This window comes from Bufo gargarizans, chromosome 7 (genome assembly GCF_014858855.1).
Source record: "Bufo gargarizans isolate SCDJY-AF-19 chromosome 7, ASM1485885v1, whole genome shotgun sequence".
NCBI classification, from domain to species: Eukaryota; Metazoa; Chordata; class Amphibia; order Anura; family Bufonidae; genus Bufo; species Bufo gargarizans.
Window position 1 is genome coordinate 46,940,545 of NC_058086.1, and position 255,018 is coordinate 47,195,562.

The window sequence follows — 255,018 nt, forward strand, 5'->3', positions numbered from 1 at the left end:
TAGGGTCACTGTGGTCAGTACTGTTCTGGGGTACTATGCCTGGCATTACTATAGGGGCACTGTGCCTGGTATCACTATAGGGGCACTATGGTCAGTACTGTTCTGAGGCAGTATGACTAGCATCACTATAGGGGCATTATGGTTAGTACTATTCTGGGGTACATTGCCTGATATCTTTCTAGGAACCCTGGGGTTGGTACTGTTCTGTGGCACTATGTCTGCCATCACTATAGGGGCACTATGGTCAGTACTGTTCTGTGGCACTATGTCTGCCATCACTATAGGGGCATTATGGTTAGTACTATTCTGGGTTACAATGCCTGACATCACTATAGGGGCACTATGGTCAGTACTGTTCTGTGGCACTATGTCTGCCATCACTATAGGGGCACTATGGTCAGTACTGTTCTGGGTTACAATGCCTGACATCACTATAGGGGCACTATGGTCAGTACTGTTCTGGGGTACAATGCCTGACATCACTATAGGGGCACTGTGCATGGTGTGACTATAAGGGCACTGTGGTCAGTACTGTTCTGGAGCACTGTGCCTGGCATCACTTTAGGTTCACTATGCCTGGTATGACTATAAGAGCACTGTGGTCATTCGTGTTCTTGGGCAGTGTGCTTGGATTGGAATCACTATAGGGGCACTATGACTGGCATCACCATAGGGGCACTGTGGTCAGTACTGTTCTGGGGTACAATGCCTGACATTACTATAGGGGCACTGTGCCTGGTATGACTATAGGGGCACTGTGGACAGTACTGTTCTGGGACACTGTGCTTGGAATCACTATAGGGGCTGTCTGCCTGGTACCACTATAGGGGCACTGTGGTTCATACTGTTCTGGGGCACTATGACTGGCATCAGTATAGGGGCACTGTGGCCAGTACTGTTCTGGGGTACAATGCCTGACATTACTATAGGGACACTGTGCCTGGTATGACTATAGGGGCACTGTGGTCAGTACTGTTCTGGGGTACTATGACTGGCATCACTATAGGGGCACTGTGGTCAGTATTGTTCTGGGGCACTATGCCTGGCATGAATATAGGGGCACCATGCCTGCTATCATTATAGGGGCACCATGGTCAGTAATTTTCTAGGGCACTATGGCTGTCATGACTTAAGGCTCACTATGAACCACTGAAAAATAAACTTGGCATCATCAATGTTTTTACTATTCAACAAATTTATTTTTAATTATTCATTCATAAAATGTACAAAAACCTGAGTCAGAAATATTGTATCTCCTCCATCAGTGTTACTATCATAATAATAATTATTATTATTATTTTACATTGCACTTTCATCTATGCAAAAAAAATAAGAAAAAAAATCCCCAAACGTTTAATAAAAATTTTCCTGGCGCAAGTTCAGTATCTGGCTGCAGAACATTTGTTTTTTGATATTTGAGATATGTACAACATGTTCACGGAGAATTCTCCAACAGAAAACACTAAAGTTCAGAGCAAGTCAATTAATTCACAGAGAATGGATACAAGCCCAGAATGTGGAGCCTCGTGGAGGCCTCGGTGAGCCCGCTGCCAAGAGGTACGTGTTCAGAAACCTAGTAGACGTAACGATTGGGCACTGATGACTCCGGTAACCTTACGTGATCCGTGCAGTGCTGTGGTTCATCGCACATAATTAATATGTTTTTATTTATTTTTTTGCTCATTCACACTTGCAGAAGGAAAATGTGCATTATTATACAGCAAAAGGAAAAATTTCATAAAATTGCATCATTTATCTGACTTTCCTGGGGTTTAACAAAATTAACAGCAAATGTGAACAATTGGTAATTAGTCTCCGTTCTTTTATTATCACCTTATGACACCTTCATACAACACTTTGTGGGATATTTTGGTAATGTTTCAATAAGGCACCATGGTCACAGGATCACTATGGAGGCTGGGTCATCCGCCGGTAAGGTTCTTTAGATCATTCTAACCTACTTTATGGAGAAACAGGCACCAAATTTTAAGACACGTGCCCCACCCTTAATACACAGGACACACCTATAACAACAATCAAATAATAAGTAGTGGACACAAACTAAACTAAATGACATATACAGCAAGGAACAAACCTCAAGAAGGCGAAACACTGACCCCAGTGACTGACCACAACTTTGCAGCAAAAATTCTCAGTCTGAGTGTCTCCTCCTCTAGTCCAGAATACAGACATACAAAGAGTCTAAAGGAGAGCAATCAAATGTAATGTATGTACACAGTGACTGCACCAGCAGAACAGTGAGTGCAGCTCTGGAGTATAATACAGGATGGAACTCAGGATCAGTACAGGATAAATAATGTATGTACACAGTGACTGCACCAGCAGAATAGTGAGTGCAGCTCTGGAGTGTAATACAGGATGTAACTCAGGATCAGTACAGGATAAGTAATGTATGTATACAGTGACTGCACCAGCAGAACAGTGAGTGCAGCTCTGGAGTGTAATACAGGATGTAACTCAGGATCAGTACAGGATAAGTAATGTATGTATACAGTGACTGCACCAGCAGAACAGTGAGTGCAGCTCTGGAGTATAATACAGGATGGAACTCGGGATCAGTACAGGATAAGTAATGTATGGACACAGTGACTGCACCAGCAAAATAGTGAGTGCAGCTCTGGAGTATAATACAGGATGTAACTCAGTATCAGTACAGGATAAGTAATGTATGTATACAGTGACTGCACCAGCAGAATAGTGAGTGCAGCTCTGGAGTATAATACAGGATGTAACTTAGGATCAGTACAGGATAAGTAATGTATGTATACAGTGACTGCACCAGCAGAATAGTGAGTGCAGCTCTGGAGTATAATACAGGATGTAACTCAGGATCTAAACAGGATAAGTAATATATGTACACAGTGACTGCACCAGCAGAATAGTGAGTGCAGCTCTGGAGTATAATACAGGATGTAACTCAGGATCAGTACAGGATAAGTAATGTATGTACACAGTGACTCCACCAGCAGAATAATGAGTGCAGCTCTGGAGTATAATACAGGATGTAACTCAGGATCTGTACAGGATAAGTAATGCATGTACACAGTGACTGCACCAGCAGAATAGTGAGTGCAGCTCTGGAGTATAATACAGGATGTAACCCAGGATCAGTACAGAATAAGTCATGTAATGTATGTACACAGTGACTGCACCAGCAGAATAGTGAGTGCAGCTCTGGAGTATAATACAGGATGTAACTCAGGATCAGTACAGGATAAGTAATGTAATGTATGTGCACAGTGACTGCACCAGCAGAATAGTGAGTGCAGCTCTGGAGAATAACACAGGAGGTAACTCAGGATCAGTACAGGATAAGCAATGTAATGTATGTACACAGTGACTGCATCAGCAGAATAGTGAGTGCAGCTCTGGAGTATAATATGTGTGATAAGGGAATCCTTCTTGTCATTTCTAGTACTGCACATTTACTCATCAATAGAAAGAGTTAATTATCCAGTGACCTGATTGTGTTTATCACATCTTAGCATTTTTCCCTTGTATTCCCCCGGACCACCGAGTCCTATAAACAGTAATGAGAAATGTTTTCTCTGCTTTGGACAGAAACTGGAGTGAATCTCCCCGGAGAGGGGCATGGGGGCTGCTTTGTGTACTGCGGTCCCCCTGCTACTCATCCAAGCTCCTTTTATCTCCCCGGAATCTGCTGTTGTCTAAACTGGCCAGGGCTGAACTCGAGCTTGTGCTGCCAGGAGGTAGAGAAGGTAGACGCAACATGTAGTTTTAATTTTAACATTAAAGTTACTGCTGAAGTCATGTTTTACCGGAGGCGTTTGTGTTATTTAGATTAACTCAGCCAGCACAAACCAGTCCTTTGACATTCCAAATCCTCCAGTCCTCAGCAGCTGCTCCTGGCAGAGGGCCGAAAACCTTCTTGACTTGGCCAGCACCGAACCATATCCAGTCTATATCCTTCTATTGGCTGGGGCTATGTCTTTGCACACAGAGCATGAAAAATACACCGCAAGAACCTTCCTAGCAGTAAGTAGGATTTATGCTATGGTTGCCCGGTGTAACACATCTCTGTGTAATGTCTTGTGGTGCAACCAAAGCAAAGTTCCTGCAAGATGATCTGCGGATCTGCACTGAAGCTGATTTCCCCGATACAAACAAATATGTATGTTAGTGCTGGGAACAGACCCAAAGCTCGGAGAAGCATCACAGTGTTAGTGAAGGGCAGGTCGGACTGTCAGTAATGTGCTCAGAGGAGATGCAAGGTCAGCACGGGCAGCAGAGCAATGAGAATGGACCCAAGCAGGGCCGTCTTTAATATTGATTGGACCCTGAGCAAGAACTTACTTGGGCCCCTGGATCCCGTCCTCCCACACCCCAGCATGCAATCACGCCTCCACCACAACACACCTCGTGGAGTAGTAAACTTTAATAATGATGAGCGGCCACTAGACGTGCTCCTTTTTTTCTGAAAAGGCTGTGTTTACATTAGAAAGCTTGCAGAGACGCGCTACAGACACCGGAACTACCACGTGCAGCTGTTGTGGTTCTGGTGACTATAGTGGCCCTTAATATAGAGAAAAAAAGAATCAGCACAAAAGTATCAAATAAAATGGCTGCTATATTATTACTATTATTATTATACTAAAAATTAAAAAAGCACAAATATATAGTATATTGCAGATAACTTTTTTTTTTACAATGTGCAGATAGTACTGCACTACTAACCCCTCCATCCACCCCTACATACAGGGTAATACAGCGCCTCGTACCTCTTGCATCCAGTGACGTCTCTTTGATGTAGATGTTCTCTTTCCTCATCTTCTCCTTTCAGACCAGACCGCCATTTTTCATCCATTTCTCGTCTGCAGTTTGACAAAAAAAAGTCTTAGTTTACTACTTTTCCATCATCCTCCCATCTTCTGGACAAATCATCCTACCACCCCCAATACTATACTGCAGAAACAGATAAACCCCCTGATAACAGTAGTACCATGCAGATAGTGCCCTTCAATAATTATTGGCACACAGTGCCCTAAGATAACTGCGCCCAGCAAATCGTGCCCTCGACACTAATAGTGTAAACATAACGTCCCCCAAAAATAACTGTGGTAAGCTGATACTGTGCCAAGGTGCCCCCACAGTAATAGTGCTCCCAAAAGTCCCACCAATAGGAAAAATTCTCTGCTAGAGCAGACATGGTAGTAATAGTGCTCCTACAGGGCCCCCAACATGTCCCCACTGTGCCCCAGAAGTAATAATGCTCCCATAGTGCCCATACTAGTAATCATGTTCCCCATAGACCCCCAGTAGTAATAAAGCCCATCATAATGCCCCCAAGTAGTAATAATTCTCCTTATAATGTGCCAGTGCAAAAAATACCCTCTTTTAATGCACCCAGTTGAGATAATGTCCCCATGGTGCCCCCCATAATGTGCCAGTATAAAATTCCCCCTATTTAGTGCCCCAGTAGATGCCCTCAGTGTCCCCCATAATTTGCAAGTATAAAATACCCATTCTTAGTGCCCCCCATAGATGAGCCCATAGTACTCTCTCTCCTTCCCCAGAGTACCCACCATAATGTGCCCCAGTATAAAATACCCCTATACAGAGCCCCCCATATAAAATCCCCCTTCTTTGTGGCCTCAGTAGATGCCCCCATAGTGCCCCCAATAATATGCCAGTAAGAAGTGCCCCCATAGATGCCCCCCAATAATGTGCCAGTTAAAAGTGCCACCAATAATGTGCCAGTAAGAAATGCCCATACAGTGCCCCCAATAATGTGCCAGTAAGATGTGCCCCCATAGGAGCCTCCTAATCATGTGCCAGTAACAGGTGCCCTCATAGATGCCCCCAATCATGTGCCATATAAAAAAAATAAACTTATACTTACCTCCATCAGGCTGGCAGCGATGCAGGCCTCTTCCGGCCTGTGTCCCGTGCTGTACGGCTCAGACGGCGCGATGATGTCATCGCGCCGCCAGCACCAGCCTCTGATAGGCTGCCGGCCTAGTGCAGAGGAACGAGGAAGGGAGACGCCTCTCCCTCCCCTGCCCCGCCGCAGCACTTCCATCTGTATCGCTGTCCTGTGCCCTGCCACCCCCGACATCACCAGTGGCCAGCGGGGCTCAAGAGGCAGCTGCCTTGGGCCCCCCAGGAGTAACTGGGCTCGGGGCAGCTGCCCCTTTTGCCCCACATTAAAGACGGCCATGGAACCAAGGTCAAGACAGGCAGCAGTGCAATAAGAACAAAATCAAGGTCATGACAGGTAGCAGTGTTGGGAAAAGAATCATTGTCAGGAGAAGCATCACAGTGATAAGAATGAACCAAAATGAGACCGTCAATAATGTACATAGAATAGGCCCAAGGTCAAGGCAGGCACCAGAATGTTAAGAATGGATCCAAGGTGAGCAGAACCATCAAAATGCCGGGAATAGACCCAAAGTCCGGTCAGAAACCACAGGGTCGAGAAAATGTCAATACTGGTAGCACCTTGTTCAGACTGGATCAGAGATGAGAAGCGAGGAAGCTTAGGACAATGCTGAAAACTGACCAGAGGTCGGAACGGGCAGCGAAATGTAGATGGTGAACCCGAGGCCAGGACCAGCAGCACAGAGGATACAAGAGAATAGACTTCTCACCAGGCGGTAAAGCCTCCAAGTTACATAGATTAAAATGGGCACCTTTTTACAGTGCCAGATATTGGCATCCAACAGAGAAGCAGCCTGGTGTGTGTTTCCCACAGTGCCCAGTCCAATTACTAATGTATTGTTATTACCCACGTTGCTTCCTTTGCTGGCTTAATTCGTTTTTCCATCACATTATATGCTGGTTATGACCACCCTTCAAAGCATCAGCGGTGGTCGTGCTTGCACACTATGGAAAAAAAGCACCAGCCTATGTGAGCTCCGATGATCCCGGCCACCAGAGAGATCAGCATGTATTGTGCAAGCACGACCACTGCTGCTGGATTGCAGGGTGGTCGTAACTATGGAAATAATGTGATGGAAAAATGAATCAAACCAGCAAAGGAGGCAATATGGAGAATCACAATACATTAGTAAATATCTTGCTGAAGTGAGACAACCCCTGCACAGGTTCTCGCCACCCAGTATTAAAGAAAATAGGGGCCAACCAGCGCCAGGGCCCCTCATTCCCAGGGCCCCTCTATGATATGTAGGCAAAAACCAAGCTAGGGCTGGCATCCTGTCTAGAACTTGTCTCCAGCAGTCATAAATCCCAGTCCTTCACCCTGGACTTGTTTCCCATCATCGCCGTCAAGTATAAATCTTTCTTCCTGTTTGATTAATGTCACCGGTCGTAACATATTTTGCCAGATTGAGAACACGACGGCTTCATTATTATTATTGTGTTTTTGGCGCCTTGTAGGTTTAAGAGCAGCTGAATTCTCACTGGGACAAATCTATTAGTGGCAAAATTTCAGACATGACACAAAATAGCCCCGTGTGTGGTCCCCTTCCCTTCTGCTGGAGAATAAATCTTCACGTCGTCTAAGACTCCGAGACGAACATCCAAACGCAGCGCGCTCTATCTTTTATTCATTGGCAGCGGCGGAGCTCGAGGAGGTATTGAAATCACACTTTTATTTAAACAAACACAGCTGGATCCGCGCCTCTTAATCTAACTGTTCTCTAATGAGACATAGCAACGCCGGATTCAGACATTTTATTATGTAACTCGCCGAAAATGAGACGATTGCCTCTTCTCTTTTACATGCCTGCGTTGCCGAGCCCTCGCCTCGCCGCGGCTAATAGGAGATTATCATCAATGTGAAAGATAATGGAGCTCCGTGACAAAGCAGAAATCCTTTCTCATTTTGCTGGTTAAGCTTAAGCAATCACTTAAAGGGAGGTTCCACCTAAAATTTAAAGGGGTTGTGCGGATTAAAAAAACTATTTAAAATTATCTGTATATTTGTAAATTAGAACATCCTGTAGAGTGATAGCCAAAGTTTGGTCATTATATTCAACTTACCTACAGAGATATTGGGATTTTTCACTTCAGCATTGGCCGACATTTTGAAAAATTAACAACAGGAAGTGAAGCCATATTGTCATCTTTGATGGTCTTTTTCTCAGCCTGTCCACACAGAAACTATATAACAGACTTATCAATTCCTTACAAGAGAATGTAAAAGTGACAACCAATATGGCCGCCCTTCCTGTCTGCCAATCAGAATGTAGGATGCAATGTATAATAGTCTGTATTCTGATGATGGGTTTGGCGGGCAATGGAAGGGATTTTAGCATTCTCAGAAAATTCCAATGTTAAACCCTAATATGACACTAAAATTGTGCCTCTTTCTAATATGTTTGTGCATTAATGCTTAGCATTTTCAAGATCTCTGCATGCTGCCAGTGAATGTGAAACTCTCTAACTTGACTTCCAGAGGATGACATCTGACCTGGTCATGTGGTAATCACATTGTCTCATCTGCTTTAAGAGCAAGTCAGGATCAGGCAGGCTGGACTTTTCTCTCACCCAATTCTTTTACTTCACCAGGGACATGCAATGCCCATATATTTCTAAGGTCTATCATGTAGCGGTCCTTTTTAGCTGAATTACATCAATATATTGCTTTGGAAGGAGAGAGGTCTATACTGTAGCAGTCCTTTCCAGTTGAATGACAGCATTTCTGTAGCAGAAGAATTGTCTATAAAGTTGCAGTCCATTGTATTCAAATTACATTAATGTACTTTTATGGCAAGAGAGAGATCTATAATGCAGCAATGACATCAATGTATTGCTATGGAAGAAGGAAGGTCTACATTGTAGCAGTCCTTAATATTTTTGTGGTAGGAAAATGGTGTACAATGTATCAGTCCTTTTAGCAAAATGGCAACAATGTATTTTTAATTACAGAGGAATTGTCTGTAAAATTCCACTCCACTCTATTTAAATGACATCAATGTATTTCTATGGCAGAGGGGAGGTCTACAATGTAGTAGTTCATTCTAGCTGAATGACATTAATGTATTGCTATGGCAGGAGGAATGCCCACAATATTGCAGTCCTTTGTAGCTGAAAGCCATGAATGTATCTATGTGGCACAAGGAAGGTCCACACTGTTGCAGTCCTTTCTAGCTGAATGCCATCAGTGTATTTCTATGGCAGAAGGAAGGTCCAAAATGTTGCAGTCCTTTCAAGTTGAATGCTATCAATGTATTTCTATTTCTAAGTCTACAATGTAGCATTTATTTCTAGCACGATAACACCTTCTTCTGTATTATTGCTAAGCAATCCCTAATATCAAGCATGCAGGTATTGCTTTTTAGGTACATAATATAAGAACCAAAGGAGATACAACGCAAGGAACATCACCAAGTCCCGATGACCTAAGTTCCCCTCCAGACATTTATGCTACTTGAAGGTGTAAAAGCAGTTTATGAGACTGCAGCCATGTGAGGATGATTACAAGTATGTTGGCCAGATACAGCAATGTCTGGAAATCCTATTATAGGCCATATGTGCAGAGGGTTGGAGGTTGGAGGTTGGAGGTTTCCAGCAAACTTCAAACATCTTCATGGAGTCCTTACGTTATCAACAAAATATCTCATTAATAGTTTGTTGTACATGTTACTGTCTTCCTGCCCACCTACTGAGTGCACACACCCTGACCATAAGTGTACATGAGTCATCCTTCTGCTGGAGCAGATCATGCCATGCTCCAGCCTGTTAAATGCAAAAAGGGTTGTGATTGGCAAGCCCTGCTCTCTTGGTAATGGCTGGAGGGGATTCTGGCAGGTAGATCAGAGCTGGGCTCTGAGTACTGAATTGGAGTTTTTATATTTTGCACGTCCTTTTAAAAACGGTGGGCCACACCTTGGGTCAAAGCCTATCTTAAGCATATCAGATTTCCCTGCCACCCCCACAGATCAGCTGTTGCAGGATCCACGGTGAGCTGCAACTAGCACAGCTTCATCCAGTGTTTGCCAATGCTAGCACCACTCCGTATGTAGTGCCCTGGACAAAGGTACTTTGAATTATGGACATTTGCCCTTATTGCTACTATGCTAACCCATCAACTCACCACTTTATTGCACTTTGAAGGGTTAACTTGCACTATGATTTATGCTTTTGTGCACATTTATATTGCTTTATATTGTTGAAATGCATTTCTATTATTACTCTATAGCTGTACACAGTGGAAAGGGTTAATGCACAGCCAGCTAATACTGAGAGACTTTATGACTTTCTACCCATACAAAGGGGGGGGGGGGGGGGGGCGGTGATACACTGATACACTGACCTTCTGACTGTACGGTTCAACAATGTTGTTTATGTCTGAAGACTTGTTTATATCTGGAAAAAAAATGCTTATTCATTCCCATAGACTTGCAGTGAAGCTTTATACGAGTCTATGATAGACAGGAATTGTAACAATGTTTCTATTTAGGCTGTGATTCTCCACTCCACCCCTCCTACTAGAAGGTTCTGGTTCAGCTAGAAACTGTATACATGGAGAGCACTCAGAAACCCTAGTTGTCTGAAATAGGGACGAGTGCTTAGTAGAAGAGACTCTGCCAGACTGCATGAGTGACTAGAAGAAGATGCTGAGATAAAGACGCTGAGCCACACTAACTCCAGGTTACCGTCCATTGACCAGGTGTCATGGTCTTACCTTCTCACTGTTCTCCTTCGTTTGACATGTGCTGGCGGCCATCTTGGTTTCTGGGTTTCTTGTAGCCTCCCACCCTGCGGCTCCTCCTTCCCACTGGGAGGAGCTGGATGCCTAGCTCATATATATAGAAGGTCTGTGGCTTCAGTTCCTTGCTTGGTCCTCCTGTGTTCACATGCTTCTAAGACTGCTGCTGCTTCTGGTTCTTGATCCTGGCCTCGTCTGACTACCCCGTTGGTTCCTGATCCTGGCTTCGTCTGACTACCCCGTTGGTTCCTGATCCTGGCTTCGTCTGACTACCCCGTTGGTTCCTGATCCTGGCTTCGTCTGACCACCCTCCTGGTTCCTGACCTCTGTCTACGCAAGACCCTGCTTCGGTTTAGCCATCCGTTTGGACTTTTGCTACGGCTTGATTTCCAATAAAGCCTTCTTATTTCCACTCATCTCTGTTGTACGTCTGGTTCATGGTTCCATGACATTAGGACCAAGCCATGAATTCTGACGGTACAGGGCCATCCTCGCTACCTACGCTGGTTGCCAGACTTGATCAGCAGGATCACCTGTTGGGTCGGTTCGCTGTGGCGTTGCAAACCCTGCTTGAACGCACGGCTCATTTCGCTTCCGTTGCCGATGGGTCGGTTGTCGCTCCTGGGCCCGCTCCTACTGCCGCTCCGGTTGTTGCGCCAGAGTCTACCCCGACACCCGTTGCTGCGCCTGCGGTGTCTCGGGGTATGACCGGTTCTGCCCCCCTTCCACAGCGCTTTGGGGGAGAGCCAACTCAGTGCCGAGGTTTCCTTAACCAGGTGGGCATTTATTTCGAGTTGCTGCCACATGCCTTTCCTACTGAGAGATCAAAGGTGGGCTTCTTGATCTCGCTGCTCTCGGACAAGGCCTTGGCCTGGGCCAGCCTTTTATGGGAGAACAACAATCCGGTGGTTGCCGAGTTTTCCGGTTTTGTTGCTTCTCTTCGGAAGGTATTCGATGTGCCGGCTCGTGCTGCCTCTGCTGCGAAGCTCCTTATGTCCATCAGACAGGGTTCACGATCCGTAGCTGAATACGCCATTGAGTTTCGTACCCTGGCAGCAGAGGTGGGCTGGAATAATGAGGCTCTGGTCGCTGCTTTCTCTCATGGTCTCTCGGATGCCTTGAAGGATGAGGTTGCAGCTAAGGACCTACCAGTGGAGCTCGAGTCTCTTATTTCTTTCCTGATTTTGATTGACACCAGACTCAGGGAGAGACCTTCCTTTAAGGAGAGCCTGCGGAGGTCTCCTAACAGATTGGCGCCTATGTTTGCTGTCCCACCCGTGCCTCCCTCTCCTCCCACGCCTCCTGGGGATGACTTGTCTGGGGGTGAACCCATGCAGCTGGGGTTTGCTCGCCTGTCTGAGGGGGAGAGGGTACTCCGGAGACGCGAGGGCCGATGCATGTACTGTGGTCTCGGTGGGCATTTTCGGTTGGCATGTCCGAACCGTCCGGGAGAACGCTCGCACCTGAGGTCCTGTCGGGGGCAGATCTTGGGTGGAGTCTCCTCGTCCCCGGTTTCCCGTGTTGACAAACCACTGATCACGGTTGTCCTCTCCTGGGTCGGGGGCTCGGTGACGACCCAGGCGTTGGTGGACTCTGGTGCTGGTGGTTTGTTCATTGATAGAGTGTTCGTTGCCGCCAATTCCATTCCTCTGCAGCCTCGAGGTTCCCCACTGGCTCTTGAGGCGATAGACGGCAGACCCCTTCTGCCGCCACACGTGACTCATGAGACCCTTCCAGTGGGGATAGCCATTGGTGCCGTTCACAGAGAGTCGGTCTGTCTCCAGGTTATTTCGTCTCCACACTACTCGGTGGTCTTGGGGTACCCCTGGCTCCAGAAGCATAATCCGACTTTCGATTGGAGATCGGTCGAGATCCTCTCGTGGTCACCGCAGTGTGGGGCTAGTTGCATCCATGGGCCTGTCAAGTTGCTGTGTACTTCCTCGGACTCTCTGTGGCCTCCTGAATACGAAGAGTACCGGGATGTATTCGATAAGGTGCGCGCGGTTGCCCTACCTCCGCACCGCCCATACGATTGTGCCATAGAGTTACAATCCGGTGCCGTTCCTCCTCGTGGCAAAGTCTATCCACTGTCGGTAGCGGAGAATGAGGCCATGGAGGAGTACGTGAGGGAGGCGCTTTCACGCGGACACATTCGCAAATCCTCGTCCCCGGCAGGGGCTGGATTTTTCTTTGTGAAAAAGAAGGGCGGCGAGTTGAGGCCTTGCATCGATTACAGGGGTCTCAATCGCATCACGATCAAGAACGCTTACCCGATACCCTTGATTTCCGAGCTGTTCGATCGCCTCAAAGGGGCCACGGTCTTTACCAAACTCGACCTGAGGGCGGCATATAACCTGGTAAGGATCAAGGCGGGCGATGAGTGGAAGACCGCGTTTAACACCAGGACCGGCCATTATGAATCCTTGGTTATGCCCTTTGGGTTGTGCAATGCGCCCGCAGTCTTCCAGGAATTCATCAACGATGTTTTCCGTGACCTGTTGCAGCAGTGTGTGGTGGTCTATTTGGATGACATCTTGGTATATTCTGCATCCATGGAGGCCCACATTCTGGATGTCAGACGAGTGTTGCAACGCTTACGAGAGAACAAGCTGTTCGGTAAGCTTGAGAAATGCGAATTTCACCGATCCCAGGTAACCTTCTTAGGTTACATCATTTCCGCTGAGGGGTTCTCCATGGATCCTGAGAAGGTTTCGGCTGTCTTACAGTGGCCCCAGCCCAGTGGGCTTCGTGCCCTGCAGCGCTTTTTGGGCTTCGCCAATTATTATCGGAAGTTCATCAGGGACTTTTCCATGCTAGCCAAGCCTCTCACGGATCTGACCAGGAAGGGCAGTAATCCTCAGGTCTGGCCGCTCGAGGCCATCCGAGCTTTTGAGGCTCTAAAGTCCGCCTTTGTGTCGGCTCCGATTCTGTCGCATCCCAACCCTGGGTTGCCTTTTGTCCTCGAGGTGGACGCGTCTGAGACGGGAGTAGGCGCCCTCCTGTCTCAGCGTAGAACACCAGAGGGTCCTCTGCTTCCTTGTGGGTTTTACTCCCGGAAACTGTCTTCCGCGGAGTGCAACTATCAGATTGGTGACAGGGAGTTATTGGCCATCGTGCAGGCCCTTAAAGAATGGAGGCACTTGCTCGAGGGCTCGGTGGTTCCGGTTCTCATCCTGACGGACCACAAGAATCTGACCTACCTCTCTGAGGCCAAGAGATTGACACCACGTCAGGCCAGATGGGCTCTGTTCTTGTCACGTTTTAATTACGTGGTCTCCTACCTACCCGGCTCCAAGAACATCAGAGCGGATGCCTTATCACGGCAGTACTCCGAGCTGTCCGGGGAGGAGTCGATTCCGACTACGGTCATACCCCCGAATCAGATCCTGGCCGCTATTCGCACCAGCCTGACCTCTCCTCTGGGTGAGCAGATTTTGGCGGCTCAATCTGGTGCTCCCTCTGGGAGACCCAACGGCAGATGTTTTGTGCCTGAGGAGTTGCGCACTCGGTTGTTGCGAACCTACCATAACTCCAAGGCCGCGGGGCACCCTGGAAAGAATCAGCTGTCCTGGGCGGTTTCACGTCTGTTCTGGTGGCCTTCTCTACGTTCCGACATCTCCGCATATGTAGCGGCATGCTCCGTTTGTGCCCAGAGTAAGTCCCCTCGGCACCTTCCGTTGGGCCTTTTGCAACCCATAGCCACCGGGGAGCGTCCATGGTCACACCTGGGGATGGATTTCATTGTGGACCTCCCTGCATCCCGAGGCCATACGGTCATTCTCATGATTGTGGATCGGTTTTCCAAAATGTGCCACTGTGTTCCTCTCAAGAAGTTACCCTCTGCACAAGAGTTGGCCTCGATTTTTGCCAGGGAGGTCTTCCGGTTGCACGGTTTGCCCAAGGAGATTGTGTCGGATCGGGGGAGTCAGTTTGTGTCCAGGTTCTGGCGCGCCTTTTGCTCCCAGTTGGGGATTCATCTCTCTTTCTCCTCGGCCTACCACCCTCAGTCCAATGGGGCCGCAGAACGATCCAATCAGGCCTTGGAGCAATTCCTTCGTTGCTATGTCTCCGATCACCAAGACAATTGGGTTGACCTCCTGCCTTGGGCTGAGTTTGCCAGGAACACGGCGGTGAACTCTTCCTCTGGGACGTCTCCCTTCATGGCCAATTATGGGTTCCAACCTGCCGTGTTACCGGAGGTATTCTCTCCCCAGGATACTCCGGCTGTGGAGGATCACCTTTCCGTCCTACGTACTTCTTGGGTACAGATCCAGAGGTCCCTTGAGGTCTCTGCGCAACGCCAGAGACTCCAGGCTAATCGCAGACGAGCGCCCGCTCCTTCCTACCAGGTCGGAGACCGTGTATGGTTGTCCACCCGCAACCTCAACCTTCGAGTGCCCACTCCCAAGCTGGCGCCTCGCTTTGTTGGTCCCTTCCGAGTGTTTCGCAGGGTAAACCCGGTAGCCTATGCCCTTGCGCTTCCTCCTGGCATGCGGATCTCCAACGTGTTTCATGTCTCCCTGTTGAAGCCATTGGTGTGTAATCGTTTCACTTCCTCGGTTCCTCGGCCCCGTCCGGTCCAAGTGGGCAATCGTGAGGAATATGAGGTGAGCAATATCCTGGACTCACGCCTGGTCCGCGGTCGGTTGCAGTTTTTGGTCCATTGGCGTGGTTATGGTCCAGAGGAGCGTTCCTGGGTTCCCTCCGCAGATGTCCATGCTCCTGCGTTGCTCCGAGCCTTCCACGCACGCTTCCCTCTGAAACCGTTCCTTACTCCGCGGAGGAGGGGCCCTTGAGGGTGAGGTACTGTCATGGTCTTACCTTCTCACTGTTCTCCTTCGTTTGACATGTGCTGGCGGCCATCTTGGTTTCTGGGTTTCTTGTAGCCTCCCACCCTGCGGCTCCTCCTTCCCACTGGGAGGAGCTGGATGCCTAGCTCATATATATAGAAGGTCTGTGGCTTCAGTTCCTTGCTTGGTCCTCCTGTGTTCACATGCTTCTAAGACTGCTGCTGCTTCTGGTTCTTGATCCTGGCCTCGTCTGACTACCCCGTTGGTTCCTGATCCTGGCTTCGTCTGACTACCCCGTTGGTTCCTGATCCTGGCTTCGTCTGACTACCCCGTTGGTTCCTGATCCTGGCTTCGTCTGACCACCCTCCTGGTTCCTGACCTCTGTCTACGCAAGACCCTGCTTCGGTTTAGCCATCCGTTTGGACTTTTGCTACGGCTTGATTTCCAATAAAGCCTTCTTATTTCCACTCATCTCTGTTGTACGTCTGGTTCATGGTTCCATGACACCAGGGAGCCGTATGACTGAGCCACAGACCCTGGGCCACCAACCTTTGCCTAAGAGAAAGAGGGAAGCACACTCTTTAACTGCTGACCCCGACGCTCTGGACTTATTTTTACCAAACTTCACTATGCCTTTCGGAGAGCAGCAAGTCTTGATGAAACCTCAATGGTGTCCGGCGACCCAGCATAGCTTTGGGGCCACCCCAAATCCAGCCACTGCCAGTACACTTTGTAATGGCCAGGGAAATGTACAGAAAGCTCAATACCATTCAAGGACCTAATCAGCTCCTGCTAACAGTTTATCAGCTGGGTTTCCAGGAGTTGGACCATCCCTGGTCTGATATTGATGACCTATCCTGAGAACGCCATCAATATTAATGTTCCGCAATACCCCTTTATTGTATAGTGATATTGGGTAGACAGAGATGTTCATTGAGAGTCATTGAGATCTTTTCACTTTTCCAAAGCCAGTTCTCACTCAAGAGACACCTCCAATACTCTCAACGTTTAGTCTACTGCAATCAGTCTTCTGCCTCAGATCCATCACCTGGTACTCCAAGCTTGGCCATATAAGCAATCTTTCACCAGATGAACATGTGTAGGCTTATCTGGACTGATTCCTTTAAAGGCTCATTCACACGACCGTGGTTTGGTTCCGCATCCAAGGTGCATTTTTTGCGGCTCGGGTGCGGACCCTTTCACTTCAATGGGTCCGCACGTTGCTCTGTTAAGTGGACCTGCGAAAATTATAGATCATGTCCTATTCTTGTCCGTTTTCCGGACAAGAATAGGCATTTCTATAATGGGCCTTACTTTCCGTTCTGCAATTTGCAGACCGCAAAACACGGCACGGACAGGTGAATGAGCCCTAATTTTGGTTTATGTTAACCCCACTTCTGCCAGCTGAGAGGTCTGTGTGAGATTACAAGCCCTGAAGAATGAGCCTGGCTGCTTTAATCAGTGCAGCTGGTAAGCATATTATTAGCGCACAGATTACGAGGGTCTGGTTGAGTGGTGACGCATTGAGGGAAGCAGCAGACGTGTTGAGTAGGAGAGATACTGGGTGAAATCAATGGGTGGAACTGAGAAGGCTTAGGGAGTGCAGAGAATGTAATGATTGTATTGGGAGAGCTCTGATAAAGGGCTTATAGAAAACCTTCTGAGAGAAGCCAGTGAACTGATAGAAGCCATAAATGATTTGGAGAGGATGGACGAAGGTTCAGAAGAGCTCCATGCAAGAGTAGCTCAGACACCACCAGGCCGACACATGTGCTCACTCATGCTAAGGATCCTCTGTGAATCTGCCTAAATCTGCAAAATGCTATACAAAGTTTAACAAACACAAAAGCCCCAGTATCTGGCGGAAATTTTGGATACAATAAATATTAAAATATGACTGTGCTGGGAATGGCATCTGCTTTGGATCTGTGTCTACAAAGTCTTCGCTGCCGGAGGGTGTTCTTTCCTTTATCAAGACAAAAGCCATGAGCTATAGATTCATCTGCCTGGGAAATGGTTAAGCATGAATATATGAAATGTATGCACATATTTTTTTTATTCAGATTGTGATATTATAAGACAGGGAGCAAAACTGATATTTACAGCTACACAGCAAGGATTATTGTAAAGTCAAAATATTGACAGCAATTATCTTTTCATATAATGATTTCACACGACATTATGCCACAGAATGGAGCAGAGATAAGAAGGAAGAAATTATCTCCTGCTAAGAAATGTATTTAGAATGAGCTGTCAAAGCGAGGGAAGAGAAGTGACAAATACTTTAACTGTAATTTATAAACCACCTCTATGAATATAACTACTAATGCTGCCTCCTATGTACAAGAATATAACTACTATAATACTGCTCCTATGTACAAGAATATAACTACTATAATACTGCTCCTATGTACAAGAATATAACTACTATAATACTGCCTCTATGTACAAGAATATAACTACTATAATACTGCCTCCTATGTACAAGAATATAACTACTATAATACTGCTCCTATGTACAAGAATATAACTACTATAATACTGCTCCTATGTACAAGAATATAACTGCTATAATACTGCTCCTATGTACAAGAATATAACTACTATAATACTGCCTCCTATGTACAAGAATATAACTACTATAATACTGCTCCTATATACAAGAATATAACTACTATAATACTGCCCCCTATGTACAAGAATATAACTACTATAATACTACTCCTATGTACAAGAATATAACTACTATAATACTGCTCCTACGTACAAGAATAAAACTATTATAATACTGCCTCCTATGTAAAAGTATATAGCTACTATAATACTGCTCCTATGTACAAGAATATAACTACTATAATACTGCCTCCAAGTACAAGGATATAACTACTATAATACTGCTCTTATGTACAAGTATATAACTACTATATCACTGCTTCCATGTACAAGAATATAACTACTATAATATGCCTCCTATGTACAGGAATATAACCACTATAATACTGCTCCTATGTACAAGAATATAACTACTATAATACTGCTCCTATGTACAAGAATATAACTACTATAATATTGCTCCTATGTACAAGAATATAACTACTATAATACTGCCTCCTATGTACAAGAATATAACTACTATAATACTGCCTCCTATGTACAAGAATGTAACTACTATAATACTGCTTCTATGTACAACAATATAACTACTATAATACTGCTCCTATGTACAACAATGTAACTACTATAATACTGCCTCCTATGAACAAGAATAAAACTACTATAATACTGCCCCTATGTACAAGAATATAACTACTATAATACTGCCTCCAAGTACAAGGATATAACTACTATAATACTGCTCTTATGTACAAGTATATAACTACTATATCACTGCTTCCATGTACAAGAATATAACTACTATAATATGCCTCCTATGTACAGGAATATAACCACTATAATACTGCTCCTATGTACAAGAATATAACTACTATAATATTGCTCCTATATACAAGAATATAACTACTATAATACTGCCTCCTATGTACAAGAATATAACTACTATAATACTGCCTCCTATGTACAAGAATGTAACTACTATAATACTGCTTCTATGTACAACAATATAACTACTATAATACTGCTCCTATGTACAACAATGTAACTACTATAATACTGCCTCCTATGAACAAGAATAAAACTACTATAATACTGCCCCTATGTACAAGAATATAACTACTATAATACAGCCTCCTATGTACAAGAATATAGCTACTATAATGGTGCTCCAATATACAAGAATATAACTACTATAATACTGCCCCCTATGTACAAGAATATAACTACTATAATACTGCTCCTATCTACAAGAATATACGGTAACTACTATAATACTGCCTCCTATGCACAAGAATATAACTACTATAATACTGCTCTTATGTACAAGAATATATCTACTATAATACTGCTCCTATGTACAAGAATATAACTACTATAATACTGCTCTTATTTGTACAAGAATATAACTACTATAACACTGCCCTCTACATACAATAATAAAATGAACACGAGCAATTAGTAATTTTAAAATGTTATAATATTTTAAAAAGTATTTACTGGCAGTTTTTGTACTTTTTGGAATTTTTATGCTGAAAAATTAAACTCTTGATTTCTGCATAATCATAGAATCCAGAAAAACTTTACAACTCTGCTCTTTCGTATCACAGTCCACAAAAAAAGTTGAAATCAAAGTAAAAACTTTGATTTAAACTTTTTTTGGGCTTGGATACGAAGGAGCAGATTTGTAAAGTTTTTCTGGATTCTATGATTATGCTGTGTGGGGACTATGGGAGACTCTTGCTATGAAGAGCACATTCCATCCAAACTTGTTACATTTTTTATCAAAGGCCTGAGTGAGACTTGTGTAGAAAAAATTAGCAGTAAAACTCATTCTGCATTATCTTAAGAAGACGGCTGGCACATCGCGAGCAGCCGCTGACTGCTGTGTCTATTCCCAATGGGAGGCCCCTCGACTTTTCCCAGGTACATATCACCTGCTTCTGTATTCATATTCTGTACCAGGGATGGATCCGACATATGCTTTGAATGTGAAATGGAAGGCCGGGGCTCGGGGTTAGCAGCCAGACCTGTCAGGTGCTGTAGATGGAAGCAAATCACTTTAACATTATTCTTTTTGATGTAGAAACAAAAGCCTCATGTTCTGCTTCTTCTAGAATGAAACCAGGGAGAGCATAAAAGTCAACAAACACACAAAGAAAAACTTAACACTTTCCCAATATTACAGTTTATTGTTGATTTAGTGGCAGTTTCAGTGACAGGTGAAAAATATTGTGGGAGAGGAAAATTTGAGAAAGGATCTTCAGGGGCGGGACAAGCTCTTCTGGTTCGACTTTTAGAATGCAGTTCAGAGTAAAAATATTTCCACTCTGGAGAACGGAAAACCCATAATGAAATCTATGGATACCAATGCCTTGTTTTTCTTCAGCAGTGCTCGAGAGAGACAACCCCTTTAAAGAGCATCTGTCAGCATGAACAACCCTAGTAAACTAAGAATACTGCCTGGTGGAGTTGTCCATGCTTAGTCCAAGGACTTCTCTCTTGCAGCAATCCAATGGGTGTTGTGACACAGTGAAAGGTTCGGTCTGGGAAAACAGGTATTTTTCTCCCAGCATCTGCTGCTGGGCTGATTTACAGCCAGATGAGGTCAAATACTGGACCGGATTTTAAGTGCCGGTCCGGGTTTTGGCAGCACCTGGCTGTCCTTAAATAGGCAGCTGGGCTCAGAAGCGAGGTCTCTGTGTTGGGATCTGGGAGCCTTGTGTCTGGATGAAGGCTTGCCACCTGTTTGGCATGAAAACAGGTTGGTGCTGCTATCAGCAAGGACTCTTTGAGGCAGAATTGCCGCATGGTGTGAATTACCACCAACACAGCAAGGTGACTTTTTGTTTGATTATGACTGCTTGTTTTGTCACTTGCCTAAAGTGTGAATAAAACACTGAACTTTTTGATCCAAAGAACTTGTTGTTGCCTCTATATTGCGTCCGCCTAATTCTGTCTACCAGAGCGAGTCCCCACAAATGGTGGAGGATGCGGGCAATAGCAGTGAGGCTGGCGTGAACGCAAATATTTTTTGTTTCTGCATTTTTCAGGCACGGTTGTATGTCGTACATTAAACCAGCTGTATTACAACCAGTGCCCCACGACAAAATGGAGGCTGTTGTGAAGGCCCTCATGGAGGCTAATCTGCAGCAGTGAGAGACAAACCTGCAGCAACGCAAGGCTAATAAGCAGCAGCAGGAGACTAACTAGTTGCTGCTACAACATGTGATGGCTTTGCAGGCAGCAGGAGCAACCCTGAGCGTCCATGATGCCTGGAAAGCAGTCCGTGCCGCGATTCCTAAGATGACCCCCGCAGATGACGTCGAATCCTACCTAGCGATGTACGAGAAAGTGGCCATCAGGGAAAAACTACCAGGTGACCAGTGGGCTGAGGTCGTCGCTCCATTCCTAGCATCCGATTGCCAGCGGGTGTATTTCAGCTTGCCAGACGATCAAGCGGCCGACTACCAAAAAGTAAAGGGTGAGATTTAGGTGAATGTATTGGTCCGGGCCCAGCGGGTACATCATTGGGGGTTTAAGCTTGCTGAACCTCCGAGGACTCAGTATTATGACTCACTCCACCTCTTGCAAAAATGGCTACAGCCTGATGTGCTGAGCCACCTTTCTATGCAGGATAGACTATTATCCGATATGTTCTGGAGGGCTTTGCCATACCCTCTCCAGCACTGGATCGGTCAGGCGTCTCCTGGCAATGCCCTTGAGATGGTGGACCTGGTGGAACGCTATGAAGCTACCGGGAATCTAAAGGAGGGCTCTGTTGGGAGGGGGCTCGGCAAACCCAAGAAATCACCCCAGGCCCGGAGATTTGAGCTGATAAAACCAACCTGGGATGTACCCACGGCAGACCTGGCCCTGATAGTCTGCTGGCGGTGTCAGGAGCCTTGCCATCTAAGGGCTGACTGTCCCCATCGGGTTGAGCCTATGGACACTAACTATGGCTACTGTCGCTATATGCCAGGAGGCTGTGTGCAACAGGTACCTCAGAGTGACCGCAACTTCGGTGGAATAGAGGGAGACAACCCTGTTAAGTGTGATGTTGGGAGATGTGGAGGACTAGCGGCAGGGTCCTGAATTGGCAGACCTCAATGTCTCCGGGAATAATTTTGGTACCGCCCAATGTCGGGACCCAACCGTATCCCGCGCCTGGGAAAATAGTTAATAGTAGAAGGTGAACCACAACAACCTGAGGCAAAGTCAGTGTTTCCCCGTTTTGTGGTTCATCAAGATATGTTGCATCGGGTAAACCAACTACGGGGTGAGCCTATTGAACAATTGGTGGTCCCCAAAGCTTATCGCAAGATTGTGTTAGATCTAGCCCACCAACACGTGCTCGGGTGTCACCTGGGGCTGCAGAAAACTCAGGATCGTATTCTACAGCGGTTTTATTGGCCCAGGATATTCAAAGAAGTGGAAGAGTTTTGTAAGTCTTGGCCAACCTGACAGATAACGAGCCCCAGACACATTCCCGTAGTCCTCTAGTACCTCTTCCGATTATCGAAGTACCTTTTGACTGAATAGATATGGACCTCATAGGCCCAGTACCGAAGTCTGCCAGAGGGCATCAACATATCTTAATCATTCTAGACTACTCAACTCGGTACCCAGAGGCGGTGCCCTATGATATACCTCAGCCAAACTCACAGCTAAAGAGTTAATGGAGATGTTTTCCCGAGTAGGACTACCTAAAGAGGTTCTGACCGACCAAGGAACCCCGTTTAAGTTCAAGGTGATGAGGGAACTCTGTAAGTTGCTGCACATAAAACAACTACGGGCGTCTGTTTACCATCCGCAAACGGACGATCTGGTAGAACGGTTTAACCAAACATTCCTAACACACCTATCTCATGTTTGCAGTGTGAGAGGTCCCCCAGGCCATTACTGGGTTCTCGCCCTTCGAACTGCTATATGGCAGACACTCTTACGGTCTCTTGGACAGGGCCAAAGAGGCGTGGGAACAACAACCCACCCCACATAAAAGTGTCATTGAGTACGTAACCCAGATGCAAGATCGGATGGAGACAGTGTTGCCTCTTGTTAGGGAGCATATGGAGGCCGCTCAGCGAGCCCAGTCGAGTCTATAATGGACAGGCTCGGGTCCGGATGTTTAACCTGGGTGATCAGGTTTTGGTTCTGGTGCCGACCGTGGACAGTAAGTTCCTGGCTAGGTAGCAGGGGCCTAACGAGGGACTCGAGAAAATTGGAGATGTAAACTACAAGGTACACTAGCCAGGTTGGCGAAAGCCGAGCAGGTTTACCATGTGAATTTACTCAAACCGTGGAAAGATAGGGAAACCTGTACTCAAGACAGCCCGCGGCCGGGTTTTCTAGCAGAAGAGGTTCCGGCCCCTCTGTCTGATGCAAGAGAGGCGGCTGCCACAGTAAAAATTGCTGACAGCCTCTCCTCTAAACAGACTCAGGAGGCCAGGGAGTTTGTTAGTCGGATGTGTTCTCGGACCGCCCTGGATGCACTTCCATAATCCAGCATGACATTGTCACTGAGCCTCAGGCAAAAGTCCGATTAAAATCATACCGGGTGCCCGAGGCTCGGTGACAAGCCATATCGGAGGAGGTGCTGCTAATGTTGCAGCTAGGCGTCATTGAGGAGTCAAAGTAAGTAGGCTAGTCCATAGTATTGATTTCCAAGTCGGACGGGACGTTGCGGTTTTGTAACAACTTTCGAAAACTTAACGAGGTTTCCAAATTCGATGTGTATCCCATGCCCCAGTTGGATGAGCTCATCAAGAGGTTAGGACAAGCCCGGTATTTTTCTGTTTTGGACCTCATGAAAGGGTACTGGCAGGTGCCCTAACGGAGGCTGCCAAAGAGAAAACTGCCTTCATCACACCTGAGGGGCTGTATCAATATAAGGTCTTACCCATTGGTCTGCATGGCGCCCCCGCCACTTTTCAGCGACTAATGCACATTGTGCTTCGTCGTCGTTGGGACGCTTCAGCTTACCTTGACGATATTGTCATCCACAGCACGGACTCGGAAAGTCACCTACCCAAAGTGCAGGCTGTTGTGGACTCACTTCGGAGAGCTGGCCTAACCGCTAACCCAAATAAATGTGCGATAGGGTTAGAGGAGACTAAGTACCTGGGGTATGTCATTGGGTGCGGAGTCATCAAACCTCAAGTGAACAAAATAGAGGCAATACAAAATTGGCCTGACCTGTCACCACTAGGCAAATAAAGTCATTCCTTCGAATGGTGGGCTATTACATGAGGTTTTTTCCCCACTTTTCTACTCTAGACGGGCCCTTGACAGGACTCTTGAAGGGACACAAGTCAGTAATGGTTCGCTGGGATGATCAGGCGAAAGAGGCTGTCTCCGCTTTGAAGTCAGCCCTGTGCGGGTCCCCAGTTTTGGTGACGCCCGACTTCAAAAGGGAGTTTATAGTACAGACCGATGCCTCCGAAGTAGGCCTCAGTGCTGTACTGTCTCAGGGAGTCAACGGGGAGGAGCATCCCGTTGTCTTCCTCAGCCGTAAGATCACCCCAGCCGAGACCCAGTATAGTACAGTGGAGACAGAGTGCCTGGCTATCAGGTGGGCACTCGAGTCTCTCCACTATTATTTATTGGGGAGAAAATTCCGCCTGGTGACTGACCACTTCCCTCTCTAGTGTATGAGCCAGGCCAAAGACAGAAATGCCTGGGTCACCCGATGGTTTCTCTCCCTACAAAACTTTAAGTTTTCGGTGGAACACAGGGAAGGCCAGGTACACTGTCTGGCGTATGTTCACCCACTCAGGGTTGAACAAAGGGGGAGGGGGGGGGTATGTGACACAGTGAGAGTTTTGGTCTGGGAAAACAGGTATTTTCCTCCCAGCATTTGCTGCTGGGCTGATTTTACAGCCAGGTGAGGTCAAATACCGGATTTTAAATGCCAGTCCGGGTTTTGGCAGCACCTGGCTGTCCTTAAAAAGGCAGCTGGGCTCAGAAGACAAGTCTCTGTGTTGGGATCTGGGAGCCTTGTGTCTGGATGAAGGCTTGCTACCTGTTTGGCGTGAAAACAGGTTGGTGCTGCTATCAGCAAGGACTCTTTGAGGCAGAATTGCCACATGGTGCGAATTACCGCCAACACAGCAATAATACTTTTTTTAAACCATAATTATCATCTTTGTCCCTCCCTGCAGGCAGCTGGATTTTTCAGACTGCTTATGAGATGCATGAGGCTGTACAGGGAGTAGTCTGTCGCCTCTCATGTGCATTTTCCTGCATTTGCAACTCTCCATCAACTTGATACCAATTTGGAATGTACTATATATAACTTAAGTTCCTGATGTGAGCAGACCTCTCATCTGTACATGGGGCATGTAGTGACCAGAGCTACTGCTTATACTCAGTCATTTCTCACCTTGGAGAACTGCTTTTATGCCTTAGTCACTCTCTCCCAGTGATTGCCGAGGCTAGGCATCATCACAGTTTCAGTACGCATTCACTGGCAAGAGTTCAATCTATGCATGCACATTAAATCTCATTAGTCTTCCCGCACTTCTTAGATCCGAACTGCACTGATCAAACTCTCACTGGTGCATGTGTGAGATTTCAAATGCAGGCATTGGAACAGTCCCAGTCAGTCACTGGGAGAGGGGGAGGTGTAGGTGAAGCTCCAAGGGGCTAGAAATCACTGGGTGCAAGCAGTAACTCTGGTCAAGTCATCCCATGATGCCACCACGCACATACAGAGGAGATGCCTAATCACATCTAGCAGGACCTTTAGTTATGTATTGGGCCTTCCAAATTAGTAGCAAAATGCTGGAGAGCTGCAGATGCAGTAATAGGCACATGAGAGGCGACAGACGGCACACCGTGCAGCAGCATGCATGCCACAAGCAGTCTGCAAAATCCAGCTGCCTGGGATGATCAGTTAAATAAATGGTCTTATCTACAGAAAATAAGAGGCATCCTTGAGGAGATTTATAGCAGAACATAGGGCTGAGAAGATTCTGCTATAAATAATATGGAACAATGAAGGAGAATTTGTAAAGATTAAAGTAAAATGTATCCCTATTTGTACCTCTTGCATAAATAAGGTCATATAATAAGGTCTTATAAGAAGTTCCACTCCTCCAAGTTTCCATATACAGTGCATTACTTATATCTGACCATGGTGTGTATCCTACTGACAGGTAGAGGGCAAATTAGCATAATGAACTATTTAAATATTCATATTTATAATGGCTCGGAGGCATTCATTGTCCTCACCAGCTTCCGCCACTACTGACCCTATAGAAAGAAGCCCCGATTGTCACATCCAATTAGGCCGGTGGTTAATTTCCAGACATTGATGTTCATCTTTTTGATTCTTTCAACAACTCTGAGGTAACTTGCTGTGACAACATGCTGCTGAGACATGAGAAGTGAGTCACTTCCCCCCCGCCGCCGCCATTGTCAAGAGTCCGTGAAACAGAGCTGCAAGGTAAAAATTGTTGGGTCACTTGAAATGTATGCAAATTTGACATTTCACTACTGTTTAGCATATCTGCACATCAAACTTTTCTTTGCATCTCTTCCGATCCTATTGGTACAAAAGGCTTAAGGTCAGTGGCAAATCCTTGAGCTATGAGGAGACGAGATCCGTGAAAACCTATTGCTAAATATCAGCCCCTCTTGGGTCTTGGCAGATGCTCAGGTGAAGCTGAGGAACATCATGAGGAGGACAGGTTACCTACAGGTTTGATGGAAATGCCCTCACACATGACAAAGGGGACAACCAGAGATGGAAAAGGTTCATCTCCTCTAAGGCAGAAAAATTAAGAAAGTAGCAGAGTTGATGTTCAGGTTAGAAGGACCAAGAGATCGGTGAACTTCTTCTACACCAAAAAGTTAGTCTGGAATCGTTAAAGGGATTGTCCAGTGGGATTTTTTCTTCCTTTGGTCAAGTGTTCAGAGTGGGTTATAAGAGCATATGTCAGGATCAAGTCTATTAATATGCAGGTAGGGTCGACCCTGCAGATTAAAATTATACCTGTCTTGTGAAACCTCAACCTGTGGATCTCCATCTGTCCCAGACCCCTATACAGGCCTTGATCAATACCATGTCCATTTGAAAGGTATAAAAGCTATAAAGACATGCTGGGAGTTGTAGTTTCCCAACAGGTGGAGAGCCTCAGGTCAAGACTTCTGATATTAAGCCTTGATCTACACCATGACCCATATGGATATAATGTGGATCCGACTGAATGGGGAAAATCTTCACAACAAGAGGGAAAGGAACCTCTACATCCCCTCATCATATTCCTTGTGCCAGTTTAGACATATCCCAAGGGGCCCCGATTGTGAACAGTCTTTTAGAGGGGGAAATATATTTGTGCATATACTCTTATTCAGGTTTAGGATCCATTTTTTCATCAGGGGTGTAGGGCATTGCAGAAAATTATAACTAACTTAACAAGCAAATATACAGTAATAATTACAGAATTCTGATTATACAATGCCATATATATGAAATCTAAACAAACAGTTACAAATAAATATACAGTCACAGAAAGAATAAGCTATCAGTGACTCACAAGTAATTTCTTTCTTGGAGTGATTTTCTTCTCTTTTCTCCTCCACCCTGTCCAGATCATCATGACAACTATTCCTGTGTATCACTCAACTCTACAGAGTTTTTAACCCCAATTGTCCTTGTCCACTTCCAAAATTAACCCAAACTTACATTTCCCATATATAAGTATACCTCACACTGGGCCCCTGGAAGAAATGATACCACACTGGGCCCTCTTAACATAACATCACATAGTGCCCCCTGTATATAATAGTACCACCTGAATATAAAGATATCACATTATGCCACTATAATAATAATATTATAATGCTACACAATCTGCCTGCAAGGCCTGTAGGTAAGGACAGACAAGGACAGACAGCCCTACCTACTTGCAGTATAAACCCTACTTGGCAGAACCGAAACTGGACGACGGTCCCTACTCTAAATAAGTGCAGAGACAAACACCAACAGACAACAACCACAAAAGCAAAGACATATGAAAATGGGTCAGAACCAGATGGGCTACCCATTACAAGACAAAAGACAGAGAATGGTCAGAAGACAAGCTTGGGTCAGAAACACAGAGGAATCAGTACACAAACAGGGAACAAGGAACCTAGCTAGTGATCCAAACAAGACTATCACTGGTTATGGTGTATGGCCAGGAAGGGATTTAAATAGAGCGCTGAGTCCCAGGATCAGAACCTGATAGATCTATGACTCGGCGCTCCATTAGTCAGAAACACTAGCACAAAGTAATAGAGCAGCTGAGCAATCAGCCCACTGCTAGTCTACTCCAACACACGCCCTCTGCACGGAGAAGCAGAGCATTTGGGCAGGAACTAAATCAAAATCATGCTCAATTGTAGATACAGTTGAATGCAAGGAATGCAAATCAGATCAACCTCACACTTATACCCAGTTCTGTAAATCGGCAGCTCTAAACGGGTGGTACTATATTATAATGGTATGCTTGTACATAGGGTGCAGTATTATAGCAGTTACATTCTTGTACATAGGAGGCAGTGTTATAGTAGTTATATTCTTGTATATAGGGTGCAATATTATAGTAGTTATATTCCTGTACATATGAGGCAGTATTATAGTAGTTATATTCTTGTACATAGGAGCTGTATTATAGTAGTTATATTCCTGCACATATGAGCAGTATTATAGTAGTTATATTCTTGTACATAGGAGGCAGTATTATAGTAGTTATATTCTTGTACATAGGAGGCAGTATTATAGTAGTTATATTCTTGTACATAGGAGGCAGTATTATAGAAGTTATAGTCTTGTACATAGGAGCAGTATTATAGTAGTTATATTCCTGCACATATGAGCAGTATTATAGTAGTTATATTCCTGCACATATGAGCAGTATTATAGTAGTTATATTCTTGTACATAGGAGGCAGTAGTATAGTAGTTATATTTTTGTGCATAGGAGGCAGTATTATAGTAGTTATATTCTTGTGCATAGGAGGCAGTATTATAGTAGTTATATCCTTGTACATAGGAGCAGTATTATAGCAGTTATATTCTTGTACATAGGAGCAGTATTATAGTAGTTATAGTCTTGTACATAGGAGCAGTATTATAGTAGTTATATTCTTGTACATAGGAGCAGTATTATAGTAGTTATATTCCTGCACATATGAGCAGTATTATAGTAGTTATATTCTTGTACATAGGAGCAGTATTATAGTAGTTGTATTCTTATACATAGGAGGCAGTAGTATAGTAGTTATATTCTTGTACATAGAAGCAGTATTATAGTAGTTTTATTATTGTACGTTTAAAATGAATACAAGTGGTATTAAGTCTCGTGTCTTCTATGTTGTGTAGCATTCTGCACTATACTTGTTATTTCTATTTATAATTGCTGCTATTAGTACTTAATACAAATGAACTGAGCAGATTTATTTCTATATTATTAAATGTAAGATAAATATTTCCGATGCTCGGTACACAAGCTGCTCAGGTCTTCTTCATGTTTCAGCACAAATGTAGAAAGTCACCAATATTTTGACACTTTTCCTGCCCGGCTCTGATACCAGCTGGCTGTGACTTCCCATCTGCATTTTTCTTCTGTATTTTAAAGACTGGTTTGATGCCAATGCACTGGACCTCATCCATTTACTGCTTTTTAAAACTGAAGTTTTAGCCAACTCTAACGGCCATTTTTCATGGGAATGGAGAAGCTGCCGCGGCTCTATCAACGTTACTGCTGAAAATGAATTCATGCATTAGCTGAAGAAACAGCAATTTACATTGAAATGAACTGCCTGCGTCACACCGGGATCACAGTCTAATAAACGTGTCCATTCAAGCTACAGACCATTTATAAATATCATGCTCCTGTAGTAATGATGATGATAATAATAATAATAGCAAGTTATTTTTATTAAACATCAGAAGAATGCTGTCACAGGTGAATCAATGACCATTGAGATGCCTTGCCAAATAGATTTTTGTTCCCCCCCCCCCCTCAAAAATAGATGTTTTTTTCATTAATATTATAAATAAGAATAACTTAATAACTATATAATAACACAAAATCATTGGTGTTTAACAGACAGCAGGAATTCTTTGTCAAATTTGTACCAATTTTTTTAACTGTATTTATTTATTGTTACAAATGTTACAGATTTCACCTTTGCACTTCCTGAATTGCTGCATGATAATATGTTCCCTAAAATCGGTTCATGGATTTGGTTTTAAGATCCCCATTTTATTATACTGTACTATAAGTTTTTGCTGATTTTTAGTCCGGAATCTGCACTGAAAAATCTGCAACAATTCTGCAATGTTTGAATGTAGGCCAAATATATTAATACTAAATATAATAATACATTTTTGTAATGAGAATGTCTATGTTTTTGCAGTGTATTGGCCATAGAATGCATTAAGAGAAATTAATTGCCTATTATTTCACAAGGATTACAATGAAACGTTGCAGATCGATTTGTCCAGCGAATCCAAATGTCCTTTTTATAGCCTTGATATATTTACAAGGTTGTCTGGTTTAGAGCAGCTACAAAGAACATCTCTCACCCTGGAGGAGCCAACATGTCCATCTGTACACCAACAGCCTAAATACCGCAGGAGTTTGCGTTCGGCTGCTTCTCGGCATATTTGCTGGGTAGCGGTCGAATCTCCGTCGGTCCCTATTATACTGGGACCAGACAGTATCTTGGCAGCGCACGGTATTGGTCGGTATTCACGGATCTGGCAGGCTGTTCCTGGCCGGATCTGCTTACCGGAAAGGAGAAACAGGCCTTATATATGGCTCACGATAAGAAAAAATGTAGCCATACTAACCTCCACTGATCCCCTGCTGCTACTGTTCCAGCGCTGTGCCGGGCCCTGCTGCTCTCCACCTCCTGGGTTTGGGCTTCCAGTGGAGGAAGGTCACCACTACTGAGTAGGCATCTGCAGGCATTTCCTTCGTGTTGAGCCAGGAGCTAGCACTTGGCTGTTTTTGGAAGCTCCATAGCCAGGGACCGACTGGTAACCTAAAATGGCCCTGGAAAAAAAACTAAAAGTGGCCCTATGTTGTAGGTGGGTCTAAATTGACAGAAGCTGGGGCAACACAAGTAGAAAGGGCCGACATATGTAGGCAAGGACACCAGAAGCAGTCGGAGCCTGCAATACCATAGTGCAGAACAATATACCGCCCCAGCTCATTTATAGGGTACCCTTTCTAGAAAAGGGATTGTGCAAAGCAGAGGACCCCATCAATGCAGCAACAAGTTGCAGTCTAAACATTAAATCATAATCGGCTGCTGAGGCCGACATGACACAGACAGAAACGAAGCAGTTCTTGCAGTGATGGAAAGCGATGCTATTATTTATTCTGCCCTGTATACCGCTCCTGGATCGCTGTTGACTCGGATATTAATCAAACATGCCTGGAAAGTGCCCCCCAGCATGCCAAGGATTGGACCACCATTGCAATTCAACCCTCTGGCTGCAAGCTCGCTGATTAAAAAGCAAACAGCCAGCAGTGGTGCGCCATCGCCGTCCGAGCGCCTGCATCGGGTTTAATTTTCTTGATTGTTCCATACACTATTCATGAGTTCTATAATATTCCAAACTGTAATTTCCACAGATTAATTCTTGATAATTATGCGGCATGTGAACCCACGCACGAGATCCCTTCTTCCATGGGCTCCGTCCCGAGGCGGAGAAGGCAACGTTTTCTGATTTCAACTGGAAAACAAACTAATTATGTGGAAATATGTTAATCCATTGTGCTGCGGGGAGCGGCCTTTGTCTGTGCAGCAATGTTCCGGGTGCAGGGCGCGCGCTGTTATTTCTTCCAGGAGGAGCTGCCCTTTCTTAATACATGAACATTATTGACTGGCCGCGGATTCTTTACTTCAAATAAAGACCATTTGCATAATTCGCTATTACTTCCGTCTGGTGAGAATGTGCAGGATATTCCGGGAACAGACGGCGGCAGCGGCCTCCCCATGATCGGGGCAGACAAGGCTCGTGTCAGGGCGCAGCGGCCTGTTCACTCCTATCTATGTCCCTGTCACCTGAGGTTTATACGCAGTGATCGTCCCCCTGATATTAGACTATTAGCAGCTATCTGCCTCTCATTAGTATGTGCACCGAGGCCGGGAGGGACTCTAAACCAACCTACAACAGCTATTATCTATCTATCTATCTATCTATCTATCTCATATCTATCTATCTATCTATCCATCCGTCTATCTATCTATCTCATATCTATCTCATCTATCTATCTATCTATCTATCTATCTATCTATCTATCTATCTCATATCTATCTCATCTATCTATCTATCTATCTATCTATCTATCTCATATCTATCTATCTATCTATCTATCTCATATCTATCTATCTATCCGTCTATCTATCTATCTCATATCTATCTATCTATCTATCTATCTATCCATCCGTCTATCTATCTCATATCTATCTCCGAGGCCGAGGAGTGACTCTAAACCAAGTTACAACAGCTATTATCTATCTATATCCTATCTATCTATCTATCTATCTATCTATCTATCTATCTCCTATCTATCTATCTATCTATCTATTATCTATCTATCTATCTCATACCTATCTATCTATCTATCTATCTATCTATCTATCTACTAACGCAGATAGAGCAGCAGCACAGTCAGTGTGAACAGGGTGCAATTCCTCAAGGCAGGTTTCTCCTCCACTGTAGATACATCCAAAGAACGAGGCAGCGCTCCAAATATGCGTGAAAGGGTGATGACCCCAAATTTTATTCCCCAGGCAACGTTTCGGCCTACTCAATGAGGTCTTTGTCTATCTCTCTATAAATCTCATATCTATCTATCTACAGGTATCTTCTATCTTCTATCTATATCTATATATCTATTATCTATCTATCTATCTATCTATCTTTCTCCTATCTATCTATCTATCTATCTATCATATCAAATCAAATATCTATCTATCTACAGGTATCTACCTGTCTATCTATCTATCTATCTATCTATCTATCTATCTATATCTATCTATATCTATCTATCTATCTATCTATCTATCTCATATCTATCTATCTATCTATCTATCTATCTATCTATCTCATATCTATCTATTATCTATCTATCTATCTATCTCATATCTATCTCATATCTATCTATCTATCTATCTATCTCATATCTATCTATTATCTATCTATCTATCTATCTAATATCTATCTATCTATCACATGGGTGAATAAAAGTACTATACATTCTTTCACCTTATGGAACTGCCGTAATCTTTTTTTCTTTTAATTTCATTGCGTATTTTTGGATACATCTGAACTGCTGGCACTCCTCTTTTTTGTTATTGACAGTGCCGCCCTGATTTTCGATCTCTCTATCACCTATTTAATCTATCCATCTAAAGCAGTGCAGTTTATGAGGTTTTTCTTGCAGATTGTGCTATGTTTCCAGTTCAAATCTGCAGCAAAACCCACATGTATTTGGGGATTTTGTTGTGGATTTTAAAGCAGATTTTCCCCAGATCTCATTTTTCTAATTGCAAAGGGTGAAATCTACTGAAGAAACAATTGATCTGCTGCTTATTTCAAGATCCGCACCACAATTTCTGTCAATTTCCGCTTGAAAGCTTTTCACACTGTGCAGATGGGATTTTGAAAGTCTCATCTACGTAGTTGGTTCTGTATTATTTTGCAGATTTTCCATGTAACACGCACTGCATATAACCTAATAGTCTTGTGCATGCTGACCGGCAGACAAGTGCTAACATGGTTATTCCCATATTTTTCTGATTTCGATGGCAAGTAAGCGTGATGTGACCATGTGTACCATCAGGGAGGCATCTGATTGGTTACAAATGTATTCTGCTGCAGGACAACAACCCCAAACATCCAGGAAATGTCATTAAGAACTATCTCCAGTATAAACAAGAGCACAGAGCCCTGGAAGTGATGATATGGCCCCACAGAGCCCTGATCTTAACATCATCCAGTCTGTCTGGAGTTACATGAAGAGACAGAAGGATTGAACAAGCCTACATCCAGAGAAGATCTGTGCTTAGTTTGGAGAAAACTCTCCGTCTTGAAAGCATTCTTACTTTTCAGCATTTTTCCTTCCCCTAAAGGTTTTGCACAGTACTGTATATATTAGTGAATGTCCACTGCATAAAGCAAATGTTTTTCCTTTTAATTTTATTATGATTTCTTTATATTTGTAAATATTTGCACAAAATGATACATAGTGTCTCTTTGTATCACCAGCCGCAGTGGCAGAGCACTCTACTCTTGACTGGAGGGGTCGCTTTGGTTTGTCACACAGGGGCTGACAAATATTTTGGTCACTGTTCAGCTTATATTAAGACTTGAAGTGTTTTGTCTTTGATCTTGCTGCTGAGTTGAAGGAAAGTATGCTGCAGATATTAGGAAACAAATGCCGGCTATTATATCTCCAACACACCATATTGCACCAAGGACGCATCTGCGATATATAACACCTCCTTTAGGAAAAATGCTGCAATCCCATATGTCAGCCCAAACTAAAAACAGCAAACAGACCCTTATCCCGTAGGTTGCATGTCTATAAATGTTACGATATTGAAGCGCGCATAAAGGCAAGCATCTTCGTATTAATCCTATATGTTCAGGGGGGAGGGGGTGCGATATATTTACTCTGTGCTGCATTGTAGCTTATGTCACCTCCATCATTGTCAGAAATATTTTTGCAGTTAAAATGAGAAATTTGGAGGAATAAAAATAAATTTTCCAATATTTTAGTACTCATGGTCTATCCTCTGGAGAGGTTTGAGAAGGCAGTGGTGCTCGCAGTAGTGCCGCGGCCTTCTCGTAGCTTTCCCTAGGCCAGTGATGACATCGTTCATCGGTCACATGGCCTAGGCACACCTCAGCCTCATAGAAGTGAATGGGGCTGAGCGTGATACCAAGCATGGCCGCTATACAATGTACGTTGCTGTGCTTGGTGAGCTGCGAGAAGGCCGCGGTGCTCACAGGAGCGCCAGTGCCTTCTCAAACAGATGATCGGCGGCTAATCAGTAGAGTTGGCTTTCAATACCATATCTACACTGTCGACACCCAAACTCTTGTTGCTGCCTTGATTCATTCTCGTCTTGACTACTGCAACACATTACTAAACTCTTCCCCATTCAGTCTGTCCTAAATGCTGCAGCCAGGCTCATCTGTCCATCCAACCGCTACACTGATGCTACTAGCCTGTGCCAGTCACTTCACTGATTGCCCATCCCCCACAGAATACAGTTCACACTTCTCACCCTCACCCACAAAGCTCTCCACAGTGCTGCACCTCCATACATCTCCTCCTCATATCCATCTACCACCCTACTCGTGCTCCCCACAGTGCTGCACCTCCATACATCCCCTCCCTCATCTCCATCTACCACCCTACTCGTGCTCTCCACAGTGCCGCACCTCCATACATCTCCTCCCTTATCTCCATCTCCCACCCTACTCCTGCTCTCCACAGTGCCGCACCTCCATACATCTCATCTCCATCGACCACCCTACTCGTGCTCTCCACAGTGCTGCACCTCCATACATCTCCTCCCTCATCTCCATCGACCACCCTACTCGTGCTCTCCACAGTGCTGCACCTCCATACATCTCCTCCCTAATCTCCATCTACCACCCTACTCCTGCTCTCCACAGTGCTGCACCTCCATACATCTCCTCCCTCATCTCCATCTACCACCCTACTCGTGCTCCCCACAGTGCTGCACCTCCATACATCTCCTCCCTCATCCCCATCTACCACCCTACTCCTGCTCTCCACAGTGCTGCACCTCCATACATCTCCTCCTTCATCTCCATCTACCACCCTACTCGTGCTCTCCACAGTGCTGCACCTCCATACATCTCCTCCTCATCTCCATCTACCACCCTACCCATGCTCTCCCCAGTGCCGCACCTCCATACATCTCCTCCTCATCTCCATCTACCACCCTACTCCTGCTCTCCACAGTGCTGCACCTCCATATATCTCCTCACTCATCTCCATCTACCACCCTACTCATGCTCTCCCCAGTGCTGCACCTCCATACATCTCCTCCCTCATCTCCATCTACCACCCTACTCGTGCTCTCCACAGTGCCGCACCTCCATACATCTCCTCCCTCATCTCCATCTAGCACCCTACTCCTGCTCTCCACAGTGCTGCACCTCCATACATCTCCTCCCTCATCTCCATCGACCACCCTACTCCTGCTCTCCACAGTGCTGCACCTCCATACATCTCCTCCCTCATCTCCATCTACCACCCTACTCGTGCTCTTCACAGTGCCGCACCTCCATACATCTCCTCCTCATCTCCATCTACCACCCTACTCCTGCTCTCCACAGTGCTGCACCTCCATATATCTCCTCCCTCATCTCCATCTACCACCCTACTCGTGCTCTCCACAGTGTTGCACCTCCATACATCTCCTCCCTCATCTCCATCTACCACCCTACTCGTGCTCTCCACAGTGCTGCACCTCCATACATCTTCTACCTCATCTCCATCTACCACCCTACTCCTGCTCTCCACAGTGCCGCACCTCCATTCATCTCCTCCTCATCTCCATCTACCACCCTACTCCATACATCTCCTCCCTCATCTCCATCTACCATCCTACTCGTGGTCTTCACAGTGCTGCACCTCCATATATCTCCTCCCTCATCTCCATCTACCACCCTACTCGTGCTCTCCATAGTGCTGCACCTCCATACATCTTCTACCTCATCTCCATCTACCACCCTACTCCTGCTCTCCACAGTGCTGCACCTCCATACATCTCCTCCCTCATCTCCATCTACCACCCTACTCCTGCTCTCCACAGTGCTGCACCTCCATACATCTCCTCCTCATCTCCATCTACCACCCTACTCCTGCTCTCCACAGTGCTGCACCTCCATACATCTCCTCCTCATCTCCATCTACCACCCTACTCGTGCTCTCCACAGTACTGCACCTCCATACATCTCCTCATCTCCATCTACCACCCTACTCCTGCTCTCCACAGTGCTGCACCTCCATACATCTCCTCCCTCATCTCCATCTACCACCCTACTCCTGCTCTCCACAGTGCTGCACCTCCATACATCTCCTCCCTCATCTCCATCTACCACCCTACTCTTGCTCTCCACAGTGCTGCACCTCCATTATCCATCTCCTCCCTCATCTCCATCTACCACCCTACTCCTGCTCTTCATTCTGTTAGCGACCTAAGATTAATAACCTCCATAATTCGTACCTCTCACTCTCCTCTTCAAGACTTTTCTTGAGCTGCACCTACTCTCTGGAATACTCTGCCCCGGAATACTAGGTCAATCCACAACTTCCCCACCTTCAAACGTGCCTTAAAAACACATCTTTTCAGGCAGGCTTATCAAGCTACTTAAACTGACTATTCCCCAACTAAACCTCCCCCCACCAACTCCTCTGGCCTGAACTCGATCCTCTAGTAGTCCCAAACCCGAAGCAGATCGGCCGACACCGCTCTTGTCAGTTCAATAATGTCTCAAATCCTACTTATCACAATCAACTACCTTTTGTGTCACCCCCAATTCCTCATAGATTGTAAGCTCTTGTGAACAGCGCCCTGACTCCTAGTGTTTCAGGTACATATTATCCAGTTATATTTGTTTTGTACATGAACCCTATGAATTTGTAAAGAACCGCGGAATATGGTGGCGCTATAGAAATAAATTTTATTATTATTTTTTTAAATGACAGACCACTGAAATCAACTCACCTGTGTCTACTTTATACTGCCGTTAGTATTGACAGCATAAAGTTGATGACAGGTTCCCTTTAAGAGAATTGTGAGAATATTTGTATAATATGGGCAGTATGGTAGCTCAGTGGTTACACAGTTGCCTTCTAGCATGTAGGACCTGGGTTCAAACCTGATCAAGAGCAACGATCTGCATGGTGATACATGCTCTTCCGTGTTTATGTGGGTTTCCTCCCATACTTCAAAAGCACAATGATGGGGAATTTAGATAATGAGCCCCACTGGGGCCAGCCAGTGGTTATATTATCTGTAAAAGTGCAGCTACATAAGCAAGAGAGGAATAATTCCTGTGAACAAAGGGCCCCATAGAAAACTTAGACCTTGGTCTATCTCTGTCTGTATGGGTGTCCTCAAGTGCCCCTGTGCAGATGCTTGCTCGTGGCAGACCGCACTTGACCCTGATTGTCTAATGTAAGGACACAATGAACCCATTTTAAACTGTTCATATTTCAGAAGTAAATCCCAAACTCGTCAGGATCCCCCTGGACCCAGCAAATGTTTGCATTAACATTGGCTCAGTAGAACTGTTCAAGGTCCAGGCGTTATCTGCAGGATCCAGACTGTTAAAGAAAGATATAGTATAGTTGGCTCAGATTTACTAATGTGCTTCTACACTTTTATCCCGATATGCTAAAAAATGGGCATGGCTTATTAGAAAGTGAGCAGGGCTTTACCGGAAAAGGGGCAGGGCTTAGCATGCACCATTATGCGCAAAAATCTGTCTCAAGGTAATCCAACCAATAGTTGGTATAAACTTGAGGAAAACAAAAGCGTCTATGTCTGCAACAGATTTAACAACCAGCCTGAACCCCGGAGATAAATCTGGGCCAATATGTCCAGACAAGACTCTGAGCCGATACATTTTACCTGCACTAATACCAAGTGACAATCTATCAGGACAGGAGGGGATTGTAACAAACCACCAGCTGTGATAATGTTAAGTCATTGTAAGTTGTAGCATCTGGGTGTAAAGAAGTGTGTTTTCATATACTGACTGCTAGCAGAGATTTTGAGAATGGAGAGAAATTGAAAAACAAATGATATAAGAAGGAAGCAGAAAGTTGCAGAACTTTTTTAACTCTTTGAAAAATGACAAACTTTACAAATAAAGACACAGACATTTATGGAATAAATCTAGAACAGGCATCCTCAAACTGCGGCCCTCCAGCTGTTGTAAAACTACAACTCCCACAATGCCCTGCTGTAGGCTGATACCTATCGGCTGTTCGGGCATGCAGGGAGCTGTAGTTTTGCAACAGCTGGAGGGCCGCAGTTTGAGGATGCCTGATCTAGAATATGATTTTGACAATAGCGAACTGCACTCATTATACAACTAGTGCAGTCACTGTGTACATACATTACATTACTTATCCTGTACTGATCCTGAATTACATCCTGTATTATACTCCAGAGCTGCACTCACTATTCTGCTGGTGCAGTCACTGTGTACATACATTACTTATCCTGTACTGATCCTGAATTACATCCTGTATTATACTCCAGAGCTGCACTCACTATTCTGCTGGTGGAGTCACTGTGTACATACATTACTTATCCTGTACTGATCCTGAATTACATCCTGTATTATACTCCAGAGCTGCACTCACTATTCTGCTGGTGGAGTCACTATGTACATACATTACTTATATCCTGTACTGATCCTGAATTACATCCTGTATTATACTCCAGAGCTGCACTCACTATTCTGCTGGTGGAGTCACTATGTACATACATTACTTATCCTGTACTGATCCTGAGTTACATCCTGTATTATACTCCAGAGCTGCACTCACTATTCTGCTGGTGCAGTCACTGTGTACATACATTACATTACTTATATCCTGTACTGATCCTGAATTACATCCTGTATTATACTCCAGAGCTGCACTCACTATTCTGCTGGTGCAGTCACTATGTACATACATTACTTATCCTGTACTTATCGTGAGTTGCATCCTGTATTATACTCCAGAGCTGCACTCACTATTCTGCTGGTGGAGTCACTGTGTACATACATTACTTATCCTGTACTGATCCTGAGTTACATCCTGTATTATACTCCAGAGCTGCACTCACTATTCTGCTGGTGCAGTCACTGTGTACATACATTACTTATCCTGTACCGATCCTGAGTTACATCCTACATTATACTCCAGAGCTGCACTCACTATTCTGCTGTTGTACATAAGGTGACCTTTTAACAACACTGACTAGCTCCTCTTCCAGATCAGTGACACTTTACATTTTTTGCAGGTTTCACTATGTTTTTAAACAGGAAATAATAAATAGATTTATTGCGGCGGATTCCGCGCAGACATTATTAGTGCTGCGTTCCTCAGACCTCATGGAATATTTCTTGTGTCGTTATTTTGCTGTACGTCTTGTGACATTTGGGGGGGGGGGGGGATGTTGGATACAACAGAGAGAGCCTCTCACAGGACGCCGTCTGCCTGGACTTTTGCGCTGGTATAATGTTGACTTTGGTAAAGTCATATTTTCTTTCCCCTCCTGACAACGTGCGGTATAAATCCTGACTACTTTTCTCCCAGCAGTGCAATTTCGAGCTCATAAAATTGAGTGGAACATTACAGGCGCCACTGCGGAGACGTTAAAACTCTGCCGCCCCATAGCAGGGCTGATTGTGTCTCATGCAGCCGTGCTGAGTTTGCCATTTTGTGAAGGTGATGATGCGCCCCCCCCCCAGTGCTTGTACTGATTGCTCCCTCCATCCAGTTTCCATGACCAGTGGGGCACCCCCCCCCCCCCCCCATTATTCTAGTAACGCTATTCCAGTGGAGAGTCCTGTAGAGCTTCTCACCCCTCAGTAGCAAAGGGCATGGGATCCAACCTGGGCTGGGCCCCTTCTCTCCACGGGCCCTGTACTAACCCATGGTCTGGCTCACAAGTTTGTACATCTTTGTGTGCGGCTTACATAGGGCTGCTGGATTATTTTAACTCCACATCGCCCATGCATTTTTTTATGATGCAGAAAAGAAAAAAAAAAACATGAATGTCAATAGGAGACCCAGAACACGCTGCAATTTTAAAGAAATGACCCAAAATGAACCCACCTGAAGGACGAAAAAAAGCCCACTACAAAAAATGCATTCAATATTTCCCATAGACTGACGTGCGTCATCTGCAGCTGCCATTTATCGCCTAAAAATTCTGCACGAAAATGGAAGCAAAAGAACGCAAAAAGTAAAAAAAAAAAGCTCTTTGAGAGATTTCATGTACACGACCATATGTATTTAACGGTGCGCAAAACACGGATCTGCGAGAAAAAAAAATTATGACTTTTGTGTGATGTCCGTGTTACATCAGTTTTTTTTTTGCGGATCCATTGTAACAATGTCTGTCTGTAAAACAGACAAGAATAGGACATGTTCTATTTTTTTCCGGAACGGACTTGCAGAGATATGGATATGGAATTCACACAGAGTCATTTCCGTTATTTTTTTCTATGGGACACCCGTTCAAATTAATGGTATCCTATATGGGCCACAAAAAAAACGGACACGGACAAAAAATACGTTTGTGTGCATGAGCCCTAAAAGTGATTATAATCTTAGAGGTAGCAGAGCTGAGTGTCCTACAACACCTCATAGCCGTGCCGAGCTCCTTTAATGAGATCTCAAAAAGTTTTTTTAGTCAAATTCGGCTCTGCTACATCAGTATACAAAAAAACTCCTGCTTGATACAAAATATCAGCCTGTCTTAGGCCAGATGGTTGTAGCCTTTAATACGGAGAGCTGCTGGAAGCTTTTCATTTCCTCCCATAAGCAGTCAGGCAGCTCCCTCTAGCACCGAGTCTTGGCTTGCACCGCCATGGCCGACATAAATCTCCAGTAATATCAACCTCCGTCGGAGTCCTGGGCCTTGTCTCCTGCGCTGACGACATTACTGTGTCTTTTTCTCTCCTTTTTATTAAATTTTTTTTTCTTTCTAATTTAATCACAGACCCAACTGGCAGTCCTGCCTCGCAAAATGAGAATCCAGAGGGAGGAGGCTCCGAAATGTTAAGTCCAACAGAAGCTCATTAGCATTTCCTTGCAGCCAACCATCTCTAAGAGGCAGCACAGCTGCGCCACCAAACAGGACATGCTGACTTGCATATTTGCTGTGCCACCTGAGGTGCCCAGGGGCTGGCACCTGCTATTTGGCTCCATCCATGCCAACCCCCCCCCCCCCCCTTGACTTCATAGGAAAGAACTGATTTTGGAACCTTGCACCGTGAGATAATAACAGGCAGGAGAAAAGATTCAATAATGTCCCAGAGTTCAGGAGAGAGGGAAATTAGGAGCAGAGTAATTACGAAAATCACATCCTGCCACCTAACGTCTGGCTATTTACATACATATTATTGGAGAAGAAAGTCCCAGAACCATAGACACAGGGCAGCCATAACATTAAGACCCATGGATAACATTGTAGCAAGTCAATCATATGGTGGATCTGGAGACAATGGCACCAGAGGTGCACCTAGCCCTTCTGCTGACCGCCTCTTGCCCCTACCTGGTGCTGCCTTAGGCGATCGCCTCACCTGGCCTCATTGGTGGTGCACCCCTGAATGGCGCCTGTCCTGGGTTGGATATATTAGGAGACAAGTCAACAGTCAGAGTTTGAAGTCGATGTGTTGGAAGCAGGAAACATGAGCAATCGTAAGGATGTGAGCAACACGAATAAGGGCCAAATGGTGATGTCTAGAGGCTTCGGTCAGAGCATCTCCAAAACGGCCGGTCTTCTGCGGAGTTCCCAAAATCCAGTGGTTAGTGTCTACCACAAGTGGTCTAAGGGAAAACAACCAGTAAACTAGTGGCTGAGTCATGGGGACCAAGGCAAAAACTCATTGATATGTTTGGAGGGTAACGGCTAGCCCGTCTGGTCCGATCCCTCCGAGGAGCTACTGTAAAGCAATCCACTAAAAAAGTCGCTGATGGCGATAGAAATGTATCAGGACACATTGGGTGTCGCAGCTTTCTGTGTATAGAGCGGTGTATCCAGAGACCGTGGACCTATGTCCACTGCCGAAGGTGTCTACACTGGGCATCAGAACGGAACCACGGAGCAATGGAAGAAGGCGGCCTGGTCTGATGAGTACGGATTTCGGCTGTTAACATTTGCTGGTTGGTGGCACAAAAGGGACTTAGAAAACATTAAGCATCTGGATTTCATGTTACAGGTGAATGCAGTATATAATAACATAGAATGCTGTGCATGATTATCCTATACAATAACCTATGAACACAATCTAATAGAGAAATGTTGCAATATCAACTTGTTGTACTCGCCATGTAATATTCTGATTATAACTCTTACTGCACTTTGGCTGCACAAATACCATATTTAAATATTTTCTCCTGGACTCATTTTTGCTCCCTGCAGATTAATGAGGGGTAAGAAAATCTAAAACATCAATAACATAGTGTTATAATATGTACAAGAATATAACTAAATGACTCAGATGATACTGTTCGTATTCACAATCTGTCCATCCCTGCATATAAGAGGCAGTATTATATAGTAGTTATATTCCTGTACATAGGAGCAGTATTATAGTAGGTGTATTCTTGTACATAGGAGCAGTATTATAGCAGTTATATTCTTGTATATAGGAGCAGTATTATAGTAGTTATATTCTTGTACATAGGAGGCAGTATTATAGTAGGTATATTCTTGTACATAGGAGGCAGTATTATAGTATAAAAAAGGTCAAAGATTTGAGCAGCTCTCACCTGCCGAGGATTCCACTGTGTAGCATGGAACAACTCCTTCACCCGAATCAGGAGAAATACTGCGTATGAAGAAAAAAGAGGGATTTTGTCCAGCTTGTAGTTGTGTTAATCCAAAGGCTTTTATTCAATAATCACGTGAGTATAAAATCCAGGTACAAGAAAGCAGGTCTACATGTTTCGGGCACAATTCAATTTTAGCCCTTACTCACGTGATTATTGAATAAAAGCCTTTGGATTAACACAACTACAAGCTAGACAAAATCCCTCTTTTTTCTTCATACGCAGTATTATAGTAGTTATATTCTTCTACATAGGGAGCAGTATTATAGTAGGTGTATTCTTGTACATAGAGGGCAGCACTATAGTAGTTATATTCTTGTACATAGGAGCAGTATTATAGTAGTTATATTCCTGTACATAGGAGCAGTATTATAGTAGTTATATTCTTGTACATAGGAGGCAGTATTATAGTAGTTATATTCTTGTACATAGGAGCAGTATTATAGTAGTTATAGTCTTGTACATAGGAGCAGTATTATAGTAGTTATATTCCTGTACATAGGAGGCAGTATTATAGTAGTTATATTCTTGTACATAGGAGGCAGTATTATAGTAGTTATATTCTTGTACATAGGAGCAGTATTATAGTAGTTATAGTCTTGTACATAGGAGCAGTATTATAGTAGTTATATTCTTGTACATAGGAGGCAGTATTATAGTAGTTATATTCTTGTACATAGGAGCAGTATTATAGTAGTTATATTCTTGTACATAGGAGCAGTATTATAGTAGTTATATTCTTGTACATAGGAGCAGTATTATAGTAGTTATATTCTTGTACATAGGAGGCAGTATTATAGTAGTTATATTCCTGTACATAGGGGGCAGTATTATAGTAGTTATATTCTTGTACATAGGAGGCAGTATTATAGTAGTTATATTCTTGTACACAGGAGGAGTATTATAGTAGTTATATTCTTGTACATAGGAGGCAGTATTATAGTAGTTATATTCTTGTACATAGGAGGCAGTATTATAGTAGTTATATTCTTGTACATAGGAGGCAGTATTATAGTAGTTATATTCTTGTACATAGGAGGCAGTATTATAGTAGTTATATTCTTGTACATAGGAGCAGTATTATAGTAGTTATATTCCTGTACATAGGAGGCAGTATTATAGTAGTTTAACTGATTATAGTAGTATAACTGACCCACGCCTGTATTGCGCGCGTAATACGTGCATATTACATTGCTGATTTCCGCAATCAGGAAAATAATGGCGAATTCGCGAATTCACAAATTTATGATGAATATTCGCCCAAATATTAGCGAAATATCGCAAATTCTAATATTGCCCCTGCCACTCATCACTGGCATCCAATGTCTTTTACTGTCTACGTACATTTGTAAGTATTTGTTATGTTATTAGTTTTTTTTTTTACTGTTGCAGTTTAGTTTCCTGCAAGTTTTATCTCGGTGAGGAAATCCTTCTCATTTTGTTTCGCTCTCACACACCTATAATTTTGTACTTGCCTTTTCCCCCCAGAACCATTCCCATATTTCCTGTGGCCCCAGGTGTTGTGTGCGGTGTAATCTGCCGTCTAACATGTTCCCTGTTTCAGTGTGACAGCCAAGATTCGTGCTGGCTCCAGTTTCAAACAGAAGTGTTTTAAAGAGACTGTGCCCTAAAAAAAGAGACATTGCTTTAATTGTGTCTAACACAGAGGAATGTGTTTGTGCGACGTGCTTACTGGCAGCCATCTGTATAGGCGACGAAGAAAGTGGTGACTGACACCCTGATCCGTCTCCTTGCATTATTTCAAATATATCCTGTAGACCTGACCACAATCTGATGACATCATACATCTCCGATAAAAGAAATGCTTGTGTCAAATGGGTTCAAGAATGGACCCAAAAGAGCAATATCAAATTATTCCCAGATAAAAGCGCCAAATCACCAAGGTGGAGTGAAGAGATGTGTCCGATCCCTTCAACAAAGAGGTAGAATATTGGAAAACATATACAGGTAAAACCCGAAAAATTTGAATATTGTGCAAAAGTCCATTTATTTCAGTAATGCAAATTAAAAGGAATTGCATCAATGCTGCTTAAAATGAGAATTTTGAGAAAAGGTTCAATATTCTGGGCTCAAAGTGTCACCCTCTAGTCAGCTAATTAGTCCATACCCCCTGAGCAAAGGGGACCTGAGATTGTGACTTTGGGGTTTCATAAGCTGTGAGCCATAATCATCCAAATTATAACAATTAAAGGCTTGAAATATCTCGCTCTGCCTGTAACGAGTCTCATATGTTAGTTTCACCTTTTAAGTTGCATTACTGAAATAAATGAACTTTGCACGATATTCTAATTTTTCGAGTTTCACCTGTATATATATATATAGGCCCCAGCTGTATATCAGAGTTAGTATTCGCCTCTTTCTGTGTATAAAGTGGAGCTTACAATAGAAATAAAACACAGCAAGAATAAAACAGTCCAGTATTTAAATACAAAAGATACTGGGACTCTTAATAAATATCAGATAGATAAAATAAACACTGTGAAGATGAGTACAGGTATTGCAGAATTATTAGGCAAGTTGTATTTTTGAGGATTAATTTTATTATTGAACAACAACCATGTTCTCAATGAACCCAAAAAACTCATTAATATCAAAGCTGAATATTTTTGGAAGTAGTTTTTAGTTTGTTTTTAGTTTTAGCTATTTTAGGGGGATATCTGTGTGTGCAGGTGACTATTACTGTGCATAATTATTAGGCAACTTAACAAAAAACAAATATATACCCATTTCAATTATTTATTTTTACCAGTGAAACCAATATAACATCTCAACTTTCACAAATATACACTTCTGACATTCAAAAACAAAACAAAAACAAATCAGTGACCAATATAGCCACCTTTCTTTGCAAGGACACTCAGAAGCCTGCCATCCATGGATTCTGTCAGTGTTTTGATCTGTTCACCATCAACATTGCGTGCAGCAGCAACCACAGCCTCCCAGACACTGTTCAGAGAGGTGGACTGTTTTCCCTCCTTGTAAATCTCACATTTGATGATGGACCACAGGTTCTCAATGGGGTTCAGATCAGGTGAACAAGGAGGCCATGTCATTAGATTTTCTTCTTTTATACCCTTTCTTGCCAGCCACGCTGTGGAGTACTTGGACGCGTGTGATGGAGCATTGTCCTGCATGAAAATCATGTTTTTCTTACCTTGCAGACTTCTTCCTGTACCACTGCTTGAAGAAGGTGTCTTCCAGAAACTGGCAGTAGGACTGGGAGTTGAGCTTGACTCCATCCTCAACCCGAAAAGGCCCCACAAGCTCATCTTTGATGATACCAGCCCAAACCAGTACTCCACCTCCACCTTGCTGGCGTCTGAGTCGGACTGGAGCTCTCTGCCCTTTACCAATCCAGCCACGGGCCCATCCATCTGGCCCATCAAGACTCACTCTCATTTCATCAGTCCATAAAACCTTAGAAAAATCAGTCTTGAGATATTTCTTGGCCCAGTCTTGACGTTTCAGCTTGTGTGTCTTGTTCAGTGGTGGTCGTCTTTCAGCCTTTCTTACCTTGGCCATGTCTCTGAGTATTGCACACCTTGTGCTTTTGGGCACTCCAGTGATGTTGCAGCTCTGAAATATGGCCAAACTGGTGGCAAGTGGCATCTTGGCAGCTGCACGCTTGACTTTTCTCAGTTCATGGGCAGTTATTTTGCGCCTTGGTTTTTCCACACGCTTCTTGCGACCCTGTTGACTATTTTGAATGAAACGCTTGATTGTTCGATGATCACGCTTCAGAAGCTTTGCAATTTTAAGAGTGCTGCATCCCTCTGCAAGATATCTCACTATTTTTGACTTTTCAGAGCCTGTCAAGTCCTTCTTTTGACCCATTTTGCCAAAGGAAAGGAAGTTGCCTAATAATTATGCACACCTGATATAGGGTGTTGATGTCATTAGACCACACCCCTTCTCATTACAGAGATGCACATCACCTAATATGCTTAATTGGTAGTAGGCTTTCGAGCCTATACAGCTTGGAGTAAGACAACATGCATAAAGAGGATGATGTGGTCAAAATACTCATTTGCCTAATAATTCTGCACGTAGTGTGTATATATATATATATATATATATGAGCTTTACTCACTTCACAGTGGGGGGTTCCTGGATAACCTCAAGACACCAAGGAACCCCAAAACCCCCCTTGCCTGGATCGCTTGTACAAACCGGATTCCAAAAAAGTTGGGACACTATACAAATCGTGAATAAAAGCTGGATGCAATGATGTGGAGGTGCCAACTTCTAATATTTTATTCAGAATAGAACATAAATCACAGAACAAAAGTTTAAACTGAGAAAATGTACCATTTTAAGGGAAAAATATGTTGAATCGGAATTTCATGGTGTCAACAAATCCCCAAAAAGTTGGGACAAGGCCATTTTCACCACTGTGTGGCATCTCCCCTTCTTCTTACAACACTCAACAGACGTCTGGGGACCGAGGAGACCAGTTTCTCAAGTTTAGAAATAGGAATGCTCTCCCATTCTTGTCTAATACAGGCCTCTAACTGTTCAGTCGTCTTGGGCCTTCTTTGTTGCACCTTCCTCTTTATGATGCGCCAAATGTTCTCTATAGGTGAAAGATCTGGACTCCAGACTGGCCATTTCAGTACCCGGATCCTTCTCCTACGCAGCCATGATGTTGTGATGACGTCTGGATGGGAGCAGATGTTGTTCTAGAACCTGAATATATTTTTCTGCATTGATGGTGCCTTTCTAGACATGCAAGCTGCCCATGCCACACACACTCATGCAACCCCATACCATCAGAGATGCCGGCTTCTGAACTGAGCATTGATAACAACTTGGGTTGTCCTTGTCCTCTTTGGTTCGGATGACATGGCGTCCCAGATTTCCAAAAATAACTTTGAATCGTGACTCGTCTGACCACAGAACAGTCTTCCATTTTGCCACACTCCATTTTAAATGATCCCTGGCCCAGTGAAAACGCCTGAGCTTGTGGATCTTGCTTAGAAATGGCTTCTTCTTTGCACTGTAGAGTTTCAGCTGGCAACGGCGGATGGCACGGTGGATTGTGTTCACTGACAATGGATTCTGGAAGTATTCCTGAGCCCATTCGGTGATTTCCTTTACAGTAGCATTCCTGTTTGTGGTGCAGTGTCGTTTAAGGGCCCGGAGATCACGGCATCCGGTATGGTTTTACCGCCTTGACCCTTACGCACAGAGATTGTTCCAGATTCTCTGAATCTTTGGATGATGTTATGCACAGTTGATGATGATAGATGCAAAGTCTTTGCAATTTTTCGCTGGGTAACACCTTTCTGATATTGCTCCACTATCTTTCTGCGCAACATTGTGGGAATTGGTGATCCTCTACCCATCTTGGCTTCTGAGAGACTCTGCCACTCTGAGAAGCTCTTTTTATACCCAATCATGTTGCCAATTGACCTAATCAGTGTTAATTGGTCTTCCAGCTCTTCGTTATGCTCAAATTTACTTTTTCCAGCCTCTTATTGCTACTTGTCCCAACTTTTTGGGGATTTGTTGACACCGTGAAAATTTTAATCAACATATTTTTCCTTTAAAATGATACATTTACTCAGATTAAACATTTGATCTGTCATCTACGTTCTATTACAAATAAAATATTGACATTTGCCATCTCCACATCATTGCATTAAGTTTTTATTCACAATTTGTTTAGTGTCCCAACTTTTTTGGAATCCGGTTTGTAGATTGGTAGACATTTAAGGCAGCCACGTCCACAGAGGCTTCTAATCAAGTTCTTTATTGGTAAATCCGGCTCAACGCGTTTCAGGAGCATCATACATGGAGGTAAGATACACAGGCCTTGTCTATATACAGGTTTCTGGTCAAAAAGTCTGCCAAATACATACAGGGCAATGCTCAGGGCCAGGGCAGAGATGCGCAGCATGCTGTTTCCGGGCGTCGATTTCCGATCTGATGTGTTTCCACAGTGGAATGCATCGGGCACTTCCGGTTTGTGTGTTCCAGCGTGGAGTGCTCCCCGTGCCTCCGGTCTCCTGCCTATTAGACATCAATCTCTAGTCACATACATGCCTGTGTGAAAGATATTTACACCGATCTTAAGGGCATATAAAAGTACTGTCATGCCCTGCTCTGACTATGTGCGGAGATCTGCCAGATTAGCAGCACGTGTTTAGTTTTTTGTTTTGTTTTGAAGTCGTGCTAGATCCGCCTCCCTTCAGGTACACTGCTTGGGGTCATTGGTTTAAATTACTCTCACTCCCAGTGTTCCGTGCGGGTTATAGCTTCTGTCTGGCTTTGGAAACAAGAAGGAAAGATTGGCTGTTCCTGCTCAGATAAGATAAGTTGGTTTTTGTTTCTTGTTGTTTGCTGTCTTGGCTGTTTGAGTTACGTCTGTCCCCTCCAGGTTCTGAGGGAAGAGGCTGCCACTTTTCCCCTTTCACCATCTCAGGGATTCTAGGGTATTTTCAGCCCAGGCACGAGGACACATTATTCCTACCTTAAGGGTCTGAATGTGGGCATAGCAGTATAGGGAGAGCTGTTAGGGATTTGCTAAGAGGTGACCTAATCCCCAGCTTCTCGCCTAGATAGTTGTTGGTTTATTTATCTGCGTATCTGATATCCTGTCCGCCGTGACAAGTATATTATTAATAAAGGGTCTAAGAAACTACGTGTATACAGACGTGGACAAAATTGTTGGTACCCTTTGGTCAATGAAAGAAAAAGTCACAATGGTCACAGAAATAACTTTAATCTGACAAAAGTAATAATAAATTAAAATTCTATAAATGTTAACCAATGAAAGTCAGACATTGTTTTTCAACCATGCTTCAACAGAATTATGTAAAAAAATAAACTCATGAAACAGGCATGGACAAAAATGATGGTACCCCTAACTTAATATTTTGTTGCGCAACCTTTTGAGGCAATCACTGCAATCAAACGCTTCCTGTAACTGTCAATGAGACATCTGCACCTCTCAGCAGGTATTTTGGCCCACTCCTCATGAGCAAACTGCTCCAGTTGTGTCCGGTTTGAAGGGTGCCTTTTCCAGACTGCATGTTTCAGCTCCTTCCAAAGATGCTCAATAGGATTGAGGTCAGGGCTCATAGAAGGCCACTTTAGAATAGTCCAATTTTTTCCTCTTAGCCATTCTTGGGTGTTTTTAGCGGTGTGTTTTGGGTCATTGTCCTGTTGCAAGACCCATGACCTGCGACTGAGACCAAGCTTTCTGACACTGGCTAGTACATTTCTCTCTAGAATTCCTTGATAGTCTTGAGATTTCATTGTACCCTGCACAGATTCAAGACACCCTGTGCCAGACGCAGCAAAGCAGCCCCAGAACATAACAGAGCCTCCTCCATGTTTCACAGTAGGGACAGTGTTCTTTTCTTGATATGCTTCATTTTTTCGTCTGTGAACATACAGCTGATGTGCCTTGGCAAAAACTTCGATTTTTGTCTCATCTGTCCACAGGACATTCTCCCAGAAGCTTTGTGGCTTGTCAACATGTAGTTTGGCATATTCCAGTCTTGCTTTTTTATGATTCGTTTTCAACAATGGTGTCCTCCTTGGTCGTCTCCCATGTAGTCCACTTTGGCTCAAACAACGACGGATGGTGCGATCTGACACTGATGTTCCTTGAGCATGAAGTTCACCTTGAATCTCTTTAGAAGTCTTTCTAGGCTCTTTTGTTACCATTCGGATTATCCGTCTCTTAGATTTGTCATCAATTTTCCTCCTGCGGCCACGTCCAGGGAGGTTGGCTACAGTCCCATGGATCTTAAACTTATGAATAATATGTGCAACTGTACTCACAGGAACATCTAGTTGCTTGGAGATGGTCTTATAGCCTTTACCTTTAACATGCTTGTCTATAATTTTCTTTCTGATCTCTTGAGACAGCTCTTTCCTTTGCTTCCTCTGGTCCATGTCGAGTGTGGTACACACCATATCACCAAACAACACAGTGATTACCTGGAGCCATATATATAGGCCCAATGGCTGATTACAAGGTTGTAGACACCTGTGATGCTAATTAGTGGACACACCTTGAATTAACATGTCCCTTTGGTCACATTATGTTCTGTGTTTTCTAGGGGTACCATCATTTTTGTCCATGCCTGTTTCATGAGTTTATTTTTTTACATAATTCTGTTGAAGCATGGTTGAAAAACAATGTCTGACTTTCATTGGTTAACATTTATAGAATTTTAATTTATTATTACTTTTGTCAGATTAAAGTTATTTCTGTGACCATTGTGACTTTTTCTTTCATTGACCAAAGGGTACCAACAATTTTGTCCACGTCTGTATGTCTAAAGAATGATGATATGGCTCTAAACAAAAGAAATGGATAAATAAATAACTAGATAATAGAAATACATTTTCTGATGTTCAATGATATGGAGATACTGTGGATATGACCCTGATAAAAAGATATGATTATATTAATAATATTAGGAATTTAAAAAATGTATTAAAAGGTCATTATAAAAGGAGGGGAAGAGAGGCCACAATCAATAAACAAGGCTCTGTCCGTGATATGGAATCCTATAGTAATAAAAATAGATCATATGATAAATACAATAAACATATAGAATGATTAAAAGATAATAAATTAAAAATATTTTAAAAAATAAAAATGTTTACAAAAATTAAAAAAAATCATGAATAAAATACACATAGAAAGAAAAATTAATAGTAAATAATGGCGGCATGAATCCAATAGGTAGGGTGGCTCAATAACTGACATCAAATTAAAGTGATACATTTAAGCCATACGGTGTAAGGGTGTTTAATTGGTAGAGCCAAAACATCTCCTTTCTGCAAAGCTGTTGAAAGGAGATGGAGACATGTTCAAGAGGAGTCACTTTTAGACCGGTCGGGTCCCCGTCGTTGCAAAATGGCGTGACACACTATGTGTGGTGATCTTTCTACTTCTATTGGACCGCTGCTCGTTCATTCGCTATCGGAGCGTTTGTGTTGTGCGACCGAAATAATAAAGGATACAGGGACATTGTAGTAAACATATTGTGTTCATGCTGCCACACGTCATATGATGTTGAAAGTGGATTTTATTTTTGAGATATGGTATTTGAACCTCCCCAGTGACACAGGTAATCATCTTGCAACACTTACATTTACGTTTGAAAGAAAATGTTTAAAGGAATAGCTCACTTTGATGTAAAACAGGACCAGGTGCTCTAGGCCAGGAAAACTGTATCACCCTTACAGATAGGATTAAAATGGATATATTAAATTGGACTGGCACTCTGTATGTGTGGTGATATGGAATAAATACAGTGAATGGTATAATAAAATATAAGTGATCACAATTTAATTCATAAACATAATATAATACAATAAAATACACAATACAATAAAAGCATATATACGCTAAAAATTAATGGATAGCAGCACTGGCATGTAATGATACCTTTGTTAGTTCGTATAATGTGATTGGTATCTTATAGATAGATAAAAGTAGTTGTCCTTTCAATCACATTAAAAAGTCCAAAACGATCCCATGCAAATGTAAAGTCCAATAGGTGTGTGGCTGCCACTGAGGAAGGGGAAGAGGTCCCCGAAACGCGTTTGGCGTAACCAGCTGATATACTCCCATCAGAATCAAGGCCTTCTTTATATACTCAGATGGAACTTTAATCTGAGAATATTTCTTTGTAACTACTGGAGCGCTCCAGTGAACAACTTTATCCAGATCTCGCCGGACATAGTCTTTGATACTCTGACTGCCGCATACCAGGTCACGCGATACTCTGTTGGAGTCCCGGACTGGAGGTACGTCACGAACCACGTGGGACGCAGCACACACTGTGATACAGACGGCCAAACCAGCAACACGCTATAGACCGCACCATCCCAGCGTCTACCACAGCACGCCATAGACCACATTGCTCTGGCGCCGAATACAATAAACCTTTAAACGTGGGATTATCTGCAGCATACACGTGAGTGACTGCTTGTTTTCACTCCAGCCGGCTCAAGGTAAGATTTGATACAATTCTCTTACCTGGAGTATCATATCTCAGTAACTACCATATACCGCCACTTAGGAGCCAACATATTTGTGCTGAATCCTTTGCACAAGCCACACACCTATTGGACTTTACATTTGCATGGGATCGTTTTGGACTTTTTAATGTGATTGAAAGGACAACTACTTTTATCTATCTATAAGATACCAATCACATTATACGAACTAACAAAGGTATCATTACATGCCAGTGCTGCTATCCATTAATTTTTAGCGTATATATGCTTTTATTGTATTGTGTATTTTATTGTATTATATTATGTTTATGAATTAAATTGTGATCACTTATATTTTATTATACCATTCACTGTATTTATTCCATATCACCACACATACAGAGTGCCAGTCCAATTTAATATATCCACTTACATTTACGTGCCCCACATTTGAAGGAACCCTTCTCTGTGGTCTCCTTGTGGGGGGTGTATTCGGGTAGCGGTATTTTTGGGGCATGAAGGGGCCAGCATATTTTTTTAGAGTTTTGGCTCTATGAAATGTTAAATTGGGTTGTCTAGGGATATCCTTACCCAGTATTGGATCTTTAAGTAAGACAGGCCAATGTCTAGTTAAGATTTGACGGATCATTTTATGTTTGTTTTTGGGTTAGTTTTTTGTTTTAAACTTTCTTTCTGGCTCCCTTTGAGGATCCTATTTTTGAATCTTTGATGAGCTGGGGGGGATAGCCTTTCCCAATAAACCTACTGCTCAAAAGTTCTATTTGTTCCCCCATAACTTTGTCTGATTCTTTTCATTTGACTGAATGGTATATTAGTTTTCCATTTGTGGTGGTGGCAGCTTTTAAAATCTAAATAGCTGTTGGCGTTGACACTTTTAAAGTGTGTTTTGGTAGAGATTTGATGGTTATTGCTACTGAGGTGGAGGTCTAAGGTGAGACTCTACAGTGAAACTCAGATTCCAATCATTGGCATTGACTGACTTTATGAAAGATTCCAGTTTGTTTATGTTTCCGTTCCATATGAGTATAATGTCGTCAATATACCTTTTATAAAAGACAATATTCGGATGGCTGAGAAGGCCTATATGTTTCTCGAACGAGCCCATTAGTAAGTTTGCATATGACGGGGGTGCAAATTTTGTGCCCATCGCCAATCCTCTCTCCTGTAAATAAATTGTATCATTATATGTAAAATAATTGTGTTGCAAGATGAAATAAATGGATTTCAGAATAAAATCCCTTTGTGCTTGTGGCAAAGAGGTATCAGCATCTATATATTTCTTAACTGCTTTAATGCCTAGTGAATGTATTATATTGCCATAAAGCGATGTTACGATGTTAGGGTTGCCCACATGAAGTTCTCTTGCCAGTCTATATTTTCCAGGGTGTTAATGGCGTGTGACGTGTCTCTAAGTTAGGATGGTAATAATGTGATGACATATCAATGTATTCAGACAAGTTTGAGGTGAGGGAGTCTATCCCGGATATTATGGGTCTTCCGGGGGGGTTGGCAAGGGACTTGTGTATTTCTGGCAGGAAGTAAAATCGGGCTGCGGTGGGGTGAAGAACTTTCAATACATTTTTCTCTTTCTTGTCAAGGACGCCAGTTTGGAATCCATGGTCTATCAGCTCATGGAGTAGTTTTTTATATTTTCTAGTAGGATCATTTTTGAGTGGTCTGTAGTACTCAGTATCTGAGAGTATTCTCAAAGATTCGGCCCCGTAATAGCTTGCGTCCATAATAACTATTTATATCTGAAGGGGTGAAGTCTTGGGTTTGAGTTTTTTGTATGTTGGCCATTCGTTTTCGTCCTCCTCTAGATCCTCTGTAGCGGGATTTGGTCTTTTTATTGCCTTTGGGGTCGGACTGTAAAAGTGAGTGATTTTCAGTGGTTGGGCTAGTTTCCGAGTGATTATGTAGGAGGGGCCTGATGTGTAAATCACTATGTTTAAGATCTGTGTACTGGATAAATGTATCTGTGGAGGTGGCATGGGCGAGGCATTCGGGTGTTGTATTATGGTCAGTGGTGAGATATGTTCTAAAAAAGGGCTCTTTGCTAGACTGGAGGGCAATGCTAATAAAGGATCCGGACTGGAAGTTGAAAACGGAATGAGTTGTAATATTAGATATGGTATCGGGTATAGAGAGGGTCTCTAGTATTTCCTCGGTAGAAGTGGGCTTGAGGTGCCTAGTTGGATTATAATCAGTGGCTTGCAGATGTTGGGACAATATGGTGTTTGTTGGTGTCTTCTTTCGTTTTTCATTGGTAGATTGATGTAAAGAGTAGGTCAGTTTGTTTGGAGAGCTATGTGTAGGGCTCCTTTGTCTGTTGAATAGTAGAGGCGTAGCATAAATGGAATTATTTGAATCCTCGACTGCATCTGAATTAACAATAGGATTGGAGTGAAAGAGAGGTGGGGAAGGGTAACTGCTGAGGGGTGTTTGAGTTGACGGTATGGTTTCTCTGGTTGTGTTTGCATCTTGTGATCGTTTCTAATGTGGGCACACCGGTTTATGGAAGGGTTCGGCTTGCATTTACTATTGTATACTACTCTACTTTTTGCAGGTCTATTAACTGCTTTAGCGTTAGTGTATGGTCTATCTGCCCCTATCCCATGTTGTCCACCAGCAGGGGGGCAGGGGTTGTGTGTCCTTGTATGCATAAAAGTAATCATGTTGTTATAAGTATTGTGGTCATTGTAGGGATTGTCATCAGATCTATTAAAATGTAATTGACTATATCTATTGAGACTTTTTCTTTCCCATTCTCCTATTAGGTTGTTATTACAGTCTTTTAGGTTCCTTAGAATTTTTTCACATTTCGACCTGACCTCATTGTACTTCTCAGATGTTCTCTTTGATCGGCAAGGGGTGGGCTCTTTTTGGGTGTCTGGATGTCTTGGTTCAAATAGTTTTTGAGTTTAAAACCAAATTTTGACAGATATTTTTTCGTTTGGCAACCAGTGCTCCCATAAACCGCCTAGAGCATTCATCGCTGTTCTCTAGCCATTTATTGGAAAAGGTGGGATCATTGTAAAAAGTGGGTTTGGGTGCTAATCTTAGACCCCTTGGAAATAGGTCTAAAGACAAATATATGGAGAGAAAAAAAGACACTTAATTTCATTGTGGATGTAGTCTTTAGTAGAGCCCACAATATTGGTTTTAAAATTGTTGGAGTCTATAAAGTCTCTTACTTCTTTAGAGTCATTTTTGATATACGAGCAAGTGTCGCTTTGAATGTTATGGAGCTTCTTGGATTCTTCAATGGTCAGGAATGAAGATACTTCTCTTTTGGCACTCAACGTCAATTCCTGAATGTCTTTCTTTAAATAGCTTCCTCCAGGGTCAGCCTCTTTGCCTCTGATCGGTGGGGATGGTTTCTTCGACCGATCCATAGTGTATATGTAAAGAGAGAGTAAAACTGAGGGTTAATAAGATCTTGAGGAAAGAATGTATCTAAAAGATATGATAAACTCAAGGCGCCAGTGGATAAGGAGTGTCCTCAAAGGGAGTCAGAAAGAAAGTTTAAAACAAAAGACTAACCCAAAAACTTCCTTACACCCATTTAGACCAGGTTTAATAACAAGATATAATCGCAAACATAAATTGATCCGACATATAACTAGACATTGGCCTGTCTTACTTAAAGATCCAATACTGGGTAAGGATATCCCTAGACCAGTGTTTCCCAACCAGTGTGCCTCCAGCTGTTGCAAAACTACAACTCCCAGCATGCCTGCACAGCCAAAGGCTGTCCAGGCATGCTGGGAGTTGTAGTTTTGCAACAGCTGGAGGCACACTGGTTGGGAAACACTGCCCTAGACAACCCAATTTAACATTTCGTATACAGCCAAAACTCTAAAACATATGCTGGCCCCTTCATGCCTCAAAAATACAGCTACCCGAATACAACCCCACAAGGAGACCACAGAGCAGAGTTCCTTCTAATGTGGGGCATGTAAATGTAAGTGTTGCAAGATGATTACCTGTGTCACTGGGGAGGTTCAAATACCATATTTAAAAAATAAAATCCACTTTCAACATCATATGACGCGTGGCAGCATGAACACAATATGTTTACTACAATGTCCCTGTAACCTTTATTATGTCGGCCGCACAACACAAACGCTCCGAGAGCGAATGAACGAGCAGAGGTCCAATATAAGTAGAACGATCAGCACACACAGTGTGTCACGCCATTTTGCAACGACACGCAATGGGGACCCGGCCGGTCTAAAAGTGACTCCTCTTGAAGATGTCTCCATCTCCTTTCAACAGCTGTCATGGTGGGGAGTGGGGAAAACCCCCCACCGTACAATGTCAGGAATAATGGGGAAGCAGCTAGGCCAGGACGCCGGAATCAGGGAGCAGGTCACCTCCTAAAGCGTCCCTAATCCTCACCCTAACTCTTCACCGTATGAGCGGACCTGGATGGTAGGACGGCTCATACCAGGATACCTTTGGCCCTGAGTCGCCCTGATAATCCCTCACATAGGAGCAGGGGAGAGACGACCTGTTCTTCCCAGACACAGGATGAACAGGAGTCTCAAATGGCCTAGCAGCAGGGAAAAGACCATATGCAGCACAGAGTCAGAAGGTAAGAACACCAGAAACACACTTACTTGCCGCAGCCACCACGACTGGAACCCGTGCATAAGTACAGGTGCCCACACACCAAATAGGACACCGTACAGACAACACACACACAGGTATCCAGCACTTCTGATACTGACTAATGGTTCACCCCTCCGGGAAACCAGCCCCCTCACGGAGGTACAACACACACAGGGAAAACGTCTTGCACACATGAAGGGACAAACACCAACAACATCCCAGACATGTAACAACAAACAAGACGTACAACAAACCCTAAACATAAACCCACACCAAACATACAAGTGAGGTTGGGTACATAGAGGATACAAGGGAGACAAAGGAATGACATCGCAGATGACATCGATGTCCTACAACGTGGCCCTCAAGGACTGGGCAAATAGAACACCCTGGACTGGAGCAGAGCTCCAGCAGCAACAACAGCTGAAGTACAACTGACTCCAGCCAGGAAGCCGCAGGAGATAAAACCCAAGTGACCATTCAGCCAACATACCTATTTGATTCATGCCGCCATTATTTATTATTAATATTTTTTTTAATGTTTATTTTATTCATGTTTTTTTTGCATTTTTAAAAAAAAATCTATTTTTTATATTTTTTATTTATTATCTTTTAATCATTCTATTTGTTTATTGTATTTATCATATGAGCTATTTTTATTACTATAGGATTCCATGTCATGGCTAGAGCCTTGTTTATATGATTATTGATTGTGGCCTCTCTTCCTCTACTTTTATAATGACTTATCCTGTACTGATCCTGAGTTACATCCTATATTATACTCCAGAGCTGAACTCACTATTCTGCTGGTGCAGTCACTCTGTACATACATTACTTATCCTGTACTGATCCTGAGTTACATCCTGTATTATACTCCAGAGCTGCACTCACTATTCTGCTGGTGCAGTCACTGTGTACATACATTACTTATCCTGTATTGATCCTGAGTTACATCCTGTATTATACTCCAGAGCTGCACTCACTATTCTGCTGATGCAGTCACTGTGTACATACATTACTTATCCTGTACTTATCCTGAGTTACATCCTTTATTATACTCCAGAGCTGAACTCACTATTCTGCTGGTGCAGTCACTGTGTGCATACATTACTTATCCTGTACTGATCCTGAGTAACATCCTGTATTATACTCCAGAGCTGCACTCACTATTCTGCTGGTGCAGTCACTGTGTACATACATTACTTATCCTGTACTGAGCCTGAGTTACATCCTGTATTATACTCCAGAGCTGCACTCACTATTATGCTGGTGAAGTCACTGAGTACATATATTACATTACTTATCCTGTACTGATCCCGAGTTATATCCTGTATTATACTCCAGAGCTGCACTCACTATTCTGCTGGTGGAGTCACTGTGTACATACATTACTTATCCTATACTGATCCTGAGTTACATCCTGTATTAGACTCCAGAGCTGCACTCACTATTCTGCTGGTGCAGTCACTGTGTACATACATTACTTATCCTGTACTGATCCTGAGTTACATCCTGTATGATACTCCAGAGCTGTACTCACTATTCTGCTGGTGAAGTCACTGTGTACATACATTACTTATCCTGTACTGATCCTGAGTTACATCCTGCATTATACTCCAGAGCTGCACTCGCTATTCTGCTGGTGCAGTCACTGTGTACATACATTACTTATCCTGTACTGATCCTGAGTTACATCCTGTATTATTCTCCAGAGCTGCACTCACTATTCTGCTGGTTCAGTCACTGTGTACATACAATAGGTTTGTGTTGAAAGATTCTGAGCAGCCAAATAATTTTGGGAACTGAATAGAAACCATAGGGGTTTTACTGAAAACCTAATTTAGGAGCTGATTTTCCTCTCCCCTTAGAGATTTTGTGCGTTGAGTCGTTTTTTACTTGTGGTTCGTATTATCGTCATTGTCTGCGCTGACAGCTCTACTGCGGATCAGTCACCATTTTTCCCATTTAATAGCAGCAGATGTGACCAGAAATTTGACAAGAATTTCACAACAATCTGTTAGAACCGCTGGAGATCCTGTGATGTCACTGTGCTCTGCGCACCTGCAGCAGTGGTTTTGGCACAGTGTGTGCTGCTCGTCATAAAACCTTTCATCTGTGCCTCGTCTTTTTTACTTACATGACCTCTAAGCGGATCGTGTTTGAAAGGAAGTCGTCAGATGGGTGAAGTCACGCCATATTGTGCCGCGGAGGTCACCACCTGGTCCATCATAGGAAGTGGAGCAGGGGACCTTATGGAGAACATCTGTGCCTTAGCTGCACAAGAATCCCGATGTCATATGAGGATAATGGATTCCAACATGGAAACCACTGCCGACCATTCACACTGCGCCTTGGATTAATCTGTATCAATTAATGGATTATGATAATCAGATGCAAATTATTACTTTCCGGTTACCTTGGATAGGAAACAGTCATCGGGTAGGTTCCCTTTAAAGTGGGGTATCTTTGCTATATCAATAACCAATGGAGTACTATTGGAAGTGTCAAGTCTTGCTGCCCAGCCCTACTCTCTTCAGTGGCGCTGGAATGCTATATGTGGCACAAAGTGGTGCTGTGTTTGGAAATAGTAGTCTTTTTTTTTCCTGGACATTCCCTTTAAGAGTGTGTCATGTGACCTCCTCATACTGCTGTTTAGTGAGAACAATTATATTGGGGCATCTGTAAGATATACACTAGTCTGATGCCCAGATGTCAAGTTCCCCTTAAAGTGAATTACAAAATTTTATTAGAATGTAATTTTTAGGTCTAAAATCCAACGTTGATGAACTTGTTAATTTGGCTAGAACCTTGTTCTACTGATAAATAGCTCCAGATCTCCTGCATAGTGTAACGGGCAGTGAGTGTCACCCTACTGGGCCAACTAACTGGTTTGATTTTGGGCTTAACCTAAGGGCATTATCCTAGTAGTGCCCTGGTTTTCACCCTTTAACCTTACACAGGGATCTGGTCTTTGATACAAGGGAACCACCAGGCCACTACCTCCTGGAGTAGTCTCTGTGTGACTGGCAGGAGACCCACCAGGGACAGAGACACTGGTGCAAAGCACCGAAGAATCAGGTAATATTCGTATTCAGGAGACAGGCCTAGGTCAGAGCAGAAAGAGTTCAAATGTATCCAAGAAACAAGTCCAAGTTCAGGGCAGGCAACAATGGAGAAGAAACAGGCTAAGGTCAGGGCGGGTAGTGCAGAATTAGAGTTAGTTTCAGGCAGAAACACGGTACATGGGCAGACAGATATAGTAATGCACCTTTACTGGTTAGCTAGTAAACTATGAACCTAAAGCTCAGGCACCCTGCCACTGGGGAATGTGGCCTTGTATACCTAGAGAAGGCCAGCCATAGGCTGAGGAAGAATTTAGAAATGCATGTTGGCCCTTTAAGAGGCCAAGTGCGAACATATATGCACCCTGTAGAACAGGCCTCCATTTATTCTTTAACCAGCACACTCAGGCCGCAGCCTACAGAAGAAACGTAAAGCACTGGTGGACTGGGCCATCGCTGGCTGGAGGAAAAAGGAGAGAGAGACCTGACTGCTGGCAGAACTGAGTGGCCGCCTGGGTAAGTAGTGAGGCACACCTGCTCGAAAGCTGGAGTGGGCAGCGGTAGGCACAGGCACCAGCGAGAACATGCTGGCTGCCTGCAAATGCCACTAGTGGGAGCTCAGGAGCTGCTTGCATACTGTGCTTGCATACTGTGTTATTACAGAGTGCAATTTATATACAGTATGCAGTCAGTATGCAGTCAGCTCTTGAGCTCCCCCTAGTGGGGTTGATAAATTATAAGTTTTATAATTTCATTCTATCTCTATTAAGGGGATTCGGATATCAAATATAAACTCTATTTAGGGTTCAAAGGTGGACATTCACTTTAGGACATTTCTGATTTCATCATTTGTTAATCTCTTATTAAGAAATGAAAGCTAAAAATTGTTTCTCATTAGAAGCAACAATGCCTGGCGTCCTTCAGATGAGTGCAGTCCTTGTATACAGTAGAAGAGTCTGTACAGTGCAGGGTGCTGTAACCTACGGATCTCCAGCTGTTGTAAAGTGGCAGCTTCCAGCATTCAGGCACAGACTGTCAGGGCATGCTGGGAGTAGTAGTAACAGCCACACTACACTGATGATAGGATATACAATTCTAGCAACATTCTACCTGTCAGAGGTGGACACGAGTGGGTGAAAACAGATCATGTGAACAGTGGCAGAAAATACCTGTATAAACCCAGAGAAAATTTAAAGGGGTTGTCCCATGAGGATGTATTATAACATATGGATACAATAGAGGGGGATTCCTGCTCAGGACCGCCTTCTATAGGTCAGAATGCAGATCCACTCTCTAGGACTGGAGCCGTCTATATATTCCAAGGATACTGCCTGGCTGCCATTCTCAAAATCTGTCCACCGTGGGAGGAGCTTAAATGTCACATGATTGTTTGTAGCTAAAAAGAAATAACATATTAGGTCTGATTGAGTCTACCTTGGAAAGTGTATATCAACTGGAACAATGTAGCAAGCATACTGCAACAACAAATACAAGGAGCATAGCGACCTTACCTTCTGCAGGTAAGAAGTACATGTAACATTGTAACACATGTAACAGTGACTGCCCACAGCCACCGCTGTTTCACTCACTGGACCAGGTTTCGGCTTCCTGCATCCTGCATCCTGTTCAGACCTGCATCCTGTTCTTCCCTTTCTGCTGGGTCCACCTGCCGACCTGCTCTGTCCTACGACGCAGGCTGCAGCTTGTTTGCCAGTTCGTCCTCTCTTTTCGCGCCCATTTCTTGAAGGACCAGCACAATAATCTGCTACAGCTTATGGCTGTCTGTCTGGAGGTACTTAAGGCATCTTCCCTGTGGGAGTGTGCCTGAGCATAGCTCATAGCGTGCTAGTATCCTGCATAGGTGGCTGTTCTGTTGTTTGCCCGTGTACTGACTTTCTGCCCTTTTACTGACCCTCTGCTTCCTGACCTGACCTGTGCCTGAACTCCATATTGACCCTTCACTACCTGACCTCAGACCGTTTACAATATTGCACATACTGTTCCTGCCCTGACTTCAGCCTGTCCCTGACTACGTTTCTGCCTGACCCCTCGGTGCCCTGGACGGATGATTCTGACCCCACTCGTCAGCTGTTGATCACACAGAGAGACTGCTCCAAAAGGTTCCCCTGCAGCGAAGATCAGATCCCTGTATATTGGTTAAAAGGTGAATACCAGGGGACAGCCAGGATAACGCTGATTCCAGTTCCACACCCAATTCCGTAACAAGGTTTCATGCTTGGCCAGAGTTTTCCTTTAATCTTCGTCTTATTTGCCTTTTCACTTCCCAAATGCTCTGACCTGGACTGAACTTGGTAACTGCTGTAAAGTTGTTTTCTTCTCCTTCATCAAATATTCAATTCAGTTCAAATCACTGCAGCGTAGAGCAGCAAACATCACCCCAGAGTGGGCGGCAATGACCATAAAAAAGTAACAGTGTAGTCCTTTCTTCGGGGTTACCAGGTTCATCACCCTCCGCAGTTCTCATGGCACCGTATCTGCTGCTGCCATAGTGGAAAAACCTGTCCATTCTGGCTGCGCTGAATGGCGACCATTCGTATAGGTGGCGGATATAATCTTATAATGACTCTACGCCTTTTATTATCATTTCATTTTCAGTAACTTTTTAATATATCTTTATCTAGGTTAGAGTTCTGTTCTTCTAACACGCAGCTGTAAACATTTTCAGTTAAAAATGGGCAAAAGAATGGTTAATAATGGGCATCTGGTGTCACATGTAATAGTTTTAGTTTGTAGGCTTCCTCAGGGTGACATTCATTAGCCTTCTCCATTCTTGGTGGGTTTGACTAATCATCGTCCCCTCGTTGTGTCAATGTTATTTGCATAGAGGATGGAATTTTCTTACTGTGATGATTTATGATGAAATATATCGTCAGAGCCTCACACATGAAGGGGTCACATCTGCTTTACTACAGGTGTCTACAGTGAGGAGCGGAAACATATGGGAGGGATAAGCCTCATTACATGCTAAAAGTAAAGGCGTCAACTCCAAACACTACAGAAAGGAAACAAAGTATCTATCTATCTATTATCTCCTATCTATCTATCTCATATCTATCTATCTATCTATCTATCTATCTATCTATCGATCCATCTATTATCTATCTATTTATCCCCAAGTGTCAGTGTACTGTATTATACTGTAACCCAAGGGGGTCATTTATTATACACAAATACACCTATATTATTTCTGGTGCACATTGCGGCGCAACGGTTAGTTGCGCCGCAATGTGCAACTTTTCCCCGCTCACGACAGGTCTAAACAAGTGGGCAGGGAAGGGGAGAGGCCAGTAGGCCCATCTCATTCATCATTTTCTACGCCTGTTTTAGGTGTAGAAAATGGTCTAAATGTAAGACAGCAAGGAAGCTGGCCTACATTTAGACTGGTGCTGGATGCGCTGAAGATATGTAGAGGCCTGCGCCTCACCACATATAGGGGTTATTAAGACCATACTGTAAACCTCCCCTTCTTAATAAATGACTCCCCAAGTTTTAAAGGTGACTTGGATGTCAAGAATCCCTGCCAAGGGAAACAATAAAACAAACCAACAAATCTTTATTAAATATATCAATATTTTAATATTTATATATTTTTATATATTTAAAAGTGTTGGTCGAGCACCAAAGTGCTCGTGTGCTCGAGTAGAATACTTCCCGATGCTTGGGTGCTCTACAGAGCACAATAGAAGTCAATGGGAGAACCCGAGCATTAAACCAGGCACCCCTGCTCTGAAGAGGGGAGGGTGTCGGACTCTAGTTCGGCTTAGGAGTCCCTGCTCTGACTCCAAATATAGCCATGTCCATATATGGAGTCAGTGCTTGTGGACACCCAGTGTATTTAAATCTAATTTAGCCTCTTTTTCTGAAAAGTTTTTGGTGGGATTCGAACTCACAACCTTCTAAATTACAGCCAAAAATCTTAACCACTACAAACTATACAGCTGCATGGCCAGTTACTGAAAAAAATAAAAATAAATGACACTTCTGCTGTTACTAGTAGTAAGTATTCCTTTTTTTTTACTGGTCATGCAGCTCTATAATGTAGTGGTTAATATTCTAGGCTGCAATGTAGAAGGTTGTGAGTTTGAATCCTGTCAGAAATAGAGGCTAAATTTAATTTAAATGTATATATATATATAAGTTTTTAGCCATAATATATTTGCATATATTATTATATATTTTGAATATGTAATATATTATAATATGTGTAAATATATTATGGCTAAAACATCAGTAGTATAAACAAATTGACAGCACTCTAAAGTTGCAGGTGAAGTATTATGTGATTTATTTAGCCGGACATAATTTTAGGCAACATTTCGGGCTTTATATAGCCCTTCATCAGGCCCAATGGATATGAGCAAGGCTCCTCAATCACCTGCTCATATCCATTGGACCTGATGAAGGGCTACATATAGCCCGAAACGTTGCCTAAAATGATGTCCGGCTGAATAAATCACATAACACTTCACCTGCAACTTTGCAGTGCTGTCAATTTGTTTGTACAACAAGAATAGGGTCCTATAGGTGGATTTGGGGACCTGTACAGACAAGTACCCTGTGAAAAGCCAGCAATTAGATGAGTGCTGTGATCAACCGTATTTGAAATAAAACATTAGCAGTAGTTTCCCACATATTATGCATTCATTTATGTCAGAAAGTATGATTTTATATATATATATATATATATATTGTAAAATATATAAATTTAATTTAGCCTCTATTTCTGAAATATTCTGACGAGATTCGAACTCACAACCTTCTACATTACAGCCGATTATGTTAACCACTACACTATAGAGCTGAATGGCCAGTTTCAAAAAAATAAAATAAAAAAAATATGAGACTACTGCTGTATTGGAATACTTACTACTAGTAACAGCAGAAATCTCGGATTTCTTTATTTTTTTATTTTTTTTGTTTGAGTAACTGGCCATGCAGCTGTATAGTGTAGTGTTAAACATTCTTGGCTGTAATGTAGAAGGTTGTGAGTTTGAATCCTGACAGAAAATTTTCAGAAATAGCGGCTAAATTAGATTTAAATACACTGACTCGAGCATCGCGCTCGCGCACACGTGATATTTGGCAAAACACCACGATGTGCCGAGCATAGCAATGCTCAAGCTGAACTGGTGTTCAGCCGAGCATGCTCGCCCAACACTAATATTTAATAAAGATTTGTTGGTTTGTTTTAGTGTTTCCTTTGGCAGTGATTCCTGATTATTGGAAACACCCAATACCTTGGACGTCAACTGTTTTTACAGATTTTCGGAGTGTTTCCACGTTGTAATGTCCTCTTCTTTTGAACTATTTATGCATCACTGATCTTTAAAAAAAGTAAACACTTAAAAAGTAAAAAACTAAATTCTAAAGTTTGTAGATTGTTAGCGGTAGGTCTCCTGTTTCATCCTTAGGAGTTTCATGTTTTGCTTCTGATCTCTGCAGCACAAGTTACGTCTCAGGATCTCCGGAAGATAAAAGAGAAAAACAAAGACAAAATCAGCGGTCATCTAGAGAAAGGACGAAGATCTATCGGAGGGCGACTAAGCTGTGGGTGGCTTTATTTTTGAATGGATTGTACAATTAGTGACATCTCAGATGTAGAAGAATCAATAAGAATTTCAGATAATAATCGCCCTGTACTATAATAAGCTGGAGCTCCTGAGTGGGAACTGAGCCTCCAGCGTTACATTCTCCTACTGGCTCCAAACCACAGATGACCACGAATCCTTCCAGCTTCACCCACAGCTGGCTGAATATGAGATACAAAGCAGAGAAATGGCTTAGAGCAATGATCACAGCCACAGCTGCAACAAACCCAAACTGAGCCTGCCTGATAGCAGGTAACATGGCAAACGCTGGGGGTTGAATTTTTCGTCTTGACCCATGTTAATGATCACTGCTTTTATACAAAACAATATCTGTCAAAAAACATGATCAGCATCAATTTGTGAATAATAACTTATTTTAAAAAGTTTCTAAAAAATTACATTTCAATTCTGTTTATCTTATTTATAGGGGTTATTTGGTTTAAAAATCCCATGTCACTTTCCCTATTAGAGAGAGGGGTCCTCATTAACAATCTTTATTTATTGACCAGTGGCTACATAGTCTATCACTTTGGAGAAACCTTTATGAACACGCATACTATGGACTGTTTATTGTTTTCATTAAGAACAGTATAATACTTTTTTCTCCTGTGAGTGCGCCGCTGGGAAACTAAACACAGATGATAACCAGGGGCCCCGGGAGCAGGACAACTGGTTATGAGATTTTCCTTGGAACTTAATTACTAAGCATATACATGCCCCTGTTGTTCTACAGTTATCAGAACTGATATCAGGACAGACCACATCCTTAAGGGATGAGGAAACTGTACATGTATACTGTATATATATACCGGTATACTATTTTATCATACTTTAGTAAAAATTGTATTCCCCTATGCCTTGTGAAGCCTATCTTATTCCTGGACCTCAGAATTCACTGTAAAACCATAATAAAAGTCCCATAGGGAAAGAAAATTAAAGTTTAATAAAAAAAATTAAATAAAAACACATACAATATTATACACAATAATTAACCCTTAATCAAAATTGGTTCTTTTACTTAAAAATGTAGATATTAGGTATAACCCTAAGGCTCCTTTCACACAGTTGTTTTTATTCTTCCATTCAACTGTGTAAAGTGCAGGAAACACATTTGGTGGGTCAGCCGTATCCCCCGGAATGACGGCGGCGGCTACTCTGGCAGACTGGCACAAACTCATCATCATGTGAGTACAGTACAATAGACAAACTTGTTGCATGAGCCCTAATCATGAGGTTTTTTTTTGTCTGGTGTTTTTCAAGCCTTGTGGCAAAATGATAGAAAAAGCAATATCTAATGCAATCAAAAATGCTTTGCATGTACTGTATTTCATAAGAAAAAAATGAAAAAATGCAGTTAAAAACATAGTTAAAAAGTGCTAAAAAAAACTATCACTCTGAAAAAATCCAGTAAATTTAAAATGTAATTTAGGCTTTTTTCACACTCGCGTTTGGTGCGGATCCGTCTTGTATCTGCACAGACGGATCCGCACCAATAATGCAAACGCTTGTATCCGTTCATAACGGATCCATTTGCATTATTCATTTTAAAAAAAAGTCTAAGTCAAAAACGGATCCATCTTGACTTACATTGAAAGTCAATGGGGGACGGATCCAATTTCAATTGCACCATATTGTGTCAGTGAAAAACGGATCCATCCCCATTATGATGGATCCGTTTGGCTCCGCATTGTCAGACGGTCACCAAAACGATGCAAGCTGCGTTTTAGTGACCACCTAAAAACCGCAGCCAGTTGATGCATTCTGAATCCTTATCCATTCAGAATGCATTGGGGCTGAACTGATCCGTTTTGGGATGCTTGTGAGAGCCCTGAAACGGATCTCACAAGCGGACCCAGAAACGCCAGTGTGAAAGTAGCCTTAAAAAGTTGAGATTTTTGGACATATTACATGCTGAAAAATTATGTAAAAAACCCAAAATGAATTCTTAGGCAAAACAATATCAATGACAAAATAAAAAAGTAATGGCAGCAAAATAAAAAAAATACAATAAATAAATGCTGCGCCCAAAAGGCTTTAAGAGGTTAGAATATTCTACCCTGAAAAGAAAAATAACGACTGCCCAATAATCTAGAATATATGATAATTTGGGACTGATCAGGTCCCATACATGTCAAATTAAGGGAAAACCACAGCCCACCGGGCATTTCTGCATTTCCCCCATTTGCAGGATCTCCCTCTGATTAGCCGCATGGATAGCTTCACCAACAACTTGGATTAAGTTTGTAAACTAATAGCAAGACGTGAAATTCCATCTTTTCTCACTTGGGGTCGGTTTGAGGAGAGAGAGGTCTGTCTGATGGATCAGTAACATCTGTGACTCCAGGGCAGGGGACGGATACTTGGAGGGTGACTCTCATTTCCTCCTCTGTTTTGTGGTTGAGCAGACAATTACTGGGAATCTACTGTGTGAAGTGAGTGCAGGAGACATTGGCAGAGTCTTGGAAGCAGTCCTGGCTCAGACATGTGACTGGGAATCTCGCACTTCAGGTACGTCCTTGCTGTTGTGTTCCTGCTTTGGCTGAACTTCTGCTTCTTGCTAGCAAATGGAGAAAAAAATGTAGCTCTTGGCGAGAGGCCGGATATCGGGATTTGAGGATTTTTTTTTTTTAAATCTTGGCAGCAGAAGTAGAAATTTTTTCAAAGCAGAGTTGTAGTATCTGCATTTTACAGAGCTGCACTTGTGTACTGCCAGGATCAATACAAATAACCATATATAACCACCAGCATCACAGATGCCATAAAACTGTGATAAAATACATGGTGGTATTACCATACTAAAGTTGCTGCACTGATAAAAGTCTATAGGCTTTACTGTACCTACTGAGACTGATAAGCTGGGTTGTACGTGTGCACAAGCTCTTATACTTCTGATTAGCTTAGAAGATTGGTACCTATGCCAGTTGTGCCCCAATGCCACACATCAGAAGAGCTGGGGCACCACATCTAGGCCCTGTTCATACATCACATCTTATTGGAGAGCATTCAGTTCAGGATGCATCAGTTCAGTCCCTCTTACGTTTTTTACACGGAGCATGCTGCAGTTTTCTCTCCGGCCAGAAATTACTGATCACTTGCCGGATCCGGCATTAATTTCCATTGAAGTGTATTAGTGCCAGATCCGGCATTAAGGGTTTCAGCAAAACGGATCCGGCTTTCCGGTCTGTGCCTGTGCAGACCTTTAAAAATGATCCGTTTTTCCGGATGACACTGGAGAGACGGATCCGGTATTTCAATGCATTTGTCAGACGGATCCGCATCCGGATCCGTCTGACAAGTGCCATCAGTTTGCGTCCGGAACTGCCTGCCGGAATCCTCTGCTGCAAGTGTGAAAGTACCCTTACAAGATAATCACCTGCCCAAACTACAGGGCCAAATGTTTCATAAGTATGGTGGGCATGAGCGTATAGTGGGCATGAGCGTACGATTTTCAGCATCGGTTTTACGCCACATGCCCCTGTTTAGTTAAAACTGTGACATTTTAGGGCTCATTGAGGTTTTTCAAAATGTATCACGTCTTATCCATCCCATTATAAAAAATTAAAAAATAAACATGAAGAAAGTTAAAAATATTAACAAAAAATGGATGCATAGTGTGAGAAGGAGAAACTTTGTGTCAATATTATTGTAACATGTAAATCTTTTCCAGAATTCTCTGGAACTGATTTAGAGAAGTGCAGCCTCCGTCGCGGGGTGAGCGCCGCTTCCTGTAGCACCCACTGATAACGGTGATGGATAAAGACATCATTCGTTGCCAATGTTATAGACTAAGATAGAGAATCGTCTCCAAGCGCCGTCTGAGCAAATCACTGGCACGCAGGCAGACGGATCTGAAATCTGTTGCTTTAATATTGAAATTTGCTTTTTGGCAGGTGGAGCGCGGCTGTTTTATATAACAAATGGCTGGCAGTTACTTTGATGCCAGTATTGATAACCTGAATAATGCATTCACTTAAAGCTGTGATTGAAGAGGCAGCGCTCGCTATCAGGTTCCCGCGCAGACACACCTGCATGCTCCAGGCTGTCAGGTGCTGAGGAATTTCAGGCATTGTGCAGTCATGCAGCCTTATCTCTGGAATCCTGCGCCATCTTATACCTGGAAAAGAAAGAAAAAGAGAGGCAGAGATTCCTCTATTCAGTCTGCCAACTACAACAACCATCATTGCACATTTCTCCAACATTCCGCAGGGGAGACCTGAAACTGCTAATAATACAATAATACAGAGAAACTGGGTCTCAAAAGTCTCTTAGTAGATTCTTAAAAGGATTGTATATTCACAGATTTGTGTGTGGGGGGGGGGGGGGGGGGGCTATAGCTACAAATCCATATACTGCACAGAAACAGGAGAACTGACATGTATGGTACAGTGACTTACAGTCACAGAAATTGCCGTAGAATACTGCAACACATTAACATACATTACACTAAGGGGTTCTGTTGAGTTTTAAACATATCCACCATCCAAGCTGTACTCGGCTATCTCCAGCTGTCCCATAGACGATAATAGAAAAGCATATCAGACCTGCAACTCCACCAGGAAGGCCCCCCCCCCAATATTTTACTTATCCCCTATGCTGTAAATATTGAAAACCTTTAAAACTTGTCAACCCATTATACTTGTACATAGGAGCAGTGTTATAGTAGTTATATTCTTGTACATAGAAGGCAGTATTATAGTAGTTATATTCTTGTACATAGGAGCAGTATTATAGTAGTTATATCCTGTACATAGGAGAAGTATTATAGTAGTTATATTCTTGTACATAGGAGCAGTATTATAGCAGTTATATTCTTGTACATAGGAGCAGTATTATAGTAGTTATATTCTTGTACATAGGAGCAGTATTATAGTAGTTATATTCTTGTACATAGGAGTCGTATTATAGTAGTTATATTCTTGTACATAGGAGCAGTATTATAGTAGTTATATTCTTGTACATAGGAGGCAGTATTATAGTAGTTATATTCTTGTACATAGAAGGCAGTATTATAGTAGATATATTCTTGTACATAGGAGGCGTATTATAGTAGTTATATTCTTATACATAGGAGCAGTATTATAGTAGTTATATTCCTGTACATAGGAGCAGTATTATAGGAGTATTATTCTTGTTCATAGGAGGCAGCATTATAGTAGTTATATTCTTGTACATAGGAGCAGTATCATAGTAGTTATATTCTTGTACATGGGAGCAGTATTGTAGTAGTTATATTCATGTACATAGGAGGCAGCATTATAGTAGTTATATTCTTGTACATAGGAGCAGTATTATAGTAGTTATATTCTTGTAAATAGGGGCAGTATTATAGTAGTTATATTCTTGTACATAGGAGGCAGTATTATAGTAGTTATATTCTTGTACATAGTAGCAGTATTATAGTAGTTATATTCTTGTACATAGGAGGCAGTATTATAGTAGTTATATTCTTGTACATAGGGGCAGTATTATAGTAGTTATATTCTTGTACACAGGAGCAGTAGTATAGTAGTTATATTCTTGTACACAGGAGAAGTATTATAGTAGTTATATTCTTGTACACAGGAGCAGTATTATAGTAGTTATATTCTTGTACACAAGAGAAGTATTATAGTAGTTATATTCTTGTACATAGGAGCAGTATTATAGTAATTATATTCTATACATAGGAGCAGTATTATAGTAGTTATATTCTTGTACACAGGAGCAGTATTATAGTAGTTATATTCTTGTACACATGAGGAGTATTATAGTAGTTATATTCTTGTACATAGGAGCAGTATTATAGTAGTTATATTCTTGAACACAGGAGAAGTATTATAGTAGCTATATTCTTGTACACAGGAGCAGTATTATAGTAGTTATATTCTTGTACATAGGAGGCAGTATTATAGTAGTTATATTCTTGTACATAGGAGACAGTATTATAGTAGTTATATTCTTGTACATAGAAGCAGTAATGGCCAGTTCGCATTGTTCACCCGCGAACACATGCGAGCTGCCATCTTTTCTCACAAGTCCGGCGAGGCACAGGGAAGCCCTTCCCTGTGCCTGTGCTGGGAGCCGGTCTGAAATCAAATGCGGTCGCCGGGAGCAGGCAGTTCCGAGAACAGCCTGATAAAAGCCCCCGGCGGCTGTTCTCGGAACTGCCTGCTTCCGGTGACCGCATTTGATTTCAGACCGGCTCGCGTACAGGCACAGGTAAGGACTTACCTGCGCCTCGTTGGACTTGTGAGAAAAGATGGCAGCCTGCATGTGTTCACGGGCGAACAATGCGAACTGGCCATCACTACATAGGAGCAGTATTATAGTATTTATATTCTTGTACATAGAAGCAGTATTATAGCAGTTATATTCTTGTACATAGCAGGAAGTATTATAGTAGTTATATTCTTGTACATAGAGCAGTAATATAGTAGTTATGTTATTGTACATAGGAGCAGTATTATATTAGTTATATTCTTGTACATAGGAGCAGTATTATAGTAGTTATATTCTTGTACATAGAGCAGTATTATAGTAGTTATATTCTTGTATATAGGAGCAGTATTATAGTAGTTATATTCTTGTACATAGGGGCAGTATTATAGTAGTTATATTCTTGTACATAGAGCAGTATTATAGTAGTTATATTCTTGTACATAGGAGCAGTATTATAGTAGTTATATTCTTGTACATAGGAGGCAGTATTATAGTAGTTATATTCTTGTACATAGGAGCAGTATTATAGTAGTTATATTCTTGTACATAGGAGCAGTATTATAGTAGTTATATTCTTATACATAGGAGGCAGTATTATAGTAGTTATATTCTTGTACATAAGAGCAGTATTATAGTAGTTATATTCTTGTACATAGGAGCAGTATTATAGTAGTTATATTCTTGTACATAGGAGCAGTATTATAGTAGTTATATTCTTGTACATAGGAGCAGTATTATAGTAGTTATATTCTTGTACATAGAGCAGTATTATAGTAGTTATATTCTTGTACATAGGAGCAGTATTATAGTAGTTATATTCTTGTACATAGGAGGCAGTATTATAGTAGTTATATTCTTGTACATAGGAGCAGTATTATAGTAGTTATATTCTTGTACATAGGAGGCAGTATTATAGTAGTTATATTCTTGTACATAGGAGCAGTATTATAGTAGTTATATTCTTGTACATAGGAGCAGTATTATAGTAGTTATATTCTTGTACATAGGAGCAGTATTATAGTAGTTATATTCTTGTACATAGGAGCAGTATTATAGTAGTTATATTCTTGTACATAGGAGCAGTATTATAGTAGTTATATTCTTGTACATAGGAGCAGTATTATAGTAGTTATATTCTTGTACATAGGAGCAGTATTATAGTAGTTATATTCTTGTACATAGAGCAGTATTATAGTAGTTATATTCTTGTACATAGGAGCAGTATTATAGTAGTTATATTCTTGTACATAGGAGCAGTATTATAGTAGTTATATTCTTGTACATAGGGGCAGTATTATTGTAGTTATATTCTTGTATATAGGAGCAGTATTATAGTAGTTATATTCTTGTACATAGAGCAGTATTATAGTAGTTATATTCTTGTATATAGGAGCAGTATTATAGTAGTTATATTCTTGTACATAGGAGGCAGTATTATAGTAGTTATATCTTGTATATAGGAGCAGTATTATAGTAGTTATATTCTTGTACATAGAGCAGTATTATAGTAGTTATATTCTTGTACATAGGAGCAGTATTATAGTAGTTATATTATTGTACATAGGAGCAGTATTATAGTAGTTATATTCTTATACATAGGAGCAGTATTATAGTAGTTATATTCTTGGTACATAGGAGCAGTATTATAGTAGTTATATTATTGTACATAGGAGCAGTATTATAGTAGTTATATTCTTATACAGAGGAGGCAGTATTATAGTAGTTATATTCTTATACAGAGGAGGCAGTATTATAGTAGTTATATTCTTGTACATAGGAGCAGTATTATAGTAGTTATATTCTTGTACATCGGAGCAGTATTATAGTAGTTATATTCTTGTACATAGGAGCAGTATTATTGTAGTTATATTCTTGTACATAGGAGCAGTATTATAGTAGTTATATTCTTGTAGATAGGAGCAGTATTATAGGAGTATTATTCTTGTTCATAGGAGGCAGCATTATAGTAGTTATATTCTTGTAGATAGGAGCAGTATTATAGGAGTATTATTCTTGTTCATAGGAGGCAGCATTATAGTAGTTATATTCTTGTACATAGGAGCAGTATCATAGTAGTTATATTCTTGTACATGGGAGCAGTATTGTAGTAGTTATATTCATGTACATAGGAGGCAGTATTATAGTAGTTATATTCTTGTACATAGAAGCAGTATTATAGTAGTTATATTCTTGTACATAGGAGCAGTATTATAGTAGTTATATTCTTGTACATAGGAGGCAGTATTATAGTAGTTATATTCTTGTACATAGTAGCAGTATTATAGTAGTTATATTCTTGTACATAGGAGGCAATTTTTATTAGTATAAAACAAGCAAAAATACAATAGTACATTCCGAAATGAGAATGAACAAGCAATTATTAAACTGAAATCATACATATCATCAAAATAATAAGTTTATAATAACTTTAACTTAAGAGTCCATTGCAAATAAATGGGAGAAAAGATGAATAAATAAACATAATTCCAGGATACATGAACCAGAAATTACTCCAAATATACATTCTTCCATAATTTTTCATTCTCGCCCTTTCTCCTAACTTCTATAGATCTGACCCACCTTAGCTCCGACAGGATGAGGTTTACGGCTTTCTCATGGTTGAAGGGCTCACTGTGGATGGACACTCTTGTTCTTGTCTGCCAGTGATAGTATTTAACGATGGTTATAATCAAATGCAAGGTCCCCCGGTCAATGTCAGCTACCTGTGATGTCACACCATATACAATGTCTGGGTAGGTCAGAGACTGCAGCCTTGGGATTTTTAGCTTGCTGGCTATCTCCTGCCATATCTGTCGCCCTCCCCAGCACTCGGTTATAAAATGTTCCATAGTCTCCTCCTGCTGACAGCCCAAGGGACACATGCGATCTAGAACACTCAGGAACTTTAAATTGCCTCTGACAAAAAGCTTCCCATGGAATGACAGCCAGGCAATGTCAAACAACTTTGCAGGAAGCCTTGGTCCGTTGAGGAACCTAAGACTTTCCTGCAAGGTGGCCGTTGTACAGTCTCTCAGTGCTGGCTGCAAGTTATAGAAGGCCCTACAGATCTTTATATAGAGATCCTTCCTGGTCTTAGTCTCCAGATACACCTTGTCTATTCCCCATTTCTTCACACACTTTAGACCATATTCCAGGTACTGGGGGAGGAAGCCACGAGTAAACCGACCCCTCTTGAGACTGCCGCCTCGCACCCAAGACTCTGCAAAAGGCAATATCCAGTCCCTGACACTGTTCGCCCACAGGGAGCTGCTGTTTGAGTCCAGGCAACCAAAATTAACTTTCAGAAACATGGAGTCAAAGAACACCCTTGGATTTAACATATCCAGCCCACCCTCTCTCCTCTGTAGGTAGGTGATCCCTCTTTTTATTGGGTTCAACCTGTTCCCCCACAAAAGTTGGAAGAACAGGCTAAAGAGCCTAGCCGAGAAAGGTTCTGGCAAAGGAAAGACAACAGAGACGTACAAAAAGACGGGGACCAGGTAAGTCTTCAACATAGTAACCCTTTCTCTATAGGTCAGCCTCCAGTTCTTCCATCGCTGAACCTTTGCATTTCCGGAATCCAACTTTTCTTCCCAATTTAGTTTGGCATTATCTTCCCTCCCAAATTTGACCCCAAGGATTTTAATATAGGTGGAGGCCTTTGCAAATTGTGGCAGATCAAAGTCTGGATCAGTACTTAAAGTCCAGAGAGCTTGACTCTTCTCAAGGTTGACTAGAGACCCCGAGGCCTCCGAGTAGCTTCTGATGGCTGCAGACAACATCTGCACCTCACGAGGCTCAGATATCACCACAGTCACATCATCCGCATAGGCAACTACTTTCAAAGGCAAGCAGTGGGGGACCGGCACCCCCTGAAAATCGCACTCCTGCAGTGACCTCAGGAACGGGTCCAAGGCAAACACATACAGCAGTGGACTCAAAGGGCAACCCTGTCTCACCCCTGCCTCTACTTCAAAAGTGTCCCCTTGCCAACCATTGATTAGAGGAAAGCTCTTCGCCTCACAATATAAAGTTTTCAGCCAATCTACAAATTGTCCTGGAATACCGTACTTTGACAAAGTGGCCCATAGATACTCGTGATCCACTCTGTCAAAAGCTTTAGCCTGGTCCAGACCTACAACATATCTCCCACACCTCAGAGCTTTACATCTCTCAAACATCTCCCTTATCGAGATGACTGCTCCAGAGATGTTCCGCCCTTTTACTGTGCCAAACTGACAGCCTGCCAACAGTGCCCGGGACAAACAGACTAACCTAGAGAACATGATTTTTGCCAGAATCTTCCTGTCAACATTCAAGAGGGCAATCGGCCTCCAGTTCTTGATGTCACTAGGCTCCTTACCTTTAGACAGCAGAATTAGCGAGGACACCCTCATGGACGGAGGCATCAGGTGATTTTCTAGACAATTTTTGTACACGTCCACGAGGATTGGGGCCAAGTGGTCTACGAACTTCTTATAGAATTCTGCTGTTATACCATCTGGACCTGGTGCCTTCTTCAGATGTAACTGATCAATGGCCACTTTAACTTCCTCCACCGTTAATTCTGCTGTCAAAGGAGAAAAGTCCACATCATTAGTATCAGGACCTGGAGTTGCCTCCAAGAATTGAGTCATCTTCTCTTTATCCAAAACCTTCTTCTGAAATAAGCCAGCATAGTAAGATCTCACCACCCCCAGGATACCCTCCCGAGATTCCTGCAAAACACCCTGGGAGTCAGTGAGACCTGCCACCGATCTATTAGCCACACGTTCCCTGCAATTCTCAAAGGGATCAGCCAGGTGGTCAGAGTAGGGGACAACCTTCTCACTTATCCCGCTAACAGTCTCTGTGGGGTTCACAAACGCCATGTCAATTCTACTGCTTCTGTCAGCACAAGAATATGTGAAGTTTGGCTTCCTGCCACCCCATGTGAAGACATCACTTAGGCCAGCCTGCGATATTATATTACTTAAGACTCTGGAGTCTCTGACCTCGCCCTGCCCGAGGACCGGTCACCTGATGACAAAGTGACATTAAAGTCCCCCGCCATTACTACAGGTATAGAGGTGAAAAGATACTGCTTCACATCATTAAACAGCTGGATTCTCTCAGCCACTGTCTGTGGGCCGTAGATGTTAATAAAGCGGAGCCGTCTACCATGGATGGTCACTTCCAGCACCAGGCACCTTCCCATAGCTACCTCCGTTAACCTGTGCACAGTCACGTCATTTGTGTTAAACAATATGGCCACCCCGGCATAAGGCTCCACAGCCAGCGACCAGCAAGAAGGACCAGACCGCCATTCACTCTCAGCCTCACGTAGATGCCCCAAGGTGTTCAAACGTGTCTCCTGCAGAAAGATGACATCTGCATCCAGGTATCTGAGGTGATCGTATACCGCGTGTCTGGTCCTTCTTACTTTGATGCTGTTCACATTGCTCGAAGCAACTTTTAGAAAAAACCCAGCCATCACAAGACAACATAGAAAGAGCAGATAAGTGACTCCCATCAACATAGGTCAGGATCAGAGGCTTCCTGCCTACCACCGGTCTCCATATCTGACTCTACAAGGGCTTCTACAGGAGGGGGCTTCTTCTTTGTTGGGGGGTCCCCTGTGTCTGCCTCACACTCATTATCTATTCTCTGTTGCTCTTCCTCATAATCCCCATCAGACTCTGATAACGCCTCATATCTGTTTGATAGGACCATGACGCCTGCACCGGTACTGACTTTTTTCCTGGTGTTTTGGCCCAGGTTATGTTCCTCCTCAGACTTACGGGAAGACTTATCTTTTTTCCTCCTTTTGTTCCTCTTGGCCTCTTCATATACAGACGGTGATACAGAGGCGGCTGCCTGAGACTGGTCCTGAGTGACCACCTCCATGGTGCCCTGTGTGCTCTCTGAAGGCTGAGGTTCGGGTGTTGTCTCACCTGACCCCTGTTGTACCTCGTGCCTCGTCAGTATGGTCCCTGACATCAAAGCCTCCTCCTCTATAGCGTCTGCGGCCTCCGCTAACTCCTCATCTGGAAGCTCCCTGCATACGTTATGCCAGGCATCTGGGCAATCCTTATGTGAGTGGCCAATCTGTCCGCAGAGATTGCACCTAACGTTCTTACACGTGGCACTCAGATGGCCGAGCTCACCACACAGGTTGCACTTGACCACTGTGCACACATTTGCCACATGACCGACTTTGCCACACTTGAAGCACTTTCTAGGTTGCCCAGGATAAAAACAGACGCCCTTCTCTCTACCGATAAAGAAGGAGTTAGGGAGATGTAAGGTGATGTTATTGTGCTGGCGCAGCTTCACCAGCACCTTCCACCCTCCAGTCCAGACACCATCATCGTCCCTGTTCTTAGTGAGATCAGACACGAGGTCACAGTGCCTCCGGAGCCACACCACAATGTCCTGGGGAGGAACAGATTCATTCCAGAAGATGACATTCACAATAACAGTGTCTGGCTTGGAAATGGGAATGAAAATGAACTTATTCCAGCCCTCGGTGTCTCTAACCCTGGCAAAGTTTGCCCAGAACCTATCCAGACTAGACATAAGCTTAAAGCTGACATCATAGCCCTGCCTGTCTGGTAGATTTATCACCGCCAGGATGTCCTCTGGAGCAAACCCCATCTGGTGGCACAGGAGTTCCCTCACCACAAACCTCCTATCGGGGAGGTCTTCTTTGGTGCCTCGGTGCTTAAACCTTACCACGTTCCTCCTCTTAAACGCCTGGCCTGTATAGCCTGCACTGGAGGTGAAGGATGGAGCGCCGCGGCTCCAGGCATTTCTGGGAGGATCCTGACGGGGCTCACTACCTTGATTATTGGGCCGCGCGTCTGCACTAGAGGGGACAGTCTCATCCGACGTGGGTTGTGTTAAGGGGGGGAAATTACAGACATCATTCCATACACCCTCCTGACCACCATCCACCTCTATATCCCACACAGACTGTACAGTATCCCCAGCCCCCAACCCCTCAGGTACAATATCAATGTCCCCGGTCTGTGCCCCAGTAACAGAGCTCTCCTGCGTCTCCGCATCACCCTGACCCATGGATACATGTCCACTGTCCTGCTGTTGGGCTGGCTCTGCTGGGACTTGTGGTGCCACATATCCAGGATGTTGCTCAGGGACAGCTGAAGGTTCTTGCTGCTGCACTTGCCCACCTCCCTTCTGGAAAGAGAAACTTGCAGGCTTCAGTATTGGTTGTGTCACTCGCCGAGCCTCATCTGGGGACACGGACCCTGATTGTGCTCTAGAGGAGCGGGATCCAGAGTCACTGTTCTGTCTCTGCTGTGAGAAGCGTTCCTGGTTCCCGTAGGACTCGGCCAGGGGCCCCATCCTCTCCAGGACACAGTCCATCTCCTTCACCACCTGTGCCAGCTCTATGCTCAGTGAGTGCAGCTTGGTATCATACAAGGTGTTACTATCAGGGTGTGCAGTTTTCAGGTTATATACACAGTCTATCTGCATCTGTAGCAGTTGTTTGTGATGCTTTAACTCCCCCATTCTCCTTACCAGAGCCGGGATCTCCTCCGCCATCTGCAGCTCAGGGGCTCGCGTGGTCTCCTTCACCTGCTGTCCTGGTCGGGGCAGGGGTCCAGGCTGTTTGGAGTCACCGGTCTCCTGCAGCTTTGCCTTCCCAGCTTTACTGCTAGTACTTGCGGTTGCATCTGCTAAGGCCTGTTCACACTTTGCAGTGTTTGTAGACATGGCATTCCTGGTTACCTGTAGAGGCATTGCTGCAGATCTGGTGCGGCCCTGACAGGCCATGCTGGAAGCCACAACTTGCTGTTTCAGGTTTTCTTGCAATGTTTGTTTCTCCAGTGATGTCCGTCTCTGTCTGTGTGCAGGAGAGGGGAGCTGCTCACCTGCTGCACGGCCTGTGCTCATCACCCCTGCACCTTGCTGGCTGGACTTGGGATCCGCTTGCATCTTCATTGCACTCACTTTCCTCTCTTCTTCTTTCTTCAGAACAACAATATCTCCTTCATTCTGCTGCTGACTGGAAACTTTGGGATTAGTATCCACTTCAGAAATGGTTTGGGAGTTTTCTCCCAGTGTAGGCCTGGAAGCCTGGGCCTTGCTGAGGGAAGTTCCCCGCCCAGGCTGGCCACACCCTGGGCTCTGGACAGACATCCACAGGCTCAGGAGAGCTACTCACACACGTCCTCACAGCTAGGAGGCAGTATTATAGTAGTTATATTCTTGTACATAGGAGGCAGTATTATAGTAGTTATATTCTTGTACATAGGAGCAGTATTATAGTAGTTATATTCTAGTACATAGGAGCAGTATTATAGTAGTTATATTCCTGTACATAGGAGCAGTATTATAGTAGTTATATTCTTGCATATAGGAGCAGTATTATAGTAGTTATATTCTTGTACATAGGAGCAGTATTATAGTAGTTATATTCTTGTACATTGGAGCAGTATTATAGTAGTTATATTCTTGTACATAGGAGCAGTATTATAGTAGTTATATTCTTGTACATAGGAGCAGTATTATAGTAGTTATATTCTTGTACATAGGAGGCAGTATTATAGTAGTTATATTCTTGTACATAGGAGCAGTATTATAGTAGTTATATTCTTGTACATAGGAGCAGTATTATAGTAGTTATATTCTTGTACATAGGAGGCAGTATTATAGTAGTTATATTCTTGTACATAGGCGGCAGTATTATAGTAGTTATATTCTTGTACATAGTAGCAGTATTATAGTAGTTATATTCTTGTACATAGTAGCAGTATTATAGTAGTTATATTCTTGTACATAGGAGCAGTATTATAGTAGTTATATTCTTGTACATAGTAGCAGTATTATAGTAGTTATATTCTTGTACATAGGAGCAGTATTATAGTAGTTATATTCTTGTACATAGGAGGCAGTATTATAGTAGTTATATTCTTGTACATAGGAGGCAGTATTAATACAGTGGATGGCTCCTTCTATGGAACAGTATATAAACTGACTGTTTATAGAGTGCAGTATTGCAGTAGTTCTATACATCATTATAGAAGATGAATAGGTGTCAGTAGAAGTGTACACACACAGCTGGCCAATAAGCAAGACAACAGAAGGAATATATAGGGGCATGTGGCTGTACTGTTAAAGGGATACGCGGCTTGTATATTTTAAGAGCTCTGTGGCTGTGCTGTGTGGGGATTCGCTTTGGTAGTTATTATAAGCAGGCGCAGTACAGAGGCAAAATACAAGTTCATAATTTAAACTCACAAACTTCACACATGATGTCAAAAACAGAACGTCACTTTTGCAGTGTTGGTGTTACTTCACACCCAATGGCAAGTTAATATAACAAAAAGTCACCTTGGTGGCAGTTCTGCCTCAGAAAGTCCAAATACAGGCTTTAGGCGGCCTGTTCCCCAGACACACGGGTCTCAGCTCTCCAGCCCAGCACAGGCCTCAGTCAGATCCCAGCACACAGACATGGCTTCTGAGGCCAGCTGCCTATTTAAGGACAGGTGCTGCCAAAACCCAGAACGGCAGTTAAAATCCGATCCGGTATTTGACCTGACCTCACATGCTGGGAGGAAAATACCTGTTTTCCCAGACCAAACAGCTGTTATGGGGCACTGTCTCTGTCCTCTCAACCTTTCATTCATCCTTTTCATTTTCTCTTCGGAGGTTGACAGCAGTGTAAACCCATATTTCAGAATTGAGTTGCCACCGTATAGCAGTTGGACCCCCAGCACCTTTATTGTCTTCCTCTGTCTTTTTGGCTTCTCTGCCCGTTAGGGTGCTACCTCTGCCTACGCTTTGTCCCCTACTCTGTCCTTGTTGTTGATCAGGGCTAATATTCGGCAGCGCCCCTCTGCTCTCTTAACGGAACTTCACCTTTAAGAACACTCATTTCGCATCTGTGTAATAGAAGTCTCCGTTTGGTTTGAACTACTATAAGGACTTGGCAGAGAATTCGGAGATGGCAAGTCATTTCATTAGCCCCAATCATTTTTATTGTGCCTTGGACACACAGCCAAAGAACTTGCTGCCATCTTGGCTCTGTAATGCGCCATGAATTGCAAGTCGAGTGTTTTGGTGGGAGTCAAAGAGACTTCGAAGCGATTAAGTAATATTAAAATGACAAGCAATTAACTGGATCACGAGGAGAGAGAATGAGGCAGTAAAATAAGTAAAGAAAGGCATATTTATTTATCCATTATTCTGACCCTCCGCCGCACAGCCGGACGCCAACTCATAAAACAAGGGTCCAATCAGCCCGCCGGTCAAGAAGCCTATTTACTGGTCCTGACAGATGAACAGCTTATTTTAATTTTATTACTGATTACTGTTTGGCTTGGAAAATCCAGAGACAAGAATTAAGACTTAGGTGGAAAATTTTAATTTTTTAAAATAAATGGAGAATTAATGCAAAAACATAAAGCGACAAAAGGGAGGCAGAGCTGCAAAGGAGATTAGCGGAAGGGGACCAACACGTGAGGGGCCCCACAGCGCTCCTCTACCCCAGACTGATATCTGAGTCCATTACTGCAGTTTATTAGTGGTCCCAGATCATCCGAAACCTCCACAGATTCTGTGACTGCGATCTAGAACTTCCATGGGAAACTTGTAGCAACATTGAGTCCATGGACGGACCCAAATAAAATAAGTTATTAATAAGTCTAATATCAATGGTCTATCCTCAGGATAGGTCATCAGTATCTGATTGTGGAGATCGGACTACTGGCTCAGCCAATAATCAGCTGTTTGAAGAGGCCACGGAGCTCCGGTAGGCAATGTGTCTTCTTCCTAGGCCACGGATGTCACGTTCAAGGGTCACATGGCCAAGATGCAGGTCCGTCCAATTTGATTCAAAGCACAGCCACTGAACAATGCACAGTGCCGTGCTGGGTAAGCTGTGAGGAGGCCGAGGTGCTCAGACCCCACCGATCAGATACTGATGACCTATCCTGATATTGAACTCCTGGAAAACCCATTATTAGCAGTTTCTCAGTGATGGAATCCAATGTGGAGGTGCCATATAGCCGCCATAATACTGTAAGAAATACTGCATTGTATATAATAATATTGATGCAAAAAGTAACTTTTGAATCATTGGTACATTACATAACTTATCCTGTACTGATCCTGAGTTACATCCTGTATTATACTCCAGAGCTGCACTCACTATTCTGCTGGTGGAGTCACTGTGTACATACATTACTTATCCTGTACTGATCCTGAGTTACATCCTGTATTATACTCCAGAGCTGCACTCACTATTCTGCTGGTGCAGTCACTGTGTACATACATTACTTATACTGTACTGATCCTGAGTTACATCCTGTATTATACTCCAGAGCTGCACTCACTATTCTGCTGGTCTTAGCCTGTACTGATCCTGAGTTACATCCTGTATTATACTCCAGAGCTGCACTCACTATTCTGCTGGTGGAGTCACTGTATACATACATTACTTATCCTGTACTGATCCTGAGTTGCATCCTGTATTATACTCCAGAGCTGCACTCACTATTCTGCTGGTGCAGTCACTGTGTACATACATTACTTATTCTGTACTGATCCTCAGTTACATCCTGTATTATACTCCAGAGCTGCACTCACTATTCTGCTGGTGGAGTCACTGTATACATACATTACTTATCCTGTACTGATCCTGAGTTACATCCTGTATTATACTCCAGAGCTGCGCTCACTATTCTGCTGGAGCAGTCACTGTGTACATACATTACTTATCCTGTACTGATCCTGAGTTACATCCTGTATTATACTCCAGAGCTGCACTCACTATTCTGCTGGTGCAGTCGCTGTGTACATACATTACTTATCCTGTACTGATCCTGAGTTACATCCTGTATTATACTCCAGAGCTGCACTCACTATTCTGCTGGTGGAGTCACCGTGTACATACATTACATTACTTATCCTGTACTGATCCTGAGTTACATCCTGTATTATACTCCAGAGCTGCACTCACTATTCTGCTGGTGGAGTCACTGTATACATACATTACTTATCCTGTACTGATTCTGAGTTGCATCCTGTATTATACTCCAGAGCTGCACTCACTATTCTGCTGGTGCAGTCACTGTGTACATACATTACTTATCCTGTACTGATCCTCAGTTACATCCTGTATTATACTCCAGAGCTGCACTCACTATTCTGCTGGTGCAGTCACTGTGTACATACTTTACTTATCCTGTACTGATCCTGAGTTACATCCTGTATTATACTCCAGAGCTGCACTAACTATTCTGCTGGTGCAGTCACTGTGTACATACATTACTTATCCTGTACTGATCCTGAGTTACACCCTGTATTATACTCCAGAGCTGCACTCACTATTCTGCTGGTGCAGTCACTGTGTACATACATTACTTATTCTGTACTGATCCTCAGTTACATCCTGTATTATACTCCAGAGCTGCACTCACTATTCTGCTGGTGCAGTCACTGTGTACATACATTACTTATCCTGTACTGATCCTGAGTTACATCCTGTATTATACTCCAGAGCTGCACTCACTATTCTGCTGGTGGAGTCACTGTGTACATACATTACTTATCATGTATTGATCCTGAGTTACATCCTGTATTATACTCCAGAGCTGCACTCACTATTCTGCTGGTGGAGTCACCGTGTACATACATTACATTACTTATCCTGTACTGATCCTGAGTTACATCCTGTATTATACTCCAGAGCTGCACTCACTATTCTGCTGGTGCAGTCACTGTGTACATACATTACTTATCCTGTACTGATCCTCAGTTACATCCTGTATTATACTCCAGAGCTGCACTCACTATTCTGCTGGTGCAGTCACTGTGTACATACATTACTTATCTTGTACTGATCCTGAGTTACATCCTGTATTATACTCCAGAGCTGCGCTCACTATTCTGCTGGAGCAGTCACTGTGTACATACATTACTTATCCTGTACTGATCCTGAGTTACATCCTGTATTATACTCCAGAGCTGCACTCACTATTCTGCTGGTGGAGTCACTGTGTACATACATTACTTATCCTGTACTGATCCTGAGTTACATCCTGTATTATACTCCAGAGCTGCACTCACTATACTGCTGATCCTGCATAACAGCCTGTATTATACATTTGTTGCCAGACACATCTAACACCTTCGGCTACTTTAACAGTAGCGTTCGGGGTTCCGCTTGTGAGTTCCGTTTGAAGGCTCTCACAAGCTGCCCTGAACGCATCCGTACGGCCCCAATGCATTCTGAGTGGATGCGGATCCGTTCAGAATGCATCAGTCTGGCTTCGTTTGGCCTCCGCTCCACTCAGCAGGTGGACACCCGAATGCTGCTTGCAGCGTTTTGGTGTCCGCCTGGCCGTGCAGAGCCAAACGGATCCGTCCAGACTTACAATGTAAGTCAATGGGGACGGATCCGTTTGAAGATGACACAATATGGCTCAATTTCAAACGGATCCGTCCCCCATTGACTTTCAATGTAAAGTCTGGACGGATCCGTCTGACTAACTTTCACACTTAGAATTTTTTCTGAAATATAATGCAGACGGATCCGTTCTGAACGGATCCCATCGTCTGCATTATAGGAGCTGATCCGTCTGTGCAGGATACTAACATTACACACCATATCCACAGTTAAGGGTCTGCATCCTGTTCTCCTTCACCCCAGGTCTTTAGGGAGGAAGGGCATAACTCTTTGACTACCCCTAACTTGTCATAATTTATGACTTTTCTAACTGACTCCCAAAAATCTATTATATGAGACTTTCCCATTATGTACTTTGCCCCTGCTCATCCTCAGCTGACCCTTTGTGCCTGGCTGCATGCTGCACCGCCATTCTCCATCTTGTTAATGGAGTGTTAGTCATCCAGATCACATTTGCGGTTACTTGTTTCTACACAGAAGCCACAGATCTACAGGTGAGGGGCAACTGGTTTCACCTCGCACAACGAACCCTAAAAGCCTCTTTATGAATACCAGGGACGCCGCTCATCCAAGCAAATAGGATGTGTTCAATAATTCATTGCTCTGAGTTCAGACTTGTGGGTTTAGGAGATTACACACTGACACTACACCAAACTCCGGCGCAAAATCAAGGAGCCGTGGTGGATGCTGCTAATAAATAAATGATCAGGGCACATTTCCCGTGAAATTCAGCGCTGGGACGGGGACGGGCAGCGCGTGCCAATAAAGGATGTACTGGTTTCCATTCCAGCTGATAATGTAACTCTGTCTGAATTATTCCATAATTGCTTGCATCTTGGGATCTGAAGAGTCTGCTGAGCTGGCTGCAGAGCGTCGCGTCTTATGCTTTAACCCAACACACCTCAAACACAACTTAACCCAATGTATTTCAAACATAACTCACCCTCCCCTGCCCAAAATATAAAACCTCAGGTTATCCTCAAACATCTACACTGAACAAAAATATAAACGCAACACTTTCGGTTTTGCTCCCATTTTGCATGAGCTGAACTCAAAGATCTGAAACATTTTCTACATACACAGAAGACCCATTACTCTCAAATATTGTTCACAAATCTGTCTAAATCTGTGTTAGTGAGCACTTCTCCTTTGCCGAGATAATCCATCCCACCTCACAACCTGATCAACTCTAAGCGACGGAGATGTGTAGGCAAAACTGTGCACATTTCAGAGTGGCCTTTTATTGTGGGCAGTCTAAGGCACACCTGTGCAATATTCATGCTGTCTAATCAGCACCTTGATATGCCACACCTGTGAGGTGGGATGGATTATCTCGGCAAAGGAGAAGTGCTCACTAACACAGATTTAGACAGATTTGTGAACAATATTTGAGAGTAATGGGTCTTCTGTGTATGTAGAAAATGTTTCAGATCTTTGAGTTCAGCTCATGCAAAATGGGAGCAAAACCGAAAGTGTTGCGTTTATATTTTTATTCAGTGTATATATCAGCTTCTTCATGTTACAGGCTCTATGTGGATTGTCACCCAACTTTTTGGGAAGTTCTGAATGGAAAATTGTCTTTAGAACGAGTTTGTCTTTCAGGGTCTTAGAAAAGCTGGTCAATGACCTGTCCTGGTTATTTTAGTTGCTACTCAGCTTTCCTAGTAACGATCTAAACTGACAGCAGCATTGTCCTCCTTCCTATACATCCTTTGCTGGCAGCAGTCTTGTCCCTTCCTATGCCTCCCTCCCGGGCAGCAGCATTGTCTCCTTTCTTATGCCTCTCTCCCTGCCAGCAGTGTTGTCCTCTTCTTATGCCTTCCTCCCTGGCAGCAGCCTTGTCCCCTTCCTATGTCTCCCTCCCTGGCAGCAGCATTACCCCTCTTCCTATTCCTCTCTCCCTGGCGCCAGCAATGTCTCTCTTCCCACCTTTCCATCACTGGCAACAACAGTGTCACCCTTCATGCCCTCCCACACTACCAGCAACCTTTTCCCCCTAAATATGTCTCCCCCCACTGACAGCAGAATTGTCCTCCTTCAAACCCCTCCCCAGTGACAGCAGTATTGCCCCCCTGAGCACTCTACTAATGGCAGCTATATCCCCTTTGCCTCCTCTCCTTCATTGGCATTATCAATGCAGTTTCTGATTTAGAATCCCTTCTTTGTGCTGATCCAAAATCATCTCCACTGCCATATCAGGCACAACCTATGGACAGGTGTGATGCTATTCATGGAAGAAGACAGCCATGTTTTTAAAATCCTAGAGAGCCTTTTTAAGTCAGAGATAAATTAGAAGGATGCTTTAGGTGACTGTTTCTAGTTCTTTGATATAAACTATATCATGTAATGTAGTTAATACCATAGGTCCATCATAGCAGACAGAATTCTTTCATATTCAATGTTTTTGCACCAGACACAGAAGCTTCATCTCTGTTATTCCAATAGAGCCGGCACCAAGTACAACCTAGATCCTTTGGTGCCATGTATGGTCTATTTCATTGTGTCTCTTTTTCTTACAAGATTATATAATTTTGTATTTATTTTAGGAAAACAAAGCATCTTACAAATCACTGAAGATGATGTCTGCTGAACACTTATGGACAGTACTTGTTCTCTTCCACCTATGGACCCAAGAACTGGCGGAAGCATCCAGCCTGGTCCTGACCAACAATGGTCTCCGTGTCGGAAGAGGTCAAACCGTGTACATCACTGAAAACAACTTGAGCTTCAATATCCCACGTGATAGAGACTCCTGCAGAGTAGAATTGGTTCTGAATGAGCCAACAACCCAAAGAGTGGGAACTCTGTCTCCTCAGGTATTATCATACATACCAAACTGAGATCCCTGACACGGTCCATGTGGAGTGGTAAACCCAATTCAACTGGCTCCAACTCTCTACCAAATTGTGTCAACCTCATCTCCACAGCCACAACAGAAGAGGGACCTGCTCAAGGGTCAGGCTGCCCTTATGTCCACCAATTAATTGACCTGGGAGGGGATGTGGAGGTGTGATCCACTATTAGGAGTGGGTCCCTTTTTGGATGTTTAAAAAGGTCCAACCTTTCTTTATAAACTGAGCAACATCATGAAATCTGGACCAACAGTAGCTCCAACTGGTCAATGTCTTACCCTTCATTTGTTGCAGGGATTTGATTGCCATTTCCTACCAGATGAAGTGAAATATTCTCACAATGGTTCCCCAGTGCTGGATGAGGATCACGTCATGCTAAGGGTGTACAGGTAAGTCTATCTATCTATCATATATATATATATATATATATATATATATATATATATATATACATAATGTATCTAAATTTATCTATCTTTGAACATAGTGTCATATAGTTTTGTCAGTAAATATTCAACAGAACTGTAAATCTCAGCTTATTCTGAGTGGAGGAGTCCAGTGGGAGGCCCTTTCATTGACTATATTGTACAATGAAGGCTGCCAATCACTAATAAGACCACCCACTGGACTCCTCAGTTCAGAATGAGCAGGAATTAAGAATATCTATCGTTAAATCTTTTCCCACAAAACTATCTATCAATCTGCTCAGCTCCTCCTGCTCTATAACCTGCTGCCGTGTTCATTCAATGTGACATGTTCCCTTTAAATCGCCATGGGGGGGGGGGGGGGGGGTGGAGTTGTCTGGTTCTTGTAGTTGTTGTAGTTGTCTTGTATCCATCTAGAATTACTGTCCTCGGGGGTTGGGGGTTGTCATCTGGATGCTGTTTTCCAATAATACCTGGAGAACCTCGTGTCACAAATTACTTTTTTCCTCGTTGTCTTTATATTTAATGTTGAATAGTAAAAACGTCACCGGAGCCGTTAAAAACAGCAAATTGTTTGTGCAACGAGCGACGTGGTCTCACTTTAAAGCTGCTTCAATGAAAGCGTTCCCGCCCTATCAAAGCTGTTTAATTGCCTCCAGGCAGTCGCCCAGATTGGCGCTGAACTGCCTCGCTTGCGGGCACTCTATGCTAAGCGTCTTAGATCTCTCGCTTTTATGAGCCACTAATGGAGAAGGTTTAGAAGAGAAAGGTGCTAACTAAAGATAGGAGGACGCGTCTCCTAAGTCAGACTTACCTGGTGACGTCTCGCAGGGAAGAAAATCGAAAGCCGTCCAAGACTAGCTTTTTATAGGATTTCGTCACTTATTGCATGCCTGTAGATCGTGGCAGGACTGTAGCTATAGGGGTGCTGAGGCAGCAGTCACACATGGGTCCAAGCACCTCGGAGGCCACATAAGAAGACCCCAGTATTGTGTAATGGATGGGGGACCCTAGTACAGATTTTGCATTGGGGCCCAGGAGCTTCAAGTTACCCCTCTGTATCGAAGGTAATGTCCAAGTAAACATTGAACATTTGAATAATTTTGCTAATTAATGAGAGTTATATTATGTGTTATATCCATTCATGACCAAAACTGCATTTAAAGGGGTTGTCCCATGAAGGACATTGAATGGAGCAATAGGGCACATGAGTGACCACCTGCCTCACTGTGGTCATGCAGGAAGGAAGAATGAGGGGCTTCTGTCCCCCTTTCTAGTGATCAATGGGGTTCCACCAATCAGACATTCGTCAACTATTCTGTCGATAGGTGATAAATGTCCTCTGTGGCACAACCCCTTTAATATTTTGCTGTTTTACAGTTAGGTCTCCGGCCATGCTTTTAACTACTGCCCCCTGCTGGTTGAATTTTGTACAGAGCATGCTCTGCGGTATTGAATTGTGAGAGATGCAGTCCTTACACCATGCACTGAAGATTCGTCTGGCCTCTGTATAATGTAATTCACTTATACGTGTACATATTGTCCACATGCTCCCGGCGCTGCTTATCTCTTGGAGAATTATCCATCATTTCAGATCCTTGACAGCGCTGATTTGCTAAGGTCTACCATCTCCATTGGTAATAGATTATCAATGGATCCTGTCAAAATTGGGGGTTTCTGACCTAAAATCTAATCAAGGTTCACTAGGTGGATTTTTCATACATCTTTTGTGGTTCGACTGCGTGAGGTTTTGAAAACCTAAGGTTATTTGCCATAGAAACCTGGCATAAAGGTGAGCTATGCAAAATCTGGAGGACCAGTGGAGGACCAGTGGTAGGTATCAATTTTCTGTTTCAGAAATGTCTATGGAGGATAAGCAGCAACCAGGTACCACTGGCACCACTTATCTCAGATCACATAGATACAAATCTGGGAGACATGGAGAACATCAGACAGTCTCGATAGATTTCAAAGTTAAAGGGATCCCATCAAGATCTGTGCAATACACAATATAGATAAGAAATGGCCCCATGACTTTGACCAGTTTTAGAGTTGATACAATTTTTCAGTTTTTGGTGAAGTGATACTTGTTTTTTCCTCTATTTTAGGTTTTCTGAGCAAGAAACCATTGTGGAAAGTTTTATATTTGATGTAAAAGTTATTGAACCCATGGATGGTATTGCTCTGGTACAAAACTCCCTGGAAGTTCCAGGATTTTATGGGATTTCATCCAAACCACTAGATAAGAACATTCTGTCATTCAAGCCAAGACCTGGGACAAGTTGTGTGGTCAGGACTCTTGAGTCTGACTTAAGTCTTCCAGCCTATGGACAAGTTGTGATAGAAGAACCAAAGCGGGACGGTAGACCTGTGTCAGGGGCTTCAGGGAACCTACGAGTGAGGAGCTGTGAGTATAACATTCCCATGACCATTCCCTTTTGTAGGAGATCCATACTAGACTGGTGAACCAAGAAGGTCAAAGCTTGTGGCTCAACTGAAACCAACATGTCCATCCAATGAAAGAATGGTGTCAAGATTAACCAAAACGTGTTAAATCCTCAAGTCATGGACTAGCTTACAAATCCTTTTGTAGTCTTGACTTTAACCCCCTGAGTATAGATAGCAATAGTCAATTATCATCTAAAATCGGCACCAATCTCCTCTGCAGCAAGGGGAGGAGTGATCGCTATACCATACTCGTCCCCATACTGTTTAGTGGTTAGCTGTCTGCAGATCCTTATTAGACACCATGATTTGCCGCCTGGATTGCCAGATGACCAAGCTGCTGAAAACTCTTCCTGTTGTGACTACTAGTGTTGAGCAAAAAACCTACATACAAAAATGGAGCCCACAATGTACGCAGTAAAAAAGCATGATTCTTTATTGTACACAAAAATATTAAAATCACATGATATAAGGAGAGGTGACAGAAAATGACGCCATCCCAGACTTGCGCAAAAAACATGGGACTATGTAAAACTGTAGTCAGTCTCAGAGAAGACACTGGTACTAAATCCATAAATAAACATGTCACAGCAAACAGATATGGGCACATACTCAACCTATGTGCATCAATAATCCATAACGTCAGAGGTCCACTTCATCCATTTGCTCGCAACGGGCCGGCGGCCGCCATCTTGCTTGAAGATCTCAAACGGAATCCCATGTGCGGTGGCGTATGACGTCACCACGCCGGCTGGCATGACGTCATCTTCACAGGCCATGCGAAATTTCCCTTAGACGTCTCTTCTCAAGACTAAATTCATTTAATTATTTTAATCTTTCTTCATACCTAAGACCCTCCATGCCCCTTTATCAGTTTAGTCGCTCTCCTTTGTACTCTCTCCAGCTCCAGGGAATCCTTTCTATGGACTGGTGCCGAGAACTGAACTTTATATTCCAGATGAGGCTGGACCAAAGCTTTATAAAGTGGTATTATTACATCCCTGTCCCGCCAGTCCATGCCTCGCTTAATACATGACAATATCCTGGTGGCCTTAGAAACAGCTGATTGACAGTGTATGGGGTTGTCTGATATAGAAATCCCATTTGCAAACACCGCATGGGACCTCCATAAATTACCAAGATTGAAATCAGCTACCAAGATAGTCTGTCTCATTCTGGAGGACCTAGCACATCAATGCAGTGGACAGCCCATTGATTTTTTTCTGTGTAATACTCTATTTCGCCCTGTGGTGGCGCTGTAGAAGAACTGAACACTTGTGACCTAGTTCCCTGCAGATTCCAGCTGATTGCAGCCTTTGGGCACTGGAGCTGATTCATGGGGTCTCTTTGACAGTATAGTTGGAAGCCACCAATGGGGTAGACTGGTTGCACCATTCCTAATCATGTTCCTAATGTGCCTTTCTCTATCTCTACTGTATCAATTCTACTCAGACAGACAAGAACGAGTGCCGTGTTCTGGGAATAAGGCATGCCATCCCGGATTAAAGGAAATGAAGCGACTGAAAACCAACTGCGCTGATTTTTTGGAGATGGGACTCAAGTATGAACATCTGAGTCCTCCCTCTCCTGATGTGGATTATATCCCTCTCCAGATAGAATACCGCAGTCAGGACAACAGGAAACAACTGCAGGTCAGATGTGTGGTGTGTGGATGCCGCTAAGTTACATCGCGGTCATGTGGAATGTGATATATATGCGGGTGGCATGGTGCCGAGCAGGAGCAGCTGAACAATATATGCTAACCTGACATTTATTGATTTAAGTTTCTGCTCACTGTGTAGAGAGTCCAGTGGAGAGAGTCCCTCACTGTGTACAGAGTCTACTGGAGTGAGTCTCTCCCTGTGTAAAGAGTCCAGTGTAGAGAGTCCCTCCCTGTGTAGACAGTCCAGTGGAGAGAGTCCATCCTTGTGTAGAGAGTCCAGTGGAGAGAGCCCCTCCCTGTGTAGAGAGTTCATCCTTGTGTAGAGAGTCTAGTGGAGTGAGTCCCTCCCTGTGTAGAGAGTCCAGTGGAGAGAGTCCCTCCCTGTGTAGAGAGTCCAGTGGAGAGAGTCCCTCCCTGTGTAGAGAGTCCAGTGGAGAGAGACCCTCCCTCTGTAGAGAGTCCAGTGGAGAGAGCCCCTCCCTGTGTAGAGAGTTCATCCTTGTGTAGAGAGTCTAGTGGAGTGAGTCCCTCCTTGTGTAGAGAGTCCAGTGGAGAGAGTCCCTCCCTGTGTAGAGAGTCCAGTGGAGAGAGACCCTCCCTGTGTAGAGAGTCCAGTAGAGAGAGTCCCTCCCTGTGTAGAGAGTTTAGTGGAGAGAGACCCTCCCTATGTAGAGAGTCCAGTGGAGAGAGTCCCTCACTGTAAAGAGTCTAGTAGAGAGTGTAGAGAGTGCAAGGGGCGGTCCTACAGAAAGATTGACAGTTTTTATGTGAACGCTCTTATACAGGATAAGTTGATAACTACTGTGCAGGGCCTCCCATCGGACTCTATAGCCCAAAGTGAGGGAGAAATTAGGAATTTCAATCAATATATTACAGGTGAAAATGAATCTTTACAAAAAGAATAGATGTATCAGTCTGCTCCTGTTCTGTGCTGCCTGGAGCTGGGACGGTAGTTTGATGTGACAGGTTCCCTTTAAGGAACGTGGTGTAATAATGCTTCCTCTTCTCCATATTTACTATTTCTTGTCTTTATATTCCACTTTTGCAGTTGCTACTTCCTCATATTTTCTGCATCTTATTTTCCTTGAACATCTTTTTCCTCCCTTTTTCATCTTATTACTTTCCTTTTCCTATTTTCTTTCTTTCCTTCCTCTTCTTCATCTTACAGGTATTAGTATGCTCCATTTTTCACTTCCACTCCTTTATCACTCTCGTCTTCCTCTTTTTCGTCTTCCATATATTAGTTTCTTTCTTTTTCCTCGTCCTCTTCTTCTTATTCATCTTCCCTGTATCATTTCTCTTTTTTACCTCTTCCCCATCATCCTTCTTCTCATCTTACCCTTCCTCTCTTTGTTATTTTCCTTTTTCATCTTCTTCTTTTGTTTTCCTTTTTTTTTATAGTGTTCTTCTTTTCTTTTCCTTACTCTGGTCCATTTCCTTCTTTGTCATATTCCTCTTGATCATCGTCCGTGCTTTATTTAGCTTACTTTCCCCTTTTCTCATATTTTCCATGTTTTTCTTCAGTATCTTTCTTTTCTTTCTCTTTTTTTTACTCTTTACTCTGCCTTCCCTTTTCCTTCTTTTCAATCGCCTTTAAATTTCTCATCTTATTATTAATTGTCTTTTTTTATATATCCATGCTTCTCTCATCTTTGTAATTTTCTTTGTCATTTTCCTTTTTTTCTCCTTCAACTGTTTTCACTCCACAAGTGTCAAGAGGAAGAAAAGGGAAGAAGATGGAATACTTCATCCTGCTCTTCCTTTGTCTTTGGTTTATCTTCCAAATTTTCTTTTTTTTTTTCCTTTTCCTCATCTTTTTCCTTCATCATCATCATCATCATAATCATCTTCTTTTTCCCTTCTTCTTTATTTTCAGCTTCATCTTTCTCATTCTCGCCTTCTTAATTTTCCATGCCATTTTAATTTTTTCCCCCCTGTTCTTTAACTCTCTCTTTGTTGCTTTTTTTCTTCTTCCTTTTCTTCATCCTTTTTTTTTCCATTTCCATCTCCTCTACCTTCTATTTCAGGGATGGCCAACCTGAGGCTCTCCAGCTGTTGCAAAATTACAACTCCCAGCATGCCGAGACTACCTACAGCTATCAGCCTACAGCAGGGCATGGTGAGAGTTGTAGTTTTACAGCAGCTGGAGAGTCGCAGGTTGGCTATGCCTGTACTATTTCATCATCTTCTTTTCCTCTTTCTCTTCTTCCTCATCTTCCTCTTCCATGTTTTCATGTCCCTTCCATGTCCCTCATCTCTTTCTTCTTGAACCCCTTCTAAGTATTCCATCTTCTTCCCTTTTCTTCCTCTTGACACTTGTGGAGTGATATAATAAGTATCTTATAAGTAGCCGCTTCCAACATGGATCAATTAACCTCAATCTTTCTTCTAGTTGCAAAATATATGGATCCCTGTAAAAATCTCTGGAGCCGTCCCCAACACTCCACCCCGTGCTGCCTTCATGCCTTCTTTTATTTTGGAAATTGACCAGTTTATCCTAAGTCCACTAACCACGGCCACGCTAGACGCCGAAGATGATGAGACTCCTAAGAAGAAGCTTGTGTTCACAATTAGTAAGGCTCCGCCACAGGGTTATATCACGCACCTGGACGACCAAACCAAGCAGATTACATCTTTCACATGGCAGGATCTTCATGAAATGAAAATAGCCTATCAGCCCCCAAACGTCACCCATCTGGAGAGGCGCAACTATGAGGTAAGACTCAAAATGTACATGTGAACTGGAACACAAGGAAATCAATGGCACCTATGAAGGAATAAAGTGGCCCAAAGGTCTTACCACCCATATGTAACACTTATTGGCCTTTTTATAGGTTGAATTTCAAGCGATTGATGGTCACTTTCTCACCAGCCCCCCAATAATGGTCCATTTCTCCATAAGGACTGCAGAGACGAATGCTCCTAGAGTGTCCTGGAATATGGGTAAGTGGCCATCCTTAAAAAAACTCTGAAAATGGGGATAAGTAAGGGCTGCAATCTGGTGGTGGAAATGATCACTGCAGCAGGAGAAGGTTGTGTTGATCTTGTCAGGAGCAGTGACCTGTCTTGTGAAAATGTTAGTGTCACGGACGTACCGAGACATACGGACGTCCCGGCGACGGTGTGTAGTGGTCAGAGGAGGGAGAGACCGCAAGGCAGGATTCAAGTACAGTACAGCGGACAAGGAGACTGAAGATAAACCAGCTTTATTAAAGAACCAGATGTAACTGCCGGAAAATCGGATTAACAGTATAAACAGGTTTACACAGATTACATGAACGCGAGTTAGAATAAATGCGTTCCACAGTATACACATCAGAGTCCAGGCTACACTCAGCTAATATACTCCTATCTAGCCCTGCTACCCAGGGGACGCTTCTGCAGCGCACTGACTAAGTCCCTGACTCTATAACCTATCACAGATAAGCACCGGTGCCACTCATAGTCTGGCTTCAGGTCCGGTCGCTAGCTTGTCTGTCTTTCTCTCTCTGGTTACAGCAGATGCAGATCTTCTTCAGCTCTGGCAGGAAGGATCCGGCTTGTACTGGTCTCTGACACACGGTCCACTCCTCTGTAACACACTGTGCAGTCTCTTTCTCTGGGTCACAGCTGCAGCACTTCAGTTCAGAGTCTATCTTGGCCTGTCTCCAGCACAGCCAGCTTCTCAGGACTCCATCAGTCAGGCTCCATGTCCCATTACTTGGCTCCTAACATGGCAGCCATCCTCTCTCAGCTCTCAGTCTCTCCCTCACTCCCACCTCTAGCCAGAACTCAAACCCCGGGAACTTCTGGCTCCTCCTACCTCTTGTGTAGCTCAGAAACAGTTCAGCTTCCTCTTTCTCAGAGACACAGTGGCCTCTAGTGGCTGAAATAAGTCATTACAGTCTGTGTAGCACCATATTGTAGATATCTGTGCAAAGAACAGTTATTCTAGGGGCTGACCCTTACAAGTGAGTGGTATGAGATCTGTGAGACTGGCAATACGTGGTATGATCTGACAGGTTTTCCTGGTGGATCAATAGTTGTCTGTGTTGTTTCAGGTAATGGTCACACCACCCTTGCCTCCAGGTGTTGTTTATGTGGTCATTTAACCTTCCTTATTTATAGTTGCTTCTCCCACAATGCTGTGCGGTTTATAGCTTCTGTGCCTGTGGATTGTTGGATCTCGGCTGAGTTCCTGGTGCTTCCATAGCCTCTTTGAAGTTAAGTCTTTCCTTTCCCTTTTGTATTTTGTTTGCCTTCTGTGTGTTGCATTTCCCTATTGTTTGTATTTGGTCTGCACGAGACTCCTGTTCGTACTTCCTTTTGGAGGAACAGGTAGTCTCGTCCCTGCCATTAGTACCAGGTACTATAGGGCTAGATAGGACTCTAGGTATTCCTGCGTATGAACTCACCTACCTTTGGGGTCTGTTCATACTGGTAGTGGTTAGGGTTTTCACTAGGAGGTGTCCATCTTTCTTCCCTGGTTCTCAGGCCTGATTCCCTGTTCTCCCCTTCCCTCCTATGCTCGGTGTGGTGGTTCACTCTTACACCGAAGCGAGACAGTTAGCCAGGACACCATTATTATACTGGGAAGTCATATACAGGCTGACCAGCAGCACAGAGTATTTAAGGAAATGAATGAGTGGATTTTATAGGAGACGGTGACCTGTCCTCTCATATGGTCATTTTAGTGAGAACAGAGCTGCATGGGACAGGGGCAATTACATTATGTGAAGAGGGAGATGGAGGCAAGTGAAATATCACAGACTGACTGTTACATAGTGGGAGGATAAGCAAGGTTCCAGCAGCACAGAGTATTTCAGAAAAATAATAATATTAGTAAGGACAGGGTTTGCCAGTGACTGGGGTAATATCATGAAGTGAGGGGAATGGAGGCAAGTGAAAGATCACAGACTGAGTTTCACATAGTTGGGGGGAGGTGTCCCAGCAGCACAGAGTATTTCTGGAGAGGAATATGCCGATCTTGTGGATGGCTGCAGTTGGATGTCTTACCCACTGATCCTGATGAATAGCTATCACAATTCCCATCCTCCGCAGGTCTGAACTTACTGGAGGGGCAGTCGCGGCCTATAACCTGGGACATTTTTCAGATTGTGGATAACGACAACATTCATGCTGTTCGGCTTGTCACGGTAGATGGATTACATCATGGACGCCTAACGGTTAAGGGTAAGTGAGTTGTCCTTTTTTAATCTGGTGCCACTCTAACTCTGTGAGTGTGTGTAAAGCAGCACAGAGCATTTCAGGAGCAGAATCTTTTAGATGTCAGTGCCTGCTCATGAGATGAAGTGAGTGAGGACAGGGCCGTATGTGACCGGAGGATGGAGATCACAAACTGACTCAGAAAGTGGTAGGAAGAAGGTCCCCCAGCAGCACAGAGTATTTCAGTAGAGGAGATTGCTGATCTTAGGGGGGAGGCACACACTTGCTCCAGAAGCACAGAGTATTTCAAGACATGTGTAATAGACAGGACACTATAGAACACAGCATACATCAATCAGAAAGTGTCTTCACGGCTTCTTCTTTCCTCAGGATCGAAGGCTTTTATCTTCACCGTGCAGGACATCCGGGACGGCGCCGTCCGCTACCATCATGATGACAGCGACACAACCAAGGACTACATTGTGTTCCGTATTTTCGACGGCAGACACAGCATTCGCCACAAGCTTCCCATTAACATCCTTCCTAAAGACGACAGCCCACCTTTCCTAGTCAATAACGTTGGGTTCGAAGCTGCGGAAGGCGGCGCCATCGCTATAGAGAGGGACATGTTAATGGCGTCAGATTTGGACTCCAGTGATGACCACATTCTATATAATATCACAAGGCCGCCGAAAGCCGGAGAGCTGGTGAAGAGATATTCCGAGGAGAGTCCAGGTAATTAACGGAGGCTGAGATATTCAGCCACAGATTCCAGGGATTTGGGGACATGGGGTCTGACTGCTGAGACCCCCACAAGTCAGAGGTGGGCTTAAAGCAATAGTCAAGCGTGACTCCTCTCCCTCCACTTTCACTCCAATTTTCTCTAGACACATAGGTCTTCATGGGAGCTGTATACACAAAACTGTAGGAGATTTTCAATGGAGGCTATTTGCTTCCACCTTTTACTTTAGATGCATCCGGACACTATACGGATGCATACCCTTTAGTGTAAGAAGGACTAGAAGATATCAGAAGCACCCTGGTTTTGAAGAGTCTTTTCTTCCATTTCCTCTGATTTCTCCAGGGATTCCAGTAGAGACGTTCCAGCAGAGGGATCTGTTTCGGGGCCTGATTTATTACAGACACTTTGGAGGAGAAATATTTCAGGACACCTTTGAATTTGTGTTATCAGACAGCCACGACCTGCCAAACTATTCAGAGAGACAAGTGAGTATAATCAGCAGCCTCTGCCGCCATGGTCACACCACATAAGAGGTCAGAACTAGAGATGAGCAAAATTTAATTCGGCAACTTCACCAAACTTAGCCAAGAAATTCAATTTGTTACGAATTAATTTGTCACAATTCATTATAAATCAGGTGCACCCGGGTCACTCTGCCTTAGGGTACGGCCACAACGAGCGGCCATGCTGCAGTTAAGAACTGCGCAGCCAATTAGCCCACAGCTGCCTTTCATGTAATAATGAAGACCGCACCGTATAGTCCTTCTTCATTGTTAATGGTCGTGCAGCACCAGAGGTTGTTGCTGGTACAGGGTTTGACTGGTTAGGTGGGGGCACGAGATGCAGATTATTGCTGTTCTTGCCTGCAATCTCCTGCAGGTTATTTGCCAGTAAACACGGAATATTAATCAGCTCTGGTATACCCACTTCTCCAACCCCAGCGCCCTCCTGCCCTACAAGTGTGAGCCCTTCTTCTGCCATCTGCTTTTCCTCCTTTTCCACATCATCTAATATCGATGAGAATGTGTCATCAGGAACATCCAGCTCCTCCTCTCTCTGCATCTTGCTGACTTTTCTATGACATTAAGACCTGGCCCCGCTAAGGGGTGCAGAATGGATGGTATTGGTTGGGACACTAGGCATGGGAATAATAAAGAAAATAAAGTAATGCAGGGCAGGCACTCAATTTATGGGTTCATGAGAAAGTGAGATTTTATTTAGAGAACAATTTAAAATACTAAACATTCATAAAATTAATAAAATTAATAAAACAGTGATAATAACAGTCTTATACAAATGGCAATATTATTTTGTGGCAGCACCTAGGTATTGGTAGCAGCAGTTATCCCAATAGCAGCACCTAGGTAATTTTGTAGCAGCAATTGATTACAGTATCAAAGATAGTTATATAGCAGCAACTAAAGACAGCTTGTTACAATATTAGTTGTTGTGGCAATTAATAGAGAGTCTCTATGGTTATTTGATAAATGGTTTTAGCGATAGTTCATCCTTAAAGCGTGCATTGTGTGCAATAGGACTATCTCAGCATGTCATGGCACCGATATTACCTCTAATAGAGACTCTCTATTAATTGCCACAACAACTAATATTGTAACAAGCTGTCTTTAGTTGCTGCTATATAACTATCTTTGATACTGTAATCAATTGCTGCTACAAAATTACCTAGGTGCTGCTATTGGGATAACTGCTGCTACCAATACCTAGGTGCTGCCACAAATTAATATTGCCATTTGTATAAGACTGTTATTATCACTGTTTTATGAATTTTATTAATTTTATGAATGTTTAGTATTTTAAATTGTTCTCTAAATAAAATCTCACTTTCTCACGAACCCATAAATTGAGTGCCTGCCCTACATTACATTATTTTCTAAATTTCACATAATTGACAAGGTGAGTCATATTGGGCAAGAGCACCTATTTCCAGAAAACCTGTGGAGAGCCGCCTTTTTGTTATCTAACTCCATGGGAATAATAAAGGCTTTCATCTTATTGGTAGAGAAATACATATCTTAGTTTATGGCTGATGTAGGAAAAGGTAAATGTAGGAATAAATAAATAAAACTGAAGCAGAATAAATCTCCCTACACTGTTTCTGAACTCTCCCTTCATTCTCCCTGCAGTCTCCCTACAGTCACCCTACACTCTCCCTGCAGGCTCCCTGTTACATAAGAGTAATGAGCATTTAATGAAAAATAGTATTGAGAATTACCTGCAATTTATGAGGATGGACTAATATTAATGAGGAGGACTAATATTCATGAGGAGGGATTAATATTAATGAGGAGGACTAATATTAATGAGGAGGAGTAATATTCATGAGTATTACTAATATTAATAAGGAGGACTAACACTCATGAGGCCTGACTTATTTTCTCGAGCACCTGACGCTGCTTTTTCTAGACCGTGGTCATTCACATTGCTCCGGTGAAGGATCAGCTCCCTGAAGAAGTTGCTGGAACAAGAAGACATATTTCAGTGAAGGAGAACGAGATCAGCCGGATCACCAGGCTGCACCTTCATTTTACTGATACAGAATCCCCGGACAGTCAGCTCGTATACACCATCACCAAACCGTGCTACTCCGTAACATCTCCAGGGTGCGGTGAACGTTACTGTATTTACTCTCAGTTATATTATGACTGTAATGTTCCTTGGTCCATGGCTTCTATTTTGAATTCCCTAATGCATAGCAATAATGCACACAGTGATGCCACAACACAGGAATAATGAACCTAGTGATGTCACAGTACAGGGATAATACACACAGTGATGTCACAGTACAGGGATAATAAACACAGTGATGTCACAGTACAGGGATAATACACACAGTGATGTCACAGTACAGGGATAATACACACAGTGATGTCACAGTACAGGGATACTAAACACAGGGATGTCACAGGACAGAGATAATAAACACAGGATGTCACATACAGGAAATAAACACAGTGATGTCACAACACAGGAATAATGACGAGTGATGTCACAGGACAGGATAATAAAACACATGATGTCACAGTACAGGGTAATACACAAAGTGTGTCCCAGTACAGGGATAATAAACACAGTGATTTAACAACCACAGAATAGAACCTAGTTATGTCACAGTAAAGGGAAATAAACCAGTGATGTCCCCGTAACAGGGAAATACACACAGTGATGGCACAGTACAGGGATAATAACACAGTGATGTCACAGTACAGGATAATACCACAGTTTATGTCACAGTACAGGGATAATAACACAATGAGGTCACACACAGGATAATGAACCTAGTGATGTCACAGTACAGGGATAATAAACACAGTGGAATGGTCACAACACAGGATATGAACTTAGTGATGGTCACGTACAGGGATAATAAACACAGTGATGTCACAGTACAGGATAATAACACAGTGATGTCACAGTACAGGGATAATAAACACAGTGATGTCACAGTACAGGATAATAACACAGTGATGTCACAGTACAGGGATAATAACACAGTGATGTCACAGTACAGGATAATAAACACAGTGATGTCACAGTACAGGATAATAAACACAGTGATGTCACAGTACAGGATAATAAACACAGTGATGTCACAGTACAGGGATAATAAACACAGTGATGTCACAGTACAGGGATATAAACACAGTGATGTCACAGTACAGGATAATAACACAGTGATGTCACAGTACAGGGATAATAAACACAGTGATGTCACAGTACAGATAATAAACACAGTGATGTCACAGTACAGGGATAATAAACACAGTGATGTCACAGTACAGGATAATAACACAGTGATGTCACAGTACAGGATAATAAACACAGTGATGTCACAGTACAGGATAATAACACAGTGATGTCACAGTACAGGATAATACACAGTGATGTCACAGTACAGGGATAATAAACACAGTGATGTCACAGTACAGGATAATAAACACAGTGATGTCACAGTACAGGGATAATAAACACAGTGATGTCACAGTACAGGGATAATAAACACAGTGATGTCACAGTACAGGATAATAAACAGTGATGTCACAGTACAGGGATAATAAACACAGTGATGTCACAGTACAGGGATAATAACACAGTGATGTCACAGTACAGGGATAATACACACAGCGATGTCACAGTACAGGGATAATAAACACAGTGATGTCACAGTACAGGGATAATAAACACAGTGATGTCACAGTACAGGGATAATAAACACAGTGATGTCACAGTACAGGTATAATAAACACAGTGATGTCACAGTACAGGGATAATAACACAGTGATGTCACAGTACAGGGATAATACACACAGTGATGTCACAGTACAAGGATAATAAACACAGTGATGTCACAGTACAGGGATAATAACACAGTGATGTCACAGTACAGGGATAATAAACACAGTGATGTCACAGTACAGGGATAATAACACAGTGATGTCACAGTACAGGATAATAAACACAGTGATGTCACAGTACAGGGATAATAACACAGTGATGTCACAGTACAGGGATAAAACACAGTGATGTCACAGTACAGGATAATAACACAGTGATGTCACAGTACAGGGATAATAACACAGTGATGTCACAGTACAGGATAATAAACACAGTGATGTCACAGTACAGGGATAATAAACACAGTGATGTCACAGTACGGATAATAAACACAGTGATGTCACAGTACAGGGATAATACACAGTGATGTCACAGTACAGGATAATAAACACAGTGATGTCACAGTACAGGATAATAAACACAGTGATGTCACAGTACAGGATAATAAACACAGTGATGTCACAGTACAGGATAATAAACACAGTGATGTCACAGTACAGATAATAAACACAGTGATGTCACAGTACAGGATAATAAACACAGTGATGTCACAGTACAGGGATAATACACAGTGATGTCACAGTACAGGGATAATAAACACAGTGATGTCCACAGTACAGGATAATAACACAGTGATGTCACAGTACAGGGATAATACACACAGTGATGTCACAGTACAGGGATAATAACACAGTGATGTCACAGTACAGGGATAATAAACAGTGATGTCACAGTACAGAGATAATACACACAGTGATGTCACAGTACAGGGATAATAAACCCAGTGATGTCACAGTACAGGGATAATAAACACAGTGATGTCACAGTACAGGATAATAAACACAGTGATGTCACAGTACAGAGATAATACACACGTGATGTCACAGTACAGGGATAATAAACACAGTGATGTCACAGTACAGGGATAATAAACACAGTGATGTCACAGTACAGAGATAATAACACAGTGATGTCACAGTACAGGGATAATACACACAGTGATGTCACAGTACAGGGATAATAAACACCGTGATGTCCAGTACAGGGATCATAAACGCAGTGATGTCACAGTACAGAGATAATAACACAGTGATGTCACAGTACAGGGATAATAAACACCAGTGATGTCACAGTACAGGGATAATAACACAGTGATGTCACAGTACAGGGATAATAAACCCGTGATGTCACAGTACAGGAGATAATACACACAGTGATGTCACAGTACAGGGATAATAACACAGTGATGTCACAGTACAGGATAATAAACACAGTGATGTCACAGTACAGGATAATACACACAGTGATGTCACAGTACAGGGATAATAAACACAGTGATGTCACAGTACAGGGATAATAAACACAGTGATGTCACAGTACAGGGATAATAAACACAGTGATGTCACAGTACAGGGATAATACACACAGTGATGTCACAGTACAGAGATAATAAACAGTGATGTCACAGTACAGGGATAATAAACACAGTGATGTCACAGTACAGAGATAATACACACAGTGATGTCACAGTACAGGGATAATACACACAGTGATGTCACATTACAGAGATAATAAACAGTGATGTCATAGTACAGGGATAATACACACAGTGATGTCACAGTACAGAGGATAATAAACAGTGATGTCACAGTACAGGTATAATACACACAGTGATGTCACAGTACAGAGATAATAAACACAGTGATGTCACAGTACAGGGATAATACACACAGTGATGTCACAGTACAGAGATAATAAACACAGTGATGTCACAGTACAGGGATAATAAACACAGTGATGTCACAGTACAGGGATATAAAACACAGTGATGTCACAGTACAGGGATAATAAACCACAGTGATGTCACAGTACAGTGGATAATACACACAGTGATGTCACAGTACAGAGATAATAACACAGTGATGTCACAGGTACAGGGATAATAAACACAGTGATGTCACAGTACAGAGATAATAACACAGTGATGTCACAGTAAGGATAATACACACAGTGATGTCACAGTACAGAGGATAATAAACACAGTGATGTCATAGTACAGAGATACTACACACAGTGATGTCACAGTACAGAGGATAATAAACAGTGATGTCACAGTACAGGGATAATACACACAGTGATGTCACAGTACAGAGATAATAAACACAGTGATGTCACAGTACAAGGATAATACAACACAGTGATGTCACAGTACAGGTATAATACACACAGTGATGTCACAGTACAGAGATAATAAACACAGTGATGTCACAGTACAGGGATAATACACACAGTGATGTCACAGTAACAGGGCTAATAAACACAGTGATGTCCAATAACAGGATAATAACACAGTGATGTCACAGTACAGGGATATCAACACAGTGATGTCACAGTACAGGGATAAAACACTGTGATGTCACAGTACAGAGATAATAAAACAGTGATGTCACAGTACAGGGATAATAAACACAGTGATGTCACAGTACAGGGATAATAAACAGAGTGATGTCACAGTACAGGGATAATAAACACAGTGAATGTCACAGTACTAGAGATAATAAACACAGTGATGTCACAGTACAGGGATAATAAACACAGTGATGTCACAGTACAGAGATAATAAACACAGTGATGTCACAGTACAGAGATAATAAACACAGTGATGTCACAGTACAGGGATAATACACACAGTGATGTCACAGTACAGAGATAATAACACAGTGATGTCACAGTACAGGGATAATAAACACAGTGATGTCACAGTACAGGGATAATAAACACAGTGATGTCACAGTACAGGGATAATAAACACAGTGATGTCACAGTACAGAGATAATAAACACAGTGATGTCACAGTACAGGGATAATAAACACAGTGATGTCACAGTACAGAGATAATAAACACAGTGATGTCACAGTACAGGGATAATACACACAGTGATGTCACATTACAGAGATAATAAACAGTGATGTCATAGTACAGGGATAATACACACAGTGATGTCACAGTACAGAGATAATAAACAGTGATGTCACAGTACAGGGATAATACACACAGTGATGTCACAGTACAGAGATAATAAACACAGTGATGTCACAGTACAAGGATAATAAACACAGTGATGTCACAGTACATTAATAATACACACAGTGATGTCACAGTACAGAGATAATAAACACAGTGATGTCACAGTACAGGGATAATACACACAGTGATGTCACAGTACAGGGATAATAAACACAGTGATGTCACAGTACAGGGATAATAAACACAGTGATGTCACAGTACAGAGATATCAAACACAGGGATGTCACAGTACAGGGATAAAAACTGTGATGTCACAGTACAGGGATAATACACACAGTGATGTCACAGTACAGAGATAATACACACAGTGATGTCACAGTACAGAGATAATAAACACAGTGATGTCACACTACAGAGATAATAAACACAGTGATGTCACACTACAGAGATAATAAACACAGTGATGTCACAGTACAGGGATAATAAACACAGTGATGTCACACTACAGAGATAATAAACACAGTGATGTCACAGTACAGGGATAATAAACACAGTGATGTCACAGTACAGGGATAATACACACAGTGATGTCACAGTACAGGGATAATAAACGCAGTGATGTCACAGCACAGGGATAATAAACACAGTGATGTCACAGTACAGTTATAATACACACAGTGACGCCACAGTACAGGGATAATAAACACAGTGATGTCACAGTATAGGGAAAATACACACAGTGATGTCACAGTACAGAGATAATACACACAGTGATGTCACAGTACAGAGATAATAAACACAGTGATGTCACACTACAGAGATAATAAACACAGTGATGTCACAGTACAGGGATAATACACACAGTGATGTCACAGTACAGGGATAATAAACACAGTGATGTCACAGTACAGGGATAATAAACACAGTGATGTCACAGTACAGGGATAATAAACACAGTGATGTCACAGTACAGAGATAATAAACACAGTGATGTCACAGTACACAGATAATGCACACAGTGATGTCACAGTACGGGGATAATAAACACAAAGATAATAAGAAGTCTGTGCAGTTTTTGTGTCTTTGAATGTGAGGAATTTAATAAACTGGCAGCAAACAGATTTTTAAAACTGTAAGGATTGGAATTGAAATACAGAATATATCAGAAAGTTCAGAACATTCAGTTACACAGTGATTACCCCACAAGTAATGTCTCCTTCTTTACCAACACAAGCAGTGACATTGAACACAACAAGTAATGTGTCTTTCTTCTTCTTCTTCCTCTCATAGTGTAAAAGATGCTGGAAAGCTGATTTCTGTGGACACCTCAAGTATTTTAGAAAAGGATCCATCAATTTCCCGGCTCAGCTCCTTCACCCAAGTATGTGGCTCGTCTATGACATACTCTCTGCATTCACCTGTTATAGAAACCTTTACATCATGCCATATTCCTCCATATACAAATTCTGCCATACACCCCAAAATATGTCTTAAAGGGGTTATCTCATTCATACAACCCATTTTCAGACTTAAGTCATCACAGACATTGGCTGACTGACCGATCCGCCTTGAGAAACCCCATGATTGAGCCTTATGGCTAGTTGTAGCAGACTCTACAGGATGTAAATTGTGTATAAATAAGTCTAAATAATACGTAAAATATAATAAATACATATATTCTGTACATAGTCCGGGTATGTAGCAATGTAGCGAGCAGAGATAGCTACAGTATGAATGGTTGTTTACTTGTTACATTGTATCTCTGATTGTTCCTATCAATGTCTCCCCTCCCCCAGCACGCAGTGGACCATATGAAGGTGGCGTACATGCCTCCCATACAGGACATCGGTCCTGATCGCCTCCATGTCCAGTTTGAGTTTTCTGTAAGTGACCAACATGGCGGGCGGCTGACCGGACTGATATTCAACATAACCGTCATTCCGGTGGATGATCAAGCTCCAAAGGTGATGGCGTTAGGCTTTTCACACACGATACCACCACACACAAAAGAGTAATTCTGGAAACTTTTTGGTGACCACTTGACTTTGGGTTAAACAGATTTTCCACTTTTATGTAAATAATGAATAATGAGTGTATTCTTATTTCATCATTTCTGATTGCTTTCAGTGAATGAGGACCCTTTTTTTTTTTTATATAAAAGATCTAATACTTCTCACAGCAGAGAGTTTGTTACAATTGTATCCAATCCTCTGTAAACTGAACACATCAGCAGCACAAATCTCTCTCTTTTCCTGGGAGTTTGCTACAATGTAATAGCAACCGATAAAACGTATCTGTCCCAGGCTCAATTGTAACACAGTAATGAGTCTGTACAGGCTTCCAGCCTCTGATTGTAAATGACAGTGCTCCCATTCACTGACACTTAGCAGAGATCTTGAAAATGGTGATTAAAGTGGCTTTAAGGGCGTATTTTTCTTCCGTTTCCGTTCCTTTTTTTACAGGTCTGTATGTGGAACCATTCATTTTAATAGGGTGTGAAAAAAAAATAAGGAAAAGACTCTGTGTGCATTCCGTGTCCGTATGTCCGCATGTCCGTTCAGCAAAAAATAAATAAATAGAACATGTCCTATTCTTGTCCATTTTGCGGACAAAGACAGGCATTGTTACAATGGATCCGCAAAAAAAAAAAGTATGCAACACAGAAGTCACATTGATGTCATCTGTTGTTTTTGCGGATCCGTGTTTTGCAGACCGCAAAATACATACGGCCGCGTGCATGAGCCCTAAATCTAAGCAAATTACGGCATTCCTAGAATATTGGGATGAGAAGAACTTTACAGAATTAGGCCCCATGCACACGGCCGTTGTTCACGGCCGTGTGCGGGCCGTGGAACCGCGGCCTGGATCCCTCCTGAGAGCAGGAGCGCACGGCGTCACTGGTTGCTATGACGCCGTGCGCTCCCTGCTGCCGGCACAGAACAGTAATACACTGGTACGATCTATACCAGTGTATTACTGTACTGTGCCGGCAGCAGGGGGCGCACGGCGTCCTAGCAACCAGTGACGCCGTGCGCTCCAGCTCACAGGAAGGGATCCAGGCCGCGGTTCCACGGCCCGCACACGGCCGTGAACAACGGCCGTGTGCATGGGGCCTTAGGCTACATGCACACCACCGTATGTATTTTTCTGTCCACAAAAATGTGCCATCCGTGTTGCATCCGTTTTTTTTGCGGATCCATTGTAACAATGCCTATCCTTGTCTGCAAAACGGACAAGAATAGAACATGGTCTATATTTTTTACAGGGCTACTGAACGGACATATGGATGCGGATAGCACACGATGTGCTGTCCGCATTTGTTGCGGACCGCTTGAAATGAATGGATCCACATCCTATCCGCAAAAAAAAAAAACGGAACAGATATGGAAATAAAATACGTTCGTGTGCATGAGGCCTTACTGATTTATATGACAACAAGAAGCCCCTGTAGGTTAAGAGGTAGGTTTGGAGAGGGGCCATTTATGTGCAGCCAGTTACATCTATGGCCAAGAAATGGGGATTAGACTCCCATCATTCATCAGCTAAATAGGAGTCATAGTAATCCGACCCCTACTGGTCACACTTGTATGGCTGGTCTAATTCATGTCCTGCAGAGAACAACCCTGAGACCCCTAACATGGCAGATATGAAGCCGTGAGACATCTTGGACGGGGGTAAATACTTTTTCACGTCGCTGCTGCGGACATTACACCGCACTATATAATACACGGAGCTCCATAGGTGCAGTGCAGCTGTATATAATATACGGGGGTGCGCGTAGAACAATGTGCCTTCTGGCGGACTCAGGGGTGAAATGTTACAGGTCCTGTGAATGCCATTACCTGTGTGAGAAGCCGTCCCTCAATGTCCTGATGATTTCTTTCTTCAGATTTCCACCCACCCGGTGAGGACGGAGGAGGGCGGCAGTTGTCTCATTACCGGAGAAAGTCTTGTCATTTCTGATGAGGACACAAAAAGTGAGAACCTGAGAATCTTACTGAAATCTGAACCCCGGCACGGAAATGTGGAGCTTCGTGGGGTCCCAATAGCTGAGCAGAGTTCCTTCAGCCTGGAGGAGCTGCTGACCTTCAAAGTCCGGTACAAAATCAATGGGAAATATGTCAGGTTATATAAACCGCTACATGGGGCTTTGCTGGCACTATATAAGACATCTCTATGTCTCTATATGGGGCGGCTTTGGCACCATATGGGGCATCTCTGACACTATATGAGGTTTCTTTGACACTATATGGAGTATCTCTAGCACTGTATGGGGCATCTCTGGCACTATATGGGGTATCTCTAGCACTGTACAGGGCATATTTGGCACCATATCGGCCATCTCTAGCACTATATGGGGTATCTCTGGCACTATATGGGGCATCTCTGGCACTATATGGTGCATCTCTGGCACTATATGGGGCATCTCTGGCACTATATGGACCATCTCTCACAATATATGTGACATCTTTGACACTATATGAGGTATCTCTGGCAGAATATGAGGCATGTCTGGCACTACAAGGGCATCTTTGGCACTATATGAACCATCTTGGCACGATATGGACCATCTCTCACAATATATGGGACATCTCTGACACTATATCAGTTATCTCTGACACTAGATGGGACATCTCTGGCAGAATATAAGGGTTTCTATGGCATTACCTGGGGCATTTCTCGCAATATATGGGGCATCTCTGACACTATACAGGGTATCACTGGCACTATACAGGGTATCACTGGTACTATATGGGGCATCACTGGCACTATACTGGGCATCACTGGCACTATACTGGGCATCACTGGCACTATATGGGCGTCACTAGCACTATACGGGGTATCACTGGTACTCTATGGGGCATCACTGGCACTATATGGGGCATCACTGGCCCTATACGCGGTATCAGAGGTACTATATGGGGCAACACTGGCACTATATGGGGTATCTCTGACACTATAAGGGGCATCACTGGCACTATACAGGGTATCTCTGGCACTATATGGGGTATCACTGGCACTATATAGGGCATCACTGACACTATACGGGGCATCCCTGGCACTATACAGGTATTACTGGTACTATATGGGGCGTCACTAGCACTATACGGGGTATCACTGGCACTATAAGGGGCATCACTGGCACTATACGGGGTATCACTGGTACTCTATGGGGCATCACTGGCACTATACAGGGTATCTCTGGCACTATTTGGGGCATCACTGGCCCTATACGGGGTATCAGTGGTACTATATGGGGCATCACTGGCACTATATGGGCTATCTCTGGCACTATATGGGGCATCACTGGCACTATACGGGGTATCTCTGGCACTATACGGGGTATCAGTGGTACTATATGGGGCATCACTGGCACTATATGGGGTATCTCTGGCACTATATGGGGCATCACTGGCACTATATGGGGTATCTCTAGCACTATATGGGCCATCCCTGTCTTAGGAGCTCTGGGTGACATCTATGCGGGCACTGTGGGGCACATGTGAGTCCTATTAGGGACTTATAGGGGACTCTGGTGCACATTGTTAAAGAAACCTCGGCGCCTTATTCCCATGAATTTAGGGGTGAAGCAGAGGCACAGAGAGGCCTCATCCTCTTCCATTCAGACACATCGGAGGGTGAGGTGTCCGCTTAATACTGCCGTCATCATCTGTTTATACAGGGTATCACTGGCACTATACAGGGTATCACTGGTACTATATGGGGCATCACTGGCACTATACTGGGCATCACTGGCACTATACTGGGCATCACTGGCACTATACGGAGTATTACTGGTACTATATGGGCGTCACTAGCACTATACGGGGTATCACTGGTACTCTATGGTGCATCACTGGCACTATATGGGGCATCACTGGCCCTATACGCGGTATCAGAGGTACTATATGGGGCAACACTGGCACTATATGGGGTATCTCTGACACTATAAGGGGCATCACTGGCACTATACAGGGTATCTCTGGCACTATATGGGGTATCACTGGCACTATATAGGGCATCACTGACACTATACGGGGCATCCCTGGCACTATACAGGTATTACTGGTACTATATGGGGCGTCACTAGCACTATACGGGGTATCACTGGCACTATAAGGGGCATCACTGGCACTATACGGGGTATCACTGGTACTCTATGGGGCATCACTGGCACTATACAGGGTATCTCTGGCACTATTTGGGGCATCACTGGCCCTATACGGGGTATCAGTGGTACTATATGGGGCATCACTGGCACTATATGGGCTATCTCTGGCACTATATGGGGCATCACTGGCACTATATGGGCTATCTCTGGCACTATATGGGGCATCACTGGCACTATACGGGGTATCTCTGGCACTATACGGGGTATCAGTGGTACTATATGGGGCATCACTGGCACTATATGGGGTATCTCTGGCACTATATGGGGCATCACTGGCACTATATGGGGTATCTCTAGCACTATATGGGCCATCCCTGTCTTAGGAGCTCTGGGTGACATCTATGCGGGCACTGTGGGGCACATGTGAGTCCTATTAGGGACTTATAGGGGACTCTGGTGCACATTGTTAAAGAAACCTCGGCGCCTTATTCCCATGAATTTAGGGGTGAAGCAGAGGCACAGAGAGGCCTCATCCTCTTCCATTCAGACACATCGGAGGGTGAGGTGTCCGCTTAATACTGCCGTCATCATCTGTTTATACAGGGTATCACTGGCACTATACAGGGTATCACTGGTACTATATGGGGCATCACTGGCACTATACTGGGCATCACTGGCACTATACTGGGCATCACTGGCACTATACGGAGTATTACTGGTACTATATGGGCGTCACTAGCACTATACGGGGTATCACTGGTACTCTATGGGGCATCACTGGCACTATATGGGGCATCACTGGCCCTATACGCGGTATCAGAGGTACTATATGGGGCAACACTGGCACTATATGGGGTATCTCTGACACTATAAGGGGCATCACTGGCACTATACAGGGTATCTCTGGCACTATATGGGGTATCACTGGCACTATATAGGGCATCACTGACACTATACGGGGCATCCCTGGCACTATACAGGTATTACTGGTACTATATGGGGCGTCACTAGCACTATACGGGGTATCACTGGCACTATAAGGGGCATCACTGGCACTATACGGGGTATCACTGGTACTCTATGGGGCATCACTGGCACTATACAGGGTATCTCTGGCACTATTTGGGGCATCACTGGCCCTATACGGGGTATCAGTGGTACTATATGGGGCATCACTGGCACTATATGGGCTATCTCTGGCACTATATGGGGCATCACTGGCACTATATGGGCTATCTCTGGCACTATATGGGGCATCACTGGCACTATACGGGGTATCTCTGGCACTATACGGGGTATCAGTGGTACTATATGGGGCATCACTGGCACTATATGGGGTATCTCTGGCACTATATGGGGCATCACTGGCACTATATGGGGTATCTCTAGCACTATATGGGCCATCCCTGTCTTAGGAGCTCTGGGTGACATCTATGCGGGCACTGTGGGGCACATGTGAGTCCTATTAGGGACTTATAGGGGACTCTGGTGCACATTGTTAAAGAAACCTCGGCGCCTTATTCCCATGAATTTAGGGGTGAAGCAGAGGCACAGAGAGGCCTCATCCTCTTCCATTCAGACACATCGGAGGGTGAGGTGTCCGCTTAATACTGCCGTCATCATCTGTTTATACAGGGTATATACTGCCCCCTGTAGGCCAGTCCTCGCAGGAGGTCTCTAGACTTGGTGGACCTTCTCCTAATTAATCCAACCTTGTAACGAGTGATTGGTGTCCCATTATCAGCCATTATCCGATACCAGAAGTAGTAAAACGCTGCGCAGATGCGGAGGAATCAATCCCACCCTGCATCCCGGAAGATAATAAAAGCCTTCCATCTCTGGAGACGGGGAACATATTGTCTGCACTGATTGAGCAGAAGGGTCTCCTCATCCCATTATCAGGGACCACCACAAAAGCAGAGCAGTGCAAGAATGGCAATTCCCATAGGCCCTTTAATGTGATGGCGGTGGGGGGGGGGGGGGGGGGGGGCTGATTGAGAAAAAGAAAATATGGAAAAACATCCCACCCTCAAGACGTGCCGGGGGGGACAAGCTGGTCCCTGTCACCGAGCAATAGAGAGATGCTCTGACCTGTACTCGCTGGGTCTGAATGCCAGGAGGAAGTAGAGAGGACGGTGGGCTAGTGACATGATCTGCGCAGTAATGAGAGGAATCATCCTCCCCGGAAGAAGCCTCGCCGAGAAAAGGCAGGAGACCCGAAGGAAATCGTTGGAGAAGAAGGGATATTTTTGAAGAGTCTCTCCTTGTGGAGAGCGCCAAGTTGGCACAGGAAAGCTTCCTGGGAAAAATATATGCAAAGTAGCTCTTAAGAAGACTGTCTCTGTACTGCCACTTATTGGAGATAGCAGCCCTATAGTTCAACAAAAAACACATGTCAGCAGGATCAACCCTATTAACTGAGTTATACCGCCTGGTAACGCTGATCCAGCTGATTAAAAGGATACCTGTCTTATGGAAATCGGTTGCAACGTTCCAGGACAAATGACTTTGATTCTTTAACCGAAAAGCTGAGGTTCACCAAGAGGCTAAGACCCGGTGCACTGAAGCCCTCGTTTACGTAACAAATATAAATCTTTTTCGGAAACCAATTTTCACAAGGTAGCATTTCAATCAGCAGGATCAACCCTACCGCACAGTTTGTCCAGTTTAAATGGATTGATCCTGATGACATGGGTTTTTTAAAGGGTTGGACATTGATCTATAGCAGGCATGCTCAACCTGCGGCCCTCCAGCTGTTGCAAAACTACAACTCCCAGCAGGCCTGAACAGCCTACAGCTATCAGCCTACAGCAGGGCATTGTGGGAGTTGTAGTTTTACAACAACTGGAGGGCCGCAGGTTGAGCATGCCTGATCTATAGGATCACTACTACCCCACAAAAAGTGGAATTATCACTATGCCTGGTTTAATTCAGTTGATCCTGATAATCCCGATCTTTAAAGGGGTTGTCCACTTTGTTATATTGATGACCTGTCCTTCGGATAGGTCCTCAAAATAAAAAAAATAAAAAAAAAAGCAGACAACCCCTTTAAGAGGATATTGTTTGGGCATTGACTTCTTTTGTAGCTACCCCCCAGAAGGTGGCACTAGTGAGGCAGTTTTCCTTCTTCCTGGAGGAGCGATACTTTGTATTCGTTTGGAAGAGTTCACATTACCGCAGCATTTTCCATTCTTCTGATGTCAGAAGAACAGAAAAAAAACACAACAGGATCCTGTAGAAAAACGGATTGTGTGCGTCAGTTATGCATTTAGCATCTGTTTGAGCCACTTCCGCCTGAGATTTTTATATTTTTTTTTAGATGGGAAAAAAAGTCTTGCATTCTGTACAGATCAGAAGAACGGAAAATGAAGCAGTGATGTGAACTCTCCCTTACTTGGGGAGTGTTCACATCAACGTTATGAATTCCGTTATTGCTTGCGTTATAGTCCTGTCCACAGGACTTTCTTTTCCGTCCTGTTCGTCCCGGAAGATTGGAGTCGTCCCGGAAGATTGGAAGTTGGCAAATGTCGTGCCCATTCACAAGAAAGGTAGTAGGGAGGAATCGAGCAACTATAGACCAGTGAGTCTGACATCAATAGTAGGAAAATTAATGGAAACCCTACTAAAGGAGAGGATTGTGGAACATCTAAAATCCCATGGATTGCAAGATGAAAAACAACATGGGTTTACTTCAGGGAGATCATGTCAAACAAATCTTATAGATTTTTTTGACTGGGTGACTAAAATAATAGACGGTGGAGGTGCAGTAGACATCGCATATCTAGATTTTAGTAAGGCTTTTGACACTGTCCCACACAGAAGACTTATCAATAAACTGCAGTCATTGAGCATGGACTCCCATATTGTTGAGTGGATTAGGCAGTGGCTGAGTGACAGACAACAGAGGGTTGTAGTCAATGGAGAACATTCAAAACAAGGTCATGTTACCAGTGGGATTCCACAGGGATCTGTACTGGGACCAATTTTGTTTAATATCTTCATAAGTGATATTGCAGAAGGCCTCGATGGTAAGGTTTGTCTTTTTGCTGGTGACACAAAGATATGTAACAGGGTTGATGTTCCTGGAGGGAAACGCCAAATGGAAAAGGATTTAGGAAAACTAGAAGAATGGTCAGAACTCTGGCAACTGAAATTTAATGTGGATAAGTGCAAGATAATGCACCTGGGGCGTAAAAACCCAAGGGCAGAATATAGAAGATTTGACACAGTCCTGACCTCAGTATCTGAGGAAAGGGATTTAGGAGTAATTATTTCAGAAGACTTAAAGGTGGGAAGACAATGTAATAAAGCAGCACGAAATGCCAGCAGAATGCTTGGATGTATAGGGAGAGGTATAAGCAGTAGAAAGAGTGAAGTGCTTATGCCGCTGTACAGAACACTGGTGAGACCTCACTTGGAGTATTGTGCGCAGTACTGGAGGCCATATCTCCAGAAGGATATAGATACTCTAGAGAGAGTTCAGAGAAGAGCTACTAAACTGGTACATGGATTGCAGGATAAAACTTACCAGGAAAGGTTAAAGGACCTTAATATGTATAGCTTGGAAGAAAGACGAGACAGAGGGGAGATGATAGAAACTGCTAAATACATAAAGGGAATCAACTCGGTAAAGGAGGAGAGAAGATTTACAAGAAGAAAAACTACCACAAGAGGACACAGTTTTAAATTAGAGGGGCAAAGGTTTAAAAGTAATATCGGGAAGTATTACTTTACTGAGAGAGTAGTGAATGCATGGAATAGCCTTCCTGCAGAAGTGGTAGCTGCAAATACAGTGGAGGAGTTTAAGCATGCATGGGATAGGCATAAGGCTATCCTTCATATAAGATAGGGCCAGGGGCTATCCATAGTATTCAGTATATTGGGCAGACTAGATGGGCCAAATGGTTCTTATCTGCCGACACATTCTATGTTTCTATGTTTCTATGCATAACAGAAACCAGACGGATCCGTTATGCTCTCCCATTGACATGTATAATGATGGATGAAAACGGAATGCCTCTAAGAGGTTTCCGCTTAGAATTCCGTCTTACGAATTCCGTTATTTTCTGTTATAAGGGAAAGCAATAGCAGATTTCAGAACGGTGACTTGAACTCTCCCTTAGTTGCAGCAATCAGCAAGTACTGTAGATGTTTGTGTCAATTTTAACATTCACCACTAGGGGTGCTGTTTCATGGAATCAGCTCTAGACACAGAGCTTACACTCCAATTGTAAGGCTTTAGCTGGTCATGGACATTTCAGGAACGTCTGCCGGGCTTAAATGTTACAGAAGGTCCAGGATTCTGCATTCATCAATTTCATAAAGGCTTTAATACAGATTAATCCCTGCCCCAAGCAAATACAGTGAAGGAGTTTAAGCATGCATGGGATAGGCATAAGGCCATCCTTCATATAAGATAGGGCCAGGGGCTATCCATAGTATTCAGTATATTGGGCAGATGGGCCAAATGGTTCATATCTGCCGACACATTCTATGTTTCTATGTTTACTGTACAGAGATACAAGGTAAGAGGCGGATGCCTGCAGCCACCACTAGGGGGAGCTCACTGCATGCAGCTCTTATTGAACCCAGCATTAAATCTGTCTGCAGGAATTTTTTCATATTCTTCTGTGGTTACAGGAAACGTTTGTGGATTTTGTTTATGATTCAACATTTAGTGACAGGTTTTTATGAGCATTTATATTGTGTATATATATAATTGTGGGACATAAATAAGTGATAAATAAGAGCTGCTAAACTTCCCATTTCTCTATAAATAAGTGATGTTCCACTTGTATTTGCAGGTATCAACATGATGACTCCGAGACATTGGAAGACACCATCTTCTTTACAGTAACAGATGGAACTCATATTGCAGATGGAGAACTGAAAGTTCAGGTGACGTCATGTTAAATTGTGCGAATTAGGGTCTATGGACCCAACAAATGCCATGAAAGTGTCCATTGGCATACTGTACGTTGTCATCCCTTTAATTTTCCTATATGGGGAAGTTCAGCCCTGGGCTTTTATCTTGGGACCCATCTTTTTTCCATCGGCTGTGCTGTCATTTCAGTCTGCTCAACCATGATCGCTACTTTAGGTCACCAACGATGAGAACCTTCTTCTACGTAACCTGTTGAAAATGTTTCATCCAAAAGTATAATACCCAAACTAACAGGCGTGTGAACTTTTGCAACCATTTCCAGTTCTCAAGTGCATCTTAAACAAAAATGAAAAAGCTAGTCTTGGTTTAAAACCTTATACCGTTTTGAGCATACAGCTCCTGCGTGTCTCCATGGTTACAGACTACAAACAAACCCTGTGTAGTCTGACACTGCAGCTATCTCTTACTCCACGTCCTCTGCCCCCCCCCCCCCCCCCCCCAGTTCTTGATAACCTGCAGCAAGTCAAAGAGATGTCAGAAAAGAGTAACATATGACAGCTACACGGGGTATGCTTGTAGTCTGTAACCATGGAGACACATAGTTCTGCACAGGAGCTGTATACGCTAACTGCAGAAGTTCTTTAATAAAGAATATTGTCGCTCCTTTAAATGTAACTTTTTTGCATAGTTACGTATATAAAGAGTCATTTACAAAGTAACGGTGGAATCTCCTGAATCTTATTGGGTCCTCAGATCTCCCCTGTAAATGATGAGCCCCCGGAGCTACGATCCAACCTGAAATCCACCCTGTCCTGTCCAGAGGGGGGTCACATCTACATAACCGCTGAGAATCTGTACGCAACTGATCCAGACAGTGACGACATGAGGCTGACCTACATGATCGCTCGCACTCCCCTGTATGGAATGGTCCAGAGAGAAGGCGTCATGGTGGAGAAATTCGCCCAACTCGATGTCATTCGAGGGTTAATCTCCTATAGACATACAGGTAAGCTTTTACATTTTGTCTTGGGACTGAGATGTAAATAGCAATTCGAACAGCCTGTAGCATATGACTGATGAGAGCAGCAGGAGAGGAGTGTACTTACTTTGCAGGAGGCAGCGACCTATCCACCTATATGATGGTATTAGTGAGGACAGGGCTGCATGTGACACAGGCAGTCTTATAATGTGATGAGGGGATGGTGACAAATGGAGGGTCACAGATCTTGTAAGAGGTCAGAGGCTTAAGATTATTGGGAAAAGAGCGGGCCCAGCAGCACAGAGTATTACAGGAGAGGAGTATGCCACGCTGATAAACTTCTTTTTCTTCTCCAAACACCAAGCATGTAGCAGAGCTGAGCGCCCCCTATGTCTGACACATTGCACTAGTACTTAACCATTGTAAAGATGGAGGGCTACTGAGCTTACACGTTCTGCTCCGCGTTGCATTTCGTTCTCCTGATTTTGTCACTCACCATCCTACTTGCTGACGCGCCTGTCAAGGACTGACATTCTGAAATGTTCTTCCAAAAATAATTCAGATTTACAAAATTTTCCTTCTTTCCCTGTCTGTAACAGCCAAGCAGATGCTTCATAACGCCGAGCTAAGGGTAGAAAAAAGACTTTACTTGGATTTTGGAATAATTAAATAAGTTATGTGCAGCTCTCAATTAATGGAGGAGATAGTGGCTTGTGGGGGCAGATGTACAGTCGTGGTCTTAAAGGGAACCTCTCACCATGAAAATGAAAGCAATCTGCAGGCAGCAGGTTATAGAGCAGGAGGAGCTGAGCAGATTGATATATGGTTTAGTGGGAAAAGATTCAGTAAAACTTGCATTTCATTGATTTATATTCCTGCTCTTTCTGGGCTTTGAGGTCCAGGAGGCGGTCCTATCAGTGATTGACGGCCTTCCCCCTATGACTGTGTATACAGAGAGCTGTCAATCACTGATAGGACCGCCTCCTGGACCTCAAAGCCCAGAAAGAGCAGGAATATAAATCAATGAAATACAAGTTTTACTGAATCTTTTTCCACTAAACCATATATCAATATGCTCAGCTCCTCCTGCTCTATAACACGCTGCCTGCAGATTACATGGTGACAGGTTCTCTGTATATATAATCTGCTCAGCTCCTCCTGCTCTATAACACACTGCCTGCAGATTACATGGTGACAGGTTCTCTCTATATATAATCTGCTCAGCTCCTCCTGCTCTATAACACGCTGCCTGCAGATTACATGGTGACAGGTTCTCTCTATATATAATCTGCTCAGCTCCTCCTGCTCTATAACACACTGCCTGCAGATTACATGGTGACAGGTTCTCTCTATATATAATCTGCTCAGCTCCTCCTGCTCTATAACACGCTGCCTGCAGATTACATGGTGACAGGTTCTCTCTATATATAATCTGCTCAGCTCCTCCTGCTCTATAACACACTGCCTGCAGATTACATGGTGACAGGTTCTCTTTATATATAATCTGCTCAGCTCCTCCTGCTCTATAACACGCTGCCTGCAGATTACATGGTGACAGGTTTCTCTTTATATATAATCTGCTCCGCTCCTCCTGCTCTATAACACGCTGCCTGCAGATTACACGGTGACAGGTTCTCGTTATATATAATCTGCTCAGCTCCTCCTGCTCTATAACACGCTGCCTGCAGATTACATGGTGATAGGTTCTCTTTATATATAATGTGCTCAGCTCCTCCTGCTCTATAACACACTGCCTGCAGATTACACGGTGACAGGTTCTCTTTATATATAATCTGCTCAGCTCCTCCTGCTCTATAACACGCTGCCTACAGATTACATGGTGACAGGTTCTCTTTATATATAATCTGCTCAGCTCCTCCTGCTCTATAACACGCTGCCTACAGATTACATGGTGACAGGTTCTCTTTATATATAATCTGCTCAGCTCCTCCTGCTCTATAACACGCTGCCTGCAGATTACACGGTGACAGGTTCTCTTTATATATAATCTGCTCAGCTCCTCCTGCTCTATAACACGCTGCCTGCAGATTACACGGTGACAGGTTCTCTTTATATATAATCTGCTCAGCTCCTCCTGCTCTATAACACGCTGTCTGCAGATTACACGGTGACAGGTTCTCTTTATATATAATCTGCTCAGCTCCTCCTGCTCTATAACACACTGCCTGCAGATTACATGGTGACAGGTTCTCTTTATATATAATCTGCTCAGCTCCTCCTGCTCTATAACACACTGCCTACAGATTACATGGTGACAGGTTCTCTTTATATATAATCTGCTCAGCTCCTCCTGCTCTATAACACGCTGCTTGCAGCTTACATGGTGACAGGTTCTCTTTATATATAATCTGCTCAGCTCCTCCGCTCTATAACACGCTGCCTGCAGATTACACGGTGACAGGTTCTCTGTATATATAATCTGCTCAGCTCCTCCTGCTCTATAACACACTGCCTGCAGATTACATGGTGACAGGTTCTCTTTATATATAATCTGCTCAGCTCCTCCTGCTCTATAACACGCTGCCTGCAGATTACATGGTGATAGGTTCTCTTTATATATAATGTGCTCAGCTCCTCCTGCTCTATAACACACTGCCTGCAGATTACACGGTGACAGGTTCTCTTTATATATAATCTGCTCAGCTCCTCCTGCTCTATAACACGCTGCCTACAGATTACATGGTGACAGGTTCTCTTTATATATAATCTGCTCAGCTCCTCCTGCTCTATAACACGCTGCCTACAGATTACATGGTGACAGGTTCTCTTTATATATAATCTGCTCAGCTCCTCCTGCTCTATAACACGCTGCCTGCAGATTACACGGTGACAGGTTCTCTTTATATATAATCTGCTCAGCTCCTCCTGCTCTATAACACGCTGCCTGCAGATTACACGGTGACAGGTTCTCTTTATATATAATCTGCTCAGCTCCTCCTGCTCTATAACACGTTGTCTGCAGATTACACGGTGACAGGTTCTCTTTATATATAATCTGCTCAGCTCCTCCTGCTCTATAACACACTGCCTGCAGATTACATGGTGACAGGTTCTCTTTATATATAATCTGCTCAGCTCCTCCGCTCTATAACACGCTGCCTGCAGATTACACGGTGACAGGTTCTCTGTATATATAATCTGCTCAGCTCCTCCTGCTCTATAACACGCTGTCTGCAGATTACACGGTGACAGGTTCTCTTTATATATAATCTGCTCAGCTCCTCCTGCTCTATAACACGCTGCCTGCAGATTACATGATGACAGGTTCTCTTTATATATAATCTGCTCAGCTCCTCCTGCTCTATAACACGCTGCCTGCAGATTACACGGTGACGGGTTCTCTTTATATATAATCTGCTCAGCTCCTCCTGCTCTATAACACACTGCCCGCAGATTACACGGTGACAGGTTCTATTTATATATAATCTGCTCAGCTCCTCCTGCTCTATAACACGCTGCCTGCAGATTACACGGTGACAGGTTCTCTTTATATATAATCTGCTCAGCTCCTCCTGCTCTATAACACGCTGCCTGCAGATTACACGGTGACAGGTTCTCTCTATATATAATCTGCTCAGCTCCTCCTGCTCTATAACACGCTGCCTGCAGATTACACGGTGACAGGTTCTCTGTATATATAATCTGCTCAGCTCCTCCTGCTCTATAACACGCTGCCTGCAGATTACACGGTGACAGGTTCTCTTTATATATAATCTGCTCAGCTCCTCCTGCTCTATAACACACTGCCTGCAGATTACACGGTGACAGGTTCTCTCTATATATAATCTGCTCAGCTCCTCCTGCTCTATAACACACTGCCCGCAGATTACATGGTGACGTCCTCCGGCTCTAACATGACAAAAAAAGCAACTCTACAAATAGCCTTAAAGGGACACTGACAGGCCTTCTGAGGATAATTAGCTCTTTATATGCCCCCCTTGGTCTTATAATAAGTTTCCAATTCATATAAGTATTATCCCTGTGCGCATTGTTAAACGTGAAAAATCATCTTTATAATCACCTCTCCTTTCTGCCCAAGGGGCGTTCTTTGTGCCGCATTTGTGCCCAGCTGCGTCCCAACTGCCGGATCCTTAGACACGCCCATCTCATTAGTATTCACTTCGCTGGGCGGTATTTTCCTGTCCCCCGACATTCGGAGATCCTGCACATGAAGTTATATTCTGCTAGGTTCTTCTCATGCAAGTCCAGGAGGTGGAGCTTCACGACCCCTACCCTCTGCCCTGAGTGACAGCTATAGTCATCTCCTGGTTGGATGCTACAGTTGTCACTCAAAACAGAGGGGAGGGGCTGTGAAGCAACTCAGTGCAGACAACACTTCACAGTAAAGCCCCACCTCCTGGGCATTTGCAGGAGAAGAACTTGTCAGAATAGAACTTAATATTCTCACTACTCCTGATAGAAAAAGCTGCACAAAAGCTGCTTTGCCTGGTCTTACCAGACCTACCGAGTGGAAGTAGTTTTGCATGATCACAACAGCTGACAGACACCCTTTAAGCTTTATATACTAAAATAAATATTAAAAAAATAATAATACAACCGATTTAAAGTAGCTCAGCGTGACCCTGATCAGGACACAGTTGTGACCAATCACTCTAACTCAAAAACAACTTATTTCATCCTAGATTTAGGGAATTGAAAAAAGCATACACTGCAATAAAATAGGAAGCAATATACAGTCAGGCATTTTAAATACAGCGTGTAAAGCCTGTGTGAAATCCTGAAGGGGGGCAGGAGTCACTTAAAGTTGGTGGAATTCCTAGGTGCTTATCATGTCTTCCTGATCTTTAAGGAGGGGAGATCGGTGCCTATCCGCGAGTGGATACAGTTACACTGATCGTGTCAGATGGGGAATCCGTTTCTGCCGACACCTGTTGCCTTGAGGGTCCTCCTCCCCCACCAATTCCACTTCACGCCAGCCTCCCCGTCTATGATCTTAATATCACCCTAACGCCCATCAATAATCAGCTGCCGGTGATAATCATAGGTAAGTACGGGTGACTAACGTGTGAGTGACAGATAATGCAGCATTTATCACAATCACTTCAGATTCCTGTATATTCTACTTACTGTATGTAAGTGTACAAAAATATCCCCACAATGGCAGCCGGGCGGGCGAGTGCGGGCCGGGCCATTATAATTAATGTACTGGATGGGCTAGTGCGGGCCAGGCCATTATAATGAATGCACTGGATGGGCTAGTGCGGGCCAGGCCATTATAATGAATGCGCTGGATAAGCGAGTGCGGGCCAGGCCATTATAATGAATATGCTGGGTGGGTGAGTGCGGGCCAGGCCATTATAATGAATGTGCTGGGTGGGTGAGTGCGGGCCAGGCCATTATAATGAATGTGCTGGGTGGGTGAGTGCGGGCCAGGCCATTATAATGAATGTGCTGGGTGGGTGAGTGCGGGCCAGGCCATTATAATGAATGCGCTGGATGGGCGAGTGCGGGCCAGGCCATTATAATGAATGTGCTGGATGGGCGAGTGCGGGCCGGGCCATTATAATGAATGTACTGGATGGGCGAGTGCGGGCCGGGCCATTATAATGAATGCGCTGGATGGGCGAGTGCGGGCCGGGCCATTATAATGAATGTGCTGGATGGGCGAGTGCGGGCCAGGCCATTATAATGAATGTACTGGATGGGCGAGTGCAGGCCGGGCCATTATAATGAATGTCCTGGATGGGCGAGTGCAGGCCGGGCCATTATAATGAATGTACTGGATGGGCGAGTGCGGGCCAGGCCATTATAATGGATGTGCTGGATGGGCGAGTACGGGCCAGGCCATTATAATGGATGTGCTGGATGGGCGATTGTGGGCCGGGCCATTATAATGAATGTGCTGGTTGGGCGAGTGCGGGCCAGGCCATTATAATGGATGTGCTGGATGGGCGAGTGCGGGCCAGGCCATTATAATGAATGTGCTGGATGGGCGAGTGCGGGCCAGGCCATTATAATAAATGTGCTGGATGGGCAAGTACGGGCCGGACCATTATAATGAATATGCTGGATAAGCGAGTGCGGGCCGGGCCATTATAATGAATATGCTGGATGAGCGAGTGCGGGCCGGGCCATTATAATGAATATGCTGGATAAGCAAGTGCGGGCCAAGCCATTATAATGAATGCGCTGGATGGGCGAGTGCGGGCCAGGCCATTATAATGAATGTGCTGGATGGGCGAGTGCGGGCCGGGCCATTATAATGAATGTACTGGATGGGCGAGTGCGGGCCGGGCCATTATAATGAATGCGCTGGATGGGCGAGTGCAGGCCGGGCCATTATAATGAATATGCTGGATAAGCGAGTGCGGGCCGGGCCATTATAATGAATGTACTGGATGGGCGAGTGCGGGCCGGGCCATTATAATGAATGTGCTGGATTGGCGAGTGCGGGCCAGGCCATTATAATGAATGTGCTGGATGGGCGAGTGCAGGCCGGGCCATTATAATGAATGTACTGGATGGGCGAGTGCAGGCCGGGCCATTATAATGAATGTTCTGGATGGGCGAGTGCGGGCCAGGCCATTATAATGGATGTGCTGGATGGGCGAGTACGGGCCAGGCCATTATAATGGATGTGCTGGATGGGCGATTGTGGGCCGGGCCATTATAATGAATGTGCTGGTTGGGCGAGTGCGGGCCAGGCCATTATAATGGATGTGCTGGATGGGCGAGTGCGGGCCAGGCCATTATAATGAATGTGCTGGATGGGCGAGTGCGGGCCAGGCCATTATAATAAATGTGCTGGATGGGCAAGTACGGGCCGGACCATTATAATGAATATGCTGGATAAGCGAGTGCGGGCCGGGCCATTATAATGAATATGCTGGATGAGCGAGTGCGGGCCGGGCCATTATAATGAATATGCTGGATAAGCAAGTGCGGGCCAGGCCATTATAATGAATGTGCTGGATGAGCGAGTGCGGGCCGGGCCATTATAATGAATATGCTGGATAAGCGAGTGCGGGCCAAGCCATTATAATGAATATGCTGGATGAGCGAGTGCGGGCCGGGCCATTATAATGAATATGCTGGATAAGCGAGTGCGGGCCAAGCCATTATAATGAATATGCTGGATAAGCGAGTGCGGGCCAAGCCATTATAATGAATATGCTGGATGAGCGAGTGCGGGCCAGGCCATTATAATGAATATGCTGGATAAGCGAGTGCGGGCCAAGCCATTATAATGAATATGCTGGATGAGCGAGTGCGGGCCGGGCCATTATAATGAATATGCTGGATGGGCGAGTGCAGGCCGGGCCATTATAATGAATATGCTGGATAAGCAAGTGCGGGCCAGGCCATTATAATGAATGTGCTGGATAAGCGAGTGTGGGCCAGGCCATTATAATGAATATGCTGGATGAGCGAGTGCGGGCCGGGCCATTATAATGAATATGCTGGATGAGCGAGTGCGGGCCGGGCCATTATAATGAATATGCTGGATAAGCGAGTGCGGGCCAAGCCATTATAATGAATATGCTGGATGAGCGAGTGCGGGCCGGGCCATTATAATGAATATGCTGGATAAGCGAGTGCGGGCCGGGCCATTATAATGAATATGCTGGATAAGCGAGTGCGGGCCGGACCATTATAATGAATATGCTGGATAAGCGAGTGCGGGCCAAGCCATTATAATGAATATGCTGGATGAGCGAGTGCGGGCCGGGCCATTAAAATGAATATGCTGGATAAGCGAGTGCGGGCCGGGCCATTATAATGAATGTGCTGGATGAGCGAGTGCGGGCCGGGCCATTATAATGAATGTGCTGGATAAGCGAGTGTGGGCCAGGCCATTATAATGGATGTGCTGGATGGGCGAGTGTGGGCCGGGCCATTATAATGAATATGCTGGATGGGCGAGTGCGGGCCAGGCCATTATAATAAATGGATGGGTGAACGCGAGCTGATATAACGAATGTACAGTTGCGAGGTCTGTTTGAGCAATGTGTTCAGAATTTGCACAATTTATTATTTAATAACAGATTAGGTTCTCGTGATCGGCACCTACCAATCAGGTGCATATCCCCTATCCTGTGGGGTTCATGGGGAAACCTATTTAATCACTGTATAATGAAAAGTTCTACAACTTGCTAATATGCTGTGTTTCTCCATTTTTTACCATTTACAAAATCTCTGCTTCCTGACATTGAACTCCAGGCTGATACATTGTACCTGCACTGTATCAAACTATCAGAACAGGACAGAGTGTTACACTGCTGTATCTAGCTCACAGAGCATTGTCTAGGCTGGGCACAATCGTGAGATCCAAATCCACAGGCTATAAAGCGTGTCCAGCTGCCAGCAGAGGGTTTGTTACAATGTATGGTTGTAGCTAAATCTCTTTTGGCAAAACACAGCAGTAGTACAGATCTCTCTCCTGTCCAGGAATCCAGACTGTTTGATGTGCCTTACACTGATACATTGTAACAAAACCATCAGAGTGAACAGTTTAGGAGGGAGTATAGTATATATCCTGTTTCTATTCACTGATGGCAATCAAAGATCTTGATAATGTTGGTGGATTGAAGCACAAAGTACATTAGAAATTTGCAGAACATCAGCGATTAAGCTTCAGTCACATGGATGCTGTGACATTAGCCAAGAGGGTAGGGACTTGGAGCACCAGTGTGAGCCCAAGAGCTGCGCTCTTCTGTCCCAGCATAGGCAGCATTAACACCAGGTTACTGATCTGCACATCTGACGTTATTCACGGGCGGCGTATTAATAAAAAATATCCTTATTATATCATTGATCATTCACAGGAGATGACTTTGTAGTGGATGAAGGTTTTTCTTCGCTCATATCTGTAAATCACGTGAGCGCCTCAGATGTGGACACCCTGGATGGAAACTTAACCTTCCTCATGGAGACACAGCCACAGTTTGGCTATCTTGAGAGCACAATACCCTCTCCAGGGTCAGAGAAGAGCATCTCTGAGACAAGAATCCGTAAATGATCTTTTATTTTATTTTTGTATTTTAAGATACTTTTTTTTATCTATGTAAGACCAAAATTCTGTTTTAATTAACTTTGTAAGATATCTGCCACCACTAGGGGGAGATCACTGCATACTATGAAAAAAATATAATGGATATGTATGTAGTGAGCTCCCTCTAGTGGGATCTGACAGAACTTCTATGAATTAACTATTATTGTGCTGGGAATTTAAAGCTCTGAAAGAAAAAAAAAGCATGATAATGTAGTACCTTATGTCTACAACTAAACCCTTTGTTCTTCTTCTTAGCATTCATTATGTTTCCATTCTATTTCTAACATTCAAAAGGTGAAAAGCGGACCAGCCCTGACACTTCTCACAGTAGAGGTTTTGTAACAATTGTATCCATTCTGGACAAATGTTCTGTCAGCTAAACACTTTATTTATGTATTTATTTTTATTTATTTTTACCTTCCTTGATACATTGTAACAGACTGTCAGGACCATAGACAAGATTTTCTGCTGTCTGAGTTTTGTCTGGACTGGAAACGACTGTGACTAATCCTCAGATGTCAGAAGTAGTAGGTGACAAAGGGTTTTCAGCCTCTGGATGGAAATAAGAATGTTTCCATTCACTGACGGCAAGATAAGATCTTGAAAATGATGAAGAATTGAAAAAGTCTATAGTGTTACTAATAAAGACACATATTCTGTGTTTCTACAAAGGTTCGTTCAGTCTACAGCATGTCGGTTCCAGTTACATCCGCTATGTCCAGTCCCATCATGAGCACATTGAGCCGACATCGGATTTCTTCATGATCTCAGTCACTGATTCCATCCATAAATCTATGATCGTTCCATTCTACATCATCATCAAACCCGTGAACGATGAGGAACCTCAACTGCATGTCAGGAACATAACGGTAAAATACTGTTAACCCCTTAAACTATGTATCTGCCATTGAAACCATTTATCTAATTAGGTCCAAATCCCCTACACTAAGTGATAATTTTGCTGCTTTCAGTCACCACTAGGGGGAGCTCAACACATACTGGTTATACACTGCACTCACTATGTATTAAGCTCCTGAGCTCCTCCTTGTGGTGACTGCAGGTGACTAGATTCTTATCATTCATCTCTACATCTATGCAGGGGATGTGGAGAAGCTCAAATTTTCAGAAATTCAAAGCTGTTTTTAGGGGTAGGGCAAACTAGGCCCTCTTCAGGGCCTCTATTTCCCATGGCAATGGACTAGAGAAAGCTGAGAATGAAGCACGGCAGCCTTCACTGGCCTGGACCATCAGAGACCTTATCACAATTCTCTTCTCTACCATAGACCACCAGGGACTTTATAGTAAACCCCTTCATTGTTAAGCATCATATGGCGGTACTGTGTGGGTAACATATACAGTGTTATATTAATACTCTACAGTAGTATCATTCAGATGCTTTGTGGAGGTAATATATAGACATTATATGGAGGCATTTTTGGGGCACTGGTTGGCAGTATTATATGGAAATTTAATTGGGCATTTGTGGCAGCATTTGCGTGCAAACATTTAGGTAAATGCCCCTCAGATTGGAGAATAGCGTAGATGCTTTCACATCTCTGGTCACTTAAATGCTGCGCGGGGACAGGATAATCTGGTTGTTTTACACTTGCCATGGGGCAGCTGCTAACCATCAGCAGCCTTTTTAGGAAGTGGCTTAAAGGCATATGATCCTTTGGATGTAATCAGAATGATATAATACCCAAAGTCACTGAATGTTCGAGTCTACACAGCACATGTATACACTAGAGAACAATTAAAGGACATGTCCCCTTTAAATAAATAAATTGCACTATTAAAAGTATACATTTCATACATCTGCTGTTGAAAACCTAGAGAAAAGGGGTTTATCTTAATGCAGATCTCACTTTTGTCATTTTTTCAAACGAGAGAGGGATAAGCAGCAGAGAGTCACAAGGACCTTCATTAGTTGGGAAGAGGAGCAACAACAATATTACATGTTTTCCATTAGGGAAAGGTTGACCCTGTATTTTAGTGGGTCAGAGAACCCTTTAAATCTACAGTTGAGTCAATCTGCATATACAGTACATCCTGCATTACTCACTATTCTGCTGGTGCAGTCACTGTCTACATACATTACATTACTTACCCTGTACTGATCCTGAGTTACATCCTGTATTATACTCCAGAGCTGCACTCACTATTCTGCTGGTGTAGTCACTGTTTACATATATTACTTATCCTGTACTGATCCTGAGTTACATCCTGTATTATACTCCAGAGCTGAACTCACTATTCTGCTGGTGGAGTCACTGTGTACATACATTACTTATCCTGTACTGATCCTGAGTTACATCCTGTATTATACTCCAGAGCTGCACTCACTATTCTGCTGTTGCAGTCACTGTGTACATACATTACTTATCCTGTACTGATCCTGAGTTACATCCTGTATTATACTCCAGAGCTGCACTCACTATTATACTGGTGCAGTCACTGTGTACATACATTACATTATTTATCCTGTACTGATCCTGAGTTACATCCTGTATTATACTCCAGAGCTGCACTCACTATTCTGCTGGTGGAGTCACTGTGTACATACATAACTTATCCTGTACTGATCCTGAGTTACATCCTGCATTATACTCCAGAGCTGAACTCACTATTCTGCTGGTGCAGTCACTGTGTACATACATTACTTTTCCTGTACTGATCCTGAGTTACATCCTGTATTATACTCCAGAGCTGCACTCACTATTCTGCTGGTGCAGTCACTGTGTACATACATTACTTATCCTGTACTGATCCTGAGTTACATCCTGCATTATACTCCAGAGCTGCACTCACTATTCTGCTGGTGCAGTCACTGTGTACATACATTACATTACTTATCCTGTACTGATCCTGAGTTACATTCTGTATTATACTCCAGAGCTGCACTCACTATTCTGCTAGTGAAGTAATTGTGTACTAGAGGTAAGCAAACCAGGCAACTTCGTTTGAAGTTTGCCAATTTTTTTTACAAGAGAGAGCCTAGTACACAAATATGTGTTTCTCAACAGACTATACAGGTATATGTGTTGTCTATGGGGTATTCTATCTCATTATGGAGAGCCCATGGTACGCCGAGTATGCATGCCAGTATTGTAGGCCAGGCTGTGCCCCTCTTGGTTGCTGGGAAAGTTATTTAAATTAGCTTTCCTAAACCTATCTGAAGCAGGCAGATGCTAGACATGATAATTTGAATGTATTTTACCCAGAAATCCAGAGTAGCGTTGTCTGGCCTTTCTCTCTCTCAGCAGAATAATGAGTGCAGCTCCGGAGTATAATACAGGATATAGCTCAGGCAGTGGTGTAGCTAGAAATGACTGGGCCCCACAGGAAATTTTTGAATGGGGCCCCCCTCCCCCAGTAATTTTTTTGCAACCCCTTCCTTTCATGCCGCCCCCATTCCTGTGGCTAGTAAAGATCGCTCTCTTGGACCAGGCCCGGCCGCTGTTCCATCCGTTTTCTACACGGTCTATACTGTCACTGTATATAATTTCATTGTCTAATACTGTTGAGGGGGCCCTGACCAAATCCTTTAGTCCTCCTCCTCCTGGATGGGCCCCAAAGCAGCCGCTTCCCCTATAGCTACGCCCCTGAGCTCAGGATTAGTAATGTACGTACACAGTGACTCCACAAGCAGAATTGTGTTGTGATATATGTTCACAGCTTCTCCCCTTTCTATACAGGATGATCAGGGGGGCAATTAGCTTTAAATATAGATAAATTCTCCAACCCCCACAAAGGTAAAGCAGCGCCCGTCTGAGCAGGAATCGCTGCCAGTCCTGAAGATGAATGAAGTGTGGAGACAAAGTGATGGCGGCTGCGAGACGCCTCATTGGCAGCTAGAAAGATGGGTTGTATTTGATCACTAGCCCCCTGTGAACCGCGCCGACCACAAAGTGTAAACAGACCGCAGGAGAAAAAATTGTCCGTGTCTTATGGCAGACATACATGGCACAGGATAAAGGGCGCTAAATCCCAACTTCCATGTGTGGTTCTCAACTGGTATGAATCCTAATCGAGGCGGCGAGTGCCACACACAGAGACGCTATATTTAGGATGTTACATGTTTATAGAGCCGCAGAGGAGCAGGGGATCCGGGAAGAGGCCGCTCTGCTCCTGTGTGTCTTTCCATGACTAATATCGGCCACTTTGGGACAATCATTGTTTGCTTTCTCATCAGAACACAGACCTCTATGAGGCGGGCGCTACAATGTTACCAATCTGTCCCTCTCCAGCCTCGCTGGCAACAATGTTCTCATTTCAACCCAAAGTCCAACAGCTGCACCCCCGCATCATCCTGCGCTCGCGCCATCCAAGTCTATGGGTTCAATCAAAGGTCATGCAGAAAGTTGTGTTTCCATATTTCATCCTAAAAAGGCACCCCCCCAATCAGGGAAATCACTCGGCTTTCCCAGACTTCTGAATGGCACAGATTTATGGCGATGCATCCCTCCAGCCAGGGGCGTTATTAGGTCAAAACATTCGGGGCTGGAGCCCCAGATGTTCTGTCCAGCCCCCCGAATGTTTATGCTGGTGGGATTTTATTTGTATTAGGCTATTCCTAGCCGTCAGATCATCCCCCAACCCCCCTTGTACTTGTTCCGCTACTTGCAGGCTGCCGCGGGCATGAGGTCAGAACTTCAGTCACTTCGGTCCGCAATTCTGTTCTGCGGCGCGTGATCCCGCAGCCTGCAAGTAGCGGAACAAGTACAAGGGGGGTTGATGGGTTCCAACTTCTGTGATTAGTTTATAGACGGGGGGTTTGCTTAATTTTAAATTAGGCTGACCATAAGTTAGGATGATCTGTGGGGTTGCCCAGACGGCTAGGCCCTTCACTGTAGTTATTAACCCCTTTCAGCAGTCACCCATTCACTGAAGTGGGGACTGCTGAAAGGGGTTAATAACTACTATGAAGGCCCCCCCCTTTCCGGTGGTGATGAGGGTGTGGCTTCATGGGGTGTGGCCGTGGCTTTACGTGGGCTCGTGCCCCGGATGTCTTCAGACCCTAGCAATGCCCCTGCCTCGCGTCCAGTCAAGCAGAATTTGACAAATGTGTCATTTAGGGGTCTGGAAAGTCTTGACACTGACAGCCATTTTGGTTGTCACCCGGCTTTCCCAGAGACTGATATAACTTTTGCTGACCACAACTGTAAAGACTTGATTCATCTCCAACCAGGGAATTGATTTTGAGATGTATGTATTCATGTATTTTATGTTTCAGTTTCTCATGACTTTCAAGATCTCTGCTTGTTGTCAGTGAATGTGAATATTCTTGTTTGCATTCCAGATCTGGGAAGAAAGGATGCAAGTTCTTAGCAAGCACCAGATCTGGCGGCATCAGAGGCGGAGCTTGCTAAGAGCTCATTTGCATCCCTTTCTTCCCAAAATTCCAGAGGAGCATGTATGGCCTATAAGCCTCCTCATGCTGATTAAGGTGCTCTCCGTTTGCATTCCACATCTGAAACAGACCTAATACTTCTCACAGAGGAGGGTTTGTTACAGTTGTATCCAAGGTAGGAAATCCTCAGCAAGCTAAATCAGTGGCACAAATCTTTCTCCTGGCCTGACAGTTTGATACAATGTATCAGTGCCGGTGAAATGTATCAATCTGGAGTCCAGGATGTTTACCTTACAGAGGATTCTGGACTGGATACTATTGTAACAAACTCTCAACTTTGAGTCTCTAGATATGAACAAGATGACTTTAAAGGGAACCTGTCACCAGGATTTTGTGTATAGAGCTGAGGACATGGGTTGCTAGATGGCCGCTAGCACATCCGCAATACCCAGTCCCCATAGCTCTGTGTGCTTTGATTGTGTAAAAAATAAAAATAAATTATTCATATGCAAATTAACCTGAGATGAGTCCTGTCCCTGACTCATCTCACATACAGGACTCATCTCAGATTAAATTGCATATGTATCAAATCATTTTTTTTACACAATAAAAGCACACAGAGCTATGGGGACTGGGTATTGCGGATGTGCTAGCGGCCATCCATCTAGCAACCCATGTCCTCAGCTCTATACACAAAATCCTGGTGACAGGTTCCCTTTAAGAAGAGGTTTTAAGATTGGAGAAACATTAAGACGTTGCAGAATTTTTGAAGATGACCCTTTGAGATAAAAACCTCTGTATTATCATTTAGATTTTGGTCTCTTTGAGAAAATGTAATTCAATTTAACGTTTAGGCTGAAATTTTACATGACCCTGCGCCTTGTCTTCTCTTTCACCTAGGTATTTGAGGGGGGGAGCTGCGAGATAGGACCAGCCACATTAAGCGCAACAGACCTGGATATCCCACCAGACATATTACGCTTCTCCATGGTAGCCCCCCCAGCACATGGCTTATTATTACACAGCTTGCATTCTGCAGATATCAGTCACTACAAGCAAATCCGCCCCACTGAGACACACAGAGAGCCCCTCAGGGACGCCTTCACCTTGGACGCACTAAAGCAAGGTCTGTCATGTGTATATCAGCTGCATGTGAGCGCACTTATATAGGTATATAACATATAGGTATATATCAGTACAATATTCTCAGGGGATGGGGGGGGGGGTCATCTATTGAACCCTGAGTCTCTGCTTCCTCCCCATATCCTGTAGGGCAGATGAGGTCCTGGATGCTCTGGGATCTGCTCTGTGTTTGTGAAGAGTCTTTAATTCCTTTTTGTCCAGGATCCAGTAAAAGCTCTGCTCAGTATAATCTATGGGCTGTGAATGTCCCCTGCTGGAGCCCGGCGGTTACTGCAGGCCCCTGGCCCACAGACTTCCTATGTAGAGTCAAAAAGAAAAAGAAAAGAAAATGATAATTAAAGACAAGAATGCAGAGAAGTTACAGCCACAAACAGCATCTGAAGGAGATTTATTTAGCAGTTTGTTCCAATAGCAAATTTCTAATAAAAAAAAAGAAGTGAAAGTTAATTTTCAAAATTCCCAGCAGAGATCAGGGCTTAAAGGTCCCTATGTTTTTATAAGGCCTGTTGTTTGCGTTCCGTATATCATTTCAATAGGTCCGCAAAAAAAAACGGAATGTACTCCGTACACATTCCGCTTCCGTATTTCCGTTCCGTTCAATGATAGAACATGCCCTATTATTGTCCACATAACGGACAAGGATAGGATTTTCTATCAGGGGCCAGCTGTTCCGTTCCGCAAAAAACGGAATGTACGCGGACGTCATTTGTATTTTTTATGGATCAGTTTTTTGCGGACTGCAAAATACTGAAAAAGCCATACAGTCGTGTGCAAGAGGCCTAAGGCTTCATTCACATGTCCGCAATTCTGTTCCGCATTTTGTGTGAATGGACCTTAAGGATGCATGTGGATGTCCCTGGATGAGGCCTTGCCTTTGTATACTAATTAAGGCCTCTTTCACACGACCTTTTTTTTCAGTTTACGTTCCGTTTTTTGCGTTCCGTATACGGAACCATTCATTTCAACGGTTCTGCAAAAAAAATGGAATGTACTCCGTATGCATTCCATTTCCGTATTTCCGTTCCGTTGAAAAGATAGAACATGTCCTATTATTGCCCGCAAATCACGTTCCATGGCTCCATTTAAGGCCTAGTTCACACGACCGTATGGCTTTCATTGTTTTTTGCGGTCCGTTTTTCACGGATCCGTTGTTCCGTTTTTGAGTTCCGTTGTGTTTCTGTTTCCTTTCCATTTTTCTGTTCCGTTTTTCCGTATGCCATGTACAGTATACAGTAATGACATAGAAAAAACTGGGCTGGGCATAACATTTTCAATAGATGGTTCAGAAAAAATGGAACGGAAACGGAAGACATACGGATGCATTTGCGGACCCATTGACTTGAATGGAGCCAAGAACCGTTTATTTTACGGCCAAATATAGGACAAGCTCTATCTTTCAACGGAACGGAAAAACGGAAATACGGAAACGGAATGCATACGGAACACATTCCGTTTTTTTTGCGGAACCATTGAAATAAATGGTTCCGTATACGGACCGTATACGGAACACAAAAAAACGGCCCGTACACTCGCAAAAAAAATGTTCGTGTGAACTAGGCCTTAAGTCAATGGGTCCGCAAAAAAAAAACGGTACACATCCGGAAATGCACCCATATCCGTTCTGTTTTTGTGGAACCATATATTGAAAATTTTATGCCCAGCCCAATTTTGTATACTGTATATGCCATATGGAAAAACGGAACAGAAATGGAAACACAACTGAAACAAAAAAAAACAACGAAACAACGGATCGGTGAAAAATGGACTGCAAAACACTGAAAAAGCCATACGGTCATGCGAAAGAGGCCTAAAAGACTTTGCGTTCCGTTTTGCATAACGGGAACCAGACGGATCCGTTATGATTCCCATAGACTTGTATGAAGACGGATTGCCTCTTAAAGGCTTCCGTTTTGACTTCCGTCTTATAGATTCCTTTATAACATGGTTATAACTGAAAGCCATAACGGAATCCAGAACGCAGATGTGAACCCACCCTTAATACAAAGCGCTTACTAATGTATTGTGATTCTCCATGTTGCCTCCTTCGCTGGTTGGATTCATTTTTCCATCACATTATACCACTGCTCGTTTCCATGGTTATGACCACCGTGCAATCCATCAGTGGTGGTCGTGCTTGCACACTATAGGAAAGGCACCAGCGTAAGAATATTTGGCTTGACCCTATTGGTCCAGTAGACTGAGGTGCCGCCATGTTTCTGTGTGTGTGTGGGGGGGGGTGGGTTTTCTTGTAATTTTTCTTATTATAGGACAGCAGCTGTAATAAGGGGCGAGCAGGAAAGTGTTTGGAGCCCCTGAGGTTCTGCTGCTCCTGTCGTGTCCTGTCCCTTCCTGGGAAGAATAAACTAATGACTTGTTTTCCTATAGGAATGACCATTGTGTACACGCATGATGACACAGAGACGCGGCAGGACCGTTTTACGCTGCAGCTGACAGATGGCAAACACACAGTCCAGGAGACTCTGCACATCCGTGTAACGCCAGTCAACGATGAAAAACCGCAGCTCGTCAGGTGACCGAATAATAACATGTTATAGTCTGGAAAACCGAGGGGGTGATGTGCCCAATTATGTCAGGAGGTCAGATGCAGCAGAGTTGAGTTTGTCTAATGCGGAGGATGTTAGACAGAAGTAGTGGTGCTGAATTTATTCCATGAAGTAGTGTTGGGTTTTTCAGATGTAGCAGGATAGGATGTAGCTGAGCTGAGTGTGTTAAATGCTAAGAAAATAAGGGGGTCATTTATAGTCCCTATAGCTAGCGGTGGATCCACAGAGTTATGGAAGGTAACGGCCTCTACATAACTTCCACGGATCCTCCGCCACTTCTAAATGTCCTTTCGACAGGACAATTTTTTCTGTCATGTATAACGGAACCAAACGGAACCGTTATGTGCCCCAATAGGCATGTATTAGGATGGAGCAAAACGGAATGCCTCTCAAGGGCTTTCCTGTTACATTCCGTCCTAGAATTCCGTTATATTTCATTATAACCTATAACAGAATTCAATAACGCCAATGAGAACCTGCCCTAAAACAGGCGTAGAAAATGGTAAATGAGAGGGGTCTGCTGGCCCCTCCCCTTCCCGAACCAGACCACGCCTACTTTATTTAGACCTGGCATGAGCGGGGAAAAGTTGCAGCATAATTCTGGTTAGTAAATGATCCCCTAAGTTTGTAGGGGATGTTAGATAGACAGATAGATATGAGATAGATAGATAGCGACTGACGGTACAGACTGAGCACCCAGCAGTGCGACCAGGAGGCCGTGGAGGATGAGGCTCATTTCCTGCTGCGGTGCCCCAAATACTCAGCAGTGAGGGAGACTGACTTCAGGAGACTGTCTGATCTCTGCCCAGACTTCACCTCCATGGAGGAGGAAGAGAGACTCTCCATACTGCTGGGGGAAGAGGAGAACACAGCGGCCACAGCAGCACAATATATTACTGCCTGCCATAGACTGAGAGGAGCCTGATATACCATGGACTCCTATACCCCCACCCTGGACGTGTCCCCACCCCCAACCCTACCCAATTATTTCCCACTTGCTCTGGCAATGCTAAAATGTATTTAGTCCTGCCAATAAAGCTGATTTGTTATTTTAATAGATAGATAATTAGATAAATAGATAGATAAATAGATAAATAGATAAATAGATAGATAAATAGATAGATAGATAGATAGATAAATAGATAGATAGATAATAGATAGATAGATAGATAAATAGATAGATAGATAATAGATAGATAGATAGATAGATATGAAATAGATAGGAGATAGATATGAGATAGATAGATAGATAGATAGATAGATAGATAGATAGATAGATAGATAGATAGATATGAAATAGATAGATAGATAGATAGATAGATAGATGATAGGAGATTTCTGTCTTGGTAGCTCAGTTGGCAGATGTAGTTGAGTGACTGATGTTGCAGACGTGAGTTTGCTGTTTGGCAGGAGTCAAAGTGACATTATAATCTGTGGTTTTACACCAGCACATACACCTATCACACTATTACATTCAGACACATACAGCTCTGCTACATCTCAGAGCTCCATGTTGTCAGGGATCAGAGACGGCAGACACATGAGTGTAAAGCAAGTGCGCCGAGTGCGTCTGGTCCTTGTTCTCTGAGCGTCCGAAGGTATTACCGGGAGCACTGCCATAACATTCCTTAATGAGGACTATACCCCCCAGCAAACCCCCGGGGAGGAGATTAGATAACTGTGACCGCAGCGATAAGGACACTGGGGGCCTCTGGGGGGCAATTGCCCTTCAGGCTGGTGAGATGTTAATGATTTGGACCACCATGGGAGGGAACTTGTCTGCCACAGACGCCTGGCCACTAAAGTCCGCAGCTGCCACTCCATCCCACAGGGCGAGCAGCCGTCAGTCACCATTGTGCTTCACAACCTGGGAACTGGCTCAAGAGGCAAGGATTTGGTTTCCCAAGAGGCTCTGCAGCAGCTGAGGCCATTCAGTTATCCGCAAGTGGAGAGGTCTGGCCGGTATTCCAGATCCGATGGAGAATGTCGTCGCTTTCTGTAATTACCTGATAATCTGCTGCCCATAAGGAATGCAGGCGACACGTCCTGTGAGCTGCGACCACCATCCGCTCACCCAGAACCGGCCTGCAGGGGATGTAACCAGGCTGCTTCACCACTCAGGAGTCTGGGAAAGCTGGGTGATAGCACCTATCAGACCTAACAACCCAAAGAACTCCGATCTCACAGCTGAGGGCACCCAACTTTCCCAGGGTCCTGAATAGCAGGGGATTAACTGCAAAAGAATACAGCAGTCCCTGACAGTGGGGGGCTGTGTCACCCAGCTTTCCTAGGGCCAGATAAGTCCTATGTCCATGCCCTCTATGAACTGGTCTGCTGTGCATCTTTCATCCTCAGGAATGGAGGCCTGGAGGTGGAAGTGGCCGACAATAAAGTCATCTCCCCCTTGGTGCTGGAGGCTGAGGATGAAGATTCCTCGAGGACGGCAGTGTCTTACATTATCACCAGCACCCCAACATTCGGCGAGCTGAAAAAAAGGGTGAGTCCATTCATCAGGTGGTATGTTATAAAGTGCCCCCATTACCGGGGGTCCAGTCACAGCCGACACATACCATGTTGAGCTGTAGGGTAATTATGACAATGCCAGCCACAATACCATATAACAGGGCCAGACACTGTGCGCCCATAACAATGCCAGCCACAATACCATATAACAGGGCCAGACACTGTGCGCCCCTAACAATGCCAGCCACAATACCATATAACAGGGCCAGACACTGTGCGCCCATAACAATGCCAGCCACAATACCATATAACAGGGCCAGACACTGTGCGCCCATAACAATGCCAGCCACAATACCATATAACAGGGCCAGACAGTGTGCGTCCATAACAATGCCAGCCACAATACCATATAACAGGGTCAGACACTGTGTGCCCCTAACAATGCCAGCCACAATACTATATAACAGGGTCAGACAGTGTGCGCCCATAACAATGCCAGCCACAATACCATATAACATGGTCAGACACTGTGCACCCATAATAATGCCAGTCACAATACCATATAACATGGTCAGACACTGTGTGCCCATAACAATGCCAGCCACAATACCATATAACAGGGTCAGAAACACTGTGCGCCCATAAAAATGCCAGTCACAATACCATATAACAGGGCCAGACAGTGTGCGCCCATAACAATGCCAGCCACAATACCATATAACAGGGTCAGACAGTGTGCGCCCATAACAATACCAGCCACAATACCATATAACAGGGCCAGACACTGTGCGTCCATAACAATGCCAGCCACAATACCATATAACAGGGTCAGACACTGTGCGCCCCTAACAATGCCAGCCACAATACCATATAACAGGGCCAGACACTGTGCGCCCCTAACAATGCCAGCCACAATACCATATAACAGGGTCAGACACTGTGTGCCCCTAACAATGCCAGCCACAATACTATATAACAGGGTCAGACAGTGTGCGCCCATAACAATGCCAGCCACAATACCATATAACAGGGTCAGACAGTGTGCGCCCATAACAATGCCAGCCACAATACCATATAACATGGTCAGACACTGTGTGCCCATAAAAATGCCAGCCACAATACCATATAACATGGTCAGACACTGTGCGCCCATAACAATGCCAGTCACAATACCATATAACATGGTCAGACACTGTGTGCCCATAAAAATGCCAGCCACAATACCATATAACAGGGCCAGACAGTGTGTGCCCATAACAATGCCAGCCACAATACCATATAACAGGGTCAGAAACACTGTGCGCCCATAAAAATGCCAGTCACAATACCATATAACAGGGCCAGACAGTTTGCGCCCATAACAATGCCAGCCACAATACCCAATAAAAGGGCCAGACACAGTGCGCCCATAATCAATGCCAGCCATAATACCCTGCACCAAGGACAGACACAGTGTGCCCATAACAGTGCTAGCCTCAGGACACAATCAGAGTGAGGTATCATATATTATTGATACTTTATAAAGCGCCTCCATAACTGTGCCAGATATGCAGCCAGCCAGTAGCGCAGGGGCAACACGTGAGGTGCACGGTGGACCGATGAGGGGCCAAATTATAACACACAGTTCATCAGTTACTCGCGGTTAGCGGATAGCCTCCCTGGGCCGGCAGCACAGTGTTGAGGTGGACAGCACGAAATCCTCCGGGGCACGCTCTGTGGTAGGAAGCATCAGCCAAGATGGTGGTGGAGGTGCCCTTGATGTTAGGGGTGGTTAGGGTGCTTGTTGCGGCTGAGTCCCTTGATGGTTTTTGTCGTGACACCAGTACCGTTAATGGTGGTACAACCAATAGTGGTAATAATGAGGTAGACAGTGGTAAGATGCAACTCACAGCTTGTACTGTTGATGACTTTGGCTGCAGCAGTACAGAATACAGTCTCTTGTTGGTATTAGAGTCAATCTGCAAGTCCACTGTTCCTAGGCTTCTTAGGCTTGATTTAAGCTGTGGTTAAGGAGCACCTTGTTCCTGTTGATGTGCTCAGTCCTATACCTTGTCCTTTCCCTACAAGCTGAATATTGGGACAGGCAGCTACTCCGTCTCCCAGAGTTATGGTGCGGCTGCCAGAAGCTATAAGTCCTCCACCATGCGCAAAGGTGTCTGTGGCCCTAAATAATGGCTATTATCACCGATGAATCCTTAGGAAGCTTGTTTCTATTCCAGGGAGGCAAACTCTCTCCTACTGGTCAGGGATGCAAGTATATAGTCCGGCCACAGAAGGAAAACGCTCTACTGCGCCTCACACCTTGGTACTACCACATAGCGAAGTTGGCTCCACTCACTAATCTGTGTCATGGAGTCTTCACTCTACATTCTCATCTCTGTTTGAATTTGAATCCTCCCCTCATCTCAACTCTGATCTCCTCTCACTAGGCCTGACCTAGGTATATATAGAACCTAAGCTTTATCCCCATCTAGTGGTGGGATGTATAAATTACACCTAATCTGCCTGGTAACAGGGATTTTGCATATGTTAGTACAAAGTCACATAACATAGCATAATTAAATTTTTAGGGTAAAAAGTGCTTTTAAGCAGAGCCCACACACATGTAGTGGGACGCTGCAGTTACTGCACCCGCATAAGGCTACTTTCACACTTGCGTTCGGTGCGGATGCGTCTGGTATCTGCACAGACGGATCCGCACCTGTAATGCAAACAATGGTATCCGTTCAGAACAGATCCGTCTGCATAACAGCTTTTTCAGATCTGAGTTTTCACATTGTGAAAACTCAGATCCGACAGTATATTCTAACACAGAGGTGTTTCTATGGTGATGGGGACGCTTCAAGTTAGAATATACTAAGAACTGTGTAATAACTGCCCCCTGCTGCCTGGCAGCACCCGATCTCTTACAGGGGGCTGTGATCCGCACAATTAACCCCTCAGGTGCCGCACCTGAGGGGTTACTTGTGCGTATCATAGCCCCCTGTAAGAGATCAGGTGCTGCCAGGCAGCAGGGGGCCAGGCCCCCCTCCCTCCCCAGTTTTAAATTCATTGATGGCCAGTGCGGTCCCCCTCCCTCCCTCCCCAGTATTAAATTCATTGGTGGCCAGTGCGGCCCCCCTCCCTTCCCAGTATAAAATTCATTGGTGGCCAGTGCGGCCCCCCCTCCCTCCCCAGTATTAAATTCATTGGTGACCAGTGATGCCTCCCCTCTCCCCCCCTAATTAAAATCACCCCCCCATCATTGCTGGCAGCGGAGAGTTCCGATCGGAGTCCCAGTTGAATCGCTGGGGCTCCGATCGGTTACCATGGCAGCCAGGACGCTACTGCAGTCCTGGCTGCCATGGTTACTTAGCAATTTTAGAAGCATTATACTTACCTGTGCTGTCTGTGACCGGCCGGGCACTCCTCCTACTGGTAAGTGACAGGTCTATGCTATAAGCAATGCGCCGCACAGACCTGTCACTTACCAGTAAGAGGAGCGACCGGCCGGCCACAGACAGCGCAGGTAAGTATAATGCTTCTAAAATTGCTAAGTAACCATGGCAGCCAGGACTGCAGTAGCGTCCTGGCTGCCATGGTAACCGATCGGAGCCCCAGCGATTAAACTGGGACTTCGATCGAAACTCTCCGCTGCCATCAATGATGGGGGGGTGATTTTAATTAGGGAGGGGGGGAGAGGGGGGGCCGCACTGGCCACCAATGAATGTAATACAGGGGAGGGAGGGGGGGCCGGGGGGGCCACACTGGCCAACAATGAATGTAATACAGGGGAGGGAGGGAGGGGGGGCTGCACTGGCCGCCAATGAATTTAATACTGGGGAGGGAGGGGGGCCGCACTGGCCACCAATGATCTTAATACTGGGGAAGGAGGGGGGCCGCACTGGCCATCAATGAATTTAAAGCTGGGGAGGGACCTGAGGGGTTAATTGTGCTGATCATGGCCCCCTGTAAGAGATCGGGTGCTGCCAGGCAGCAGGGGGCAGTTATGTCCACAATTCTTAGTATATTCTAACTTGAAGCGTCTCCATCACCGATGGGAACGCCTGTGTTAGAATATACTGTCGGATCTGAGTTTTCACGATCTAACTCAAATCCGATGGTATATTCTAACATAGAGGCGTTCTCATGGTGATGGGGACGCTTCAAGTTAAAATATACCATCGGATCGGTGAAAACTCAGATCCGATGGTATATTAATAGGGACTCCTGACTTTACATTGAAAGTCAATGGGGGACAGATCCGTTTGCAATTGCACCATATTGTGTCAACGTCAAACGGATCCGTCCCCATTGACTTGCATTGTAAGTCAGGACGGATCCGTTTGGCTCCGCACGGCCTGGCGGACACCAAAACGCTGCAAGCTGCGTTTTGGTGTCTGTCTCCAGAGCGGAATGGAGGCGAAACGGAGCCAAAATAATGCATTCTGAGCGGATCCGCATCCATTCAGAATGCATTGGGGATGAACGGATCAGTTCGGGGCCGCATTGTGAGAGCCCTCAAACGGATCTCACAAGCGGAACCCCGAACGCAAGTGTGAAAGTAGCCTAACAGTGCCAATACCCAATACCAAGGCCAGACAGGGCACCCATAACAGGAACTCCAGTGCCCTCACAACAAGGGCAACTACAGCAACCGCAGAACAAGGCCAATTCCTCCACAGTCACAAGTACGTGACAGCTGCTGCCATCCCAGGACAGGGCCAGCAAGCGTGACCTCTTAGGATCGGACAGTTCCCTGGTAACCGTACGTCCACATGTGACGCAAACGCTGTGGATTTCCAACGCAGGTGTATATGTATGTGTGCATATATCCGTGTGTGATTTTTATGTCTGTATTTGTGTTTATATATCTCTGTATACAGTATATGCCTTGTGTGTCTATATAGCTGTGTATATGTCTATGTATCTGCATATGTTTTTCTATATATGTGAGTATTGTGTGCTTATACCGCATGTGTGTAGTGTTTGTATCTTTATGTGTGTGCCTTGTGTGTGTGTGTGTGTATGCATGCGTCTATATGTGCTTTGTGTGTATATGCCTGTTTATATTTTATTTATTTATTTTATGCACTTATATAGCGCTACTGTATTCCTTAGCGCTTTACAGGCATTAGCATCCAACTGTCCCCGATGGGGCTCACAATCTTAGTTCTCTATCACGGGGAGAACATATGTGTGTGTATCTGTGTGTGTTTATGTGTGTATATGCCCGTCTGTGTGTATTCCTTGTGTGTTTGATGCTCTCCATTCATTCCCACGGAATATTTTGGTCCTGAAGTTCCCATTCCCTCCCCCCCCCCCCCACTCCCAATACCAAGGGACCCCCATTACACAGGGCTGTATTGTATATAGGGTATAAGCCATACGGCGCCGACAGATGTCCACACTTTATAGATCTGTCAGTTGATATTTCTGCATTTTTATAGGTTTGGGAATAAAGGGAAAACATCAGAGACGGAACCTTCTTTTATATTTTAACTTCTCATTGAAGAATGAATTTTTCCGGAAACGAGTTGCCAAAAAATACATTAGGATAATCAATTAAAGGGTTATGAAAAAAAATGCTGTTCTTTGCATAGTAAAAAAAATCCCTACAATTCTCCAATATACTTTCTGTATCCCGTCCTGCTTTCCCCATCTTATCTTACCATTCAATACTAAAGAAAGAAGGGATTTTCATCAATATTGTCTTATATTTACCAGCCAGTTCGTTCGTAGGAATAACTGCAAATGTGACAGTGCCAGGACCCCCAACTAGCAGGGCCTGCCCAAGTGACCCCAAAAACAGTGCCAGGGCCAACCTATAATAGTCCTGCCAACCGTAGTGCCCCAACACAGTGCCGCTCTTCATTAGGCACAGAATGACAGTTATTTGCTGAAACATTTCGTTACATTTCGGGCGGATTGCCACGTTCATGTGCCCTACTAGGTCATATGACCATCCTAAAAAGGATTCTCCTGTTCAGGAGCAGTGACGAGGAGCGGCTGTTGCGCTGGTTGAATCCATGTAATACATTATTTAAAGTGACAATTACTTTTTTTTAATTGGGAACTTTGCTCAAAGCAGTTGTCACTTTCTCCCCCCCCCCCTTCCCCCCACCCCATGGACCCACATGCAGAATTCAGTCCTGGAACAGTTCTCCTAAGGGCTCATGCCCACGAACGTATATACAGTATGTTCCATTCCGTGCATTAGGGACATTCGTACGGCCTCCGGGACGGATCCAGACCCATTTAACTTGATTGGGTCAGTGACCCGCCCGTTCCGCAAAAAGATAGAGCAAGTTCTATTCTTTTGCGGAACGGAAGTACGGAACGGAACCCCACAGAAGCACTCCGTAGTCTTCCCGTAGGGTTCCGTTCCTTGCTTCCGTTTCTACATTTCCGGATTTTGGGACCCATTCAAGTGAATGAGTCCGCATCCGTGATGCGGAATGCACACGAAACGGTGTCTGTTTATTGCAGATCCGCATATGCAGTCCGCAATACGGAAACGGAACACATACATTCGTGTGCAGCAGGCCTAATACTGATGTACGTATACTGGAGGGGGGTGACAAAAATCTGTTTTGCAAAAATAACTTCTGAAGTCTGCGCCCACTTTGCAGCCATTTTTATTATATCGAAGTATCTAGAGTTCAAAAAATAAAACTGATTTTCAAATAGTTTAGTTTAAAAATCTCCTACTGTTTTGTGTCTGCAGCACCTATACAGCCCTATATGTTTCCATGGTTACAGACTATGAGCAAACCATGCGTAGTCTGATCCTTCAGTCATACTCCCTGCTGTGTTTCATCTACTTCTTGTAACCATGGAGATACATAAACACAAAAACGGAGGGAGATTTTTTTTAATCAAGAACTTGTTAAAAGTTGCTCCGTTCTTTATTTCAGATACTTGTAGCAACAAAAAGAAACATTGCAAAACTTTACACATTCTTTCATGTCTTTTAATTTAATTTTCTGATCCCGCAGTCATACCCCCTTCCATCTGTCACCTATTTCTTGCACTTTAGAGAAACATAGGTCTGCATAGGAGGCGTAGACATAAAATGGTAGAAGATTTTTAATCAAAATCTGAAAAATGGCTTCCTTTTTATTTTAGATGTATCGGAGCAAAAACAGATATCGTTGCAGAAGTCAACATACCCTTTAATTTCTGCTAATTTAATTTTCAGATCCCGCAGTCATACTCCACTTGATTTATACTCTGCCTACTGATTGCAAATTTGTATCGGGCAGGGGATAGGTGGATGAAAGAAGGGGCTCATACATACGACTGTTAGCAAATTGCAGATCCGTAAAACACGGACACTGGCCGTGTGGATTCCGTATTTTGCAGAACGGAAGGGCCAGTACATATCCATGTCCATAATGCAGACAATATTAGGACATGTTCTATTTTTTTGCAGAACGGACATAAGGACACAGAATGCACGCGGCGTTATTTATATATTTTTTTGCAGCCCGATTGAAGTGAATGGTTCCGCATACGGGCCGCAAAAGAATGGACATGGGGAAAAAAATATGTTTGTTTGCATGAGCCCTAACAAATCCATGTATGATCAGGTTTTTTTATAGCAGGGAAACATAGAGACTAGTGATGAGCGAATCGAAGTTCACAAAGTGGAAGTTCATCCGAATTTCAGGATAAATTCGATTTGCCGCGTAGCCGAATTTCATTCACGGTAGCAAAACGATTTAAACTGATATACCGTAAAAAACAAAAAATAATAGTTGCCTGATCCATTTGGTCGTGACGGGCCAGTGTGGCGCCATCTTGCTTGAAGATCGTGGGTGAAATCCCATGCACGGTGATGTATGACGAGTCACCGCGCCGGCCGGCGTAATGACGTCATCTTGGGCTGCGCGAGATTTTACGCCAGACGTTTAAGCAAGATTGAGGCGACCAAATGGATCAGGCAAGTATTATTTATTTATTTTTTTAAAATGTTACACTCTGTTATTAATGACAGATGCCGCGATCATGTATGAACGCGGCATCTGTGGGGTACAATGACGGGGAGGGGGGGGGGGGTGGGCGGCACAATCGCCCCTCCCTGTCATTGCACAAAGAAATGCGCTTTGTGACTAAGTAATTTATTTTTAGTAAAATTTGGCAAAGCAGCCAAATCAAATTTATGAATACTTTGCTCATCACTAAGGTGCCCTTTCACATGGGCGAGTTTTCCGCGCGGGTGCAATGCGTGAAGTGAATGCACAGCACCCGCCCTAAATCCGGACCCATTCATTTCTATGGGGCTGTGCACATGAGCGGTGATTTTCACGCATCACTTGTGCGTTGCGTGAAAATCGTAGCATGCTCGATATTCTGCGTTTTTCACGCAACGCAGTCCCCATAGAAGTGAATGGGATTGCGTGAAAATCAAGCAAGTGCGGATGCGGTGCGATTTTCACACATGGTTGCTAGGTGACGATCGGGCTGGGTTATAAGGGAAAATAATAGCATTCTGAATACAGAATGCACAGTAAAAAAGTGATGGAGGGGTTAAAAAAAATAAAAATTAACCCACCCAATCCACGATCGCGTAGTTGCAGATCTTTGTCTTCTTCTGCAATGTTGAGCTACCGGCTAAGGACCTGTGGTGACGTCACATCACAAGGTCCAATCACATGGTCCCTCACCATGGTGATGAACCATGTGATTGGACCATGTGATGAGCACAGTGACGTCACCACAGGTCTTTTGCCAGGTCCTGAAGATAGAACAGAGACCGGCAGCTATGGAGCAGGTAAGTTAACTTAATTTTTTATTTTTTAACCCCTCCATCCCTAATATACTTTGCATTCTGTATTCAGATTGCTATTATTTTCCCTTATAACCATGTTATAAGGGAAAATAATAAAATCTACACAACACCGAACCCAAACCTGAACTTCAGTGATGAAATTCGGGTTTGGGTCTGGGTACCAAACATGGCGATTTTTCTCACGCGAGTGCAAAACGCATTAAAACGCTTTGCACTCGCGCTGAAAAATGGCGCATTTTACCGCAACGCAGCCGCATCTTATCGGGCCCTCACACGCCACGCTCGTGTGAAAGAGGCCTAAGGCTCCTTTCACATGAGCGAGTTTTCCGCATGGGTGCAATGAGTGAGGTGAACGCATAGCACCCGCACTGAATCCGGACCCATTCATTTCAATGGGTCTGTGCAGATGAGCGGTGATTTTCACGCATCACTTGTGCGTTGCGTGAAAAACGCAGCATGTTCTATATTCAGCGTTTTTCACGCAGCCCTGGCCCCATAGAAGTGAATGGTGCTTCAGTGAAAAACGCATCGCATCCGGAAGCAAGTGCGGGTGTGATGCGTATTTTCACTGATGGTTGCTAAGAGATGTTGTTGTAAACCTTCAGTTTTTTTATCAGGCGCACGAAACGCATCAAAACACATTGCACCCGCGCGGAAAAAACTGAACCACTGAAAGCAGATGCAGACAAAACTAACTGAACTTGTTTGCAAAATGGTGCGCGTTTCACCGAACACATCCGGAGCCGATCCGCCACGCTCGTGCGAAAGAGACCTAATAGAGACATATAGATCTGCATAAGAGCTGTAGACAAAAAAACGGTAGGAGATGTTCAATCAGAACTATGTGCAAAATTGCAATTTTTTGGGATAAAAAAAAAATATTGGTTGCAAAAGTTTCTGATTTTTATCTTTAACCATTTAACCCAATGATTGCTGCTCCTTTGATAACGACATTAGCCGGGATTCCTCTTTGCTCTGTTCCCCTAGGTTGGCTCAGCCTGGGCCACTCTGTACGCTGGAATGAATTTCACGCAGGAAGATATAGACATGAATCATATCTGGTATTTTCACACCATAATCCTCGGCTGCAAGGGACATGACAGCTTCCGATTTTCCATAACAGATGGGGAGCACAATACAGCCCCGCAAACTTTCTTCATCTCCATTTTAAACATAGAGAAAGGTAAGTTTTATGGGCCAGGGCCTCATGTGGGTTTGTATCAGAGCCAGACAGCGATAATACTGTATTATCCCATGAATACAAGACAATTATACGTCTCTTCTGAGTGGAACAAATACCCCGGGATCCTTCAAAAACAGTTGTGCTCTGCAGACATGCAAATTAACATCGTAGCCATTATCCGCATTGCTGAATCAAGGAGTCAAGTTTACAAGACGGGCGACAATTGAGTGTCTGTTTTCAATGACCATTCCGACGGGCCATCTGTAGTGATGTCATTTCCATGGCGACCAGTCACCAAGTCCAATTATTTGAATAAGGGAAAAAAAAAATATTTCCCACGTGTGTGGCAACTACAACCCCAGTGTGTCAAAACTGGAAAGAGGAAAAAAATAATAAAAACAAATAGGATGTTTGAAGAGTTATATTTAGATGATTTCTAAAATAGGCAAAATTGTAGAATAGAATAAAATAAAATTGATAAATTATACCTGTATATAAAATTATGAAATGAAGAAATTATATTAAATTGAGTGATTTTTTTTTTTTATTCTTAGGGGTAACTTAAAATATATTTAAAAAACATTTAATAAAAACCATTGTTTGAAAAAAGGATAAATCTGTAGCTATTTTTCAGGTCAGAGTAGTATACATTCTGAAAATAGTATATGATTTCCATTTTTGGAGCTTCATTTATTTACATATTTGTTTATTTATTTACCTATCTTATTTATTTATTTTCTTATCTTACCTTTCTTATTTTGGCTACATGCATGAAAAAAAAATTCCATTAAAAACTGATAAACTCTCCATTTTTAACTGACCTTTTTTTCAGTGATGCCTTTCCGAGAAACGGACGTTAAAAACGGACCCAATCAATTGTATGGGGCAGTCGGTCAGGGAAAAACGGACAAGATAGAACATGTTCTATTTTTTTTTTATGTCTGTTTTAAAAAAAAAAAACTGCTGTGAGAATAACCCCATAGGCTGCCATTGGTCTTAAAACGGACGTGTGATAGCCATAAAAATCGCAGTGTGCATGTAGCCTTATTTATCTACTTATTTATTTAGTTACTTATTTACATAACTACTTATATATTTATTAATTGATTATTTATTTTCATATTTCTTTACTTATTTATTCATATACTTATTTATATTCCTATTTTATTTATTTACTTATGTATTTATTAATATTATTGAAATTAGCATTTCATGAATAATCAATAATGTAGCTAATTTATGCCATTTATTTAATAAGAGATGTATTTAACTATTTGAATTGGTCACTTAAAATTAATTTGTGTTTTTTGGACTTTTATTTTCTTTTATATCCTGTTTTAGAAAAATTCACATGATGATTTAGTAAAATGAGAATTTTCCTAAATTGCTAATGAATTTCATTGGGAATTTAGCTGTAAAATCAAGTCATCTGTAGATCTTAGATTTGTGATACTTGAGGCCTTAATGCCAAAATAGAATTTAAAACAGAGGACACATTTGTCTTGAAATTTTATTTTTGTTTCTCAAAAACGACGCACGTTTATGTGTCGCAAATGAGAGATTGGCACTAGAGAATCAGACGCTGCTAATTCCCAAAGGGTGGAGGGGGTAAAGAGAATGGATGGGGGGAGGGGAGGGTCCTTAGCAAAAAAAATAAAAAATCTTTCCTATTCATGTACATTGCAACTTTTGCTTAAAACTAGGAACAAGCCTCTGCGCCATCTGCAAACTGCGATTCATAAACGCTTTGACAGGATGCCATGCTCCCTGACATCATAGAGAGAGAAGACAGCACATTGTAATGAAGAGAGGTGCTTGTTCTGCCCGGCAATTAAATGCATCTCATTTATTTTCCTTACAGCTGAGGCTTTATTTATTAGTAAACAGCTGCATCGGTAACTTTTTGGGGTTTTTTGTTTTTGTTTTTTTGGCTAGATGATTGCCAACTGGTGCTCCAGATAATCCATTAATTCATGGTAATCACTGGGCTGTTCTGTGAAAGGCAGAAAATAGCCAAATATAAAGGGTCACCCAAATTATGACAGAAAATGAAAAGAAAAATGTCAGGATTTAGATAAACAAAAAGTTTGCATGAAAGGAATATTTCAATGATAATTTTCACTGGGCAGAGGTAAATAAATATTATCTAATCAGTGAGGTTAGATCATTCGAGGTTTTTTTGGTATGCTATTCCTCTATATTTCTTTTTTTCTAAATTAATTTATTTTTTACTTTTTCTGCTCTTTAACTGGTTTCCTGACCACCATACAGTAACCAAATAACAGCTCCATACATAAGGTCATTATTGTAGGGGGTCATCAAGAATCGCCTTTGATTGTCATCAGGTTCAACTAACTCTGGCCATTTCTTGTCCTGCTGGTCCATCTCCATGAAGCACCAAAGGAATTGTCCTGTTTAGAAAACCCATTTTCATACACCCTATTGGGGTCTTCACAGATGGTAGAGGGGGTCTCCTATCCAGGATCTTCAGGAACAGATTGCAGAGTAGTTACCAAGAGCGTCTCTTGCTCTGGAGGACCTGCCCTGTCCTCCATTACATAGACAACCTATTGATAATAATGGACAGTGTGTAATGCTTCATTTCCCCTGTGGTGGAGCTGCAGGGAAATTGAACACTTACTGCCAGATTTACCCAGAGATTACAGTTGATTTTGGGGGATCTTTGGTGGGTGGACACGTTGTGATTAATTTTTTGTGAAGGGAACTTTGTAACAAGTAGGGAGCGGAGAACCCTTTTAATGGGTTTGACTGGCTCTAATGGTTTACAGATGTTCTGTCCCTGTGACCCACAGTGTTTGGTATGGTCAGGGTCACTGTATGTATCTGCTCTGTGATATTTTCATCATAGTTTTTGCATTATTACATTTACAGAAGACATTGTTACATTTGTAACGATTGCTGATATCAGTTGTTGAGTTGACACGGCACACAATGTGCATCATCCCGGTGACTCCATATGTCACGCATGTCAGGTCTCCCCACATCTACAAATGTCTTTTGATCGGGCCCCTGTTATCTGGTTGGAGACGGAGATCCCATTCCCAGCTAATAGGCAGATCTCAGCGGTGCGCACCTCCAGGCTCCTCTCCATACAGTTTGTGTGGTTGTGACCATGCATTCAAATTGGTTTCAAAGGTTTTACAGCAGAGAATACAGCCAAACACAGCTTGTTGCTCCCTAAGTTCTTTGTCCGTCATCACTTTTAATATAATTAGGAATCCTTTGCCAAAACCAATAAGCTGCGCGACATAATAAAGCCTGTATCTGCTTAACAACATCCAGGCTGGAGGCAAAAGCATTTAACACATTGTGTTCCTTTTCAAGAGCTCACAATGTAGAGGCTGAATCATAAGAGCCACAGAATAAATCAGGATTCAGGTTCGTTAAAAGAAAAAAATCAATGCCAATTTATTTTTTATTTTTAAAAAGAAAAGAAATTTGTTTATTTTGGCAAACATTCATGTCAGAAGCTGAATCCTGTTACAATCATGTAGTACCATACAGAGAGGTGAACATATTTAGGAAAGTATGCAATGGGTGCCAAGAGATCTTTTCCATTCAGTATATGAGGATAGTATAATATATAAAGTGTTTCTTTAAAGAAAAACATTTTTAAACACATATAATTACGTTTGTTGTACTGATCCTGAGGTCCATCGTTTATTAAACTCCAGAGCTGCACTCACTATTCTGCTGGTGCGGTCACTGTGTACATACATTACTTATCCTGTACTGATCCTGAGTTACATCCTGTATAATACTCCAGAGCTGAACTCACTATTCTGCTGGTGCAGTCACTGTGTACATACATTACTTACCCTGCACTGATCCTGAGTTACACCCTGTATTATACTCCAGAGCTGCACTCACTATTCTGCTGGTGGAGTCACTGTGTACATACATTACTTATCCTGTACTGACCCTGAGTTACATCCTGTATTATACTCCAGAGCTGCACTCGCTATTCTGCTGGTGGAGTCACTGTGTGCATACATTACTCATCCTGTACTGATCCTGAGTTACATCCTGTATTATACTCCAGAGCTGCACTCACTATTCTGCTGGTGGTCCAGTAAATGGTGTAGACCTGCAGTAGATGTATCACAGGGGCTCAGGCTGGAGGATAAATCTGGTGCAGGGATAGACACCTTTCTCTGACTCTATACCAACTATTGGTCGGGTTACTTTGAGACAGAACTGTGACACAATGTTGGTGCAAATCGATGAATCTTAGGCCATGCCCCTTTCCGGGAAGCTCCACTCCTTTCCACTAAGCCATGACCCTTGTTGAGTATTTCCGGTGAAAACAACCCTATATGTGCCCTTATGCACTACTTCTTCTGCAGATGTTGGGGGCAGACACATTAGTAAATCTGAGCTGCTGTCTTTACTTTGTTTATATGATTTGCATTCTAGAAAGCGTCATCTGTACATCAGTCACTGGCAATCCAGAGGGCAGAGCATACACACGTGGATTCTCTCCAGTGCAACAGTTGCAGTTGCCAATGTCAGGGGGCCCACCATTCTTCTAATGGTTAAAGGGGCTTTGCCAGGTTTTAAATGTCTCCCATTGGATCCCATATGCCAAATAAAGACTCTTTACCGATAGTTCACCAGTAAAGACTTCTCCAGACTCCAGTGTCCTCCACCAGCAGCCCTGGCAGTAACTGGCTGAGCATGCTCAGTTGGTTCCTCTCATCTTTCTCTGTTTGCACTGCCGTCTTTCTCTACAGTTCATGTACGTTCTGCCCAATCTCACAGCGCACGTGCCCTGCTTCACTCCTCATCTTTTACTGTGCGCTGCGCTGTTTTAGGGCATGTTCACACCTGCGTTGGAGGTTCGGGACAGATTCTGCCAAATAGCGGACAAAAAAGTCCTGCCTGCAGAACCTTTTTTCAGCGAACAAAGACTCCCAAACGAAAACCATTAAAGTCAATGGGGTCTGTTTGGCTCCGTTCAGTTGCGCACTTCCACTATTCTCATTATTCTGCTCTTCTAATGGAGCAGAAGAACAGAAATACCTAGCGCTGGTGTGAACATGCCTTTACAAGTCCAGGCCGAGCATGCACAAACCGCACAGGGTGACACGGTGCTCATGGGAAATATAGTTTTGCTATAAGTAGGAGCCGACACAAGACAGCAGGGTCTGGTTAATGAATGTGCATTTACTATATATCATGATGATTTCCACCATTTTTCTGTCAAATAGAAACTTTAAGTAATAACCTAGTGGTGAGATTTCTATCTATATAGATGACCCGTTTGGTATCTGTAAGATTGGCATTTTGTGGTGTTTATGCCATGCATTTTATTTTATTTTTACTTGAAATTTAAGTAAAATAGCCTTGAGGTTATATATATATATATAAAGTAAAAAAATATGATGAAAATGCTACAAGAACGCTGCTCGTGAACAAATAGCCACCGCAAAACGTGTTACAGGAAAATATTATTATTTTGTTTTATTTATTTTGTATTTATTTATCTATCTAATTATATATAAAGAAGGACTTATGTATGTATGTTCCGCTACCCCTAAAAAACGCAACCATCGATTTCAACGAAACTTGGTACACACATCTCTTGCTACCTGGAAAGAAATCTTGTGGGGTCTCAGCTCTCTGGGACGTACCGTTACTGAGATATTCCCAAAAAATTACCTGCATTAGCCAATACAAGCCTGCAGGTCTTTCTCTTCAAATCCCAACTGCCATACACACGGTCACATGTCCCTTATCAGCCAATAGAAGCTCGCAGGCTCTTAGTCTCCACATACACACAGTTTTACTCCAGGTTTCCATAACAACCCAACCATTTTTCTTCCCTGCTGTAGGTCAGCTTTAGGCTAGGGCATTGCAATGACAATAAGTCGCACGACACATAGGGCACAACTACATTGATATCGCGCAACAATATTTATAATGATAGTCTATGGTGTTGCACTGCGACATGTGACATGCTGCAAGAGTCGCAGAAAAATCCATCTTGGATCACTGTCACTATTAAAGAGGCGGGCACTGTGGAGGTCACTGTTAAAGGGGCAGGCTGCTGTTGAGGCCACTGTTAAAGGGGCAGGGGCTACTATTAAAGGGGCAACTGCTGTGGAGCTCACTGTAAAGGCAGCAGGGTACTGTGGAGGTCACTGTAAAAGCAGCAGGGTACTGTGGAGGTCACTGTTAAGGGTGCGGGCCCCTGAGAAGGTCACTGTCAAGGGAGTGGGGTGCTGTGAAACTCACTGTTAAAGGGGCAGGCTGCTGTGAAGGTCAAAGTTAAGGGGATGGGCTGCTGTGGAGGCCCTATTTTAAAGTGGCAGGGCACTGTGGGGGGGTCAGTGTTAAGGGGTGGGGTACTTTGGAATTCACTGTTAAAGGGGCGGGGTGCTGTAGAGGTCACAGTTATGGGGGATACTGTCTATATCTTTTAACGACACACAGAAACATTAAATGAAATAAATAACATATATGTGAAGCCGGGTCATTTTGCTAGTTATATATATATATATAATTTATATTAATAACAAAAATAGCTAATAAAATAATAATAATGATAGATGACAACTTGTCTAGTGCCTTTATGTATATAGCAAGTTAACTAGTGAATCACTGAATGAAATCATTTTTTTAAAATAAGGTAACAGTTTTATGAATGATCAAAAAGGATATTTCCTGAAATTTCATGAAAAAAGGAACCATTCCACAAGTCAATGGATTCTCCCTTCCCCCATAGATAATGGAGTTTCTCTGTATTGTATACTAAACAGATGCCTAATTGTACTACAAATAATAATAATGATCTGTATTCTGCAGACCCATAGGAACGATGCAGCTCTGACAATGATGCACATATCATATACAGTTAAACACAATGCTGCTCAATGATGCACAGTGATATACAATGTCACACCATGATATCCAGTTATATACAATGTTGCACAATGATACTCAGTGATGCACAATGTTGCACAATGATACACAATGTTGCACAATGATGCACAGTGATATACAATGTCACACCATGATATACAGTGATATACAGTGTTGCTCAATGATGCACAGTTATATACAGTTTGCATAGTGATATACAATGTTACACCATGATATCCAGTTATATACAATGTTGCACAATGATACTCAGTGATACACAATGTTGCACAATGCTGTCTGTAGATGCCATTCTCCATCATTTCTGCTCATACTGTGCATTCCCTCATCCTCTCTTCCCAATTTTGCTTCCATAGGTGACATTGTTTTACTCACCAGCCCTGTAACTTTAACAGAGGGTGACAGGGTGACCTTGATGACAGATGTTCTTATGGCAACAGATGGCACGGGAAAACCAGAGAAGCTGCTGTACGCCGTTTCTGTGCCACCTGTTCATGGTCAGATTGAGTACATCAATTTTCCTGGCGTGCCCATTTCCAGTTTCAGCCAGTTGGATGTGGCGGCTCAGAAGGTTTCCTACGTCCACGACAACAGCCGTGAGGCTGGCAAGGACTCATTCAGGTGAGAAAGATTTGCTGTGGGCATCACAGAAAGGGTTAAATGTGTTGGAATTCCACCATATGGTGATTGGAATACCAGTCATGTACAGGGACCAGGAGGATCCCACTATAAGGGGCGATTGACGTGTCAGGTCTGAATTTTGAAATTCTTTGAAAAATAATGCAACTCGTTTCCAGAGAATGTTCTCAAATTGGACAAAGAAAAAAATAGTTGCCGCTATAAGAGGAACAGTCCGATATTTATCTGCATATATTGCAAATATTTAGAATATTGGGATGATAATTGGCGTTAACTTGAATAATTTTTTTTTTTTTAGAGGAATTGACATCTAATGATCAATAGTTTAATAGCCGGAATATCCTAGGTATGGAGTCCACTATTTTCCGTTATAAGGTCTCAGGTCGTTCAGATTCTGTGGCTGGGGGGGGGTCCAGGTACTCTGAGTTCTTGATGTAGACCCACAGGGAGCTAGATATGGTGATTGTGGAGGCCAGAAGAACATCAGTGAATTGTTTATTCTGGGGCCACCGAACCAAAGGTCTGGTAGAGGTTCTTTCAGGTATTGGTGAACATCCATCTGGAAATGAGAAGTGCCATCCCTTAACATTTCAGGTAGGAGCAGCCGGTGACAGGATCCTCGGCAAATGAGAAAGGACCATTCCGCCCGCTCATTGCCCAGAACATGTTCACTTTGGATGCATGAGTTTTCTGAGCTCCAGATTCTAAGGTTGTGGTGATTGACCTTCCCACTGAGGTGAGAGAAGTTCTCATCGCTAAACACCAGCCTGTCAATGGATAAGAAAAGTTTTAAAAAATTTGATTCGGCAATTTTGCCAAAGTTCACCAAGAAATTTGATTCATTATGAAATAATTTGTAATGAATTACTAAAAATCTGGTATACCCAGGCCACTCTGCCTTAGGTTATGGCCACACGGAGCGACCGTGCTGCCTTTCATTTAATAATGAAGACCGAACCGTATAGTCCTTCTTCATTGTTAATGGCCGTGCGGCACCTTTATACAGGGGCGGTTGGTGGTACGTGGTTTGACTGGTTAGGTGGGGACACAACATGCAGATTATTGCCTGCAATCTCCTGCAGGTTATTTGACAGTAAACACAGAATATTAATCAGCTCTGGCATACTCACTTTTTCAACCCTAGCGCCCTCCTGCCCTACAGGTGTGAGCCCTTCTTCTGCCATCTGCTTTTCCTCCTTTTCCTCCTTTTCCATATCATCCTTCCATATCATCTAATATCAATGACAATGTGTGATCGGGAACATCCAGCTCCTCCTCTCTCTGCATCATGGAGGGTAGTCATCATTGAGACCTGGCGCCCCTAAGGGGTGCAGAATGGATAGTATTGGTTAGCACACTGGCACTGAATAATAAAGACTTTCCATCTTATTGGTATTGAATTACTTATCTTAGTTTATGGCTTATATAGGAATAAATAAATAAAACTGACGCAGAATAAGTGTTCCTCCAGTCTTCCTGCACTCTCCCTGCACTCTCCCTGCACTCTCCCTGCACTCTCCCTGCACTCTCTCTGCACTGTCCCTGCACTCTCCCTGCACTCTTCCTGCACTGTCCCTGTACTCTGCCTTCACTGTCCCTGTACTCTCCCTGCACTCTCCCTGCACTGTCCCTGTACTCTTCCTGCACTCTCCCTGTACTCTCCCTGTACTCTCCCTGTACTCTCCCTGTATTCTCCCTGCACTCTTCCTGCACTGTCCCTGTACTCTCCCTGCACTCTTCCTGCACTGTCCCTGTACTCTGCCTTCACTGTCCCTGTACTCTGCCTTCACTGTCCCTGTACTCTCCCTGCACTGTCCCTGTACTCTCCCTGCACTCTCCCCCTCCAATATTCTTCTAATAATCTTTTCAGCAACACTGCTTCTAACGCATGAGCACTTGCCACGTCTCTCCCTATGCTCAGCTCACAGGACAATGGCGGAGACTTTCTGTAATGAGGGTTTTATAGGGCTGTGACACAGGGGATGGCTATATGTGCAATGGATGGCTGCACAGCATTATGGGTGGTCCCACGTTCCTGGGCTTGTCTCCTCTACACTTAGTTTTGCTTTGTAACACATGCAGCCGCTATTTTATGAAGACCTGATTTGTAACAACGAAACACAGGAAAAATTTGATTTATCGCAAATTAAAGTTTTCCTAAACTTCAGACTGACTTCTGCTTCGATTCATTCAACCCTAGTCAGAGTGTTCCATTTTTTGTCCGGTTTCAGCTACTGAAGAATCTGTATGGCTTACAACGCACACGTTTTTGTAAGATCCGCCATACCGTGCAGGGTGACTTTTTAGGACTGTGCTTCTATACGGCTCTCTCCTGTTCACTGTCTCTTCTGAAGTCTTTGAGCGGCTGTTATAAAATAACAGGGGTTTAGAATTGCTTCAGACAACGTGAAATGAAGTTTCTATGTGGAGAACATTTATTACAATTATTCTGAAAATTGCACTGTACTGTCACAGTGCACCAGTGTAGTGATGCCATTACATCCGATGTGTTACGATGGTGGCCTGTGCCTGCTCAGTAGAGTGGGGAAGCGGCTGGTATAGGCCACCATCATTGTCTCTTACCCTTCTCTATATCTTGCATTACTGGTGGTCTGGAGCTGAAGGCTCTCCTCTGTCTCCTGCAGAGGTTTGGCCACTGGTGTTTCATGTTCCTGCTACCGCTCCGCTCCTGCTGAGTCATAGCCTGTGCTCTCCTTCCAGGCTCTCTGCCTTAGTCCTCCCCCTGAAGGTGTGCTTATCTATTTATCTATCATGTACCATAACTCTGCCTGTTCATCCACTTAGAATCGTCTGCTGCCTTCCCTGACTATAGCTTGACTACCATATTAAACCATTTCTGCCTGCCTTGACCTTGGACCAGTTTCACAGACATGCACAAACTCTTCCTGCCCTGACCTTGGCCTGTTTCCTGACTATGATTATTGTCTGTCTCCTCTGTGCTTTGTACTGGTGTCTCTGACCCCCAATGGGCCCCAAAAGCTGATAACTACACTGGGACTATCTTAAGGGTAAAAACCATGGGAATCACCAGGATAAAGCCCATAGGGATTAATCTGCCAAACCAGTCCATTGGCACAGTGGGTCCAACATGATGTGTCACAGAAAGAAATGTTGTTTCTTATGAAAATATTTCTTGTGTCAAAAGTTCCTTGTTACAAAATACTATTTTATTATTATCCTACATTTGGCCTTACTTGGATCCTGCATAGCAATTATACCTTAGGATTTTAGGAAATAGTTGCTTATCTGTCTTATACAGTCTTATACAGTCTATATCTATTTTACATGAGTCTTTTTGCAACATTTTGCTTATATTTGCTTTTTGTTTGTTGCTGGCACAGTCATGAATAAACTACCCCCTCTCCCCATGATTTACTACCCATTGTGTCATACATTAATATAATATTGACTAAGCTCTGATCTTAGCATCGGCCTCTGCATGCCTTCCATGTACACGGGCAAGGAACATGAAAGAGATTACGTGCTAAGTACCTGCCAGAGACTGTACCATCTGCGCCGCTCGTCCGACACCCTAAGATCCAGTTATAATAACTTCTGCAAAACCATCCCGCTCTCCCAACCAGCAGCAGCGACTAAGGCGTCACCCCCTTACATCAACCAGGTGCCAAAATACAGATTACACATAGGCAGGGAAGCATGAAGTAGCTGGACTTCCTTAAATTAATTTCTTGGGGTAAGCTTTATCGGGTTAACTAACGCCTCGTTATTCTGCTCCACAGCTGAGGCTTCTCAAAATGTTTATCTTGTATTGTAACCGGTACCTTCTGGTGCAGAGCGCTGCCAGCTTCCCCTGCCGCTCTCTGCTATATTTCATTCTCACTATTTTTGGACTCAAGTTGCTGGTTCCAGGTGATTTAATTTTTTTTTTTTGTGTGCTTCTTTTAAAATTGCCCATCTGCTCGCCACATGCAAAACGGGAATGGGAATGATAATAATTTCACTACTATAAGATTTATGCGCGTTTCAAGCCTACTAAGTTGTGTAATACGGCTGCATTTTAATATCTGAATTGTGACTGCAGCATCCTATGGGCCTTCTGCACCGGACTGCAGCTCTGGAGTACTTAACATGACCAAATATTTCATGGACGCCCATTTGTTTGATTGTGTTCCATGTAATACCACATTACTCCTGTAGTGGCTGCTGCAGAACCTATCTGCAGCTGTCCCGTACCTGTCGATCATCGGATTGCCATCTAGTTAGATACAAGATTGCCGAGGTGGATCAGCCTTTTAAAAATTGCAGAAAGCCATTTTTTTGTCATATCATATTCTGGGAAAGTTAGGAGACAACCAGCATTTATTTTACTGTAACATCCCCAGAGATAGTAAACCACTTTTCCTAGAGTCCTATATGGAAAATCTGCTAATTGTGCAGCAGGATGATTGTGGAGGATGTGTACACTGACGAGCAAAAGGGTAACAATGTTTTGAACCTTTGACTCTCAGGCTCCATATCTCACCATCCACTGCGGCTTCGAATGTGAGACCCCCATCATTTTATAGACATCATCTTGGCTATCCCATACATAAATTGTACTTGCAGCTATTTAATATATGATTAGTTCTGCAGATTCTTCTCATGTAACTGCATTGTTACTGTTTTGCTCCTAAAATTCAATTTTTTTTAATTTTATTATTTTGTTCGTATTTTGTAAATCCACCTTTGGCTTTCAGCACCGCCTGAGTCCTTCTGGGCACGCTCTTGATCAGATTCAATCATGTCTCGCCCTAAATCTGTTCCCAGGTCTCTTCTACGCGTTCCCAATGTTGTTCTATACTGGTCGACTCACTTGGGCATGAATACAGCTTTTTCTTCAGCTCTGCCCACAAGTGTTCAATTGGTTTGAGGTCTGGGGACTGCGGGGCCATTCCGGCACCTCTACTTCATTGTCATTGAACCATTGGCTTCGAGTCGTTGTCCTGCTGGAACACTATGTCGGCCTTTTCATACCCATAGTACTCGAGTGCACAAAGTAACTCGTCTTGTAGGATACTCATCGATCCTGGTCAAGTATCCAACGCATTTAGCTATGAAACAACCCCATATCATCACGCTTCCTCCACCAAACTTGACAGTTCCTTCCATTTCTCGATCCGTTAGTCCCTTTTTCCCTTGTTTCTTCCAGACCCATTTCCACTTATCAGAGCCCAGTCTATTGACTTTCATCCCATTGCTGCTAATCACCCATCTCCAAACTTCTACTGTTCGTTCTTTTTTGCAAAGTCGAGACGAAGCTTCTTATGATGCTATTGAAGTCCGGGCTTCTTCCCCTTGTGTAATGTGCGTTGCATGGTGCTTGCATTGACGTCTGTGATCTGACTATTACGAAGCATACGAGCCGCCTCCACTGCCTTGTCTGTCACACCAGAACTGATAGACCTTGTGATGAGCTGACTTGTTGACTTGGATATTTTGCCTGGAAGTCCACCTCTTTGCTTTGGAATGGATGGATGGACTTAATTTAGCTTTTTTTCGAGCTGTCATGGCTAGAGATGGCCTTGCGGCTCGCCCAGCGGTTGTTTTGCGGCAAACTTTGCACGTTCGGGATTAGCTGAACATGCGAACATATGGCGATGTCCGTCGGCACAATATTCTTTTGCATTGTGCCAAACTTTGACCCATGACACATCCATCAGGTGGGACAGGACTGCCAATTGAGACGTTTCAGCACATAGACACCACCCCACCCTATCAAAGAACCCGGTCTGGCAGCCATTTTACATTCTGTGTTTTGCCAGTGTAGGGAGAGGTTGCTTTGTGGAGCAGGGACAGGCTGTTAGGGACTCCAAACGCTAGCTAATAGGGCCACAAAAGTACTTTTAAGGACTGGTATAGGTGTGCTATTGATAGGTGTGATATACTGAGGGGTGTGATATACTTATAATATACTTTTCTAACATAGAAAGTATATAGTGCATTTGTATTGTGCAGCAGTTGTGTGTGGTTCTGCTGCGATACCGCAGCTATATAGAAGGACAAGCGCTATTGGAACAACTATTTACAATGGGTGTGATATACCTGTTGCCCCCCAAAAAACTGGTTGAGGACTGTTATATACCTTCTTCCACAAAATACTGGTTGAGGGCTGTGATATACATTTTGCCCCAAATAAACAGGGTGGTGTGATATAACTGTTGTGGCAAAAAAAATAATTGAGGGGTGTGATATACCTACTTCCACAAAATACTGATTAAGGGGTTCGATATACCTGCTTCCACCAAATATTGATTGAGGGCTACGATATATACAAACTGAAAAGAATGGCGTGGTATTAAACAGGCAGGAAATGCTCAAACCCACATGCAGTTGTGCATACATATAGAGGGGAGCAAATCCTGCACTTGTGGCCCGTTGCTAATGGCTGCGATATACCTGTTTCCACCAAATATTGTTTGAAGCCTGCGAGATACCTGCTTCCACAAAATACTGATTAAGGGGTTTGATATACCTGCTTCCACAAAATACTGATTAAGGGGTTCAATATACCTGCTTCCACCAAATATTGATTGAGGGATGCGATATACCTGATTCCACAAAATACTGATTAAGGGGTTTGATATACCTGCTTCCACAAAATACTGATTGAGGGCTGCGATATACCTGCTTCCACAAAATACTGATTAATGGGTTTGATATACCTGGTTCCACAAAATACTGATTAAGGGGTTTGATATACCTGCTTCCACAAAATACTGATTGAGGGCTGCGATATACCCGATTCCACAAAATACTGATCAATGGGTTTAATATACCTGCTTCCACAAAATACTGATTGAGGGCTGTGATATACCTGCTTCCACAAAATACTGATTAAGGGGTTTGATATACCTGCTTCCACAAAATACTGATTAAGGGCTATGATATACCTGCTTCCACAAAATACTGATTGAGGGCTGCGATATACCTGCTTTCACAAAATAATGATTAAGGGGTTTGATATACCTGCTTTCACAAAATACTTATTAAGGGCTGCGATATACCTGCTTCCACAAAATACTGATCAAGGGGTTTGATATACCTGCTTCCACAAAATACTGATTAAGGCGTTTGATATACCTGCTTCCACAAAATACTGATTAAGGGCTATGATATACCTGCTTCCACAAAATACTGATTGAGGGCTGCGATATACCTGCTTTCACAAAATAATGATTATGGGGTTTGATATACCTGCTTTCACATAATACTTATTAAGGGCTGCGATATACCTGCTTCCACAAAATACTGATTGAGGGCTGTGATATACCTGCTTCCACAAAATAGTGATTAGGGGTTTGATATACCTGCTTCCACAAAATACTGATTGAGGGCTGCGATATACCTGCTCCCACAAAATACTGATTAAGGTGTTTGATATCCCTGCTTCCACAAAATACTGATTGAGGGCTGCAATATACCTGCTTCCACAAAATACTGATTAAGGGGTTTGATATACCTGCTTCCACAAAATACTGATTAAGGAGTTCGATTTACCTGATACAACACAATACTGATTAAGGGGTTTGATATGCCTGTTTCCACCAAATATTGATTGAGTCCTGCGTTATACCTGCTTCCACAAATACTGCTCTCTCTAGGGACTTCCGCAGGGGTGGTAGGGGTTGGGCAGGTTCACCAGCCCGGAGCCTAGGTGGGAAGTTGGAGAAGGCGCGTGCGATTACTTCAAAGGGCGCATCAAAGTTGGTTGAGTAGCTCAATCACCCTTCCGCTTCTGCACCCTCCTCATCCTCTGTATCTGCACTCTCCTCATTCTCTGCTGTGTGCATCCTCAAATACAACACCACCACCACTACGACCACCATAGCCCCTCCACTCGAATCAGAGGAATTGTTTTCCCATCCATTCCCAGACCTTACCGATGCGCAGCTTTTTTTTGCATCGGATGAGGAAGAGGAAGTAGCAACGGCCGCCACCCAGAGGTCTGATGACAGTACCCAGATCAGCCCAAGAAGAGAAGTCCCCGCTGTTGCTGCCTACTCTGAGATCTCAAATGTTAGTGGTGGTGACGATGATGACGTGTCGATGGACGTCACGTGGGTGCCCACGAGAGAGGAAGAGGAGGGGAGTTCAGAGGGAGAGATGGAGCAGCAGAGAGGGAGGAGAAGCAGGCAGAGCTCGCAGGGCACAGGAGGTAAAAAGCAGACGGCAAATGTATCTGGAGCGAGCCATCCACCACGCACGGTCACATCTTTTGCTTCCAGGACGTCGACACATGGCTCCTCAATGTGGGCTTTTTTTTAACAAGTCAGCTGCTGACAATAGTGTTGCCATCTGCAGCCTGTGCTGTCAATGCATAAGACGCGGTAAGCCCAACACTAACCTAGGGACAACGGCCTTAAGAAGGCACCTGGCCTCCCATCACGGAGCGCAGTGGGAGCAAAATCATCAGAACCCACAAAGCCACACTCCCGGCGCTCCACATCCTGCCTCTTCTCCTTCTCCTCTCTCCTCCCATTTGTCCTCCACTCCACCTTCCACCGTGCCGTCGTCGCGTTCATCTGGCAGAAGGCGGGCTCCCGTGGACCAAATGTTCGAGCTTAAAAAGTTAATGACGCCGGATAACCCTCTGGTCCAACGGCTGACCGCTATTTTGTCGGAACTGCTAGCCCGCCAACTACTGCTATATAAACTGGTGGATTCGGAGGCCTTTAGAAAATTTGTGGCCATTGGAACACCACAATGGAAGGTCCCTGGAAGGAAATATTTTTCATAGAAAGGCATCCCAGAGCTATATGGCCACATTCAGCGGCAAGTGAATATATCTCTGGCACACAGTGTCGGTACCAAGATACATCTGACCACAGACACATGGTCTTGCAAACACGGGCATGGAAGGTACATAACTTTTATTGCCCACTGCGTGAACCTTCTGACGGCCGTCATGCATGTAACCTGTGGCTCCCATGTGGATTTTGTGTTAATGCCAAGGATTGCATGCAGGCCTGCCCCTTGTCCTCCTCCGTCTCCTCCTCGGCTGACTCCTCCTTTTCCACACTGCTGCACCCCCAAGCTCCCCAGAACCTATTCAACATCCCAGGTGAGACGTTGCCATGCTGTGCTGCGGCTGTTGTGCCTGGAAGCCAAGAGCCACACCGGTCCTGCACTGCTTTCAGCTCTGCGGTCACAGGCCGATCAGTGGCTAACACCGCTCAATTTGACAGTTTCTAAAGTGGTGTGCGACAACGGTGCCAATCTGCTGAGCGCGCTGAAACAGGGCAAAATGACACACGTGCCATGCATGGCACATGTCCTGAACTTAGTCTTGCGACAATTTGTTGTCAAATACCCCGGGGTCCAGGACATCTTGCGGCAGGCCAGAAAAATCTCTGGCTATTTTAGAAGATCTGACACGGCCATGGCTCGCCTTGCTGATGTTCAGCGGCGACACCATCTGCCCATCAGATGCCTGATTTGTGGCAGCCCGACGCGCTGGGACTCCACCTTGTATATGCTTGATAGGCTGCTCCAGCAGCAATGTGCCCTTAACGAATACTTGTACGAACTTTGCGGCAGGACAGGTTCTGGGGAGCTTGGTTTCTTTTCACAGCGCCAGTGGCTGCTCATGAGCGAATCATGCAGACTTCTGCAGCCATTTGATGAGATCACCAAACTGGTCAGTCGCAATCAGGGCACCATCAGTGATATCGTACCTTACGCCTTCTTTCTGGAGCGTGCATTGCGTCGTGTCATTGATCAAGCCGAGTAGGAGTAGGAGCAGGAAGATAAGGAAGTCACAATACTGAATGAATTCCCAGGGGGGCTAGTTCATCTGAGACAAGTCAGCAAGAGTTTGAAGAGGAGGAGGATAGTGTCGGGGAGGAGGAGGAGCAAGTCTTTAAACTTTTCTGGGATCCCTGGTGTTGTTAATGGCTGGGGGGAGGAGACCGTGGACAACATTCTCCTGGGCGATGAGCAGAAGCCAGGCCGCTACACCGCTTCCAATTTGGTGCAAATGGGGGCCTTCATGCTCCAGTGTTTGAAGAGGGACCCCTGTACAAAAAGCATAAAGGGCAGCGTACTTAGACCCCTGGTACAAACACAAAATGGTGGACATTTTACCAGCATCACAGAGGGCTGCCAGAATGCATGATTTCCATGCCTTGCTTCGTGAGATGCTGCATTCTGCTGTTGCGGGCGCTGGCAGAGGAATTTCCACCCACAGCGAAACAGGTGCGGTTACCAATCCTATCGCGCCTGCAAGAAGAGGACGGTTTGAAGATGTATTGGTCACCTCGGATATAGGATCATTCTTGCAGCCAACCCATCGACAGCCGCCCTGCCGATCAAGCCTCAGGGAACTCCTAGACCGACAGGTGTCCGACTACATCGGGTTAACGGCCGATATGGACCCTCTGAGAAGCGAGGAAACCCTTGACCACTGGGTGTGCAGGCTTGACCTGTGGCCAGAGCTGGCACAATTTGCCATGGAACACTTGGACAGAGTATCCTGTCCGAAAGGACATTCAGCACAGCAGGGGGGATTGTGACCGATAAGCGCACTCGCCTAGTTCATGACAGTGTGGACTACCTCCGATTTCTAAAAATGAATGAGGCATGGATCTTGGAGGAATTCAACACCTGTGACGACCACATGTAATTGAATTTTCTCAAGCCAGCCCACACACATCCGCCACCACACAGAACAAAGAATGCTCCTTGTCTTATATATATATACAGCGGCATAAAAGACCTTTTCTGTCAGGTGAATGCCTAATTTTTGGGGCCTGTACTAATGTGGCCAAAAATAAAAATTTTCTAGGCTCCAGCAGGGCACATTTTTGAGAGTTAACCTTTAAGATGCATAAAAATGGTCCCTTTTTATATGGGACTTTTTGCCAATGACCCCCCTCTGGTATGTCACTGTCCATGTTGTGGGACTATTTGTGCTCTTCTAGTAAGTATTTGTTGGCTACAAATATAACCTGAAGGTTTTTCAGGTTCGCCTGCCATTAAAGTCATTTGGGCCATCCGCGAACGCGCGGTTCATGGACATTTGATCACGAACTCGCGTTCGCCAACCGTAACTGCTGATGTTCGTCCATCACTAGTCATGGCCTCACATAATGCAGTTTGGCAATTTTCTTGGCTGAGATACTGCTATCGATGAGCTGGATCATGCTGTTTTCTTTGGAAATCTTCTTCATAGGGGGCTCCCGGATTTGGGCCACTGACTTTTCGCTTGGGAATCAACCTAAGAACACACTGAGCTATTAGGGAATGTGAGGACAGGTTGTAATTTGGAGTAAAGAAGAAAAAGATTGTTCCACCACCTGGACCAAAACAGCAACAATGCAGTTACATGAGAAGAATCTGCAGAACTAATCATATATTAAATAGCTGCAAGTCCAATTTATGTATGAGATAGCCAAGATGATTGTCTATAAAATGGTGGGAGTCTCACGTTCGAAGCTGCAGTGGATCATGAGATATGGAGCCTGGAAGTCAGACGTTCAAAACATTGCTACCCTTTTGCTTGTCGGTGTAAATGCATATTAAGACAATTGTTAATTCAAATAGTTATATTTTGAATTCAGAAGTCTAAAAAAGCTGGACAACATGCTGAGAGTTGTAGTGTTAATCAGTTGTTAATCAGATTTCTTGTAAAAAATTAAAAAATAATGTTTTCTTATAAAACTACATTTTATTTAATGTTGATTATTTTATTTCTAATTTTATTAGTATGTATATTTTTTACTTTTCTTATTTTGAGATTTTATGAAATATTTTTTTAGCATTTTTATTTACGTCCTTTTTCTATTTATTTATTTAGTGCTTTTACAAGTTGTTTTATTTTATTAGCATTTTTATGTAACATTATTTTGATTTTTTTTTTATTTATTTATTTTTTATTTTAGGAGTTGTTTGATGTTATTTGCATTTGTATTTATTTATTTTCAATTTTAATTATTTTATTTTGTTAATTTTTTTTTTTTTGCTTTTCTGGGTTGTTTTGGTCAGACAGTGCACACTGTGCTGTTCTAAGGGGTGACTATTTTTACAGAGTGAGTCTGTATTTTTCTTCCTCTGCCAGGTTATGTAGTCCCCTAGCCTTAGCTGACACGATTTTACTGTACAGGGCCAAATCATCTAGGGGGAAGCAGGCAGGAGGCTGAAGCTGCGGCTTCTGGACGCACTCGCAGAACACGCTTTTTTAGATCTTTGTGCAACAAAAGTATATTTTGTTAACTTTTAAGGCAGCATTTGCCAGACAAGACTCATAACATAGAGGAGACGTGGAGTGCAGCAAAGTAAACGGATCCTGTGTCCTAAGACAACTTGTCAGTCACAGGGCAAGTAAAGTTCAGAAGAAATCAGCGGAAAATCAAATTAAGAAATGAAAAGTAAAATGTTTATGTTGTGAAAGTGAAAATCACTAAAATCACTTCTAGTGCACATTGTAAACCAAAATCAGCCCAATATGAGAACATCTATTCCCATTCATAATCATAAACTCCCTGTTCTTGTACAAAAGAGCAGTATTATAGTAGTTATATTCCTGTACATAGGAGCAGTATTATAGTATTTATATTCTTGTATATAGGAGCAATATTATAGTAGTTATATTCTTGTACATAGGCGCAGTATTATAGTAGTTATATTCTTGTACATAGGGGCAGTATTATAGTAGTTATATTCTTGTACATAGGAGCAGTATTATAGTAGTTATATTCTTGTACATAGCAGTATTATAGTATTTATATTCTTGTATATAGGAGCAATATTATAGTAGTTATATTCTTGTACATAGGAGGCAGTATTATAGTAGTTATATTCTTGTACATAGGAGCAGTATTATAGTAGTTATATTCTTGTACATAGGAGGCAGTATTATAGTAGTTATATTCTTGTACATAGGAGGCAGTATTATAGTAGTTATATTCTTGTACATAGGAGCAGTATTATAGTAGTTATATTCTTGTACATAGGAGCAGAATTATAGTAGCTATATTCTTGTACATAGGAGCAGTATTATAGTAGTTATATTCTTGTACATAGGAGGCAGTATTATAGTAGTTGTATTCTTGTACATAGGAGGCAGTATTATAGTAGTTATATTCTTGTACATAGGAGGCAGTATTATAGTAGTTATATTGTTGTACATAGGAGCAGTATTATAGTAGTTATATTGTTGTACATAGGAGCAGTATTATAGTAGTTATATTCTTGTACATAGTAGCAGTATTATAGTAGTTATATTCTTGTACATAGGAGCAGTATTATAGTAGTTATATTCTTGTACAAAGTAGCAGTATTATAGTAGTTATATTCTAGTACATAGGAGCAGTATTATAGTAGTTATATTCTTGTACATAAGAGCAGTATTATAGTAGTTATATTCTTGTACATAGGAGGCAGTATTATAGTAGTTATATTCTTGTACATAGGGGGCAGTATTATAGTAGTTATATTCTTGAACATATGTAGCAGTATTATAGTAGTTATATTCTTGTACATAGGGGCAGTGTTATAGTAGTTATATTCTTGTACATAGGAGCAGTATTATAGTAGTTATATTCTTGTACATAGGAGGCAGTATTATAGTAATGATATTCTTGTACATAGGGGGCAGTATTATAGTAGTTATATTCTTGTACATAGGAGCAGTATTATAGTAGTTATATTCTTGTACATAGGAACAGTATTATAGTAGTTATATTATTTTATATAGGAGGCAGTATTATAATAGTTATATTCTTGTACATAGGAGGCAGTATTATAGTAGTTATATTCTTGTACATAGGAGCAGTATTATAGTAGTTATATTATTTTATATAGGAGGCAGTATTATAGTAGTTATATTCATGTACATAGGAGAAGTATTATAGTAGTTATATTGTTGAACAGAGGAGCAGTATTATAGCAGTTATATTCTTGTACATAGGAGGCAGTATTATAGTAATGATATTCTTGTACATAGGGGGCAGTATTATAGTAGTTATATTCTTGTATATAGGAGCAGTATTATAGTAGTTATATTCTTGTACATAGGAGGCAGTATTATAGTAGCTATATTCTTGTACATAAGGGGCAATATTATAGTTGTTATATTCCTATATATAGGTGCAGTATTATGGTATATTTTTATTGCTGCTTTTTCTGCTTTCTTATTAGTCAACAGCCTTTGAAAACATATCAAGAGTTTCAAAAGTTTTGATTTTCGCTTATTTCTTTTTGCATAGTTTTACTGTGAGCAATGGATTAAAGGCGAAAGATGGGTCATTACAGTTTATCATCGATCAGACAGATAGGATTCCTCCAACTCTTCTTTTTAATAAAGGGCTTCAAATCTTGGAAGGAGAAGCCATTGCCATTACCCCTGAGGTCCTGCAGATATCGGACCCAGACAGCCCACTGGAAAAGCTTGCATACACCATTAAAAAATATCCACAACATGGTCAGTTGTACCTGAGCGGCACCATTCTGCAGCAGAACCATTTTACACAGATGGATATAAATAATTTATATCTGTCTTACCAACACTATGGAGGATCAGGAGAAATTGACCGCTTCGTATTCACAGCCACAGATCATACCAATGTTGGATTTTTGCTTAATGGTCAGTTAATAGAGGATTCTGCAGTTTTTACAATACAGGTAAGTGCAATTTTGAATTAGTTTAATATTTGCCACAAGTGTTGTCCACATAACAGTTTCATCCAGGGATACCCCATAACAGTGCGTCATCCACAGATCTCCCATAACAGTGTCATCCACAGATCCCCATAACAGTGTCATCCACAGATCCCCATAACAGTGTCATCCACAGATCCCCATAACAGTGTCCTCCACAGATACCCCATAACAGTGTCATCCACAGATCCCCCAAACCAGGGTCATCCACAGATCCCCATAACAGTGTCATCCACAGATCCCCATAACAGTGCCATCCAGAGATCCCCCATAACAGTGTCATCCACAGATCCCCATAACAGTGTCATCCACAGATCCCCATAACAGTGTCATCAACAGATCCCCATAACAGTGTCATCCACAGATCCCCCATAACAGTGTGTCAAGTATAGATATAAGTAATTGTCTCTGTCTGTTACTTGTGTTTTGTTAAGTCTGGGTTAGAATATTTACACTGCCAATTTTTTGTTTAACCGCCTCCGGACCGCCTAACGCAGATGTGCGGTCCAGAGGCGGCAGCCCTGCGCGCGACGACGCATATACGCGTCATCTCGCGAGGGCCGGGATTTCCTGTGAACGCGCGCACACAGGCGCGCGCGCTCACAGGAACGGAAGGTAAGCGAGTGGATCAGGCTGGAGATCTGATTTTTTTAACCCCTGACAGGTATATTAGATGCTGTTTTGATAACAGTGTCTAATATACCTGCTACCTGGTCCTCTGGTGGTCCCTTTTGTTAGGATCGACCACCAGAGGACACAGGCAGCTCAGTAAAGTCGCACCAAAACACTACACTACACTACACCCCCCCCCCCGTCACTTATTAACCCTTTATGAACCCCTGATCACCCATGATCACCCCATATAAACTCCCTGATCACCCCCCTGTCATTGATCACCCCCCTGTCATTGATCACCCCCCTGTCAGGCTCTGTTCAGACGTCCGTATGATTTTTACGGATCCACAGATACATGGATCGGATCCGCAAAACACATGCGGACGTCTGAATGGAGCCTTACAGGGGGGTGATCAATGACAGGCGGGTGATCACCCATATACACTCCCTGATCACCCCCTGTCATTGATCACCCCCCTGTAAGGCTCCATTCAGACGTCCGTATGATTTTTACGGATCCATGGATACATGGATTGGATCCGCAAAACACATGCGGACGTCTGAATGGAGCCTTACAGGGGGATGATCAATGACAGGCGGGTGATCACCCATATACACTCCCTGATCACCCCCTGTCATTGATCACCCCCCTGTAAGGCTCCATTCAGACGTCCGCATGATTTTTACGGATCCATGGATACATGGATCGGATCCGCAAAACACATGCGGACGTCTGAATGGAGCCTTACAGGGGGGTGATCAATGACAGGCGGGTGATCACCCATATACACTCCCTGATCACCCCCTGTCATTGATCACCCCCCTGTAAGGCTCCATTCAGACGTCCGCATGTGTTTTGCGGATCCGATCCATGTATCCATGGATCCGTAAAAATCATACGGACGTCTGAATGGAGCCTTACAGGGGGGGTGATCAGTGACAGGGGGTGATCACCCTGATCACCCCCTGTCATTGATAACCCCCCTGTAAGGCTCCATTCAGACGTCTGCATGTGTTTTGCGGATCCGATCCATGTATCCATGGATCCGTAAAAATCATACGGACGTCTGAATGGAGCCTTACAGGGTGGGTGATCAGTGACAGGGGGTGATCACCCTGATCACCCCCTGTCATTGATAACCCCCCTGTAAGGCTCCATTCAGACGTCCGCATGTGTTTTGCGGATCCGATCTATGTATCCATGGATCCGTAAAAATCATACGGACGTCTGAATGGAGCCTTACAGAGGGGGTGATCAGTGACAGGGGGGTGATCACCCTGATCACCCCCTGTCATTGATAACCCCCCTGTAAGGCTCCATTCAGACGTCCGCATGTGTTTTGCGGATCCGATCCATGTATCCATGGATCCATAAAAATCATACGGACGTCTGAATGGAGCCTTACAGGGGGGTGATCAGGGAGTCTATATGGGTGATCACCCCCCTGTCATTGATCACCCCCCTGTCATTGATCACCCCCCTGTAAGGCTCCATTCAGACGTCCGCATGTGTTTTGCGGATCCGATCCATGAAACATTTTTAGAGATTTACAGTCATGTGAAAAAATTAGGACACCCTTTGAAAGCATGTGGTTTTTTGTAACATTTTTAATAAAAGGTTATTTCATCTCCGTTTCAACAATACAGAGAGATTAAAGTAATCCAACTAAACAAATAAAACTGAAGAAAAGTCTTTTCAAGATCTTCTGTAAATGTCATTCTACAAAAATGCCTATTCTAACTGAGGAAAAAGATAGGACACCCTCACATGTATTCCCTCTTAAATTGGCTCAGATCTCACACAGGTATATCACACCAGGTGCACATAATTAGTAGATCGTTACTCTGCATGTTGAATGAGGCTTGCCCTATTTAAACCTCAGACATTTAGTTTGGTGTGCTCCTGACTGTTGAAGTGAGAGTGAGCACCATGGTGAGAGCAAAAGAGCTGTCAGAGGACTTCAGAAAAAAGATTGTAGCAGCCTATGAGTCTGGGAAGGGATTTAAAAAGATCTCAAAAGATTTTGAAATCAGCCATTCCACTGTCCGGAAGATAGTCTACAAGTGGAGGGCTTTCAAAACAACTGCCAACATGCCCAGGACTGGTCGCCCCAGCAAGTTCACCCCAAGAGCAGACCGCAAGATGCTAAAAGAGGTCTCCAAAAACCCTAAAGTGTCATCTCGAGAACTACAGCAGGCTCTGGCTACTGTTGATGTAGAAGTACATGCCTCTACAATCAGAAAGAGACTGTACAAGTTTAACTTGCATGGGAGGTGTGCAAGGAGGAAACCTTTGCTTTCCAAGAGAAACATCGAGGCCAGACTGACATTTGCCAGAGATAAAGTTGACAAAGACCAGGACTTCTGGAATAATGTTCTTTGGACAGATGAGTCCAAAATTGAATTATTTGGACACAACAGCAGAGGACATGTTTGGCGTAAACCAAACACAGCATTCCAAGAAAAGAACCTCATACCAACTGTGAAGCATGGAGGTGGAAGTGTCATGGTTTGGGGCTGCTTTGCTGCAGCAAGACCTGGTCAGCTCACCATCATAGAATCCACGATGAATTCTACTGTGTATCAGAAGGTGCTTGAAGAACATGTGAGACCATCAGTTAGAAAATTAAAGCTGAAGCGGAACTGGACCATGCAACATGACAATGACCCAAAACATACTAGTAAATCAACCAAAGATTGGCTGAAAAAGAAGAAATGGAGAGTCCTGGAATGGCCAAGTCAAAGTCCAGATTTGAATCCCATTGAGATGCTTTGGGGTGACTTGAAAAGGGCTGTACGTGCAAGAAACCCCTCAAACATCTCACAGCTGAAAAAGTTCTGCATTGAGGAGTGGGGTAAAATTTCCTCAGACCGATGTCGAAGACTGGTAGATGGCTACAAGAACCGTCTCACTGCAGTTATTTCAGCCAAAGGAGGTAACACTCGCTATTAGGGGCAAGGGTGTCCTATCTTTTTCCTCAGTTAGAATAGGCATTTTTGTAGAATGACATTTACAGAAGATCTTGAAAAGACTTTTCTTCAGTTTTCTTTGTTTAGTTGGATTACTTTAATCTCTCTGTATTGTTGAAACGGAGATGAAATAACCTTTTATTAAAAATGTTACAAAAAACCACATGCTTTCAAAGGGTGTCCTAATTTTTTCACATGACTGTATATTCCACACTTCTTCTCACGCTTTAGGGCCCCTAAAAAGCCAGGGCAGTATAAATACCCCACATGTGACCCCATTTCGGAAAGAAGACACCCCAAGGTATTCCGTGAGGGGCATATTGAGTCCATGAAAGATTGAAATTTTTGTCCTAAGTTAGCGGAAAGTGAGACTTTGTGAGAAAAAAACTAAACAAATCAATATCCGCTAACTTATGCAAAAAAAAAAAAAATTCTATGAACTCGCAAGGCCCCTCATTGAATACCTCGGGGTGTCTTCTTTCCAAAGTGGGGTCACATGTGGGGTATTTATACTGCCCTGGCTTTTTAGGGGCCCGAAAGTGTGAGAAGAAGTCTGGGATCCAAATGACTAAAAATGCCCTCCTAAAAGGAATTTGGGCACCTTTGCGCATCTAGGCTGCAAAAAAGTGTCACACATCTGGTATCGCCGTACTCAGGAGAAGTTGGGCAATGTGTTTTCGGGTGTCATTTTACATATACCCATGCTGGGTGAGAAAAATATCTTGGTCAAATGCCAACTTTGTATAAAAAAATTGGAAAAGTTGTCTTTTGCCAAGATATTTCTCTCACCCAGCATGGGTATATGTAAAATGACACCCCAAAACAATTCCTCACAACTTCTCCTGAGTACGGCGATACCAGATGTGTGACAATTTTTTGCAGCCAAGGTGGGCAAAGGGGCACATATTCCAAAGTGCACCTTTCGGATTTCACCGGTAATTTTTTACACATTTTGATTGCAAAGTTCTTCTCACACATTTGGGCCCCTAAATTGCCAGGGCAGTATAACTACCCCACAAGTGACTCCATTTTGGAAAGAAGACACCCCAAGGTATTCCGTGAGGGGCATGGCGAGTTCCTAGAATTTTTTATTTTTTGTCGCAAGTTAGTGGAATATGAGACTTTGTAAGAAAAAAATAAAAATAAAAAATCATCATCATTTTCCGCTAACTTGTGACAAAAAATAAAAAGTTCTATGAACTCACTATGCCCATCAGCGAATAGCTTAGGGTGTCTACTTTCCGAAATGGGGTCATTTGTGGGGGTTTTCTACTGTTTGGGCATTGTAGACCCTCAGGAAACATGACAGGTGCTCAGAAAGTCAGAGCTGCCTCAAAAAGCGGAAATTCACATTTTTGTACCATAGTTTGTAAACGCTATAACTTTTTGGGTAACCATTTTTTTAATTGCCCAAACATTTTTTTTTATCAAAGACATGTAGAACTATAAATTTAGCGAAAAATTTATATATGGATGTCGTTTTTTTTGCAAAATTTTACAGCTGAAAGTGAAAAATGTCATTTTTTTGAAAAAAAATCGTTACATTTCGATTAATAACAAAAAAAGTAAAAATGTCAGCAGCAATAAAATAACACCAAATGAAAGCTCTATTAGTGAGAAGAAAAGGAGGTAAAATTTATTTGGGTGGTAAGTTGCATGACCGAGCGATAAACGGTGAAAGTAGTGTAGTGCCGAAGTGTAAAAAGTGCTCTGGTCATGAAGGGGGTTTCAGCTAGCGGGGCTGAAGTGGTTAAAGGGATTCTGTCACCAGTTTTTACCCCCTCCAGATAAAAATATGGTTATGTTCAGGGAGCTTTAGTGATTCCTAATGTGGTCTTATAACTGAAATCTGTAGGCTCATTTTGCCTAAAAAACGCTATTACTAACCTGTCATTCATAAAAATAAGGTGCCCAAGGAGATGTAAATGGCTCCAAGCTGCCGCCCGCACCCGCCGCCGTTTGTGCCCAGCTCCTCCTTTCCTGACATCAGCGCCGCCTCAGAATCCTGTGTGACGCCTCCGGCTATCCCTCACTTCCCCCTCCTTCTTCTGTAACATCTCGCGCGTGCGCACAGGCCTCTGCCTAATGCGCCTGTGCGGATTTCTCCATTCGGCTTCATGGAGCGAAGTGAGCATGCGCTGGCACTTCGCTCAACCTCCCAATGACCTGCACACTCGCTCCATGAAGCCGAACTGAGAAGTCCGCACGGGCGCACCAGGCAGAGGCCTGTGCGCATGCGCGAGATGTTACAGAAGGAGGGGGGAGTGAGGGATAGCCGGAGGCGTCACACAGGATTCTGAGGCGGCGCTGATGTCAGGAAAGGAGGAGCTGGGCACGAACGGCGGCGGGTGCGGGCGGCAGCTTGGAGCCATTTACATCCCCTTGGGCACCTTATTTTTATGAATGACAGGTTAGTAATAGCGTTTTTTAGGCAAAATGAGCCTACAGATTTCAGTTATAAGACCTCATTAGGAATCACTAAAGCTCCCTGAACATAACCATATTTTTATCTGGAGGGGGTAAAAACTGGTGACAGAATCCCTTTAAAAACTAGTAATGTGACCACCAGGAGGCGCTATTTTGCTGAAAAGCAGTAGAAGAAATATTTTTCTACTGGCAGTAATATAAAGTATCTTGTAAACTTTCTTGTAAACTGAGGACAGTTTCCCCCTTAGTTCCGCTCTTTACCAAGAAACCATGTGCATATTTCCGAAAGGAAATTAAATCTTAAGTACACATTTTATTATTTGGTAAGAGGGTTATATTAAGCCTTGTATCACCCTACACTATATATTACTTGACCACAAGAGCGACCAGTATACTGATGTAGTTATTAACTGTGGCTTCCAGACCCTTTAAGTAAAACAGATGGGAAACCATCATTTTCCTGCCATATACAGAGACAATAACAAGAGAAATTACAAAAAATGTAAGAAAAGCATCATTTAATATGTGAAAATAAACGCGGTCACTGATATGGTATCCTGAGTGTGGAATAATTTTTAGTCTTGAAATTCCTTTCATCAAAATCCTGCTGTGAAACCAGTTGTAAAAACTGATTTACTGAAATCTGTCTGACCAATGATGTACTGAAAAATAATCTTTTTCCTGCAAGTGCTGCTGAAACACATTATAGTTGGAAAACTTTCTATTATTTGACTATGCTACTGCATACAATGTACTAGAATATAATTACCATAATACTGCCCCAAACGTACAAGAACATAACTACCATAATGCTGCTCCTATGTACAAGAATATATCTACTATAATACTGCCCCCTGTGTACTAGAATCTAACTACTATAATACTGCCTCCTATGTACAAGAATATAACTACTATAATACTGCCTCCTATGTACAAGAATATAACTACTATAATACTGCCTCCTATGTACAAGAATATAACTACTATAATACTGCTCCTATGTACAAGGACACAACTACTATAATACTGCCTCCTATGTACAAGAATATAACTACTATAATACTGCCTCCTATGTACAATAATATAACTACTATAATACTCCTCCTATGTACAAGAATATAACTACTATAATACTGCTCTTATGTACAAGACTATAACTACTATAATACTGCCTCTTATGTACAGGAATATAACTACTATAATACTGCCTCCTATGTACAAGAATATAACTACTATAATTCTGCTTCTATGTACAAGAATATAACTACTATAATACTGCTCTTATGTACAGGAATATAACTACTATAATACTGCCTCCTATGTACAAGAATATAACTACTATAATACTGCTCCTATGTACAGGAATATAACTAGTATAATACTGCCTCCTATGTACAAGAATATAACTACTATAATACTGCTCCTATGTTCAAGAATATAACTACTATAATACTGCCTCCTATGTACAATAATATAACTACTATAATACTGCTCCTATGTACAAGAATATAACTACTATAATACTGCTCCTATGTACAAGAATCTAACTACTATAATACTGCCTCTTATGTACAGGAATATAACTACTATAATACTGCCTCTTATGTACAGGAATATAACTACTATAATACTGCCTCTTATGTACAGGAATATAACTATTATAATACTGCCTCTTATGTACAGGAATATAACTATTATAATACTGCCTCTTATGTACAAGAATATAACTACTATAATACTGCCTCCTATGTACAAGAATATAACTACTATAATACTGCTCCTATGTACAGGAATATAACTACTATAATACTGCCTCCTATGTACAAGAATATAACTACTATAATACTGCCTCCTATGTACAAGAATATAACTACTATAATACTGCCTCCTATGTACAAGAATATAACTACTATAATACTGCCTCCTATGTACAAGAATATAACCACTATAATACTGCTCCTATGTACAAGAATTTAACTACTATAATACTGCCTCCTATGTACAAGAATATAACTACTATAATACTGCTCCTATGTACAAGAATATAACTACTATAATACTGCTCTTATGTACAAGACTATAACTACTATAATACTGCCTCCTATACTACTATAATACTGCCTGCTGTGGAGGCTTAGACAAAGGACTGTGTTTACCTTGATGATTGAGGTGGCGGCTGTCACAGGAACCCTGGATAAAGAGGTTTCTTAAAGGGGCCTCAAGAGTAAAACCTATGGCACTGAAATTTAAACCACAATGGGATGTCTCCGTTGTCTAAAGACGCCTCTGAGATCACCTTTTTAAGTCGGAAGATTACCTTTAACTTGGAAGATTACATTTCTTTTGGCCGTTACATAAATAGAGGCTTTCTCAGTTTTTGAACCGTATACCACCTACCTCCCGGATAGAGTCCTGGTAAAGTATTATTATCATTCATTAGTAAAGCGCTGTACATATAATAAGTGGTGCACATACATAATAAAAAAAAACAAGTACAATAGGCATGATCAAGACGAGTTACAGACTGGAGCAGAAGGAACGAGGGTCCTGCCCGTTTACAATCATCAAGGTACGGGAGAAGGACACAGTAGGTGAAGATAAAGCTGGTCCTGGCGGTATAGCAGCAGCAGGGTCACTGGTTGTCGGCTTGTCTGAAGAGGTGGGTTTCAGGTTTCGTTTGAAGGTTTCCATGGTAGGTTAATGTCTGATATGTTGGGGTAGAGAGTTCCAGAGTGTGGGGGATGCACGGGAGAAACCTTGGAGGCGATTGTGGGAAGAGGTGATAAGAGGATAGGAGAGAGGGAGGTCTTGTACTGGATTCTCTGGGCAATGTGGGGCCAGTGAAGAGATTGGCAGAGAGAAGAGACAGAAGAATAATGGGGTGAGAGGTGGATTAGTCAGGCGGCAGAGTTGAGGATAGATTGGAGGGGTGAGAGTGCTAGATAGGAGGCCACAGAGGAGGATGTTGCTGTAGTCTAGGTGGGAGATGACAAAGGCATGTACAAGAATTTTTGCACACTCTGGATTAAGTAATGTACCGATCCGAGAGATATTTTTGAGTTGGAGATGGCAGGAGGTGGAAAAAAGTTGGATGTGCGGTTTGAAGGACAGAGCAGAATCTAAGGTTCAAGTGTGCAGCTATTGACTGTGATATCTACCTACCTTCTCTCCTAAGGTGCCTTCAATTGAAAATATAAATCAGGTTATTTCTCTTTTGGGTTTCTTTCCAGAGCCTGCTACATTTAGCTATAGGTATACAGTTTTTTTAGCTGTATACCACTTTTTCCAGCACATGCAGTGGACACTTCCTGGGCAGAGAGAAGTTTGATTCCTGTGAATCAAATTTGCGGCACAGCTTTCAGGGACCCACATTTCTTCTTCATCGGTCAATATCGTTTGAGTGTCCTGAATTCAGAAAGGATTGCCTTTAGTTTTCAGTTCTGCTATTCAAGAGGACCCTCCCTATGGGGTTATTTCTTGATATATCCCCATTGTTGGGCTGCTGATAGGATGTAAGGGAAGTTTGGATTTCTAATGTTAATCTGTTTTCCCTTAATCTTAACAACACCCAAAAAAAAATGGGGGTAATTCTGCCTCTGTGAACTGGTAGGACAGATGAAACTTTTAATGAGTAATAAATTAAACAATTGTTTTCACCTACCCTATAAAGGCTGGTAACGCCCTCAAACTAGAGTGTAATTATAAAGAAGTTTAAAGGGATTCTGTCACCTCGTTTTAGGTTATAGAGATGCGGACATGCACGGCTAGATTGCCGCTAGCATGTCCTCAATATACCTTTCCTATAGGGCTGTGTCCTTTTATTTAGTTTAAAAAATGATCTTAGAGATATGTAAATGAGCCTTGTAAGGTGCCCAAGGGGCTGTACTAACCGCTCTGGAGTCCAGCCACGTCCCAATGTGAAGGAGCCCTGCACCGCCTGCGTCCTTCGAATCTCCTCCTTTCTTCACAGTTAGATTGCCTTAATCTCGCGATGCACGAGCTCGCGCATGTGCAGTTCCTTCCTTGAGGCTGATGCCAGCACAGGTAGGGAACACTATACCAGCACTGCGCATGCGCAAGCTCGCGCATCGCGAGATTACGGCAATCTAACTGTGAAGAAAGGAGGAGATTCGGAGGATGCAGGCGGTGCTGGGCTCCTTCACAGGGGGGCGTGGCTGGGCTCTAGAGCGGTTAGTACAGCCCCTTGTGGACCTTAAAAGGCTCATTTACATTTCTCAAAAGTCATTTTTTAAACTAAATAAAAGGACACAGCCCTAAAGGAAAGGTATATTGCGGACATGCTAGCGGCGATCTAGCCGTGCATGTCCGCATCTCTATAACCTAAAACGAGGTGACAGAATCCATTTAAACTTCTTTATAATTGCACTCTAGTTTGAGGGCGTTACCAGCCTTTATAGGGTAGGTGAAAACAATTGTTTAATTTATTACTCATTAAAAGTTTCATCTGTCCTACCAGTTCACAGAGGCAGAATTACCCCCATTTTTTTTTTTTTTTGGGTGTTGTTAAGATTAAGGGAAAACAGATTAACATTAGAAATCCAAACTTTCCTTCTCCATTCACATCCAAAACTAAAGTGCTATTTTCTGAATTCTAATGTGCAAAGCATCAGATAAAAGTGTTGTAGCCTGATAAACACGGTTAGGTCACATGATTATGGAATGAAGTATATATTGAAGATTTGTGACCAGCAGAATTCTAAATACAACTCTGAATAGACGAAGAAGTAAACTTTGACTTAACGTCACTGCAAAATAAAAATGGAAAAATATTTTCTGTAAATTGAAATTTTATGAAAAGTGGTATTATGAATTTTGATATAGCTATTGTTATTGAATCTCAGCTGACAAACTTTATTTTATAAGCCCTCATGCACACGACTGTATGTACTGTGCCGCAGATCTTCGTCTATCATTTTGGGAACGGCCGCCTGGATGCAGACAGCAAACGGAAGACATTCGTGTTCTGTCTGCATTTTTGCAGCCCCTTAAAAAATGAACGGGTCCGTGTCTAGACCGCAAAAAACGCAGATCAGATGTGGACCTAAAAGACAGTCGTCTGCATGAGACGTTACTTGATTTGATGCCCCGCGGAAGGTCTAGAGTTCCATCCCGCACTAAAAGTTTCAAGAAACCATTTAAAAATGTAAATAATTATTTATTTTTGTAACTTTTTGAGTAAACAGTTAGAACATTTGCCCGGATTTGCATCCCTGCTGCTCAGATTGGCTTGAACTTTGCATACCCATGAATAATCATGAGTTTGTACCGCACTGACTCATTTTGTGCACGGTCTAAGGTGATGGTTGAGCAGGGAGAGGGGGTAATACTGAGGTTTGGGATTTGATGGGATCAAAAAATAATGCCATTCGATTTTCAGAAGCCGATCTGAACCCTATGGGATTTTGTACAAACCGAACATTGTAACCGAGGTTGTAAAGTTGTCGTGTTGTGCTCCAGGGTGTTGGACAGACCCCGGCATTCATGTAATAATCCATATTCAAATAACACATCTTCAACATTTCAAATTTACGATCTTTGGATCTTGCAGCCTCCTTGTTGGAAGTTCTTGTGGTTCACCGGGGGTAAATATGAGGTTTGGCATTTTGAAGGAACCTCAGATCTGCATTCATTTTGGGATGGAAGGTGTCGGAGCAGTTTCTGGTCTGTGTTATGATTTCTGTTATGTTGTGTGTGCATTTAGATTTGTGCTCACTATTAATGAATTTCGGTAAATGACCCCCGGGGCTCATTAATAGGAATGGACCTATTTGCAGAGCATTTTTGGAGGTAATTAGATTAAATAGAAAAAAATTATTTCATGCCATCATGTTTACGAGCCTCGTTTGCTACATTTTTGCATCTATGGTCCATAAATATCTTCAGCACTAGTTCTACTGGAATGTCCTCCCCCGTCCATCATCTCTCATGGGTGATCCATTAGAACACATGTCTCAATGTTTTTGCCTTTGGTAGTGGAACCTGCATAAAAAATATACGATAATGTTAAAGGGGTTGTCTGACTACTGCCCCAAAAATGTTAAGCTGTTTGAAGAGGCTGTGGCATCCCGGTGAGCTCTGTGGCCTCCTCCTCACGTACCTCAGTTACAGTGAAAGGGGCTGGGCTGCAATACCAAGCACAGCCAATAACCAATGGATGGCGCTGTGCTTGGTAAGCTGCAGGGAGGACGCAATTCTAACAGGCCTCCTCAAACAGCTGAACAACAGGGGACCACCACTGATCTGATATTGATAACCTATTCTGAAGATAGGTAATCAATGTTACAATCTTGGTAAACCCTTTAATTTTGGCTTCTTGAGAACCTATCATGCTCCAGTACATCTTACCTCTAGTTTGGGTCTTTGGCTTTTGGTCAAGTCTTCAAGCTCCTCCACATCTCGCTGATGAATGCTGGACCTATGACAGTTCTTTATCTTAGCTTGAAGGGGTTGTCCAGTTTAATACACCCATTTGGAGAAGATCATCTGTCCAGGATCCCTATTGTGAGGCTAGATTAAAGGGGTAGTCTCACTTCACCAAATGGCATTTATCATGTAGAGTTAGTTAATATATGGCACTTACTAATGTATTGTGATTGTCCATATTGCCTCATTTGCTGGCTAGAATCATTTTTCCATTACATTATACACTGCTTGTTTTATGGTTATGACCACCCTACAATCCAGAAGCAGTGGCCGTGCATGCACCCTATAGGAAAAAGCACCAGCCTATGGGAGCTCCCATGCTCCTGACCACCAGAGAGGCCAGCCCTTTTTTCTATAGTGTGCAAGCACGGCCACCACTGATGGACTGCAGGGTGGTCATAACCATGGAAATTAGATGTGTATAAAGTGATGAAAAAACAGCAAAGGAAGCAATATGGAGAATCACAATACATTAGTAATTAACTTTCCCTACATGATAAATGCCATTTGCTGAAGTGGGACAACCCCTTTAAAGAGAAGCAGCAAAACCTACCTCTCACTCTGGAGTCTGGTCCTGTCCTGAATTACCTATTGATTTGGGACCTCTGTAATGCTCAGTCTCCCCTGTGGTGGTGCTGCAGAGATATTGAAGACACAGATTGCTGATGATCAATGGAGTTCATAGTCGGGCAACACTTTGTGATCTGCCTACTATCAAGGAACACATCATCAGTAGGGATGGTCCAAAGAAGAGAACCCCTTTAAGGCTTGAGAACACATTGCCTGCAAGATTACACATGGGTAGCCGATGGTTTAATATTACACAATAGCCAGGGATTTCACCATATAATACCACCGAGCAGCGACAGATCGTTCCATAGAAGAAATAATTCCCAGGAGGAAACCTCTTGCAATACGGCACGGGATAGAACATTCCATCAGGTAAAAGCTCCTTGGGCATTTCTATGAAGATACACGGAGGAGCAGTCCGGGCCTCATAGAGCACAATATTGTGCTCCATGTGTCCATGAGGCCCCATCTGTATTATCCAGAAAAAGTTCTGTCTTCTTTTTGGGTCTTCAGCTTCTCAACTACTACTAAAATCCAACTTTGTGCCAGATTTCTTCTCGGACTGTTTATTATAGAATATGACAAAGTCTTAAGAGGTTACTCACCAGCCAGTAATACTGTACTGTAGAAATATCTGGGAGCAAAGGGAAAAAAAAACACAAAAGAACTGGAAGAACCCTTTTTTTTTTTTTTTTAATAAATTTTATTGTTTTAGTACAAAATCAATAACCAAAGTACATAGCCAACAATTCACAGTCCATCAGTCCGTCAAATCCAGTCCATGGACGTAATTGACAATAACTGCGTAGAAACAACCACAATTGTGCAAACATTTTGAAAATCAAATGGAGGACTCTAGCTGAGGAGGATGGCAGGATCCGGAGCCTGGCAAGCAGATATGTACAGCCCTCTGAATAAACAAGAGTTACAGCCTTTGTTTCAATGCCGGAAAGTCCCCCCATCCTCAACATTCCTAGAGATCCCCATGTGCCCAAATATATCTTCGCATTCTTCCCCGGTACAATACATATAGAGCGAGCCGGACAAATGGAGTGTCCCCCTATCTCACCCCACCCACCCACCCTCCCGCCTTGCAGGGAAAGAAGAAAAAAATAAATAAAAATTTCATAGTTAATTAATTAACTGTGTCCCAGTCTTTCCATAAGTTACTCCACTTTAAGTAAGATCCTCTTTGTTTATGAAATATCCTCTCGTAGCTTTTCATTTTCTCAACTAAACTCAGCCAGTTATTACAGTCTGGGGCGGAAGAGGAAAACCAAGCTCTAGAAATAAGTAGTCTAGCCAAAAACATAACTTTGATCAAGAGGTGGCTTTTTGTGGGCTGGTAATTAACCTCAGATAGGTCTCCTAGAACCCATATCCTGGGGGACAGAGGGACAGCAATTTTAAGTTTAGACGCCAGGTTTTTTTGGACCAAACTCCAATACCTATTCACCATTGGGCAGTCCCAGAACATATGTAAGAACCCTTTAAACTGCAATGACATAACTGTTCAAAAAATGCCAATTTTAGCAATCTTTTAAGGAAATTTCTCCTCCATGAGGGAAGTATTATGGTAGTCATATTCTTAAAGAAAGGCACAGTATTATAGTAGTTATATTCTTATAGAAAGGCGCAGTATTATAGTATTTCTATTCTTACACATAGGAGGCAGTATTATAGTAGTTATATTCTTACACATAGGAGCAGTATTATAGTAGTTATATTCTTGTACATAGGAGGCAGTATTATAGTAGTTATATTCTTGTACATAGGAGCAGTATTATAGTAGTTATATTGTTGTACATAGGAGGCAGTATTATAGTAGTTATATTCATGTACATAGGAGCAGTATTATAGTATTTCTATTCTTACACATAGGAGGCAGTATTATAGTAGTTATATTCTTACACATAGGAGCAGTATTATAGTAGTTATATTCTTGTACATAGGAGGCAGTATTATAGTAGTTATATTCTTGTACATAGGAGCAGTATTATAGTAGTTATATTGTTGTACATAGGAGGCAGTATTATAGTAGTTATATTCTTGTACATAGGAGGCAGTATTATAGCAGTTATATTGTTGTACATAGAAGGCATTATTATAGTAGTTATATTGTTGTACATAGAAGCAGTATTATAGTAGTTATATTATTGTACATAGGAGCAGTATTATAGTAGTTATATTATTGTACATAGGAGCAGTATTATAGCAGTTATATTATTGTACATAGGAGCAGTATTATAGTAGTTATATTATTGTATATAGGAGCAGTATTATAGTAGTTATATTCTTGTACATAGGAGCAGTATTATAGTAGTTATATTCTTGTACATAGGAGGCAGTATTATAGTAGTTACATTCTTGTACATAGGAGCAGTATTATAGTAGTTATATTCTTGTACATAGGAGGCAGTATTATAGCAGTTATATTCTTGTACATATGAAGCAGTATTATAGTAGTTATATTCTTGTACATAGGAGGCAGTATTATAGTAGTTACATTCTTGTACATAGGAGCAGTATTATAGTAGTTATATTCTTGTACATAGGAGGCAGTATTATAGTAGTTACATTCTTGTACATAGGAGCAGTATTATAGTAGTTATATTCTTGTACATAGGAGGCAGTATTATAGCAGTTATATTCTTGTACATAGGAGCAGTATTATAGTAGTTATATCCTTGTACATAGGAGCAGTATTATAGTAGTTATATTCTTGTACATAGGAGGCAGTATTATAGTAGCTATATTCTTGTACATAGGAGCAGTAGTATAGAAGTTATATTCTTGTACATAGGAGGCAGTATTATAGTAGTTATATTCTTGTACATAGGAGCAGTATTATATTTGTTATATTCTTGTACATAGGAGCAGTATTATAGTAGTTATATTCTTCTACATAGGAGGCAGTATTAATATTCTTCTACATAGGAGCAGTATTATAGTAGTTATATTCTTATATAGAGGAGCAGTATTATAGTAGTTATATTCGTGTACATAGGAGGCAGCATTATAGTAGTTATATTCTTGTACATAGGAGCAGTATTATAGTAGTTATATTATGGTACATAGGAGACAGTATTATAGTAGTTATATTCCTGTACATAGGAGTAGTATTATAGTAGTTATATTCTTGTACATAGGAGGCAGTATTATAGTAGTTATATTCTTTTACATGGGAACAGTATTATAGTAGTTATATTCTTATATAGAGGAGAAGTATTATAGTAATTATATTCTTGTACATAGGAGGCAGTATTATAGTAGTTATATTCCTGTACATAGGAGCAGTATTATAGTAGTTATATTCTTGTACATAGGAGGCAGTATTATAGTAGTTATATTCCTGTACATAGGAGCAGTATTATAGTAGTTATATTCTTGTACATAGGATGCAGTATTATAGTTATATTCTATTGAGAGCAGTTGTCCCATTTCAGCTGAGACAAGTTCATTACTCAGGGTTGTCAATATGCCCAGAAGGTTGATGACAATTAAAGAATTATATTTGGTTAAATCTATATTTTCAATGGGATCACTGATGTTTGCTTTCTTTTATTTAATGATACTTTAATCAGATTTTCCAGTAAGATGTAGGGACTACTTTTTCACACACACATTATACTTGTTCATGGAAATGCTTTGAAGCAAACACTCTTTGATGAGATATGACGTGGTGCAGCCTCCAGCATAAATAATGTAAGGACTTATAAATGCTGTGTCTTTATATTCCTCCTGTCCTATGATTTACTGCACATACTAAACTGCTTACACAGAGCTGACAGTTATAACATGTCAGGTAATTCTGCATTCAGAGTCACCGGGGAGGGACACCTCTGGCAAAAGTTCAGGAGCCAGTGTTTTGGAAAGATTTGTGTGCCCAGATCCCTTATGGATGGAAGTCCCATATGTTGGATGTGGAATCTTAAAGCAGTTAACTCTTACTCTGCTGGTGGCTATTTTAAAGTGCAAAGACCCTACAGGGTAACATCTCTTCTTCTGCTCCTTCCTCCCTTCTTTTCTGCCTCTGTGTCAATTTACACTGTACTTGTAACATTCTGTCCTGAATGAAGAGCACTCTCATACAGAGGATTCCTTCAGTGCACAGCATTTTGTAGGGGCTTATAAATAGATCAAAAATGTTTAAAAAAAATCAATGCATGGGTCCTCCTGGTAAGATGTGTTAATAAATGCATAAAATCATGAAAAGAATAAAAAAAACATACTTCTAAGCCTCTTTGTTTAATGTAGGGAGCAAAAGTATTTATTTGTATTTTGTGTAAAATGTAACATTTGTTTCTATTATGTATCCCTAGAAAGTTGATACTTGTAGCTGCCAGGTTCATTGGGCACACAAGGGGTTAACGGGCATGGCAGGCGAAAGTGCTTATTTCTTAAATTCATGGCCTAGTTTACTAATCAGATGTCACAAGATGTCAGGTAGGGAGCCATCATTTAAGAAACACAGAATGCAGTTAGTGAAGCAGCTAATGAGCTGGACAGAGGCATGAAGGTGAGCATCCCCCCAGGGGGGGTGCAAATTATCCAAACAGGTGAAAAAAAAGTTTCCCTTCTCCGGGGTATAAGACGGAATGTTCTTCTCTCAGAAATAAGTTCTGAATAAAGATTCATAAGACGATGATTTTTCTCGCCCTCTGTCATGCTCCTAGGATAGACCCCATTTTCCACTGAGTTGCGTCAATGCATTTTCATAATTTTCCAGGTACAATATCTATTCTCTGTCGGGGCTGACGCGTTTTAGACACATTTTTTACAATGTCCAACTGACTGCAGAGAAGTAGTCCAATCTACCCGGTGGTGTACCTGGAAGAGGGCAGCTTGGGCTTGTGCCATGAGTGTTATCCTGTAAGCCACAAGACCTTACCAGGGAGCTGCAAATATAAGCATTACCCTAAGGGGAGAATACCCTGCTATGAGCGAGAACCCGGCTGTGAATATAATATATAAAATCATCATGAAAGCTGTAGGTCAGCCACAACATATAGCAACTCCAGGCAGTGGCAGCCAGCAATATTCTGCCTCTTGTGAAATATAAGCTACTATATGGAAAAGCAAAAAGTTGTGGGGGGGGGGGGTTACAAATGAAGGTTGTGAGAGGCTATCTTCTACCAATGACCTCCTACCCCAATCTCTCTTTGCTTCTTTAGCCCTATATTTAAAAAGGCTGTCCCATGAAAAATATTCTACATTTTTTAAACTAGCACACGGATCTGAATACTTTTGCAATTCCATGTTTTGTAAAATATACTATAGCTACTGAGTTATTCACTAAAATCTACCTGTAAAGCGCCACCTTTCTTTGGATCTCTGTCCACCTTGGTAAAATCACTGAGGTGGTCGCACATGTTCAGTTCCATCCTGCGACTGTTTCCCATCATATCTACTGTTATAAGTTGTGACAGTGACAGGGATAGAGCTGTGATAGCAGATCCTTTCTCAAGCTTGAGAAAGAATCTACTATGATTTGAAACGTTGCTGATGTTAGATGAATAAAGACTCAGGCTTTTTTGCTACAAGAGGAGTGCTGCCTGTCCTTCTTTATCTACCCTGAGCTCTAATAAGGAAAAAGCTGCAGCAGAAGGGAGACACCCCCTGGGCTGTGATAGAGAAAGCTGCAGTAGAAAGGACATGTCCCCTGAGCTGTGATAAAGAGCTGCAGTGGAAAGGATACTCCCCCCCCCCCCCCCCGAGCTGTTATAGAGAGCTGCGGCAAAAAGGACACACCCCCTGAGCTGCCAACTTGAAATAAATCTAGCAGAGCAACTGGAGCAATGAATCCTGGATCCATGTAAGGTATTGGGCTGGTTCTATTTTTGTTAGAAACAGATTTTCATGTACTATATGATGTCATTTTTTTTACATTCAAACATGGGATAACTCAGTACCTAAGCCAAGACTGAATGACTTGCCGGTAGAAATGGCATACTCCCCTCTCAAAGCTATTCTTTTGCCCTATTTAATAAAAGACCTGCCTAGCCCACCAATATCTTAAGGAGACCCCCAACTTTCCCTTTATGCTTTTTACTGGGCCTCTAAGGGCTTGTTTACCCGTGGAGGAGGCAGCCCTGCTCTAAGAAACACAACCTCTCTCATACGGTATTACAAAGATGACTATTGGTTTTAGTGGACACCTTGAGTTCTCTTTTCGGTAATCGTCTTATTCAAGGATGGGTCTGCATTTGCTCCAAGTGAAAAATGTTATTTTAGTCAATAGACTTATAATTGTCTTGCCTTGTTTTAGGTGAATCATGTGGATAAAATACCTCCAAAACTAATGCTCAAGGATCATCCGTCCATTGTGGAGACCATGAAAGACGGAAGGTCTGCCATTCAGATTACAGCCCGGAACCTGAGAGCTTCAGACAACAAAGACCCAGATGAAGACCTTGTATATGTTATTCTGAGATCTCCACATTTTGGACACCTGGAAAATTCGAAAATGGGTAATGACAATGTGACTTATGTAATATTAGTGAAATGTTATTATTGTTAATAAGTTGGTTTCCACTCTCGGTGACTGTTTCAGCAGTGCTTCTCCAGTTGTCCACCTCCTCGGGGTGTCTCAGAGTTCAGTATTTCTAGTGATTGTTTCCATACATGGTTGTTCTCTTCCTCTTTTCATCTCAACTGTTCTGAACTTAATTATCCTGATCAATTTGATGGACCTTCACATAAACTTTCCACATTATAATATAAAGGTTCTTTCTGGTTATTTGTGCTTCTGGTTTGGTCTACATGTGGTCTAGGATCCAAGCTTTGACTTCCTTCTCGTGTACGGGATTGTCAAAGGACTTAACATAAGTCAACAATGCTTTATTGTCATTCTACTTCATGGCCCACTTTCTCATGTATAATCTGCACAATTCTCTGAACCATAACCACAACCATAACTTGCACCATAATGTAGACCTTATCATGAACCATAACTTGACTTGTGACTTGAACTATAACGTGGACCATTACTTGGGCCATAACCTGGACCCTAACATAGCCAATAAACTTAAACATAACTTGGACCACTACATAGACTGTAACTTCAACCATAACTTAGACGGTAACCTAAACCATAATCAGAGCCTTAATCTGGACCATGACTAGAACCATAATATGGACCTTAACCTGAATCATAACTTGACTCATGTGACCTGAGCCATAATCTGGACCATTACTTGGACCATAAATAGAACCATAACAGCGACCATAACCTAAAACATAAACTGGACCATATCCTCTACCATAATCTGAATCATGACTTAGACTATAGCTTAGATGATAAGCTGGAAAAAAACTTGGAAAAAAAACTTGGACCATAATGTGGACCATAACCTGGATCGTCATTGCATTTGAAGATCTTCTTTAGGACTTCAGATGTAAAAAGATTCTTTAAATTGGTTGTTTACTGAAACATTCGAAGTTGATTTGCATAAAACTTTGTTTTAATACTGTACAGAGTGAGCGCTCCATACAGTATTAGAATGTATTGGCTCCGAGGAGCTGAAGTTATTACTTTGTGAAGTCTCGCGAGACTTTGAATAATAAATTCAGAAATTGATTTATACTGTAAAAAAACATTTCTCGAACTCGGGTTTGGTTCCAAGCGGTACCTTGGAACCGAACCCGAGTTCGGGAAATGTTTTTTTACAGGCTAAATCAATTTCTGAAGGTATTATTCGAAGTCTCGCGAGACGTCACGAAGTAATAACTTCAGCTCATCGGAGCCAATACATTCTAATACTGTATGGAGCGCTCACTCCGTACAGTATTAAAACAAAGTTTATTGTGAATCATGAAACATCCGAAGTCGATTCGCTCATCCCTAATCATGATAAGATGATTGTGATCACCAAGTTTTGATCAGTGATCGTGGTCTGGAGAGTCCAAAAGTACGACCTTCTCAATGTCCAATCTCTCTGTTTTGCAGGGGATCACATAGGGCGAACATTTACACAAAGAGAAATAAACCAAAGGATGATTCGTTACATCATAAACCCCATCTCTGGAGTCACTTCAGACAACTTTGAATTTGAGATTTCTGATTCAGCTGGCAATAAGAATTCTCCAGAAATGTAAGTTTATATCCACATTTACACTGTGTCATTAGTACAGCTCTGCCCCATAGAATATATATCCCTCTATCTCTCATATCTATATCTATATCTCTATCTCTAATATCTATCTATCTATCGTAGCAAAAAGGCAGGACTCCAAAATCAGCAAAAAATGAAGAAAATGCTTTTTATTCACCCGTGTGGATACGCAACGTTTCGGCTCAACACTAGAGCCTTTCTCAAGCAGTTATACATGTGAACAGATCATATAAATAATATACAAAGTGCATGTGCAATGCATCATGAATCAATATACATAATTAAACATAAAAAAGCAAAAATAAAGAGGCACATAAAAAGTGCATGGTGCCGTAGTACATCATAATGTATTCATACAATTGTGCACATAATTATCATATCCCTATACGTGATACAGTGAGTGCACCAAATCACATAATACCATGATTAATGTGCATTACAAAACATGATTACACCTGTATACTTCATATGCAAATGATAATTCAATGAATAGATCAAAAGATTAGGCTCCCCGGGGGACAAACAACATGTGTGCACGCTGATAACGGCGTTCATTTGGCGCCAATGCGCGTATCAAGGAAAAATAGAGGAGGCGGAGGAAAGCCAAAAATGTATTGTGCAGGTCTGACATGCACACTGCCACTCTGGAATGGGCGGCAGCCATCTTGGAAAAGGGAAAACAAAAGGGCAAAATGTTCTATGGTCAGTAGTCACTGACAGGCGTCCTAGCTATTGCTATGGCACCCTATTAAAAAAAAGGGCAAGCATGCTGGTAGAGCAATTACAAAGGGCTGGCGTATATTAAATTAAACTAAATTTAAAAAAGAGACAAGTATATAGAAAATAATGCTGGATACTGGAAACAGAGGGGTCTCCTCATTAAAATGGTAACGGAGTGTAAATAATGTGGCATTACTAGAGAAGTGAAGAAAGAGGTCATCACTCCAAAACTGGAGAGACGGCCCCTAACTGTCGGGAAACCAAATGGTTGGACAACCCCGCAAGTGTGGAGCGACCCCCCTTATAGGCCCCCCAGTAGACGTCACTGTAGCCGCACGGTGGACGGCGTGCCCACCACTCCTGGTGCTCTCTCAATCAGCTCTAATGTGACAGCAAGTTTCTTGCCGTATATTTATTATACATTTTAAGTTAAGCTTATTGCCCTTTTCTTTCATATATCCATGATCAGTGATGGTCAGTTCGCCAGCGAACACATGCGGGCTGCCATCTTTAGTAAGGTAGACTCCCCGGTCCGCCGATGCACAGGTAAGCCCTTGCCTCTGCCGCGAGTCGGTCTGAAATCAAACGCAGTCACCGGGAGCAGGCAGTATCAAGAACAGCCGCCGGGGGCCTTCATTGGGCTGTTCTCGGAACTGCCTGCTCCCGGTGGCTGCATTTGATTTCAGACCGCCTCGCGGCGCAGGCACAGGTAAATACATTAATGGCATCAAGTTTCCAGATCAAACCAATTGATTTTGCTGTTTGGACAAAATGAGAGACCTTTTGCTCTATACCCAAACCTGAGCTGAAGAGAGAGATTTAGATGAAATATTAACAACCGTCACTTCTTCTTGGTCGGTGCTGCTTTGTATGTGAGACGTGTCTTGTTGTTGCGTGATTTTCCACCTTCTATGGTGCTTGTGTCCACCCCGTCTGGTGTGCTTCCGTTTGTCTATTGGAAAGGAGCTTTGTCTCCTAAAAAATAATCTTGAGAAGTAATTTTAGGGACCTACCAGTGGCGTAGCTATAGGGGTCGCAATTGCTACCGGGCCCCTGAGCCAGGAGATAAGGAGTAAAGCCCTGGCCCTGGTAGTTTACAACACTTGCGCGCTGCAGGCGGGGCCGGCGGCTAAGTTCAGAGGGGCGGAGGCAGAGCAGTGTATGTAGGTGCAGGCTCAGCCGGAGGAGGGAGTGGTGCCGCTCCCGTGGCAGTAGTGGCCGGACGTGGAGGAGAAGATGCGACTCGCGAGTGAGGGAGGTGAGGGTGGTGACGAGCAGAGATCTCTCTGGGTCACGGTCAGCAACCTGTGTATGAGGCGCTGTCTGAATATGAGGAGGGTTATGAAAAGGGTAGATTTGTTCAGGAGCAGCAGCACAGACGGCTTGTAAAGAGCCAGAATGGTGAACACGCAGCAGCTGGGCAGGGGATCGCAGATCCAACGCGATCCAAGGGCATGTAGAAAAAATGGAGGGCCACAGCAGCGTCTCACCAATAATCTTCTTTATTTAGAATCACACCTCACAACAAGGCATAAAAAATCTTTGCCGCAAAGATTTTTTATGCCTTGTTGTGAGGTGTGATTCTAAATAAAGAAGATTATTGGTGAGACGCTGCTGTGGCCCTCCATTTTTTCTGAATATGAGGAGGGGTCTCTGTGTATGAGGCGCTGTCTGAATATGAGGAGGAGTCTCTGTGTGTGAGGAGCTGTCTCTGTAAGGGGAGCAGCGCGTGGTTGCATCCCTTCCCATAAGTTCCGTTCCCTGGAAAGCTGACACTTATTTGGCTGGGACTGGACTGTGACTTCATATGTGCTCACCAGTGGGAGGCTTTGATGCAACTTGGTCCTGCACGTTCTGTCCTTGTTATTCTGGAAGTATTGCCCTATTACACATTGCTGCGCCCCACACACTTCATAGGGGCTGCTCACAGTAAGGCTGACTGTGCCCTCCTCACAATTTTGCTTCCTTTAAGGCTACTTTCACACTTGCGGCAAAACGGATCCGACAGGCTGTTCACCCTGTCGGATGCGTTCTTTACGCTATTTTGCCGTGCCGCTGGACTGCCGCTCCGTCCCCCTTTGACTATAATGGGGACGGGGCGGAGCTCCGGCGCAGCACGGCAGTGCACGGCGAAAGGCCGCTGGACTAAAAGTCTTGCATGTCCGGCGGCCTCTCACCGCAAACTGCCGTACTGCGCCGGAGCTCCACCCCCGTCCTCATTATAATCAATGGGGACGAAGCGGTGGTCCGGTGGCACGGTGAAATAGCGGAAGGACGGATCCGACAGGGTGAACAGCCTGTCGGATCCGTCCTGCCGCAAGTGTGAAAGTAGCCTTAGTGACCGTCTTGCAATAATGTTGCCCCTTTAATGCCCCTTACAATAGTGTTGGCCCTTCGTACAGCCTTACAAGGCCACCTATACAATAGTGTGGCCCCCTTAGTGCCCCCCTTACAGTAGTGTTGCCCCCTTAGTGCCCCCCTTACAGTAGTGTTGCCCCCTTAGTGCCCCCCTTACATTAGTGTTGCCCCCTTAGTGCCCCCCTTACAGTAGTGTTGCCCCCTTAGTGTCCCCCACAATAGTGCTGCCCTGTAGTTTTAATAAAATAAAAAAGTAATACCCAACTATCCCAGTCCCCAAGATGATTGGAGCACACCTTCCCCCTATCCTGTATTGCAGCTGCCCAGGGGCGTAGCTATAGGGGGTGCAGAGGTAGCAGTCACTATCGGGCCCAGAAGCCTGAGGGGCCCAAAGACCCTTGTGCTTCATAAGAAGACACCAGTATTATAGAACGTGCATGCTGGTCAAGTTACACCTCTGGCTGGAGAGAAGGGGTTAGGTCAAGATTTGGCTTGGGTGGTGCCGTTTCAATTTCTTCCTCCCCGGCCCCTGGCCACAAAGCACAGAGGGAAGGGGGGCCCAAGCTGAATTCTTGCACCAGGGCCCATGAGCCTTTAGCTACACCCCTGGGACCTACGTTTTTTCTTGTTGTCACGAGAAATACCTTTTTGTTCACGTTGGATGTAGTGCTGCCAGAGCTTTGCTTTCTATCTCATATCTGTCTGTCGAGATTCCTATTCACTGACTTTCTGACAGGTTTTCCATGGTTTCATATTGTGACTATGTTTGCAGACTTGAGCTGAGATGGTCTGTATTAGAACTTGCTGAATCCTATTATCGTATTTGTGAGAATGCCGGGACTCTTGCAATCAAAGTGATTCGAGGAGGGAGCAGTAAAGATCCAGCATTTATTGGAATAAAGGTAAAATGTAACATTTTCTGGAAGTTTGTAAACTTTTGCTAGTAAATATAATTGCAGTATTTTGCTGTATAATATTGAGGGGCTGTTCTGGTTTTAAGCACTATTTGTTTATCTGTCAATGAAAAGTACACAACTTTGTAATAAACTTTGAGTTATAATTCCTCACTATTGTCAGGACCTCTGCTTGCTATCAGTGAATATGAACACTTATTGTTTGCATCCAGAGCCTGAAAGGCCATCCTGCTCACATCCAATCATTGGCGGATACAAGGGGGTGGCAACAGGGCAATTGCCCCTCACAAGAATATAGTGAGACCCAGGGGCGGACTCACCATTCCGGGCCCGGCGGCGGCAGGGAGAGATGAGCGCTTCTATTGTGGAAGCGCTTATCTCCATATTCATCTGTATCGCCATCCTCAGGACAGCTATACAGATGAATGGTGCAGAGGAGCAGGGGAGAGGCGTGTTACCTTGCCGTTGCTCTGATAGGCTGCAGGCCTAGTGCTTGTAGACTATCAGAGGCCGGTGCAGGCGGCGCCATGACGTCATCGCGCCGCCTGAGCCGTACAGAGCGGGACACAGGCCGGAAGAGGCTGCATCGCAGTGTCATGGAGGTAATTATAAGTGTTTATTGTTTTAATTATTTTTAGTACAGTATGGCATTAAGGGGGTGGGGCCCTATATACTGGCACATTATGGGGGGAGCACTATGGAGATGGGGGGAAGGAGCACTATAGGGGCATCTAATAGGGGCCCTATATACTGGCACATTATGGAGGGGGCACTATGGAGAAGGGGGAAAAAGCACTATGGAGGCATTATATAGGGGCATTTAATACTGGCACCCAGTTTGGTGCCACTATGGGGAAGGGGGGAGAGAAGAATTATGGGGGCATCTATGTCCTGCAGTCTATAGGGGCATTTTATACTGCCACATTATGAAGGGCACTATGGGGACGGGGGAGGAGCACTATGGGGGCATCTTCTGGGGGCACTATATAGGAGTATTTTGTACTGGCACAAATTATAGGGGCACTATGGGCACCTTAGCTCAACTGAGGGCACTAAGTGTTTTTTGTAGTGGCACACAGTACGGGTCATTGGATCACATGAGAGCACTCTGAAGGACATTGACTCTACTGGGGGCACTAAAAGGAGGTTTTTTGTTTGTTTTTTACTTCCACACAACAAAGTATTTTTTGTACTGGAGCACATTATAAAGGGCTTTATTACAACTGGGAAACTATGGGAGCATTATTACTTCTGGGACACAATTACTGTTGGGGGGCACTATTACTACTAAGTGCACTCTGGCACAGAATTATTACTATTGCTGGGATTTTGGGGAGCACTATTACTGTGGGGCACCTGGCACAGTATCAGCTTAGCACAGTAATTTTTCCCGGGGACATTATGGTTACACTATTAGTGCCAGGGCCACTATTTGCTGGGTGCAGTTATTTTTTAGGGCATTGTGTTCCAATAATTATTGAAAGGGGCGCTATTAGAGTTGAGCGAACACCTGGATGTTCGGGTTCGAGAAGTTCGGCCGAACATCCCGGAAATGTTCGGGTTCGGGATCCGAACCCGATCCGAACTTCGTCCCGAACCCGAACCCCATTGAAGTCAATGGGGACCCGAACTTTTCGGCACTAAAAAGGCTGTAAAACAGCCCAGGAAAGAGCTAGAGGGCTGCAAAAGGCAGCAACATGTAGGTAAATCCCCTGCAAACAAATGTGGATAGGGAAATGAATTAAAATAAAAATTAAATAAATAAAAATTAACCAAAATCAATTGGAGAGAGGTTCCATAGCAGAGAATCTGGCTTCCCGTCACCCACCACTGGAACAGTCCATTCTCAGATATTTAGGCCCCGGCACCCAGGCAGAGGAGAGAGGTCCCGTAACAGAGAATCTGTCTTCATGTCAGCAGAGAATTAGTCTGCATGTCATAGCAGAGAATGAGGCTTCACGTCAGCCACCACTGCAACAGTCCATTGGCATATATTTAGGCCCAGCACCCAGGCAGAGGAGGGAGGTCCCGTAACAGAGAATCTGTCTTCATGTCAGCAGAGAATTAGTCTGCATGTCATAGCAGAGAATGAGGCTTCACGTCAGCCACCACTGCAACAGTCCATTGGCATATATTTAGGCCCAGCACACACACAGGCAGAGGAGAGAGGTCCCGTAACAGAGGATCTGGCTTCATGTCAGCAGAGAATCAGTCTGCATGTCATAGCAGAGAATCAGGCTTCACGTCAGCCACCACTGCAACAGTCCATTGTCATAAATTTAGGCCCAGCACCCAGGCAGAGGAGAGAGGTCCCGTAACAGACAATCTGGCTTCATGTCAGCAGAGAATTAGTCTGCATGTCATAGCAGAGAATCAGGCTTCACGTCAGCCACCACTGCAACAGTCCATTGGCATATATTTAGGCCTAGCACACAGGCAGAGGAGAGAGGTCCCGTAACAGACAATCTGGCTTCATGTCAGCAGAGAATCAGTCTGCATGTCATAGCAGAGAATGAGGCTTCACGTCACCCACCACTGCAACAGTCCATTGGCATATATTTAGGCCTAGCACACAGGCAGAGCAGAGAGGTCCCATAACAGACAATCTGGCTTCATGACAGCAGAGAATCAGTCTGCATGTCATAGCAGAGAATGAGGCTTCACGTCACCCACCACTGCAACAGTCCATTGGCATATATTTAGGCCTAGCACACAGGCAGAGCAGAGAGGTCCCGTAACAGACGATCTGGCTTCATGTCAGCAGAGAATCAGTCTGCATGTCATAGCAGAGAATGAGGCTTCACGTCAGCCACCACTGCAACAGTCCATTGGCATATATTTAGGCCTAGCACACAGGCAGAGGAGAGAGGTCCCGTAACAGACAATCTGGCTTCATGTCAGCAGAGAATTAGTCTGCATGTCATAGCAGAGAATGAGGCTTCACGTCAGCCACCACTGCAACAGTCCATTGGCATATATTTAGGCCCAGCACACACACACAGGCAGAGGAGAGAGGTCCCGTAACAGACAATCTGGCTTCATGTCAGCAGAGAATTAGTCTGCATGTCATAGCAGAGAATGAGGCTTCACGTCAGCCACCACTGCAACAGTCCATTGGCATATATTTAGGCCCAGCACACACACAGGCAGAGGAGAGAGGTCCCGTAACAGAGAATCTGTCTTCATGTCAGCAGAGAATTAGTCTGCATGTCATAGCAGAGAATCAGGCTTCACGTCACCCACCACTGCAACAGTCCATTGGCATATATTTAGGCCCAGCACCCAGGCAGAGGAGGGAGGTCCCGTAACAGAGAATCTGTCTTCATGTCAGCAGAGAATTAGTCTGCATGTCATAGCAGAGAATCAGGCTTCACGTCACCCACCACTGCAACAGTCCATTGTCATAAATTTAGGCCCAGCACCCAGGCAGAGGAGAGAGGTCCCGTAACAGACAATCTGGCTTCATGTCAGCAGAGAATTAGTCTGCATGTCATAGCAGAGAATCAGGCTTCATGTCAGCCACCACTGCAACAGTCCATTGGCATATATTTAGGCCTAGCACACAGGCAGAGGAGAGGTTCATTCAACTTTGGGTAGCATCGCAATATAATGGTAAAATGAAAATAAAAATAGGATTGAATGAGGAAGTGCCCTGGAGTCCAATAATATATGGTTATGGGGAGGTAGTTAATGTCTAATCTGGACAAGGGACGGACAGGTCCTGTGGGATCCATGCCTGGTTCATTTTTATGAACGTCAGCTTGTCCACATTGGCTGTAGACAGGCGGCTGCGTTTGTCTGTAATGACGCCCCCTGCCGTGCTGAATACACGTTCAGACAAAACGCTGGCTGCCGGGCAGGCCAGCACCTCCAAGGCATAAAAGGCTAGCTCTGGCCACGTGGACAATTTAGAGACCCAGAAGTTGAATGGGGCCGAACCATCAGTCAGTACGTGGAGGGGTGTGCACACGTACTGTTCCACCATGTTAGTGAAATGTTGCCTCCTGCTAACACGTTGCGTATCAGGTGGTGGTGCAGTTAGCTGTGGCGTGTTGACAAAAGTTTTCCACATCTCTGCCATGCTAACCCTGCCCTCAGAGGAGCTGGCCGTGACACAGCTGCCTTGGCGACCTCTTGCTCCTCCTCTGCCTTGGCCTTGGGCTTCCACTTGTTCCCCTGTGACATTTGGGAATGCTCTCAGTAGCGCGTCTACCAACGTGCGCTTGTACTCGCGCATCTTCCTATCACGCTCCAGTGCAGGAAGTAAGGTGGGCACATTGTCTTTGTAGCGTGGATCCAGCAGGGTGGCAACCCAGTAGTCCGCACAGGTTAAAATGTGGGCAACTCTGCTGTCGTTGCGCAGGCACTGCAGCATGTAGTCGCTCATGTGTGCCAGGCTGCCCAGGGATAAGGACAAGCTGTCCTCTGTGGGAGGCGTATCGTCATCGTCCTGCCTTTCCCCCCAGCCACGCACCAGTGATGGACCCGAGCTGCGTTGGGTGCCACCCCGCTGTGACCATGCTTCATCCTCATCCTCCTCCACCTCCTCCTCATCCTCGTCCTCCTCGTCCTCCAGTAGTGGGCCCTGGCTGGCCACATTTGTACCTGGCCTCTGCTGTTGCCAAAAACCTCCCTCTGAGTCACTTTGAAGAGACTGGCCTGAAAGTGCTAAAAATGACCCCTCTTCCTCCTCCTCCTCCTCCTCCTCCTGGGCCACCTCCTCTTCCATCATCGCCCTAAGTGTTTTCTCAAGGAGACATAGAAGTGGTATTGTAACGCTGATAACGGTGTCATCGCCACTGGCCATGTTGGTGGAGTACTCGAAACAGCGCAACAGGGCACACAGGTCTCGCATGGAGGCCCAGTCATTGGTGGTGAAGTGGTGCTGTTCTGTAGTGCGACTGACCCGTGCGTGCTGCAGCTGAAACTCCACTATGGCCTGCTGCTGCTCGCACAGTCTGTCCAGCATGTGCAAGGTGGAGTTCCACCTGGTGGGCACGTCGCATATGAGGCGGTGAGCGGGAAGGCCGAAGTTACGCTGTAGCGCAGACAGGCGAGCAGCAGCAGGATGTGAACGCCGGAAGCGCGAACAGACGGCCCGCACTTTATGCAGCAGCTCTGACATGTCGGGGTAGTTGTGAATGAACTTCTGCACCACCAAATTCAGCACATGCGCCAAGCAAGGGATGTGCGTCAAATTGGCTAGTCCCAGAGCTGCAACGAGATTTCGCCCATTATCACACACCACCAGGCCGGGCTTGAGGCTCACCGGCAGCAACCACTCGTCGGTCTGTTGTTCTATACCCCGCCACAACTCCTGTGCGGTGTGGGGCCTGTCCCCCAAACATATGAGTTTCAGAATGGCCTGCTGACGTTTACCCCGGGCTGTGCTGAAGTTGGTGGTGAAGGTGTGTGGCTGACTGGATGAGCAGGTGGAAGAAGAGGAGGAGGAAGCCGAGAAGGAGGAGGTGGCAACAGGAGGCAAAGAATGTTGCCCTGCGATCCTTGGCGGCGGAAGGACGTGAGCCAAACAGCTCTCCGCCTGGGGCCCAGCTGCCACTACATTTACCCAGTGTGCAGTTAGGGAGATATAGCGTCCCTGGCCGTGCTTACTGGTCCACGTATCTGTGGTTAGGTGGACCTTGCCACAGATGGCGTTGCGCAGTGCACACTTGATTTTATCGGATACTTGGTTGTGCAGGGAAGGCACGGCTCTCTTGGAGAAGTAGTGCCGGCTGGGAACAACATACTGTGGGACAGCAAGCGACATGAGCTGTTTGAAGCTGTCTGTGTCCACCAGCCTAAATGACAGCATTTCATAGGCCAGTAGTTTAGAAATGCTGGCATTCAGGGCCAGGGATCGAGGGTGGCTAGGTGGGAATTTACGCTTTCTATCAAATGTTTGTGAGATGGAGAGCTGAACGCTGGCGTGTGACATGGTTGAGACGCTTGGTGACGGAGGTGGTGGTGGTGGTGTTGGTGGTACATCCCCTGTTTGCTGGGCGGCAGGTGCCAACGTTCCTCCAGAGGCGGAGGAAGAGGCCGAGGCGGCAGCAGCAGAATAGGCCGAGGCGGCAGCAGCAGAAGAGGTAGCAGGGGGAGCCTGAGTGACTTCCTTGGTTTTAAGGTGTTTACTCCACTGCAGTTCATGCTTTGCATGCAGGTGCCTGGTCATGCAGGTTGTGCTCAGGTTCAGAACGTTAATGCCTCGCTTCAGGCTCTGATGGCACAGCGTGCAAACCACTCGGGTCTTGTCGTCAGCACATTGTTTGAAGAAGTGCCATGCCAGGGAACTCCTTGAAGCTGCCTTTGGGGTGCTCGGTCCCAGATGGCGGCGGTCAGTAGCAGGCGGAGTCTCTTGGCGGCGGGTGTTCTGCTTTTGCCCACTGCTCCCTCTTTTGCTACGCTGTTGGCTCGGTCTCACCACTGCCTCTTCCTCCGAACTGTGAAAGTCAGTGGCACGACCTTCATTCCATGTGGGGTCTAGGACCTCATCGTCCCCTGCATCGTCTTCCACCCAGTCTTGATCCCTGACCTCCTGTTCAGTCTGCACACTGCAGAAAGACGCAGCAGTTGGCACCTGTGTTTCGTCATCATCAGAGACATGCTGAGGTGGTATTCCCATGTCCTCATCATCAGGAAACATAAGTGGTTGTGCGTCAGTGCATTCTATGTCTTTCACCGCTGGGGAAGGGCTAGGTGGATGCCCTTGGGAAACCCTGCCAGCGGAGTCTTCAAACAGCATAAGAGACTGCTGCATAACTTGAGGCTGAGACAGTTTCCCTGGTATGCATGGGGGTGATGTGACAGACTGATGGGGTTGGTTTTCAGGCGCCATCTGTGCGCTTTCTGCAGAAGACTGGGTGGGAGATAATGTGAACGTGCTGGATCCACTGTCGGCCACCCAATTGACTAATGCCTGTACCTGCTCAGGCCTTACCATCCTTAGAACGGCATTGGGCCCCACCATATATCGCTGTAAATTCTGGCGGCTACTGGGACCTGAGGTAGTTGGTACACTAGGACGTGTGGATGTGGCAGAACGGCCACGTCCTCTCCCAGCACCAGAGGGTCCACTAACACCACCACGACCATGTCCACGTCCGCGTCCCTTACTAGATGTTTTTCTCATTGTTATGGTTCACCACAACAACAAATATATTATTTGGCCCAATGTATTGTATTCAAATTCAGCGGGATATAAATTTGAGGCCTAGTATTTAGGCGCTGGGTGACCGGTATGGATTTAGTGACAGAATTAGACTTGGAAATGCACAGAAGCGTGTGTGTGAAGTTATTCTGAATGACCCTATGTGCACCTTCAATATGATCTACCCTTTTAGGGATAGATTTCAAATAGCTCTGATATAGCAGAAACGACTAAATTATGAAATTGCTAAATTGGGAATTGTATTTCAACCCAGAACAAAAAATGTGCTTTGACGGACACTAAATAACTTTCCCAGCCACAACAGGACAGCGGTAACGAGAGATTTAGCGGGATATAAATTTGAGGCCTAGTATTTAGGCGCTGGGTGACAGGTATGGGTTTAGTGACAGAATTAGATTTGGAAATGCACAGTAGCGGGTGTGTGAAGTTATTCTGAATGACCCTATGTGCACCTTGAATATTATATACCCTTTTAGGGATAGATTTCAAATAGCTCTGATATAGCAGAAACCACTAAATTATGAAATTGCTAAATTGGGAATTGTATTTCAACCCAGAACAAGAAATGTGCTTGAACGGACACTAAATAACTCGCCCAGCTACAGCACTAAGGACAGATTTAGCGGGATATAAATTTGAGGCCTAGTATTTAGGCGCTGCGTGACAGGTATGGGTTTAGTGCCAGAATTAGACTTGGAAATACACAGTAGCGGGTGTGTGTGAAGTTATTCTGAATGACCCAATGTGCACCTTGAATATTATATACCCTTTTAGGGATAGATTTCAAATAGCTCTGATATAGCAGAAACCACTAAATTATGAAATTGCTAAATTGGGAATTGTATTTCAACCCAGAACAAGAAATGTGCTTGAACGGACACTAAATAACTCGCCCAGCTACAGCACTAAGGACAGATTTAGCGGGATATAAATTTGAGGCCTAGTATTTAGGCGCTGGGTGACAGGTATGGGTTTAGTGCCAGAATTAGACTTGGAAATACACAGTAGCGGGTGTGTGTGAAGTTATTCTGAATGACCCAATGTGCACCTTGAATATTATATACCCTTTTAGGGATAGATTTCAAATAGCTCTGATATAGCAGAAACCACTAAATTATGAAATTGCTAAATTGGGAATTGTATTTCAACCCAGAACAAGAAATGTGCTTGAACGGACACTAAATAACTCGCCCAGCTACAGCACTAAGGACAGATTTAGCGGGATATAAATTTGAGGCCTAGTATTTAGGCGCTGGGTGACAGGTATGGGTTTAGTGCCAGAATTAGACTTGGAAATACACAGTAGCGGGTGTGTGTGAAGTTATTCTGAATGACCCAATGTGCACCTTGAATATTATATACCCTTTTAGGGATAGATTTCAAATAGCTCTGATATAGCAGAAACCACTAAATTATGAAATTGCTAAATTGGGAATTGTATTTCAACCCAGAACAAGAAATGTGCTTGAACGGACACTAAATAACTCGCCCAGCTACAGCACTAAGGACAGATTTAGCGGGATATAAATTTGAGGCCTAGTATTTAGGCGCTGGGTGACAGGTATGGGTTTAGTGCCAGAATTAGACTTGGAAATACACAGTAGCGGGTGTGTGTGAAGTTATTCTGAATGACCCAATGTGCACCTTGAATATTATATACCCTTTTAGGGATAGATTTCAAATAGCTCTGATATAGCAGAAACCACTAAATTATGAAATTGCTAAATTGGGAATTGTATTTCAACCCAGAACAAGAAATGTGCTTGAACGGACACTAAATAACTCGCCCAGCTACAGCACTAAGGACAGATTTAGCGGGATATAAATTTGAGACCTAGTATTTAGGCGCTGGGTGACAGGTATGGGTTTAGTGCCAGAATTAGACTTGGAAATACACAGTAGCGGGTGTGTGTGAAGTTATTCTGAATGACCCAATGTGCACCTTGAATATTATATACCCTTTTAGGGATAGATTTCAAATAGCTCTGATATAGCAGAAACCACTAAATTATGAAATTGCTAAATTGGGAATTGTATTTCAACCCAGAACAAGAAATGTGCTTGAACGGACACTAAATAACTCGCCCAGCTACAGCACTAAGGACAGATTTAGCGGGATATAAATTTGAGGCCTAGTATTTAGGCGCTGCGTGACAGGTATGGGTTTAGTGACAGAATTAGACTTGGAAATACACAGTAGCGGGTGTGTGTGAAGTTATTCTGAATGACCCAATGTGCACCTTGAATATTATATACCCTTTTAGGGATAGATTTCAAATAGCTCTGATATAGCAGAAACCACTAAATTATGAAATTGCTAAATTGGGAATTGTATTTCAACCCAGAACAAGAAATGTGCTTGAACGGACACTAAATAACTCGCCCAGCTACAGCACTAAGGACAGATTTAGCGGGATATAAATTTGAGGCCTAGTATTTAGGCGCTGGGTGACAGGTATGGGTTTAGTGCCAGAATTAGACTTGGAAATACACAGTAGCGGGTGTGTGTGAAGTTATTCTGAATGACCCAATGTGCACCTTGAATATTATATACCCTTTTAGGGATAGATTTCAAATAGCTCTGATATAGCAGAAACCACTAAATTATGAAATTGCTAAATTGGGAATTGTATTTCAACCCAGAACAAGAAATGTGCTTGAACGGACACTAAATAACTCGCCCAGCTACAGCACTAAGGACAGATTTAGCGGGATATAAATTTGAGGCCTAGTATTTAGGCGCTGGGTGACAGGTATGGGTTTAGTGCCAGAATTAGACTTGGAAATACACAGTAGCGGGTGTGTGTGAAGTTATTCTGAATGACCCAATGTGCACCTTGAATATTATATACCCTTTTAGGGATAGATTTCAAATAGCTCTGATATAGCAGAAACCACTAAATTATGAAATTGCTAAATTGGGAATTGTATTTCAACCCAGAACAAGAAATGTGCTTGAACGGACACTAAATAACTCGCCCAGCTACAGCACTAAGGACAGATTTAGCGGGATATAAATTTGAGGCCTAGTATTTAGGCGCTGCGTGACAGGTATGGGTTTAGTGCCAGAATTAGACTTGGAAATACACAGTAGCGGGTGTGTGTGAAGTTATTCTGAATGACCCAATGTGCACCTTGAATATTATATACCCTTTTAGGGATAGATTTCAAATAGCTCTGATATAGCAGAAACCACTAAATTATGAAATTGCTAAATTGGGAATTGTATTTCAACCCAGAACAAGAAATGTGCTTGAACGGACACTAAATAACTCGCCCAGCTACAGCACTAGGGACAGATTTAGCGGGATATAAATTTGAGGCCTAGTATTTAGGCGCTGGGTGACAGGTATGGGTTTAGTGCCAGAATTAGACTTGGAAATACACAGTAGCGGGTGTGTGTGAAGTTATTCTGAATGACCCAATGTGCACCTTGAATATTATATACCCTTTTAGGGATAGATTTCAAATAGCTCTGATATAGCAGAAACCACTAAATTATGAAATTGCTAAATTGGGAATTGTATTTCAACCCAGAACAAGAAATGTGCTTGAACGGACACTAAATAACTCGCCCAGCTACAGCACTAGGGACAGATTTAGCTGGATATAAATTTGAGGCCTAGTATTTAGGCGCTGCGTGACAGGTATGGGTTTAGTGACAGAATTAGACTTGGAAATACACAGTAGCGGGTGTGTGTGAAGTTATTCTGAATGACCCAATGTGCACCTTGAATATTATATACCCTTTTAGGGATAGATTTCAAATAGCTCTGATATAGCAGAAACCACTAAATTATGAAATTGCTAAATTGGGAATTGTATTTCAACCCAGAACAAGAAATGTGCTTGAACGGACACTAAATAACTCGCCCAGCTACAGCAGATTTAGCTGGATATAAATTTGAGGCCTAGTATTTAGGCGCTGGGTGACCGGTATGGATTTAGTGACAGAATTAGACTGGGATATGGCCAAAAAATAAACAGACTATTGCTGGTTAAATGCACTTGGTGTGACAGCTTCACCCTGATGTAGGCTTTAGCCAAAAAACAACCACACCATTGAGGGTTAAATGCACTTGGTGACAGGCGCAGCTTGCCCCTGATTTAGTATATGGCCAAAAAATGAACAGACTATTGCTGGTTAAATGCACTTGGTGTGACAGCTTCACCCTGATGTAGGCTTTAGCCAAAAAACAACCACACCATTGAGGGTTAAATGCACTTGGTGACAGGCGCAGCTTGCCCCTGATTTTGTATATGGCCAAAAAATGAACAGACTATTGCTGGTTAAATGCACTTGGTGTGACAGCTTCACCCTGATGTAGGCTTTAGCCAAAAAACAACCACACCATTGAGGGTTAAATGCACTTGGTCGCAGCTTGTGCTGGCGCACCACAAGCCGATCACCCCAGAAAAATGTGACTGACAAACGGTCTGTGCAGCCTAAAAACAGTGAGCAATTGAGGATCAGCAGCTCAATGATCCACAGCTGCAGATCGATCAGTTAATCAAGTCCTTTGGAGGAGTTAATCTGCCTAATCTCGCCCTACTGTCGCAGCCGCAACCTCTCCCTACGCTAATCAGAGCAGAGTGACGGGCGGCGCTATGTGACTCCAGCTTAAATAGAGGCTGGGTCACATGGTGCTCTGGCCAATCACAGCCATGCCAATAGTAGGCATGGCTGTGATGGCCTCTTGGGGCAAGTAGTATGACGCTTGTTGATTGGCTGCTTTGCAGCCTTTCAAAAAGCGCCAAGAAAGCGTCACAAAAGCGCGAAGAAAGCGACGAACACCGAACCCGAACCCGGACTTTTACGAAAATGTCCGGGTTCGGGTCCGTGTCACGGACACCCCAAAATTCGGTACGAACCCGAACTATACAGTTCGAGTTCGCTCATCCCTAGGCGCTATCTCTGTGTAACTAGTAATTTCAGGGGGTTTATCTGTTTCTACAGTATAGTTTGGGGGGGCACAGCGTCTCAGTATTGGGGTGCATTATGGGATGTTGAGAAGGTGGGAGGAAAAGTAGGAAACTAAGATGTCTGTCAAACTCTGCAGAGATGAGAGATGGCTGAAAGAAATAATCATGGCGGTCTGGTCTGAATAGAGAAGATGAAGAAAGAGAACATCTACATCAAAGGAGACGTAACTGGATGTAAGAGGTATGGGTGCGATATATTGGTGGGGCTATGTGTGGGTGTGGCTTGAGGGTGGGCGGGGACACAGGGGCCTCATAATCTCCATTTGCCCCTAGGAAGTCCCCCCCTCGAGACCAGGCTCTGGATCCGCCACTGCATCCAACTTGGACAGATTCAAGATGTTTTGCATCAGAGCCGGATCCGGTTTCACTTTTGACTGAACGCTTCCAGGGTCTTTCATTGGAGGTAGCTGATCTCCGTAAGACTCTTTCTCAGTTTCAAGTGACCGGTTCAGCTTGCATTCATGGAGTTTGTTCTGAGCCTAAGATCTCGCTCCCGGATACGTTCTCCGGGGGTAGTGAGAATTTTGTGCATTTTAGAGAGGCTTGCAAACTCCATTTTCGCCTTCTTCCCCATTCCTCTGGTGATGAGGAACGGAGGACGGGGATCATTATATCGCTGCTCAGGGGTACCGCTCAGTCGTGGGCCTTTTCGCTGCCGGTGGGGGCACGGCCCCTCCGTGCAGTGGATGAATTCTTTTTAGCCCTGGGTCAGATATATGATGATCCGGATCGTATTGCTTTGGCTGAGTCTAGACTACGTCTGTTATGCCAGGGTAAACAATCCGCAGAGATATACTGCTCAGAATTTCGGAGATGGGCAGCTGATACTGGTTGGAATGATGATGCACTCCGAAGTCAATTTTGCCATGGTCTTTCAGAGGGATTGAAAGATGCATTTGCCTTTCATGAGAGGCCTATCTCCTTGGACTCTGCTATGTCTCAGGCCGTTCGTATTGACAGGCGTCTTAGAGAGAGAGGAGAGATCACTCCTTCCTGTTATACTCAGTCCCAGGACAGTGCGGCGGTCTCATTCAGTGCACATGGGTCTCAGTCGCTGTCAGCCCCTTCTGAGCAGGAGCCCATGCAGCTGGGGTTGATTGCCTCTGACAATAGAAGATTCAGCCCGCATGGGAAGGTTTGTTTTTGTTGTGGAGGTATTAATCATTTGGCAAATGTTTGTCCCTCTAGAAGAGTCAGGCAGTTTTTTGGGAGTAATAAAGAAACAAAAAGGAAAAAATATTTTAAAAATGTTCCATCTGTTACTATTGGCAGGGTTGAGGCGGAAATTGAAGGTTTTCCGTTTGTTTGTAGTTCCCGTTTTGTCCTGCCTGCCAGGGTGGCGCTAGAGAGCAAGAACATTTTTGTGAGATTTTTGTAGATAGTGGAGCAGCTGTCAATCTCATTGATAATCAATTTGCGATAACTCATGGTTTCCAGGTATGCACTTTGGGAAAGGATATTCCTGTTTTTGCTATTAATTCCGCTCCACTTTCTCAGAAATCATTAAAGGGCATAGTTCACAATATCCGTTTAATTGTGAGTGATGCTCATGTTGAGGATGTGTCATGTTTCGCCCTTAGCGGATTGCCTACTCCTCTAGTGTTGGGGCTACCCTGGCTCACTAAACATAACCCCACCATTGATTGGCAAGCGAGGCAAATAAATGGTTGGAGTGACTTTTGCAGAGAGAATTGCCTCACGACATCTGTTTCTGAGGTTTCTACTAAGACTGTACCATCTTTTCTCTCAGAATTTTCGGATGTCTTCTCTGAGAGTGGAGTTCAGGATTTGCCCCCGCACAGGGAGTACGATTGCCCTATTAATCTCATCCCAGGCGCCAAGCTGCCTAAATCTCGTTTATACAATCTCTCCCAACCTGAAAGGGTCGCTATGCGTGCTTATATCTCTGAGAGTCTGGGAAAAGGACACATACGACCCTCGAAGTCACCTGTTGCCGCTGGTTTTTTCTTTGTTAAGAAAAAAGATGGTTCTTTAAGACCTTGTCTGGATTTCAGGGAGCTGAACAGTATCACTATTCGTGACCCTTATCCGCTTCCTCTGATCCTGGACCTGTTTAACCAGATTGTTGGGGCTAAAGTCTTTTCCAAATTAGATCTAAGAGGGGCATACAACCTGGTCAGGGTCAGAGAAGGAGACAAATGGAAGACGGCCTTCAATACCCCTGAGGGCCATTTTGAGAATTTGGTTATGCCTTTTGGTTTGATGAATGCCCCAGCCGTTTTTCAGCATTTCGTGAACAGCATTTTTTATCATTTAATGGGAAAATTTGTATTAGTGTATTTGGATGACATTTTGATTTTTTCTCCTGATTTCAAAACTCATAAGGAACACTTACGTCAGGTCTTGCTCATCCTGCGGGAGAATAAATTATACGTGAAACTGGAAAAATGTGTGTTTGCGGTTCCAGAAATTCAATTTCTGGGGTTTCTTCTCTCCGCTTCTGGTTTTCGCATGGACCCTGAGAAGGTCCGCGCTGTGCTTGAGTGGGAGCTTCCTGAGAATCAGAAGGCGCTGATGCGTTTTTTGGGATTTGCCAATTATTACAGGAAGTTCATTTTGAATTATTCTTCTATTGTTAAACCACTCACTGATATGACCAGAAAGGGGGTAGATTTTTCTTCCTGGTCAGTAGAGACGCGTAAGGCCTTTTCTAATATCAAGGAGAGTTTTGCTTCCGCTCCCATCTTGGTACAACCTGATATTTCTCTACCCTTCATAGTTGAGGTTGATGCTTCTGAGGTGGGTGTGGGTGCGGTCTTGTCTCAGGGTTCCTCTCCTGCCAAATGGTGACCGTGTGCCTTTTTCTCGAAGAAACTCTCCTCCGCAGAGATAAATTACGATGTGGGAGATAGGGAGTTGTTGGCCATCAAGTTGGCTTTTGAGGAATGGCGCCATTGGCTAGAGGGAGCCAGAAACCCTATTACCGTGTTTACTGACCATAAAAATCTGGCCTACTTGGAGTCAGCCAAGCGTCTGAACCCGAGACAGGCCAGATGGTCTTTTTTCTTTTCAAGGTTTAATTTTGTTGTCACGTTCCGCCCTGGGGTTAAGAATGTGAAGGCAGATGCCCTGTCACGTTGTTTTCCGGGAGGTGGGAATTTTGAAGACCCGGGTCCCATTTTGGCTGAAGGTGTGGTGGTCTCTGCTCTTTATCCTGAATTGGAGGCAGAGGTGCAGGTAGCCCAGTCAGAGGCTCCTGATCTTTGTCCTCCTGGGAGGTTGTTTGTGCCTCTCGCTTTAAGACACAAGATTTTTAAGGAACACCACGATACTGTCCTTGCTGGGCACCCGGGGGCAAGAGCCACAGTGGATCTCATCGCTCGGAGATTCTGGTGGCCTGTGCTTCGTAAGACGGTTGAGGGTTTTGTGGCAGCCTGTGAGACTTGCGCTCGTGCCAAAGTCCCTCATTCACGGCCATCAGGTCCTCTCCTTCCCTTACCCATTCCTTCCCTTCCTTGGACACATCTGTCCATGGATTTCATAACGGACCTGCCTCGTTCCTCGGGGAAGACTGTGATTCTGGTGGTGGTGGACCGTTTTAGCAAAATGGTGCATTTCATCCCTTTTCCTGGTTTGCCCAATGCTAAGACGCTGGCGCAGGCATTTATTGATCACATTGTCAAATTGCATGGTATTCCTTCAGACATAGTCTCTGATAGGGGCACGCAGTTTGTTTCCAGATTCTGGAAGGCTTTCTGTTCTCGCTTGGGGGTTCGTTTGTCATTCCCTTCTGCTTTCCACCTGCAGTCGAATGGCCAGACAGAGCGCGTCAATCAGAATCTGGAGACATATCTGCGCTGTTTTGTGGCGGAGAATCAGGAGGATTGGTGTTCTTTTTTGTCCCTTGCTGAGTTTGCTTTAAATAACCGTCTTCAGGAGTCCTCTGATAAGTCACCATTTTTTGGTGCATATGGGTTTCATCTGCAGTTTGGGACATTCTCGGGAGAGGGGTCTTCTGGTTTACCTGATGAGGACAGATTCTCCTCGTCTTTGTCATCTATTTGGCAAAAGATTCAGGATAATCTAAAGAGCATGAGTGAGAGATATAAGCGTGTGGCAGATAAGAGACGTGTGCCTGGTCCGGACCTGAATGTTGGTGATCTGGTGTGGTTGTCTACCAAGAATATCAAATTGAAGGTTCCCTCCTGGAAGTTGGGTCCTAAGTTTATTGGGCCTTACAAAATCCTGTCTGTCATCAATCCTGTTGCCTACCGTCTTGATCTTCCTCAGACTTGGAAGATCCATAATGTTTTTCATTAGTCCTTATTAAAACCTTATGTTCAACCCATTGTACCCTCGCCTTTGCCTCCTCCTCCGATTATGGTTGATGGTAATCTTGAATTTCAGGTCTCTAGGATTGTGGATTCTCGTGTTGTCCGCGGTTCTCTCCAGTACCTCGTTCATTGGGAGGGTTATGATCCTGAGGAGAGGATGTGGGTCCCAGTGACGGACATTAAGGCCACTCGTCTCATCAGGGCTTTCCATAGGTCCCATCCTGAGAAGGTGGGCTCTGAGTGTCCGGAGTCCACTCGTAGAGGGAGGGGTACTGTCACCACCAGACATCTGAGAAGCTCTGACAGATGCCTTTCAGAACCTCCTCCTTGAGCTTCCTTTGTTTTGGTTTTCAGTTCCTCATCTCGTTAGCCTCTCTCAGCTGTCATGTAGTTGGACTGATTGCATCCCTTTAAATTCCTCCCCATAATGCATTAGTGTGCGGTTTATACAACTTCCTGGAGTGTGTGTGCATGCTGATCCTATTTCCCAGTCTTCTACAAGATAAGTGTTGTACATTCATTTGTGATTTTCTGTTTGCTGGATCCCAGGTGACCCTGACTCCCTCCGTGTCTAGTGTAGGGAGCCGGTGGTCGTGTCCCCTCACTATTATAGGGTGTTCAGGTGTTATACAGTCGAGGTACGAGGATATGCGATCATCTACCATTGGGATTTTCCCATAGGCTGAGCAGTCAGGGAGAGTGCCAGGTCTGATGCAGGGGTCCCCCTTTTTGTTCCTTAGTTTTGGATCCAGTGAGTCATATATTCATTTTGTGTTGTCTTGTTTCCTGTACACCTTCCGTGACAGGTCTTTAGGCTCAGTTAGGTCTCAGTTATCTGCAGAATCCGTCCTTTCCGCTCTCCTGCTCCTCAACGGAGCCGGAGAACGGATTAGGAGAAACGGTGATGTGAAAGCTAAAAATTAAAAAACATATATTAAAAGCCTAATGTATACAATAGATATAGTATGTGTCATGATACTTCATGATTGGTTCATAGTTTATATAAGGAGTAATATATATATATATATATATATATATATGTAATTCTTCTCAATGTTGAATACCTAGAAGGTGCAAAAACGATTCCACTGACAGCTTAGTCCTAATTATGCCCTTGATGAGACGTGCAACATTTAGGCCAGTTTTGCATGACAAAAAAAGACAGTAAAATGCCAAGAAAAATGGGAAAATCTCCAAGAACACGTGCTATAAACTTCTTTCAAGTAATACCAAACCTTACACAATAAAGACACATTTTCTGTGGAATTGAGGCATATTTGCTTTGAATTTTCCATTCATCTGTTATTCCTCCTGGAAAGAGATAAACAAACCAACAACTGGGTGTTACCATTCCACCTGCTAGGGTGCGTAAGGGACACTTTCCATTTTGGCAAAAGGGCAAGATGAATGCCTCTGTCAATATGCGAAGTACGAGAGGGGGGCAGATTCATATACCGTTCAGGGTCTGTGGAAAGATGGGTGACGACTCTTAAAGACACTGGAAGGGCTTCCATTAGTGGTTGTCACTTGGCATCTGTTGTTCCTTGGCTTCACTGAATCTTGGAGAAAGAGAGATTTACCGCAATGGTTTCCTACGGCGAATAATTGCAAACAAACTTGGAAAAATATTCAACCATGAAAGATTTTTTTTTTCTAGTGTCATAGCTCATCTTTACTAGAGTAAGACCCCAAGATTACCCCCCCACAATGACTAGAATAGAATGCAAGAACTACAGTAAATCCTGACACAGACCGAGCAGTAGGAGAATGTATCTCTGTATAATAGTGCAGCTTTATGTGCCATTCAGACAAGGGTGCAGAGGTCGGACGTCCACCTGGGCCCTGGTCCCACTGCCAGTATTATAAATGGCACATGGTGGGTGGGGGGAAGATTTTGCTTTGGAGGGGGAATGGATATTTAAGTTACTCCTGTGCATCCCGCATCTGTGGGGACTAGTCTTACGATCACTATGATGGCGGACATAAGTAGTGGTCACCAGCACCAGACACTCAACATGAAGTCCGGCTTTTAATGCTTTCAGCAGATCAGACATGACCAATGTTCTGTTGTGCCGATGCAATCCTTCTATTCTAGGTCATAGCTGTGGATTATTACAAATCTCTGGGATTTTGTGACTTCAATTTATATTTTTGTCAACTTGCAAAATTTGAGGGCTTTCCACAAGACAGGCCTTGGAGCGGCTCCCCTGCAGGCAACGTCTTTACCTATTCCCTCTTGCCAAATCCCGAAGGTGTTTAGGCTTTAGAGAAACGTATTTATGATGGGCCACCGGTGGTGATGTGTGCAAGGAAATGTAAAGGCAAAGATAAGAGGCCGTGAGAATCTGCTCCATGACGATAAGCCAAGCCAAACACAACGAGTGTGCAAGCAGATAACAAGGCAGCTTCCGATAAACACTCCCGGCCTCAATCCCTGCGCAGGACTCAATACACGTCCCCTTTAAGCATTGACCATTTGTTTATTTTCCTTGCATTGTTGAGAATTTTTGCTGGTTCAGTTTCTACCCTCTGGGACAGTTCTGTGCCTTATAGTCGGGTGAATGGGAATATTTCTTTAGACTGCATTATACTTTACTATATCATTATTAATATTAATTTGTATCTTTATAAATCTTCTTTTATCTAACATTATTATATTTAATAGTACAATATCTTATCTAATTTTAAATATTTTATATTTTAAATTTTTAAGAATACTAAATTATATCATCCTTTGTTAAAAAAAAAGCTTAATGCAATTAAATTATTTATGATGTATGTGTTTAATAAAACCTTATAAATGATTATTAAAATGAATGCATTTTGATTTAGAAATGTATTTCTTTTATTTTCTAATATTTTATTCTTTTATTTTAACATTGTTGTGTTTAACGACAGCTTTATATTGCACTTGCAATTGCTTTAACTTAACTTCAACTTAAACAGTTTATTTTAAAAATTAAACTTTGGCAGATGAAAAGGGTGAATATAATATTTTATATAATATAAGGCATTATTCTTTTCACAGGTGCAGGAGATTTCAGCCCGGTTGGGGCAGGACTTTACACATACCAGTGCAAGCCTTGTGCAGTTTGATCCAGGTTTCTTTTCTATTTATTTTCTATATTATTTGTTGATTTTTATTTCATTATTATAAAAAATAATACCATGTAAAATACAGGTAAAATATGTTAAGTTAATTAATCATATATACGGTAAAGGTAATTGAATAACATTTCATAATAAGAAGCAGAGAGAGAGCGCAATACTTAACTTAGGAGGCGGAATATATTTTAAAAAATTAGTTCTCATGTTAATTCTATATCTCCAGTTCTTTCTATACAGAGATGATCACAGATTGCAACCTTAAAAATAACACATTTACAGATAAATACCCAATACTAATATAAATTATAGGGTTTACTGAATGTATACAGCAAAATAAAAGTTATTGTATTCCACCATTATAGTTCCTTTAATCCCCCCCACCCAACCCCCTGGTTTTGGACCATTAACAATGTGAGATCTGTTTGTTATATGGGAAACCCTTCATGTCAGTCTTCCCTACAGAACCCAGAGTGTTTTCAGAGAGACAAAAAGAGCACAGATGCTGGACTTCATAAGAGCTGCGACAATTACATTAAGACAAAACACTCACTAGATGGATGCTTAGAGCTAATAATGAGGCCCATTGCACAGGCAATCAACGGTGGAAAAGTCAAAGTGAATAAGTGCAGTCACCTGCAGCCAGTGAGTCACATCCATGTATAGGGGCAAAAAATTAAATGTTTCTAAAGTAAGCAAATGTCTCTTCAAGCCTATCCACATAATAAAATCATCCTTTCTAACATATATAATACAATTACCTAATCTTGAGGAGAATACTATTATAAAACTGCCCCCGAGAACAAGAATATAAATGCTATAATACTGCTCCTATGTACAAGAATATAACTACTATAATACTGCTCCTATGTACAAGAGTATAATTACTATAATACTGCTCCTATGTACAAGAATACAACTAAAATAATACTGCTCCTATGTAAAAGAATATAACTACTATAATACTGTCTTCTATGTACAAGAATATAACTACTATAATAATACTCCTATGTACAAGAATATACCTACTATAATACTGCCTCCTATGTACAAGAATATAACTACTATAATACTGCTCCTATGTACAAGAATATAACTACTATAATACTGCTCCTATATACAAGAATATAACTACTATAATACTGCTCCTATATACAAGAATATAACTACTATAATACTGCTCCTATGTACAAGAATACAACTACTATAATACCGCTCCTATGTACAAGAATATAACTACTATAATACTGCCTCCTATGTACAAGAATATAACTACTATAATACTGCTCCTATGTACAAGAATATAACTACTATAATACTGCTCCTATGTACAAGAATGTAACTGCTATAATACTGCTCCTATGTACAAGAATATAACTACTATAATACTGCTCCTATGTACAAGAATATAACTACTATAATACTGTTCCGATGTACAAGACTATAACTACTATAATACTGCTCCTATGTACAAGAATGTAACTGCTATAATACTGCTCCTATGTACAAGAATATAACTACTATAATACTGCATCCTATGTACAAGAATATAACTACTATAATACTGCTCCTATGTACAAGAATATAACTACTATAATACTGCTCCTATATACAAGAATATAACTACTATAATACTGCCTCCTATGTACAAGAATATAACTACTATAATACTGTTCCTATGTACAAGAATATAACTACTATAATACTGCCTCCTATATACAAGAATATAACTACTATAATACTGCCTCCTATGTACAAGAATATAACTACTATAATACTGCTTCTATGTACAGGAATATAACTACTATAATACTGATCCTATGTACAAGAATATAACTACTATAATACTGCTCCTATGTACAAGAATATAACTACTATAATACTGCCTCCTATGTACAAGAATATAACTACTATAATACTGCTCCTATGTACAAGAATATAACTACTATAATACTGCTCCTATATACAAGAATATAACTACTATAATACTGCCTCCTATGTACAAGAATATAACTACTATAATACTGTTCCTATGTACAAGAATATAACTACTATAATACTGCCTCCTATATACAAGAATATAACTACTATAATACTGCCTCCTATGTACAAGAATATAACTACTATAATACTGCTTCTATGTACAGGAATATATATAAAATAATAGTTTCTTTCATTTCACTATTGTATCCGTTTGCTGACTTAAGTTTTTATGAAATTCTTAGCTAGATGCTTATTTAAAGGGGTTACCTTTAGTTTTTTGTTTTTAAATCTCAACTACATCCAGATTTACAAGAAGCGTCCTATAATGATATATAAGTCTAAGACCTCTTTCACACGGGCGTTGCGGGAAAAGGTGCGGGGGCGTTGCGGGAACATGCGTGATTTTTCAGTAGGTACCCAAACCCTACTTTCTTCACAGAAGTTCAGGCTTGGGATCGGTGTTCTGTAGATTGTATTATTTTCCCTTATAACATGGTTTTAAGTGAAAATAATAGCATTCTGAATACAGAATGTATAGTACAATAGCGCTGGAGGGGTTATAATAAATAAAATAAAATTAAATTAAACTCACCTTAATCCACTTGATCGCGCAGCCCGGCTTCTCTTCTGTCTTCTTCTTTGCTGATTGCAGGAAAAGGACCTGTGGTGACGTCACTCCGGTCATCACATGGTCCGTCACGTGATCTTTTACCATGGTGATGGATCATGTGATGACCGAAGTGACGTCACCACAGGTCCTTTTCCTGCAATCAGCAAAGAAGAAGACAGAAGAGATGCCGGCTGCGCGAAGTGGATTAAGGTGAGCTAAATTATTTTATTTCTTTTTTTAACCCCTCCAGCGCTATTGTACTATGCATTCTGTATTCAGAATGCTATTATTTTCCCTTATAACCATGTTATAAGGGAAAATAATAATGATCGGGTCTCCATCCCGATCGTCTCCTAGCAACCGTGCGTGAAAATCGCACCGCATCCGCACTTGCTTGCGGATGCTTGCGATTTTCACGCAGCCCTATTCACTACTATGGGGCCTGTGTTGCGTGGAAAACGCACAATATAGAGCATGCTGCGATTTTCACGCAACGCACCAGTGATGCGTGAAAATCCCAGCTCGTGTGTACAGCCCCATAGAAATGAATGGGTCAGGATTCAGTGCGGGTGCAATGCGTTCACCTTACGCATCGCACCCGCGTGGAATACTCGCCCGTGTGAAAGGGGCCTAATTCTCTTGTGGGAACTTCTTCGATCATGTGCCGTTTATTGGGCACAATATTCTAGCCTTGTTTTAACTGATAATGCTAACGAGTTGCGTCTGCGCTGTCAGGCAGCCTTGAGCGGAGACATCTCACAGCTCCCGAGGCTGCCTGACTGCGCAGGCGCAAACCCTGTAGATTGAGGGTTGAGACTTGACTAGGATAATTGTCAGGATTGTAGGCGTGCTGCCGCATGGTCAAGTTTTCTGATGCAGTTTTGGAACCTAAAACCAGGAGTGAATTCAAAAAATAAGTCTCGTATTAGTCTCATTAGGGTTAGTTTTGCAGGACGCCAATTTACATCTTGGCGTATTTTTGGAGTGTGGAGCAAAACCAAAATACCCAGAGGAAACTGTGCAAACACAGGGAGAGCTTACAAACTCCGTGCAGGTGTGACCCTTGGTTGGAGTCTAACCCGAGACCCTAGCGCTGCAAGGCAATGGTGCTGACCCCTTATGCTGCCTATATAAGTGATAAGCGCTATAACAGGAGCTTGTATCCTACAAAAATAATGGACTTACCCCTTAAAGTTAAGCAAAGTAACCATATTTGCAGCTTTCTCATTCCCCCATTTTAATCCCGGATTCTGAATTCGATTGTCAGCTCAATGGGTCAGACTGTCTCCGTCTGTGTACTGTACTGCTCCCCTCCATGTTTGCAGTGTCTCCCTCTGCTTTAGCCGACCCTTTTCCTCCACACAACAGATAACATGTAATTTATAATCCAGTTACCGGTACAAAGCTAATTTATTCATCCTGATGAATTCCAGCAAAATAAAATGTTCCAGTAAATCAAATCCTGAGAACCTCCGCAGGTCAGCGCTCAATTAGAGGTTGTAGTTTGAGAAGGCATTTCATTAGAAATCACATTAAATCTACTTACCGCTTTATAAAAATGACATCTGCCCCCCCCCCCCCTACATTTACTTAAATCATTCACTTAAAGATGTAAAACCTTTTCTTTTTTAATTCCTGACAGTTCCGGGTGCAGTTTTCTAATCCGCAGACAGGTGGCGCTGTTCTCTGTGACTGATACCTAGGTGCTCATTTGCCCTCTTTGTCACAGATGCAATGATTTAGAGGGGCCTATGGGTTACACAACCCCATTTTTTAAATACAATTTTAAGAATTTGTAGCTAATAGGGGGGAGGGTCTCTAATTCAGGACGCTCATCTATGAGCTGTAATGGGAAGTAGTGAGAATGAGCATCTCTCACTCTGGAGGACCCAGCATCTTCATGTCTTACCCAGACAGACTAGTGGTTTTCATCAGAACTGTGCAATGCTTCATTTCCCCAGTGGTGGCGCTGCAGGGGGATTGAACACTAGATTCCTCCACAGATCACAGCTGATCGCTGCAGGGCATCAGGTGATTGGCTTATTGTTGGGAAGCCTCTAACAAAGAGGGACTGTCCATGGGAGATCCCCTTAAAGTAATACAGGGGTCACTGAAAGAATAAGAATTTGACATTTTTAATGGCGATTGATAACTTCCCTAATTTTTAAGATTTGCAGCACATCATAGACTAATTCCACTAAGAATTGCTCTTTAAAGAGGGTGTCCACTTTTTTAGAAGGATGCCCATCAGTAAACCAATTGTGTGGTGTAATGCTTCTAGGAACCCAGTAGTATTATTACAGGAGAACTTTGACTTCCCTACACTGCGCCCACAGGGGAAATGAGGTATTACACACACTGAGATCACGGGGCAATGCACAGATGTGATGGGCTTGCACACTGGCTAATAGATGAGGGTCCTGAATGGGGGTCCTCAGACGTGATGGGTCCTCCATAGCAAGAGACCCTGGATAATAGATGAGGGTCTGGAATAGAGGGGGGGGGGGGGGGGCTCAGATTTCAGAAAAGGATATTTGAAATGTGTTTTCTAAACCAGACAACCGCTTTAAATGAGAAATCAACCATTATTTATTTTTATAAAGGATCTATCAGGGTCAATAAGATACTGATTCCCAGTAGGAATGGGTTAAATAACAGACCAAACCCTTCAACACTGATCTATGGCTTGTCATCTCCACAGAGGCATCAAAATATTGACATTTAAAGAGGTTTTTCAGGATTAAATATTGGTGAGCTATCCTCAGGATAGACCATCAATGTCTGACTGATGGGTGTCTGACTCCTGGCACCTCCATTGATCTGCTGCTTGTAGGGGCCACATTGTATAACCAGCACAGTGCCATACATTGTATAGTGGCTGTGCTTGGTACTGCAGCTTTAATCCCATTCGCTTGAGTTCTTGATGCCTCTATGGACGTGAAGTTTTGTATTAATTTGGGAGCATGCACCAGTTTGTGAGGCTTCTGGTTCCCGGCATCTCTGTAGCCCAGTCCATCCATGGCGGCCTGCACTGGGATACGTTCTGCTACATGACCTGTATTACTGTCGGTGACTTTAATCTCTCTGCGTTCTTTAAGGTGTTTCCACCAAATCCTGGAATATTTATATGAAGAACGACGGTCTGGAGGAGAACCATGAATTCTTAAAAGTTATCCTGAGGACACCCAAAAATGCCATACTGGGCAAGATTACTGAGGCCACTGTCGAAATAGTGGATCCAAGACAAGGTGAGGCCGAGGTCTACTCATCGATTCAACCAAGCGGGTGAATTCTGCACCTACATCTCTGGTTACAGGCAAAAATCATGACCTGTGGCTCAGTATGAGCCGATACCCGAGGTTACTAGTGGTGACCTCTGTCTACATTTATTTATTTATTTTATGCACTTATATAGCGCTACTATAATTACAGACATTAGCATCACCATTAGCAACCAACTGTGCCCAATGGGGCTCCCAATCTAAGTACAAGTTCCTTCTGGTATTGCAGACCTTGGGTATTTTCCGTATGACAAGTACAGGAGTTTTGCACCAGGACACCAGTTTTTAGCTAGGGACTCTTATGGACTCCTTAGGCCTCTTTCACACAGTCAGTATTTTGCATCAGTATTTGGTCAGTATTTGTAAGCCAAAACCAAGTGTCGAACCTACAGAGAAAAGGTATAATAGAAATATGTGTTTTGGACCCACTCCTAGTTTTGGCTTACAAATCCTGATGCAAAAATACTGAGCAAATACTGAAAGAGGCCTTAAAGGGATTTTCTAGCTGTATGCAATTAATCCTAAAAGGGGCTCTTCATCCTTCAAAAAATAAGCACTTATTTGAGTTCTTTTTGGTAAATGCTCATGTAAAGTCATTCCGTGACGCTTCTGGTGCTGTATACTCCCCGGATCAGTGATTTTAATCCTGTATGCCCTCTCAAATCTCCCATCACCCAGAATATGAAACGGCACTGATCATGTGACGAATCCTGAACTGGCCCCCAGCCTGATGCTATGACCAGAGCTGTGGCTTACCATCACCCAGGGCAAAGGTCCATTTTTCTGCCCTAGCCCTGTTTCTAAACAGCCTGATCAAGGCAAAGTGGCTTATTGGCGGCCCCACTGGCACTCCACACCCTGGGGGCACATGCTCCGGTTGTCTCCTCTGAGCTTAACCCTTGGCCCAGGCTCTGATACTATAGTGGGCCCCAAAGGTCCAGGAGAGAAAAAAATTGGAGCCAATAACTTGCCACTAGGGTCTATTCATTTGACTTAATACCTGTAAGACCTTATAGATGATATTGAGGTTGGGCCTCGAGAATAAATTCCTCTGATGGGCCCAAAGAACCTCAGTCCAACACTCCTCGGGAGGATGTACAATGGGTGGTTAGAACCAAGGCCAGGGTGGTAGAGGAAAGGGGAAGAATGGGAAAAGGAGTTTCGAGCACTGAGACAGACTAGTAGGAGAATACAAATTTTAACAAAAATGACACAGGAGGCACGTGAGTGGGTGCCCATACCATACAGTGTTTTATTTTGGAATACTTTTTGGAAGACTGCATACTCTTACAGCTTGAAGGTTGGGTTTCATTGTATCCAGTGTAGACTCCAGACTGATACATTTGACCTGCACTGATACATTGTAGCCAACTATCAACACAGGAGAGAGAGTTCTGCAGCAGCAGTTTGGCTCCTGGTACTGGCGGTGGAAGAGGACATGGCAGCCAGGATGGATCTTCTGGTCCCCCCCACAATCTTGACAAGGGGCCATACCAACAACAGAGGCGGTCACTGTCCCATAAAATGAAGGATATGGATTGTGATAAAGCCTATTTGGGCACCACAAAAGATTGAAGTCATGAGCAGTCTGTGACTACTAAGGCTACTTTCACACTAGCGGTAGGACGGATCCGACAGGCTGTTCACCCTGTCGGATCCGTCCTGCTGCTATTTTGCCGGACCACCGCTCCGTCCCCATTGACTATAATGGGGACAGGGGCGGAGCTCCGGCACAGCACGGCGAAAGGCCGCCGGACTAAAAGTACTGCATGTCCGACTTTTTAGTCCAGCGGCCTCTCACCGCGAACTGCCGTGCTGCACCGGAGCTCCGCCCCCGTCCCCATTATAGTCAATGGGGACGGAGCGGCAGTCCGGCGGCACGGCGAAATAGTGGCAGAACGGATCCGACAGGGTGAACAGCCTGTCGGATCCATCCTGCCACTAGTGTGAAAATACCCTAAAGTGTCTGCATCCATATGACAACACTTCTTGTGCAAGGGAACCTCATTCTTGCCATAGGGACATGGGGCTTCATAGCAAAGAATCAAAACCCAGCTACAGATTGGAGAATAAAAGCAGAGATCTAATTGGTGGTTAGGAAGCCTGATGTGCCTATGACAGTGTTGGCGAACCTATGGCACGGGTGCCAGAGGTGGCACTCAGAGCCCTCTCTGTGGGCACCCGCACCCTGGAGAAAGTCTATGGTGTACCAATATGCCTTAGACTTTTCCTGCCATTCATCTGTGCAGGGCGCACTATGAACAGCGCAGGCAGCGCACTGAATGTAGGCAGGCTATGATAGCTAAATGATAAAGTACATGGGAAATATACTATATTGGTCTGTAGTATTCAGGGTAAATTGCCGTGTTGGCACTTTGCCATTTGGGTTACAGTTTGGGCACTCTGTCTTAAAAAGGTTCACCATCACTGCCCTATGATAAGGCCGAGCTGCCAGAGTATAGTGACAGGAAGTGCTTTCATAGGAAACAAGCTATTGTGAGAAGTGTTACACTATTGATACAGTGATTTACACAGATGACTGAACAACTCTGACTCTCCTTCACTGCCTCTTAGGTGTGTTCAGTGTCGCCCCCTATAGGCTGGAATCACACAGTGCAGTTTCTGATGCAGTTTTTGAGCCAGGAGCGGATCCAGAAAGAATGGAAAATATAAAGAAAAGATTTGCACTTCTCCCTCCTGCTGGATCCACTTCTGGCTTTGGTTCTAAAACTGCATAAAGAACTGCATGTGTTTTTGCAGCCATCCGGAGATTAACTGAACGGTCTTGATTTTACCTTTTTTTCCTAGTTTTAAGTGATTTACGCTTCTTAGGGCTTTGGATAGATGGAGCTGCAACACTTAGTTACGGTTTAATTCATACAGACCAGAATCTGGGTGAAAAGTGACACCTAGTGGACAAATGCGATAAAACAGCATGTTCCTGATCATAGATTCATGTATGTTTTGTGCTTTTGGCGAAAGTGATTGAAGGGATTGTGCCCTCCAAGAACACACTTTTTATAAAGGCAGGCCCTATTGCTGCTATGGAGCCTATGGATGAGGCCACCATACTTCAAATAGGCCTCTTCTCCTTTCCCTTGGGCTGTTATAACCCGTATTTATCTTTTTCAACTTTCTTGCATGGAGGAAAGAGGACAGTATTCCATTTCCCAGGTGTGACAACCACCTTTCTGCCCTCCAGGAGGCTGGCAGTCTACAAGCACCTTCTTCTGTCTGTGCCGCTCTGAAGCATGGGGTTCTGGAACAGCGCTGGTAGTCTAGAACAGTGTTTCCCAACCAGTGTGCCTCCAGCTGTTACAAAACTACAACTCCCAGCATGCCCGCACATCCAAAGGCTGTCTGGGCATGCTGGGAGTTGTAGTTTTGCAACAGCTGGAGGCACGCTGGTTGGGAAACACTGGTCTAGAACTGTCCCTCTGAATCCAGAACAGGAGTTGCGCAACTTTGACCTCTTGGACTGACAATGGCGTCAGGTTTGCCTTGTGTCCCAGACAGAGTGACCTGTTTAGCGCCATCCCCATTCTACCTGTGATCGTCTCCAAAACTGATAGAAACACCCATTTCATGCATGTCTTCCCAAGCCTCACCTGTTTTTCAGTCCAGTTAGGCCTCATGCCCACGACCGTTATTCGTTTCCGCGTCCGTTCTGCCGATTTTAGCGTTCCTGATGCGGACCCATTAATTTCTATGGAGCCGTTGAAAATGCGGATAGTCCACCATTTGTTATCCGTGGTCCGTGGTTCCAGTCCATCAAAAAAATATAACCTGTCCTATTCTTGTCCGCGAAAAACTGTTTGAGGACCCATTCAAGTCAATGGGACCGCAAAAAATGCGGATGCACAACCGTATGTCATTCGCGTCTGCGTCTGTTTTTGTAGAATCAGTTGCCTGGTGACCAGCATATATACCGGTATCCTGGGTGGGGATATTAAAATTACACTTTTATTACCTTCCTTTTTTGGGGGCCAGTCCGCCCAAAAAAATGGAAGACACACGGAAACACAACGGAAACAAAAACTGCAACGGAACAACGGATCCCCAATTTATGGACCGCAAAAAAAACCTGTCGTGTGCATGAGGCCTTAATGGGACTTTTGGCAGGTATCTGTACCCACACTTAAGGGCACGATCACACTGGGCAGATACACTGAGGATTTTCCGTCCTTCCATAATACAAGAGCAGCAAAGTGGATGAGATTTCATGTGGTGCAGATGTTAAACCCGCAGCCTGTCAATTTGTGTTGCAAATTTTCTCTATAAATTTCAGTCTTTGCATCTCATAGAGTGGATCCTGCAGCCAAATCTGCAACAAATTCCACCGCAATTTTACACCCCGTGTGCATGCGCCGTTATAAGTCATCTATCCTCCTGTCATGGCTGCAAAATCCAATCTGAGATTGCCTTCGTCAACACAACCCATAGGGCTCATCTCTCATTTGTCAGGGTTTACACCAATGATCCTCCTTTTTTATGAAGACTTTGCAATATTCCTTTAATTAGGTAGATGTATGACCAGACAGATCTTAGTGATGGCGGGGGGGGGGGGGCTATGACAACCCGTCCTTTCAGGAAAAGATGGTGATTGCCACTTTTAAAGGTGTTCTTTTTGGTTAGAAGGAAGCCCTCACGATAAGGTGATCATAGGTTGTCTGGCTGCTGGGACTTCTTCCAGCAATCAGCAGTGATCTGTGGGCAGTTATTTTTCCTGCAGTGCCCCCACTGGTGAAATAAAGAATTGCTTATTTCTCTTTGAAATCTATGGTCTGTTCTTGCAAAGCATGGACAGGGTCCTCCAGAGACAGAGATGCACGCTTCGTACCTGCTCTAGCTAATAGATGAGGGTCCTCAATGGGAGACCCCTGCCATTTTCTTCGCAGTCTCTTCTTTTGTAATGAAATATTGTATTTATTCACCTACATAGGTCGATGCGGCAACCAGGATTCAGAACCAGAGAGGATCTTCTACCATGCCATAATCGGCAGCTCCAGGGGACACCAACCAATTACTGATGGAAGAAGAGAAGGAAGCCTAGGACCATCTCCAAAGATCACCCAGATCCTCCTGCCCAACCCCCAGGTGTCTGCCCCCTCTACCCACCCTGCCAGCAAGCGGTCTTATCAGCGGCCCGGGCCACAGAGGCGGTTCACTGGAAGCAGAGTCCTCGTACGTTAATTTAACTCTCTGCATTAATGACGGTAGGAAGAAATGAGAAGGTATAAGTCATTCCTAATTGATAGTGTTCTTCCCAGCAAATGAAAAACTTCTATGGATTATTGCACAAATCTAATTATCTAATTAAGCTGCTTCAGGTTTGGTAAGTGGTTAAAATAAATTGAGCTTGCCGCTGACATTCCCTCTTAAGAGCGCTCGGTCCTCGGTCGGCGATTTAATTAGCGCAGCCTGATGAAGATGACACGACTTTGGTGATGAGATTAAGACCCTTATTGAGGGCTTGGTAAAAAAAAAAAAAAGAAGCTGATTTAGGTCCCAATAATTCAATATTGAGGAAGATGGAGCTTTTACAAGTCTTGTCTCCCTGCATCCAGGGTTACAGAGGCGGCGAAAAAAAATGAACAACCCTCAAAAGGCGATTCTGAGAGACCCCATAGATGACACCTACAGATGTAGCATTGCTTACTGGAGATCATCACAGGTTCTCCAACTTAAAGGGGTATTCCCACCTTGTAAAAAGGTATGGTGTAACCATAGGGCAGGGATGGCTGACGTGTAGGTCTTCAGCTGTTGCAGAACTACAACTTCCAGTATGCCCAGTCTGCCTACAGCTATTAGCCTACAGCAGGGCATGGTGGGAGTTGTAGTTTTACAACAGCTGAGGAGCCGCAGGTTGGCCAGCCCTGCCATAGGGTATGCCACCCCTCTATGATTGTTGGAGACCCTACATCTAGGACCCCCACAGAGATGCTGTTGTTTCTGTGCACATCAGCGCTCACATCCAGGTCCCATTCACTTGCATGGAGCGGTCCCCTGCACAGCCAGGTGGCCTGGGGGCTTCTGTGCAGGGAAAGAACTTGTTCACACGACCGTGCCATGTCTTGCGGTCCGCAAATTGCGAATCCGCAAAATACGGATGCCGCCCGTGTGCCTTCCGCAATTTGCAGAACGGAACAGACGGCCGTTTATAGAGACGCCTATTCTTGTCCGCAAAATGGACAAGAATAGGACATGACTTATACATTTTTCAGGGAACGGAGCAACGGATGCGGACAGCACACGGAGTGCTGTCCGCATCTTTTGAGTCCCCATTGAAGCGAATGTTTCCGCACCTAAGCCGCAAAAAATGTGGCTCGGATTCATAACCAAACCACGGTTGTGTGAATGAGCCCAAATACTGTGAATCAGCACCTTGAGGGCTCATGCACATGACCGTATGTATTTTGTGGTCAGCAAAAACCGAATCCACAGAAATAACGGATGGCGCCTGTATGCATGCCGTATTTAGCGGAACAGAACAGCTGGCTCCTAATAGAACAGTCCTATCCTTGTCCATAATGCGGACAACAATAGGACATGTGGAAACGGAATGTACACGGAGTAACTTCCGTTTTTCTGCGGACCCACTGAAATTAATGGCTCCGCATACGATAAGCAAAAAAAAAAATGGAACGGACATGGAAAGAAAATACATTTGTGTGCATGAGCCCTGACGCTCAGGACTGCTGTGGACCCCAGAAGTCTTATGAGATGAGAATTCCCCTTTAAGGCCCATTTACGCAAGCAGATAGTTGGTCTGATTTGCGCGTTGATGGGCGAGCATGCATAATAATAGACAACAGGTGAAGAGATTAGCTACAAAATGATTGGTAATTATGTGAAAAATCATTTATTGGAAAATAAGCCTACTCAGTGAATAGAATGCCAGAGATACGATGAGCACTGACACAGACATGGCAGTAGGGGATACAAGGTCGTATGATATATTTGTGGATTCTACAGCGGATTACAGTACATGTGGATGGGGTTATGAACAGGCCACCCACAATCATGCAGAAATGGATGTGGATTGTGAACTCCATGGCTGCTCATTACGTGATTTTCACGGGGTGAAATCTGCCGTGAACCCGCAGCAGAATTAGCATCTAACTGGATTTTTGCTGTGGATACAAAAGGTATCCCATGTGGGTACCAATTCGTGCCTCTGATCCAATGTCGGATCCAGGGGTGCTGAGGTAGCAGTCACACCCACAGTTGGTGCCTGAAGGGACCCAAAGGCCCCTCTGCCACGTAAGAAGGCTCCAGTGTTATAAATGGTACATGGTAGATGCAGAGATGTTTCATTGGGCCACAGAAGATCCCTAATTGTGGAGTGGGGGTGCTACCAACCTGAGGGGGTACCCCACTTTGCTCAGGGTCCCTCCATAGTGTACTATTTCTAAGAGCTCAGTAGGAACCATCCAGTTGGGTCGCCTGCTGCAGATACATTGTATCTTTCTTGTTTATTGTCGCTACATTGTTTATAACTTGTGTTTTGTTGGTTTGGTTTCAGGGGATGACATCAAATAACGCTCCGCAGAGCAGCAGGAGAGGTGACCAAGGGCTGGTCAGAGCACCCCTTAACATGTCCACTCATTCTGAAGAGCGCCCCCTGCAGGATTCTGCTATACAGCATTCAGAGCACCTGGCGAAGCAGGTAATTATATGGGAAATGTCAAAATGAACATATTTTGGTTTGTTATTGGCTGATATTTTAGGAAGTCATAGGGGGCATCCTGGTACCAAATGACTCTAAAGGGGGTTCCTTTTCCAGTAAATAAAGGCTTCCCATTATGTAATGATAAGACCAGCAACATACCTGATCTCTGCTTGCTATCAGTGAATGGGATTGTAACGGACCGTTTCAGCAGACAAGGGGTTAAAATCCGTTTAGGCGATATGCCCCTTTCTGAGAGACAGGCACAGCTGCTGCAGAACACCAACCTCCCGAACTGGATACAAAATAGCACTCCAAACTGGAACCTCGCGAATAGCTGCTGGCAGACGAACAGGAAAAGCATACAATCGGCTTACACTCCTGGCAATCAGTCTCTAACAGCATACAGGGAATCCCCCCAATAACGAGACAAGGCTCCGTGTTGAGGGTCAGCAGTGGTCTGACTGTACTTCAGATACAGCCTCTTTTATTCATAAAAAGCAAACATAGTACTGCCCACAGGGTTTTGAAATCCAACCAATCAGTATCTTACAACACACACAATGCAAGTACAGCAACCAATCGTTCCCGCCCCCTAGAGGACCAGAAGGGAGACTGCGACACAGAACAGATAAAACACATCCCCGCAATGCATCATGGTTTCCTCCTCTCTGTCCCAGAGACAACCAAGGGCAATCCAATTATCTCTCAGGACAAAGGGGAGATCGCCAATACACATGTGGAGACAACAGGACAGACATCACCATTTAAACACACAATGGGACAATAGAACCACACCCAGCATATTCCTCCCAAGCTGACAAGTTACACTTATTATAAATTGTTACAACTTTGTGAGGTTACATTGTCCATACATATAACTTACATCAATTTAAACAGTATAACTTGGGGGACAAACCTATCCAAAATTCACTTGAATAGGTTCAGGGGTTCAAAAGTTAGCATGGGCCATAATCCTGAGGCAAGAGGCCTTCAAACAGCCCCCTCCAAAACACCGTGGTGAGGTTGGTTTTGCCACACATCTCCCCCCCCCCCCCAGGGAAGACTAACCAGATACCTGACCTCACGCCGGTCGGTACCTGGGTTAGTCTGGCAGCCCACCTACAACCAAATACTGGACCTGTTGAATTTAGTAGCCTGTCTCTGTCCAGTGAATCCACCAAGGTTATTTTGGTAGCTGGTACTCCCGGTCTCTGAGTTGCTCCCTGGCTTGGAGTGAAGGTTGCTTTGTGGGCAGGGATCAGCGGTACTCTGCCCTGGTGCCAGCGTTACCACGGAAGAAGCCTGGTTGGAGTCTGGTTGTTGGAGGGGGAAACCGACTGTCTCCCTTTTGGCTAAACAGCCCTGTTGCTGGGGGACAGGAACAACTGTCCCTACCCCCTGTGCTGTAAGTGCAGAGACCACGGTCCCATCTGCACTGTTGTGGGGCTTACTGTCTCCCCCTGGTGCATTAAGCTGCCGCTGGGGAGAGGGGGTAACGAGCTCCTCTCCCATACATACTTCCAGCCGCTGGGGAGGGCGACCGACCGCCTCCGCTCCCAATACAGTGTCCTGCTGCTGGGGAAAGGAGACTGGGCTCTCTATTCCCTGTAGGACACTCTGCCGCTGGGGGACAGGACCGACTGTCTCTGCCCCCTGTAACTCCGTCTGCCGCTGGGGAATGGAGACTGGGCTCCCAATTCCCTGTACATCACACGGCCGCTGGGGAATGGAGACTGGGCTCCCAATTCCCAAAAAATCATGCTGCTGCTGGGGGGCAGGAACAACTACCTCTGCCCCCTGTAACTCAGCCTGCCGCTGGGGAATGGAGACTAGGCTCCCAATTCCCTGCAGGACCGGTGGAGAGACCTCGGTCCCATCTCCACCGGCCACCTGGGGTTCTTCCCAGTAAACATCCACAATATCCTCCCAGCTGAAGGGCTCTGGACCTTGGTCTGACTTCTTGCTGTCCTGCTGAGCCTTCCCAATGGAGTGGAAGAGATCTTGGTAGTCCTGCTCCAGTTCCCACTCCAGGGTTGCTAGGTGAGCCAGGTCTTTCTCTACCTCATGGGGGTCATCCCAATTCTGCCTAGCCTCCCTCTCGTAGAAAATGTCCTGAAGTCTGGACTGTGCAGGGCTCCCGAAGTCAGGCTCTGCAAAGGACTCCCATAACAAGCCAGGCCTATCAAACTCCTCTCCCTCTGGCTTGTCATGCTCAGCTGTCCAGGGTATAAACTGTGCCACATACCACCAAAGCACCTGGTAGGCATCCTCCAGCCATAGCTCCTGCCATACCCGATGCTCTAGTTCCTTCACCCATTCCTCCAGGGGCTGCTCTCCCAGGAAGGGCATCCGCAGGGCCACTTGCTTCTGTAACCGCTGCTCTTCACTGGGGAGACTCTCACCTCGCTGGTATTGTACATTATCCAGGGCCTGGTACCAGATGCCTCTCCTTAATGCATCCCGGCCATCCAGGTCCTCCTCCTCATATAACACTGCTGGTTCCATCCTGTTGCTTTTAGGGTTGCTGTACTGGGACATGCGTTGCCCTTAAATTGTAGAATCCACAGAAATGGTGTCTCCTGTAGCTGTCCTTCTGGCTGTAGGAACGATCCCACTGCTTGCCACCAATGTAACGGACCGTTTCAGCAGACAAGGGGTTAAAATCCGTTTAGGCGATATGCCCCTTTCTGAGAGACAGGCACAGCTACTGCAGAACACCAACCTCCCGAACTGGATACAAAATAGCACTCCAAACTGGAACCTCGCGAATAGCTGCTGGCAGACGAACAGGAAAAGCATACAATCGGCTTACACTCCTGGCAATCAGTCTCTAACAGCATACAGGGAATTCCCCCAATAACGAGACAAGGCTCCATGTTGAGGGTCAGCAGTGGTCTGACTGTACTTCAGATACAGCCTCTTTTATTCATAAAAAACAAACATAGTACTGCCCACAGGGTTTTGAAATCCAACCAATCAGTATCTTACAACACACACAATGCAAGTACAGCAACCAATCGTTCCCACCCCATAGAGGACCAGAAGGGAGACTGCGACACAGAACAGATAAAACACATCCCCACAATGCATCATGGTTTCCTCCTCTCTGTCCCAGAGACAACCAAGGGCAATCCAATTATCTCTCAGGACAAAGGGGAGATCGCCAATACACATGTGGAGACAACAGGACAGACATCACCATTTAAACACACAATGGGACAATGGCACAATGGGACAATAGAACCACACCCAGCATATTCCTCCCAAGCTGACAAGTTACACTTATTATAAGTTGTTATAACTTTGTGAGGTTACATTGTCCATACATATAACTTACATCAATTTAAACAGTATAACTTGGGGACAAACCTATCCAAAATTCACTTGAATAGGTTCAGGGGTTCAAAAGTTAGCATGGGCCATAATCCTGAGGCAAGAGGCCTTCAAACAGCCCCCTCCAAAACACCGTGGTGAGGTTGGTTTCGCCACAGGGATAATTGTAGTACACATCCAGAGATAGGGATGAGCTAATCGACTTCGGATGAAACATCCAAAGTCGATTCTAAAATTTTGTTCTACGCAGGAGCTCCGTACAGTATTAGAATGTATTGTCTCCGATGAGCCGAAGTTATTGCGAGACTTTCATGAAACTTCGCGCAATAACTTCATAAATTAATTTGTACTGTAAGGCTGGTTTCACACGGGCGTTGCGGAAAAAGATGCGGGTGCGTTGCGGGAACACAGGCGATTTTTTAGCGCGAGTGCAAAACATTGTAATGCGTTTTGCACGCGCGTGAGAAAAACTGGCATGTTTGGTACCCAAACCTGAACTTCTTCACAGAAGTTCGGGTTTGGGTTCGGTGTTGTGTACATTGTATTATTTTCCCTTATAACATGGTTATAAGGGAAAATAATAGCATTCTGAATACAAAATGCATAGTACAATAGCGCTGGAGGGGTTAAAAAGTAATAATAATAATTTAACTCACCTTAATCCACTTGCTCGCGCAGCCAGCATCTCTTCTGTCTTCTTCTTTGAGGAATATAAACTTTGACGTCATTGTGCTCATCACATGGTCCATCACATGATCTTTTACCATGGTGGTGGATCATGTGACAGACCATGTGACGAGCGCAGTGACATCACCACAGGTCCTTTTCCTGTGCACAGCAAAGATGAGGAGAGAAGCCGGGCTGCGTGACCAAGTGGATTAAGGTGAGTTAAATTTTTATAATTTTTTTTTAACCCCTCCAGCGCTATTGTACTATGCATTCTGATCGTCTCCTAGCAACGGTGCATGAAAATCGCACCGCATCCGCACTTGCTTGCGGATGCTTGCGATTTTAACACAGACCCATTCATTTATATGGAGCCTGCGTTGCGTGAAAAATGCAGAATATAGAACATGCTGCGATTTTTAATTTTCGACGATGAGTCAAAGTTATTGCTTCACGAAGTCTTGTGAGACTTCGCGCAATAACTTTGTAAATTAATTTGTACTGTAAAAAAACATTTCCCAAACTTGGGTTTAGTTCATAGGCACCACTTGGAACCGAACCCGAGTTCGGGAAAAATGTTTTTTTTTACAGTATAAATTAATTCATGAAGTTATTGTGCGAAGTCTCGTGGGAGTCTCACAAAGTCTCGCAATAACTTCGGCTCATCGGAGTCAATACATTCTAATACTGTACGGAGCTCTTGCTCTGTACAATAATAGAACGAAGTTTTATGCGCATCGACTTCGGATGTTTCATCCAAAGTCGATTTCGCTCATCCCTATCCAGAGAGTAAAAACCTACAGACCTAAAATTTCGAACAGCCGAGGGCTTGTTACAGGTGCATCCAGTCTTGGTCCTCAGCTTCCAGTTTTCAGTAACAAACTAACAAGGTTTATAAAGCCGAAAAAAGACATCCGTCCATCCAGTTCAGCCTGTTATCCCGCAAGTTTATCCAGAGGAAGGCAAAAAACAAACAAACCTTGAAGTGGAAGCTAATTCTCCTTATTTTATGGGGAAAAAATTCCATCTGAACTCCAATCAGGCAATCAGAAAAATTCCCTGGATCAATAAACCTTCTCCAGAAATCTAATAATTATAACCTGCTTCAGAAACTATAATTATAACGACTCCAGAAATACATCCAGGCCCCTCTTGAACTCTTTTAGTGACCTCACCATCACCACCTCCCCAGGCAGAGAGTTCCGTAGTCTCACTGCTCTTACCGTAAAGAATCCTCTTCTATGCCCCTTTTGATGCACCTCATAATTTTATTGGCCTTGGCAGCAGCTGCCTGGCATTGGTTTCTCTTTTCCATGTCAGTGTTACCCAGTGTTTTACCATTTATTATGTACGGGTGACTTGCATTATTCCTTCCCATGTGTATAACCTTACATTTGCCAGTGTTAAACCTCATCTTCCACTTCTCTGCCCAAGCCTCCAATCTATCCAGATCCATCTGTAGTAGTATACTGTCCTCTGTAGTTTATATACAGTATACTGTCCTCTGTAGTATATATACAGTATACTGTCCTCTGTAGTCTAAATATATCTAGTGTACTGTCCTCTGTAGTATATATCCAGTATACTGTCCTCTGTAGTATATATATACAGTATACTGTCCTCTGTAGTAAATATACAGTGTACTGTCCTCTGTAGTATATATACAGTATACTGTCCTCTGTAGTCTAAATATATCTAGGGTACTGTCCTCTGTAGTATATATACATTGTACTGTCCTCTGTAGTGTTTATCCAATATACTGTCCTCTGTATCTGTAGTATATACACGGTATACTGTCCTCTATAGTATATATACAGTATACTGTCCTCTATAGTATATATACGGTATACTGTCCTCTATAGTATATATATATATATCCAGTGTACTGTCCTCTGTAGTATATATACAGTATACTGTCCTCTGTAGCATATATACTTGACTATGCAAGCCTTCTACAAGATCATTAATAAATATATTGAAGAGTATAGGGTCCAATACTGACCCCTGAGGTACCCCACTAGTGACGGTGACCCCCCCAATACTGACCCCTGATGTAACCCACTGGTGATGCATTTTTTTCAGTGCTGCATTAATGGATATACACAGGTAAGAGGTACCAGTAACAAGGGCCCCACATCTACTGTATGGCATTTGTTATACTGGTCTTATGTGACAGATGAATCCCTGCACCCCCTCTGGCACCAGGTGTGACTGCGCTATGCCCCCTTTTGGAGCACCCCTGCATGCACACTTCTTGGAGAGATGGTTGGCATGCCTCCCAACATTTGCCCAGCCCCAGGTCCATCCATGAGTGCCCAAAAAACAACTTTTATGCATATATTCATAACCCTCTCCCACTTTGTGGCCCTTTTCGAGGAACAATCCCAGAGGTAGAGCTTGGAGAAAACCCTCCCCCCAAATCCGGTAGAAGTGTAACCCCTTGGGGACAAGGGACCATGGAACCCCGTCTTTTGGGCCCCATAGAAGCTGCATACAGGAGCACGGTTCTCCACATTGCGCCGCCGTGTCCGATCTGACCCCCACCTGTATACTAATCCTCAGTGTGCACAGAGGGTCAGTGTGACATTGTATCTGGGGGAGTCGCTGTCTCTTCTGCCATTAGATGATAGTTTGCAGACTGACATTACAGCGAGAGCAGAACGCGATAAATCAGATTATGTCATCGTGCTGCTTACATCACATCTATCACTTTGATTCATGAATCCCTCTGACTCTGTTTTGTAGGATGAGAAGCCAAGGATATGTCCTGCCGGGTGGAGCCTGCACCAGAAATCCTGCTATTACCTCAGTGCCCATCAGAAATCCACCTGGGAAGACGCAGAGCGCCGCTGTGCACAAACGTAAGGCGTCCCAGCACTATCAGTGCCCGGCATGGCAGCATTATTAGCCTCAGGACTGCAGTGTCAGGGGCAGAATGCTGCAGCCAACCAGATGGCAGCAGCAGAAGAGGAGTGCGCTGGTCTTGTGGGCAGCAGTCACCTGTCTACCTCATGCACACGACCGTAGTTATTTTCCGCATCCGAGCCGCAGTTTTTACGGCTCAGGTGCGGACCCATTCACTTCAATGGGGCCGCAAAAGATGCGGACAGCACTCCGTGTGCCGTCCGCCTCCGTTGCTCCGTTCCGAGGCCCTGCTGTGTGCGGACAAGGATAGGCATGTTTGCAATGGGCCACCCGTTCTGTTCTGCAAATTGCGGAGGGCACGCAGACGGTCGTGTGGGGGACAGGCCTTAGTGAGGACTGCGCTGCATGTGAAGGGGCAGTGCCATGATGTGAGGAAAATAGAGACACATGGAGGAGCGCTGTGAACAGAGAAAGCAGCACAGAGTATTTCAGGAGAGGAGCCCACAGACTGAGAGTTATATAGCGGAAAGAGTGTTGCCCTCTGCAGTGCAGACTATTTCAGAAGAGGAGCGCACTGATCTTGTGGGAGGTCATAGATTTATTGTTATATAGAAGGAGCTATGGCCATCAAGCAGCACAGAGTATTTCAGGAGGGTGCTGATCTTCTCGGAGGTCACAGACTGGGAGTTATATAATACAAGGAACCTTGCCCCAGCAGAACAGAGTATTTCAGGGGAGTAGTGTGCTGATCTTGTGGGAGGCACAACTGAGAGTTATATAGTAGAAGGAGCGTTGCCCACTGCATAGCAGCACAGAGTATTTCAGGAGAGTAGTGCACTGATCTTGTGGGAGGCACAACTGAGAGTTATATAGTAGAAGGAGTGTTGCCCACTGCATAGCAGCACAGAGTATTTCAGGAGAGTAGTGCACTGATCTTGGCACTACGTAGGCACAATATAGCACTACATGGCCCCATGTGGGCAATATAAGGTGTTTGGCACTATGTGATGGCCAGGGGTTGTGGGCACAGTTTGGCTCTGTGCTGGCACACCATGATGCCAAGTTGGCACTGTATGGTTCTTTGTGTCACCATTGAGAGCTCTTTCACATGAATTTGGGGCGCACAGGCAGAGATACATTGAAAGGAGCAGCAGCACAAAGGTGAAGGTTGTGTTTGCCTTGCAGGAAGCAGTGACCGCCTGTCCACTCATATGATTATTACTAGTGAGATGAGATTGTGACTACAGCCTAATACTCAGCTTTATGTATTTCAGAGACGGCAGCCACATGACCAGCGTGCCTTCAGAAGCAGCCATGAAGTGGCTCTGGAAGTTTGCAGACAAAAAGCCATTTTGGATTGGTGAGGCAGAGATTAATGATAGTAACATAAGGTCTTTTTTTTTTTAACATTGTTTGTTTTTGTTTTTTAAACATTGAACATAAGGTCTTTAAAGGACTACAGAAACAAGGCTGCTTTCTTCCCTGAACAGCACCACACCTGTGCGCAGGCAGTGTATGGTATTGCAGCTCGGCTCTATTCATGTCATAAGAGCCAAGCTGCAATACCAGACACAACCTGAAGGCCGGTGTGGCGCTGTTTCCGTAACAAGCCAGCCATATTATATTTGTATCTCTTGCAGCCCTTGTTTCGTTATTATGATGATATTTCACTGTTCCTGTCTCCATTACAGGGCTCAGACGTGCGGGGGATCCCTCTAGCTGGCAGTGGACGGACGGCCAACCTTGGACTCTTAGTAACTTTAAAAAGACTGAATCTCGTCTTCGTGAATCTGCAGAGAATTGTGTCCTGGTCGGGCGGAGGAGAGAATGGCAGATAAGCGGCTGCGGTCAGAGGCACCGCTACATCTGCTCTTTTCCCTTATAGGATTTCTCAACACGTGGCTATAACCGCCCTGCGGAGGGTTTAAGACTTATGATCCATCCCTGAAGTGTCGTCTGGTTACACCGCACAATGCCTGCATTAAATGCAACCGCTCCTTGGTGCCTCACGGAGGCGGAGGGCGGCTTTAATGCCCTTTTTATGGTAACACACAAATCTGCTCGGTATAATGGAATTGCATCAATCCACTTGCGCTCGGCGGAAACAGCAAGCAAGGGCATAGGTACCATGTAGCAGCTATGGGGCCCCTGAGATGAGAGGGCCCAGTTCATGGTACCTATCACTGCTACAAAGGGGGTGGGGAGGACTACAAGAATTGGGACATCCAGTCCTAGGATGGTGGGGTGTGATCAAATGAGTCAGAAATGGAAGGGGGGCCACTTTTTATATTAACTATGGGCCCCTTGAGGCCTATATTTGTTCCTGATACTTATTGCTTAATATCACAAAACTGAATATTGTTGAATGTGTCTGCTGGTTGACAACCAGTATAACCACCATTACAGTACAGCTCCAGCTGGGATCGCCACACAGCTTTCCCATTCTTCTGAATGGCCATGCTTCCTGATTATAAAGTCATATATCCCATATTTCCCTAAACAGCTGCATAACTAGGCCAATTGCAAAAGCGGGGTGACAACCAATACGACACCATTACATCTGTGACATGGGATATCACACAACTTTCCCAGTCTTCCCCATAGTAGCTTATGAAACCTGGGTGACAACTAGTAAAGCAACCAGTATAAGTAAGAAAGGAGTTGTCAGATGGCTTTCCAGAATTCTAAGTGGCAATGGTTGCACTAATGCAGGGATGGCCAACCTGAGGCTCTCCAGCTGTTGCAAAACTACAACTCCCAGCATGCCCAGACTGCTATCAGCCTACAGCAGGGCATGGTGGGAGTTGTAGTTTTACAACAGCTGGAGAGCCACAGGTTGGCCATGCCTGCACTAGTGCAGAACTAGGCTGTTAAGAAAAGCCCTAACGGCATCCATAGCAGTTGTCACCCAGCTTTCCCAGAAATAGATAATAAATATTTTTTTTAAGGATGTGACCCTTGTTACATTGTTACATTTTTCTTAGGCCTAGTTCACACGAACGTATGGCTTTTATAGTTTTTTGCGGTCCGTTTTTCACGGATCTGTTGTTCCATTTTTGAGTTCCGTTGTGTTTCCGTTTCCGTTCCGTTGTTCCGTTCCGTTTTTCCGTATGCCATGTACAGTTTACAGTAATTACATAGGAAAAATTGGGCTGGCCATAACATTTTTAATAGATGGTTCAGAAAAAACGGAACGGAAACGGAAGACATACGGATGCATTTCCGTATGTGTTCCGTTTTTTTTGCGGATCCATTGACTTGAATGGAGCCACGACCCGTGATTTACGGCCAAATATAGGACAAGCTCTATCTTTCAACGGAACGGAAAAACGGAAACGGAAGGCATACGGAACACATTCCGTTTTTTTTGCGGAACCATTGAAATGAATGGTTCCGTATACGGAACACAAAAAAACGGCCCGTACACCCGCAAAAAAAACGTTCGTGTGAACTAGGCCTTAGATTGTTGCAGCCAATCCACTTCCTGCTTCACTGTCCACTCGGCAATACGCAGGTTCTATGATATAATCAATGCCATTTCTACATATAATAAAATATAGATTCAGTTTCCGCCTGATTTTTTACTACTTATTTGGAATATCTTGGCCGACCGGAATTTCAGGATCGACTTTTACTGGAGCAGATTCAGTCCTGTAGATAAAGCACAAAGAAAAAGGGGGTCAGTCAGCACATCCCAATGCGCAGGGGCACGCTGCCATGGCTAGAAACGCAAAAAAAAAACAATACAATGCAGCAGCGCTCTGCAAACCAAATAAAGCACAATAATGCTATAGTAATAGAAAGTATCCTGGTGATAATGCTGCGCTTATTTTGTAAAGTTGAGATTCTTGGCAAATACATTTTTTACAAAATTATTTGGGCCCATCTGCCACACGTCAAGGCGATCTCTGTAAGACGGGAACCTAACACTAACTGCTACCTGTTCTGTGCCATAACGACCACCATAATATTCAGGGAGTGCAAGTTCCACATGCTGAGCCCACTCTATACCTCCCCAGGTGCCAAGAGGCCTAAAGCAGCAGCCTGCTCTCCCTGCACTCACTGGAAGCCATTTGGCAACAGGAGAGGTGTAGAGTGGGCTCAGCATGCATGTTGGTACCTGCATCCCCTGAATTTAATGAAAGTCGATTTGGCACCAAAAATGATAAAAAGCAGAGTGGACCCGGCATGCATGTGGAACCTGCACTCCCTGAATATTATGGTGGTCATTATGGCACAGAATAGGTAACCGTTAGTGTTAGATTCCCGTCTTATAGAGATCACCTTGACGTGTGGCAGATGGGCCCAAATAATTTTGTACAAAATATATTTGCCAAGAATCTCAATTTTACTAAATTAATGTAGCATTAGCACCGGAATATTCTCTATTACTATGGCATAATTGTGCTTTATTTGGTTTGCAGAGCGCTGCTGCATTGTGTTTTTGTTTTGTTTTTCTTTGTAGATAAAGCTCAGCCATTATATAATGACATTTTACCATTTTAACATTGATGTGTAATGCTTCTCAAAGCTGAGAGTTTGTTACAGTTGTGTCCAGTCTGGACAATCCGCTGTGAGGTAAAAAGCCAGACTGATACATTGTATCAAACAGCAGAGAGGGAGAGTGGGGGAAGTCGTGTTCCTGTGTTATGTACATCTTGGACTTAATGTTCTAGAGTGTTCTAGATTGTCATCACAGGCAACAAGCCAAGACAGACGTACTCTTGGTTCCCCACAAAGGCCACATGCACACAAACGTATTTTCTTTCCGTTTCAGTTCCGTTTTCTTTGCAGCCCATATGCGGAACCATTCACTTGAACCTTCAATGGGTCTGCAAAAAATTTAATAAATGGAAATTACTCTGTGTGCATTGCGTTTCCGTATGTCCACAAGTCCGTTCCGCAAAAAAATAGAACGTGTCCTATTCTCCTTTGTTTTGTGGTCAAGGACAGGTATTGTCACAATGGATCCGCAAAAAAAAACGGATGCAACATGGACGTCACATGGATGTCATCAGTTTTTTTGCGGATCCATGTTTTGTGGACCGCAAAATACATACGATCACATGCATGAGCCCTAATTCTGAACTTACCTGTACTGTGCACTCCAATTATGCTGCCCTCTACAGACAGAAACTGGTAAAACTAGCAAACTCTTAAGTCTCTTGCACACGAACGAGTGCGCCCCGTGGCTGCGCTGCAGCCCGCAAATTGCGGGCCGCAATGCATGAACACTCACCGCGGGGCAGCCGCAGCGGATCACGTACCCATTCACTTTAATGGGTCCGCGATCTGGCCGTTCCGCAAAAAGATAGGACATGTTTTATCTTTTTGCGGAACGGAAGTACGGGACGAAACCCCACGTAAGCACTTCGTAGGGGTTCCGTTCTGTGCTTCAGTTCCGCATCTCCGGATTTGCGGACCCATTGAAGTGAATGGGTCCGCATCCGTTATGCAGAATGCACGCGGAACGGTGCCGGTGTATTGCGGATCCGCAAATGCGGTCCAAAATACGGCCACACGGCACACACGTTTGTGTGCAAGAGGCCTTAGAAGAGGAATGGTCACCTCTCCTGACAGGTCTGTTTTAGAAATTACTTGCATTCCCCATGGAATAAAAAATTCTGGAGCATCTTTCCATATAACTCTTGCGCTGTATCTCTATTATTCCTTCTAGAATTTTATAAATGCATTGCCTGCAATAAAGGTCCATCTGGGTGTCACCAGTGCGGGATGTGACCCTGCGCAGTCTGACGCTGGTAGCACTGACTGGATAAAACCCATCTGCACCGTCATTGCAGACTGCTGGTAATTCCTTCATAGCTTCTAGCAGTAATAATATGGGAACAGCACAACATAGAGTCATAAGAAGAGATGCCCCAGAATGGTTATCACATGGGGAATGCAAGTAGTTACTAAAACAGACATGTCAGAAGGGGCTAAAGGTTCTATCTAAAACCAGAACCTTACTAGCCCCCCCCCCCCAAACCCAGCGGGACCAGCTGCAGCCTCTGCCTCACCTGTGGCCCCGCTGCACCTGGACCCTGATGCGGAACCGTCCCCATTCATCTATCACATGCCGTATATAGTACTGCTGTGCACATGGGTTATGGGGCCCCTGAGGTTCCAAGGGCTAGAGCAATCCCTGCCTCAGTGTTGACCTGGAAAAGAGAAAGGTGAAAATAACTGCTTACACAACACACTATATGAAGCGTGCATTCTGCGGCGTGCGGCGTCCTCGCTGAGCAGGTTTTCAGGGAGAACTATACGCTTTTCATTATGCATTCATCAGAGGACGGTATGCAGCTCCTCAAAAGTGGTGACAATGCAGATTTATGCCTGGTGCATTAGAAAAGGTCACCGGCAGCGAGATCTCATCGTCCTGACTTAATGTATTCGCGGAGTTGGCGCTCGCGCAGCGGATATTGTATTGTCTAATCAGTGTATTTAATGTAATTATATGACAAGCATGGGGGGGGAGGCGGCGGCGAATTTTAATAGCGGCTTCAGGTGCAAGGAACATCTCGTCTGCAGCCGGAATTCTCATCTGTCAGATCCGTGCGTTATCTTATCCGTCACCTGGTAAAGAGGGCGGGGCCGAGACAAAAAGGCGCCTGGAACAAAAGGAATTGGCGCTAAGGTAGAAAATTACCACCGAATTCATGTCCTTCAGTCGTCCTCTTCTGTGACGTTTGCCGGCTCTGACTTCAGAAAAAGCTGTGGCCGCCCTTGCAGATCCAATAGGGCTGACACCCAGCTTTCCCAGCATACTGAACGACAATGCTCGACCCTGCAGTGGCGAAAACTAGGAAAGGTGAGTGACAACTATTAGGTCCCCATTATGACTGTGAAAGAGCGGACACCCAGCTTTCCCAGTCTCCTGGTGCAGAAACAGTACGATTTGGGAAAGCTGGGTGAGAATGGATCTTGTCGCTTGGAGTTGTCAATCACCCAGCTTTCCAGGCTCCTGAATGGCAGAGCTGTCTGGCTGTGCGGTGATATATGAGAGTCTGTATAATTCGGCATATGGGCCATTCAGGTGTCTGGGAAAGCTGGGTGAGAATGGATCTTGCGTCCAGCTGTCAATCACCCAGCTTTCCAGGCTCCTGAATGTCAGAGCTGCCTGGCTGTGCAGTGATATAGGATATAGCTATATATGTGCCATTCAGGTGTCTGGGAAAGCTGGGTGAGAATGGATCTTGTCGCTTGGAGTTGTCAGTCATCCAGCTTTCCAGGCTCCTGTAATGGCAGAGCTGTCTGGCTGTGCAGTGATATATGAGAGTCTGAATAATTCGGCATATGGGCCATTCAGGTGTCTGGGAAAGCTGAGTGAGAATGGATCTTGCGTCCAGCTGTCAATCACCCAGCTTTTCAGGCTCCTGAATGGCAGAGCTGCCTGGCTGTGCAGTGATATAGGATATAGGATATAGCTATATATGTGCCATTCTGGGAAAGCCGGTCGACAACTCATGTGAAAGCTGTAATGGTGACTACGTTGGTTGTCACCCAACTTTCCCAGGATCAGAAAGTGAAAAAATCTGTAACAACTGTTGAAATATCTTTTTTAAGTACAACTGCAAACAAAATGTCTTCTTCATTACAGGGCGCTGTATCATCATCTGGGCACCCCTGGCGCCTCCACCTAAGCCCATAATACCCCTATAATTTACTGTCCCCCCGACTCTGATACAATATGAAAAAAGTGACAAAATTCTGATTCCTCGCCTCCGTCCACCGCGTTATAGAATTCTGAAAAGGTCAAATCTTCTTCGTATCACGCGTCATAATCCCAAATCCTGGGAATTATCGTCCGGGGAGTCATAGAAACCCCTATTTCTGAAGATGCTCTTTTACTATCATTCAGCAATAGATGGCGGCATCATTTTTTTACACAAAGCGATAAATCTGAGGTTCTGGGTGTAATTGGCATCACAGGAGGGTCACACTCTTAAAGGGACAGTTTCAGTTTTAAGGGCAGAGAGGAGGTGGGGTTATCTGGGGCGCTGATGATGTCATCGCCTGGCTCCAAGCTGACTGTGTAAAGCATCTCTCCTGCTGTGAAGAGGGAAGGGCATAAACTGGCATATATAGGGTGAAGCCATGCTGTATATTGTGCCCACGTGGCACAGCTGATGATGTCACTGCCCCCCTCATGTACCAAACCTTTAAATCCATGACATGGTCTTATGAAGCCCTTACTCTGCCTCTAATGCTATGAAGCCGGGACAGTTTTACATGTGGAATAATTGTGTCCCTGGAGGCGCAGGGGACATAACAGTTAGTGAGTTTCTAAAATATTTTGGTAAAATAATTTGGTGACCAATAAAATAAGTCCCTGTGGCCATTGAGTTTAGTAACACCCCAGGTGGCCTAGAGGGTCCAATACTGCCCCTGGTGGCCAGGGGAGTCATTATGTCTATGCTACTGAGTGAAAAGTCGGTCTTATATATAAAGCTGTGTGTGTATGTATGTCCGCTAAAGGAATCCGCACCGTCGCATTTACAATCATGACATTTGGCACACAGGTACATCAGGGGTCCGGGAAGGTTTTAGACAGGGCCTCAGTTCTCTAGCATGTACCGTTCCTGAGATATTCCCAAAAATACATTAGCCAATAGAAGCCTACCATACATACGATCACATGTCCCTTATCAGCCAATAGAAGCTCGCAGGCCCTTAGTCTCCACATACACCAGGTTTTACAGTTTTACACCAGGTTTCCATAACAACCCAGCCATTTTTCTTCACTGCTGTAGGTCAGCTTTAAAGGGGCAGGGCGCTGTGGATGACACTGCTAAGGGAGCGGAGTGCTGTGGAGGTCACAGTTCAGGGGGCAGGTAAGGTGGCCATTCAGGCCACCCTCAAAAGACAGACTTAAAAACTCTGCCCCCAGGTCCAACTAAGCCACGCCCAACCCAGTTAGGCAATGCCCCCTCCCACTCCCACGGTGCTGCTGTCTGAGAGTGAGCTGTTTAAAGGGACATCCCCTGAGGACAAGGAGTCTGAAAGCCGGACTGTCCGGCCTAAAACCGAACCTCTGGCCACCCTAGGGGCAGGCTGCTGTGGAGGTCACTGTTAAGGGGGCGGGCTATTGTGGAAATCACTGTTAACGAGACTAGGTCCTGTGGAGATCACTAATAAAAGGGCTGCCGCTGTGGGGGTCACTAATAAAAGGGCTGCCGCTGTAGATGTCACTGTTATGGGGGATACTGTCGATATCTATATAACGACACACACAATTAAGTAGATGAAATATACCCATGTGAAGCAGGGTCCTTCTGCTAGTTTACTATAAATCCTGGTGGCTTATGGGTTTGATTATATCCCAATGTCCCAGTATAATTAATAATATTCCTGGTATCCCAGTGGAATTATAAGAAGTATAATTATATTTTCCCTGCCTTCTGCATTTTATATTCCAAGAAGATTATGTTTTACACTATAAAAGTCTATTAAATGAGATACAGTCCAAGAAAGCCACACCGTACTACAACTCCCATCATGTAAATGACTAAGATTCCAAAAGAACAGACTGGAGAGAACTGTTGGGATTACACGTATGTCAAATCCATTGACTCTGTTGCCATCTAGAGGCAGAAACCAGAATGACCATTCAGAACTCAATCTACTGCATTTACAAGCCTGAGGATATTTTTAATTGTGCAAAGTTTTTGTTGGACTGGACCTCATATTAAATTAACATTCATTGTATTAAAATATTTTTATAGCTCCCCATACCCTATAGGTGTCACTTCCAGGCTGTCACCTCCAATGGAATGAACAGAGACCTAAGCGAATGTTTTATATGTAGCCTTACCGTGTATGTCATGTGTGTGCCCGCACAGGGCCGGCCTTTGGGGTGTGCGGGCTGTGCGGCTGCACAGGGCGCCATAACAACAGGGGCGCCGGGCGGCCGACACAGCCCGCCGAACTCTAAGTGAAGTCAGTCTACTTCATGTGCCCCAACTAAAATGCGCCCCCCCCCCCCAAGTGAGCCGCCGCCGCCGCCGCCGGGCACAGGGAGATGAGCGCTTCCATTGCGCTCATCTCCTTAGTAATCTGCCTGTGCCAGCGGCGGTGCAGGGGAGGGAGAGGCGTGTCCCTTCCCCTTGCTCTGATAGGCTGCAGGCACTACGTCGGCACGTCGGCAATAATGGCACATGATGGGGGGGACTTACTTAATAATGGCACATGATGGGGGGGACTTACTTAATAATGGCACATGATGGGGGACGACTTACTTAATAATGGCACATTGGGGGGGACTTACTTAATAATGGCACATGATGGGGGACGACTTACTTAATAATGGCACATTGGGGGGAACTTACTTAATAATGGCCCATTGGGGGGGGGACTTACTTAATAATGGCACATGATGGGGGGGACTTACTTAATAATGGCACATTGGGGGGGGACTTACTTAATAATGGCACATGATGGGGGGGACTTACTTAATACTGGCACATGATGGGGGGACTTACTTAATAATGGCACATGATGGGGGGGACTTACTTAATACTGGCACATGATGGGGGGGCTTACTTAATAATGGCACATGATGGGGGGGACTTACTTAATAATGGCACATTGGGGGGAACTTACTTAATAATGGCCCATTGGGGGGGGGACTTACTTAATAATGGCACATGATGGGGGGGACTTACTTAATAATGGCACATTGGGGGGGGACTTACTTAATAATGGCACATGATGGGGGGGACTTACTTAATACTGGCACATGATGGGGGGGCTTACTTAATAATGGCACATGATGGGGGGGACTTACTTAATACTCGCACATGATGGGGGGGCCTTAATACTATCACGTAATGGGGGGGCTTATTACTGGCACGTAATGGGGGGTCTTATTACTGGCACGTAATGGGGTCTTATTACTGGCACGTAATGGGGGTCTTATTACTGGCACGTAATGGGGGCTTATTACTGGCTCATTATTGGTGGGCACTATAGGGGCATCTACTGAGGCCACAAAGAAGGGGTGTTTTATATGGGGGGCTCTGTACAGTAGCATTTTATACCGGGACACATTATGGTGGGTACTATGGGGAAGGGGGGAGAGGAGTACTATGGAGTCATCTACGGGGGCACTAAGAAGGGGTAATTTATACTTGCAAATTATGGGGGACACTGAGGGCATCTACTGGGGCATTTTATACTGGTGCATTATGGGGGGCACTAGGAGGAAGGGGGAGAGGAGCACTATGGGGGCATTTACTGGGGGCACTATATAGGGGTATTTTATACTGGCACATTATGGGGGACATGAGCTCAACTGGGGGCATAAGGGGGTATTTTTTGCATTGTCACATTATAAGGAGAATTATTTCTACTGGGGGGCATAATGGTGGGCTTTATTACTCCCCTATGGTATGACCCCCTAGTAGCAGCACCGGCCTCTCCCTGCTCTGCTATCCCTCTGCCCCTTCTCCAAATCCTTATTATGAAATCTTTCTCATTAGGATAAAGCACAACATCAGCTCCGCCGAGCCCCCGGCCAAAGTGTGGAAGTGGCGACCGAGACCCCCAAGGGCCAAGCCAAGTAACTGTAAGTGTTCATGTGAAATATGTTTATGTTATACACATATAGCCTACACTGTGCCACACAATATACAGTATACCGCTACACTGTGCCACACAATATACAGTATACCGCTACACTGTGCCACACAATATACTGTATACCTCTACACTGTGCCCCACAATATACAGTATACCTCTACACTGTGCCACACAATATACAGTATACCTCTACACTGTGCCACACAATATACAGTAAACCTCTACACTGTGCCCCACAATATACAGTATACCTCTACACTGTGCCCCACAATATACAGTATACCTCTACACTGTGCCACACAGTATACCTCTACACTGTGCCACACAGTATACCTCTACACTGTGCCACACAGTATACCTCTACACTGTGCCACACAGTATACCTCTACACTGTGCCACACAGTATACCTCTACACTGTGCCACACAGTATACCTCTACACTGTGCCACACAGTATACCTCTACACTGTGCCACACAGTATACCTCTACACTGTGCCACACAGTATACCTCTACACTGTGCCACACAGTATACCTCTACACTGTGCCACACAGTATACCGTATACCTCTACACTGTGCCCCACGATATACAGTATACCTCTACACTGTGCCACACAATAGACAGTATACCGCTACACTGTGCCGCACAATATACAGTATACCTCTACACTGTGCCACACAATATACAGTATACCTCTACACTGTGCCACACAATATACAGTATACCGCTACACTGTGCCACACAATATACAGTATACCTCTACACTGTGCCACACAATATACAGTATACCTCTACACTGTGCCCCACAATATACAGTATACCGCTACACTGTGCCCCACAATATACAGTATACCTCTACACTGTGCCCCACAATATACAGTATACCTCCACACTGTGCCCCACAATATACAGTATACCTCTACACTGTGCCACACAATATACAGTATACCTCTACACTGTGCCACACAATATACAGTATACCTCTACACTGTGCTCCACAATATACAGTATACCTCTACACTGTGCCCCACAATATACAGTATACCTCTACACTGTGCCACACAATATACAGTATACCTCTACACTGTGCCCCACAATATACAGTATACCGCTACACTGTGCCCCACAATATACAGTATACCGCTACACTGTGCCCCACAATATACAGTATACCGCTACACTGTGCCACACAATATGCAGTATACCGCTACACTGTGCCACACAATATGCAGTATACCGCTACACTGTGCCCCACAATATGCAGTATACCTCTACACTGTGCCACACAATATACAGTATACCTCTACACTGTGCCCCACAATATACAGTATACCTCTACACTGTGCCCCACAATATACAGTATACCTCTACACTGTGCCACATAATATACAGTATACCGCTACACTGTGCCCCACAATATACAGTATACCGCTACACTGTGCCCCACAATATACAGTATACCTCTACACTGTGCCACACAATTTACAGTATACCTCTACACTGTGCCCCACAATATACAGTATACCTCTACACTGTGCCACACAATATACAGTATACCGCTACACTGTGCCACACAATATACAGTATACCGCTACACTGTGCCCCACAATATACAGTATACCGCTACACTGTGCCACACAATATACAGTATACCGCTACACTGTGCCCCACAATATACAGTATACCGCTACACTGTGCCCCACAATATACAGTATACCTCTACACTGTGCCCCACAATATACAGTATACCTCTACACTGTGCCCCACAATGTACAGTATACCGCTACACTGTGCCACACAATATACAGTATACCTCTACACTGTGCCACACAATATACAGTATACCTCTACACTGTGCCACACAATATAGAGTATACCTCTACACTGTGCCACACAATATACAGTATACCTCTACACTGTGCCCCACAATATACAGTATACCGCTACACTGTGCCCCACAATATACAGTATACCTCTACACTGTGCCACACAATATACAGTATACCGCTACACTGTGCCACACAATATACAGTATACCGCTATACTGTGCCCCACAATATACAGTATACCTCTACACTGTGCCCCACAACACAATATACAGTATACCGCTACACTGTGCCCCACAATATACAGTATACCGCTACACTGTGCCCCACAATATACAGTATACCGCTACACTGTGCCCCACAATATACAGTATACCGCTACACTGTGCCACACAATATACAGTATACCGCTACACTGTGCCACACAGTATACAGTATACCGCTACACTGTGCCACACAATATACAGTATACCTCTACACTGTGCCCCACAATATACAGTATACCGCTACACTGTGCCCCACAATATACAGTATACCGCTACACTGTGCCCCACAATATACAGTATACCTCTACACTGTGCCACACAGTATACAGTATACCGCTACACTGTGCCACACAATATACAGTATACCTCTACACTGTGCCACACAGTATACCTCTACACTGTGCCACACAGTATACCTCTACACTGTGCCACACAGTATACCTCTACACTGTGCCACACAGTATACCTCTACACTGTGCCACACAGTATACCTCTACACTGTGCCACACAGTATACCTCTACACTGTGCCACACAGTATACCTCTACACTGTGCCACACAGTATACCGTATACCTCTACACTGTGCCCCACGATATACAGTATACCTCTACACTGTGCCACACAATAGACAGTATACCGCTACACTGTGCCGCACAATATACAGTATACCTCTACACTGTGCCACACAATATACAGTATACCTCTACACTGTGCCACACAATATACAGTATACCGCTACACTGTGCCACACAATATACAGTATACCTCTACACTGTGCCACACAATATACAGTATACCTCTACACTGTGCCCCACAATATACAGTATACCGCTACACTGTGCCCCACAATATACAGTATACCTCTACACTGTGCCCCACAATATACAGTATACCTCTACACTGTGCCCCACAATATACAGTATACCTCTACACTGTGCCACACAATATACAGTATACCTCTACACTGTGCCACACAATATACAGTATACCCCTACACTGTGCCCCACAATATACAGTATACCGGTACACTGTGCCACACAATATACAGTATACCTCTACACTGTGCCCCACAATATACAGTATACTGCTACACTGTGCCACACAATATACAGTATACCGCTACACTGTGCCCCACAATATACAGTATACCTCTACACTGTGCCACACAATATACAGTATACCTCTACACTGTGCCACACAATATACAGTATACCGCTACACTGTGCCACACAATATACAGTATACCTCTACACTGTGCCACACAATTTACAGTATACCGCTACACTGTGCCCCACAATGTACAGTATACCTCTACACTGTGCCCCACAATATACAGTATACCTCTACACTGTGCCACACAATATACAGTATACCTCTACACTGTGCCCCACAATATACAGTATACCGCTACACTGTGCCCCACAATATACAGTATACCGCTACACTGTGCCCCACAATATACAGTATACCGCTACACTGTGCCACACAATATACAGTATACCGCTACACTGTGCCACACAGTATACAGTATACCGCTACACTGTGCCACACAATATACAGTATACCTCTACACTGTGCCCCACAATATACAGTATACCGCTACACTGTGCCCCACAATATACAGTATACCGCTACACTGTGCCCCACAATATACAGTATACCGCTACACTGTGCCACACAATATACAGTATACCTCTACACTGTGCCACACAGTATACCATTACACTGTGGGTGTGACCACTGAAAGGGCGTGGTTACTGAGGGGCGCTGTAAAGCTTTCTCGCACAGGGCGCCTAAAGGCCTAAGGCCGGCCCTGTGCCCGCACCCCCTTCTTTACCTATCTATTTAGGAATGAAAGGCACAGAAAAGTCTGTGTAAGGAGATGGGTTGATGAGGAAAGACAATCTCACAACTTCCAAAATGGCTTCCTTAAAGGGGTGGTCCAGGATCAGAAAAGCAAAACTGTGTTCTTTATTAAAAAAAAAAAAAAAAAAAAAGAACCGCTCCAGCCAATAGGTTGTGCTTGGTATTTCATCTCAGTCCTAGTCACTTCAATAGAACTGAGCTGCAATACCAGACACAACCTGTGGACAGGTGTGGCGCTGTTGCAATGTTTTTCTTACTAACAGCTGCTCTGCAGCACAAACTAAGAAACATGAAATAATGTGCAGACAGAGAGAACAGGAGCTGCCCTGATTACATGGAAGTTTAGTTTTTGTTTCATGTTCTGATTATCTTCTTGCCAAGACTCATTAGTCACTGACATGACACAAGACACACCTGAAGAATCAACATTGTGGTCACGGCACATATATATATATATATATGAGATGAGGAGCCCGACGTTCTCCAGCCTGGCCTTGTGTTTGCCGCCAGCACCCTAGTAACAAGAAGTGGAGCCGGCACTTAAAGAGACAGAATCTCAGAGACGTTCCTAAGTCATTTAGGAATATATGGGAATACTCGATCAGCCACTGCAGCTTTAAGAGAAACCGGGGATCATAGGACTTGAGTTTCACTGGATAAACCACCCGAGAGGTAGGAAAGACTATAAAAATCTAAAAAAGTCATTTATGGAACATCACTATTACTTGCTCCACATAAAGGCCGGAGCCAAGAGCGTCTCTCACTCTGGAGGACTCACAATGTCTGTGCATTACTTAGTCAGCCCATTGATTTCAATCAGTACAGTGCAATTCTGCATTTCCCCTGTGGAGGCACCGCAGGAGAATTTAACACTTATTGCCCGGTGTTCACTGAGATCATGCTGATTGCTGGGGGTCTGAAAAACCCACGGTCACTTATTGCTGGGGGTCCTCTTCATGCAGAGAGACCTTTAAAAGGAATCTGTCGGCAGGAAGTTCCCTGTTACACCAGGCACAATGTCTCGCAGGGCTAGCACCGCTGGATATAAAGATACTTTTCACTTCGGCTATTTTCACATCTGCATTTTTCTTTACGTTTTTTAGATCTGGCAGACGGTCTCCAAACTGGAGGAAAACGCTTCACTTTTGTTACCATTCATTGTTAAATGGGGATAAAACTGAACAAACCTGAACGGGGTTTTTGTGTGCGGCATGGGAATTTGAACAAGCCGGATCCGATTTTTTTTTTTCAGACACAAAAAATCGGATCCAGCGCCCATTGACTTACATTGACTTTCATGTTAATTTTCAATATAATACAACCAGATCTATTCTGAACGGATGCATCCGGTTGTATTATTCACACGGATGCATTTTTGCTGTCCGGTTTTGAGATCCGGCATGGGATCTCAAAACCGGAGAGCAAAGACACAGATGTGAAAGTAGCCT

General features: G+C 43.7%; 1 protein-coding gene across 1 annotated transcript; it reads left to right on the forward strand.

The window, feature by feature from the left end:
• Nucleotides 1–69,364: 69,364 nt before the first annotated feature.
• On the forward strand, nt 69,365–240,722 carry LOC122943407 (FRAS1-related extracellular matrix protein 1-like). Its single transcript, XM_044301115.1, has 35 exons — nt 69,365–69,470; nt 89,124–89,393; nt 89,724–89,818; nt 91,963–92,261; nt 93,752–93,951; nt 96,355–96,678; nt 96,797–96,905; nt 99,003–99,134; nt 99,498–99,842; nt 100,192–100,334; nt 102,274–102,470; nt 108,521–108,611; nt 109,027–109,194; nt 111,120–111,328; nt 119,147–119,240; nt 119,980–120,232; nt 125,037–125,231; nt 129,013–129,198; nt 129,912–130,108; nt 135,490–135,715; nt 138,118–138,262; nt 140,652–140,793; nt 150,520–150,715; nt 157,975–158,239; nt 172,483–172,897; nt 192,228–192,429; nt 193,908–194,052; nt 197,924–198,053; nt 217,543–217,615; nt 223,311–223,460; nt 228,436–228,677; nt 231,019–231,162; nt 237,910–238,025; nt 239,304–239,389; nt 239,721–240,722. The coding sequence occupies exons 2-35, from the start codon at nt 89,154–89,156 to the stop codon at nt 239,912–239,914; spliced, it is 6,348 nt and encodes a 2,115-aa protein (XP_044157050.1). The 5' UTR covers nt 69,365–69,470; nt 89,124–89,153; the 3' UTR covers nt 239,915–240,722.
• Nucleotides 240,723–255,018: the final 14,296 nt, after the last annotated feature.

What these genes read in the sequence shown, in the direction of transcription:
- LOC122943407 (XM_044301115.1), top strand. Translation starts at nt 89,154, where the DNA reads ATGATGTCTGCTGAACACTTATGGACAGTACTTGTTCTCTTCCACCTA. An exon ending in AATAAGAATTCTCCAGAAAT is followed by an intron (nt 194,053 to 197,923) that starts GTAAGTTTATAT and finishes CTATGTTTGCAG; the next exon opens with ACTTGAGCTGAGATGGTCTG. An exon ending in TCACTGGAAGCAGAGTCCTC is followed by an intron (nt 228,678 to 231,018) that starts GTACGTTAATTT and finishes GTTTGGTTTCAG; the next exon opens with GGGATGACATCAAATAACGC.